General features: G+C 43.0%; 2 protein-coding genes across 2 annotated transcripts; one reads left to right on the top strand and one right to left on the bottom strand.

Moving 5' to 3' along the window:
• The first annotated feature begins 65,770 nt into the window (after nt 1-65,770).
• Nucleotides 65,771-186,541, top strand: LOC120053538 (PDZ domain-containing RING finger protein 4-like). Its single transcript, XM_039000672.1, has 9 exons — nt 65,771-65,839; nt 127,775-128,043; nt 132,963-133,044; nt 156,663-156,761; nt 173,138-173,200; nt 176,604-176,705; nt 183,872-183,994; nt 184,979-185,739; nt 185,791-186,541. Exons 1-9 carry the CDS (start codon nt 65,771-65,773, stop codon nt 186,539-186,541), a joined length of 2,319 nt encoding a protein of 772 aa, XP_038856600.1.
• An 81,036-nt stretch (nt 186,542-267,577) lies between these two features.
• Nucleotides 267,578-286,923, bottom strand: LOC120054168 (glucoside xylosyltransferase 1-like). Its single transcript, XM_039001607.1, has 7 exons — nt 286,602-286,923; nt 276,403-276,592; nt 276,079-276,210; nt 275,569-275,820; nt 273,338-273,461; nt 272,907-273,079; nt 267,578-268,588 (listed from the first exon to the last, which is right to left on the bottom strand). Exons 1-7 carry the CDS (start codon nt 286,844-286,846, stop codon nt 268,427-268,429), a joined length of 1,278 nt encoding a protein of 425 aa, XP_038857535.1. The 5' UTR covers nt 286,847-286,923; the 3' UTR covers nt 267,578-268,426.
• Nucleotides 286,924-288,358: the final 1,435 nt, after the last annotated feature.

Genomic DNA, 288,358 nt, shown 5'->3' with positions numbered 1-288,358 from the left:
AAGAGTACTGTTGAAGAGACTGGGAAATGAGCGACTGGCTGTGGTGGAGTGGGGGGGGGGGGGAGGGTGAGGTTCGTTCAGAGGATGGAATATAGAGATGAGAGGTGGAGGGTGTGTAAGAGAGACCAGTCTTACCGACCTTCTAGGTCAACATAGAGCTGATCACCAACTAATTAATACTACTGTAATGAATACGAAGTCAATACCAGGGAAACCGATGGGTGACAAATGAAAGCGAACACATCGATTCTCCAATCAACATCTTGTCGTTCAAATGCTATTAAGCTTATTTCCTATTCATCTTCTCGAATCATTTCATGAAATGTTTGCTTGTAGAACTAGATTTGGATTTGAGGATAACGCACATCTGGTCAGAATAGCTGCTCTCATAATTAAGGGATGATTTCATTGGCAGAGTAGTATTATATGGAGCATTTTACACGATGGAGATTTGATGGAGCGCCCGTGAAATTCTCCTGCTTGACATTTGCCACGGACCCAGGATGATAAAGCCGTTGAACCGACACGTTTTATGAAATGCATTTTTTTGCTCACTTAACGTTTTTCTTAGACTACACAAAGTAAAGCCACTGAGTGACTCGCATGGCCCGCCCAGCGACCAACCGAATGCCATGGCTGCATCCTAAATGGCACCTTCCCAGCTAACAATTCTAGGGAGAGAGAATGTTTTTGTTTTGTAACCCGTAATGTTCCCCCATTGTTTGAGGGTCCAGTTTTCTATTAGCTAGGGGAACATTCTATCTATGTAAGAACCTTTTTTAGCATGTTTTGGCATTAGAGTTAGGGGAACATGCACTTTGAAGTACATTTCCGTTCTGTTAAAAGTACATTCAAGACAGTATTAAAATAGGTTAACATGCCCCACCTACTATACTGAATGAACTTAAATTGCTGAAATAAGTCGATCAAAGCAATAATGAGAATAGTAAGATTAAGTGATAAATGACACAGACTTGGTGCCAAGAAGAATGGTGAACCGAGAGGTTATGAGTTCAAATCCCAGGCGAGGACGGTTGAATAATAAGTAGTGTAATCATCTACATCAAAGTGTGTCAAATATGTAAGTTGAAAACACTGTATGTTAAAAGCATTGTGTGTGAGTATTCCCAACCTTGCCAACAGACAAAGAATAGATCAGTGGTTCACTAATCTGGTCCTTGATTGGCTCGGCAACAGTAACAAGACGTGATGTGCAATGAAGAATTACATTTTTGAGGAAAACATTCCTTTGGGACCATCAGGCGACATCATGACCACTGATGCACAGACATATTCTTGTCACGTTCCCATGAAACTTGTCTAGAACATTGATAGCTTATATCCAGAGAACATGGCAACCGTGTTCTATGTTTGGTGGGACGTTGATGGAATATTCTCCTAAAAGAATGGTCTCTTGTAAACATTCCTTGCACATCACAGGAACATTCCTATGACAAATGTAGTTAATGACCTAATGAGATTATTAAGGGAACGAATTGTGGGATATTGCACAACTTTTTACCAGAGTCCTATGTTTTTTAATTTTTTTATTTGTATTTTTATTTAACCTTTATTTAACCAGGTAGGCCAGTTGAGAACAAGTTCTCATTTACAACTGCTACCTGGCCAAGATAAAGCAAAGCAGTGCGACACATACAACAACACAGAGTTACACATGGAATAAACAAACATACAGTCAATAATACAGTAGAAAAAGTATATATACAGTGTGTGCAAATGAGGTAAGATAAGGGAGGTAGGGCAATAAATAGGCCATGGTGGCGAAGTAATTACAATATACCAATTAAACACTGGAGTGATAGATGTGCAGAAGATGAATGTGCAAGTAGGGATACTGGGGTGCAAAGGAGCAAGATTAATAAATAAATACAGTATGGGGATGAGGTAGTTGGATGGGCAATTTACAGATGGGCTATGTACAGGTGCAGTGATCTGTGAGCTGCTCTGACAGCTGGTGCTTAAAGCTAGTGAGGGAGATATGAGTCTCCAGCTTCAGTGATTTTTGCAGGTCGTTCCAGTCATTGGCAGCAGAGAACTGGAAGGAAAGACGACCAAAGGAGGAATTGGCTTTGGGGGTGACCAGTGAGATATACCTGCTGGAGCGCGTGCTACGGGTGGGTGCTGCTATGGTGACCAGTGAGCTGAGATAAGGCGGGGCTTTACCTAGCAAAGACTTATAGATGACCTGGAGCCAGTGGGTTTGGCGACGAGTATGAAGCGAGGGCCAGCCAACGAGAGCGTACAGGTCGCAGTGGTGGGTAGTATATGGAGCTTTGGTGACAAAACGGATGGCACTGTGATAGACTGCATCCAATTTGTTGAGTAGAGTGTTGGAGGCTATTTTGTAAATTACATCGCCGAAGTCGAGGATCGGTAGGATGGTCAGTTTTATGAGGGTATGTTTGGCAGCATGAGTGAAGGATGCTTTGTTGCGAAATAGGAAGCCGATTCTAGATTTAATTTTGGATTGGAGATGCTTAATGTGAGTCTGGAAGGAGAGTTTACAGTCTAGCCAGACACCTAGGTGTTTGTAGTTGTCCACATATTCTAAGTCAGAACCGTCCAGAGTAGTGGTGCTAGACGGGTGGGCAGGTGCAGGCAGCGATCGTTTGAAGAGCATGCATTTAGTTTGTGCCCTGCACTCTAAGAAAGAATTGTTCCAAAAGGGTTCTGTGGCTGTCCCCATTGGAGAACCCTTTTTGGTTCCAGGTAGACTCCTTTTTGGTTCCATGTAGAACCCTCTGTGAAAGGGAACCCAAAAGGGAAGGTTTCTTCAAAGGGTTCTCCTACTCTATGGGGACAGCCGAATAACCATTTTTGGTAATTTTTTTCTAAGACTGTGTTACTTTTGACCATACTGTATGCACTATAAGATATTGTTTGTGTTTGCGTGTGTGTGACCAACAGGATTTGAACCTGGGTCTCCTGTGTGCCAGAAGTGTGTGTTTCTTAGCCCGGGAAACCAAAGCCTATGCCAATGCAAGTCTTCAATCGCTAAACTGCCGGATTATTCTTAACGAAAACAGTGACCAACGATTTCACCTGGACAATGAACCAATGCTCAGTGTTGCTGTAGAGAGCTTTGAGAATTATATATCGACTAATGCGAACGTTTTAGAGAGGGGACAAAACCACAAATGTACACAAAATACACTTGTCTTTACGCATAGCCAGGCAACGGATTTAGAAAAGAAAGTAGACAAGAGAAAGTGCTTCAAACTCTGGATGAAAGGCTTTTCACACCGTGTCAGATTTTTATGTCAACATCAATTGTGAAACTGTTGTATTGCAATGCTACGAAACTGGTACAAACTGGTACTAACTTGGTGTGCAAGGGACTTTAAGAGGGGCCATTTAGTATGGAGAGAAATTCATCAGACAGGCTGGATTTTAGTTAATTACTTCCCGGACGGCATCTCAATCTCTGCTCCAGCAGTGGACATACCCTCCCTGGCAAAGGGAGGAGGTTGTCTGGCTTTGGAAGCTTCCTACCTGGACACGGAGGTGGGTAGATGAGACCGGGGCCTGGTGGAGGACTAGAGGTGTGGAGACCTGCTGGATCTTAGATGAGTTTGGGGAGGGATATGGACTCGGCCTGATTAGGCCTGAAGCAAATGGAGGAGATAGACAACTTCCCTGCTATGTATTTGTTATTCTATCTCTTCAGGGAGATATGAATATCCTTATTACATTTCATATTTAAGGCAAAAGGCAGACAGCCTTGCGTATTGTTACTGTAATTCCAGCAAGGAGCAACATGTGTTTACTACTTACTAAAAAAGCCCTTATAGGTCTCAAAATAACAACTGAGGAATGACACGCGCACACTGGCTCTGACACTATACATGGCACTCCTCCTCCTCCCCCTAACACGGCGAGGCATTGCAGTCGTCAACAGTAGCAAGGAGACAAACTCTATCTTTTGTCACCAAGGTTAAATAGGCAATCGAATCAATCAAAACCCCCATTTATCAGCAAGCGGAAGGGAGAGAAAAAATCTCCTCCTATTTGCAGACCTGTCATTTTTCACACGCTCCCCCCAACATACAGTAGCTATCATATCTTAACACAAACAATTTCTTATCTGACATTAAGAATAAATATATCTAGCAGAGGCCTGGGGGGGGGATCAGGAGGGGAGGGAGAGGGGTGAGATAATTATAGGGGGATAGAGGGAAACAGAGGTTTGGTCTGCCTAGTCCTAGGCAGACAAAGGAAGAGAGGTGGTGGTTAGACACAAGGCATCCATCAGACACAGAGGTGGCAGAGAGTGAGGAACACACATGCACACGCATACACACGTCAGGCCCTTTCACTCGGCCCTTCGGGGTGACGGATGGCTCTGTCATTGACATGAAGATGTGAGGTGCTGTCATCAACAGCGGCCCCCGGATATCTCCAAGGGGACAGGAACTGATCAAAATCAATGGGTTTAGGTTGGGTTGGAAGGATAGGAAGTGGCACACGGGCAGGCGTTACACCTTGATAGGCCAAGTATCCAGTCATAAGTGTGAGTTGAAGTTTGGTTCTTTTATCGTCCCGAACATGAATTTGCTTTGTGGCATACAAAGAGCCTATAAGGGCACAGGGCGAGATCCAGATGCAGACACCGGAGGCAGATGGTTCGAGTCTCTGATATTTATTAGTATCCAAGCGGCAGGCAAGAGAATGGTCGTGGACAGGCAAAAAGATCACAACAAGGACAGAGTCCAGGAGGTACAGAGTGGCAGGCAGGCTCGAGGTCAGGGCAGGCAGTATGGTAAGGCAGGCGGGTTCAGAGTCAGGGCAGGAAGTGGTCAAAACTGGGAGGACTAGCAAAAGAGAGATAAGAAAAAGTAGGAGCACGGGAAAAACACGCTGGTTGACTTGACATGACAAGACAAAATTGGCACGGAGAGACAGGAAACACAGGGATAAATACACCGGGGAAAATAAGCGACACCTGGAGGGGGTGGAGACAATCACAAGGACAGGTGAAACAGAACAGGGCGTGACAGAGCCAAGTATCCAGTCATAAGTGTGAGTCGAAGTTTGGTTCTTTTATCGTCCAAAACATGAAATTGGTATGCGGCATACAAAGAGCACAGGAGAAAGCTAGCTACATTCCAGAGTCCCCGGCACATACAGTTGGAAGTTTACATAAAGTTTACATAAGTCGGAAGTTGACATACACTTAGGTTGGAGTCATTAAAACCACTTCATAAATTTCTTGTTAACAAATTAGAGTTTTGCCAAGTCGGTTAGGACATCGACTTTGTGCATGACACAAGTAACACACGACTGCATCATTTTCCATTCTTTAATTTCCCAATTGTTTACAGACAGATTATTTCACTTATAATTCACTGTATCACAATTCCAGTGGGTCAGAAGTTTACATACACTAAGTTGACTGTGCCTTTAAACATCTTGGAAAATTCCAGAAAGTTATGTAATGCTTCAGAAGCTTCTTATATGCAAATTGACATCGTTTGAGTCAATTGGAGGTGTACCTGTGGATGTATTTCAAGGCCTACCTTCAAACTCAGTGACTCTTTGCTTGACATCATGGGAAAATCTAAAGAAATCAGCCAAGACCTCAGAAAAAATATGTAGACCTCCACAAGTTTGGTTCATCCTTGGGAGCAATTTTCAAATGCCTGAAGGTACCACGTTCATCTGTACAAACAATAGTACGCAAGTATAAACACCATGGGACCACGCAGCAGTCTTACCGCTCAGGAAGGAGACGCATTCTGTCTCCTAGTGACGAATGTACTCTGGTGCGAAAGTGCAAATCAATCCCAGAACAACAGCAAAGGACCTTGTGAAGATGCTGGAGGAAACAAGTACAAAAATATCTATATCCACAGTAAAACGAATCCTATATTGATAGAACCTGAAAGGCCGCTCAGCAAGGAAGAAGCCACTGCTCCAAAACCACCATAAAAAAGCCAGACTACGGTTTGCAACTGCACATTGGGACAAAGATCATACTTTTTGGAGAAATGTCCTCTGGTCTAATGAAATAAAATAGAGCTGTTTGGCCATAATGACCATCGTCATGTTTGGAGGAAAAAGGGGGACGCTTGCAAGCGGAAGAACACCATCCCAACTGTGAAGCACGGGGGTGGCAGCATCATGTTGTGGGGGTGCTTTGCTGCAGGAGGGACTGGTGCACTTCACAAAATAGATGGCATCATGAGGAATGATATTCTTTGGATATATTGAAGCAACATCTCAAGACATCAGTCAGGAAGTTAAAGCTTGGTAAATGGGTCTTCCAAATGGACAATGACCCCAAGCATTCTTCCAAAGTTGTGGCAAAACGGCTTAAGGACAACAAAGTCAGGGTATTGGAGTGGCCATCACAAAGTCCTGACCTCAATCCCATAGAAAATGTGTGTGCAGATCTGAGAAAGCATGTGTGAGCAAGGAGGCCTACAAACCTGACTCCGTTACACCATTTTTCCCAGGAGGAATGGGCCAAAATTCACCCAACTTATTGTGGGACGCTTGTGGAAGGCTACGCAAAACATTGGACCCAAGTTAAACAATTGAAAGGCAATGCAACCAAATACTAATTGAGTGTATGTAAACATCTGACCCACTGGGAATGTGATGAAAGAAATTTAAGCTGAAATAAATCATTCTCTCTACTATTATTCTGAAATTTCACATTCTTAAAATAAAGTGGTGATCCTAATTGACCTAAAACAGGGAATTTTTATGGGGATTAAATGTCAGGAATTGTGAAAAACTGAGTTTCAATGTATTTGGCTAAGGTATATATAAACTTCTGACTTCAACTGTATGTAACTATCCTACTGTAAATGTGTTGGAGTGCCTTGCTTGTATATATATTTTTGCTAAATTGACTGTATTTTTATTATTCTTAACTTACACCTGTTCTTATTGTTATTAATTATATTAATAATTAATAATTATTATTATTGTCATTTCACATTGTTGAGAGGTGATCCTGCCGGTAAGCATTTCATTGTACTGTGTACGATGTGTTGCCTGTACATATAAACTTGACTTGACTAGACTTTACGTCCTCCTACCAACATACTGTTACCCAATCAGGAGGTCTCATTTGCAAAACCCCTATAAGCACTAGACTCCATCCACTCCACCCTCCACTCACGAATTCAATGGCTCGTACATTAGCGGTTATTCATCATCGTGCCGTTTTCTTTACGACCTCCTCTCTGTCTTCACTCATTTGTCTGGGAAATTAAAGAATGGAAAATAACGCAGTCGTGTGTTATTATTCTTTTTAATTATGCTATAGGGCGTCCGCGCCTGCCCGTTTACCATCTGTAACATGGAGGGGTCTCAAATGGCACACTTTTCCCTATAAAGTATATATAGTACCCTATTCTCTATGTTCCTTGGTCAAAAGCGGTGCACTTTATAGGGAATAAGGTACCATTTGAGACACACTCAATGTGTGTCTCATTAGGTTACTGTGCCAGGTTTCTTGTGCTGTAAGTCTAGATAGAGAGAGCTTCGGTAGGAAACGCCTCACATGGCATAGTCTTAATGCACTGCCTAATTTAGATGGATGTGCCTTAATGACTCGCGTACGTCGGATAGCTCTGAAACTTGAGGCACAGGGCAGTAATGATATGCAGAATTAGAAAGAGAGAGAGAGGAGACCGCACCGCACTAATAAGGGTGCTACGTCCAAAGGTTACATTTAAAGCCTATATTTGTATTTAATGTGATTTCTGTAGCTGAGTCCCTGACTATTCTCCTCTCTCTGTTAATGGGGGAATGGAGGTAATTGTGAGCGCTAATGGAGGTTCACTCTCCTGCTAGCTAGTTAGTGGTCCAGCGCACTTAATGGGCCAACGGGAAAGGAAATGAGGGTGTACTTAGCTGAAAAGGTGTAGAGCCTCAGTAGAGACACTGTTACTAGAAATCATTGGTTTTAAAGCCACAATCTGTATTTTCTTTCACACTTTTTGTGCAATAGGTTGAGGAAAGGGGCTGTAATTATTGCAGATTGTACCTAAGAGTGCTTTTACACCCCCCCCCCCAGCCCAATAAATGTTATATATGACGAAATCCATACTGCTGTTTGTAATTATGATCACGCCTATGTTTTTCCTGTCATGCAGCCCATGCAGTCCTTACACTCTGAATATTTTGAGCACATCATGGGCTTTACGGATGAATTGAATTCATCCCCTCTGGTTGGATTGGCCTATTCTTGTTGATGCTATCTCCCCAATTCCCCGCTAGTTAACGATGCACTAACATTAGGCACATGCTGCAGACTTGCTCCATCTTCCTATTTGCTCTCTCTCCATCTCTCCCACTCTGTCTATCACTTTCACTCGCTCTCCTCTCTCGCTCTCTCGCTCTCTCTCTCTCTCTCTCTCTCTCGTTATCTCTCGCTGTTTCTCGTTCTCTCACTCTCTCATTCTCTCTTTCATTCTCTCTCTCTAGTTCTCTCTCTCTCTCGATCCGGCTAGGTTTCTCTCTCTCTCTCCTGTTCTGTTTCTCTCTCTCTCTCTCACTCTCTCTCTGTCTCTCTCTCTCGCTCTTCCTCTCTCTCCGTCTCTCTCGCAATATCTATCTATCTATCTATCTATCTATCTATCTATCTATCTATCTATCTATCTATCTATCTATCTATCTATCTATCTATCTATCTATCTATCTATCTATCTATCTATCTATCTATCTATCTATCTATCTATCTATCTATCTATCTATCTATCTATCTATCTATCTATCTATCTATCTATCTATCTATCTATCTATCTATCTATCTATCTATCTATCTATCTATCTATCTATCTATCTATCTATCTATCTATCTATCTATCTATCTATCTATCTATCTATCTATCTATCTATCTATCTATCTATCTATCTATCTATCTATCTATCTATCTATCTATCTATCTATCTATCTATCTATCTATCTATCTATCTATCTATCTATCTATCTATCTATCTATCTATCTATCTATCTATCTATCTATCTATCTATCTATCTATCTATCTATCTATCTATCTATCTATCTATCTATCTATCTATCTATCTATCTATCTATCTATCTATCTATCTATCTATCTATCTATCTATCTATCTATCTATCTATCTATCTATCTATCTATCTATCTATCTATCTATCTATCTATCTATCTATCTATCTATCTATCTATCTATCTATCTATCTATCTATCTATCTATCTATCTATCTATCTATCTATCTATCTATCTATCTATCTATCTATCTATCTATCTATCTATCTATCTATCTATCTATCTCTATCTATCTATCTCTCTCTCTCTCTCTCTCTCTCTCTCTCTCTCTCTCTCTCTCTCTCTCTCTCTCTCTCTCTCTCTCTCTCTCTCTCTCTCTCTCTCTCTCTCTCTCTCTCTCTCTCTCTCTCTCTCTCTCTCTCTCTCTCTCTCTCTCTCTCTCGCTCTCTCTCGCTCTCGCTCTCGCTCTCGCTCTCGCTCTCGCTCTCGCTCTCGCTCTCGCTCTCGCTCTCGCTCTCGCTCTCGCTCTCTCGCGCTCTCGCGCTCTATCTCTCTCGCGCTCTATCTCTCTCGCGCTCTATCTCTCTCGCGCTCTATCTCTCTCGCGCTCTATCTCTCTCGCGCTCTATCTCTCTCGCGCTCTATCTCTCTCGCGCTCTATCTCTCTCGCGCTCTATCTCTCTCGCGCTCTATCTCTCTCGCTCTCTCTCGCTCTCTCTCGCTCTCTCTCGCTCTCTCACTTCCTTGCTCTATCTATCTCTCTTCCCTCTGCAATCCCCGATGGACAATATCTCTACAGCAGGCTCTACTCACAGACATCTACTATAAAATAGGAGGAATTTAAATAGACAACCTTACAACCACCTGCAGAAAAATGGCGGCCCCCAAAACACACTCACTACCTCAATACCTGCCTGTGCAGTATGTGCTCCGACAGATTGGCCAGAAGAGCATGTATGTCATTGGGCCTCAAGTACCACAAGAGATGTAAGAGTGTCACGTTTGCCGATCGTTAAGATCCCCGGGTCCAGGAAATAGTCCTCAGTCAGGCATTTATCTCAGGCTGTAGACCCACTGTACACCCTTCGCCGTGGAACGTCTTTGTTCGCCTCTCATTGCTGCTGATGGAATCCATTCATCCATTCCTTTTCCTTCCATGTCGTCGGGAATCAATGGAGAGATAAGAAAGAATGGTTCGGCCGTCCCTCTCCGTTCTCCAACCTCATCGTCCTCCATCTTGGAATAATCATCAGGAGAAAGTCTGGGTCAAAAATAGCACCCTATTCCCTTTGTAGAAGTGACTATATGATAATGAACCGGTGCCATTTGGGACATTGGCCGAAATAGAAAAAAGAGAAATCACCGAGCATCACCTTGCCATGTTAGTGGACACGTTATCTTTAAATAAAAAAAAGTTCCCCTACTCAGTCTACTCATTAAAGGACCACTTGTCCAACTCGTACCACTTCATTTCCGGACCCATCAAATCCTCTCCTCCTCTACCACTCTTCTAAACCTGTCTCCAATTAACTCTGATATCAGAACTCAGGGTCTCATCCTGCTACCTGACTGAGGTGAGCGTGATTATGCCATTATACTGCATTCCGCCATACATCCGCCGCCTGAAATGGACAACAAGGTCTTATATATTCATTTACCCAGCACCTAACTGGTATTAGATGTGCGTGTGACAACTGCAATTCATTAACATTACAGTAACTGACATGAGACTTGTGGTAGTTTGAGATGTGATGCCATTATGTCTATGTCCTTTGGGAAATAACACTTCTTCTCTGCAATGGAAATGTCATTGCCTTATTTATATGGATGCAGAGAAGGTCTGACACAAATTCCTTAGGAATAGCTCCGGTTGTTTTGAAGCAAAAAAGGCAAATGGAAGTCTCATTATCTTATAGAATATCTGCTATTGACCCGACATGACCTGCCTAGGGTTGTGACCTGCACAGCAAACCTTCCGGGTCACACCGCTCGTTGACCTCGGCGTTCAGAGTTGAGAGTAGTTTCTTATCTCTTTAGCTTAAGGAGAATGCATCATGCAAGTAACATGGCAACGTGATGTGATACTAAAGGCCGGCACAAGTGGGAGAAGCACATCAAATCAAATCAAGTGGGAGTGGGAGAATCAATGTATCCAGATACGCAATGTATTCAGGCCCAGCACCAACATGACATGTCACCCAGACGCGCATGTATTGTCCACGCGTACGCACACACACACACGCACACAGTAATATGGCCTAAATTATATATTTTCTCTATGCAGATAGATTGCAGTTTTCCATATCCACTGTCCACCTATTCCAGTCCCCTATCTCCTCTGAGTGGGTGGGTTGGATCAGAGGCTGTATTATCATTAGATGGGGATTTGATTGCGGTGGGTCGTCATAGAGGAGACCTATCTGGGAGATAACAGGAGCGCGCGCGCGCGTGTGTGTGTGTGTGTGTGTGTGTGTGTGTGTGTGTGTGTGTGTGATGTCGGTCTGTGGGTGGTGTGGGTGGATGGGTTGGGAAGGTCAGGAGATATGGAGTTGATTGCTTTGGATTGGTTGCCATGGTATGGTGGAATGGACACTGCATGGAGACAACATGTGGTAATATGCAGTTTGATTTCCTCATGTTATGGTACTGTGTATGGCTGTATGAATGGATGGTTGGTAGGTTTGGAGCTCAAGGTGTGATTTAGATCAGGATACACTGGGTTGCCATGATGGAAACCCGTATGCTGCAGTATGTATGGTACTCCAGTCCTGATGTGATGGCACTGGTAGCACTGCTATGTTTTCATATTTTGACTTGGTCATTTCGCTTTGCCAATATTGGATGTTGGAGTAGTACTATAGAGTTAAATTCACTTATTTTCCTGATGATCAGGCTCTCTTGCTCTTTGCCTATGCCTTCCTCAGTCTCTGAAATTCTTCCCATATTGCTCCTCTCTTTCTCTCCCCACTCTCTCTCACCCCCTATCTATCTCTCTCTCCCCTATATATCTATCTCTCGCCTATATCTATCTATCTATCCATCTATCCATCTATCTCACCTATATATCTATCTCTCTCCCTATATCAATTCAATTTCAGGGTCTTTATTGGCATAGGAAACATATGCTTACATTGCCATAGCAAGTGAAATAGATGATAAACAAAAGTAAAATAAACAATAAAACATTTACAGTAAACATTACGCTCACAAAAGTTCCAAAATAATATTATGTGTTGTAATATACAGTGTTGTAATGACGTGCAAATAGTTATATCTCTCTCCCCCCTATATCTCTCTCCCCTCCCCCCTCTGTGTTTACCTGTGGAGTACTTTCTCTCTGATTGTATCCCCTCCTGTTGGATGAGTGGGTTGATTACCCCTGCCGTATCCCCTGCCACTCACTGTCTCCTGGGAAGAGGGTCAGAGGGTTTGGCAGAAAGAGAGAACGAGAGAGATGGAGAGACAGGGAGAGAGAGAGAGAGAGGATCAGAAGGGTTGGCACTGAGACACCCCCTCTCTCCGTGTCACTGTGGCCCTTAATCAGACAGGAGCAGGAGCAGGATCACACTATGGCTGGGTCTCCCCCTCTCCTTGTCCAGGAAAGCTAACCGCATAGACCCCACTCTCACTCATTACTGCAGAACCACCCAGGAGAGGAATAAAATGGGTTAGTGCAGGGAGGAGGGAGAGAGACAAACACAGGGGGGAAAGAGAAAAACAAGAAGAGACATCAAGACCAAGGATGCACGACAGAGAAAGGCCATGAGAGACTGAGGGAAACTGGGAGAATTGGAGAAAAATAGAAAGGCAGATTGTAGAATGAAAATGTAAGGCTAGGAAAAATCGGGAATATTTCATACATCTCTTGAATAATATCACATTGTATTGATGTCCACTATGATAGTACGTACAGGCAACACGCAATCTAAATTCAGCTGATTGCACTTCCCATCTCCAACAACATCCCTGCCCCCTGCTGGCATATGATAATTAAGTGATATCCCAGACAGATATATTACTGATGACATCAAACGCTGGGGCTTCATTTCCCCCATGTACAGTATGCATGAGCGGTGTCTGTTTGACTTCCTCTCTCTCTCTCCCTCTCTTTCTCTCTCTCTCTCTCTGATTTCCTTCCTCCTTTCCTCTCCTGACTGACTGACAAATAATCCTATCACAGTGGTTAGCGATAAAGCCCTTTATTAGCCAGCGGTGGGAGTAGCAGATAGCATTAGCATAAAAACAGGGCATCTTCATATCTCTCCTTGCAGTTAATTGATGTTAATCAGAGGTGATGTTGCTGCTAGACAGGGCCACAGAATTAAATAGATGAATTAATGAATCAATATATATGTATCTCTATAGACAGGGGGCTGGGCTGGGCTGTTGAGAGGGTGGAGTGGTCTTTGTTAATCTAGATTCTAGAACATCTTCAAGCTTCGTAGCCTTTCCTGCAGCCAAAGGACAAATCGCCCTCTAGTGGCTTCATGGGTGGAATGTTATTTTTCCTAATTTCCTAATTAATAAACATTATTTCAAGAAACTGGCTAAAGATCTGATGTTTCTATGTCAAACAGTTTTGTTATATTTCAGTCTTCTGGGATGTATATGAAGTGTACTATTTGGGATGAAATCAAAACATTTAATACATTTCAACTCTATATCTGATATGGTACAGGTATATTATTTTTTAAGCCCATAAGCATGTGTGTGATGTGTATACTTTTGTTTCAAAGTAGATTTGTTTACGACTACCAGTCAATTACAGACAGAGATGGTCTGGGTAGGGCTACTAACACGGTGCCATGGATCTGAGCATACAGTACAACTCATCCTTTTTATGGAGGGAAATAATGTAGGCTACTGTATACACTCTCTGCTTGGGAATAGGACACTTTGTATTCTGTCTGCTGTTGGGTGTCTGTTCCGCAATGCGTCAGCTCTCTGTACTTTTACTCACATCTTAAAGACTCTTTCAGTGTTTGTTTTATGGCTTCACCAACTGACTGGGGTCAAAGCCCACTTATTCAGGTATGAATTTCCTAGTGTACTGTATCCACACACGCAGCTCATTCAGGGTTGTTGATGTGTGTTTAATGTAGATAATATGCTTGATAAACCACAAGAGGCATGTTTTATCACTGTGGAGGAGATCTGCAGGTCAGCAGGCTTATGTGTAAATAGACCTAATGGTGCACAAAATCAACATAAAGCAGGGACTATACAGTATGCAGTATGCAGGGTTCATCCTATAGGTCGTTTTTAATGGATGTTTAAAGGGCTTTGTGAATGAGATACATGCAGTAAATCAGGTGATATAATCAGGGACATTGCCATGGTCTGTTTTTGAAATTATAAATATCCCTGATATCACCCCAGCTGTCATCCACACACACACACACACACACACACACACACACACACACACACACACACACACACACACACACACACACACACACACACACACACACATCTTGTGTGGGCCAAACAATTGATTCCCATTCAAGATCCTATTTTCCCTAACCCCTAACCTAAGCCTAAGCCTAACCCCTAAACTTAAAATAGCCTTTTTCCTTGTGGGGACCGGTGAAATTTTCCCCACAATTTTCCTTGTTTTACTATCCTTGTGAGGACTTCTGCTACCCGCAAGAATAGTACAACCAAACACACTCACACACACACACCGGGCCAGGCTATCAGTGGTGACCTTCCCACAGTCCTATAGCAGCTCCAGGAAGATGTGATAGATACTCACTCCTCTCCATGGACGAGAACTTTCTGTAAAAAGAAAAGCCATATTGATTCATGAACCAATAAATACAGACACAGGCGTTTTCTGCTCACCTCCGACTTCCCCCATCCTCTCCTCTCTCCTTCCTTCTCTATGGGCGGGGTTCCTGTTTTGTATTTTTGTTCCTCCCCCTCCACTGTGTAAAATCTAGCAGCGCCAGCAAAGTCAATGTCCTTATCAGTGTACCGGTCCCTGTGCCAGGTTTGATGGGAGAAACAAAGGGGGTCAGCGGGAAGGTGGGGAGGCAAGGAGGGAGGTAGGAAATGGGGAAGACGTGAGGTAGCGTGAGTAGGAAGAGAGCAGAGAGAGAGAGAAAGAGAGAGAAAGAGAGAAAGAGAGAGAAAGAGGTAGCGGGGTAGCGAGAATAGAGAAGGTAGCGGGGTAGCGAGAATAGAGAGAGAGCAGCTGTGAACGATCTGAGAGACAAGGCCAGAAGGACCTTCTACGCCATGAAAAGAAACATTAAATTCGACATAACAATTTGGATCTGGCAAAAAATACTTGAATCAGTTATGGAACCCTTTATGGTTGTGATGTCTGGGGTCCGCTCACCAACCAAGAATTCACAAAATGACACAAACAGTAAATTGAGACTCTGCATACAGAATCCTGCAAAAAAAATCCTCTGTGTACAACGTAAAACACCAAATAATGCATGCAAAGCAGAATTAGAACGATACTCGTTAGTTATCAAAATCCAGAAAAGAGCCGTTAAATTCTACAACCACCTAAAAGGAAACGATTCCCAAACCTTCTATAACAAAGCCATCACCTACAGAAAGATGAACCTGGAGAAGAGTCCCCTAAGCAAGCTGGTCCTGGGGCTCTGTTCACATACACAAACACACCCCACAGAGCCCCAGGACAGCAACACAATTAGACCCAACCAAATAATGAGAAAGCAATAAGATAATTACTTGACACATTGGAAAGAATGAACAACAAAACAGAGCAAACTAGAATGCTATTTGGCCCTGAATAGAGAGTACACAGTGGCAGAATACCTGACCACTGTGACTGACCCACACTTAAGGAAAGCTTTGACTATGTACAGACTCAGTGAGCATAGCCTTGCTATTGAGAGAGGCCACCGTAGGCATTAAATCTGTGTCTCAAGAGAAGACAGGCTATGTGCACACTGCCCACAAAATGAGGTTGAAACTGACTCGCTCTTCCTAACCTCATGCCAAATGTATGACCATATCAGAGACACACATTTCACTCAGATTACACAGACCCAATAAAGAATTCGAAAAACAAATACAATTTTGATAAACTCCCATATCTATTGGGTGAAATACCACAGTGTGCCATCACAGCAGCAAGATTTGTGACCTGTTGCCACAAGAAAAGGGCAACCAGTGAAGAACAAACACCATTTGTAAATACAACCCATATTTATAGTTATTTATTTCCTCTTTTGTACTTTAACTATTTGCACATCGTTACACCACTGCACATAGCCATAATAGGACATTTGAAATGTCTCTAGTCCTTTGGAACCTGAGTGAGTATAACGTTTACTGTTCATTCTTTATTGTTTACTTCACTTTTGCTCTAATTCACTTGCTTTGGCAATGCAAACATGTTTCCCGTGCCAATAAAGCCCTTTGAATTGAATTGAAAGAGAGTAGAGAGGGAAAGGGAGAGACAGAGAGGAGAGAGAGAGAGAGAGAGAGCAGGAGGCAGGGTAAGCAGGGGGTGAAAGCGCCCAACCCGGTTCCTTATCAGCACATTAAACCATCAGCCGCCTGCTGCCAATCAGGCACCCGTAAAGTCAATGGCCCTAGCCTTGTGCTCTGGAGATAACCAGGCGACCTGCTAAAGGCCTCCTACCACACACGCACGCACGCACGCACATACACACACACACAGCACACTCAAGGTATGTAAGTATCAAATACAACCATCCTGGAATGTAGTTATTTTCTCCTTGTGCCGTTTTTGAAGCCCCTCCCGCTTCCCCCGGTGTAAGAGATGGGAGAGAGGAGAACGAGAGGAGATATGGGTCGACAATAACCTTGACACTATGACTATATAGTGTAGGCTGTAGTGCTTGATAGTTGTTTTGCTCGGTTCCCTGTGCTGTGTTGCGTCTATTTACCGTGCGGCGATCCCTTGAGAGGGTAAGTGTCCTTTTCGAGATAGTAGCCAGCTTGCACAAAAATAATGCCTCTTCAGTCCTGTATAATAGGCTCCTCATTTCAACTCTTTGCTACGCGTCTTCATGAGCGAGAACATCTTGTGCCCAAATTACCCAATACCCATACTTACTGTATAATACCTCCAGCTAGTGGAGCCTTCAGCAAAAAGCAGTGTGAGAGCACGAAAAAAATAAGAACCCACAAATTGTTCATGTTTATTATGAGAGCCCAGAATCTAAACCAACTCTGACTACTAGCATCCAGTCCTTCTCTAAATTGCCTGGCAGGCAGAGTAGCTGAGAGATTTAATAAAACTTTGGCCCCTGGATATAATATATTCATTTCTAGCATTGCTATTTCCCATCGTCATGGAATAAGCCCTCCACATGTCATACATCAGAATTGACATGTCATGGTGGCCTTTGAACCTCCACTAACAGGCTAGGATATGTGTTATGTATAGTACCTGTCACATTGATTATCAGGGGATACTAGAGCGTGTGTGCTTGTGTGTGTCTGTGTGTGTGTGTCACCCAATGCTCCTTGACAGTTGAAATAAGGGGCCTTCATAGGCAAGGCCTCCCTTCTGTCATGATCACAGTGCTGTAGTGTCCTTATGCTGCCCCCCCCCCCCCCCCCCCCCCCCTGTTACACTGGCACCCCAACACACACACACACACACACACACACACACACACACACACACACACACACACACACACACACACACACACACAGCCTCAACACAGGTCTTCTGTACTGTATACAAGGTGGATAGGATGAGATGAAACGTGTGTCTTAAGTGTGTGCTCCACCAACCTTGATGTGTCCATGTGCTTCAGAACTCATTTTGGAACGTAAGTGTCATAGACCTGACGTGTACTACAGTGTATTCTTCCTATTGATTTACCTGACGTTTATCTGGATGGGGAGGGTTTAAGAAAAGTGTGTGAGTGTGTGTGTGTGTGTGTGTGTGTGTGTGTGTGTGTGTGTGTGTGTGTGTGTGTCTAAAGCATTGATCTTTTTGTCGTAATAAGAGGAGATAGAACATGTTGTTGTAGGTCACCTGTTTAGCTCTCGCCAACTGCAGCTGATGTGATGAATTATACAACGGGTGGGTCTAATCCTGAATGCTGATTGGTTAAAACCGCATTCCAGCCGGGGTCTATTCCACAAGTTACCTCCGTCTAAATCTATGACGTTAAAATGCCTATTTACTCTGTTCCATCTGACTGCGCAATCCACTGTCTCATCAGCCCAGCCAGACAATTTATAAACTTAATCTCCACTATAAGAAGCATCTAGACATTATCTCACATTTCTTTTAGACTAACATTTAGTTTTCAACAGTGGGGATTTGTATAAACCTTGGTGTCTGTCTCTACGACACAATATTAAAATTTGATCTTCCGCTGTCCCATAGTAATGAACGTGTCGGGAGTCTGAACGAGACAGACAGGCAGGCAGCGATTCTCCACCAGCCGAAATCATGAATTAGCTGGCATCATTTTTATGGATATATACTGTATAAAGAATGTCAATTGAAAAAAGGTTAAACGAATCAAAGTGCAGCTAGTTTGCGGTCTTTCCAGCTTCAGTTGTGATTGTGTTACTGTAGCTGTGTTGATGGCCAACTCTTCTGAACAACAGTGTCCAGATGAGAGAGCACATTTTCGATGCCAGGCGAAATTGCGTATCATTAGCTCATTGTTACGGATGTATCCAAATAAATGTCACTAGAAAACAGCTTAAACAAATTAAAATGCAGCTACTTTGTTGTTATTCTGGCTGCACTGTTTGACGTGACTGTAAGTTAGCCGTAGTTGGCTAGCTAGCAAGCAAGGGATAAGAACGTTGCCAGTCAGTATGGCAATGGAACATTTAGAACGAATGACTGGGTCGCGTCCATAGATACAGAACAAAAGGACTAAACAACTGGGTAGCGTCTCTAGCAACCGAACCAATAGAACAAATGACCAGCCAGCTTGGGTAGCAATCCTAGATTTGTGTTGGGACTATATCTTGTGGAAGGATGAAATAGTATGAATAAATTCATCAAAATAATGTTTTTAATGAAAATATGTCAATCATTATTTGAATATGTTGGCAACCCGTTGTATAAAAGTGATAATTCCCTCGAAGCTGGTGTTTGGAGGATATATTGGCAAGGTTTTCCAGCCCTCGACTTAATCTCAGGCCTAACAACACCAGTGCCAATATATCTTCCAAACACCGGCTTCTCGGGCATTATCACTTACATTTTAGATTTTTTTAAATGTAACATTTATTTAACTAGGCAAGTCAGTTAATAAGAACAAATTCTTATTTACAATGACGGCCTACCGGGGAGAGTGGGTTAACTGCCTTGTTCAGGGACAGAATGACCGATTTTTACCTTGTCAGCTCGGGGATTCAATCCAGCAACCTTTCGGTTACTGGCCCAACGGTCTAACCACTAGGCTACCTGCTGCCCCAAATGTATGCTGTGTTGAAAATGTTTGCTGAAATGGTCTTCTCTTTAGAATGATGTCGTTTTAGTCTGGTGATACTTTCTATAACGAATCATTACACTTTAAAACACTGGTCACCAACCGGCATTCCTAGTAGAGCGCCAAACATTTCTATAAAAAGACAACGATAAAGCCTCGCGTTCCTAATTTTTGTATTCATTTCAGGCTGTTGGCGGTAGTTGCATCTGGTTCAGCTTCCCTGCGCGCGGGGTAGGTGAAGTGTTCCCATTTTGAACCATTTCTTGTGTCTGGAGATACAAACTCTGCCTTCCCGGCGGGCCTGGAGAGCAGATCAAGTGCACTATAGGCTTACTGCTGGCCAATCGGATGGTTCAGATTACCGTGTCTGCAGTAACGTAGCAGGCATAAAAGAAAGCTACAGCAACGTTAATACTGTGAGATTTCAAAACGTTTAAAACCACGACTAGAGAGAGACTGTCGATGAATACAGCAAAGAGCTGCTGTTTTAATGAGTGAGTTCATGTTTAAGTTCTTACTCAGCAACACTTTGTAGTCAACACTTTTATAAGCCATAAAATGAGCATTCTTCCTATTTCCACTCAGCGCTACAACAAGCAGTGCAGCAGGAATGAATGAGTAGGAAAGTCTATCTAAAGGCTTGCGTTGTTATTATTAGCGGCTTGGGTCTTTTTTAATATAGAGGAATATTTCACTTTCTCTGTTCAAAGGAGTAACGACATGAATTTGTGAATGAGAAGGAATAATGAGGTGCAACTCGAGTGTCTCCATCATCCGGAAGACTGTGTCCCTTCTCTTTTTTTATTGAAAGGTATGATCACTCAGCTAATACAACAACTGATCGATTACCGGCGTGATCATATAGACTACCTCAAATGGTTCGAACAACAATACATTGGCAGGGAAATTCAAGTAAAGACACAATGCATTGATAAGGTATTGGGCCTATAGACTACTGCACAAACGTCATTGCTACAGAACTGTTTTTAATAGGTTAATGTTGCGTAAGCTTACTTTTTTTTAAAAGTCTGAGTGGTAGATCTCGGTTTGCATTCTGACTCAGAAAGTGGTCTTGACTCAAAAAAGGTCGGCGACCACCGCTTTAAACATAGACTTGGAGCTGATAAAATTCAAAGTCAAAATGTAAATCTTGTTCTTCTATGATATCACTTGACATTATCTCTAACTAGGTCCCTGTCACATTCCATGGTTTTGGTTCTACTTTCAGGGCTTAAAGAGCTACTACCCCCTAAAAAACATCTTCTCATTTAGAAAACAGCCTATGGGGCATCGATATGAGTCAGAAACGTTTATCCTACTGTCAAATTTGACTACAAAGTATAAGTAGGATCATTTTAGTCATGAAGTCAGTTTCATCCAAAACAGAGTTTTGTGAGACTTGTGGTCGTGACTGCATCACAAGGTAAAGTAAGTTTGAGTTTTTTAATCCTGCCCACAGCTGGCGGCTCACAAGTAACCATCAATTCGGAGTGCAGCTGCACACGACCCGGTCATAATGCCCATGGTCAATTTCGACTTTGGATATCCCTACGGGGATCGTTTAGGACCGTCTGTAAATTACACAATGTACACGGGACAATATGTTAAAATTCCAATCGCTCAAAATTTCAATGACTTAAAAACCTCAAACCAACTATAAATTGTAGAAATGTTAAAGCATTTAATGAGAAAACCAAAAGGTTTGCAACATGAAAATATTGTCTAATTTATATTGTGTAATACTTTATTGACGATGATAGGCTGTCCAAAGTCAAATCAATTTTGCCACGGTCGCACACCAGCCAGCTGAAGCTAATTGGTGAAATAATTGAGCTAACTCTTCCCACCTGCGAACACACACAAGAGACACCCACATCAAACCACACCGCAAAACCAACTCACGTTTGAATTCAGTAATGGCTGCTGGCATTTCTTAATGAACCAAATCTAAAATGAGGACGAATCAGGAAGTTCAGCCAGCCTTTAACTGAGAAACAGCAACAGGACGAGAAGGAAAGGAAGGCATTACCAGTGTATCAAATCACATTTTGCCTGCGTGTGAGAAATGAGATGTGCTATCTTTTTCAATCACATTTCAGCATAACGGGATCTCTAATCCGTCCTCCCTCGCCACCCAAAAGCAGATAATGAATTTGCTTATCCTTTGAGATACTGATGTGACCCGTTTCCTACCAATAGAAAAACATCCCATTTTTTTTCTTTGTGTCCTTCCCACACAATAATCTTGTCTGTAAATGATGCATTTAGTCTGTTTTTGTTGAAACTCCCACTGTTTATGTTGGAAGTTGAAGGTAGTGTCTGTGTACCAAATGGCACCCTTATTCCCTATGTAGTGCACTACTTTTGACTAGGGCCCATAGTTCTGGTCAACGGTAGTGCACTATACAGGGAATAGGGTGCCATTTGGGATGCAATCAGTATTATCGGGAGATGACATGAGATGATGAAGGGCCCTGTTCAGATGAGTGAGTTCAGCTGTATTCACAGCCTGCCAGGGTGGGCCGAGTCCTGTGTAGGTGTGTGTGTGTGGGTGGGTGGGTGTGGGTGTGATGTGTGTGTGAGCTTGCGTGCGTGTGTGAGGCTGAACCCAGCCTTATTCCCATTAGGTCTCATTGAACAGTTAGCGCCATGATGGATGGTGTATTAATGCATTGTGTGAGCCCCTTTTCTTTTGTCACTTTGCATTACCCAAATTAGGCTTTACAAATATCCCCACCCATCCACCCACCCACCCTCTAGTCATATACCACTGGGCCAATAGGTGGTTAGGCAGATACGCCTGGCTAAAAGCATTTATTTGAGGGTGTGTAGTCGTGTGTGTGTGTGTGTGTGTGTGTGTGTGTGTGTGTGTGTGTGTGTGTGTGTGTGTGTGTGTGTGTGTGTGTGTGTGTTGCTGGAGGTTAAAATAGGGGGTTTATTCACAGGAAGCTACACTACTACTACTTTCTTAAAGACAAATTGGCTTACCATTACTCTCTCTCTCTCTCTCTCGCTCTCTCTCTCTCTCTCTCCCACTCTCTCTCTCTCTCCCACTCTCTCTCTCTCTCTCTCTTTCTCTCGTTCTTTCTCCCTCTCCCACTCTCTCTCTCTCTCTCTCTCTCTCTCTCTTTCTCTCGTTCTTTCTCCCTCTCCCACTCTCTCTCTCTCTTTCTCTCGTTCTTTCTCCCTCTCCCACTCTCTCTCTCTCCTTCTTTCTCTCTCTCTCTCTTCTCTTTCTTATTGTTCTTGTCTGATTTCCATAAGACCTATATTAATTTGAAGGTCTGTTGAATCAATGTATCTAATGATTCCTTCTGTGGCACATCTGGAGTGTGTGGGTGTGAGTCTGCCTAACCCTGGGTCTGGGTGTGTGGGCGTGTGTGTGTGGGATGTCTGTCTAGGTTGGGTGTCACACACACACACACACACACACACACTAGGTCACCGTCATTAGACCTTCACAGGCATCTGCTGCTGGCGGAGAAGTGATGTGATCCTTCACCTTCTACATGACAGGCGCCCATTTAGCAGTAAATTTATGCCACCCATGCCCTTTATCAGTGCATGCTGGGAATGGGAGGGAGATGGAGAGCGGGTGTCTCGCGGCCTCCTTCCTTTGATTTGTGTCACTGCTTTTTACTCACCCAGACATGTTAATGACACGTTGTGCTTTTCAAATGACCTGATGGATGGCAGAATGATGCAGATCCTATGTGTACATTGCATTACATTCGAATACATTTGGCTAAGGTTCCCTGCTCTATCAACAATCAGCAACAATGAGCCAGCTGAATGTTCTAGATGAATCCATTACCCAGTTGATCCTGATATCTGACTGCGGTTAATCCTCTCCGATCGTCCTTTTGCTCCTTTTGCTCCTTTTGCTCCTGCTCCTGGGCCTCTCCTTCTAATGGAAGGTGTCCCATTGCTGGTAGTTGGTGGTTAGAGGTAAGAAGTGAGAGATCAGAGAGACTGTGACCCCAGAAGTGTGGGGGAATGTCCTCAGAGAGGTTAGGGGTCAGGGGTCAGTCCAGTGCCTGGAGGGTCTCTGATCCATCATAAGACCTCTGGATTTGTCCCACCTGGGTTATCCAGCCACTCAGCGAATGAAAGGATGCATATAGGACTGATGACCAGATGTTATCCATATAGAGAGAGACCGTTGTCCCCTGTTTTATTGTGTTTCTCTGGAAATGTCTGCGTTTCATCATCATTCATGGATGGGCTGTAATGATGTGACAGAATTGCGGAGAAGATTGCATTATGTAAACAAAGACTATAGATCATTGCAGCTGGGTGGTGAAAAGTATCTGTGGATCCTTAGAGAGGATACTAGCTGACCTCTAACCTCTCCAGATGACCCTCTTCACCTTCTGGCAGGCTGTTACCATAATGATACACTACAACCCATCCACACAAACATACAAAAAAAAAAGAATGATTCAATGATTGGTAATGTCAACTGTCTCGCGTCAGGATTTAAGTGTGAAATTCTTCACCAGACGAGGAGAGTTCAACACACACAAACACACACACACACACACACACACACACACACACACACACACACACACACACACACACAGACACAGACCTGCTGACGAGACATCTTTACCTGCTATCTGTGGGGCGTAAAGTGGGGATTCAGAACCGATAGAGGACGTGACCATCGCTGCAACCCAAAGCTGACATTACCTGACACCCAGATAAATGAAGCTATCTGAGGGTATTATCAGAGCCAGCTGTGAGGGCTGGAGTACTGCATGCATTATACATGAGATGGGACAGTGTCAGGGAGGTGAGGGGAAGCTCACACACACTCTCACACACACACACACACACACACACACACACACACACACACACACACACACACACACACACACACACACACACACACACACACACACACACACATCTAAACACATTTATGAGTAAACAACAGGTAGGGTTTGATTGTAGTCTGTTTGACAGGTGTTCATTTTCAGCTTCTATGTACTAAGCACAAATTATCCTTTGTACGCGAATGCATTGTTCTTCATAGTTAACGGTCGTCTTTTAATATGTTGACGTAAACGCTTTGCTCATTCGGAAGCCTTTTACGATTGTAACATAATGTTTGTTTCACTTATGAAACAGAACACATGCGGGAGGCACTGCTGTTTTAGTCTGCCAGTTATTTTTCTAAGATAACATCGTTTCTAGAACGTGTTAGAAATGGACACATTCTGCTCTTCAACTCCCCGGTCTGAGTGGCTCACTCTGAGAGCTCTCAACCTACCGTCCTGTTATAAACTATGGCGTGGAAACCTTGCAAGAGTGATATTCAAATCAGAACCTCTCTGAATGTTGGGTTTAAATTAAGACTAGAGTCATTGAGAGACATTGTAACTCTCTCTTAAGGCGCTAGACGTTCAAATTCATGTAGATAGTGGCCAGGTTATCAGGTAATGTATAAGTTTATTCGTGATTATGAACAGTCACTCCTCACAGGTTTATTAATGAGAGAGTATTCATTTGCCATTGCTATAGTGCGCCATCCACTTTAGATTCTGTACTTCACAGGTATTGTCACGTCTACTCCTCCTCTCTGGCGTTCGTTGTCGGCAGTTTACACATTATTACGCACACCTGCCACCGCCGTTACGCGCACCTGCGCTTCATGAGACTCACCTGGACTCCATCACCTTCCTGATTACCTCCCCTATAGCTGTCACTCCCTTTGGTTCTCTCCCCAGGCGTTATTGTTTCTGTTTATACCTTTCATGTCTGTTACTCTACTCTTGTTTTGTTCCATGTTCGTCTATTTATTAAATTCACTCCCTGTACTCGCTTCCCGATTATTAGCGTGCACGTTATAGGTATGTACTATATGCACTGAGTGATTGAAATCACTGAGTGTACCAGTAATAATACATACATTGATACCAGTAATGAGAAATATCTTATCATTGATGTTTTGCATTACAGGCACTAGTAGTGTGCCTAATATAATTGTTCATTTCAGCAATATTTATCACACTTGCAGTACTCAAGCATGTTGGTAACTAATTACATTGTCGGTTTGAAGCATAGCCTATTATATGTAATTGTCACGATCGTCGTAACATTGAAGAGAGGAGGACCAAGGCGCAGCGTGAAAACAATACATCTTCCTTTTATTGAAAACGAAACGAAGAACACTGACAAACTATACAAAACAACAAACGACCGTGAAGCTATAAAACAAAAGTGCAGACACAAGCAACTAACGTAAAGACATAGACATTCACCCACGAACTACCTAATGAATATGGCTGCCTAAATATGGTTCCCAATCAGAGACAACGATAAACAGCTGTCTCTAATTGAGAACCAATCTAGGCAACCATAGACATACATACACCTAGACTACACACTGCCCCATTAACATACAAAACCCCTAGACAATACAAAACACATACATCCCCCATGTCACACCCTGACCTAACTAAAATAATAAAGAAAACAAAGATAACTAAGGCCAGGGTGTGACAGTAATAGTTTTCCGTCAAATGTCTCTATTTTAGCCTTTACATGGTCCTTTGTTCCTTGAAACATGTGGGTTAACAGGCTTTAAATAAGGCCATTGACCAGCAATAAAACCTTGAAATGCCTCAAAAAACAAGATGGATGGCAATCCAATGGCAATGTATTTATTTGAGACCTTTACATGCCTCAATGGGTGGAGTGGCTGGCAATTGATAGCCTATTGTGCGAATTAAGTCTCTCAGAATTGCCCCACCAAGATACATAGTTTCATTCAATAAATCCAATAAGTCCATTCAAGTTTTAAAGAAAGCAGTGCAGCAAACCGAAGAAAAAAAATCTCCTTTCGAGTAAAATGTCAGCTGAAGGGTGGGAACGACATGAGGAGAAAAGGAAGTTTGTCTATGAGTACTGCATGTGCCATCTGAGTCGTTTACGTCTGTGTGTCTCTGGCCCGGGGTCATGTGACATGCACCCAGGCACGCACACAGTGGCGCCGGGTTAAGCGTCACTAGCCTGACGGGGTCATGTGTAGTTTAAGGTAACCCTGTGGAGAGTGTTCCCTATGGAATGTTCCGCCCCCTCCCTGTGTCAATTAGCTGTTATTAACAGTCCAACGACCTGACCAATCAGGATAAGGAACCAACGAGGGATGCTTGGCGTTAATGTCCCTCATGGTTCCTCGCGGCAAGACCTCCATCCTCTCTAGTCACATGCACAGAAATATAATTGCCCAACATGGAACATTGACTTGAATGGGGATGTCCACTCTAGAAGTGATGTCTCTAATGTCACACACATGAGGCAATCTGCTGCATGTTTCCTCTTCAACAAATACTTGGAGAGGATGTCTTTATGTAAAGATGCTGGAGATATTTTGATTCTTGAGAAGATGGTGTGGTTTATTCAAACCCCCATAGGGAAGATTGATCCACACAGCACATTTGGACCACGGGGCATATCCTTTGTTTCTGGAATTGTTCACTCACTCCCACCTCTTATGGCCATCCCAAAGAGACAGTAGTCATGCAGTACATTTGCAGTTACTGCATGGTAAATGTATAATAAGAGATATTGCTTTTCAGTGACGGGGGGGGGGGGGGGGGAAATCAACAATATCGAGCCCTATACGTCATCTATAGTAAAAAAAAGACCCTTCAAACCACCTACACGTACCCACCTTATGACCCGGACATCTTTATTGAGTCTACAAATATTATTTACAGTGACAATACACAGCTACACAGCGCTGGCTTTAAACAATATCGATCGGGGGCGTGACAGAAAGGGCCTAGAAAATGACCGTCAAGAGAGGACCCAATCACTGGTAGAAGAAGGAAAATGGCTCTGGATTGCGTCCCAAATGGCACCCTATTCCCTACATAGTGCACTACTTTCGACCAGGGCCCATAAGGATAAGGTGCCATTTGGGACACAACCTCAGAATGGGCAGACAACTGTAATCATCTGTATTAATCCCTCATAGCTGTGGCTGTTCGCAGAGAAAAAAAACACATCTGTCCATGTTGAGTTATTGATCTCATAACACCACCATCGCCAGTATAGCAGGAGCTAGTAGAAGCTAGGAGCATTGGACATGGTTGTAAAATATCAACCAGGAGCAGCCAGTCTGGTAGGGTTGCATCTCAAATGGCACCCTATTCCCTATATAGTGCGCTACTCTTGACCAAGGCCCAAAGGGCTCTGGTCATGGTCCCTGGTCAAAAGTTGTGTATTATACATAGAATAGGGTGCCATTTGGGACTCAGGCTAGGCCTCTGTCTCGTGACCAAGGCAGTGCATCAAGAAGGATGGGACCTAGGGAGGGAGTGTGAAACCTCTCAACGATTCTCAATCCCCTAATGCGCCCGGGAAATCCAATTTCACACGGACGTAATTGAAATGTACTGTATTTTGGCACCACAACGACGAGTCGGCGTAATTTATCGACCTCTCTTGTCCCTCACACCTTTGCGGTGTCGGTCTTAACTTGTGTTAATAAATTAATATTTTTGGGAAAAAGGGTGTTTTATGTCTTGCCATGAAATCAGTTGTTGAATATGCAGTCGAGCTACGGATATTTTAATCACTGTTACACATGGTATGTCTAGTTTTTTCATGCAAAAAACTTTGAGCATGATGCAAATGAGTTTCAATTTCAATGAAAGGAATGACTTTCTATTTTAAAGATGGAATCAGCATTGGGGGGGAACAGCGCCACTGTCCGCCCCCGCACCTTTGTTTCTTGTTTTTGTTTTGTGGACGAAACTGAGTTGGGGTGCAATCGAGCAGTGTGTAAAAAATTAATTGCAGTACATATTCTGCTGTTCTATCGTGCGTGCAGTGATGTCTGAGGGAGAGAAAAAAAACAGTGCTCTTTGTTTGCAGTAACTTCTTTGTTGTTGTTGTAATATTCCAAGCGAATGTGTCAGTTTCACCATTTTGGATTCCAGCTTTAATTACATTGATATGATATGAATGTCATTTAAGTCAAAATTGCAACTCGGCCACTCGAGAACATTCACTGTCTTGTTGGTAAGCATCTCCTGTGTATATTTGGCCAATAGGTTATTGTCCTGCTGAAATTGAATTCATCTCCCAGTATCTTGTGGAAAGCAGACTGAATCAGGCTTTCCTATAGGATTTTGCTTGTGCTTAACTCCATTCCGTACATTTTTTTTCCTGAAAAACTCCCCAGTCCTTAACGACTACAAGCATACCCATAACATGATGCAGCCGCTTGAAAATATGGAGAGTGATGTTGTATTGGATTTGCCCCAAACATAACACTTTGCATCAGGACAAAAAGTGAATTGCTTTGCCACATTTTTTGCAGTACTACTTTAGAGGATTTTTGCAAACAGGATGCATGTTTTAGAATATTTTTATTCTGTACAGTCTTCCTTCTTTTCACTCAATTCGGTTAGTATTGTGGAGTAACTACCATTAAACTCTGTAATTGATTTAAAATCCCCATTGGGCTCATGGTGATCGGTTTCCTTGCTCTCCAGCAACTGAGTTAGGAAGGAAGCCTGTGTCTTTGTAGTCACTGGGTGTATTGATACGCCATTCAAAGTGTAATTAATAACTTCACCCATGCTCAAAGGGATATTCAATGTCTGCTTTTTCTATTTTTACCCATCTACCAATAGGTGCCCTTCTTTGTGAGGCATTGGAAAACCTCCATGGTCTTTGACGTTGAGTCTGTGTTTGAAATTCACTGCTCGACTGAGGGACCTCATTCAAAAAACACTATTATTGCAGACAGAGTGAGCCCATGCAACTTCTTTTGTCACTTGTTAAGCACATTTTTACTCCTGAACTTATTTTGGCTTGACAAAACAAAAGGGTTGAATACTTTATTGACTCAAGACATTTCAGCTTTTTATTTTTAATTCATTTGTAAACATTTCTAAAAACATGTTCCTACTTTGACATTATGGGGTATTGTGTGTAGGCCAGTGAGAAAAAAATATAAATGTAATCCATTTAAAATGCAGGCTGTAACACAACAAAATGTGACAAAAGTCAAGGGGTGTGAATACTTTCTGAAGCCACTGTATATGTCTCCCTGCTGACCGTCACAAAGCATACATTATTTTATCCACCATTCCCAAGATACTCTAGATTGGCGGGCTCATGTAGGCTAATATAAACGGCGTAGCCTGCATAGATCATCTGGTGAGCTAAATCTCCATGGATCATGAGTTAAATGTAAAGGCAGCCGTAGGATCACCATTCACTCATCTCAACCGTATGCATGCTATAGGAGCATACACTGCATTCGGAAAGTATTCAGACCACTTGACTTTTTCCACATTTTGTAACGTTACTGCCTTATTCTAAAATGGATTAAATACATTTTTATCCTCATCAATCTACACACAATACCCCATAATTACAAAGCGAAAACAGGTTTTTAGAATTTTTAGCAAATGTATTACAAGTAGAAAACAGAAATACCTTTTTTACATAACTATTCGGACCCTTTGCTATGAGACTCGAAATTGAGCTCAGGTGCATCCTGTTTCCATTGATCATCCTTGAGATGTTTCTACAACTTGATTGGAGTCCACCTGTGGTAAATTCAATTGATTGGACATGATTTGGAAAGGCACACACCTGTGTATATGAGGTCCCACAGTTGACAGTGCATGTCAGAGCAAAGACCAAGCCATGAGGTCGAAGGAATTGTCCGTAGAGCTCAGAGACAGGATTGTGTCGAGGCACAAATCTAGGGAAGGTTACCAAAAAATGTATGTAGGATTGAAGGTCCCCAAGAACACAGTGGCCTCCATCATTCTTAAATGGAAGAAGTTTGGAACCACCAATATTCTTCCTATAGCTGGCCGCTTGGCCAAACTGAGCAATCGGGGGATAAGGGCCTTGGTCAGGGAGTTGACCAAGAATGCAATGGTCACTCTGACAGATCTATTGTGTGTAGATTGATCATGGGAAAAAAATTTTTTTATCCATTTTAGATTTTTTTTTATTTAACTAGGCAAGTTAGTGAAGAACAAATTCTTATTTTCAATGACGGCCTAGAAACAGTGGGTTAGCTGCCTTGTTCAGGGGCAGAACGACATATTTTTTTTTACCTTGTCGGCTTGATCTCGCAACCTTTCGGTTACTAGTCCAACGCTCTAACCACTAGGCTACCCTGCCGCCCCAGAATAAGGCTGTAACGTAATAAAATGTTGAAAATGTCAAGGGGTCTGAATACTTTCCGAATGCACTGTATATAGAGCATGAAGGGGTCCATGTTCTCCCCAATCCCCTCACCACAGCCCACTGACACGGTTCAGATTTACAACTGCAAAAATAATATGGATTTGGGGAAACTACTGCTCCATGACAGCCCTGGTTTGATTCCATTTGTCACAGGGAGGAACGGTACAGTACATTACTGCAACACTTCTTTCTGAATCCTACTAGATTAACGAGTCAGTGAAACATATTCCAAGAGCATGGTCGTTAAACTGTGATCCATCAAATTAGAGGTTGAGAGGCTTCAACGGGGGTTATTATATGTTCTAATACGGCCATTTCCACCGCATAATTGGACAGCTTAGTTAAGAAACATAGCACAACGAAAACCACTTATCCAACCACTTGGTGTGTGTGTGTGTGTGTGTGTGTGTGTGCGATCTTGTGTGTGTTTGTGCTCGTGTGCGTGTGTTCGTGAAGGAATTTGCCTGTGATGTGTGTGAAGGCAGACCTTGTTTATTAAAAAATTGTTGCGCTTTATTCCAACACTTGAACCTCATCGATGTTTTCACATTTTGACATTTGTATGTCTTGATCTATTCGCATCCTTGTGATTAATTAGTGCTAATCACGCGCTTATCAAGTATTACAACATTAGCTCTCCTTCTTCCTCAAACGAATGGAGAACCACCAACCCAGTGCATGTTTATTGAGGGAAGAGGAACAGGACAGTCTGACAGGCTGGTCCACGATGATGCTTAATCCTTAGGGTATGAAGGACCCAATGTGGTTGGTGCTGTATTTACTCAGGCAGGGAGCTGGCCATCCCTGTCTTTGATGACTAAACCTGAGGGTATAAAGGACCAGAGGAGGTGGTGCTGTTTTTACTCAGGCAGTGAGCTGGCCACCTATGTTGCTTGCTCTCAGTGTCCTCAAGACAGAGGGGAGCAGGGACTATCATTAACCTGACGATGAGGCCATTCTATTGTGTGTGATAGGATGGTACGTTGCCTTGCTTTATTGGGTGGGGTGAGGTCACTCTACTGGGCTGGGCATTTTATGTGTAAGGACAATAGCTTGCTTTGGTGTGTTTTTGTGTGTGTGTGCCTCTGGATATCCAGAGAGTGGGTAGGTGAGTGCACATGAAGGACAACAATGGCAAACAGCTGACCTGGGCAGAAAATGGTTATATTTTGTCATTTGAAAATTCAAACTTTTGAAATACTCGTTTATATAGAGTTTCAATGAAAAGGCAACTCATTTAATTGATTTTCAGGTTTCAGAAAACCAAATAATATTTGAAAGTATCTTGAATACCTCTCAGGAAAAACCAAATAATATTTGAATATATGCAAGTTATTTGAAACTAAACCAAAATAGTTATTTGATGGCTGCCAAATATTGGATGAAGAACCAAAAACCACAACAGTTAGTTGAATTAGTCTAAATATATGACCATTAGTATTATTTGGAGGGCTCTCAAATATCAAATCAAATCAAAGTTTATTTGTCACGTGCGCCGAATACAACAGGTGTAGACCTTACAGTGAAATGTTTACTTGCGTGCATGCATGTGTGTGCGCGTCTGTGTGTGTGTGTTGCTGCTGCGACGGTAACATCTGGCACTGATGCTGATGGTGTGGTAAACCTTTAGGCCAGTTTCAGGTGATAGATGGCACCTCTCACTACCTACCTTTCAGCAGCAGCCCAGCTAGCCAACCAGCACAGACCTGCTGTACACTCCTTTATAAAGACTACCAAAGTTTTACTGGAGATAGGGAGGGAAGGAAGGAGGGTGGGGGGGAGAGATGGAGAGAGGGAGGGAGAGTGGGAGAGCTAAAGGGAGGGAGCAGAGATGGCCCTCACTCACTCCCTTTTCATAAATATGAACATGTATACTTATCCCTCATGTGTTGACATGAAGATATGATTACCCTGCTGTACTGAATGGACATTGATTTATGTGATGTTGTCAAATATAACACTGAATATGAGTATAAGACACACTTAAAGGGAAATTCCACCCAAAAACCATATTTTGGTATTTGTTTCATTAGTCCATTGTTGACATAGTCCTAAATTGTTTAGCTTGTCAGCACTCAAGTTTTCAAGATATGTAACTTTAAAAAATACAGAAATCATCCCTGTGTCATGCATTGTGCATCATATGATGAGTGGTGCAGCGGTCTAAGGCACTGCATCGCACTGCTAGAGGCATCACTACGGACCCAGGTTTGATCCCGGGCTGTATCACATCCGGCCGTGATCGGGAGTCCCATAGGTTGACGCACAATTGGCCCAGTGTCATCCAGCGTAGCGGAGGGTTTGGCCATTTTTTTTTTTACTTGGCTCATCATGCTCTAGCGACTCCTCGTGGCAGGCCGGGCGTCTGCAAATCAAATGAAATGTTATTGGTCACATACACATGGTTAGCAGATGTTAATGCGAGTGTAGTGAAATGCTTGTGCTTCTAGTTCTGACTGTGCAGTATTATCTAACAATTAAGTAATCTAACAATTGTAATCTAAGTAAGTAAGATTACAAGTAATCTAACAATTCCACAACAACTACCTATTACACACAAATCTAAGTAAAGGGATGGAATAAGAATATGTACATATAAATATGTTGATGAGCAATGACAGAGCGGCATAGGCAAGATGCAATAGATGTTATAGAATACAGTATATACATATGAGATGAGTAATGCAAGATATGTAAACATTATTAAAGTGGAATTATTAAAGTGACTAGTGATCCATTTATTAAAGTCGCCAATGATTTTGTGCCTGTATGTAGGCAGCAGCCTCTCTGTGTCAGTGATGGATGTTTAACAGTCTGATGGCCTTGAGATAGAAGCTGTTTTTCAGTCTCTTGGTCCCAGCTTTGATGCATCTGTACTGACCTCGCCTTCTGGATGATAGCGGGGTGAATAGGCAGTGTCTCGGGTGGTTGTTGTCCTTGATGATCTTTTTGGCCTTCCTGTGATATCGGGTGCTGTAGGTGTCCTGGAGGGCAGGTAGTTTGCCCCTGGTGATGCGTTGTGTAGACCTCACTACCCTCTGGAGAGCCTTACGGTTGTGGGCGGAGCAGTTGCCGTACCAGGCGACGAAACAGCCCGACAGGATGCTCTCGATTGTGCATCTGTAAAAGTTTGTGAGGGTTTTGGGTGACAAGCCAAATTTCTTCAGCCTCCTGAGGTTGAACTTCTTCACCACATTGTCTGTGTGAGTGGACCAATTCAGTTTGTCTGTGATGTGTACGCTGAGGAACTTAAAACTTTCCACGTTCTCCACTGCTGCCCCGTCGATGTGGATAGGGGGATGCTCCCTCTGCTGTTTCTTGAAGTCCATGATCATCTCCTTTGTTTTGTTGAGTGAGAGGTTTCTTTCCTGACACCACACTCCGAGTGCCCTCACCTCCTGTCTAGTTGTTGTTGGTAATCAAACCCACTCCTGTCATCTGCAAACTTGATTGAGTTGGAGGCATGCATGGCCACGCAGTCATGGGTAAACAGGGAGTACAGGAGGGGGCTGAGCACGCACCCTTGTGAGGCCGCAGTGTTGAGGATCAGCGAAGTGGAGATGTTGTTTCCTACCTTCACCACCTGGGGGCGGCCCGTCAGAAAGTCCAGGACCCAATTGCACAGGGCGGTGTTTAGACCCAGGGCCTCAAGCTTAATGATGAGCTTGGAGGGTACTATGGTGTTGAATACTGAGCTGTAGTCAATGAACAGCATTCTTACATAGGTATTCCTCTTGTCCAGATGGGATAGGGCAGTGTGCAGTGTGATGGCGATTGCATCGTCTGTGGACCTTTTGGGGCAGTATGCAAATTAAAGTGGGTCTAGGGTGGTCGTTAGGTGAACGGTGTTTCCTCCGCCACATTGGCGCGGCTCGCTTCCGGGTTAAGCGGGCGGTAAGAAGCGCGGTTTGGCGGGTCATGTTTCAGAGGACGCATGACTCGACCTTCGCCTCCCAGGTCCGTTGGGGAGTTGCAGCGATGAGACGAGATCAAAATTGGGGAGAGAATGGAACGGGGAAAAAAATCGAAACAACTGTATATGGGTGAACTATAGCATCAAACAGGTGCTGCCTTTCAAATGGTGCCTATGTAGTACTGAGCGCCTTTCCCAGACACTAAATCAACAACAACGTGCATGCGAATGAAGGCTCTAGATAAACAACCATCACTCATTGCCAGATGAGTTGTTTTAATTTGTGTACAGAAACAAGGCTGTGTTTTAGCTGACAGTTTTAGAAGGCTGCCAACCAGCTTATCGGCTGATTCATTCCATCGCCTTCAGATTCAGAACAACACAAACAAAACAATAATCATAAATCCATCTAATGTGGATGAAAGGGCATTTCTGATCTAGTCGAAATAAAGGAGAGCCAATCTGTGGGTGGGTGGGTGACTGGCAGATGGTAGCTGGTAGCCATAGAGACAAAGGAGGAAAAGTAGTCCCTGAGTCCGAAGAATAGAATACGTTTTTTTTGTGTTCCATCTCTGAGAGGTCTGATGGTGGGCTTTTCTGGGCTATGACTGCTGTACACACCCACCCATTCGCACGCACGCACGCACAATCACCCACCCACCCACACAGACACACACATGCATACACACGCACATTTTAATGGATGGGATACTAGGAGGATACTAGGATACTAGGATACTAGGAGGCTGGAATGGGGCTTGACAGAGTGCCTTGCTAAGGGCCGTGGTCGCTCTCCCAGTGCCTGATCATAATTGATGGATGACTGTGGAACCCGGCACTGACAGGCTGGTTGCCTGGCCTTTACCCTCTGCCAGCTCAACCCTTACATGTGTGAAATAGCCAATTACTGACACGCCTATTGAAAGTAATAGGCCAATGAGCAAATGGCTACTGTGGGACATTGGTTGCAGAGGTTGTAGCTATATGGAGGAGGCCTAAGATAAAGTTCTGCTTGAAACAGCTGCTGCCCTACCCACACATCCCCGACCTGGCTGAATACTCTTGGGGAGGAAGAGAGAGCGGGTCTGCGTCACAAATGGCACCCTATTCCCTTTATAGCGCACTACTTTTGACAAGAGCTTTAGAAGGCCCTGGTCAAAAGTAGTGCACTATATAGGAAATAGGGTGCCATTTGGGATGCAAGGTCAGGGATTTCTCTTTTTCCATAACCACAATGTCCCTCCTATCCGCCCGTCCTGTATTGACTTAAAGTTTATGATCCATGATACAATCATGTTATACAGGAGCTAATTTAAAGGAATAAATCCTCCTTTTAGAGCCTGCTAAATGGATAATGGAAACAGCAGCGCTCGTAGATTCTTGGGCAAGCATTAAATACTTCTTTCTGCCAGGAATGGAGAGTCATACAGCCAGGCCCTCCATGGAGAGTGGGAGAGTGGGTCTGCGTTCAAAATGACACCCTTTTCACTATATATTGCATTACTTTTGACCAGAGCCCCTATGGGCCCTGATCAAAAGTAGTGCACTATATAGGGAATAGGGTGTCATTTGGTAAATGGCTGGGCGAGCTCATGCTAGCCAGCACCTAGCATATTGACAGAACGATCTATCTTTATAAGGGACAGTAGGGCTGGGAATTGCCAGGGACCTCAAGATACGATATTATCATGATACTCAGGTGCCGATACGATATGCATTGCGATTCTCACAATTCTCACGATTTCTAAATGTGTTGCGATTTGATGTTCCAAACATATTGCTCACTATATGTCAGCTGCAGAGAGACAAGAGAGAGAGAACGAGAAAATGTGTTTTGATCAATCAGGGAAATAAGTGCGTATAACTTGTTTGCTAACTATTTATAAAGAAGATGACGAACAAGCTATAGGATGACAAATACTGGAGTTTTGCCGCAGGTTAGCTAACACTACCTACAGTTTATTTCATCATTTTTCAGAAGGGGGGGAATCAGAGAAGGAGCGCGAGATGGAGGAGAGAGTGAGATAAGGAGAGGGAGTGAGTGAGAGAGGGGGGGGGGTAGAGTGTAATGGAGAGAGACGGGAAGATAGGGACAAACAGAGAGAGGCGAGAGAGAGAGATAAAGAGGGGGGAGAGAGAAAGGGGAAGAGTGAGCCAGAGAGGGAGAGAGAGAGAGAGAGAGAGAGGTTCTAGTGAGTAGGTTGTGTTGTAAAGTATGGTGGACAGGGATGGGGAATGGGGGCCACTGACTCTGCCTCTGTAATTGGACAGGTTATTTTTACACAATGCAGGCGTCCCATTCTGCTCTATACAGTGAAAAAGTACACTATTCATACCCCTCGACTTATTCCATATCTTGTTGTGCTACAGCCTGAATTCAAAATTGATTGTCTTTCTCACCCATCTACACACAATACCCCATGATGACAAAGTGAAAACAAGTTTTTAGAATTATTTGCAAATGTATTGAAAATAAAATAACGCTTTGTATTTAGGACATAGTTATTTTTTTCAAAATGTTTTGCAGTTTTACTTTAGTGCCTTATTGCAAACAGCATGCATGTTTTGGAATATTTGTATTCTGTACAGGCTTCCTTCTTTTCACTCTGTCACTTAAGTTAGTATTGTGGAGTAACTATGTTATTGATCTGATCCATCCTCAGTTTTCTCCTATCACAACCATTAAACTCTCTAACTAATTTAAAGTCACCATTGGCCTCATGGTGAAATCCCTGAGTGGTTTCCTTCCTCTCCAGCAACTGAGTTAGGAAGGACACCTGTATCTTTGTAGTAACTGTGTGTATTGATACACCATCCAAAGTGTAATTAACTTTTAATTTTTTGAACCATCTACCAATAGGTGCCCTTCTTTGCAAGGCATTGGAAAATCTCCCTGTTTTTTCTCTTGAGTCTGTGTTTGAAATGCACTGCTCGACTGAGGTACCTTACATATATATTTGTATGTGTGGGTTAGAGAGATGAAGAAGTCATTCCAAAATCAATGTTTAGCACTCTTATTAAACACAGAGTGAGTTCATGAAAATTATTATGTGACTTGTTAAGCACATTTTTACTCCTGAATGTATTTAGGCTTGCCATAACAAGGAGGTTGAATATTTATTGACTCAAGACATTTCAGCTTTTAATTTCTAATTAATTAGTACAAATGTTTGAAAACATAATTCTCCTTTGACATTATGGGGTATTGTGTGAAAGGCAGTGATACAAAATCTCAGTTTTAATCCATTTTAAATTCAGGCTGTAACATAACAACATGTGAAAAAAGTAAAGGGGTGTGAACACTTTCTGAAAGGACTGTATATATTTTTTCTCTCGCTCTCTCTCTCGCTCTCTCAACTCTCTCAACTCTCTCTCTCAACTCTCTCTCAACTCTCTTCAGCCAGCTTCCCTAATCTCATTACGATACTATTTTAATTACATGACTGATGCAGTGAAGCTTCTTATTTGGAAAGAATACATTGATTTGGCACAGCCTGCTCTTGATGTAACCGTAGCCAAATCATTCCTTTCTAATTTCATTTTAGGTTGGCTCTCCACTCAATTGGTGTGTCTATTGGATGCAAAGTGTACTCGACATAGTGTGATGGTGTGCACATTGTAGGTTTGCTAATTAGCATCGTTCATTCAATAAAGGGAATTCATGAAATACCAAATGAATATCAACTTGGACACAAGTTGGACACAGATCCTTGGACACAGATTGTACACTGTATTTGTCTCACAAGTTCATTCTTTGAACTCAGCTCTTGAAAAAGATGACTTCAGACAACAGAAAATATGTGTGTTCAATTGTTCTGCTTTTGCACATCGTAGTCATCTGCACCTGTAGTCACCAATTCTGTTTAAGCCAATCATCTTCCAACTCAACCTACTGGTGAATGACTGAGTGAGTGATATCTGTGGCTGGGTAGTGTTGCGTCCGTGTGTGGTCAGTCAGTGGACCTCGGGCACTGTTGGGATCTACTTTAGATCCATCACGCAGGGTTTTGATTGGCAGAGGAAATGGGGCCTGGGATTGGACAATGTCAGTGATGTGTGGGTGTGGGGGAGGGGTTGTGCATGGTGTGTGTGTGTCTGTACTTGCTTGTGCGCATGCATGTGTCCCGACCTGCCTGCGTGTGTACGCGTGCATAAGTGTCTGCGTACACAATGTTCGTGCTTGTGTGTGTGTGTTCTGCTCCGTTCATTAGACAGGGGCAGAGCTGGTGAAATGCCCGCCTGACCTTCCCCTGACCCCTCCAACACAATTACACCTAAAGGCCTCCACTTTGGTTATTGATGCCTGTCCTCACTGACAGACCACAGCAGAGCAGCTCCACCCTCACCCGGTTACCTTACCTGCATCCCAAATGGCACCCTAATCCCTATGCAGTGCACAACTGTTGACCAGGGCTCATAAGGATGGAAGATGGGAGTTATATGGCGCCATGGAGAGTGATTGATTGTCAATAGTTGATTGCACCGGGTTGATTGGGTTATAAATAGGTTTTAGAATAGGGTGGAGGGATGAAACTGATACAGTAACAAACTACATGTTATGGTAATTCCTTGTCAAATTGTCCAGATATGTGCTTTGCATCGGTCAACTCAAATAGGACAACAGATGCAGTAGCCGACTACCCATTAGGATGTATAATACGCACTCTGGAAATGTCTGAACCTCTTTCTCACTGTCTGAAACTCAGAAATGGGAGTGTGAGTGAAATGAACACCTGCGTGTTATGCTGAAGCAATGTCTCTCTCTATACCAGCGAAGGGGAGAAGGGAGAGTAACGTGCTTAAGGGGTGTTATTTAGTGAATCTTACATTTCTAGTTAGCTGGGCCTTTCCTTTACCTCTACTTACATTAATTGCGTACCTGCTGTGTGTGCATGTGTGTGTGTGCCTGTTGGCTTGGCACGTTGAATCACCCTGCTGTGTTGCAGCAGTTGGGATATAACCCAGAGTTAGGACTAGTACTCAGAAGTTTGTCCTAAATTGCACCCTTTTCTCTATATAGCGCACTACTTTTGACCTGTACCAATTGGGTTTCGGTCAAAAGTAGTTCACTATGTAGGGAATAGGGTGCAATTTGGAACCCAGGGATCTGGGGAAGAAAGCCTGCTGCTTTTTGTTATCTTCTTATATTTTTCATTTTTTCCCACAGCAGGCTGGCAATAAGCCCATGTTCAGCCTATTGATTTTGTACACCTCCTCTTGTAAAATGAAACCTGGAATTGTTTTTTCCTCCTCTCACTTTGGAGGTTACAGCTTTCGACAAACTTTATATAGTGTGATTTATATAACGCTTCTATTCTCCTGTAGTCCAAAGGCCACCCATCAAAAATCTGTTGTTCCGTGAAACAAAACCTGCAAAATTCAACAATATTGTGTATATAATGTTATGAGCATGAACACTGTCTAATTCTAAACTTGTATCAAATTTACAATATTTAGTATTTAATTGCCAAGCAACGTTCCCGACGTTGTTACTTTTGTTGCATGCTGCCGCACAGAACACAATAACTCATTGTGCGTTCGGTGTTTGTCCTTGCATAAGCTCAAGCAACACATGTTACTGGTCCTTCACTGATCCAGATGAACTCCAAAATGAGGAAATATTCAGTCCCGTCAGCTACGTACTGTAAAGCGCTGTTCTGGCATCTGAGAAAAATCAATTTAGCGCGTTTCAATAATAATGAGAAAATGGCGCCGGAGGTGATGAATGCCATTTTACGGGCACCTAACTAACTGTGCTATTTTGTGTTTTTTTTCCCGGATTGTTTGTAACTTTGTAATGTTGCTGCTATTGTCTCTAATGACCGAAAGGAGCTTCTGGATATCAGAATAGCGATTACTCCCCTCGAACAACAGCCAGTGAAATTGCAGGGCGCCAAATTCAAAACAACAGAAATCCCATAATTAAAATTCCTCAAACATACTAGCATTATACACCATTTTAAAGATACACTTCTTTTAAACATGCCAAACGATGTTTAAAATCAATCCTCTGGTTGTTTTTGTCATAAATAATCAATAATATTTCAACCGGACAAAAGCTTCGTCAATAGAAAAAGAGAAACAAGAAAGGCGCGTTCCCGATCAGGCGCAAGACTCATGTCTGGAAATTTCCACTGGCCACTGATTGAAAGTGCTGTATCTCCCTTATTTTTCAGAGTAAAAGCCTGAAACAATGCCTAAAGACTGGCCACATGTAGAGGAAGCCATAGAAATCGTGAATTGGGTCCTAAGTCTATGTATGGTGGATAGACTTTCAATGGAAAAACAGCCTTTCAAAATAATAGTACTTCCTGGTTGGATCTTCCTCAGGTTTTCACCTGCCATATCAGTTCTGTTATACTCACAGACATTCTTTTAACAGTTTTGGAAACTTTAGAGTGTTTTCTATCCAAATATATTTATATCCTAGCTTCTAGGCCTGAGTAGCATGCAGTTTAATTTGGGCACGCTTTTCATCCAAAATTCCGAATGCTGCTCCCTACCCTAGTGAAGTTAAGGAGTCCGACGAGAAGGATATACTGTGTCTCCGAGACCAGGCCCAAATCACCGTCAGTCGCGTGAAGAAAAGACGGAGGTATAGGGGGCGGAGATTGGGGTGCCTTGAGATAATTTGTCAGCGAGTGGGTAACCCGTCTCTACCATCCGTTCCATTGGCAAACGTGCAATCACTGGAGAATAAACTGGATGAGCTCCGTTCGAGACTACCCTACCAATGGGACAGTCAAAACTGTAATATCTTATGTTTCACCGAGTCGTGGCTGAACGACAACACGGATAATATACAATTGTCTGGGTTTTCCGTGCATCGGTAGGAGAGAACAGCCATGTCTGGTAAGACGAGGGGTGGTGTTGTGTGTCTATTTGTCAATAACAGCTGGTGCGTGATGTCTAATATTAAGGAAGTCTCGAGGTATTGCTCACCTGAGGTAGAGTACCTCATGATAAGCTGTAGACCACACTATCTACCAAGCGAGTTTTCATCTATATTTTTAATAGCCGTCTTTTTACCACCACAAACCGATGCTGGCACTGAGACCGCATTCAACGAGCTGTATAAGTCCTAAGCAAAGAAGAAAATACTCATCCCGAAGCGGCGCTCCTAGTGGCCAGGGACTTTAATTCAGCTAAATTTAAATCAGTTTTATCTAATTTCTACCAGCATGTCACATGTGCAACCAGAGGGGAGGAAAAACTCTTTACTCCACACACAGAGACACATACAAAGCTCTCCCTTGCCCTCCATTTGGAAAATCTGACCATAATTCTATCCTCCTGATTCCTGCTTATAAGCAAAAAGTAAAGAAGGAAGTACCAGTGACTTGCTCAATATGGAAGTGGTCAGATGACGCGGATGCTACAGGACTGTTTTGCTAGAACAGTATGTTCCCGGGATTCATCCACTGGCATTGAGGAGTATACCCCTTCAGTCACTGGCTCCATTAATTAGTACATCGACGATGTCGTCCCCACAGTGACAGTACTATGCCCTCAGACGAACCATCAAACAGGCATAGCGTCAATACAGGACTAAGATTGAATCCTACTACACCAGCTCTGATGCTCGTCAGATGTAGCAGGGCTTGCAAACTATTATGGACCACAAAGGGAAACCCAGCCGGGATCTTCCCAGATGGGCTAAATGTCTTTTATGCTCGCTTTGAGGCAAGAAACACGCTCTCCATAGCCGATTTGAGCAAGACCTTTAAACAGGTCAATATTCACAAAGCCGCGGGGCCAGACGGATTACCAGGACGTGTACTCAGAGCATGCGTGGACCAAGTGTCTTCACTGACATTTTCAATCTCTCCCTGACCGAATCTGTAATACCTACATGTTTCAAGCAGACCACCATAGTCCCTGTGCCCAAGAAAGCGAAGGTAGCCTGCCTAAATGACTACCGCCCTGTAGCACTTACGTCGGTAGCCATGAAGTGCCTCGAAAGGCTGGTCATGGCTCACATCAACACCATCATCCCAGAAACCCTAGACCCACGTCAATTTGCATACCGCCCCAACAGATCCACAGATGACGCAATCTCAATCGCACTCCACACTGCCCTGTCCCACCTGGACAAAAGGAACATCTATGTGAGAATGATGTTCATTGACTACAGCTCAGCATTTAACACCAGCGTACCCACAAAGCTCACCACTAAGCTAAGGACCCTGGGACTAAACACCTCCCTCTGCAACTGGATCCTGGACTTCCTGGCGGGCCCACCCAGGTGGTAAAGGTAGGCAACAACACATCTTCCACCCTGATCCTCAACATGGGGGCCCATCAGGGGTGCGTGCTTATTCCCCTCCTATATTCCCTGTCCACCCACGACTGCGTGGCCAAGCATGACTCCAACACCATCATTAAGTTTGCTGGTGACACAACAATGGTAGGCCTGATCACCGGCAACGATGAGACAGCCTTTAGGGAGGAGGTCAGAGACCTGGCAGTGTGGTGCCAGGACAACAACCTCTCCCTCAACGTGAGCAAGACAAAGTAGCTGATTGTGGATGACAGGAAAAGGAGGGCCTAACACGCCCCCATTCACATCGATGGGACTGTAATGGAATGGGTTGAGTTTCAAGTTCCTTGGTGTCCACACCACCAACAAACTATCATGGTCCAAACACACCAAGGCAGTTGTGAAGAGAGCATGACAACGCCTTTTCCCCACAAAGAAGACTGAAAAGATTTGACATGGGTCCCCAGATCCTCAAAAAGTTTGAGAGCATCCTGACCGGTTCCATCACTGCCTGGTATGGCAACTGCTCGGCCTGCGACCGCAAGTTACTACAGAGGGTAGTGCGAACGGCCCAGTATATCACTGGGGCTAAGCTTCCTGCCATCCAGGGCCTGTGTCAGAGGAAGGCCCAAAAAATTGTCAAAGACTCCAGTCACCCAAATCATAGACTGTTCTCTCCACTACCAAATGGATAACGGTACCGGAGCGCCAAGTCTAGGTCCAAAAGGCTCCTTAACAGCTTCTACCCCCAAGCCATAAGACTGCTGAACAATTAATCAAATGGCCACACAGACTATTTACATTGACACACACCCCCTTTGTTTTTACACTGCTGCTACTCGCTGTTTATTATCTATGCATAGTCACTGTAACCCTACCTACATGTGCAAATTACCTCGACTAACCTGTACCCCAGCACATTAACTCGGTGCCGGTACCCCCTGTATATAGCCTCGTTATTGTTATTTTATTGTGTTACTTTTTATTTTATTTGTAGTTTATTTAGTAAATATTTTCTTCTCTATTTCTGGAACTGCATTGTGGGTTAAGGGCTTATAATTAAGCATTTCACGGTAAGGTCTACACCTGTAGTATTCGGCGAATCATACAAATAACATTTGTTTTGACTTTGATTTGATTTCAACAGCTTCTTTCGTTACGGTCCGGAACGTGTGTAACGATTGTAACCACGATGTAACATAGCAAAAAAATGTTGCTTGGGGAAATTACCTAAAATGCGCTATGATTTCGAAATGAATGTGCAACTTTTACGTTTTGAACCACACAGAGTGTACTCATAAAATGATCTCCAGAATGATATTGAGACTTTGCAGTTTTATTTCCTGGGTCACGGAATTCCTTGTCTGGTGGGTGCATGACCACAAATACACACACTCACACTACACAAACGCCACTACAAACCCAGTAACTCTGGGCTAACAAGTGGGAGCTCCCTGTTAATGGGCTATTGTCCCTGATCACTGATAGAAGATCATACTGACTGGACACACACACACACACACACACACACACACACACACACACACACACACACACACACACACACGCTTACATTGTCCCTGCTTACTGATGTAGGGCTATACAGCCATTGGAAAGTACTTCCGCCATGTGATTACTAAATTGTGGCTAATTAGCTCGATGGAAGAGGTCACTGGCAATGACAAAGTCAAGGGAGACACTGAATGATGAGAGTGTCTGCTGGTACCCATAAAGTACGTGCTGGGAGGAAGCCCAGAGTAGCTGGGTTTGTAGTGGCCTTTAAAGGGGCAATCTGCGATGTTTACAGCTGTTCAATGGTCATTTCAATTAACGATTCCATCCTTGATTTCATTGTCAGTAGTCATATACTGTACCTCCAGCCCGATCCCTCAGATGTTATGTAGCAAACAAAGTGGTGGGGTTGCCGTTTGTTTGAAAAATGTATTACGGATTGTGCCTTTATTGGAGAGCTATTAAGAGCGATTAACAAGGACCAGACACAGGCAGAAATGCGCTGACTAGGAAAAAAAGTTTGTTGACTTGTGGCTTGATTGAATCATATTTTGCGGCAAATGCGCGGTGATTGGTTGAAATTGTGAGCCCTCTTTATGTAGAGCGGTTATTGGTCCGTTTTATGCGATATTGCGACGATTTGACCGTTTTATGTGGAAATAGTACGGTGGTTGTTCAAATCTGCAAGCCCTCGCATAATATGCGTGGAATTGTTGATTTTGCGGAATCCTGGAGGGACTGGGATGATAATATCATGAATCAGCAATATGATCCAAGCAGAACTGATTAGATTCATATCATATCAGGAGACATGGAGACATGCTCTTCTGGATCACCACTATCAAACATCTGCTCGCTGCTTATCTAGCCGAGTTTGATTTATGTTCTACTAAAGATACAGTGCAGCAGAAATATCTGGGAACAATGCACTGTGTTGCATCTAACCGAGCATAACCAAGAAACAAGGAGGCTTAATATGTACTTGCTTATGTACAGAGTTTGCCCTCTGTTTGAGGTACACGTGTTTATCTGCAAACAATGGGCTACATACAGTGCTGTATCGAACAGAGCCAGTTCAAAAGAACCAATAAGGCTTATGTAGAAGATAGGAAAGTACAACGTTTACGAGCTTGTACAGTAATGGCCTTCTCTTAGAACTCTCTGCCTCAAACAGTACTGTAAATAATGTTGTCGCCTATCTGACAGAGCCTATTCAAAAGAACCAAGAATACTCCTGTGTACTTTGTTATTTGCAGAGTTTACCCTTTGTGTGAGGTTTCTTGTACAGGAACAGCCGTACTCTCCTAGCTCCTCCGCCTGAGCCTGTTGTCGGACACGGCTGACCTCTCTACACCAGAGCCGGGCAATTAGTCGAGAAAATGGCCGACAGTAAATCTGCTTCGGGGAGGGCTTGGCAGGGCCACCTCGAGGTGAGCTCCACAACAAGGAATTAAACACACAGTATTAGCTGGCAGCAGTTGTATGATGTCAGGGGAATGGCCTCCGGGGTGTGGGAGGGACAGGGGTGCTGCTGTACAGTCTGCATACTGCGAAGGGAATGTAGTGGGTTGTGTCGTAGTTCTGTTGTTGTCTATATGATAAACAAATGCATTTTCTAACTCTTTTTTTTAAATGACTTGTCTTGAATGTCTGTTGGAACATAATGTGTGCAACTGAAAGATTGGTCTGGGAGATTGTCATTGTATTCATTGGCAGCCCACCGCTATTTGCAGCCTTCAATTCTACAGTGCCAAACTTTCTTTCTTACCCGTCAAATGTAGCAGAAGGCTGAGAGACAGATTGCTGACACCAGTCCATAACTTCCCATAAAAGTAATAAAAAAGCTTCACTTTGACACTACTGTTTGGAATATTGGCAAACTTAATATATTAACGCTAACTGTACGCTTGGTATTCACCACAGGTCTCTACGGTCAATGGAGTGACTGTAGAACAGACAGTAGTAGCACACAATAGAGGACATTGTAAAATGCCGGACCGAATGATAATAATTGAGTATTGTTGTTGGGCCAAGGCAAATAAACACAAATCACAGCTTTACAAAATGGTGGACAGGAGAGACTATTGTGGCAGTGCACAGCACAGTGATATAAAAAGCTATGCAATTGTAGCTTGCCTGGTGCACTTTGTATACAGCCTCTATTTAGGCTTTCATCATATCAGACCCAAATCAGACTCAAGGAGCTTTGTTTATATAGTCATTTATTTTGTATATCGTCCATTAATTTATAAAAACATTGGTTTTACTATTGGTTTTACTATCAGAGCTCACTGGGTGGTTGGCTCAATGAGGTGGTTTGTGAGGACGCTGTGTGGTTTGTGAGGACGCTGTGTGGTTTGTGAGGACTGCGTGTGGTTTGTGAGGACTGTGTGTGGTTTGTGAGGACAGTGTGTGTTTTGTGAGGACAGTGTGTGTTTTGTGAGGACCGGGAAACAGAGGAAGCCCTCCAGCGAGCATAACGTCGCTACAGTGGAGGAGGGGTCATTAACGCATTGCCCCATCCCTCATAACCATTGGCTGATTTCAAAATGATTGCTCACCTTTGGTTTAATCTGCCCTGTGCTCTGAGGCACAACCCATTCTCAGAAAGCCACTGGGTGAGGGGGTGGTGGGGGTGTTCATTTATCTCTTGTGTAGCAGGGGGGTTTAGGGGAGGGGGCAGTCTCAGCTCCACCCTCTCCCAGCAAGCACAGGAAAGCAAACAGGAAATACACACATAACAGTGACCTGCACTGACCCTAAACCTTAAAAAAAAGATGGACTGCGGGATCTCGTCAATGTTTTTATGGTTTACCCCACAGACCTAAAGGACATCCATCGATCCGGACATACAGCAACTGTTACCTTTGGTGTTCTGCCACAGTGCTCACTGTCAGATCCTCTGTAAGGTCGCCCCTTGTGGGTTCGATATACTGCGACATATGATTAACAAAAGGTCTGGTTGATGGTTGAGGGTATTTGACCAGACAAAATACATATAGCGGTGGACGTGCGAGGACCTATGGTGGCCTTGTTCAGGGTCACACTGGAAAGGTTCCCAGGACATCTGAGTGGTGTGTGTGTGTGTGTGTGTGTGTGTGTGTGTGTGTGTGTGTGTGTGTGTGTGTGTGTGTGTGTGTGTGTGTGTGTGTGTGTGTGTGTGTGTGTGTGTGTGTGTGTGTGTGTGTGTGTGTGTGTGTGTGTGTGTGTGTGTCCATCATCGCAGTTTGTGCCCACTTACCAGCAGTATGATGGCTTACTGGGCTACCATTAACTACTTATATATGGGGTTGCCTGGTCGGGCCTGCGCTGTGCCTCGAGCAGAACGAACAGGGAACTCATTTTGTTGATTGGTGCTGCCGAAAATAACGCTGTGGCAACAGTGCGGTTGCCTTGGCGACAGCGGAGGGGCAAGATACCCCGTCTGAGAGAAATACTTGTAGACCCGCTCCATCATCTGACATTCAATAATTTGGTGTGGATAATAACTGGAAAATCAATGTGTGTGTGCGTGCGCGTTGGAGGGACAGTGGCGGCGAGGGGTAGGACGGCAGCAGCGGGGGTTTTGCTTATTTGCTTCCGTGTTTGGTGTCGAGGAACACACATCAGAGGCGCGCCGGCTCTACAGCAGCACTTGACTCTTTAATGAGCTGTGTTACACTCCACAAGGCTAGACTCGCTGTGCCTGTGTGTGCCACTCTGCCTGTGTGTGGATGCACTGTGGATGCACTGTACCCATATGAATGTTCTATTCCTAACCCTAACCACATCCCTAACCCTAACCACATCCCTAACCCTAACGTCATGTCCACATCCCGGTTTAACCCACCCTTAGACTCAACCAGAACCCGAACCATAACTCTAGCTTCATGTCCACATCCTGGTTCAACCCTAACCCTAGCCACAACCCTAACCCTAGCCCTAACCTGAGCTCCAAATCTATTCCCTCCCCACCCCCATTATTGGATACTGTATGAAACATGAATGTGATGTAGGCCTTATACAAGCATGGCACTCATTTGCTCTCTGTATAAAGTTGCTTTCTATGTTACTACAAAATCTTGCATTCCAATATGTTATGCAATTGGTGCATGTGAAATATTTAACAAACCTTATTCTTTGATCAAGAAAGATCAGAATCTCCCAGATAGGCATGGCTGGGATGGCTTTGCTTTCATTTTAATTATAACAGTGAGCAAACCTTTTCTTTGTTTGCAATCAAATGTTCCAATGGGTTGTAAAGAAACGTTTTGCCGGACATATATTTCAAGTTGATCTGAGAACCATGTTTGTCTTTCTTAGCAACGCGCCAACGAAACACATCGATCAATTTGTTCAGAGCACAAACAAATGGGAAGGAGGGAGGAGAGAAGGGATGGAGGAGTGTGTGCATTTGTGAAATTGGAGTCAGAATTAGCATATTAAAGCGATGGGATCATTTCAGCCCCCTTTCTCTCTGACCCCTGTGTCAAACAGCAATGCGGTTGTTTTTTACTCAACATCAGACAATACTCTGACCTGTGAGTCTCATTCAATAACCTGATTCCTTATTCCTTATATAGCCATCGACGTATTCATGCATGCTATCCACTTTCTCTCCAGCTCCCCACCACTTGTGTGATATTCACATAAAGAGCCCTTGAAATACCACCACTTAATTAAATGCAATTAAGTGCAAATTGATCCACAGTCTGTGTACAGTACCACTAGGAAATGCTGCCTGCTGATGTTGTATTTGTTTTGCCTGTTTCGATTGAAACATTACACACCAGACCCTAGCTATCTCCTCCAGTCTCTTAAATTGGAGCGCCAACAACAGTAACATCCGACACAGCGTGCTAAATCACACATCTCTCTCTCGCTCTCTCTCACTCTCTCTTGCACCCTCTCTCTCTCTCTCACTCTTTGTCTCTCTCTCTCTCTTTCTCTCTTTCTCTCTCTCTTTCTGCCTTTCTCTCTATCTTTGTCTCTCTCTCTTTCTCTCTCTCTCTTTGTCTCTCTCTGTCTCTCTCTCTCTTTGTCTCTCTCTCTCTTTCTCTCTTTCTCTCTCTCTCTCTCTTTGTCTCTCTCTCTTTGTCACAATACAAAAGGTGTAGTAGACCTTACCGTGAAATGCTTACAAGCCCTTAACCAACAATGCAGTTCAAGAAATAGAGTTAAGAAAATAAACTAAAGTAAAAAAATATATATAACAGAATAAAAAAGCAATAACGAGGCAATATACAGGGTGTATCGGTACCGAGTCAAAGTGCGGGGTTACAGGTAATTTGTACATCTAGGTAGGGGTAAAGTGACTATACACAGATAATAAACAGCGAGTAGCAGCAGTGTAAAAAACATGCTCTGAGTACACATCCTGGTAATCCGTCTGGTCCCGCGGTCTTGTAAATCTCGACCTGTTTAAAGGTCTTGCCCACATCGGCTATACGTGTTTCTTGCCTCGAAGCAAGCATAAAAGACATTTAGCCCATCTGGGGAGATCACGGCTGGGTTTCCATTTGCTCAAATCGGCTACTGAGAGCGTGATCACTGAACAGCTGGTGCTCTCATGCATGCTTCAGTGTTTCTTGCCTGTTGGATGGTTCGTCTGAGGGCATAGAGGGATTTCTTATAAGCGTTCGGATGAGTGTCACGCTCCTTGAAAGCGGCAGGTCTAGCCTTTAGCTCGGTGCAGATGCTGCCTGTAATCCATGGCTTCTGGTTGGGATATGTACCCACTGTCACTGTGGGGACGACGTCATCAATGCACTTATTGATGAAGCCGGTGACTGAGGATGTATACTCCTGAATGTCATTGGATGAATCCCGGAACATATTCCAGTCTATGCTAGCAAAACAGCCCTGTAGCGTAGCATCTGCATCATCTGACCACTTCTGTATTGAGCGAGTCATTGGTACTTCCTGCTTTTATTTTTTGCTTCTAAGCAGGAATCGGGGGTATTGAATTATGGTCAGATTTGCCAATTAGAGGGTGAGGGAGAGCTTTGTATGCGTCTCTGTGTGTGGAGTAAAGGTGGTCTAGAGTTTAGTTTTTTCTCTGTTTGCACATGTGACATGCTGGTAGAAATGAGGTCAAACGGATTTAAGCGTTGCTCTGGATGAGTATTTTCTTGTTTGCTTATGGCCTTATACAGCTTGTTAAGTGCGGTCTCAGTGCCAGCATCGGTTTGTGGTGGCTACGGAAAACATAGACCAGATCTTTGTAGATCTGGTCTACAGCTTTTCATGAGGTACTCTACCTCAGGCGAGCAGTACCTCGAGACTTCCTTAATATTAGACATCACGCACCAGCTGTTATTGACAAATAGACACACACCACCACCCCTCGTCTTACCGGACGTAGTTGTTCTGTCCTGCCGATGCACGAAAACCCCAGCCAGCTGTATGTTATTCATGTCGTTGTTCAGCCACGACTCTGTGAAACATAAGATATTACAGTTTTTAATGTCCCGTTGGTAGGATAGACTCGAATGGAGCTCATCCAGTTTATTCTCCGGTGATTGCACGTTGGCCAATGGAACGGATGGTAGAGGCGGGTTACCCACTCGCCAACGAATTCTCACAATGCACCCCGATCTCCGCCCCCTGTACCTCCGTCTTTTCTTCACGATAATGATGGGGATTTGGGCCTGGTCTCAGAGAAACAGTATATCCTTCGCGCCAGACTCCTTAAAGAAAAAGTCTTCGTCCAGTTTGAGGTGAGTAATCGCTGTTCTGATTACCAGAAATTATTTTCGGTCATAAGAGACGGTAGCAGCAACATTATGTACAAAATGAGTTACAAACAATGCGAGAAAAAAAAACACACAAAATAGCACAGTTGGTTAGGAGCCCGTAATACGTCAGTGCCACTCTGACGTATTACATATTACGAAAATAAGATTCCTGCCTCCTGAGTATGTGGGTATCATCATAATTCCCAACTAATCTCTATGTGGTGAAAACAAGGCGAGCCGATCCATCTACACTGCTGTTATTACTACCAGCAGATCTGGACCGCTTTCCTTCTGGAGCGATGCATTTTAGGTTGGAGGTTTTTGAAGCTTATCCTCAGGCTTTCGCTGATGGCTTTTTCCCACCCTGCGTCATAGCAAGGAGCAGTGAAGGGAAATGGATGTGTGCGTGTGCGTGTGTGTGTGTGTGTGTGTGTGTGTGTGTGTGTGTGTGCTTGTCTGGCTCAAATAGCTCGGAAGAGCACAATGAACTATTCCATCACAACAGAAATTATGGAGTACACAAAAGTGGCCTGTTTCAGCACCGATGGGGAGAGACACAAATTGCTACCGCTGCCAACGTCTGTCTAGACGCAAGGTTTTACATTTTCAATTTGTCTTGGGTTCTGTGGAGACTTGGCCTGAGGAAGTGAAGTCTGTTCACTTTTTCATTTTTGAAGTCCTCAGAATCAAGGTCATATCATATCGCCATAGGGATAGGTACTCCACAATGCATTTCAGCTGATATTAGCACCTTAAAACTACTATCTCTTTCTCTATAAATGTAAGTACAAATGTATATGTCAAACTTTTATTGAATTTATTCCATGGACATGTAACTTTTATGAGTCAATCTCGCTACCTCAGGCTTGGAGAGGATACATAACAGGGTTTTCAAATTGTTTCCCACCCCAAGATCAGGGAGAAATGCCCCCTCTGTTGAAATCAATCTGGAGAGCTATTGAGATGACAGACATACAGGCCGCTACTCCTCTCGGTTCTGCTGCCTGTGAAAATGAAGCCATACAAGTTCACTACATCTCATCTCAGCTGGCTGATTGGAGGTTTTGTCTTGGCACAGTCCCCTAGTAAACAATATAAAGTGATATATTTGTTTTGTTGTTACGTTGTCATGTTTTTATATTTCAACTAATGATCTGGGCCCCTATTCACAAAGAGTAGTGGAGTCTCAGAGTAGGAGTATTGATATGAGATCCGTTTTGTCTTTTAGATCCTATAATGATATGGACTGGGACAACTTGATCCTAGATCAGCATGCTTTATGAAAACAGGCCCTGCTTTAAGTTGTAAAATGTTCCCTAAGTTCCAACACCCGTGACATCCAGTCCCCTTTGTCTTGTGGTCAGTTACTGTACATTGATGACATTGGGACCAGACACGTTTGTCATTGAGGCGTCTTTGGTTGTATAGGTGATATTGCCCAAAAGGTCTTATGCAGGATATTTCTGTGGTTGTCTATGTGTTTGCTATCTGTAGTGCTATAATCAACATAACACTGAATGGAGGAACTTTTCAGTGACCTCATTCTTTTTACGTTCGTCCTTGCGCACGCACGCACATGCACTTGCACATGCGCATGCACATGCACACACACACACTTCCATCGTCCTCTGCGCCGCTGATTGTTCTCCGATAGATCTGCTTTGCCTTTCTCTCTTCAGGAGGAGCAAAACTCACCATCTGGACTTTATTGACTGTATTGACGGCCGCTCAGCCAGGAGCGGACAGAGAGTGTGAAATCGATTCCTGGCCTGTTGTTGTGCATGTTCTTTGTCTGACTGCCTGATGCTAGTTGTCAGTGAGACATGAACCTAATGCAGTGGGCATAAAATAAACGCCTGAGCAGGGATCCCCACATCTGGTTTCCAGGGGAAAAAGGAAGCTAGGTTAAGATACTGTATCCCTGAGAACCAGATGTTCCCGAGCTTCACTTTTACCCCCTAAGGGAGCAGAGCGGTGTTTACTCACTGTTTTCTCTGTATGTTTGGGGCCTCTTCATGGTTCACGAGGAAATGTTGACCCATGGACAAACTGTAATAGAAAATCATGTGACGTGGAGAAATGAGTTTGAACCAAATGATGTTGGGATTCTGGCCTGACGTGTTGCTATTTATTTATATGTCGCCTTTCTATCGACACATTCTTAATGGCATGAAATAACATGACAAGATGACTGTTTAATCAGGTAATTTACTTGAATTCAAGCTGGTATTTGTCCATCCATTGAAATAGTAGACAGACATTATAATTCAATGCATACTATTCTGCATACAAATGCTTAATGACAGTCAGATACATATAATCAGTGGTTTAACCCTTTTTGGTTCCAGGTAGAACCCTTTCCACAGATGATTCTACACTACCTGATACCAAAAAGGGTTCTCCTATGGGGAAAGCGGAAAGAACCCTTTTTTCTAAGCGTGTACAGGGTATGAATTAGATGGCCATTATGTTGACTGCCTGAAATACAAAATTATAAATGTTAACATGCAAGGCTGTGTATCCATGAGCTATTTATATCCATGGCCACGTTCCCACATAAATTAATGATTCAAGACTTTTTAATTATTTATTGTCATTGAGAAACATGTTGTGGTTGGCTTCCCATGCACGATCTGGACACACACTGGCTTTGAAGCACCCACCTGTGTGTGTGTGTGTGTGTGTGTGTGTGTGTGTGTGTGTGTGTGTGTGTGTGTGTGTGTGTGTGTGTGTGTGTGTGTGTGTGTGTGTGTGTGTGTGTGTGTGTGTGTGTGTGTGTACCATCAGGACTGTCACAGCTGGTGGTCGGTAGGGCTGTGTTGATGATTCATTCATAAATGAGAGTGCCATTTAATTCATCATAAATCAGACCACGGTATGCCCCAGAAGAGAGACTGGTACACTGCTGTGACATCTGAGCCACACATATTACATCTGAGGGCTCTCTGACACACGCACACACACAGGTCACATTTGCGTCACATCTGAAAGCTCCATGGGATCTTCAATTCATGTAAATTGAATTCCGTTCTTCAAAGCCAATACACCAAAGAGAAATACCTTCCACACAACTGATACATCAATGTCTTGTATAATAAACATGTTTTTTTTGTCGCAAGTCAGTGGAGTATAGAGCAGACGCGGCTTCTCAGAGGAGCTAGGGGAGGACCATCCTACTCACTGAATTTCAGAAAAAAAATTGAAATATTAAAAAATGTATACATTTTTGATCAAACGATACTAAATATATTCACATCACCAAATAACTGATTAAAACACACTGCTTTGCAATGAAGGTCTACAGTAGCCTCAACAGCAATCTCTAGGGTAACACCATGGTGTAGCCGGAGGACAGCTATTTTCCGTCCTCCTCCGTGCACATTGACTTCCTTACAAAACCTAGGAGGCTCATGGTTCTCACCCCTTCCATAGACTTACACAGTAATTATGACAACTTCCAGAGGACATCCTTCAACCTATCAGAGCTCTTGCAGCATGAACTGACATGGTGTCCACCCAATCAAAGGATCAGAGTATGAATCTAGAACTAAAAGCATAAGCTCAGCTAGCTAGCACTGCAGTGCATACAATGTGGTGAGTAGTTGACTCAGAGAGACAATATTTCATTAGTTAATTAATTAATTTATACATTTTTAAAAAATTAAGGAGAAGCAGCAGAGAGTGAGAGAGATTGAGCAATTTTTTTGTATTTTGTTTTCTTAGTTTACCTTTCACCTTCTTAGCTAATGCAGCTGATTGAAACTTTCAGTTTTATTAATTTATTACCACCGGGGCCTGCTGGTGTAACTGCTAAACTGACAGTTGGTTCCCCAACTGGTGGCCTGCGAGCCAAATTTGGCCCGGGGTGGTTTTATTTGTCACTCCGTGTTTTCTGAGCATTGTTGGATAGCTCAAACTGATTTTAATTAGAAAAATCTGTTCCCAAGTATTCCCATCTAATAATGAGATGTGATTGTATACAAATGTAAGCAAGGTTTGAAATTATTATGTTTTAGTCAAATATTATAAACTCAGCAAAAAAAGAAAGGACTCTCTCAGGACCCTGTCTTTCAAAGATAATTCGTAAAAATCCAAATAACTTCACAGATCTTCATTGTAAAATGGTTTAAACACTGTTTCCCATGCTTGTTCAATGAACCATAAACAATTAATGAACATGCACCTGTGGAACGGTCGTTAAGACACTAACAGCTTACAGACGGTAGGCAATTGAGGTCATAGTTATGAAAACTTAGGACACTAAAGAGGCCTTTCTACTGACTCTGAAAAACACCAAACGAAAGATGCCCAGGGTCCCTGCTCATCTGCATGAACATGCCTTAGGCATGCTGCAAGGAGGCATAAGGACTGCAGATGTGGCCAGGGCAATAAATTGCAATATCCATACTGTGAGACGCCTAAGACAGCGCTACAGGGAGACAGGACGGACAGCTGATCCTCGCAGTGGCAGACAACGTGTAACAACACCTGCACAGGATCGGTACATCCGAACATCACACCTGCGGGACAGGTACAGGATGGCAACAACAACTGCCCGAGTTACACCAGGAATGCACAATCCCTCCATCCGTGCACTTTGCCTATGGGCACAAACCCAGCGTCGCTGGACCAAACAGGACTGGCAAAAAGTGCTCTTCACTGTTCTTCACCGGTTTTGTCTCACCAGGGGTGATGGATGGATTTGCGTTTATCGTCAAAGGAATGAGCGTTACACTGAGGCATGAACTCTGGTGCGGGATCGATTTGGAGGTGGTGGGTCCGTCATGATCTGGGGCGTTGTGTCACAGCATCATCGGACTGAGCTTGCTTTCATTGCAGGCAATCTCAACGTTGTGCATTACAGGGAAGACATCCTTCTCCCTCATGTGGTACCCTTCCTGCAGGCTCATCCTGATATGACCCTCCAGCATGACAATGCCACCAGCCATACTGCTCGTTCTCTGCGTGATTTCCTGCAAGACAGGAATGTCAGTGTTCTGCCATGGCCAGCGAAGAGCCTGGATCTCAATCCCATTGAGCACGTCTGGGACCTGTTGGATCGGAGGGTGAGGGCTAGTGCCATTCCCCCCAGAAATGTCCGGGAACTTGTAGGTGCCATGGTGGAAGAGTGGTGTAACATCTCACAGCAAGAACTGGCAAATCTGGTGCAGTACATGAGGAGGAGATGCACTGCAGTACTTAATGCAGCTGGTGGCCACACCAGATACTGACTGTTACTTTTGATTTTGACCCCCAGTTGTTCAGGGACACATTATTCCATTTCTGTTAGTCACATGTCTGTGGAACTTGTTTAGTTTGTCTCAGTTGTTGAATCTTGTTATGTTCATACAAATATTTACACATGTTAAGTTTGCTGAAAATAAACGCAGTTGACAGTGAGAGGACGTTTATTTTCTTACTGAGTTTATCTGTTTGGGATTCTTGCTGTAAATTTACAGTCTACAATTGATCTGTAATTATGTTCTGGCCCCCCGACCAGCCCCAAAAATTGGCCCACGGCTCCATCTTGTTGATTTACTGCGTGATTGTATACATGGATTGGATTGTGGGTATACTAACGCGTTAGTTCTAGTTTGTTGACTATAACGTTAATATGGTTAGCAGTTATGGTATGAAGGTTTGGCTTGGAAAGGTTATTGCTGTCACACCCTGACCGTAGAGAGCTTTTTATGTCTCTATTTTGGTTTGGTCAGGGTGTGATTTGGGTGGGCATTCTATGTTAATTTTCTATGTTTTGTATTTCTTTGTGTTTGGCCGGGTGTGGTTCTCAATCAGAGGCAGCTGTCTTTCGTTGTCTCTGATTGAGAATCATACTTAGGCAGTTTTTTCCCACCTGTGTTTTGTGGGTAGTTATTTTCTGTTTAGTGTTTTCTGCACCTGACAGGACTGTTTCGGTTTCGTTTATTCACTTTGTTATTTTGTTCTAGTGTTCAGTTTAATAAAAATCATGAACACTTACCACGCTGCGCTTTGGTCCGATTCCTCTTCATCCGACGACGACACCCGTTACAATTGCGCCTGGTTACAGACAGCTGTTGTGTTGTGCACTGAATTCCACAAGCTAAAGGAAGCTGCTATGAAAGTGAACTGTGGGTGATCAGGGGTGTATTCATTCCGCCAATTCTGTTGCAAAACATTTCTTAACCTTTCTGGCGCAGGCGTTCCGCTAGCGACCCACCTCGACATCATCCGGTGAAATTGCAGAGCGCCAAATTCAAAATACAGAAATAGTCATAATAAACATTCCTAAAAAATACAAGTGTTATCTTCTTATCTTATCTTATCTTCTTGTTAATCCAGCTGCTTTGTCAGATTTCAAAAATGCTTTACTGTGAAGGCATACCATGCGATTATCTGAGGACAGCGCCCCACTAACAAAAGCATACAAACACTTTACAACCAAGTGAAGGAATTACAAAAGTCAGAAATAGCAATAAAATTCATCACTTACCTTTGAAGATCTTCATATGGTTGCAGTCACAAGAGTCCCAGCTATACAATAAATGTTTGTTTTGTTCGATAAAGTCCCTCTATATATCCCAAAAACTCCGTTTTTTTGGCGCGTTTTGTTCAGTAATCCACTGGCTCAAAGGAGGTCAAAACATGCAGACGAATACATCCTAATAGTACCAGTAAAGTTCGTCAAAACATGTCAAACGATGTTTATAATTAATCCTCAGGTTGTCAATTGTCTAAATAATCGATAATATTTCAACCGGACAATAGCGTATTCAATAGAAAGGAAAAACAATGAAGGGCGCACAAATCGGTCATGCGCGCAAACGAGCACTGCATGATTCTACAGTCCGCTTACAAAAAGGTCTCATTCTTCTTCATTTTTCAGAAAACAAGCCAGGAACAATGTCTAAAGACTGTTGACATCTAGTGGAAGCCATAGGAACTGCAATATGGGTCCTAACCCATTAGATACTCTATAGGCATTCAATTGAAAATACCCACATCAAAAAGATCCCACTTCCGGGATGGATTTCCCTCAGGTTTTTGCCTGTCATATCAGTTCTGTTATACTCACAGACATTATTTTAACAGTTCTGGTAACTTTAGAGTGTTTTCTATCCAAATCTACCAATTCTACGCATATCCTAGCTTCTGGGCCTGAGTAACAGGCAGTTTACGCAGTTCACACTTCTCATCCAGACGTCAAAATACTGCCCCCAAGCCATAAGAAGTTAGCAAACGGAACAAAATGGGGAGGGACCGACCGGAATTTGTTCAACAGAAACTCTCGTTTTAGAGACAAAACAAATGATTACACCCCAGATCAGCTAGATGCAGGCAAGAGTGTGCAAGGCGGTATTGAAGGGCACCGTCCGTCACCTTGATTACTCCAATTTGTCTCTCGACTTGTGCACCTAGGTTATAAACTGTAATTCGTATGAGTTGTAGGAACCCTCATGATGGGTCTAAGGCCCATTTCCAGTATCGTGTATTAGCCTAAACCTATCGATGTTACATTGAGCTAAGTGAATGGAATATGAATGACCGTCATCCAATATTCTTCAATAGAAATAAGTCCATGCTCGTAAAACCTTCCCTAATCTTAAACAGCACCGACCGCCACTGGCGTAGAGATGCTTGATATTCCTCACAGTAAGTGGCATAGAGAGACAGTACCGACCGTACGACCACTATTCCTTATGAAATCTTCTCCTGCTATCACATAACACACTACTCGTGTGTGTGTGTTTGTTTTGTTGTCAAGGTTACCAAAATCTTGAAGTGTTGTTTGGAAACAAACACACGTCTACAGCTATGTTGCATCTGCATGGAGTGCTCTTAGCAAGTGGGTGCGTGCGGCGTGCATATGTATGTGCGTGCGTGCGTGCGCGAGGCCTCACGTGTACGTGTGACTCTCAGATCCTCCTCCCACTGCCCTTCTGACCCTGGTAATTACATGCGTTTTAACATATTTAACCTGCGTACTGTCACAGCTGTGCTAAGTGTTGAGTTTAATCAAACTAATCTTATTGATCTCTGCATGTTGGAGTAGTATGTTGTGCGGAAACGCAAGAGCTTTGGCTGGTTCTGGAGCTGGGAAGAGGAAGAGGGCAAAATGGAGCCTCATGTCGAGTAGCTTAGTCACGATGAAAAATGTCAGGACATGCGTATCAGAAACATGCGTGTGTGTGTGTGTGTGTGTGTTTGCCTGTCTGCCTGTGTGTGTGCTGTAAATGTGTGTGAGAGTTTACACCTCACCCATATGCCTGAATTATACACTTGGCTGAAGGTTGTACCTCAAGGTGTAAGGTGAGGCTCAAATAGCAGTTTGTCAGAAATGGAATTGAAGAAAGCTGGAAATAGAAATAGGGCCATCACAGGAAAACGAATGGCTTTCCCATGCCCATGCAGGCATGCCCTATTAACTGGGACTGGGAAGACGAAGGACCCTTTTTTCTAGTCGGGCAGGCAAAGTGCAGCCCTGTGACAAACGACTGCTGGACAGTGGACTGAGAGAAAGGACAAGGATGGAAACCAGACTGAAATACTGTTGTAAATCACTATCATGAGTAACTGCATACTAGCTAATTACAAAATGCAGATTCTAATTGTTATGTAGACATTGTGATGAAGATACACACTATTGTATTCACGTATGCAGCCAATTTCACATAATTTATATTATTTAAAGCAACACAAACACATATAGGACCATTCACCCCAGGACAGAAATACACTTTTGGGAGAATGTGTTTTAGCTAATGGTTTTTACTAAATGTTAGTATAATGTGCTGAACCTATCCGTAGGCAACACTTGAAATGACATCTAATGTAGATTCAAAGTGCCAGAATGTAAAACCCAAAGCCATTAAACTAACACTGGAGAACTTGTATCATTCTTAATGTGCTCAATGGACATAATGCGCTCTCTTTATGGACGTCACCCTTCACTAGACACGTCCCATTGAGAGGTGGCCCGCTGACTGGTTGACCGCAGGCAGAGGTTACTGTATCGGCCTTGGGTTCAGGGCTACTGAGAAGGACCATTAGGCTGACCGATGAGCATCTTAACCTTAACGGGTCACTGACCACAGCATCAAAAAGTGTTGGACAACCAGAACTGGTTGTTTGAAGATACTATTTTGGCCGTTTAAAGCTAAACATTCGTGTTAGTACGGTTGTTATGTCAGCACAGTCTGAATGTAATGGAATCCTTCTAAGAGAGGAGACATACCAAAAGTACTGGTCAACCACTGATGGGTTTTGGGCAAGACTGTTGATTTGAATTTTCCCTAAAAGACACGCTGGAACACTCTGACCATACTACAGCCGACAGCTTATTTCATGTAGGGAAAGCGCTGACCTCAGGCAGAGGTTACTGTACCGGCCTGGGTTCAGGGTTGATGAGAGAGACCATTAGGCTGACCGATGGGTATCTTATCCTTAACAGGGATGCTGACCAAAACCCCTTTTTCTTCCCAATTTCGTGATATCCAATTGGTAGTAACAGTCTTGTCCCATCGCTGCAACTCCCGTACTGACTCGGGAGAGGCAAAGATCGAGAGCAGTACGTGCCGCACTGCTTCTTGACACAATGCCCACTTAACCCAGAAGCCAGCCGTACCAATGTGTCGGAGAAAACACTGTACACCTGGTGACCGTGTCAGCGTGCATTGCGCCCAGCGCGCCACAGGTGTCGCTAGTGCGCGATGGGACAAGAACATCCCTGCCAGCCAAACCCTCCCCTAACCCGGACGATCCTGGGCCAATTGTGCGATGCCCCATGGGTCTCCCGGTTGCAGCTGGCTGGCGACAGAGCCTGGACTCGAACCAGGATCTCTAGTGGCACAGCTAGCTCTGCGATGCAGTGCCTTAGACCACTGCGCCACTCGGATGCCCGCTAAATAACATTTTTTATGAAAATATGTAAATCATTGTTTGAATATGTTGGTAATCCGTTGTATAAAAGTGATAATGGCCTCGAAGCCGGTGTTTGGAGGATATATTGGCATGGTTAGCCAGCCCAACTTTGTCCCGTGCCTAACAACACCCGTGCCAATATATCCTCCAAACACCGGTTTCTCGGGCATTATCACTTAAATATCCCAGCCTCTCTTCCTGTGCCTTTCACATCCTCCTTACATCTCATTGTAACAGCTAGTGTGCACCCAGTCGACGGTCCTCTACTCCAAATGCAATATCATTGTATCCCCCTGCTCTGCTCTTTCTCACTCTCTGGTCTTTCTCTTTCACAACAAGCCCTTTTGATGTCAAATTGACACTTTAGTGAGCAGCTTTTCGTGGATTTGGTATTGCCAGGCAACTGCAAAAAGGCTGCTGCATGCACTGTCTCCATCTCTCTCTCTCTCTCTCTGCCTCTCTTTCTCTCTCGGTTTCTTCAGAATGAGGAGCGGATGGATGGTATTGCTGGATTTCTGGATTGTGGAGCATGTGTGTGTTTGGGGGGTGATTTGGAGGAACAGGGGGGGATGGTTGGGTAGTATAGTATTAACTGTGTAGCCTAATGGTTATGCATGGGGATACAAACACAACATGCAACATTTTCAAGGATTTTACTGAGTTACAGTTCATACAAGGAAATTTGTCAATTTAAATAAATTCATTAGACCCTAATCTATGGATTTCAAATGATTGGGAATACAGATGCATCTGTTGGTCACAGATACCTTCAAAAAAGTAGGGAGTGGATCAGAAAACCAGTCAGTATCTGGTGTGACCACCATTTGCTTCATACAGTGCGACATCTCCTTCGCATAAAGTTGATCAGGCTGTTGATTGTGGCCTGGGGAATGATGTCCCACTCCTCTTCAATGACTGTGCGAAGTTGCTGGATATTGGCGAGAACTGGAACACGTTGTTGTACACGTCGATCCAGAGCATCCCAAACATGCTCAATGGGTGACATGTCTGGTGAGTATGCAGGCCATGGAAGGACTGGAACATTTTCAGATTCCAGGAATTGTGTACAGATCCTTGCGACATGGGACATGGGGCATTATCATGCTGAAACATGAGGTGATGGCGGCGGATGAATGGCACGACAATGGGCCTCAGGATCTCGTCACGGTATCTTGGTGCATTCAAATTGCCATCGATAAAATGCAATTGTGTTCATTGTCAGTAGCTTATGCCTACCCATACCATAACCCCACCTCCACCATGGGGCATTCTGTTCACAACGTTGACATCAGCAAACCGCTCGCCCACACGACGCCATACACATGGTCTGTGATTCTGAGGCCGGTTCGACATACTGCCAAATTCTCTAAAGCAATGTTCTTAAGGTAGAGAAATGAATATTAAATTATCTGGTAACAGTTCTGGTGGACATTCCTGCAGTCAGCATGCCAGACGCACACTCCCTCAAAACTTGAGCCATCTGTGCATTGTGTTGTGTGACAAAACTACACATTTTAGAGTGGCCTTTTATTGTTGTCAGCACAAGGTGCACCTGTGTACCGATCATGCTGTTTAAATCGGCTTCTTGATACGCCACACCTGTCAGGTAGATGGATTATCTTGGCTAAGGAGAAATGCTCACTAACAGGGATTTTTACAATTTTATTGTGCGTATGGAATTATTTATTTCAGCTCATGAAACATGTTGCATTTATATATATTTTCCAGTGTAGGTAGCTATTTGGCAAGCCTCCAGACCAAATTAAAGCCCAGAAAATCGCATTAGGGAGTCCCAGGGGGTGGGATGCCCGGTAGCCAACTGATAATGAGCGCTACTCATCTACTCTTATAGCCACACAAACACTCAAACACACACGCACACTCACACACGCTGACGGCTCCGAGGCCCAATTTATTAACAATTACTGCTCGTTAGCCGAGCTTCCTGATAGCGGCAGGGCTACCATGGCTGATACCCGCGCTAGGGTCTTTTGTCTTGTAATTATTGCAGTTTGAGAGAAACCAGCGATTTATCCATCTTCTTCTTGAAGTCTCCCCGGCCTCCCTTACTGACAATATGTTTTGGGGATATTTTTCCGCCGGTAGCTATACCATACTATTTATTTGCTCAAGCATCCTATTGTGATATGTATCTAAAACAATAACATAATTTGATATTATTGTCATGTATTTACCCGCTTGTATACCATATCATTGATTTGTTCAACCCGGGCTGTTTCTCCATTCCTTTTTATTGCAAAACAATCAGTGCCATCTATAACTGTTTCTGAGATCTGTGATCTATCATTTAGCATATATACATACTGTAACATGCAATATATTTTGTCACACAATCTTTTAATATATGCTGTTTATTTTTGCAAAACAACAAGTGCCATCCACAACTGTTTCAGCGGCCTATAACCTGTCATTCATTGTGACTTTTATCTGTCATTTAGTGTGACTATAATCTGTCATTTAGTGTGACCATAACCTGTCATTCATTGTGACTTTTATCTGTCATTTAGTGTGACTATAATCTGTCATTTAGTGTGACTATAACCTGTCATTCATTGTGACTTTTATCTGTCATTTAGTGTGACTATAATCTGTCATTTAGTGTGACTATAATCTGTCATTCATTGTGACTTTTATCTGTCATTTAGTGTGACTATAATCTGTCATTTAGTGTGACTATAATCTGTCATTCATTGTGACTTTTATCTGTCATTTAGTGTGACTATAATCTGTCATTTAGTGTGACTATAATCTATCATTTAGTGTGACTATAACCTGTCATTCATTGTGACTTTAATCTGTCATTCATTGTGACTATAATCTGTCATTTAGTGTGACTATAATCTGTCATTTAGTGTGACTATAACCTGTCATTCATTGTGACTATAATCTGTCATTTAGTGTGACTATAACCTGTCATTCATTGTGACTATAATCTGTAATTTAGTGTGACTATAACCTGTCATTCATTGTGATTTTAATCTGTCATTCATTGTGACTATAATCTGTCATTTAGTGTGACTATAACCTGTCATTCATTGTGACTATAACCTGTCATTCATTGTGACTATAACCTGTCATTTAGTGTGACTATAATCTGTCATTTAGTGTGACTATAACCTGTAATTCATTGTGACTTTAATCTGTCATTCATTGTGACTATAATCTGTAATTTAGTGTGACTATAACCTGTCATTCATTGTGACTATAACCTGTCATTCATTGTGACTATAATCTGTCATTTAGTGTGACTATAATCTGTCATTTAGTGTGACTATAATCTGTCATTCAGTGTGACTATAATCTGTCATTCATTGTGACTATAATCTGTCATTTAGTGTGACTATAATCTGTCATTCATTGTGACTATAATCTGTCATTCATTGTGACTATAATCTGTCATTCATTGTGACTATAATCTGTCATTCATTGTGACTATAATCTGTCATTCCTTGTGACTATAATCTGTCATTTAGTGTGACTCTCTGTTGTCAGATGGTCGTGGTTTCTGTGATTTAGGTAAATATGCTGTGTGTTTTATGATGGCTGAGAAATATCCATTACACTGTTGACTGTCTTATCTCCACATCAGGCTCTGTTAACATAGAAATACACACTATTTTCACCCACACAGTGTGTGTACAGTACATATTGATCACATAGTGTCCAGAGCTCCATGAAGTCATTAAAGTTGCTAGCATTTCATTTGGGGTTTTGACCTTTCCTTTTATTACTGGGTTGTTCAAATAGGAAGCTTGTGGTCGAGCATTACACGTGCTACTCTGTGATCAGTTCAGTGGCTCTTCTTTATCTATCTCTCTCTCTCTCTCTCTCTCTCTATCCTCGTCGTCATCCCCCACTCTCTGTGTTCTAAGCGGCTCTTCCCCTCTCAATCTCTCTCTTCCTTTCTCTCTATATATCCTTCTCTCTCTCTCTTCCTTTCTGCCTCCCTCTCTCCTCCGCTCTCTCTCCGTTGAGGCCACTCTCTGCGATCAGTTCATGAGAGCTCTCCTCTCACTCATCTCTCTCTCTCTCTCTCTCTCTCTCTCTCTCTCTCTCTCTCTCTCTCTCTCTCTCTCTGTATAATTCAGCGGGAATGCAGTGTTGCTCAGCCTCCTCCGAGGTGCTGCTCACACAAAGGAACCTCATTGTGTAAGTGTTCTTCGATCTTAATGAGCCAACACGCTGGGTACCACACGACCCTCCTACCTCACCAGATCCCTCCCCCTGACCACACCCCCTCATGAATATGAACCCAGCCTACCTCCTTATTCATGAGCGGCTATCTGTGTAGACATGTGCACCAAGGCTAAGTGAACTGATAAGGAAAAGGGGGAGTGTCTTTCTCGGTGAGCGGGAGTGCGGGAGTCACAACTCCAGCGTGTCGTGTGTGAGTGTGTGAGAGACAGAGATAGAGAGAGGAGACGAGAGAGAGAGGAGAGAGAGAGAGAGAGGAGAGAGAGAAAGGCACCGGCTGATGCTGATACCGCTACCATTACTAGCACAGCTGCTCCTGCTGCTGTATCCGTTACAGTGCTTTACATCAGAGCTTCCTTCTGTTCTACCACGCTGGAGCTTTGCATATCCTTGGCTCGGTGTGTATGAGTGTGTTTGCAAATGTGAGTGTGTCAATGTGTGGTGTGTGTGAGATGTCCACTACGGAGTGACTGATGAGAACGGGTGCACCGGTCTGGAGGGTGACCCCCTGTCCGTACGGTTCCACTGCCGCTGCTGTCGCTCGGGGACGATTGGACGCCCGGCGTTGCCACGACGATTAGGATGGGCTGCAATCTGTGCACTTTACAGAAACGAGAGGAACACTATAAGCTGCTGTATGAGATCGCACAGGTGAGTGGAGGATACCGACACCGCTGAATCTCACTGTCACGGTGCTACCATTCAGTCAGTCTGTTTGTGTGCATGGTGTGTGTTCTGTGATGGTGTGCGATGTGCGCTGTCTATGATGAGCAGGGCCGGCCCTAGGCGTAAGCGACGTAAGCGACCGCTTAGGGCCCCTTGCTTTAAAATTGCTACATTTTCTCTATGTCCCATCGCAAGATGCATCTATTTCAGGAAATTAACTCTAAAACTTCCCCCATCAAGATGGAGGCATGTAAAATGTTTTGGGTCCCCAAAAGGCTAGAGCCGGCCCTGATGGTGTTGCCGTGTGCTGTGTGCAAAGCATCTGTGTATTGAAAAGAGTCAAGGAGAGCTTCCTTCAGCTTACCTGTTAGGAGAGCTTCCTTCAGCTTACCTGTTAGGAGAGCTTCCTTCGGCTTACCTGTTAGGAGAGCTTCCTTCGGCTTACCTGTTAGGAGAGCTTCCTTCGGCTTACCTGTTAGGAGAGCTTCCTTCGGCTTACCTGTTAGGAGAGCTTCCTTCGGCTTACCTGTTAGGAGAGCTTCCTTCGGCTTACCTGTTAGGAGAGCTTCCTTCGGCTTACCTGTTAGGAGAGCTTCCTTCGGCTTACCTGTTAGGAGAGCTTCCTTCGGCTTACCTGTTAGGAGAACGGGAGATATTTTAGCCGAGACAAATAATAATAACAACACTATGAATAACCTTATTTGTATCGCGATTTTCAATACACGCAACAAAGTGCGTCACATGGCGAAAGAGAGCGAGAGAGAAATACAGAGCGAGAAGAGAGACAGACTCGTGTGTTTCCAGCTATGGAGAGCTTTGACGGTGAGTTCTGCACCTCGTCAGAAGAGCGCTTTAGATGTGCCAGAGTGGAGTGGAATCCGTTCATTCAGTCAGAGGGGCTGAGAGCAGGTAGAACAGTCAGTCGTACTACAAGCACCCTTGAAGGGTTCAAGACTGTTGTGAATCAACAGTTTGGTGATGTTTCTTGTCCAGTCTGTTTTGGGTTGTTTACAATTTGGTGTTGTCACACATTCTGGGGTGAAAAGCTGTTTGTTTGGGTACATGTTATTTGGGGTTTGAACAATTTGTGACTGGCTCGTACAAAGCGAGTCGTCTGTCTTTGTGTGATCGGTAGCAGATTGTTTAGGGTTTAAGGGGACTGTTTGAGTCTTGTCTGTTCATGCTAGGTTGTTTGGGGTTGGGGAATGTTTGTAATTGTCTTTGTGTGGGAGTGCTTTGAGCATGTTTGAGTTTATAGTCAATTGGAAAACTTCATCTCATTTTTGGAAGATACCTGTGTGTTTTCCGTTCTCTTTAAGTTCTCTCAATCTCACTGAAGTTCAGTGCTTTGGGCAAAGAGTACTTCACTCTTTCAGCTTTGGTCTTCAAGAAACAATGACTTGTTTATACTTTTTTAACTCAGACATGAAGCATAAACAAGGAAGTATGTCTCACACCAAAGAGTTGATGGTCTAACTACCCATTGGATGACTCGTAAGCTTGAGTAAGCATGACTCACATACTGCAACATTTTGATTATCGATATGTGGATCTCGATATTTAAGCATCTTTTAATTATGTGGCTCAGTGGTAAACGTGTGGTGTTAGTCTCCCTAAACTCCCTCAAACTCCCCCGTTCTCCCCCCTTATTTCCCGCCCAAGTCTCCCCCTCCAGCCCTCATCTCACGACAGGCTAATAACGGAGGAGCTCAGCCTCTCCTGGAGCTCAACCATTGAACTCCCGCCAACCCCCCCTCCAACATGCGGCGTCTTCACACGAGTGTGATCACAGCCCTCATTAGCTGATTTATAAAACCATTCTGTGCATCAATTAGGTGTGAAATCTCTCTCTTTACCCTTGTGGAGATAGGAGCGGAGAGAGAGTAAGAGGATAAGGAGATTGGTTAGGGGGAAGGCTGCGTTAACCGCTGCCTGTCGTTTCTCAGCTCGTCCTGTGCAACTGGAGTCTGTGTCATATACTCAAGTGAGCGGCGTTGTCATAGTAATTGGCGTTGTATGAATGAATAAAGGTGATGCTTGCGTCAGATAGTTTTAAGCTTCTGTACTAGCACCAGTAATGGAGGAGCTATTTGGTTAATACTCTTTGTCTTTAAAACAAACCTAGTTGAAACGAGAGAACGAGAGGGAGAGAGAGAGAAAGGAAGAGTGAGAAAATGAAAGAAAGAAAAAGAGGAAGATTGTTGAAAGAGAATCGTGGCAACAGCTGAGGAGATAGAGAGGTATTGAGCAAGAAGAGAGAGTGTCAGAAGGAACAGCGTGAGAAGGAATAGAGGACTAGGTTAGCTGTTGCGGTGTGTGAGCTCTGTACGCAAGCGTCCCCTGTCATAACAAACGTATCCTCCTGACCACAAAGGCACACTGACACACTTCCAACCCGCTGTGTTTGTCTGTGAGAGCTCCGCTGCACAGAGGACACACTCCCCCTCTCTGTCTCACGCTCTCTCTCTGGTCGGAGTGGCAACGCTTCATCTTCTTCTCTTTTACACTACCTTTCTTGCTCTCTCACTTTCACCCCCCCCCCCCCCCCACACACTCTCTCTCTCTATTTCTCTCTCTCTACCTGCCACACAGAGAGCTGGAATCCTTTGTTATTATGCAGAGCATCTTCCCGGGCGTGAGAGAGACCAGTCTTGCAGCAGGCTGTTTTCAGGAGCAGGAGTCAGTCACAGTGGTTGGTCACCCTCACACCTCCCCTCTCCTCTCGTCACATTCAGAAACAATTGTGACACTATCCCTGCTGCACTGACCCCGTGAGCTGTGGGAGCTGTATTCACTCTTACCTCTCTTTCTCTCTTTCACGCTCTCTGTTTGCTGCCCCTCTCTCCTTCTTTCTCTCTCCAGTTGCTATCTCTCTCCCTCTCCATTCTCTGCCCTCACTCTCTCTCCTCTCAGGGCTGCAGGTGTTTGACATGAGAATGCTCACCTCTCTCAGCTGACCTGAACAGATACTGTATCTCATTGTGCTTAGGTAAAAATGTCTCATTTGGAACAAAAATGTTTTTTTATTGGTTTTGCTCAATCTAATTGGGTGGGCCCCCGGGATGAAATGTTTTGTTTATTATCGGCTCTGAACCTGACCGAAAAGGCCGCATCCTTTATTGTACATTTCTTGTTCTTTCTTGCTCTCGCTTTTTCTCTTTGATTCTCTCTCTCTCCCTTCGTCCTTTCTTTCTCTCCTCCACTGTAGTTAACCTCCCAGTGATTGTCCTGTTGGTGAAGACAGTGTTTCAGTCACAAGGATAATAAAAACACACGTGAACCCTATTGGCGTGCTTAACAGCTCTTACTCTCCTTCAAGTGACACAGTAGGCGACGCAAACCTCCAAAAATACACTCTTCTAGACAATAGCATAGTTTCTTCGCTCTGTGAGCTCGTAAAGATTTTTTGAAAATCTCATTGTGTCACGTCTTTCTCGCTGCTCAGACCCCACTGACGTGTGGCTTTTTAGGGCTAATTAGCAGCGCCACAGACGTTGATGAGTGGAGCAGCAGACGTAGCAGAGTGGCGCTCAGAGACTAATGGCTATGATGGGATTCCAGCAGTCGGCTATAGTAGTTTACAGTAAGCGTCCATTAGCTTAGATGAATGTGTTCTCCATTGTGCTTTCATGTGATGGTATATCCACGATAGGAGTGTACAAACTGAGTAAAGCATTAGTGTAGTAGTTTGGTCTCGGGGGGATTGTGATTCCAATAGCTTGAGTGATTTGAGTGTAAAGTAATGTTAATATGTCACCTCTAGGCCACACTAACAGACAGCTGTCACTGTTACTGACAGAATGGCCAAAGTGATGAACGCCAGAGTTGACATGTGTCTCTACCATTGTAACATCTTCTCCGAGTTGATCGTTTGTCATTTTCCAATGACCATTCCTTCTTGCTTTTTCCAACGAATCCGTTTCGAAGAAAGCCGAGCATGATGATGAGTTCTGGAAGATATGAGTGGATAGGAGCAGAGTCGAGCTCTGCTGCGTTTGGGAATGAAATGGAAAACGGCTTTAAGTCAACGAGGCACAACACCTCCTGATAACTGACCCTGATACAGTTTATGGGGGAAAAAAAGGAAAGATGTTCACTCTACCCCAAATGCTTTAGGAAATAAATTGATTGTATTATATTGTTCTTTGCATCCAGAAATTGGATCATGAAAAATAGATTACGGATATGGTGTGTTGAGATGTTTGATGAGGAGCTGCTTTAAGCAATGGATCGTAAATGCTGCAGTGATCTTCGTATAGATTTCTGAATGTCCAAATGAAGAACTCGTCAAACCAAATGTATTGGGATGTGAAAGCGGTCTTCGGCATTTCGGCGTCTATGGCGCTTAGCGAGCGATTGAGTGGTGTCTCTGGGTGACAGAGCTGGAATGAGGCAGAGCCGGAAACCACCTGAGCCTGGGCGAAAAAGGTCGATTCCAAAGAGTTCTGTGATGTATGGAGTACGGGTTCTCTTCTGTGAAGAGGCAGGAGCGTTACCCGAGTACCACATGTGCTGCAGCCTGTGGACCAGGGACTAGGGTGACATTTCTCCATGACCCTGATCTGGGGTCAGTTTTGCATTTCCCCCACAAATGGTTAAAATCCTGTGCCTAGGGGAAACTTCACCTGATAGCGTCCAGTGTTACATGATGCTCTATTCCCACTCTGCTGCTGCTGTACAGCACCACCTCATACCATTTGCTTCATGAGTGGTTGGTGGCTCGCACAATGCAGGTCAAGAAGTCAAACATAAAAATGGAGTCTGGTATTTATTAGGATCCCCAATAGCCGCAGCTGCTCTTCCTGGGGTCCACATGAAACATGCCATAATACATAGTACAGAGCACTATTAGTCAAGGACGGATCTGCATACATTTAAAAACGGAACACATAGCCTACATATCAGCACGTACACACAGTATCTAATACATAATGTCGCGTTCAGTGATATTGTGTCGTAGCTCAGTTTGAGTATTGAATGCTGTTGCTTTGAGGATGTGTCGGGCACGCTGTGCGCAAACGGAGGTGTGAAGGTTGGATGAGTGAGCTTTGTAAGAGTGGTTAACGTGTCGATCTGAAGGAAAAGACGTTCGGAGTAATTGCACAACAAGCCTCCGTGCATGTGTAACACATAATACAGTGCAAATCACAATACAAAATGGCTGTGTCTCTTCACAGTCCCCTTTGTGCACTAAGGTGTTCTTTTATCTGTTTTTATTTCTAGCTTGGGTAACAGAGAGTTATGTAGTCATGGCTCTATTTAATACTGTGCGCTTCCCAGCCTCTGTTCTGGACCTGGGGACTGTGAAGAGACCTCTGATTGCATGTGTTGTGTTGTACCGATGAGTGTCATAACTGTGTGCCAACTGCTTGAACAGACAGTTCGGTAGCGTCAACACATCAGTATTTTTTTTTATATAACTTTCATTTAACTAGGCAAGTCAGTTTGGAAACCAATGACGGCCTAGCCCGGCCAAACCCTCCCCTAACCCGGACGACGCTGGGCCAATTGTGCGCCACCCTATGGGACTCCCGAACACGGCCGGTTGTGATACAGCCCGGGATCGAACCAGAGTCTGTAATGATGCCTCTAGCACTGAGATGCAGTGCCTTAGACCGCTGCGCCACTCGGAAGGCCAAATACCTCAAATACCACAAAAACCAATAGTGATGCAGTGTTATCAACGTGTCTTGTGAGGGACTATTAGATGAATTGAACCCCCTTTAAAAAGGGATCAGACAGTGTGGGGAAATACTGTAGTTGGCGTGTGTTTGTGATGGTTTTCACAGGCACTATAAGGACTCTCCGTCACCCCACCTCCCTCTCTCTCTCTCTCCTGCTCCCTCCCTCTCTATCTCCAGACTGTTCGCTACAAATGTTCTCATCCATCTTCTTGTCCCATTACATTTTTTTTTTGAATGATGTCCCTCAACCATTAAAATTGATAGGAGAGAACAAGGGGGGGGGGAAATGTGCACCTTGATTGATCTTGTGTCCACCAGCCTGAGATTACACTGAAATATAATCTGGCCCTCCTTTTCTTTGTCCACCCATTTACCTGGGAATAACCCAGGCCCATATTTCTATCCCGTATATCCCCACCTAAAGCTCCAAATGCAGTTCATCCTCCTGGTTTTAATCAGAATCCAGGTCTATTATTATCCACCTCCACCATGTTTGATTGGCGACACAAATGGATGTCTCTTCACATCGGAAGGAGTCTCTCTCACCCCCCCCCTCTCTCTGGTTGGAGAACTGGCAGGAAATGAGATCTAATACATATGCTGTGTTGCTGAGTTGCTCTTCATCCACTTTGCACTACCAGTATCGCAATACTCGTTCGTATCGTGGCAAGGAAATCCGGTTCATTAGGAAAACGGCCCTAATGTTGGAAACAAACATCATTATGTTGTCATCCAGAGTCACGTTTGTTTATTTTCCAAGCTGTCACACAATATTTTACATACAGCAGGTTTGTAAAGGACCAACAAGTTTGGTCTGCTTCGTGTTTTTCATTTTTGGCAATGGAAAAATATTGAGATACGTCCCGGCTAGGGTTGAACATGTTCCCGGTATTTTACGAATGTTTCATCCCTAGAATAAATCACTTTTCTGCCGGGTAATCCGTCATTTCCCGCCAAAACCGGAAGTGTCATTCAAAAGCGAGATAAAGCATATAAATGTCTGGATTTGATTAGAGCTTTGATCAGCATGACAATTCAAACCTGATGCTACCTGAGCCTGATGAGGCATATTAAATAAATGTTATGAGCCCTTCATTAACGACATTTAATGAACCCATCCCCCCAAAGAAACCAAATGATTGTGCCGTTATCCAATACATATAATCGGCTACTGCACATTACGCATGACAGAAAAACATAGAAGTTGTAAATGTAGCTAGCTATATGCTCTCTCAGGTAAATACATGAAACAAGCTCCAGTAGGCTATTAGTTTTTTAACAAAGATACAAGTATAGGCGAATTTGATTGTAATTTTGAAATATAATACGGTCTATTTGTATAATTAGTAGGCTGACGCATATATACCTTTCGTAATATTTCTCTCTATCGTTGCTTCATTCCTTCCTCGCTTTCAACACTTAAATGAAAAACGTTTCATTGTCCTTATCATTGTAATGCTATACTTGAATGATATAGGACTAGATTTAGATGCAGAAGGCTTTCACTTCTCTTCACGAAGATTGAATGGTTATGGGTCTGAATAAATAACTGCTATAGCTTACCACCATCACCTGTTCACTCTTCTTTCAAACTACCCGTGAGTTCTGTTGGCTGCTGTATTTAACATTCAGCAAACAAGAGCTTGCATCCCTCTTCGAATAATCTATTGGTATAAGAAATGCTAAAAAAAAAAGATGTCCAGCAAGTTATTCTAGTCTAGCTTTTCCTGCATGGGACTCCAAGAGAAAGGCCGGGGGGGGGGGGGGGGGGGGGGGGGGGGGGGGGGGGGGGGGGCACGGGTGTTTGCGTATTGCGCAAGAGACAGAGGACACCAATGGAGTTGATGGAGAAGGAGAGAAAGACTGCGAGAGTGCGCGCGCGTGCACTGATTTAACCTGATTTAAAGCACTGATATTCGAGTGATAGGCTGTTTTAAAAAACTCTGCAGCTGCAATTAAAACAATTATATTCTTTACAATTAAAAGAATAAGGTGACCCCCGAAAGCCAGATGGAGTACATTAGACGTCCATTCGGTCCTCATATTACTGTAGCATAGGCTATGCTGCAGCACATGTAGGCCTACCTGTCACAAGAAAACAAGTGACCATGATGAGATGATAGGTCTACATGCATAGTGAACTGCGCTCCATACTGAGATGGTCTGTCTGTCCCCACCCTGAGCGTTGATTCATCATGCAGAGGCCGTAGAGAAGCCAGATTTAGACATTGCATATCATTTAACAGTTCCATATCACGCCGTGCTGTTCATATAAATAATGTATTATGATTTATCGGTTTCTCTCAGATATTTATGCCGGAAAAGGGAATGGTTTTGGGCGATAAATCCCGGTAAATCTCAGTAACCGGGTTCCCACCATTCAACCGTAGTTGCACAGTTGTTTACAAACTAGGAATATTTACTTCTCCCTGTTCCCCGTCTCAGCCTGAAGCGTGTGGTATTATTCACACAGTAGTTCTCCGGTCTCTGCGAGAGGAGAGACCACTGCAGTGGATTACATAACCAAGCGCTCACACTGAATACAGAACCACAGAGCTCATACAGCATTCTCTTTAAAGTATTTGACATATATTTCACACAGCATTTCTAAATATACAGTGAATGTTCACTGAATGCGGTGGCAGAGCCGTTCGTAGGATGATAACGCAAATGATACTGTAGTACAATAGCTATACTAGATACAGTAGTTGTCTATAGCAGAAACAATATGTGTTTGTTGGCTACAATAAGCATGTGACGTTGAATCAATGCCAAGTTATTCGATATCAGTGATCTCGCCATGAAGGCCTCCAGTCCACCTCTATATCGATCACAGTTTCAGGACATTCAGAGACAATGACCAGCAATACAGTGGTGTTTTTATTCAACATTTAGAAATCATGAAACACGCTTCTCTACTTCGACTCACACTCTCTCCCTCCCTCTGCATGATCATCTGTCCAGTGAAATATAGACACTACCATTCAAAAGTTTGGGGTAACTTAGAAATGTCCTTGTTGTTGAAAGAAAAAGTTTCTCGACAATTTCTTGCATGGAATAGCCTTCATTTCTCAGAACAAGAATAGACTGACGAGTTTCGGAAGAATTCTGAGCCTGTAAATCGAACCCACAAATGCTGATGCTAAAGATACTCAACTAGTCTAAAGAAGGCCAGTTTTATTCCTTCTTTAATCAAAACAACAGGTTTCAGCTGTGCCAACATACTTGCAAAATGGTTTTCTAATGATCAATTAGCCTTTTAAAAATGATAAACTTGGATTAGCTAACACAATGTGCCATTGGAACACAGGAGTGATGGTTGCTGATAATGGGCCTCTGTAGATATTCCTTTTTTTATTTTTTTATTTATCAGCCGTTTCCAGCTACAATAGTTATTTACAACATTAACAATGTCTACACTGTATGGGCTATTATGTGTATTAGCATATTGTTAGGAGATCATTTAAGTTCCTTTGTTGTTGGTGTTTAATATGTAGCATGTAACCTAATGCAAACCTGACATGCTTTGATTGGCCTCCGTGACAGTGATTAACACTAGAAAAGCCTGGCCTTGTTGGACCCCCCTTGAGGCTAATGACGTGTCTTTTGAAAGTCAAAGTCTAATTAATACACGTCATGCAGTTGAAGTCGGAAGCTTACATACACCTTAGCCAAATACATTTCAACTCAGTTTTTCACAATTCCTGACATTTAATCCTAGTAAAAATTCCCCGTCTTAGGTCAGTTAGGATCACCACTTCATTTTAAGAATGTGAAATGTCAGAATAATAGTAGAGAGAACTATTTATTTCAGCCTTTATTTCTTTCATCACATTCCCAGTGGGTCAGACGTTTACATACAGTCAATTAGTATTTGGTAGCATTGCTTTTAAATTGTTTAACTCGGGTCAAACGTTTTGAGTAGCCTTCCACAAGCTTCCCACAATAAGTTGGGTGAATTTTGGCCCATTCTTCTTGACAGAGCTGGTGTACCTGAGTCAGGTTTGTAGGCCTCGTTGCTCGCACACACTTTTTCAGTTCTGCCCACAAATTTTCTATAGGATTGAGGTCAGGGCTTTGTGATGGCCACTCCAATACCTTGACTTTGTTGTACTTAAGCCATTTTGTCACAACTTTGGAAGTATGCTTGGGGTCATTGTCCATTTGGAAGACCCATTTGCGACCAAGCTTTAACTTCCTGACTGATGTCTTGAGATGTTGCTTCAATATATCCACATCATTTTCCTCACAACATGATGCTGCTACCAGTGTGCTTCACGGTTGGGAGGGTGTTCTTCGGCTTGCAAGCGTCCCTCTTTTTCCTCCAAACATAACGATGGCCATCATGGCCAAACAGTTCTATTTTTGTTTCATCAGACCAGAGGACATTTCTCCAAAATGTAAATCTTTGTCCCCATGTGCAGTTGCAAACCGTAGTCTGGCTTTTTAATGGCGGTTTTGGAGCAATGGCTTCTTCCTTGCTGAGCGGCCTTTCAGGTTATGTCGATATAGGACTCGTTTTACTGTGGATATAGATATTATTGTACCTGTTTCCTCCAGCATCTTCACATGGTTCTTTGCTGTTGTTCTAGGATTGATTTGCACTTTTCGCACCAAAGTACATTCATCTCTAGGAGACAGAACGCGTCTCCTTCCTGAGCGGTATGATGGCTGCGTGGTCCCATGGTGTTTATACTTGCGTACTATTGTTTGTACAGATGAACGTGGTACCTTCAGGCATTTGAAAATTGCTCCCAAGGATGAACCAGACTTGTGGAGGTCTACAATTGTTTTTGGCTGATTTGGTTGATTTCTTTTGATTTTCCCATGATGTCAAGCAAAGAGGCACCGAGTTTGAAGGTAGGCCTCGAAATACATCCACAGGTACACCTCCAATTGACTCAAATGATGTCAATTAGCCTATCAGTAGCTTCTAAAGCCATATAATTTTTGGGAATTTTTCAAGCTGTTTAAAGGCACAGTCAACTTATGTAAACTTCTGACCCACTGGAATTGTGATACAGTGAATTATAAGTGAAATAATCTGTCTATAAACAATTGTTGGAAAAATGACTTGTCATGCACAAAGTAGATGTCCTAAACGACTTGCCAAAACTATAGTTTGTTAACAAGAAATTTGTGGAGTGGTTGAAAAACTAGTTTTAATGACTCCAACCTAAGTGTATGTAAACTTCCAACTTCAACTGTATATGCTCTTTGGAAGAAGAAGAATTTTTGTTGTATTTATGAAGGTCTTCGGTAACATATTCAAAAAGAAGATGTATCTCAAAGAACACAATAGCATTTTTTTATTAGGGCCTTTATCTTCTTCCCCAGAGTCAGATGAACTTGTGGACACCATTTTTATGTTTCTAGCTGTGTTAGAATATTCAAACTAACCGTACTAACCATACTACTTGTGACGTACATTGAGTATATAGTATTATTATTGGTCATAGTATGGATAAAGTTAGTATGCCAAAAGTTCCCGGATGTCATACTACATTCGCCTGAATACGAAGTATACAAGCAGTGGAAACTATTTCCGTGGTTTTAGGGGCCATGATGCAAATTCTTCAGAAAATGGGCGTGGCTTCACAAATTTTTTTGATTTTAAGAAAATTGTGGAAAATATGCAGCCGAAGTCCGACAAGTAATGACTTGTCAAATAAGTTAGGACTCGTTGGCTGACAATTTGTTGGCAACGCTAGCCTAACGAACCGCATAACATATCATTACCGCAGTTGCTTGTATGTACCAGTGTATGAACCATATGCTATCTAACTAACTGCCCAACTTTTATTGACTTGAATATTCACTTTATTCTTAGCTTAGCTAAGTGGTATAGTCATTGTGCATTTTCAATGGACATTGTTAATGAAATCGTAAGATGTCTAGCTAGTAATGTGTTAGCTCTGCTAACAAGCTAGCAAGAAACAAGCTAGCAAGAAGTTACAAGCTAGCAAGAAGTTGCATAGCAACTGCATCAACTTCCGGTAGACAGCGCTAGCATGCTCACCTGAAAGCATACCGCTCGTTTACAGTGTACAAAAATGAACTAATAGTACATAGTATATACTCATTAAGTATGTATTATACAGTATGTTAGTATGGGTATTCGAACACAGCTTCTGTGTCCAGTATGAAGGAAGTTAGCAGTAGTTTCGGGGGCCAGTACTAACTAGCATTACCATAGACTTCCAGTCATTACGCTATCTACTAGCAGGGGTCGTTACTTCAACATTATTGTGTTTTAATGTATTTATAATACCTTTTAAGACTTTTTCTCATAGATGTTTTCTTAAGACCCCCTTTCCATCTGTTTGACCAGAAATCAGTCTTTGCTTATTTCAATTTTTTTAGGATTGAAAATGGTTGACACATGTATATAGTACCAGTCAAAAGTTGGGACACCTCTACTCATTCAAGGGTTTTTCTGTATTGTTACTATTTTTTCTGTATTTTTACTAGTAGAATAATAGTGAAGACATCAAAACTATGAAATAACCAAAAAAGTGACAAACAAATCAAAATGTATTTCACATTTGAGATTATTCAAAGTAGCCACCCTTTGCCTTGATGACAGCTTTGATCACTATTGGCTCAAAACAACTGTTAACCCGGAAATGCAAAAATCTGACTTCAGTGAGTTCAAGACAACTTGGAACGGCCCATGTTCGGAATTCTGTCGCTGTACATTTTCAAAGTGCTGAACAAATAGTTGTATTGACTACGTCCGTCCTAGCTCGCTCATTAATGTCTTCATCGAAATTACGCATTGCCTCTTATCCGCTTGTCGTCCCCTTATGCCATAGTTTCTACATCTCAATTGTCAGTAGAAACCACATTTGTTTAAGCAAGTCAGCCATATCAGCTATGTTTTTTTTTAAAGGCAGTAAACGAGGCTGAATGAACTGTTTCGCTGCCAGACAAGGCTCTGCTGATAGCCAGGTGTAGCAGTGGTAAGGTGTTGGGACTCTGCTGTTGTGACAGCTTTATGTAGGCCCTAACAGTTTGTGGGCACCGTTTGTCACCGTTACAGTGCAATTAATGTAATGTTTAGTGTTGTGGCTTTGCTGGCATGCATCCCACTTAGTTTTTTTTTGCCCCACCAAGATGTACATGCTAAAATCGCCACTGAGCACGGTAGCTGTTAATAGCTCAAACAGCTCATATGTTTGTTGTCCAGGATGAGCCTCTCCCCACTGATAATGTAACTCTAGATAACATGACCGTCTTATTTTGTCCTCCAACATGGCAAGGATTTCCCCTCTCCCCACTGACGCTGGTCCTGGCAAATTTACGGGGAGATACCAAGTCAATGGGGGTTTTATCAGTCACTCTACTAAATCTCATTCAGGAGGCGCGGGCAGGAGAGGAGGATTTAAGAGGGAGTTGATGAATTGACCTTTTCCTTTTCTGCCGCTTTCTTATCCCAATAAGAGCGGAGTTGACCTTTTCAGCCGTATATATCAAATCCCCGAAGCCCCCCGTCCACCATCTTCTCAGCCCCGCTGACCGAACGCGAGGGCTTCTTCAAAATGAGTTGTATCCCCTCCGCTCACTCGCCCTTCTCTCTCTCTCTCTCTCTCTCTCTCATCTCTTCTATCTCCATGTGTAGGTAGCTTCAGTGTGTGTGCGTGTGTTGTGACATGTTTATCCGACCTGAGCGTTGATGAGGTCCAGGCCTGCTCGGGTGTTAACTTCTACCGCCTCAGAAACCCGGATCCGGGAGCACCCCCCCCCCCCCCCCCCCCCCCCCACTGACTAGCATAGCTAGCATAGCGTCACAAGTAAATAGTAGCATCTAAATATCATTAAATCACAAGTCCAAGACACCAAATGAAAGATACAGATCTTGTGAATAAAGCCATCATTTCTGATTTTTAAAATGTTTTACAGGGAAGACAAAATATGTAAATCTATTAGCTAACCACGTTAGCAAAAGACACCACTTTTCTAACTCCATCAGTTTCTTACTCCATCAGGTGCTATCACCAATTCGACCAAATAAAGATATAAATAGCCACTAACCAAGAAAAAACTTCATCAGATGACAGTCTGATAACATATTTATTGTATAGCATAGGTTTTGTTAGAAAAATGTGCATATTTCAGGTATAAATCATAGTTTGCCATTGCAGCCACCATCACAAATCTCACCAAAGCGACTAGAATTACTACAGAGAGCAACGTGTATTACCAATTTACTCATCATAAAACATTTCTTAAAAATACACAGCGCATAGCAATGGAAAGACACAGATCTTGTGAATTCAGACAATATTTCAGATTTTCTAAGTGTTTTACAGCGAAAACACAATAAATCGTTATATTAGCATACCACATGTGCAAACTGTTACCCGAGCATTGATTCAAGGCAAAGAGAGCGATAATGTTATCATCACCAAAATATATTAATTTTTTCACTAACCTTCTCAGAATTCTTCCGATGACACTCCTGTAACATCATATTACACAATCCATAAAGAGTTTGATCGAAAATGTGCATATTTAGCGGCACAAATCGTGCTTACACAATGGAAATACTGTACAACTACTCAAGCAATCTGCCCGGCGCCATCTTGGAAAGACACCTATTTTTATCGAAAACTATTCATAAACTTGACTAAAAAAATAAAAGTTGGACAGCAATTGAAAGACAAATTAGTTCTTAATGCAATCGCTGAATTACATTTCTAAAATTATCCTTACTGTGCAGTACAGGGTTCGTCAAAGCGAAGCTACACAAAAAAAAATGGCGATATATGCGTTTAACATTTTTCAACAGAACAACGATTTATCATCATAAATAGTTCTTACTATGAGCTGATCTTCCATCAGAATCTTGGGCAATGTATCCTTTCTCCGGTCTAATCGTCTTTTGGTCGAAAGATGTCCTCTTGTCCTGTCGAAATGGCCACTAACGTTCGGCATGTACTGGAAAAGTGCCCAGCTCTTGGAAGTGCGTCACAAAGAAATACCAGAAAATCGCACTAAACGGATATAAATTGCTATAAAACGGTTTAAATTAACTACCTTATGATGTTTTTAACACCTATAACGAGTAAAAACATGACCGGGGATATAGAAGTGGCTAAACCAAAGCTTGGAAGGAGGCCAGTCCGACGTCCATCGTGCGTCAGGCGCAGGGAGGAAAAGAAAGCTACTTCCGCCTTGTGGTCTTTTATACAGTCCCAGATTGCGCAATCGACTCCATTCAAATTGTCACCACTTACTGACATCTAGAGGAAGGCGTAGGCAGTGTTTGTATCCCCATAGCATTCACAGGGACCTTAAAACTGACCTGGGAACAGGGGCCAAGATTTCTGAAATCTCACTCCCTGTCAGGAAAAGTGCTGTAGAATGAGTTCTGTTTCACTCAGAGACATAATTCCAACGGTTATAGAAACTAGAGAGTGTTTTCTATCCAATAATAATAATAATATGCATATTGTACGAGCAAGAATTGAGTACTAGGCAGTTTAATTTGGCAACATCAAAAAAAAAAAGTGCTAACAGCTCCCCCTATTGACAAAAAGTTAAATGAACTGTTACAGTGCCTCCCGTCAATGGCAAATAGACTACTGAAACAGTAGCACGCCTGGTCATTTGAATGCATACAAAACACAAGACAAAAAACAAACACATCTTGATTTGAAACACCTGGCACGGATGTTTGAGGAGAGCGTCCCGGAGGATTGTTAAGTGATTTCAGCACTACACACGATCTGATTAATCATTCAGGTGCCTCTCGGAGTTTCTATAGAACATTTTGTTGAAGTGAATAGCAAGGAGCACGTCGCAAACACGCTAGAGCAATGTTCATTTGTCTGCAAGTAGCTTGACTTTACGAGGATGTACACAGCCGAGGAGGTCCAGGGATGCAGCGGGGGGGGGGGGGAAATGTGCACCTTGATTGATCTTGTGTCCACCAGCCTGAGATTACACTGAAATATAATCTGGCCCTCCTTTTCTTTGTCCACCCATTTACCTGGGAATAACCCAGGCCCATATTTCTATCCCGTATATCCCCACCTAAAGCTCCAAATGCAGTTCATCCTCCTGGTTTTAATCAGAATCCAGGTCTATTATTATCCACCTCCACCATGTTTGATTGGCGACACAAATGGATGTCTCTTCACATCGGAAGGAGTCTCTCTCACCCCCCCCCTCTCTCTGGTTGGAGAACTGGCAGGAAATGAGATCTAATACATATGCTGTGTTGCTGAGTTGCTCTTCATCCACTTTGCACTACCAGTATCGCAATACTCGTTCGTATCGTGGCAAGGAAATCCGGTTCATTAGGAAAACGGCCCTAATGTTGGAAACAAACATCATTATGTTGTCATCCAGAGTCACGTTTGTTTATTTTCCAAGCTGTCACACAATATTTTACATACAGCAGGTTTGTAAAGGACCAACAAGTTTGGTCTGCTTCGTGTTTTTCATTTTTGGCAATGGAAAAATATTGAGATACGTCCCGGCTAGGGTTGAACATGTTCCCGGTATTTTACGAATGTTTCATCCCTAGAATAAATCACTTTTCTGCCGGGTAATCCGTCATTTCCCGCCAAAACCGGAAGTGTCATTCAAAAGCGCGATAAAGCATATAAATGTCTGGATTTGATTAGAGCTTTGATCAGCATGACAATTCAAACCTGATGCTACCTGAGCCTGATGAGGCATATTAAATAAATGTTATGAGCCCTTCATTAACGACATTTAATGAACCCATCCCCCCAAAGAAACCAAATGATTGTGCCGTTATCCAATACATATAATCGGCTACTGCACATTACGCATGACAGAAAAACATAGAAGTTGTAAATGTAGCTAGCTATATGCTCTCTCAGGTAAATACATGAAACAAGCTCCAGTAGGCTATTAGTTTTTTAACAAAGATACAAGTATAGGCGAATTTGATTGTAATTTTGAAATATAATACGGTCTATTTGTATAATTAGTAGGCTGACGCATATATACCTTTCGTAATATTTCTCTCTATCGTTGCTTCATTCCTTCCTCGCTTTCAACACTTAAATGAAAAACGTTTCATTGTCCTTATCATTGTAATGCTATACTTGAATGATATAGGACTAGATTTAGATGCAGAAGGCTTTCACTTCTCTTCACGAAGATTGAATGGTTATGGGTCTGAATAAATAACTGCTATAGCTTACCACCATCACCTGTTCACTCTTCTTTCAAACTACCCGTGAGTTCTGTTGGCTGCTGTATTTAACATTCAGCAAACAAGAGCTTGCATCCCTCTTCGAATAATCTATTGGTATAAGAAATGCTAAAAAAAAAAGATGTCCAGCAAGTTATTCTAGTCTAGCTTTTCCTGCATGGGACTCCAAGAGAAAGGCCGGGGGGGGGGGGGGGGGGGGGGGCACGGGTGTTTGCGTATTGCGCAAGAGACAGAGGACACCAATGGAGTTGATGGAGAAGGAGAGAAAGACTGCGAGAGTGCGCGCGCGTGCACTGATTTAACCTGATTTAAAGCACTGATATTCGAGTGATAGGCTGTTTTAAAAAACTCTGCAGCTGCAATTAAAACAATTATATTCTTTACAATTAAAAGAATAAGGTGACCCCCGAAAGCCAGATGGAGTACATTAGACGTCCATTCGGTCCTCATATTACTGTAGCATAGGCTATGCTGCAGCACATGTAGGCCTACCTGTCACAAGAAAACAAGTGACCATGATGAGATGATAGGTCTACATGCATAGTGAACTGCGCTCCATACTGAGATGGTCTGTCTGTCCCCACCCTGAGCGTTGATTCATCATGCAGAGGCCGTAGAGAAGCCAGATTTAGACATTGCATATCATTTAACAGTTCCATATCACGCCGTGCTGTTCATATAAATAATGTATTATGATTTATCGGTTTCTCTCAGATATTTATGCCGGAAAAGGGAATGGTTTTGGGCGATAAATCCCGGTAAATCTCAGTAACCGGGTTCCCACCATTCAACCGTAGTTGCACAGTTGTTTACAAACTAGGAATATTTACTTCTCCCTGTTCCCCGTCTCAGCCTGAAGCGTGTGGTATTATTCACACAGTAGTTCTCCGGTCTCTGCGAGAGGAGAGACCACTGCAGTGGATTACATAACCAAGCGCTCACACTGAATACAGAACCACAGAGCTCATACAGCATTCTCTTTAAAGTATTTGACATATATTTCACACAGCATTTCTAAATATACAGTGAATGTTCACTGAATGCGGTGGCAGAGCCGTTCGTAGGATGATAACGCAAATGATACTGTAGTACAATAGCTATACTAGATACAGTAGTTGTCTATAGCAGAAACAATATGTGTTTGTTGGCTACAATAAGCATGTGACGTTGAATCAATGCCAAGTTATTCGATATCAGTGATCTCGCCATGAAGGCCTCCAGTCCACCTCTATATCGATCACAGTTTCAGGACATTCAGAGACAATGACCAGCAATACAGTGGTGTTTTTATTCAACATTTAGAAATCATGAAACACGCTTCTCTACTTCGACTCACACTCTCTCCCTCCCTCTGCATGATCATCTGTCCAGTGAAATATAGACACTACCATTCAAAAGTTTGGGGTAACTTAGAAATGTCCTTGTTGTTGAAAGAAAAAGTTTCTCGACAATTTCTTGCATGGAATAGCCTTCATTTCTCAGAACAAGAATAGACTGACGAGTTTCGGAAGAATTCTGAGCCTGTAAATCGAACCCACAAATGCTGATGCTAAAGATACTCAACTAGTCTAAAGAAGGCCAGTTTTATTCCTTCTTTAATCAAAACAACAGGTTTCAGCTGTGCCAACATACTTGCAAAATGGTTTTCTAATGATCAATTAGCCTTTTAAAAATGATAAACTTGGATTAGCTAACACAATGTGCCATTGGAACACAGGAGTGATGGTTGCTGATAATGGGCCTCTGTAGATATTCCTTTTTTTTATTTTTTATTTATCAGCCGTTTCCAGCTACAATAGTTATTTACAACATTAACAATGTCTACACTGTATGGGCTATTATGTGTATTAGCATATTGTTAGGAGATCATTTAAGTTCCTTTGTTGTTGGTGTTTAATATGTAGCATGTAACCTAATGCAAACCTGACATGCTTTGATTGGCCTCCGTGACAGTGATTAACACTAGAAAAGCCTGGCCTTGTTGGACCCCCCTTGAGGCTAATGACGTGTCTTTTGAAAGTCAAAGTCTAATTAATACACGTCATGCAGTTGAAGTCGGAAGCTTACATACACCTTAGCCAAATACATTTCAACTCAGTTTTTCACAATTCCTGACATTTAATCCTAGTAAAAATTCCCCGTCTTAGGTCAGTTAGGATCACCACTTCATTTTAAGAATGTGAAATGTCAGAATAATAGTAGAGAGAATTATTTATTTCAGCCTTTATTTCTTTCATCACATTCCCAGTGGGTCAGACGTTTACATACAGTCAATTAGTATTTGGTAGCATTGCTTTTAAATTGTTTAACTCGGGTCAAACGTTTTGAGTAGCCTTCCACAAGCTTCCCACAATAAGTTGGGTGAATTTTGGCCCATTCTTCTTGACAGAGCTGGTGTACCTGAGTCAGGTTTGTAGGCCTCGTTGCTCGCACACACTTTTTCAGTTCTGCCCACAAATTTTCTATAGGATTGAGGTCAGGGCTTTGTGATGGCCACTCCAATACCTTGACTTTGTTGTACTTAAGCCATTTTGTCACAACTTTGGAAGTATGCTTGGGGTCATTGTCCATTTGGAAGACCCATTTGCGACCAAGCTTTAACTTCCTGACTGATGTCTTGAGATGTTGCTTCAATATATCCACATCATTTTCCTCACAACATGATGCTGCTACCAGTGTGCTTCACGGTTGGGAGGGTGTTCTTCGGCTTGCAAGCATCCCTCTTTTTCCTCCAAACATAACGATGGCCATCATGGCCAAACAGTTCTATTTTTGTTTCATCAGACCAGAGGACATTTCTCCAAAATGTAAATCTTTGTCCCCATGTGCAGTTGCAAACCGTAGTCTGGCTTTTTAATGGCGGTTTTGGAGCAATGGCTTCTTCCTTGCTGAGCGGCCTTTCAGGTTATGTCGATATAGGACTCGTTTTACTGTGGATATAGATATTATTGTACCTGTTTCCTCCAGCATCTTCACATGGTTCTTTGCTGTTGTTCTAGGATTGATTTGCACTTTTCGCACCAAAGTACATTCATCTCTAGGAGACAGAACGCGTCTCCTTCCTGAGCGGTATGATGGCTGCGTGGTCCCATGGTGTTTATACTTGCGTACTATTGTTTGTACAGATGAACGTGGTACCTTCAGGCATTTGAAAATTGCTCCCAAGGATGAACCAGACTTGTGGAGGTCTACAATTGTTTTTGGCTGATTTGGTTGATTTCTTTTGATTTTCCCATGATGTCAAGCAAAGAGGCACCGAGTTTGAAGGTAGGCCTCGAAATACATCCACAGGTACACCTCCAATTGACTCAAATGATGTCAATTAGCCTATCAGTAGCTTCTAAAGCCATATAATTTTTGGGAATTTTTCAAGCTGTTTAAAGGCACAGTCAACTTATGTAAACTTCTGACCCACTGGAATTGTGATACAGTGAATTATAAGTGAAATAATCTGTCTATAAACAATTGTTGGAAAAATGACTTGTCATGCACAAAGTAGATGTCCTAAACGACTTGCCAAAACTATAGTTTGTTAACAAGAAATTTGTGGAGTGGTTGAAAAACTAGTTTTAATGACTCCAACCTAAGTGTATGTAAACTTCCAACTTCAACTGTATATGCTCTTTGGAAGAAGAAGAATTTTTGTTGTATTTATGAAGGTCTTCGGTAACATATTCAAAAAGAAGATGTATCTCAAAGAACACAATAGCATTTTTTTATTAGGGCCTTTATCTTCTTCCCCAGAGTCAGATGAACTTGTGGACACCATTTTTATGTTTCTAGCTGTGTTAGAATATTCAAACTAACCGTACTAACCATACTACTTGTGACGTACATTGAGTATATAGTATTATTATTGGTCATAGTATGGATAAAGTTAGTATGCCAAAAGTTCCCGGATGTCATACTACATTCGCCTGAATACGAAGTATACAAGCAGTGGAAACTATTTCCGTGGTTTTAGGGGCCATGATGCAAATTCTTCAGAAAATGGGCGTGGCTTCACAAATTTTTTTGATTTTAAGAAAATTGTGGAAAATATGCAGCCGAAGTCCGACAAGTAATGACTTGTCAAATAAGTTAGGACTCGTTGGCTGACAATTTGTTGGCAACGCTAGCCTAACGAACCGCATAACATATCATTACCGCAGTTGCTTGTATGTACCAGTGTATGAACCATATGCTATCTAACTAACTGCCCAACTTTTATTGACTTGAATATTCACTTTATTCTTAGCTTAGCTAAGTGGTATAGTCATTGTGCATTTTCAATGGACATTGTTAATGAAATCGTAAGATGTCTAGCTAGTAATGTGTTAGCTCTGCTAACAAGCTAGCAAGCTAGCAAGAAACAAGCTAGCAAGAAGTTACAAGCTAGCAAGAAGTTGCATAGCAACTGCATCAACTTCCGGTAGACAGCGCTAGCATGCTCACCTGAAAGCATACCGCTCGTTTACAGTGTACAAAAATGAACTAATAGTACATAGTATATACTCATTAAGTATGTATTATACAGTATGTTAGTATGGGTATTCGAACACAGCTTCTGTGTCCAGTATGAAGGAAGTTAGCAGTAGTTTCGGGGGCCAGTACTAACTAGCATTACCATAGACTTCCAGTCATTACGCTATCTACTAGCAGGGGTCGTTACTTCAACATTATTGTGTTTTAATGTATTTATAATACCTTTTAAGACTTTTTCTCATAGATGTTTTCTTAAGACCCCCTTTCCATCTGTTTGACCAGAAATCAGTCTTTGCTTATTTCAATTTTTTTAGGATTGAAAATGGTTGACACATGTATATAGTACCAGTCAAAAGTTGGGACACCTCTACTCATTCAAGGGTTTTTCTGTATTGTTACTATTTTTTCTGTATTTTTACTAGTAGAATAATAGTGAAGACATCAAAACTATGAAATAACCAAAAAAGTGACAAACAAATCAAAATGTATTTCACATTTGAGATTATTCAAAGTAGCCACCCTTTGCCTTGATGACAGCTTTGATCACTATTGGCTCAAAACAACTGTTAACCCGGAAATGCAAAAATCTGACTTCAGTGAGTTCAAGACAACTTGGAACGGCCCATGTTCGGAATTCTGTCGCTGTACATTTTCAAAGTGCTGAACAAATAGTTGTATTGACTACGTCCGTCCTAGCTCGCTCATTAATGTCTTCATCGAAATTACGCATTGCCTCTTATCCGCTTGTCGTCCCCTTATGCCATAGTTTCTACATCTCAATTGTCAGTAGAAACCACATTTGTTTAAGCAAGTCAGCCATATCAGCTATGTTTTTTTTTTAAAGGCAGTAAACGAGGCTGAATGAACTGTTTCGCTGCCAGACAAGGCTCTGCTGATAGCCAGGTGTAGCAGTGGTAAGGTGTTGGGACTCTGCTGTTGTGACAGCTTTATGTAGGCCCTAACAGTTTGTGGGCACCGTTTGTCACCGTTACAGTGCAATTAATGTAATGTTTAGTGTTGTGGCTTTGCTGGCATGCATCCCACTTAGTTTTTTTTTGCCCCACCAAGATGTACATGCTAAAATCGCCACTGAGCACGGTAGCTGTTAATAGCTCAAACAGCTCATATGTTTGTTGTCCAGGATGAGCCTCTCCCCACTGATAATGTAACTCTAGATAACATGACCGTCTTATTTTGTCCTCCAACATGGCAAGGATTTCCCCTCTCCCCACTGACGCTGGTCCTGGCAAATTTACGGGGAGATACCAAGTCAATGGGGGTTTTATCAGTCACTCTACTAAATCTCATTCAGGAGGCGCGGGCAGGAGAGGAGGATTTAAGAGGGAGTTGATGAATTGACCTTTTCCTTTTCTGCCGCTTTCTTATCCCAATAAGAGCGGAGTTGACCTTTTCAGCCGTATATATCAAATCCCCGAAGCCCCCCGTCCACCATCTTCTCAGCCCCGCTGACCGAACGCGAGGGCTTCTTCAAAATGAGTTGTATCCCCTCCGCTCACTCGCCCTTCTCTCTCTCTCTCTCTCTCTCATCTCTTCTATCTCCATGTGTAGGTAGCTTCAGTGTGTGTGCGTGTGTTGTGACATGTTTATCCGACCTGAGCGTTGATGAGGTCCAGGCCTGCTCGGGTGTTAACTTCTACCGCCTCAGAAACCCGGATCCGGGAGCACCCCCCACCCCCCCCCCCCCCCCCCCCCCACTGACTAGCATAGCTAGCATAGCGTCACAAGTAAATAGTAGCATCTAAATATCATTAAATCACAAGTCCAAGACACCAAATGAAAGATACAGATCTTGTGAATAAAGCCATCATTTCTGATTTTTAAAATGTTTTACAGGGAAGACAAAATATGTAAATCTATTAGCTAACCACGTTAGCAAAAGACACCACTTTTCTAACTCCATCAGTTTCTTACTCCATCAGGTGCTATCACCAATTCGACCAAATAAAGATATAAATAGCCACTAACCAAGAAAAAACTTCATCAGATGACAGTCTGATAACATATTTATTGTATAGCATAGGTTTTGTTAGAAAAATGTGCATATTTCAGGTATAAATCATAGTTTGCCATTGCAGCCACCATCACAAATCTCACCAAAGCGACTAGAATTACTACAGAGAGCAACGTGTATTACCAATTTACTCATCATAAAACATTTCTTAAAAATACACAGCGCATAGCAATGGAAAGACACAGATCTTGTGAATTCAGACAATATTTCAGATTTTCTAAGTGTTTTACAGCGAAAACACAATAAATCGTTATATTAGCATACCACATGTGCAAACGTTACCCGAGCATTGATTCAAGGCAAAGAGAGCGATAACGTTATCATCACCAAAATATATTAATTTTTTCACTAACCTTCTCAGAATTCTTCCGATGACACTCCTGTAACATCATATTACACAATCCATAAAGAGTTTGATCGAAAATGTGCATATTTAGCGGCACAAATCGTGCTTACACAATGGAAATACTGTACAACTACTCAAGCAATCTGCCCGGCGCCATCTTGGAAAGACACCTATTTTTATCGAAAACTATTCATAAACTTGACTAAAAAAATAAAAGTTGGACAGCAATTGAAAGACAAATTAGTTCTTAATGCAATCGCTGAATTACATTTCTAAAATTATCCTTACTGTGCAGTACAGGGTTCGTCAAAGCGAAGCTACACAAAAAAAAATGGCGATATATGCGTTTAACATTTTTCAACAGAACAACGATTTATCATCATAAATAGTTCTTACTATGAGCTGATCTTCCATCAGAATCTTGGGCAATGTATCCTTTCTCCGGTCTAATCGTCTTTTGGTCGAAAGATGTCCTCTTGTCCTGTCGAAATGGCCACTAACGTTCGGCATGTACTGGAAAAGTGCCCAGCTCTTGGAAGTGCGTCACAAAGAAATACCAGAAAATCGCACTAAACGGATATAAATTGCTATAAAACGGTTTAAATTAACTACCTTATGATGTTTTTAACACCTATAACGAGTAAAAACATGACCGGGGATATAGAAGTGGCTAAACCAAAGCTTGGAAGGAGGCCAGTCCGACGTCCATCGTGCGTCAGGCGCAGGGAGGAAAAGAAAGCTACTTCCGCCTTGTGGTCTTTTATACAGTCCCAGATTGCGCAATCGACTCCATTCAAATTGTCACCACTTACTGACATCTAGAGGAAGGCGTAGGCAGTGTTTGTATCCCCATAGCATTCACAGGGACCTTAAAACTGACCTGGGAACAGGGGCCAAGATTTCTGAAATCTCACTCCCTGTCAGGAAAAGTGCTGTAGAATGAGTTCTGTTTCACTCAGAGACATAATTCCAACGGTTATAGAAACTAGAGAGTGTTTTCTATCCAATAATAATAATAATATGCATATTGTACGAGCAAGAATTGAGTACTAGGCAGTTTAATTTGGCAACATCAAAAAAAAAAAGTGCTAACAGCTCCCCCTATTGACAAAAAGTTAAATGAACTGTTACAGTGCCTCCCGTCAATGGCAAATAGACTACTGAAACAGTAGCACGCCTGGTCATTTGAATGCATACAAAACACAAGACAAAAAACAAACACATCTTGATTTGAAACACCTGGCACGGATGTTTGAGGAGAGCGTCCCGGAGGATTGTTAAGTGATTTCAGCACTACACACGATCTGATTAATCATTCAGGTGCCTCTCGGAGTTTCTATAGAACATTTTGTTGAAGTGAATAGCAAGGAGCACGTCGCAAACACGCTAGAGCAATGTTCATTTGTCTGCAAGTAGCTTGACTTTACGAGGATGTACACAGCCGAGGAGGTCCAGGGATGCAGCGAGGCAGTTTGGGTTGTCATGGGAACCCGCAGTGAGTGGGTCTCGTGTGGCTGAAGGTTCAATACGATTCAAAATATTTGAAGCACTTTGAGATTGCTTGTTTAAGCATTTGCTTGTGCCAACCTTGAGCGCCATGTGGGTGTTGTTTGCACTTTGAGGGCTATCACATTGGTTCTTTTGTACAAGCCACGCTCAATAATATAGCACGGGTACAAATATTGGAAGACTTAAAACCCGGTGGCTATTGGCTGGTGTGGCTATTGTTCAGTGTTACTTTTCTTTCCTTCCATCAGGCTCTGGTCCATCTGTCTAATGGCCATAATGAAGGATTGTTGTTGGTGTGAGACGAGGGTCCGCTCCTTAATTCTCATTCCTGGGAGAGTGTGCTGAGACGCTGTAGAAAAATCAGCCTCTACTCACTGCCTGTTAATTCCCAGGCACAATTACAACCTGACTGGGTAATAGATGCTGCCTAGCGTGTGTGTGTGTGTGTGTGTGTCTGTGTGTGTGTGTGCGCGCATGAGAATCGTTAGAACCCCCCCCCCCCCCCCCCCCCCCTAGAATGTTAGAATCCCACATTAATCTCTAATCAGCAATTAACCAATCAAGGCCACATTGCCGTGGAGAGATGTACACTGCAGTAAAGTGTCCCACTCTGATGTACACAACGAGGCTATACTACTGTATCTTGATAAGGCAAACAGAGGGTCAGACATCAGAGCCAGATTTGTCATTGAGAGAGAAGGAGGTCAACGCTGGCTGTGGATAGATAAGACAGGGGCCTCTGGCCACGCACGGTGACAGCTGCTCTTGTCTCCTCTCAGGCCCAGGGAGGGTGTGGGGGGAACCGAGCGAGTGCCGAGGGGCCTGGACACGAGGCGTCCATTGGAGGTGATCTAGACAGGGTGGGGTCAGTGAAAAGAATTCCTTAAGAGCCCTTTTTCTTTCTCGCCATCTCCCTCTTCTCCACTAGCAGACGTTTAATGGTGGCCCCAGACACTGGAGTCATTAACTGGTAGTTTGGGTACCTCTTAAGGAGTTACACTCGTGCCCTTTTGCTCTCAAGAAGCAGCTCCTCGCTCTCTCTCTCTCTTTCCAAGTCCCCACGCGAGGAAGACTGTTGTTCTGAGCCAGACAACAGGCCAGGTTGTGACAGAACACTGGATCTGATATACGTGGAGCCTGGAGCTCTATGGTTCCTGCCAGGCTGGCGGGTGACAGCGGGCGACGGCAGGGGGAGGGAGTGCTGGAGGGGTGGAAAGCGATTAGGTTCATTTATACCATGGCAGCGCTTGGCATGGACAGTAGCATGTTCCACGCTGATCCAATGTAACACTAGAATGAGACCAAATGGCTCCCACGATTGGAAAGCAGGGGGAGGCAGGGGGAGACAGGGTTGGGGGGGGGGGTGAGAGGAGGGCATCTGCTCCACATTCACCCAGTGTCTTATAATTAGGTGATCCCAATTGCTTTGGAACAAAGTATCTGTTCCATTGTGATTTTCAGGATAACGATTCTATGGGTTTGGAAACATGGAAGCAGGTGGAGGGTAGGGAACCCCCGCCCAGCGATGATAGACAATTAGTGAACTCAGAAAGCTGTGTTTACAACATAAAAAGACATCAGCCTCAGTGGAAAGTCACCATGACAACGGCTAATTGTCCCAAAACAGCAGTCAGCCAACCTGTATCTTTTACAGTATATTGGGTTTTCTCTCTCTTTGTCTCAGTCATATTCCTCTGTCCTCATATAGCATCAACATGTCACCACAGAACAGAGGTTCCTAAAACTAGGGTTGGTCGGCCCTCTGGGGGTCCGCAAGACACCCCGTAGTGGTCTGCTGGGAGGCTTTCAACTTCATCATGGTCTCATAATCAATCATGTCCACATTCATTTTAAAGTGCTACTGGTCCAACAATAGGTAAGTTCATTCAGTGACCGCAAGCATTTGCCCTCCTTTGTGAATGCAGATGGGCTGGGTACTGTACTGTGTTACTGTGTTCACCCACTAACGGAGCATGGTATGCCCTCCCAGTCGGGTTAATGGATTTAGAGACCAGTCTGGCTAAAAGGGACTGAAACTCCATGTTGATTTTAATAGAATGTGAAATGAGCCCACCTGTTCACCCGGCAGGTCACACAGCAGTGGTTAATATACACGTGTGGTGTACCGCTTTAGGGGTTCAGCAGGCAGACGCTACCCAGGGTTACTCGTATTGAAGATAATAAGTTGCGTAAGCATCTAGTTCCAAGAATCTCCCCTCGAGGTTTACACGTACTGGGGACAACGTGTTACTTTGTGTTAATCTAGAAGTATTTTCTTTCACTTTGCAATTAGCTGCAGTACTTCAGTTTCTTGGTCCTCTGCTAGCTATACATACCAACAGGCTCTTGTAGCTACACATAATGCCAAATACTCCCAGCCAATGGGTCTGGTGTGAGAGAGGATAGCTCAGATGCTGTGGCTGTGGGGTATAGACAGTAAGCAGTATCTATCTCTCTGCCATAAGCTGACCTATATAACGTTCACCTGGAGCTATCACTGAGGTGATGCCTCAAATATTGAGTGTCAGACACAAGGGGAACACATAACTCCCTTAGTTATGGGACAGGAGCTCACTTCTAAACAAAAGAACAGAAAACATTGATTTCTCCAAGCAGACTGGATATATATCAGTGTTCAGGGCCTAAAATACAAATGTCTCCCTGGAGCTGGGGGGTTTCTGGTAGACAGCTGGAAAGGCATGATGTGATGGACTGGTAGGATCTCCTCTCTTTCTTTTTATAATGTTTCCCCTCTCTCTGTCTGCCTGCCCGTCTCTCTCTCCCTCTCCCTGTCTGTCTGCCCGTCTCTCTCTCCCTCTCCCTGTCTGTCTGCCCGTCTCTCTCTCCCTCTCCCTGTCTGTCTGCCCGTCTCTCTCTCCCTCTCCCTGTCTGTCTGCCCGTCTCTCTCTCTCTCTCTCTGTCTGCCCGTCTCTCTCTCTCTGTCTGCCCGTCTCTCTCTCTCTCTGTCTGCCCGTCTCTCTCTCCCTCTCTCTGTCTGCCCGTCTCTCTCTCCCTCTCTCTGTCTGCCCGTCTCTTTCTCCCTCTCTCTCTCTGTCTGCCCGTCTCTCTCTCCCTCTCTCTGTCTGCCCGTCTCTCTCTCTCTCTCTCTGTCTGCCCGTCTCTCTCTCTCTCTCTCTCTCTGTCTGCCCGTCTCTCTCTCTCTCTCTCTGTCTGCCCGTCTCTCTCTCTCTCTCTCTGTCTGCCCGTCTCTCTCTCTCTCTCTCTCTCTCTCTGCCCGTCTCTCTCTCTCTATGTCTGCTCGTCTCTCTCTCTCTCTGTCTGCCCGTCTCTCTCTCTCTGTCTGCCCGTCTCTCTCTCTCTGTCTGCCCGTCTCTCTCTCTCTCTCTCTGTCTGCCCGTCTCTCTCTCTCTCTCTCTGTCTGCCCGTCTCTCTCTCTATCTGCCCGTCTCTCTCTCTCTCTATGTCTGCCCGTCTCTCTCTCGCTCTGTCTGCCCGTCTCTCTCTCTCTATGTCTGCCCGTCTCTCTCTCTCTCTATGTCTGCCCGTCTCTCTCTCTCTCTGTCTGCCCGTCTCTCTCTCTCTATGTCTGCCTGTCTCTCTCTCTATGTCTGCCTGTCTCTCTCTCTCTCTATGTCTGCCCTGTCTCTCTCTCTCTCTATGTCTGCCCTGTCTCTCTCTCTCTCTATGTCTGCCCGTCTCTCTCTCTCTCTATGTCTGCCCGTCTCTCTCTCTCTCTGTCTGCCCGTCTCTCTCTCTCTCTATGTCTGCCCGTCTCTCTCTCTCTCTATGTCTGCCCGTCTCTCTCTCTCTCTATGTCTGCCTGTCTCTCTCTCTCTATGTCTGCCCGTCTCTCTCTCTCACTATGTCTGCCCGTCTCTCTCTCTCACTATGTCTGCCCGTCTCTCTCTCTCTCTATGTCTGCCTGTCTCTCTCTCTCTCTATGTCTGCCCGTCTCTCTCTCTATGTCTGCCCGTCTCTCTCTCTCTCTATGTCTGCCTGTCTCTCTCTCTCTCTATGTCTGCCCGTCTCTCTCTCTCTCTATGTCTGCCTGTCTCTCTCTCTCTCTATGTCTGCCTGTCTCTTTCTCTCTATGTCTGCCCGTCTCTCTCTCTCTATGTCTGCCCGTCTCTCTCTCTCTATGTCTGCCCGTCTCTCTCTCTCTCTATGTCTGCCCGTCTCTCTCTCTCTCTATGTCTGCCCGTCTCTCTCTCTCTCTATGTCTGCCCGTCTCTCTCTCTCTCTATGTCTGCCCGTCTCTCTCTCTCTCTATGTCTGCCCGTCTCTCTCTCTCTCTCTCTCTATGTCTGCCCGTCTCTCTCTCTGTCTGCCCGTCTCTCTCTCTCTCTATGTCTGCCCGTCTCTCTCTCTATGTCTGCCCGTCTCTCTCTCTCTCTATGTCTGCCCGTCTCTCTCTCTCTCTATGTCTGCCCGTCTCTCTCTCTCTATGTCTGCCCGTCTCTCTCTCTATGTCTGCCCGTCTCTCTCTCTATGTCTGCCCGTCTCTCTCTCTCTCTATGTCTGCCCGTCTCTCTCTCTCTCTATGTCTGCCCGTCTCTCTCTCTCTCTATGTCTGCCCGTCTCTCTCTCTCTCTCTCTCTATGTCTGCCTGTCTCTCTCTCTCTCTATGTCTGCCCGTCTCTCTCTCTATGTCTGCCCGTCTCTCTCTCTCTCTATGTCTGCCCGTCTCTCTCTCTATGTCTGCCCGTCTCTCTCTCTCTCTATGTCTGCCCGTCTCTCTCTCTCTCTATGTCTGCCCGTCTCTCTCTCTATGTCTCTATGTCTGCCCGTCTCTCTCTCTCTCTCTCTCTCTCTCTCTCTCTCTCTCTATGTCTGCCCGTCTCTCTCTCTCTCTATGTCTGCCCGTCTCTCTCTCTCTCTCTATGTCTGCCCGTCTCTCTCTCTCTCTATGTCTGCCCGTCTCTCTCTCTCTCTATGTCTGCCCGTCTCTCTCTCTCTCTATGTCTGCCCGTCTCTCTCTCTCTCTCTCTATGTCTGCCTGTCTCTCTCTCTCTCTATGTCTGCCCGTCTCTCTCTCTATGTCTGCCCGTCTCTCTCTCTCTCTATGTCTGCCCGTCTCTCGCTCTATGTCTGCCCGTCTCTCTCTCTCTCTATGTCTGCCCGTCTCTCGCTCTCTGTCTGCCCGTCTCTCTCTCTCTCTATGTCTGCCCGTCTCTCTCTCTCTATGTCTGCCCGTCTCTCTCTCTCTCTATGTCTGCCCGTCTCTCTCTCTCTATGTCTGCCCGTCTCTCTCTCTGTCTGCCCGTCTCTCTCTCTCTCTATGTCTGCCCGTCTCTCTCTCTCTCTATGTCTGCCCGTCTCTCTCTCTCTCTATGTCTGCCCGTCTCTCTCTCTCTCTATGTCTGCCCGTCTCTCTCTCTATGTCTGCCCGTCTCTCTCTCTCTCTATGTCTGCCCGTCTCTCTCTCTCTATGTCTGCCCGTCTCTCTCTCTCTCTATGTCTGCCCGTCTCTCTCTCTCTCTATGTCTGCCCGTCTCTCTCTCTCTCTATGTCTGCCCGTCTCTCTCTCTCTCTCTCTATGTCTGCCCGTCTCTCTCTCTCTCTCTCTATGTCTGCCCGTCTCTCTCTCTGTCTGCCCGTCTCTCTCTCTCTCTATGTCTGCCCGTCTCTCTCTCTATGTCTGCCCGTCTCTCTCTCTATGTCTGCCCGTCTCTCTCTCTCTCTCTATGTCTGCCCGTCTCTCTCTCTCTATGTCTGCCCGTCTCTCTCTCTCTATGTCTGCCCGTCTCTCTCTCTATGTCTGCCCGTCTCTCTCTCTCTCTATGTCTGCCCGTCTCTCTCTCTCTCTATGTCTGCCCGTCTCTCTCTCTCTCTATGTCTGCCCGTCTCTCTCTCTCTCTATGTCTGCCCGTCTCTCTCTCTCTCTATGTCTGCCCGTCTCTCTCTCTATGTCTGCCTGTCTCTCTCTCTCTCTATGTCTGCCCGTCTCTCTCTCTCTCTATGTCTGCCCGTCTCTCTCTCTCTCTATGTCTCCCCGTCTCTCTCTATGTCTGCCCGTCTCTCTCTCTCTCTATGTCTGCCCGTCTCTCTCTCTCTCTATGTCTGCCCGTCTCTCTCTCTATGTCTCTATGTCTGCCCGTCTCTCTCTCTCTCTCTCTCTCTCTATGTCTGCCCGTCTCTCTCTCTCTCTATGTCTGCCCGTCTCTCTCTCTATGTCTGCCCGTCTCTCTCTCTCTCTATGTCTGCCCGTCTCTCTCTCTCTCTATGTCTGCCCGTCTCTCTCTCTATGTCTGCCCGTCTCTCTCTCTCTATGTCTGCCCGTCTCTCTCTCTCTCTATGTCTGCCCGTCTCTCTCTCTCTCTATGTCTGCCCGTCTCTCTCTCTCTCTATGTCTGCCCGTCTCTCAATTCAATTCAATTCAATTTGCTTTATTGGCATGACGTAACAATGTACATATTGCCAAAGCTTATTTACAATATAAAAATGAGAATCAAAATGGTCAACGGGACAACAGTAACAACAATAACCAAGGGTCAAAATAGCCATACATTCAACAATAACAATAAACATACAGTAGAGTACATGTGCAGGTTGATTGGTCTGTCAGACACTGTCCCTCAACGTATGGCAGGCAGCAATGTAGTGCGCTGCCAACCCACAGCTCTCTGCGTCCTCCCCTAACAGGACGGGTAGCCTATCCTCATCAGAGAGGTCTTCGAAACCTTGAATAAGAGTTTCAAATTTGGGGAAATGACACTCTCTAATTGTTTTATATTTTTTACATTTTGTCAGGAAATGCAGCTCCGTCTCAGGTTCTGCTGTTGTGCAGTGGTTGCACAGCCTTTCCTCTACAGGGAGCCAGGTTTTCCTGTGTCTACCCTTCAATGGCAAGGCTGTGCTCACTGAGCCTGTACTTTGTCAAGGTTTTTCTAAGGTTTTGATCAGTACTGTCGATTTAGAGCCAGATAGCACTGCATTTTGCTTTGTGTTTGTGCTTGTGTTTCCCAATAAGCAATATAGTTTTGTTTTGACTGTGTTGTAATTTGGTTTATCCTGATTGATTGGATGTTCTGGTCCTGAGGCTTCAGTGTGTTAGTAGAACAGGTTTGTGAACTCAGCTGGCCCCAGGACCAGCTGGATGAGGGGACTCTTTTCTTTGCTCTGCCCGTCTCTCTCTCTCTCTCTGTCTGCCCGTCTCTCTCTCTCTGTCTGCCCGTCTCTCTCTCTCTCTCGTCTGCCCGTCTCTCTCTCTCTCTCTGTCTGCCCGTCTCTCTCTCTCTCTCTCTCTCGTCTGCCTGTCTCTCTCTCTCTCTCGTCTGCCCGTCTCTCTCTCTCTCTCTCTCGTCTGCCCGTCTCTCTCTCTCTCTCTCGTCTGCCCGTCTCTCTCTCTCTCTCTCTCGTCTGCCCGTCTCTCTCTCTCTGTCTGCCCGTCTCTCTCTCTCTCTCTGTCTGCCCGTCTCTCTCTCTCTCTCTCTCTGTCTGCCCGTCTCTCTCTCTCTGTCTGCCCATCTCTCTCTCTCTCTGTCTGCCCATCTCTCTCTCTCTCTGTCTGCCCGTCTCTCTCTCTCTCTGTCTGCCCGTCTCTCTCTCTCTCTGTCTGCCCGTCTCTCTCTCTCTCTCTCTCTGTCTGCCCGTCTCTCTCTCTCTCTCTCTGTCTGCCCGTCTCTCTCTCTCTCTCTCTCTGTCTGACCGTCTCTCTTTCTCTCTCTCTCTGTCTGACCGTCTCTCTTTCTCTCTCTCTCTGTCTGACCGTCTCTCTCTCTCTCTCTGTCTGACCGTCTCTCTCTCTGTCTGCCCGTCTCTCTCTCTGTCTGCCCGTCTCTCTCTCTGTCTGCCCGTCTCTCTCTCTGTCTGCCCGTCTCTCTCTCTCTCTCTCTCTGCCCGTCTCTCTCTCTCTCTCTGTCTCTCTCTGTCTGCCCGTCTCTCTCTCTCTCTGTCTCTCGAAAACACACGTGTTGGTTCTTGAGGGAGCTATTTGTTTGCTCCTCTTACAGCTTTTACACAGATCTGTCAGTTGCTCTGAAGTATCTCAGCCCTCAGGTGAATGGACAAGTCCAAATCTAAGCCCCCATCCCTTGCTAAAAACAGATTATCCTATTGAATAAACACAGACTCAAAACCCACAGCGTCTAAAAACAGACTTTCTCATATTGATTATCTCTCTCTGTGTCTCCCTCGGGCTGTACTAGAATTGTACTAGTCCCACAGCAGCCTTCGAGGAAAGCCCTTATTCAAAATCTACACACCTCTCCCCAGCACACATCAACTGGCAGATAGCCTGGTACTCCCAAGTGGTGCAATGGTCTAAGGCTCTGCATCTCAGTGCTAGAGGCATCATTACAGACCCTGGTTCGATTCCAGGCTGTATCTCATCCGGCCGTGATTGGGAGTCCCATAGGGCAGCACATAATTGGCCCAGCGTTGTCTGGGTTTGGCCGGGATATGCCATTATTGTAAAGGCGAATGTGTTCTTAACTGACTTGCTTAGTTAAATAAAGGTTGGTTACAGTACCACCCCGTAGCCACTCTCTCAATCCAAATTCAGTTGTTCTGTCAGGAAACACAAACCTGCTCTTTAATCTGCTCTCAACAGACAGAGGCCCGCTGGACGAAGCTCCTTACGAGCCGACAGGTCGGTCCAGAGTGTGTGAGTGGCGTTTAACAACTCCCCCCCCCCCCCCAAAAGAGCCTGTGCTACCACTGCCACCGGGGCAGACGATCCCCTGGTGTTTGACAGGCAGCCCCGGGCGGTGGAGGGGAACTGACATGAGTGATGACACTCAGAGTGTTCGTGATGAGCTGGGAGACACAGCGGTGACACTAATGGACTCCCACTCAGTGTTCTCCCGGCACTGCACATGCTCTCTTTCCAACACACACACACACACACACACACACACACACACACACACACACACACACACACACACACACACACACACACACACGCATCTGCTGGTCAGAGTATTGGAACTGACCACAGAGAGAGATTCGAATGAGAGAACAATACAAACTACTGTATGGCACATGTAAACCTAGGATTGCAGCATATCTATCAGTATAACCAGCGAGATACTTTGGAGGAATACTGTATGTGTAATTGGTATGTGGAGGAGGCATTCAGCTAGGTGACATATGAAGCAGGAGGGTTCTCCCCAGTATGTCAGCTAGTGTTTCTCCCTGTGTTGAGTCTACGAGGGGCGATGTAGGCTGAGAAGGCTGAAAGGCCTGGTTGTGTGTGAGAGGAGCTCTGGTGTGTAGGAGGAGGTGCTGGCTGCTATACTGCAGCACTATGCTGCCTGCCTGCGGGGGAGAGAACAGAACATAGCCACGAGTTAGTTAACCCCCCTGAAGTAGTAACTTTTACACACACTCCAGTTACCCCCTGAGGTGCGCCACTTCTCGACTGGGAGCTCCTTCGGATAGTGATTCTACTGCTGGAGGAATGTGTGCAGTGGGCTTGTGAAATGGCTCATCTCCAGATTAGAGGACTTCAAAACGGGATACATCTTAAATATTGATATTAATAAGATGATAGTTATGCCTAAGATTGAACGATTTAACAGAAAGCTGTTTAATTTTTTTTGATGAATATACTTTCGGTACATCAAACATAATGAATAATTTACACTACTGATGACCATTTGGCTTATTTTACTCTTTTTACGCATTGTCATCTGACTGTAAGTGACATTTCTTTAAAGATTTGCAGTTCAATTAGCTCGTAGGAAGCGTCTCTCACTCCAGGTACTAACGCTATTGGACTTTCAAATAGATTTTACAATTGGAATAAATGATCCTTACTCTCTCCGTGTGTCGACTTGCGACTCCCCTGCATTTGGCGAGGAATTGATTTCGTCTGACAAAGACGTGGAGTTTTCTAAAAAAAAAAAAAACTTTTGTGGCGATCTCGTTGACAAATTGCCTTATTAAAAACGCCCCGTGGAGCTGTGTCAGTGTGTCAGTGTGACTATAGCACAAACAAGAAACACGTGCCATAATCGAGCTAGCTAGCCTCACTGAAATCCAAACAATAAAACACCGCACAGCCTCAAGCGCTAGCCAACCACACACTTCCCACTCACATCAGCTATTATTAGCTGCACTACAATATCTAGTTACCAGTGTCCTGCTAGTCTCTCCGGTCTAGACTCTATTGTGGCGAGGACGGGGACTTTAGCGGTGACTGCTAGAATGCTAATGTGATGCTGTGAGGCTGTATTCATGAAGCTTCTTATCGCTGCCTGCCTCCCTCGGGCCCGGCCATGCAAGCCGCCGCTGTGTGTGTGTGTGTCAGCCACCCCATCAACCGCCTGCTCCTTATCAGAGGAGCTCCAGGGGGGGGGGGGGCCCAGTGACCTGTAGAGTGACACCGAGCGCGCTGACTCACCCCTGGGCCTTTGAGTCCGCCTTCCCAGATGATCCCCCTGATCCCATGGGTTTCCTTCCTCAGCATCACTCATTCATTCTCTCCCTCACACACACACACACATACACATACACCCACCCTCCTCCCCACCCCCACACACACACATCACTAACAGAGCCAGCGCAAAAGGTGAGCGTATGCGCTGAGGATGGGGATGGAGAAGGATGGAGCCTCCACAGGAAGGCCACCGCTGCATCCCAAATGGCACCCTATTCCCTGTATAGTGAAACTGCCTTTGCTCAAAGTAGTGCGCCATGTAGGGAATATGATGCCATTTGGGACACGGCCCATATGACTTTGGTACCACTATCGACTAGAGATCAGATTGGCGGCCGGAGGCTCTGTTCTGTTGACTCTGGCCTGTTTCTCAAAATGTCACCAGCGATTGTTGAAACTGTTAAAGGTAGTGTGAGGGGAAACAGGACGCTGGCTCCTCTTGTTGTATGTAGTGATAGGGGGGGGAAATGGATACAGTTACATATGATTTTGGGACAATATTATATCAATATTTGACTCTAAGTATCGATTTGTAAAAACTGTAGGTAACGTTAGCTAGCGCTAGTCGGCTGTACCAGCGGCAAGTTTTAGATTTTTTTTATAGTGTGCCAAAATGTTTTCAGCACTTTCATTCCCAAAACTAGTTCTCATGCTTTCTCTCGTGTCTCTCTGCAGCAGACATATACAGATGTAGGATCTTCATTTGATCCCTCTTCTGTTGCTGAGGATTTTCCTGCACAGCAGGAACTTGTAGTGTATTCAAGGTTTAAAAAGGCTGCTAAAGTTTGAAATTTCCACTTTAAAATGTCAAACTTGATTTAGCCTAACAATTTTTTTTATCAACCCCTACAAAAAATGTCCATCAATTATAGTCCATGTGATAATTCACATTTCCTGTTGCGGCAGGATTATTTCCCTGCTCAAACTAAGGTCCATACATCTGCAGTGTTTGGAACATCAAATTGCAATATCGAATAACAATACATATAGAATCAGGAGAATCGCATATCGTATCGGCACCTAAGTATCATGATAGTGTCGTATCATGAGGTCCCTGGCAATTCCCAGCCCTAGTTTTATGGTGGAGATAAGGGATGATTTGTGTCCTGTGTATTCCCATTGGTCTTCTCTTATTTCGCTAATGGAAAAAGTCAAGATAATAGAAGAGGAACATCCTTGGCTGGTCGCTCACCATCCACTCGCAGCATAAAAAACACAAACAAAAGTAAACCTTCCCTTTGGATGAAGACCCAAAAAATAAAGTTGTGTGCCATTATCTTTTGAGCTGTGCTAAAATAAACACAGCTTAGTGCACATCCAAAAGGTCACGTAGTCAAATGGTTGCAAAGGTGTTTGTGGGACATATGCAATAGAATAAGGAGTGCAAGTGGCATTGTTTGTAAGTGATATCTTGGCTTGAGGCTACTAGTGACTTAACAGAACCCACTTACAGAAGTCACAACATACAGTTGAAGTTGGAAGTTTACATTCACCTTTTGCCAAATACATTTAAACTCAGTTTTTCACAATTCCTGACATTTAATCCTAGTAAAAATTCCCTGTCTTAGGTCATTTAGGATCACCACTTTATTTCAAGAAATGTCAGAATAATAGTAGAAAGAATTATTTATTTAAGTTTTTATTTCTTTCATCACATTTCTAGTGGGTCAGACGTTTACATACACTCAATCAGTATTTGGTAGCATTGCCTTTAAATTGTTTAACTTAGGTCAAACGTTTTGAGTAGCCTTCCACAAGCTTCCCACAATAAGTTGGGTGAATTTTGGCCCATTCTTCCTGACAGAGCTGGTGTAACTGAGTCAGGTTTGTAGGCCTCCTTGCTCGCACACGCTTTTTTCAGTTCTGCCCACAAATTTCTATAGGATTGAGGTCAGGGCTTTGTGATGGCCACTCCAATACCTTGACTTTGTTGTCCTTAAGCCATTTTGCCAGAACTTTGGAAGTATGCTTGGGGTGATTGTCCATTTGGAAGACCCATTTGCGACCAAGCTTTAACTTCCTGACTGATGTCTTGATGTTGCTTCAATATATCCACATCATTTTCATACCTCATGATGCCATCTATTTTGTGAAGTGCACCAGTCCCTCCTGCAACAAAGCACCCCCACAACATGATGCTGCCATCCCTGTTCATGGTTGGGATGGTGTTCTTTGGCTTGCAAGCCTCACCTTTTTCCTCCAAACATAGCGATGGTCATTATGGAAAAAGTTATATTTTTGATTCATCAGACCAGAGGACATTTCTCCAAAAAGTACAATCTTTGTCCCCACGTGCAGTTGCAAACCGTAGTCTGGCTTTGGAGCAGTGGCTTCTTCCTTGCTGAGTGGCCTTTCAGGTTATGTCAATATAGGACTCGTTTTACTGTGGATATAGATACTTTTGTACCTGTTTCTTCCAGCATCTTCACAAGGGCCTTTGCTGTTGTTCTGGGATTGATTTGCACTTTTCGCACCAAAGTACATTCATCTCTAGGAGACAGAACGCGTCTCCTTCCTGAGCAGTATGATGGCTCCCATGGTGTTTATACTTGCATACTATTGTTTGTACAGATGAACGTGGTACCTTCATGCGTTTGGAAATTGCTTCCAAGATGAACCAGACTTGTGGAGGTCTACAATTTTTTTACTGAGGTCTTCGCTGATTTCTTTTGATTTTCCCATGATGTCAAGCAAAGAGGCACTGATTTTGAAAGTAGGCTTGAAATACGTTGAAATTTGTGGTTGAAAAATGAGTTTTAGTGACTCCAACCAAAGTGTATGTAAACTTCTGACTTCAACTGTAGATACGAGGTAGAAATAGAATAAGGGTGAGACTTCGGTGATTGTATGGTCGAGTGTGAGGGTCAGTAAGCTCCATCCCCTCTCAGTGAGGTGCGAAAAATAGGTTCCGCTCTCCTCACAAATACTCTGTGTAATTGGTCTGGAAGACGTCTCCTTGAGAATATGCTAATAAATGAAGTAGGGTCCTTCTGTCTTGCCTAACACAGCTAATCAGCTGATGGAACTGTGGATGCAGACTCACAACCTCCTGGGTGTGTCCCAGTCCCATGGTTCTTTGTTTTAGATCACGTTCAAAGTAGAAAGCCCAAGCTGTTGGGTCTGGTGTCATTCCATACACCCAAACATGCACATGCACACACACCCACAAAAACACGCAGTCATGCACAAACAATACACTCAGACTGGATGTATGCTGCAGTATAAAAGAAGGCGAAAGCCGTTTTGAAATGCACACGTCTTTGCTAAGGATAAGTTGTACAGGCTCTACAGGCTCTACCTGAGTCAAAGGAGCATAAAGGTGTCTAAAGCCATTTGATTCATGCTCATTTGAGGAGATGGATACGAACTACAAAGCAGTCTGCTTCCAGACATGGTATCTATCTTTTCACAACCATACCAAGTCATTGTCCAGGTTTTCCATATGCACCGACTTATGAATCATCTTTAAATGCCCAGTGCAGTCAAAAACATATTTCCACAGAATGAGGTTTGAATAAAACTGTGAAATTGTGGCTATTTGCTAAGAAGCAATTATTATTATTTTTTACCATTTTAATTGAAAAAAATCACAGTAAGGTACTTAGTTGTTACCCAGAAATGATTTGATATTGAGATAGTTTAGTCATGGAAAAAGCCAGCAAACTTCCCCCTAGCCATGATTGGCTGAGATAATGAGTGGGCTGGACATGCCGAGAGATGAGTTCGGATTGGTCTGCCATGTAGCATGCTTGAAATCAGTGTAATTAGAGCATGATAGCTAAGGAGATGGATAAAATTCTGATTTGATTGCAAATATGCAGACGGCTAGCTGGCTAGCTAGCTAGCTAACGTTACATGTATGATCTGTGTAGTAATATTATTCGTATCTCAGAGCCATTTGCATTGCTGGTTATAGCCTAATGTTAGGTAGCTAACATTGAACCTGGTTGGTTAGCTACCTGCAGATTCATGCAGGGTAGTAATGTTATGAGTTGGGATTATGGTTCATTGCTTAGCTAACTAGCTAGCTACATGTCTTAACAAAAGACTCCACTATGCAAGTCATTATTTCAGTAGAATGTTTATGATGTCACTGCGACAATTGTCGATAGACGTAGCTGGTAAATTCACTCTGGCTATCATTTTATTTCACCTTTATTTAACCAGGTAGGCCAGTTGAGAACAAGTTCTCATTTACAACTGCGACCTGGCCAAGATAAAGCAAAGCAGTGCGACAGAAACAACAACACAGAGTTACACATGGCATGAACAAGCATACAGTCAATAACACAATAGAAAAAAAGAAAGTCTATATACAGTGTGTGCAAATGGCGTGAGGAGGTAAGGCAATAAATAGGACATAGTAGCAAAGTAATTACAATTTAGCAGATTAACACTGGAGTGATAGATGAGCAGATGATGATGAGCAGATGATGGTGTGTAAGTAGTGATACTGGTGTGCAAAAGAGCAGCAAAGTAAATAAAGACAATATGGGGATGAGGTAGGTAGATTGAGTGGGCTATTTACAGATGGACTATGTACAGCTGCAGCGATCGGTTAGCTGCTCAGATAGCAGATGTTTAAAGTTAGTGAGGGAAATGTAAGTCTCTAGCTTCAGCGATTTTTGCAATTCGTTCCAGTCACTGGCAGCAGAGAACTGGAAGGAAAGGTGGCCAAGGGAGGTTTTGGCTTTGGGGATGACCAGTGAGATATACAGTGGGGAGAACAAGTATTTGATACACTGCCAATTTTGCAGGTTGTCCTACTTACAAAGCATGTAGTGGTCTGTAATTTTACCATAGGTACACTTCAACTGTGAGAGGCGGAATCTAAAACAAAAATCCAGAAAATCACATTGTATGATTTTTAAGTAATTAATTTGCATTTTATTGCATTACATAAGTATTTGTATTTCCAATTGGAGTGGAGCACCTGTCTGCTATTGAAAAACTTCACTTGTAGGTATAGATGATCTTCTCTGTGGCTCCTCCACTGTGATTGAAGTTGAGGGGCTTTGATCTTGAGGTGCGTATGGAGCCAGCATAAGCGTGAAGAGAAGCCCCTGTATTACACACTCCTACGAATGAATGATGCAATGGTAATGTCATCCATATCAGCTGGGGAAAAAATAGTCTTCACACCAAAATATACTGACCAAAAATATAAACATGCAACAATTTCAATGGTGTTACTGAGTTACAGTTCATATAAGGAAATCAGTCAATTGAAATCAATTCATTAGGCCCTAATCTATGCATTTCACATGACTGGGCAGGGGCGCAGCCATGGATGGGGAGCCAGGCCCAGCTAATCAGAATGATTTTTTCCCACAAAAGGGCTTTATTACAGACATAAATACTCCTCAGTGTCATCAGCTGTCCGGGTTTCTGGTCTCAGACGATCCCGCAGGTGAAGAAGTTATGGTTATGGTTTAGAGTGGCCTTTATTGTCCGCACCACAAGATGCACCTTTGTAATGATCATGCAGATTAATCAGCTTCTTGATATGCCACACCTGTCAGGTGGGTGGATTAGCAGAGGAGAAATGCTCACTAACAGGGATGTAAACAAATGTGCGTACAAAATTTGAGAGAAATAAGCTTTTTGTGTATATGGAACATTTCTGGGATATTTTGCCTTTTGGTAGGCCGTCATTGTAAAAATAAATTTGTTCTTCACTCACTTGCGTAGTTAAATGAAGGTAACAAAGAAAAACATGAAATATATATTTCAACTCATGAAACAATGGACCAACACTTTACATGTTGCGTTTATATTTTTCTTCAGTATATTAATGAAGTGATATCATTAGAGGGAAGAGATATGTAAAGGTAGTGATTAGGGTTGAATGGCGGGAATCCGTTTGCCGAGATTTACAGCCCAAAACCACTCGCTTTTCCCAGGATAAATAACTAAACCGGAAAATTATAATACATTATTTACATCAACAGCATGACGTGAAATGGAACTGTTAAGTTATATGCAATGTCTAAATCTTACTGCTCTCTGCATGATCAATCGTCAATGCTCATGTTTTCTAGACAGGCAGACCATCTCAGTATGGAGCGCAGTTCACTATGCATGTAGACCTATCATCTCATCATGGTAACTTGTTTCCTTGTGACAGGTAGGCCTACATGTGCTGCAGCATAGCCTATGCTACAGTAATATGAGGACCAAATGGACGTCTAATTTACTCCATCTGGCTTTCGGGGGTCACCTTATTCTTTTATTTTAAAGATATACACTACCGGTCAAAAGTTTTAGAACACCTACTCATTCAAGGGTTTTTCTTAATTTGTAATATTTTCTACATTGTAGAATAATAGTGAAGACATCAAAACTATGAAATAATACATTTAGATTCATGTAGTAACCAAAAAAAGTGTTAAAAATCAAAATATATTTTATATTTGAGATTCTTCAAATAGCCACCCTTTGCCTTGATGACATCTTTGAACACTCTTGGCAAATACCGGGATGGAACATCTGTAACCTCAAATAGTGTCTGCTTTTTAGAGTGCTGTAGATATGCAGGATCTTCATTTGATCACTCTTTTGTTACTGATAATGTTCCCGCAGAGCAGGAAATGCCAACTTTTTTGAGTTTTAAAAAGGATTCTAAAGATTGTAATTTAATTACACTTATAATGAACCTGGTGACATCCGTTTGCTATTCATTTATTCGTGGCTCATTCCATTAAGTGCGGATAGATACAATGCCTTCAGAAAGTATTCACATCCCTTGACTTTTTCCACGTTTTGTTGTGTTACAGCCTGAATTTAAAATGTATTAAATTGACATGTCGTGTGACTGGCCTACACACAATGCCCCATAATGTTACAGCTGAATTATGTTTTTCAAAATGTTTACAAATTAATAAAACATTTAAAGTTGAAATGTCTCGAGTCAATAAGTATTCAACCACTTTGTTATGGTAAGCCTCAATAAGTTCAGGAGTAAAACTGTGCTTAACAAGTCACGTAAGGTGCATCGCATCTCTGAGCCCGTGAATCAGATCCAATCTTCTCTTCACTTACTTTGTTTAATTGACTGGGTAACCTAAAGAGGACAGCGGTGAGATGAGGGTAGGAGGAGAAGAGAGAATATGTAAGTGGGGAGGAGAGGGGAGAGGGATGAGTAGAGCTAAGGAAAGGAAAAGGGGATTAGACTGGAGTGACTTTAGAGAAAGACACAGATTTTGCCTGACTCCATCTCCACCCTAACTCTCTTCACTATGCAGAGAACGAACAAAAGCAAAGGGAATCTGTCTGTGAAGAAGATTGATTACATTTGTGATCATTCTTCAGAGATAATGTCCCCTCTTTTTAAATCGTGTTCATTGCAATGTGTTCCCCAGTCTGTGCATGTTAAAGATTATCACAGGGGACTCCATCATTGTCTCATTGTAAATGCCGTCCTAATTGTGAACAGCTCGACTATTCATTGGGAGTTGGACGCTTGATCATTGATCTTGTTCACTCCTTTGATTCCGTCGTTTGGAAGTAAAGTGGCTCTGCAACATGCTGGTTTCTTCACATCAAGTTTAATGGGCTTCATTAACTACATCTTCAAATTTATAATCAGATTACCAAATACAGGTATCGACCATCCCCGACTCACTATTGACATTCTGGGACTCTTTCAACTCCCCATTGCATCTATTGAAAAGTGGAGGAAGATGCGTTTGGACCGGGACAGTAGTTCAGTCCCTATATCCACCTCAGCCTTTGCTCTGGAGCAGTGGTGATTTTAGCATGTAAATCTTGTTGGGGCAAACCACCCAACATTTTTTTTAGATGCATGCCAGCAAAGCCACTACACAACACAACACTAAACAATACATTAAGTGCGCTATAATGGTGACAAATGGTGCTCACAAACTGTTAGGTCCTACATAAAGCTGTCCCATCAGCAGAGCTTCCTTTTCAGCACCATGGAGTGAATCCTCACCACTGCTACACCTGGTTATCAGCGGAGCCTTGTCTGGCAGCGAAACAGTTCATTCAACCTCAAACAAATGTGGTTTCTACTGACAATTGAGATGTGCAAACTATGGCATAAGGGGACGACCAGCAGATGAGGCAATCCGTAAATTTCGATTAAGACATTAATGAGCGTGCAAGAACGGACGTAGTCAATATAACTATTTGTTTAGGACTTTTGAAATGTACAACGACAGAATTTAGAACATGGGCCGTTCTTACAGTTTTCTCCCTGTACACCAATTCAGAACCCTGAATGACGGGTCGCCACTGCTCTGTAGTGTCTAACTTGTTATTTACACATTGAACAAGTGAGAGTCTTCTTTGCTCTGGCACTCTGACACGAAAACAGACCAAGACGATTTTCCTGTCACACACTCCACTTCCTCTCCATCCCTCCTTCAGTCATTACCTGGCCCTAAATTAAGATCAGGAGATGAGTTTTGAGCACTGGGACATACACATACACACAGGGCCATGCCTGGACTGCCTGTGAATGGGGTATCAGAACCCTCTAGCAGCTGGGCTACCATCAGTATCATGGCCTATTGTTCTCTATGGCTTGGGCAGGATTGACCAGGGCTGTTGGCTGTCAGTTGGCTATCAGTTACTGATCTTTCCTTTTGTCATGTCTATTGTGGTTGTTGACATTGTGAGGTGGCACTAATTGCACTTGGTGGATGTGTAGAAAGAGGTTCACCCTTTAGACCCCAATTGAATTCTAGAATGCTGCTGTAGATTACTGAGAATTTTCAAGATATAGCAAATTTTCGCAGACATTTCAAACATACAGACATAGCTCAAAAACAAAGAACAAATGACAATTACAAGTTAACTTCGTTTTAGAGCACAACCTCAAATATCCCAAATGTGACCCGAGGACAATATTCAGAAAGTATTCATTGGATGCAACAAGTATTAGATAGAGACAGATAAAGAAGATACAAAACACAACTGTTCAGATACAATAAAAGATTTGTAGGACAAATTCATATTTCACACTGTCACTTTAGTGCAAAGTGGCAGAGAAAATGTAGAGCAACCAAAGGAGGTTCCTACACATCTCCCACTCCGGATGCACACCACACACCCCCTCTTGCGCCCTTCAAACTTCACCTACTTTCAAATGAGTTACAACTCGGTCCACACACCCTGGTGCCACACTCCTGGCTCCCCTCTTCCTGCCACTGTAGATATATCACAAAGCGAATGCACAAGCTGCATTTTGAATGCCTTCGGGGACCAGAGCCTGCAGTTTCTGGGAAGGGGCCTTTGCAGGGTCCTCTCACGCAATGTACGCATTTATGATGGAATTGTTGAGCATCCCCCAAAACACTTACTTCCACCATTTTCTGCCTGTGTGTCCAACATTATAATAGCTCCTCAGCTGGTCCGGATGGCCAACCCTGCCCATTTCCTTGTTGTAATCCATTACAAGATCTGGAACAGATATAAGTTCCAACCACTTTTCAAAACAACTCCAAAACCCCTGCCACAGTAACTTTAGGTCCAGGCTGTGTGGTACACGGGTGAATGGTGGGACTTAGGGCAGACACATGCCATGGAAACGTAGGCTCCCCTCTCGGGTGTGCTCTCCCTCTTCCCCTCTCTCTTCATCCTCCTCTTTCTCTGCTTCCTCTTCTCCCTCTGCTTCCTCCTCCTCGACATGTTCCTCTCCCTCCACTCTCCTCCTCTTCCCTCTCCTCTTCCCCTCTACTCTCCTCTCATTCACTCTCCTCTTCCTCTCTCCCTCCTCTTCACTCTCCTCTTCCTCCACTTTCCTCTCGCTCCACTCCTCCCTCCTCATCTTCATCCCTCCAATCATCTCTAACTCCTCTTCCTCCCTGCTTTTTGCTGCTGAGCCCTGACTCTCCACATCACTTCCTTCACTTTCCCTGACCGAGTGGAACAGAGTAACAGAGGGAGAGGAGCAACAAATAGGATACAAGGAACATAATCTCTCTCTCTCTCTCCCTTTCACACGGCCTCTCTCTTTCTTTCTTTTTCTCAACCATACACATACGCTCTTCCTAATAACAGGTTTCCATAATACATTGTGTGATACAGTTACACGCCTCCCATTCCACACACACACACACACACACACACACACACACACACACACACACACACACACACACACACACACACACACACACACACACACACACACACACACACACTCTCTTTCCTCCAATCAACTCTTGCTTTCTTGCCTGACAGACTAATTACAGAGTTCACCAATGTTAGCTGATTAGTTACGAAGCTGTAACAGGTTCCAAATGAATTGCATCGGTAGAAACGGGACAAAACAAGCAACTTGTTAGCTGGCTATGTAAACAAATATCCAACTCATCATATGAGCTCCATCTACTACCCTAGCCTATGAATATCTGCACCTAGCAAACATGACAAACCATAACCTACGCCCAACAGATAAACACCAATTACTCTAGTCTTCATTTCAGTGGCTAGTTAGCTTGTTGTCTTTATGGCTAGCTAGTGAAAGTGACAGCTGAGGTTGATGCTTCTTGAGCGCGGCCCAAATGTATCGCTACACACACATTTTCTTGCCTGACTGACTAACTAGTTTGCTAGCTAGCTATAGCAAGACGCTTGGGCTGTTTCCATATGAATTATATCGGTAGAAATAAGACAAAACGACCAACTAGTTTGCTGACTATATACAGCTAAACACTGCAACTATTCCTATGAGACAGAGAGCAATCATTCGAGCTCCACCGCTGACGTGCTCACCTGTACCGACCAAGTTATCATGACATGACAGGACTTGCTCATCTGTGAGCTATTCCCCAAGTTTCACAGCATCAAACATCGACAACACCAAACATATATCTGCTGTTGACTTATTTCACTCACCGAAACATCGTCGCTTTTCAAAGTGCAAGGACTTGTGCGAATCCGTATCCCCAACCAACATAGATAAACGCCTCTTCACAGTGAAAAGTCGTGTCTGCTCCGGTGCTGTCCTTTTGAGTAATGAAGTTAAAACAACTTTGAAAAGTTACGTGACAGCACACCCTGTTTCCGGTTTCTGGTTGATGACAACAGCCACCCGCATATCAGAACAGGTTGTTAGGAAGTTCATTTTGCAATATTGACACAGATATTATTCATAAAAACAAGGCCGTTCACGGCCACCATAGTAATTTAAAGAAAAGCCATTGACAGCCGCTATTGGTTCTAAAGGGTGTTAAAACAGCAGCCTGGTGCACAAGACGACCACAAGTGCATGCTGTATGTACTGTATATCGCGACGTATAGAGATCGGTATCGTGAGAATACTTATTTTTTCAAGTTTCAGCAGGTGGACGAGGATTGGAAACAAAATTGATGTCTCCTTTCTTCCTCGAGACGGTTTCTGACAGTTTGTGCAATAATTCAGTTGTGCAAACCCACAGTTTCGTCAGTTGTCCGGTGGCTGGTCTCAGACGATCCCGCAGGTAAAGAAGCCAGATGTGGAGGTCCTAAGCTGGCGTGGTTACGCGTTGTCTGCAGTTGTGAGGCTGGTTGGACGTACTGCCAAATTCGCCAAAACGATGTTGGAGGCGGCTTATGGTAGAGAAATTAACATTAAATTCTCTGGCAACAGGTCTGGTGGACATTCCTGCAGTCAGCATGCCAATTGCATGCTCCCTCAAAACTTGAGACATCCGAGGCTTTGTGTTGTGTGACAAAACTGCACATTTTAGAGTGGCCTTTTATTGTCCCCAGCACAAGGTGCACCTGTGTAATGATCATGCTTTTTTTTATCAGCTTCTTGATATGCCACACCTGTCAGGGTTATCTAGGCAAAGGATTGTGTGTGTGAGAGTTTGTTTGTTAGTTTTAGGTGTGTGTGCGTGTGTTTGTGTGAGTCAGTCTGCATCACCTGGTCGATGGCTAGTGATGGCTGTAATAGAAGCAGTTTTTTAGTCTCTCCATCTTGGCACTGATGCACCGGTGCTGACTCCGTCTGCTAGATGGTTCCCGAGTAAACAGTCTGTTGCCTGGGTGACTGAGGTCCTTAATGATCTTCCTGGCTTTCCTTTGACACCGAGTGCTGTACATGTCCTGGAGGGCAGGCAGGGTAACCCCGGTGATGGGCTGACCGCACCACCCTCTGGAGAGCCATGCCGTTGAGGGGCGATGCAGTTGGCGTACCAGGCGGTGATGCATCCCGACAGAATGATCTCAATAGTGCTTCTGTCGAAGTTTGTAAGGGGCTTAGGGGCCGTGACGAATTTCTTCAGCCGCCTACGTTTGTAGAGGTGCTTTTGTGCCTTCTTCACTACGGTGTCGGTGTGGCGAGATCATTTAGGGTCCTCGGTGATGTGCACGCCGAGCGTTTCAAATCAAATCAAATCAAATTGTATTTGTCACATGCGCCGAACACAACAGGTGTAGACCTTTACAGTGAAATGCTTACTTACAAGCCCTTAAACCAACAATGCAGTTCTAAGAAAATACCACCAAAAAAGTAAGAGATAAGAATAACAAATAATTAAAGAGCAGCAGTAAATAACAATAGCGGGGCTATATACAGGGGGTACCGGTACAGAGTCAATGTGCGGAGGCACCGGTGTCAAGGTAATTGATGTAATATGTACATGTAGGTAGAGTTATTAAAGTGACTATGCATAGATAATAACAGAGAGTAGCAGCAGAGTAGAAGAGGGGGGGGGGCAATGCAAATAGTCTGGGTAGCCATTTCATTAGATGTTCAGGAGTCTTATGGCTTGGGGGTAGAAGCTGTTTAGAAGCCTCTTGGACTTAGACTTGGCACTCCGGTACCGCTTGCCGTGCGGTAGCAGAGAGAACAGTCTATGACCAGGGTGGCTGGAGTCTTTGACAATTTTTAGGGCATTCCTCTGACACCGCTTGGTAAAGAGGTCCTGGATGGCAGGAAGCTTGGCCCCGGTGATGTACTGGGCCGTACGCACTACCCTCTGAAGTGACTTGCGGTCCACCCTATCCACCGCAGCCCCATTGATGAGGATGTCGTGCTCCTTCTTCTGTCTCCTGTAGTCCACGATCAGTTCCTTCGGTTTGGTGACGTTGAGGGAGAGGTTATTTTCCTGGCACCACTCCACCAGGGCTCTGACCTCCTCCCTGTAGGCTGTCTCGTCGTTGTTGGTAATCGGGCCTACCACTGTCCTGTCATCAGCAAACTTGATGATTGAGTTGGAGTTGTGCGTGGCCACGCAGTCGTGGGTGAACAGGGAGTACAGGACGGGGCTGACCACAACGCCTCATGGGTCCCCCGTGTTGAGGATCAGTGTGAAGGAGGTATTGCATTCCCTCACCACCAAATGAGGTGAACAGGAGACTGGAGTGCCACTTTAAGTGTTACAATATAGAGGAAAATGCATGTCACTACCAGAGAGTATTTCTCTTTACTCATTGAAAAGAAACACGTCTGAGAAGTAACTGATCCTCGTCTGGCCTTCCCTTTCTCCCTCCAACAGGAACAGTAGTGTAGTTACAGGATTAATGTCTACCTCAGCGTCAATGAGTATTAGTTCTGTTTCCTGTGTTTCCACTGTGCAATCAGCAACATTTAAACCCAGCAAGAGATGCATCTCCGAGCCCGTGAATCAGATCCAATCTTTTCTGCACTCCCTTTGTTTCATTGACTGGGTAACCTGAAGAGGACAGCGGTGAGATGAGGGTAGGAGGAGAAGAGAGAAGATGTGAGTGGGGAGGAGAGGAGAGAGGGATGAGTATAGAGCTAAGGAAAGGAAAAGGGGATTAGACTGGAGTGACTTTAGAGAAAGACACAGATTTTGCCTGACTCCATCTCCACCCTAACTCTCTTCACTATGCAGAGAACGAACAAAAGCAAAGGGAATCTGCCTGTGAAGAAGATTGATTACATTTGTGATCATTCTTCAGAGATAATGCCCCCCCTTTTTAAATCGTGTTCATTGCAATGTGTTCCCCAGTCTGTGCATGTTAAAGATTATCACAGGGGACTCCATCATTGTCTCATTGTAAATGCCGTCCTAATTGTGAACAGCTCGACTATTCATTGGGAGTTGGACGCTTGATCATTGATCTTGTTCACTCCTTTGATTCCGTCGTTTGGAAGTAAAGTGGCTCTGCAACATGCTGGTTTCTTCACATCAAGTTTAATGGGCTTCATTAACTACATTTTCAAATTTAAAATCAGATTACCAAATACAGGTATCGACCATCCCCGACTCACTATTGACATTCTGGGACTCTTTCAACTCCCCATTGCAGCTATTGAAAAGTGGAGGAAGATGCGTTTGGACCGGGACAGTAGTTCAGTCCCTATATCCTCTTATTTACTCAATGAACAAGTGAGAGTCTTCTTTGCTCTGGCACTCTGACACTATATCAGACCAAGATGGTTTTCCTGTCACACACTCCACCTCCTCTCCCTCCCTCCTTCAGTCATCGCCTGGCCCTGAATTAAGATCAGGAGATGAGTTTAGAGCGCTGGTACACACACACATACACACAGGGTCATCAAGGAGAACAACCACCCGAGCCACTGCCTGTTCACCCCGCTACCATCCAGAAGGCGAGGTCAGTACAGGTGCATCAAAGCTGGGACCGAGAGACTGAAAAACAGCTTCTATCTCAAGGCCATCAGACTGTTAAACAGCCATCACTAACACAGAGAGGCTGCTGCCTACAAACAGACTTGAAATCATAAAAAAAGTTTTTACTTTATTTACTTTACTTTGTTTTTTACTTTACTTTATTTAACTAGGCAAGTCAGTTAAGAACAAATTCTTATTTACAATGACGGTATATCGGGGAACTGCCTTGTTCAGGGGCAGAAAGACAGATTTTTACCTTCTCAGCTCGGGGATTCAAGTGGACCTCTCGGTTACTGGCCCAACACTCTAACCACTAGACTACGTCCGACTTTAATAAATGGATCACTAGTCACATTAATAATGCCACTTTAATAATGTTTACATATCTTGCATTCCTCATCTCATATGTACAGTATATACTCTATTTTATACCATCTATTGCATCCTGCCTATGCCGCTCTGTCATTGCTCATCCATATATTTATATGTATATATTCTTATTCCATTCCTTTACTTAGATTTGTGTGGATTAGGTAGTTGTCGTGGAATTGTTAGATTACATGTTAGATATTGCTGCACTGTCGGAACTAGAAGCACAAGCATTTCGCAGTAACATCTGCTAACCATGTGTATGTGACCAATAACATTTGATTGGTTTGGTCATGCCTGGACTGCCTGTGAATGGGGTATCAGAACCCTCTAACCCTCAGTCCTCAGGGCAATCTGGTCTTCACTGCTCTTTCCTCTTGTCATGTCTATCGTGGTTGTTGACATTGACATTGTAAGGGGACACTAATTGCACTATGTGTAGAAAGGGGTTAAAACAGCAGCCTGAAGCACAGGATGACCACAATTGCATGTCGTGAAGAGAGATCGGTATCGTGAGAATACTTAATTTTTCAGCAGGTGGACGAGGATTGGAAACAAAGTTGATCTCTCCTTTCTTTCTTTCTCTTTCTTTCTTTCTTTCTTTCTTTTTTACTTTGTTGTATTTCTCTCTCTCTCTTTCTCCCTCTCTCTCTCTCTCTCCTCTTTGGTTCTACCATGAAGACAGAGTCCCTTAGCTCTCTGCTTCACACAGCTCCCAATTACCCACCTAACAGGCAGATCAATGGGCAACTGCAGGGGTCCTGAGTGACCCGTCAAACTCCCCCCGTTTATTATGTTGAATCTTAAAACTCACGTGTCACCCTTATGACCCCCTTCCTCATTACCCCCCTTCCCCCCACTCCCCCGTTCCTTGATGAGTGGTGGGCTGCAGTGGCAACTATGTGACAACAACAGAGACGAGGGGATGGGATGTGTCTGTGTGTGTGGTGGGGCTGGCGAGGAGTCGGACGAGACATTGTTATGAGCTGCATTGCGTCGTGGCGTCTGGCATTATGTAAATACTGCTCATCCCATGCTAATTGCCTCCAGTGTGTTGTGATGCGCTGCTTTAAGTGCCAAGAAGGAAGGAAGTGCATATTAATAATATTGAGGAAGGAAGCTTTCAAATCCTACCTGGTTGGTTTCTGAACAAGACATACAGTACATGGGATTGGCATCCCGTGCCACAGCAGGTGCTGTCTGTCTGCTGCCTGTCTGTATGCTATCCAAACATTGTCTTCACTCAAGTGTGTCGGAAAGGGGAGAGAGTTTACTGGGAAACGATACAGATTTGAACGGAAACATGTTGGTGCCAATTGTTAACTGTGCCTTATACTGTACAAACACAGCTCTGGGACTATAGCCTAAATCTCCATTCAGTGTTGGAGAGAGAAGAGAGTTTCTGGGCAGTAGCTCAGAATTGAACACAAACATTTTGGTGCCATCTTTTGCTACAGCAACATAGGACAACAACAATTTACTGCACAGGCCACTCCTCTCTTTTATACTCCCTCCTCTCTTCTCTGCTCCCTCCTCTCTTTTCTCCTCCCTCCTCTCTTCTCTCCTCCCTCCTCTCTTCTCTCCTCCCTCCTCTCTTCGAAGATGCAGCATGAAGGGAAGAGGTGTTCCATGACAGTACCCTCTCCTCCTAGTTTTACCCAGTCAGCAAATGGGTGGCACCATTACTTCCTTACATCTTTCTACACCGAGCTGCCTGGCCGTTTTGCTGATTTGTACAACATATAGCCACAGCCATTATCACTCATCACCAAGGAGGCTGTATAGCCATTATTTAGTCATTTAGGCAAGTGGTGTAATTCTCTGTAATTTGACATCCTCACTATCTTTTAGATTAAAACAAATTTGAAGATGGTAAGACATGGCATTTAAAGCAGAGAAGTTAACTATGCATCTCTAAATAATTTTAGCACTATCTACATACTGTACGTGTGTCATTAACCTTGAGAAAGCTGACTAACGTACACACACACACGCTCTCCACAGACACACTGTTTGGGATCCACAGCAGTAGGAATTCATAACTCAGCCGAAATAGGATATAGTGTGATTATGCTCCTCGTAGTTGCCGGTAATCTGTTAGTGATGAAGATTAAATAGTTTATTGATCTAATTTCATGCTAAAGTGGCAATAAGCTGCTGAACATGGGAGATATTATGTCTGCATCCCAATTGGCACCCTATTCCCTATATAGTGCACTACTTTTGACCAGGGCCCATTGACCAGGGCCCATATGTAGGGAATAGGGTGCCATTTGGGATGGAGACTTTGTGCTTCAGATGCACCTCAGAAGCGTTAAGCCCAAGCAACAATACAATATCCAGTTACACCTATGTGGACAATAATTGAAAAAATGTGTTCTCAATGCTTAACGATCTTTCCTATGCATGACATACTGTTAACTCAGCTGTGTGTGCCTGCGTACTGTGTGGCCACTGTATGTGTTTGATTACATGTGATTCTTCTTGGGTAGGATGCTTATCTATCCAGACCCGGAGGTTGGTGCTCTTCAGGCTCTCTGTATTACATTAACCCAGCAGAAATGACCCCGAAGCAGCCTGCCAGAGACTAGCAGAGGGCCTCCCTCCATCACCCCCAGCCTGGAGCAGAGGAGAGATAACGGCTGGTTGTTGTGGATGGTTTCTTCATAAAGATCATTGCACAATCCATTCAAATTCAAGGGGCTGTCTTTGCCTATTGTTAAGTGTAACGTCTTTGAAATTGAACGTAGGTCAGGGCTGGAATAGATTGCCACGCTTTGTAATAGTTATCTTTGCATAGGGAGTCCTGCGACAAAACACTTGCTAAAAGACATGCGCCGGAACTCTGGCGACTAGTAAGTCTTTCTTAAACCTCTCACTTTTGGTTGGACGTGTCAATGTGTAGTTCATACATGCATAATCCATGAGCAGAATTACTGTTGTACCTCAATTAGCCACGAAATCACTCGTTTAAAAAGTGACTGTTTACTGGAAGCTGTGCAGCGCCGTTTTCTCGGGGGGAAAGACAGTGAGGTTCAGCCCCTCGCCATCTGAGTGAAAGCTAGCGAGATGCACACGCGGCCCGAGCGAGAGAACGAGGGAGAGCAATGAAAGGGCGCACACGAGTGACGCAATTTCCGGCGGCCACTTTTGACCCGTTAGCGCTACTTTCAGAACTACCGGCTAAAACGTATTCAAAAGTACCGAAGAATCTATTTAAGGCCTTCCATGGATCACAGTGCAAGTGGACAACAGATATGGGGATTTAGGGTGCGAGGGTGCCATGCAACAAAGTGAGCATCACTCTATCGGTTACGAGGCTGAGTTTAGAGAGAGAAAATAGGTGGAATTGATCAAATGTTTCATAACATTATGAAACATTTGATAAAACTCATTTGACATAAAACATAAAACACTTGACATAAAACTCCAGACAGAAAGACCAAGTGAGTAGTTATTTTAATGTGAAACACAGCCCGGGAGTCCCTTATGCAGTGTGTTTTATGTTGGTCGACTCCCAAATAGAACCCTATTCCCCATATAGTGCACTACTTTTGACCAGGGCCCACTATATGGGGAATAGGGTGCACTATTTAGGGAATAGGGTGCCGTTTGGGACTTACTGTAGGCGAAGGGTTAAAGGAGGGATGTTAGTTGGTTCATGTTGAGCTGTTGGGGTGGATTGTCAGATTTCCCCAGTGGGCTGCTGGTCTTTTTTTACTGCAGTTCCATGTCACTGGAGCAGCAAGGATAGTGGTTAGAGTCGTAGCTTGGGGAATCGCTCATAGAGTCTCTCTCTCTCTCTCTCTCTCTCTCTCTCTCTCTCTCTCTCTCTCTCTCTCTCTCTCTCTCTCTCTCTCTCTCTCTCTCTCTCTCTCTCTCTCTCTCTCTCTCTCTCTCTCTCTCTCTCTCTCTCTCTCTCTCTCTCTCTCTCTCTCTCTCTCTCTCTCTCTCTCTCTCTCTCTCTCTCTCTCTCTCTCGGTTATGCAGTCATAACGTCTTAACTGTAGTGAACCGCTGCTTCTGTTTTACTCTGACACTTATTATTGAAATGAGACATTTTGGCATGGCGATTAGGAATCCCAGCCTTTTTCTGCACACACACACACACACACACACACACACACACACACACACACACACACACACACACACTTCTTTCTTTGCCGAGATGGGGTAGAGAGCAGGGCAGCAGTCACATTCACTTGACAATCACAGGCCACAATAGGGAATTACCTCTGAGGAAACAGGAGGGGGAATTTTATGCCACTTCTCAATTGCTCCATTTTTCACCTGCATATTATAGCTCAAAGACGGCAGTTGACAGTGCGTTTGCTATTCATTAATGAACTTGGAGCATCACACAGTAGCTGGCAGCACTGAGGCTGAGTACCCTCCCTCCTCATTGTGTTGTGAATCCTATTGTTGTCTAGCCCAGTTGGGGATAACTGTGGCTGACGTAATGCTGTTCACACACACACGCACACACACACACACACACACACACACACACACACACACACACACACAATTAGCAATGCGTGACTTCAAGCCACTGTCCTGTGGTTGCAGTAGCCATATCTATGGAGCACAGCTGTACAGACCAAGGCTCCTTATCTTCCCTCTTCATCTTCTCTGGCGGGTGGGTAAACTCCTCCGTCCTCCATACCGTACAGCTCCAGCTTTATCTGCTGTCTCCACACAGCTGGCCTTGTCCTATCGCTCTGGGGCCGTCTCACCTGTCCCCACGGGGGGTTGATGGAACAGCCGTGTAATCAACGGCTGTAAGCGCTATGCTCCAGAGGCTGAATGACCTACATGTTACTCTCTCTCTCTCTCTCTCTCTCTCCGTCTGTCTGGGTGCCTGCATATGCTTAATAAAGCCCACAGGGCCGCCACTCAAACTGAACCGGTACGATAGAGGAGACATCTCACAGCAGAGATACGCATCTACTGCCCTGAAGAAATTAGTCTTTTCAATTCAATACCAGTAATGGTAATCCTTTACCTGCATGCCAGTGATTCAAAAGGCATAAAAGGCCATTTAAAGTCTCTATAATTGCAAATAACACGCGCTCTATCTATCTACTGCAGAAGAAAGCAGTCTTTTCAATTCATCACACGTTCTTTTAGAAATGGACCGGCTTGTGATCCGATATACAAGAGAACCTCATCTAAACTATCTTAAATTACAAATAAAAACACTTCGTTAACACACAGTGTGTGGCGCTGAGGCAGTTCAACTATGTATGTGGTTTATTGTAAACCATAAAAAGCTAATAGTATATTAGACTCTATGGCCCCGAGCTGCTATTGCCTTTCACAGAACAGAAGTACATCAATCACTCCAGTCCCTGTCAGTAATCCATGCTAGCTGAGAGGAGCTTTACGCCTGCTGCCGTTTCCCACTGACTGAAACACTCTGGCACACAGCAACACACACACACACACACACACACACACACACACACACACACACACACACACACACACACACACACACACAGAGGCATCAGACAGGGCTGAAGTTGACATCTTAGTGGATAAAGCCCTGTCTGCTTCCCCACCTGTCTGTCAGTACAGTCTGCTCTGTCCCCTAGAGACTTAGCCTTTGGAGGGGGGGTCTGCTAAGCTAACATATGGAATTGTTTTAAGATGGTCATACCATGGAACATTGAGCTATTTGATTTTCCATTTTAGGAACCCCTGTACAGTAGGTATCAAATAAATATTTGATATTTGATGAAACATTGAATTTGGCCTTAGCGGTATTACCCCATAGCAACACATTGAGTAAGTCATTCATACACGGCAAAACAGATAGTCCAAAAACAAACCAAAAGGATGTATGTTTTGAAGTGTCTCTCCTATATCTGTGAGGTATAAGAAAGCTCAGGGAAGCTCTGACAAACACCTCTGTAGCTCCGCCACCTTCCAGCGCAGATGCGGAAGGCCGGCATTAGCGGATGCGGTGGATTGAGACGCAGCCCGTGCAGAGAAACAGAAATCTCTAGCTTAAAGAGACGGATTTTGGACGGGGATTTTTTTTATTATGCTAATGCTATTTCAGAGTGGGCGCGGACATTGACTTTGTGAAGATATGGACGGGGAGTCTGTGAGACAAAACGCTGCGAGTGAAGCAGAGCCGACTAAGGAGGCAAAGCCTGTGCTCTCCCTCCCTTGTACCTTCAACTGAGGTTTGATTCTAGATAGCTCTATGAGGGGAGATGAGATACCTTGCCCCTTCAACTACGTTTCATAGAACCACGGGGCGTACATCTGTTTAAACGTGTAAGTCTTCAACAAATGGCAGTGATTTGATCTAAATCTTGCTTCTCTAAATCACACCTATAAAATTCCAACCAAGTAATTGTTTGCTTTTACGGTTGGACAGGAAGTATTTTCGTTTTTTTTCAGCACTCTTTGTCAATAGAGAGAGAGAGCGAGAGAGAAAACAGGTTTCATCTTGCCATTTCACTCCAGTGCATTACATTTGTTGTGAGACGCGATGGTCGTCCTCTCGTGGGCTTTGAAGGAAAACACTGTTGTGTATCCGTCTGCAAACACAAAACAGATGTGGCACGCTCCATACATTCAATCCCTCCATCCCTGCATCCCACGGTGCCCCTTTTTCTCTCCGAGTCCATTGACATTTCAAATTGCCATGGTCTTGGAAGCATACAGTCATTGCTATGAACCAACATTGCTGTCTGTTGCTACAGCTTCTAACGATAATTCATATCGACTCTTTGTGAATGAACGGAGCTGTTGTGGACATGTGGCACTTCTTGGAGCTACGGTTTGAAACTATCAACACTACAGTTCTGTTAAATAATTTGTTTGCGAACAGCTTTTGTTTACCAGTGTGTGTTTGTGAATGAATATGGATTTGCATGCTTTGTGTGCGCGCAGGAGAGTAGAGGTTGACCCACCTAGCTATCTCAAGATGAATGCGCTTAACTGTAAGTCGCTCTGGATAAGAGCATCTGCTAAATGACTCAAATGTAAATGTAGAGGTTATGATAGTTGAATTGTGATCAAATCTGTCTGATGAAATCATAAAAGGCTGTATGAATATCTAGCTATAGTTACAAATTGAATAGATGGATAGATCCACACTAACCAGGGCAGTGAGTATAAACGGGAGATAGAACTTGCACACTGACACACGCCACTGTGCAAAAACTGGTTGAATCAACGTTGTTGCCACGTCATTTCAATAACAAAAATGTAATGTGGTGATGTTGAATCAGAAGAAAACTGTGATGGAATTTTAAAAAATTCACCCAACTTTTAACCTAAATCCAATGTCACGGTGAAATGTTTTGTTGATTTCATGTTGAATTCACGTTAGTTGACAACTTAACCGAATGTAAATCCAAAATTGATGTCTGTGCCCAGTGGGACAGCCTGAGTTAGTTAATATTCAGTTTGTTGATTGGAGATTAATTGTTCCATCTGGACCATCCTGGTGAAAATCTACTAAAGAGAAAATCCCTCCGTTCTCCTCTCTGGTGTTGACGTGTGTGTGTGTGTGTGTGTGTGTGTGTGTGTGTGTGTGTGTGTGTGTGTGTGTGTGTGTGTGTGTGTGTGTGTGTGTGTGCGCATGTTTCCTCTGCTTCGATAGGGCTCTGGTCAAAAGTATTGCACTATATAGGGAATAGTGTGCTATTTGGAATGCAGCCGAGAGCCCAGGCAGGACAGACTGGACCAGAGACCAAAGGGAGAGCTGGTTGGATGGAAATGTGATCAGTTTTCTCCAGGACTGTCATATGCCATCGGCATCCTCATTTATCTGGTACAACTCCTTTGTTTCCTTCTTCAGGCTGTGTTCTGTTCCAGGATTAGTTAGCTAGGCTCCTCAGACTGATAGAGAGAGAGCGAGAGAGAGAGACAGAGCGAGAGAGAGAGGCAGAGAGAGACAGAGAGAGAGAGAGAGAGAGAGACTTGGTTCAGACCAAAATAAGCTACTATATGGGATAGCCTAATTATTCAAAGTCCTAGTTTTTTTAGCACACTATATGTGGTCTGTAGCAGTATATAGCAACTGCTGACTGGCCACAAAGAAAAGCACATTTTTGGGGGGAAGAGGAGAGAGGAGGGATGGAGGGAAGGAGGAGAGCGAGCGCTACAGTCGTCTACAGTCGCCGTACCGCTCCACGGGAGCTCTATGTGTTGACCCAGTTTATCTCTCAGGTGATTAATGCGACGTCACATCACACAAAGGTCACTCCAGATACCAGAGGAACGGACCACTTTATTTATCGCCTCCGGTTGTGGCTGGAAACACGTTGTGTGTGTTTTGTAAGGGGGCATTCTCTGATTTAGAAGACCTGATCACGGAAGGAAGGTGAACGATCCCTCAGATACACCTGTCCTGAGAGATGAGGGAACGCAGACATCAGAGACGGAGGTATCACTGACATACTGTGGTTCTGTGCAGCTCAGTTGGTGCAGTAGGAGCATGACCAAGGTCGCGGGTTCAGTTACCCACGATGCTGTAGTCACTTTGGATCGAAGTGTCCGCTACGTGGCACATCAAGATAAACCGTTGGTAGCGAGCCTGAGGTGTGCTGTTGCGTGTTCTACTGACTTGTAAAATGCAGATGAGAAAGTTATCTTTTCAAACTTCTCCAGTTTATCGTTTCATTCCAACGTGTTCCATAAACGGTCTGCCCCGCAGGCAAAATGCTACAACTGAATGCCATAATTTGATTACAACTGCAGGAGATTTGTGCTGCGTGTACCGTTTTGGGAGAGGCTATCTAAATTATAATCTCTGTTTACTGCCTTATACCAAAATACATTCTCTGAGGTATTTCAGCATGCTTACTTTTCCAGTCCAATTACTGGGCTAAATGAACCAGTGATTTTCTCCATAGATGCCAGCTGCAGTGTAAACGTTTTTTTCACTCTGCCAGAAAACAGTTTGCTCTGTTTGGTAGGCCTCATGATGACGCATAGAGTCAGGGATGTGGAACCACTGGAGCGTCAACGTGTGGAACCGAGGGCTTTACGCAAACACTTGTTTCTCAAAGTCTTCTCTTGACTGATGTCAGCAGCTCATCCTATTGTTCTTGTACGCATTGTTTTATTGAGTTTGTTTATTAGGAATCAATAAGATGTCTGTGGTTGTGGTGATCAGCTTGTTAGTCGTATTGCAATGGTCTCAGCACCGCTGCAGGGTAAAGTTTCCTCTAGGTACAGATATAGGATCAGTCTTAACCCAAACCAGTGTAGTGGGGAAATGCGTAACTGACCCAAGATCAGCCTCGATGGGCAACTTTACCCTGCACCCTCAGCACCATAAGAATGTTAGTTGGGTATCTACTGTGTTTCTAGGAACATGACATCACGCATGTTCAAGTGACTCAGGGAGTGGCCATGGGGTACCCAGGTGCTGTCCCTCTCATGTCATGTTTATGGCCACTGAACGAAACCTGCTTTAACCCACAAATCTCCACAACTCCCAAAAGATCCCCCTCAATTCCCAGCAACTCTTCAGCCCTTCTTTGGACACTGTGTTAACAAACCTCCAGACGAGCTTCAATGCCATATAACACTCCTTCCGTGGCCTCCAACTGCTCTTAATTGCTAACAAAACAAAACGCATGCTCTTCAACCGGTTGTTGCCCGCAACCGCCCGCCCGACTAGCATCACTACTCTGGACGGTTCTGACTTAGAATATGTGGACAACTATAAATACCTAGGTGTCTGGTTAGACTGTAAACGCTCCTTCCAGACTCACATTAAGCATCTCCAATCCAAAATTAAATCTAGAATCGGCTTCCTATTTCACAACAAAGCCTCCATCACTCATGCTGCCAAACATACCCTCGTAAAACTGACTATCCTACCGATCCTTGACTTCGGCGATGTCATTTACAAAATAGCCTTCAACACTCTACTCAGCAAACTGGATGTAGTCTATCACAGTGCCATCCGTTTTGTCACCAAAGCCCCATATACTACCCGCCACTGCGACCTGTGTGCTCTCGTTGGTTGGCCCTCACTACATATTCATTGCCAAACCCACTGCCTCCAGGTCATCTATATGTCTTTGCTAGGTAAAGCTCCGCCTTATCTCAGCTCACTGGTGCGGAAGGGTAGCCTAGTGGTTAGAGTGTTGGACTAGTAACCAGAAAGTTGCAAGTTCAAATCCCTGACCTGACAAGGTAAAAATCTGTTGTTCTGCCCCTGAATAAAGCAGTTTAACCCACTGTTCCTAGGCTGTCATTGAAAATGAAGAATTTGTTCTTTATTGACTTGCCTAGTTAAATAAAGGAAAGACTGGTCACCTTGGCAACACCCACCCGTAGCACGGACTCCAGCATGTATATTTCACTGGTCATCCCCAAAGACAACACCTGCTTTGGCCGCCTTTCCTTCCGCTGCTGCCAATGACTGGAACGAATTGCAAAAATCACTGAAGTTGGAGACTTATATCTCCCTCACTAACTTTAAGCATCAGCTGTCAGAGCAGTTTACCGATCGCTGCAGCTGTACACAGCCCATCTGTAATTAGCCCATCCAACTACCTACCTCATCCCCATATTTGTTTTTGTTTTTCTGCTCTTTTGCACACCAGTATTTCTACTTGCACATCCTCATCTGCACATCTATCACTCCAGTGTTAATTGCTAAATTGTAATTACTTCGCCACTATGGCCTATTTATTGCCTTACCTCCTTACTTCACTTGCACAGATTTTTCTATTGTGTTATTGACGTTTGTATGTTCGTACGTTTCTTGATCCCATGTGTAACTCTGTGTTGTTGTTTTTGTCACACTGCTTTGCTTTATCCCGGCCAGGTCGCAGTTGTAAATGAGAACTTGTTCTCAACTGGCCTACCTGGTTAAATAAAGGTGAAATAAAAATGTAACAAATAAAACTCAGAGGAAAGACCTCACATACTGCAGGCAGCCCATTAACTCATAACCACTGGCATCATCTAACAGTTTTCCTATTTGTTTCCCCTTATTACTTATGTGAAATATTGAAATGAGATTGGCATGACGCACATAATAAACTAATAGACATAAATCCTCTTAGACATGGCTTTACACCAATGAGTCAATGGCTTTGGTCATCTACTAATATGTTAAAATAACACACAACACTTCTAGTATAATACCGCCCTGCTTATAGTGAGGTATTATCTGATTAACCATATGACAAAACTGACAAGCCAACTGCCTAATGTGTCTGTGTCTGACAAACCTCTCCTGTCCTTTGTAGCTTTTGTCTTTACATGAATTCAGTAAACAGTGTTACAGTAACTTTAACTTCCCCTGTTTTTTACACGAAGGAAAAGCCCTACATCAACAGTAGTCACATAGTACTTTACAGTAACTGTTATCTTTCAGTATCTTTACAGTAACTTTATTTCGAACTGTATTATCTCCTGTCCTGTACAGGTGAATGGAAAGGACCTCTCCAAGGCCAGTCATGACGAGGCAGTGGAGGCGTTCCGCTCTGCTAAGGACCCCATTGTGGTGCAGGTCCTCAGGAGGAACACTGCTAGCCGCGGCGGCCATGTTGGCTCCACTCAGGAAGTGGGCGTGGTGGACGTGGTGGACATGTGCACGCAGACAGACATCACCTTCGAACATATCATGGCCCTGGCCAAGCTCCGAGCCACCACTCCTCCCGTGCCTGACATCTGCCCCTTCCTGCTGTCTGACAGGTAAGATCTGATCTGGGCCTTTATTCATAAAGCGTCTCAAAGTAGGAATGGTGATCTAGGATCAGGTCCCCAGTGTCCATGTTATCTTTTTCTTTATGACAAAAAAAGCTCAACTGATCCTAGATCAGCTCACATATGGCCCTTCTGTGTGACAGGTAGACTAGCTCTGATCCGAGCGACTATAAATAAATAATGTAGTACTTTAGCTAAGAAGACTACAAACATAAATCCACCTGAGATTGGGGTTTCATTGTTTATTCACACAGTGCAATAATATTTCAAGGCTTGAAGCTTAATTGCAATGCCAAAGAGACCAAGTTCTTGTTGGCTGTCAGAAAATCCAGTCTTACAACATCTATACTCGAGGTAGACCCTCACAATGTAGAGGGTTTCAAGTATCAACTGGGGGTTTCCTTGAAGACAACAAAATAAAATGGTTTCAGTCTTTTCTCTTTCCTTTTGTTTTTCTTCATATTGTATTCATCTCTAAGGGGAGGAAAACTAAGATCAAGATAAAGTTTAGCATGAAGAATGTCTGTATTTCTTCTTTCGGGACTGAGACGGTGAAATATAAGCTGTTCGGGGGCTTCTCTACACGACGCTGAGAAGTTAATTGCGACTCTGTGAACGAGGGATACAGTATATTAAGTTGCTAATTAATTCCAACAACATCCCATGGACAATTAATTGTCTTGGATTCAAGTATCCAATGTCTGTTAAAGGTACATTACATTAACCAAGTATCCAATGTCAGGTGGAGGTACATTAAATTAACCAAGTATCCAATGACAGTTGGAGAGTTGGATTTGCATGTAGCGCTGTTGCGGTGACTGTATTCCCGCCACACCGGCGGTTACAAGTCATGAAGGCAGTCAAATTCCACGTGACCGTTTAGTCACGGTAATTAGGCTTCTCCAAGCTCTGATGCTGCTCATGGTCATTAGTAGCGTACCAAACTTGCTAACTGCCTGGCACTCAGCTCTCTATTGTCCCTTTAATCACTCTGACATCAATGCAAATATAATCGAAAATCGAATCAAACACTCATGAGCTCATGTTGCGCAACATTTCTATAGGCTATGCAATTGCATGCGAAAACAGAGTGATGACCTCTATTAAAAAGAGGAGGATCCCATCGGCTTTCTATAGGCTAGGCCTACTATATTTATTTCTCAACTTTCCTAATATTAAGCACATTGCTCATCTTTATAACAGGAATATAGCCTAGCTGGCTGGCATGAAAATGAATCACGGCAAAAGTGTCCTCCATTCACTATTTAAGTGCATGTGTTGCATTGGATTTTTTTAGGGTGCATTACGGCCACAAAGGGAATGCCGCCGTGAAGACAAGATTAAATCAAAAATAGGCTGATGGGTGACAATATTAGCCTATCACTTATATATTATCACTTGATAATGATGCCCAGCATAAGAAACATACATTTTTTTGTGAATCTTTCCAATCATAGTCGCACACCTCATGTAGACTAGCCCATAGGCCTATATGTTTTGATCACAACTAAAGGCGGCCAAAAACCTTTTTAAAGTGAAGCACATTGATCCGCTTTACAAGGGATTTAGAGCCTAACTGGCATACATAAGCATTGCGTGAGTTTCAAGTTTGGGGAAGATCATTTTCGCCAAAAAAATGCACCTTTATAATAAAAGCATTACATGCATAATCACATGTGTGCTCACTTTTGATAATGGTGTTTTTTCCTTCTAATGGACATTCCCGCTTATAGCCTACTGCCATGTGGGCATTGCTGCGCTGATAATGTGAAGAAATAGCCATATAGTTTATCAACATTTTAAGCTAAACGTTCTGATCTGTTGTGTCAGCCACATTGCGTAAAAACTTTTTGGGGGATGCTAGTGGCTGTATTAATTTCGGATCTATTGCATCCCACAACTGTCCCAGACTATGTTTGGAATATTTATTTATTTCTCGCACAGAATAGAATAAGTCAACTTTTGTACTATGGGGGATAGTAGATTGACATAGGCTAGTGCTTTTGCTGTTCGTTAGGCCTAATCATCTTGTTAGCTGACAAAAAGTAATTGTGGACAGTTCTTCCAATATCTTCAACATGCATCTCGGAATTAGATAAAGAAGCACCCAGTTGCGTCCCCGATGTGTCTGTCTTCACTTGTAGCCTGTGATTAAGACCCGATCATGTGATGTAGAGGGCGTAGCATTCAGGGAAAAGGGCACAACAAAGGCATGGATTTTTTTATGGTGCATTATGGCCACAAAGGGGATATGGTGAAATTCGAGGCATTATCAAGCGCTTGTAAAATTGGGAATGACAGACTAATGAAGTGTGTACAGCCTGCGCAAAAAAACAAAGCAGAGCTCATGCCTTTCAAGCAACTTTTTTCAAATCATCATTAGAGTCGCATCATGCAGCGTGTAGAACAACAAAAGATACATTAATAACTCTAAATTAAGCATATAGGAGTACCTATTTCTTTGTTAACCGCTCAACACAGAATAGCCGCATGTGCGCACACCCTCAAATCGTTTGGAGAAAATATTTCTATTTTATTCAGCTTTGTTCAATTGTATTCTTCATAGTATGAAACAATATAAAATAATGCCACGGAATTCTTAGCAAAACTTGTCTGCTAAATGAACTAGTGTAGCCCACAGCCATGTGGCATAGCCAAATCAGGACCTAACTTAAGGACAACTCTGAGTATGCTATTCTGTTCTTCTGAAATGGACTACATTTTCTTCAGATCATGCTTCTTTAGACCTGTCTAAAATAAATAATGGATTTATTGTGGCTATATTACACAGATTTATATATATATATATTTAAATGTAGATGTTCCAAAGGTCTGCAATAGTGTGGAAGCCAGGAGATGCTAAATGTGTTTATGTTCATTAACGGTCAATAACCGTGAGACCAACAGCTTTTTGCTTGACAATTACCAGCTGACAACATTTTGTGACCGCCACAGCCCTAGTTACATGAAGTGCTTAGTCTTTAGAGATTAGATTTTTTTTATACTAGTCTGTAATAAAAGACTATCACATGTTTTCAGAAAGAAACATGGTCTTATGCTTTGAGCAATCTACATGTGTCACTGCTGTACATCAACCCACAACATGACCAGACCCAACCCTTTAAACCTGACGAGATCCAACCCTTTGTTCCTTCATAATATAAGACATTTTCTCCATAACTCAGTAGCACCACGACCCACAGGGCCTGCTTGTAATAATTGGTGCTGCTTGGCATAGCCATTTGGTTTCATGGAAGGTTTACAAGGTGATTAAACAGAATGGGCTAATAAAACCAGGCAATACAGTGCAACATTCATTCACAGCCTAGTTATAGCCCCGGGCTAGACTCCTAAATGTAATCAATGTGACCCATAAAAGAGACATTTTCTCCTCCTCATCTGCGATCAGGTGCAGACGCCAAGATTACGGCACATTTTATAGACACAACAAATGTTTGTTTCCCCGGGTTTTGAACGTGGGCAGTAAAGCTGTGTGATTGTGTTCAATGTGCACACACACACACACACAAACAAACACACACAGCCAACAATGTTACGATGTGCTGCAATATTGTAGTGCCAGAGGATAAAACATTTTGACGTTTACAAGGCTCATTTTGTCACCAGAAGATTGTTTTGGGACAGAATAACGTGTTTGTGTGTACTCACAGACGCAATGAAATTGAATTTATAATGGAAATAAATTCAATATGCTCAACAGTGTGCAAAAGTGAATGCTTCATGTCAAAGATAGCGTGTGTGGTATTTGATAGCACTCATTATGATCTAAAATTACCCTTACAAACCCCCAAAGCAAAGCTGTTTTGCTCTGTGCATGAGATACATAAAGTAACATATTCACTGTACAGAATTGAGAGAGAGAGGAGAGAGAGAGGAGAGAGAGAGAGAGAGAGAGAGAAAGAGAGAAAGAGAGAGAGAGAGAGAGAACGAGAGGAGAGAGAGAGGAGAGAGAGAGAGAGGAGAGAGAGAGAGAGAGAGAGAGAGAGAGAGAGAGAGAGAGAGAGAGAGAGAGAGAGAGAGAGAGAGAGAGAGAGAGAGAGAGAGAGAGAGAGAGAGAGAGAGAGAGAGAGAGAGAGAGAGAGAGAGAGAGAGAGAGAGAGAGAGAGAGAGAGAGAGAGAGATATAGTATAATGAAAAATATTTAAAAAAGAGTATAATGAAAAATATTTTAAAAAATGCCTGGGTATGCAACAGCACGCAGCATCATCCTAGACAGCACTGACATAATTTCTTCCTCGCCTCCTAGCGGTCCCATGCAGGAAAAAGACAAAGAAAACTGTCACTTACAGTCAGTGTATGTAAGAGAGCGATTGTGTGAGAGAGAGAGAAACTCCCTCTCAGTAGCAGTGCATGGATAACATCACTGGGGAAGCCAAGCCAGGAAAAAAGCCATGTTACAACCTGGTTGTGATCAATGCCTTGTTTGACCTATAACCCATTTGTTCATACGCCACCGTGATATACAATAAGGCAAAACAGGTGATATCCTCATGCAGCTGGTTCAGAGAATGCCAAGAGTGTGCAAAGCTGTCATCAAGGCAAAGGGTGGCTACTTTGAAGAATCTGAAATACAAAATATATTTGGATTTGTTTAACACTTTGTTGGTTACTACATGATTCCATATGTGTTACTACATAGTTTTAATGTCTTCACTATTATTGTACAATGTAGAAAATAGTTTAAAAAAAAAAGAAAAACCCTTGAATGAGTAGGTGTGTCTAAATGTTTGACTGGTACTGTATATATACATTATTCTGGGGAAGCCTTCCCTTGGCATCCACGAATACATGCCACTGCTCCCTCTTAACTCATTTCTCGTTCTCTCGTTCTCTTTCTGTCTCCTTCCTATTTCTCTCTCTCCTTCTCTCTTTTTTCCCCCTGACAGCTGTCACTCTCTCCACACCATGGAACAGGATTACTATGAGGGGAGAGCTGATGGAGGGAGGACAGAGGAGTTTGAGTATGAGGTAAGACTTGATTACACCTCCTGTCGTAGTTGTGAACAACGTTTGACAAACAAACAGAACACACACACACACACACACCAACCCCCCCCCCCCCCCCCCCCCCCCCCAAACACACACACCACATCTCATAACGGGGCTTTAGCAATAAGGGAAGGGCTCAGTTGTAATTGACTCCCTAGGGGAATGTGGTGACAGATAGATGATAGGTCACACTACACACGACAGACAGCTCAGGATATCTACAGGACCTTTTACAGCCACAGACGCTGCCAATAATGATGTACTACGAGATCTTCACGAGGGAATATTTCTAATATGTCATTGGTTATAACTCACTGAAAGTGTAGCAACCTCACACCCTTAACTTTGTCCTATTTGAGGCATCGGAGAGAAAAAAAGGTATCTGTCCTGTAAAATACTGAGGGCTCTATAGCGTTAAGGCGGCGCTAGTGTCAAACGAACGGTCTTTGGCAATTTCAACTTGTAAAAGCCAGCGCTCTGATATTTTCCAAACCTGGCCCCAGGGTTGGTAATTTACCTGTCTTATGCCATCTTGTTTGCACTGAGGTGGGAGGGGTGGAAATATTTGACGTGTGTTCTTAAAAAAACACGCGACAACATTCCAATTTCAAATTTCTCCGAACGATTCACCATCCATGGGTTTATGGTAGGAACGTGCATGGCTCAAATGCAATGCAATTTTGTCTGCTATTTGTCTGCAAATATGATCTGTAAGATGGTTCCATGATGTTTATAAAATATTACATTTGTGAGCAGCGTAACGGTGAGTGGACATTCTACCTTTCTCTTTATATTGGATCTTTATCCAGCTCCTTTGAAAAGTGTGGATGTACGTAAAACCCCCCATAGTCTAAAATGCCTTGTCTGTATTATACGTCAACAGGAAGCAATTATGGTGCCTGTAACTGTATTTACACATAGTCATGGTTGGGGAGTAATGGATTACATGTAATATGTTACATGTAAGGGATTACATAAAATGGTAACTGTAATCTGTTACATTACCAGCAAAAATATTGTAATCAGATTACAGATACTTTTGAAAAACTAGATGGATTACAGATGGATTACATGTAATATGTTACATGTAAGGGATTACATAAAACGAGGATAAAAAGAGGATTATTTTAAAATTCATTAAGGATGTTTGCAAAAAAATTTTTTTTTACACTTCTCTGTTTTCTCAATGACATTCAAATCAGCATTGAAAAAAGGTGCACGTTTAAATTTGTTCCACCTGAGCGAGTCTGACCACAAGTCAGAGACTACAATGATGACACACCAAATGTTTTTGATGGATCGCGGGAAAAGAGCAGAAATAGACTTTTGTAGGCTACAGTCCAAGCTATGTCTTCCAATGGTGCGACTGCTGTTGACATCCAAAGATTATCCAACTTGAATAAACGCTTGGAGGTATTGATGACAGCAGTGGTGAAGTCTACGGCCATACGGATATCACTTATTATTGATGTGAATTTCACTGCTGCTCTCTCATCACTATTTGCACCTTAAGATTGTGGTTGTTCTGGATGGCTGTTCACAAATCTAAATGTGTATTTGAACCCAATAATGGTTGAATTCAAGAAGTTTAAGCTGCCTATCAATCATTGTTTTTTAAACCAATTGACAGCCAGTGAAAAATGCACTCTTGCAACAGCTGCATAGTGCGGATCCCAGCCTATGGAATAAAAGTGGGGCTTTTATTGCTCAATCTAATTCATGCTGATAAAAAAAAATCCATAGGCCTAATGGACACATGCTCAAACTCGCACACTTTTGATAGACTTAATTGGGGAAATCTGTAGTTGCTTGATCCATTTTTGGATTTATAAATTAAATTTCTTATAATCCTTCGGAAAGTATTCAGACCCCTTGACTTTTTCCACATTTTGTTACGTTACAGCCTTATCTAAAATTGATTATATAAAAATAATTCCTCAGCAATCTACACCCAATACCCCATAATGACAAAGCGAAAACAGGTTTTTAGAAATGTTTGCAAAAGTATTCAGACCCTTTGCTATGAGACACGAAATTGAGCTCAGGTGCATCCTGTTTCCATTGATCATCCTTGAGAATTTCTACAACTTCATTGGAGTCCACCTGTGGTAAATTCAATTGATTGGACATGATTTGGAAAGTCACACACCTGTCTATATAAGGTCCCACAGTTGACAGTGCATGTCAGAGCAAAAACCAAGCCATGAGGTCGAAAGAATTGCCCGTATACCTCCGAGACAGGATTGTGTCGATGCACAGATCTGGGGAAGTGTACCATTCCTTTAGTATTGAAGGTCCCCAAGAACGCAGTGGCTCCATCATTCTTAAATGGAAGAAGTTTGGAACCACCAAGACTCTTCCTAGAGCTGGCCGCCCAGCCAAACTGAGCAATCAGGGGAGAAGGGCCTTGGTCAGGGAGGTGACAAAGAACCCAATGGTCACTCTGACAGACCTCTATAGTTCCTCTGTGGCGATGGGAGAACCTTACAGAAGGACAACCATCTCTGCAGCATTCCACCAATCAGGCCTTTATGGTAGAGTGGCAGAAACTACTCCTCAGTAAAAGGCACATGACAGCCCGCTTGTAGTTTGCCAAAAGGCACCTAAAAAAAAGACTCTCAGACCATGAGAAACAAGATTGTCTGGTCTGAAGAAACTCTTTGTCCTGAATGCCAAGCGTCACGTAGCCAAGACTACGCAGGAGTGGCTTCGGGACTAGTCCCTGAATGTCCTTGAGTGCCCTAGCTAGAGGCCGGACTTGAACCCATTGAACATCTCTGGAGAGACTTGAAAATATCTGTGCAGCAACGCTCCCCATCCAACCTGACAGAGCTTGAGAGGATCTGTCGAGAAGAATGGGAGAAACTCCTCAAATACAGGTGTGCCAAGATTGTAGCGTCATACCCAAGAAGACTCGAGGCTGTAATCGCTGCCAAAGGTGCTTCAACAAAGTACTGTGTAAAGGGACTGAATACTTATTTAAATGTGATATTTCCGTTTTTTGTCTTAAATAAATTAGCAAAAATGTCTAAAAACCTGTTTTTACTTTATCATTATGGGGTATTGTGTGTAGATTGATGAGAGAATAAAAAATAAAAAAACATTTTTAGTATAAGGCTGTAACGTAAAATAAATGTGTAAAAAGTCAAGGGGTCTGAATAGTTTCCGAATACATTAATTCTTGAAGATTATAAACTGGGTGGTTCAAGCCCTGAATGCTGATTGGCTGACAGCCAAGGTATATCAGACCGTAAACCACAGTTATGACAAAACATATATTTTTACTGCTCTAATTACATTGGTAACCAGTTTATAATAGCAACAGCAATACCACACCTCCTCAGGCCTTATTGCTTAAGTATAACTTATAAATGCCTCATGAGCTTAGTTCAACTGTCACACTCCATGAGAACCCAAAATACAAGCTTGTTTTGCTTCAATGTTTGTAAACATTGTAAATGTAAACAAATACTGTATAGCCCCATAACATGATTTAAACAATACTTTTTGGCATCATGGATGGTCAGTCCTTGCGTCCATATCTCTGTCTATTAATCTGAGAGTGGTTACATTTCTCCAGGCCCATCCCTCAGCTTTTTACCAAAACAGAGGCGGGGTGTCCGTTTTGTTATTGTTTCATCTGTGGATCTACCCTTTAAACAGCTGCATATTATCAAGATATCAAAGTGTCACCAACAAAAAGGTAAACAATAGGCCAATAGCAAATGCAGCATATGGCATTCATTTTTCAGTAGGGCTCAAAACATGCCGTACCATGAGCGCAGCATTTTCTTTCAACTCGAATCAATGAGACCAATCCTCCATGACAACAAAATCATTAAAAATCAGGTATAACAATTTGGCTAATCTAAATTTCCATATTTCCAAGTCCTATTCTTGAAGATCAAGGGTTATAACATTTATTGGAATGACTGGAATTCTGATACTTTGGTGTTTAATGTAAAGATATAATTTAAATCGTATTATTATATGTGGTAGAAAGTGATGGGTTAGAAGAAGCCTACATAACCAACCCATAAAGTAAAATTGAACATCCATATAGGGCCAGCTATGTAAACTTTAACATTGATTTATCCTGCAAAAGATGTCATTCAATTGGTAACATACGTTTTTCGAATGCCTCTTAAAGGGAAAGTCATCTAAAAGTAACAGAATGTAATCAGATTACGTTACTGAGTTTGTGTAATCCAAAAGTTACGCTACCGATTACAATTTTGGACAGGCAGGTAACTAGTAACTGTAACGGATTACATTTAGAAAGTAACCTACCCAACCCTGCACATAGCCTATTTAAAACAAGTTGTTGTTTTGTTTTTATTATAATTATACACAGTCTTTTTAGGCCTTATCAATAGCCTTGTGAATGTAATCTTGCTTATTGACTACGTTTGGCATGTCCATGTCCTGACTACAATTAACAGTAGGCCTAGCTCTTATATCAGTGTGAATGCTATAGCCTATGTTTAACAATGTTTTTCCATATTGAAGCAATGCAATTAGATCAATGGGAACTGCAAATATGTTAAATATTGAGCAAATATGGGGCAGGCTATTTAAAGGGATACTTCAGGATTTTGGCAATGGCTTTTTGAAGGACGTTGCTAACTAGCGTTAGTGCAATGACTGGAAGTCTATGTTAACTGCTAGCATGCTAGTAGATACAATAGACTTCCAGTCATTGTGCTAACGCTAGTCAGCATTGGCTCGCGAAACTACGTTTGAACTTCTTGCGTACTGAATGCCGACATAAAACATTTATCCATGAGTTCATCTGACTCCGTGGAAGTAATAAAGGGCTTTATTGCCAAAACCCTGAAGTATCCCTTTAACGAACCAGGCTATAATGGACTAACATTCTAATTGGAGTTGATGAGAACACAATATACAAAAGACCGTAAATACACAACTTGAAGCAACCACATATTTAGCCAAGGAGCACGTTCTGATTGGCCAGTGAGGGACCAAGCGTCGACTCACTCACAACTTATTTATTTATCAAAACCCAGCCCTTTCCCGGTTGTGAAAATAGCTCAAATATTTTGGACTCACCCCTGAACCTATAACACTACCGCGGGATTTACCACTGCGTTAGGTTTGTTCAAATAAAGCCCCGAGCGTAACAAGCTTCCGTTTTTCCCCCCATAAATACAGCAAGGTGTCAAGTCAAACCAATCCTCCTCTTCCATCTTTGTTTGTGCTGAACTAACCCATAGGTGCATGGGCAGACTCCTGGGTTAGCTTGACAGCTGATGATTTAAGCCTATAATTTATACACACACGCAGATACACACACGCGCACACACACAGACACTGATCTAGATGCAGATGAGACGGGAGGCGATGATAAACTGGCTTCATATCGACACTTGGCTGTCTCAATCCACCAGGCCCCCACTCCTCCTCTCATCTTCCTCCTGTACTAATATTCTTTATTTCCACATCATTGAGGACCAGGTAAACTGTGCTGCCAGTCTGGCTTTGCTTTCAGGGATGTATGATGATTACATTTTCTCTTTTGTTTCATTTGAATTTGTTTCGAAAGCTTCCTTCCTTCCACCCACTGAGCTCGAGTTATTTCTCACCCTTCTTCCCTAAAGAGATTTGCTCATCCACTTGTGTCGCCTCTTGCTTCAGCCTTGGCATTAGAGTCAACGCAAATATAATATATTAAGCCTCTTTTCTTTATGCCTCATTTCTATTAACAAATCCTATTATATTGTGTGTGCTTTGCAGCCCGCCTGCACCCTTTTTTATTTTATGCTTTGGGAGCAGGTATATTCCACGCTAACCCGCCTTCACTTAACGTGCGTCAATAGTTCAGAGCTGAATGCCTCTATTTCAGAGTGAGGTTTATTCGTTCATTTATCAAAATGAGAGAGAGATTTCTGAAATTACCTCAGTCTGATGAAAAATCATAATGTGGGCACCCTGCCATTACCTCACAGCGGAAATATAATATAGGTAATGAAATGTTGGCTCACCATTTCATTAAGCAAGGACATTGATGATTTCCTTTAGTACAATGACTTGAGTCGTGAGAGGCAAGGTGTTGGGTTAGGGAGAAAAAGAGCCATCGAAAGATTCATTATTAAAAACTCTTGTGCAGTATGTCTGTCTTGTTTAGCCTCCATGTTCTCTTTACACTGTATACAATCTGTATACTATTTATAACCCACGATAAGGACTTCATGGGAACAGGTGATGCCTTCTCAGAGAGTGGACATCTTCAAAATTGTGCTGCTTTTAAAATGTAATCTAAAAAAGGGATTACATTGATTTTTTCCCCTACCGATCTATACAACTTACTCCACATTTTCAGAATGAAAGAAAAATAATAAATGAATAACTACAGGTCCAATGCAACACAACATCGAGGGAAACTCTCTGTATTTTCAAGTATTGTGGTTGCAGCATGATGTGAGAGGAAAACCCACCATAGAATTCTGAAGCGGGACAATTACAAAAATAAATACACCAGAGTGGCTTTCCTGTAGATGTTGAGTGTTCCTGAGTGGTCCAGTCTCAATCCTGACTTACATTTGTTTGTAAATCAGAGACAAGGTTTGAATATTGATCCGGTCTGAAATACGTATAATGTTTCAAGCAGGCCCCCCTAGTCCCTGTGTCCAAGAACGCCAAGGTAACCTGTCTAAATGACCATCACCCCGTAGCACTCACATCTGTAGCCACGAAATGCTCTGAAAGGCTGTCCATGGCTCAAATCAACACAATCATCTCAGACACCCTGGACCCACTCCAATTTGCATACTGCCCCAACAGATCCACAAATTACGCAATCTCTATTTCCCTCCACACTGCCCTCTCCTACCTGGACAAGAGGAACACATACATGAGAATGCTGTTCTTTGACTACAGCTCAGCGTTCAACACCGTAGTACCCACAAAGCTAATCACTAGGCTCAGGACCCTGGGACTGAGCACCTCCCTCTGCAACTGGATCCTAGACTTCCTGAAGAGCCGGTGGTGAGGGTAGGCAACAACACATCCACCTCGCTGACCCTCAACATGGGGGCCCCTCAGGGGTGCTTGCTTAGTACCCTCCTGTACTCCCTGTTCACCCACAACTGCATGGCCGTGCAAGACTCTAACACCATCATTAAGTTTGCTGACGACACGACGGTGGTAGGCCCGATCACCAACAACGATGAGACCGCCTATAGTGAGGAGGTCAGTGACCTGTCAGTGTGGTGGCAGGACACCAACATCTCCCTCAACGTCAGAAAGACAAGGTAGCTGATCATGGACCACCCACATCAATGGGGCTATAGTGGAGCGGGTCGAGAGCTTGAAGTTGCTTCGTGTCCACATCACTAAAGAATTAACATGGTCTACACACCAGCACGGTAGTAAAGGCACGACAATATCTCTTCCCCCTCAGGAGTCTGAAAATATTTGGCACGGACCCTCAGATCCTCAAAAAGTTCTACAGCTGCACCATTGAGAGCATCTTGACTGGTTGCATCACCGCTTGTTATGGCAACTGCTTGGCATCCGAACGTAAGGCAGTACAGATGGTAGTGCGTGCACCCAGTACATCACTGGGGCCGAGCTCCCTGCCATCCAGGACCTCTATACCAGGCGATGTCAGAGAAAGGCCCTGGTACCACGGCAAGTGGTACCGATGCACCAAGTCTGGAACCAACAGGACCCTAAACAGCTTCGGATGGGTGGCAGGTAGCCCAGTGGTTAGAGCATTGGGCCTGTAACAAAAAGGTTGCTGGTTCGAATACCTGAGCAGACAAGGTGAAACATCTGTCAATGTGCCCTTGAGCAAGGCACTTAACCATAATTCGGTCCAGGGGCGCCATACTACTATGGCTGACCCTGTAAAACAACATTTCACCGCACCTATCTTTTGACTCTTCACATACTCTGCTGCTACTGTTTATTATCTATCCTGTTGCCTAGTCACTTTATCCCTACCTATACTGTATGTACATAGCTACCTCAATTACCTTGTACCCCTGGCAATCGGCTCGTACTCCGTGTATATAGCCAAGTTATCGTTACTCATTGTGTATTTATTCCTTGTATTATAATTGTTTCTATATTTTTTCTCTTTGTGTCATTGGGAAGGGCTCGTAAGTAAGCATTTCACTGTTAGTCTAAATCTGTTGTTTACGAAGCATGTGACAAATACATTTTTATATTATTTGAATATTCCTGTCCATCAATGATTTCCAACCAAATTTACTGAGCTTGTCCAATTTTGACAAAAACAATAAATATACCGTGTGTTGCCATAAGATTTGTTCAACGTTGGTAGAATCTTGTGTGTGAAGATATACGCAATCAAGACATTTCATTTATTTTTATTAGCTCTGAAAATGTTCTAAACTCGTCCTCTCACTGTCAACTGTGTTTATTTTCAGCAAACTTAACATGTGTAAATATTTGTATGAACATAACAAGATTCAACAACTGAGACATAAACTGAACAAGTTCCACAGACACGTGACTAACAGAAATGGAATAGTGTGTCCCTGAACAAAGGGGGGACAAAATCAAAAGTAACAGTCAGTAGCTGGTGTGGCCACCAGCTGCATTAAGTACTGTAGTGCATCTCCTCCTCATGGACTGCACCAGATTTGCCAGTTCTTACTTTGAGATGTTACCCCACTCTTCCACCAAGGCACCTGTAAGTTCCCGGACATTTCTGGGGGCAATGGCCCTAGCCCTCACCCTCCGATCGAACAGGTCCCAGACGTGCTCAATGGGATTGAGATCCGGGCTCTTCGCTGGCCATGGCAGAACACTGACATTCCTGTCTTGCAGGAAATCACGCACAGAACGAGCAGTATGGCTGGTGGCATTGTCATGCTGGAGGGTCATGTCTGGATGTGCCTGCAGGAAGGGTACCACATGAGGGAGGAGGATGTCTTCCCTGTAACGCACAGCGTTGAGATTGCTTGCAATGACAACAAGCTCAGTCTGATGATGCTGTGACACACTGCCCCAGACCATGACGGACCCTCCACCTCCAAATCGATCCCGCTCCAGAGCACAGGCCTTGGTGTAACACTCATTCCTTCGACGATAAACGAGAATCTGACTATCACCCCTGGTGTGCCCATAGGCGACGTTGTTTCCGGTGATGTCTGGTGAGGACTTGCCTTACAACAGGCCTACAAGCCCTCAGTCCAGCCTCTCTCAGCATATTGCGGACAGTCTGAGCACTGATGAAGGGATTGTGCGTTCCTGTTGTAACTCGGGCAGTTGTTGTTGCCATCCTGTACCTGTCCCGCAGGTGATGTTCGGATGTACCGATCCTGTGCAGGTGTTGTTACACGTGGTCTGCCACTGCGAGGATGATCAGCTGTCCATCCTTTCTCCCTGTAGCGCTGTCTTAGGCTTCTCACAGTAAGGACATTGCAATTTATTGAAAGGCCTCTTTAGTGTCCTAAGTGTCCATAACTGGGACCTTAATTGGCTACCGTGTGTAAGCTGTTAGTGTCTTAACGACCGTTCCACAGGTGCATGTTCATTAATTGTTTATGGCTCATTGAACAAGCATGGGAAACAGTGTTTAAACTCTTTACAATGAAGATCTGTGAAGTTATTTGGATTTTTACGAATTATCTTTGAAAGGCAGGGTCCTGAAAAAGGGATGTTTCTTTTTTTGATGAGTTTATAGTTGTTCTTTCACTTTCACACTGTAGATTAGTATGAAAAAATATAATTTTATACATTTTTCTATTTCATTTTAAGGCAGCAAAATGTGCTAGATGTACAAGGGGTGTGTGGAGTTTCACTGGGCACTGTACATTTAAATAGAGGAACATGAGGGATTGATTGTATAGGTAGGCTTGATACAATATACACGGTAGATCATAGGGCCATTTCTTCACCAGATGTATTAGGCTATATCTTAAGCTTTTAGCAGGAAAGGGTTTTGCCACGTTCCTGTCCAGTATGAGAGGAGCACTTCGTCATCTTCCCTCTATTTCTCCCCTCTCTGCTCTGCCTGTACCGGTGGCAGCCATCCACAGACAACTTTTTCAATTACTGGTAATCAAAGGCAGTGATTATTATGACAGCATCCAATGCAGCCTGACGGTGGGCGGCAGTCCCTTCTAATCATGCCATCGCAGTCATTAATTTACTGTCAGGCCATCGTCCCCCGTCCCCGCTCTGCAGCCGCTACATCGCAATCTCCCGCCTGAGAGGCTGAGAGCTCGGCCGGAAAATGGAAAAACGGAAAGGAAAAGAGGGAGCGAGAGGGAACACCGAGTGTATGTGATGGATCAGGAGAAGGGGCCCTTTGCCTTATCAAGGATTTACACACCAGTGTGTGTCTGTGTGTGGGGGGGGGGGGGGGGGGGGAAACATTTGGGAAAGGAAACAGGGCTGCCAGAATACTTCCCATTCCAGACACACACACACACACACACTCCACAATGTTTTATCCAACTTCTTCTAATCACGTCAATCTGTTTTTCCTGTTTATTTAGCCACAGGTCCTCTCCACTCTACCACCACATAGTCATTAATTATACTAACTTATTCAGGCTTCTCCCACTCAACGAGATGGGGAAAGACATTAAAACATCACACACTTTCACTTGTGCCTTCGGTTTCATTTCATTTGATCATTTGTGTGGTATATTTTTAGCGAGATGTCTTCGAGACAACCCCATGGGTAAGGCAGATATTTGACATCAAAAACTCATCTAGACAATTCCCCTCGATTTTCATATGCTGTTTTTAGAGGATGTTTTACCGAAAAACAATGTCTATTACATCTGAATTCCTCACACAATCTCTGTTTCCTTCATGACTCCTTTATTGCGTCATGAAACCCTCAGTAGTCTCAGTCACTGTGTCTAACGCGTCCAATGAGGATGTCAAACGATACACCATTAGTCGTAGTTATAATATCCCATCAAATATATATTTTTATTTTCCTGTTCATATCTCTTCAGCTGTAAATCCTTTCATCGCTTTTCCTTTCATATCCTCTTTCATTCAGTGATGGGGATTTTAAGTTGTCATAGGCTGCATCCCAAAAGGCAATCATTTCACTATATAGTGATTTGCTTTTGCCCAGAGCCTATAGGGAATTGGGTGCTATTTGGTATTCCTATATAGTGCACTACTTTTGACCAGGACCTATAGGGAATAGGGTGCTATTTGGTATTCCTATATAGTGCACTACTTTTGACCAGGACCTATAGGGAAAAGGGTGCTATTTGGGACACATTAATTTCATTAAGAAACAGTCCGTTAGAGATCTGAGGTATCAGCAGGTGGAGTCTGTCAAAGAAATGAAGACCAGAGAGCTCTGACAATAGATACTGAGTACACAAAACAAGCTAAACACCTTCTTTGCGCGCTTTGAGGGTAACACAGTGCCACCGACGTGGCCCGCTCCCAAGAGGAATACCTATGTAAGAATGCTGTTCATTGACTATAGATCAGCATCCACCACTGAACCCCGTCCTGTGCAACTGGGTCCTGGACTTTCTGACTTCCACCTCCAGGTGGTGAAGGTAGGAAACAACACCTCCGCTACGTTGATCATCAACACAGGGTCCCCACAAGGGTGCGTGCTCAACCCCCTTCTGTTCTCCCTGTACCCCCATGACTGCTTGGCCACGCATGCCTCCAACTCAATCATCAATTTTGCAGACAACACAACAGTTGTAGGCTTGATTACCAACAATGATGAGACAGCCTACAGGGAGGAGGTGAGGGCCCTTGCGGAGTGGTGCCAGGAAAATAACCTCTCCCTCAACGTCAACAAAACGAAGGAGCTGATCATGGAGAGAGCACGCAGCAGAGGGAGCACGACTCTATCTACATCCACGGGACCGCAGTGGAGAAGGTGAAGATCTTCAAGTTCCTCCGCGTACACATCATCGACGATCTGAAATGGTCCACTCATACAGACAGTGTGATGAAGAAGGTGCAACAGCGTCTCTTTAACCTCAGGAGGCTGAAGAAATGTATCACCACCTGGTACATCAACTGCACTGCTCGCAACCGAAGGTTAATAATGGAACATTAGTCACTTTAATAATGTTGACATACTGCTTTACTCATTTCATATGTATATACTGTATTCTATTCTACTGTATTTTAGTCAATGCCACTCGGACATTGCTCGTCCTAATATTGATATATTTCTTAACTCCATTCTTTTACTTTAGATTTGCGTGTATTGTTGTGAATTGTTAGATATTACTGCACTATTGGAGCTAGGAACACCCGCAATAACATCTGCTAAATATGTGTATGTGACCAATACATTTCCCCTAACGTTAACCCTAACCATGACCCTAACTTCAACCCTAACTAAGGCTGTGGTGCTCATGAAATTTTGTCAGCTGGTTATTGTCATGCAAAAGACTGACAGTGTCACGGTAATTGTCCAATAATTTGCTTAAACATGTTTAGCATCTCCAGGCATCCATGCTAGCCGCTGATCCGCGCCGATGGAACATCTACCGTTGAAGTCGTAAGTTTACATACACTTAGGTTGGAGTCATTAAAACTAGTTTTTCAACCACTCCACACATTTCTTGTTAACAAACTATAGTTTTGGCAAGTCGGTTAGGACATCTACTTTGTGCATGACACAAGTAATTTTCCCAACAATTGTTTACAGACAGATTATTTCACTTATAAATCACTGTATCCCAATTCCAGTGGGTCAGAAGTTTACATACACTAAGTTGACTGTGCCTTTAAACAGCTTGGAAAACGTTTGACCCATGTTAAACAATTTAAAGGCAAGGGTACCAAATACTAATTGGGTCTATGTAAACTTCTGACCCACTGGGAATGTGATGAAAGAAATAAACGCTGAAATAAATCCTTCTCTCTACTATTATTCTGACATTTCACATTCTTAACATCAAGTGGTGATCCTAACTGACCTAAGACAGGTCATTTTTACTAGGATTAAATGTCAGGAATTGTGAAAAACTGAGTTTAAATGTATTTGGCTAAGGTGTGTGTAAACTTCCGACTTCAACTGTATATTTTAAAAAGTCTAATAAATCAATTGAATATACACCATCACAACAAATCAATTATTTATTTTAGGTAGGTTTAAAGAAACATTATGATATGAGGAAAATGGATTTCAGAAGAACAGAATATAAGTTGGCCTACTGTATGTTATCTGTCTATGCACCATACCATAGGGTGTAGGCTTAGCAGACAAGATACGCTTATAAGTCCCATGCCATTATTTTATGCAACATGCAGCACAACACATCTCCTTCACATAAAGTTGGTCAGGCTGTTGATTGTGGCCCTTGTCACACTCCTCTTCAATGGCTGTGCGAATTTGCTGTATATTGGTGGGAACTGGAACACGCTGTCGTACACGTCGATCCAGAGCATCCCAAATGGGCGATGTCTGGTGAGTATGCAGTCCATGGAAGAACTGGGGCATTTTCAGCTTCCAGGAATTGTGTACAGATCCTTGCGACATGGGGCCGTGCATTATCATGCTGAAACATGAGGTGATGGCGACGGATGAATGGCACAACATTGGGCCTCAGGATCTCGTCACGGTATCTCTGTGCATTCAAATTTCCATCAATAAAATGAAATTGTGTTTGTTGTCCGTAGCTTATGTCTGTCTACCCATACCATAACCCCACTGCCACCATGGGGAAATCTGTTCACAACGTTGACATCAGCAAACCACTCGCCCACACGACACCATACACGTGGTCTGCCATCTGCCCGGTACAGTTCATACTGGGATTCATCCATGAAGAATACACTTCTCCAGTGTGCCCAGCATTTGCCCACTGAAGTCGGTTACGACGCCGAACTGCAGTCAGGTCAAGACCCTGGTTAGGACGATGAGCACGCAGAAGATCTTCACTGAGACCGCCTCTGACAGTTTGTGCAGTAATTCTTGTGTAATGAGCATGCAGTTACATCAGCTTCTTGATATGCTACACCTGTCAGGTGGATGGATTATCTTGACAAAGGATAAAATACTCACTAACAGGGATGTAAACACATTTCTGGTCACGGATCCCTCCGGAACTGTCATTATGCACACCTGGCCCCTATTCCCATTGATTAGCAATTGTAGAAGTGTGCCCTTTGTTCACCATTGTCCTGTCGATTATTGTTGCTATGTCCGTTGGTCGTGTGAGATCCTGTGCTGTGTTGTTTTGGCTTTCGTGCCACTTGTATTGTGGGTTTTGTCCCGTGTTGTATCATTGTGCGCTTGTGTTATTTACTCGAGGTACACCTCGCTCTTTTGTTTTGAGTTTCAACCTTGTGTTTTGTATACGTGTTTGTTTGGTCTTCGTCCCCGTGCCTTTACACGGCACGCTGTAATTAGGGTGAAATAAAAAAAACTATTATGCATTCCTGCACCTGTCTCCCGACCCTTTATACCAACGTGACATTTCTGCACAAAATTGGAAAGAAATACGCTTTTTATACTTATATAACATTTCTGGGATATTTTATTTCAGCATTTATTTTTATCATTTATATTTTTAATGTATACCAAAACAATCAGTGGGAAATAGGAACCAGGTGTGCTTAATTAGACAGTTGAGTGCCTAGAGGCCGGTGACGTAGACCTCCGAAACTGGTTCACAGAATGAGCAACAGTACCGGAGGGATCCATGACAATATAGGCCTATTCGTATGGATAAGCTCTAATATGCATATGAGTGTTTTGAATGAATCAACACCTTAGAAAGCGCTGTCCATTTTCATTGTGTTAGACTTTGAAACAACATCCACAACGACCATGTTTTCCACTCAGTTTCAACCTGTTGTTGAACTTCTTTCTTCAAATTGATCAATCACAGTGAGGTGAGATTTAAAAGCACATACTGTTTTGATGACAAGTTTTTGATGTGATTTTCCATTGCATTTGCGTTGATGTCAGAGTGGTTACTGGGACAATAGAGCCCTGAGAACCAGGTCATTAGCGACATGATGATCGTTAGCGAGTTGGGTACTACTAAAGCATGTCCGGAGTGCGTAAGAGGTGATTACTGTAACTTAGCAGTCACATGGAATTTTTATGTGGTCATGACTCATGACTGCTGGTGTGGCGGTAATACATTCACAGCAAAGCCCTTACTCTAACCCCTAGCCTAGCTAATTTTAGCTACCTAGCTAACTTTAGCCGCAACAAATTGGAATTCGTAACACATTATCATACATATTGCAAATTCGTCAAATTTTTGTAACATATCATACGAAATGGATGATGGACATCCATAAATTAATACATACCATACAAAATGGAGTAGGACAGATTTACATTTACTATGCTATGCCTACCCCTGAGTCCAGGTTGATTAGTGTTGCAGCATGTCTCTCTTTCTAAAACTATCACCCGAAATTGTTGCAAAACCTACAAGCCTGTTCAACCTCTCTTTCGTATCGTCTGAGATCCCCAAAGATTGGAAAGCTGCCGCGGTCATCCCCCTCTTCAAAGGGGTAGACACTCTAGACCCAAACTGCTACAGACCTATATCCATCCTACCCTGCGTCTTCGAAAGCCAAGTTAACAAACAGATCACCGACCATTTTGAATCCCACCGTACCTTCACCGCTATGCAATCTGGTTTCCGAGCTGGTCATGGGTGCACCTCAGGTCCTAAACGATATCATAACCTCCATCGATAAGAGACAATACTGCGCAACTGTATTCATCGACCTGGCCAAGGCTTTCAACTCTGTCAATCACCACATTCTTATTGGCAGACTCAACAGCCTTGGTTTCTCAAATGACTGCCTCGTCTGGTTCACCAACTCCTCTCAGATAGTGTTCAGTGTGTCAAATCGGAGGGCCTGTTGTCCGGACCTCTGGCAGTCTCTATGGGGGTGCCACAGGGCTCAATTCTCGGGCCGACTCTTTTCTCTGTATACATCAATGATGTCGCTCTTGCTGCTGGTCATTCTCTGATCCACCTCTACGCAGACGACACCATTCTGTATACTTCTGGCCCTTCTTTGGACACTGTGTTAACTAACCTCCAGACGAGCTTCAATGCCATACAACTCTCCTTCCGTTGCCTCTAACTGCTCTTAAATGTAAGTAAAACTAAATGCATGCTCTTCAACCGATCGCTACCAGCACCTGCCCGCCCGTCCAGCATCACTACTCTGGACGGTTCTGACTTAGAATATGTGGACATCTACAAATACATAGGTGTCAGGTCAGACTATAAACTCTCCTTCTAGACTCACATTAAGCATCTCCAATCCAAAATTAAATCTAGAATCGGCTTCCTATTTCGCAACAAAGCATCCTTCACTCATGCTGCCAAACATACCCTCGTAAAACTGACTATCCTTGACTTCGGCGATGTCATTTTAAAAACAGCCTCCAACACTCTACTCAGCAAATTGGATGTTTCTATCTCAGTGCCATCCTTTTTTGTCACCAAAGCCCCATATACTACCCACCACTGCGACCTGTATGCTCTCGTTGGATGGCCCTTGCTTCATATTCGTTGCCAAACCCACTGGCTCCAGGTCATCTATAAGACTTTGCTAGGTAAAGCCCCGCCTTAACTCAGCTCACTGGTCACCATAGCAACACCCACTCGTAGCACGCACTCCCGCGGGTATATTTCACTGGTCACCCCCAAAGCCAATTCCTCCTTTGGCCGCCTTTCCTTACAGTTCTCTGCTGCCAATGACGGGAACGAATTGCAAAAATCATTGAAGCTGGAGACTCATATCTCCCTCACTACCTTTAAGCACCAGCTGTCAGAGCAGCTCACAGATCACTGCACCTGTACATAGCCCATCTGTAAATAGCCCATCCAACTACCTCATCCCCATACTGTTATTTTTATTTTTTATTTTTTGCTGCTTTGCACCCCAGTATCTCTGCTTGCACATTAATCTTCTGCACATCTATCACTCCCGTGTTTAATTGCTAAATCATTATTTTTGTCATTATTTCCCCACTATGGCCTATTTATTTCCTTACCTCCCTTATCTTACCTCATTTGCACACACTGTATACAGACTTTTTTTTCTATTGTGTTATTGACAGTATGTTTGTTTATTCCATGTGTAACTCTGTGTTGTTGTTAGTGTCGCACAGCTTTGCTTTATCTTGGCCAGGTCGCAGTTGTAAATGAGAACTTGTTCTCTACTGGCCTCAACTGGTGAAATATATATATTTTTTTAAATGTCAATGGACACTGGGTCTCTTTGATGGTCTGTCGTAGTGGGAAGGCTGGGGCTAAAGGGGGAGTCAGTGGCTAGAAGGGGATGGGGGCATATACAGTATGGCCAGGGTGGAGCAGGGGAGTATGGGAAGAAGGCGGAGGGCTGTGATGGGAGATGAAATGGGGTGGACAGGGGCTGTGGTAGATTGGGAAGCTTTAGGGAGAGAGTGTCTCAATGAGGGGACATACAGTATTGCTGGAGTGGAGAGGCACCAGGTGGCTGTCTGTGGCAGCTCTATTTGCTCCCACTTTCCGCTCTCTCCTCTTCCAGCCTTTGGTCTCTGATCCCCCTCTTCTCCCCTCCTCCCAAAGTGTCTGACATATCTGACACGTGTAACCAGCCAACCTACAGATGTCACGGAGAAAATGAATCTCTCTATTTCTTTTATTTCTTCTTCCCAAACCTATTTGAGCCCCCTTTGCCCCTTTTCTACACACACACACACACACACGCACACACGCACACTCACACACAACCACACACATGCAAGCACGCACGCACACACACACAATGTCTCGAGGAGTCTGTGGTGCGCTAATGAAGGCCTTGTGGAGAGGCCATTTCACACTCAATTCCCCTCAACACCCCTGACGTGTTATAACATTGGGACACAACCAGTTGGACTATTGGTTGTCTTTCTAGTAGTCTGTGTTGTTGGTACTGTAGCCTACCCTACTGTATGTGTGTCATGTATTTTGAAAGTGTTGATTGAGATGCAATTTCCATCCGTTATCAATGTCCTGCTGTTTATGTACATTAGGTCCTGAAAATAGCTATTCCTCTAAACGTGTGTGGTGTACAAGGCCAATTGTGTTTTGTTTCATATGATTATATGGTATTGATATGATTGATATGGCTTTGGCCCCCTTTCATGCGAAAGGTTCCCAAAATGTTAGGTTGTTAGAACAGTCTGGTGGGAACATTGTGGGGACGTCACAAAATACATTTTCACAAACTCTAGAACTGTCCAGTAGGGCTGACATTCAGATCATGTTTGTTTCAGGGTGCACAAAGCATTCCTTTGATGTTGCAAGAATGTTGACAGAACAACCTTTATTGGTTCTTTAAAGGTTCCCGGAACATTTAATTAGGTTGCCCATCAATGGAATAATATGTTAAACCTAAAACAAATATCCTATGAATGTCATAAATATCACACGCCCCGATAAAGAAAATGAGAATTAAAAACAGGTTCAGCCTGGTTCGAGGGTGATCCTGTTGAGTTACTCCACCTCCAGAATTGCATTTGGCGAAAGGCTCAGCACACGCATACTCAAACTGACTGGCTCTCGTTCAGGGAAATTAGAAATAAGAGCACTCAGGCTATCCAGAAGGCCAAAGTTAGTTACTTTAAGGAGCAGTTCTCTCTCTGTGGGTCTAACCCCAAGAAGTTCTGGGGAAACGGTTAAAAATCTGGAGAATAAACCCTCCTCCTCACAGCTGCCCATGTCCCTTTAATGTTGATGATGTGGTTGTTACTGACAAGAAGCACATGGCTGAGCTCTTTAATCACCACTTCATTAAGTCAGGATTCCTATTTGACTCAGCCATGCCTCCTTGCCCGTCTAACATTTCCTCATCTCCCACCCCTTCTAATATGATTATCCCCGATGCTTCTCCCTCTTTTTCCCCTGTCCCACTACAAAGTTTCTCCCTGCAGGCAGTCACTGAGTCCGAGGTGCTAAAGGAGCTCCTTAAACTTGACCCAAAAAAAACATCTGGGTCAGATGGTTTAGACCCTTTCTTCTTTAAGGTTGCTGCCCCTATCATCGCCAAGCCTATCTCCAACCTTTTTAACCTGTCTCTCCTTTCTCCGGAGGTTCCCACTGCTTGGAAGGCAGCCACGGTTCGTCCTTTATTTAAAGGGGGAGATCAAGCTGATCCTAACTGTTTTAGGCCTATTTCTATTTTGCCCAGTTTATCAAAAGTGTTGGGAAAACTTGTCAATAATCAACTGACTGGCTTTCTTGATGTCTATAGTATTCTCTCTGGTATGCAATCTAGTTTTCACTCAGGTTATGGATGTGTCACTGCAACCTTAAAGGTCCTCAATGATGTCACCATTGCCCTTGATTCTAAGCAATATTGTGCTGCTATTTTTATTTACTTGGCCAAAGCTTTTGATACGGTAGACCATTCCATTCTTGTGGGCCAGCAAAGGAGTATTGGTGTCTCTGAGGGGTCTTTGGCTTGGTTTGCTAACTACCTCTCTCAAAGAGTGCAGTGTATAAAGTCAGAAAATCTGCTGTCACAGCCACTGCCTGTCACCAAGGGAGTACACCAAGGCTCGATTCTAGGTCCCACGCTCTTCTCAATTTACATCAACAACATAGCTCAGGCAGTAGGAAGTTCTCTCATCCATTTATACGCAGATGGTAGTCTTATACTCAGCTGGCCCCTCCCCGGATGTTGTGTTAAATGCTCTACAACAAGCTTTCTTAGTGTCCAACAAGCTTCCTCTACCCTTAACTTCTACTTGGTCACCATCCCGGATCCGGGAGCATCCTCATCAGTAAAAAACTGACTAGCATAGCCTAGCATAGCGCCACAAGTAAATACTAGCATATAAATATCATGAAATCACAAGTCCAAGACACCAAATGAAAGATACACATCTTGTGAATCCAGCCATCATTTCCGATTTTTAAAATGTTTTACAGCGAAAACACAATATGTATTTCTATTAGCTAACCACAATAGCAAAAGACGCATATTTTCACCATTTTTTTACCGCATAGGTAGCTATCACAAAACCGAACAAATAGAGATATAATTAGTCACTAACCAAGAAACAACTTCATCAGATGACAGTCTTATAACATGTTATACAATAAATCTATGTTTTGTTCGAAAATGTGCATATTTGAGGTATAAATCATAGTTTTACATTGCAGCTACCATAAAAAATATCACCAAAGCAGCCGGAATAATTACAGAGAGCAACGTGAAATACCTAAATACTCATCATAAAACATTTATGAAAACTACATGGTGTACAGCAAATGAAAGATAAACATCTTGTGAATCCAGCCAATATTTCAGATTTTTTAAGTGTTTTACAGCGAAAACACAATATAGCATTATATTAGCTTACTACAATAGCCAAACACACAACCGCATTCATTCATCAAGGCACGTTAGCGATAGCAATAGGCACGTTAGCGTTAGCGAATAAACCAGCAAAATATATTAATTTTCACTAACCTTCATAAACCTTCCTCAGATGACAGTCCTATAACATCAGGTTATACATACACTTATGTTTTGTTCGAAAATGTGCATATTTAGAGCTGAAATCAGTGGTTATCCATTATGCTAACGTAGCTTCTATTTCCCAGAATGTGCGGATATTTCTATTAGACTCTCACCTATTCTGACCAAATAGCAATTCATAAACATTACAAAAAAATACATGTTGTATAGGAAATGATAGATACACTAGTTCTTAATGCAATCGCAGTGTTAGAATTCTAAAAATATCTTCATTACGACATAAGGCTTATGTTATAGCGAGGAGAGTGGCCAAAACCTGGGCGCAAAACTACTAGTACACAGTTCGACACATATATGAAATAGCATCACAAAATGGGTCCTACTTTTGGTGATCTTCCATCAGAATGTTGGACAAGGGGTCCTTTGTCCAGAACAGTCGTTGTTTGGATTTAGAACATCGTTTTTCCCTCTTGAATTAGCAAGCACACTGGCCAAGTGGCGCGAAGCTCCCCATCGTCAACAAACACAGACAACGCAACACGACTAACGTCCCGAAAAAATTTCAATAATCTATTAAAACTATATTGAAAAAACATACTTTACGATGATATTGTGACATGTATCAAATAAAATCAAAGCCGGAGATAGTAGTCGCCTATAACGACGGCTTTTCAGAAGGCAATTCCAGGTCCATGTTCGCGCTCTCCAGAAGAAAAAAAAATGGATGACTCGTCATGCCAAGATGATTTATTCCACCTCAGACCAAGATAAACACTTCCTTTCTTCTCTCACTTCCTCTTGACATCTAGGGGAAGGTGTATGACGTGCATGTATACTCATACGTATCATTCCCATTTATAGGCAGGCCCTTGAACAGAGCATCATTTTCAGACTTTCCACTTCCTGGTCAGAAAGTGTGCTGCCAAATGAGTTCTGTTTTACTCACAGACAAAATTCAAACGGTTTTAGAAACTAGAGAGTGTTTTCTATCCAATAGTAATAATAATATGCATATTGTACGAGCAAGAATAGAGTACGAGGCCGTTTAAATTGGGCACGATTTTCCCCCAAAGTATAAATAGCGCCCTCTATCCTCATCAGGTTAACCTGTCTAGCCCCAGCGTTCCGCTAGCGGAACTCCTCCCACATTCCACTGAAAAGGCAGAGCGCGAAATTCAATTTTTTTTTTTTTTTAAATATTTAACTTTCACACATTAACAAGTCCAATACAGCAAATGAAAGATACACATCTTGTGAATCCAGTCAACATGTCCGATTTTTTAAATGTTTTACAGCGAAAACAGCACGTATATTTATGTTAGCTCACCACCAAATACAAAGAAGGACAGACATTTTTCACAGCACAGGTAGCATGCACAAAGCCAACCTAACTAACCAAGAACCAACCAAACTAACCAAGAAACAACTTCATCAGATGACAGTCTTATAACATGTTACACAATAAATCTATGTTTTGTTCGAAAAATGTGCATATTTGAGGTATAAATCAGTTTTCCATTGCAGCTACCATCACAGCTACCGTCAAAAATAGCACCGAAGCAGCCAGAGTAATTATAGAGACCAACGTGGAATAACTAAATACTCATCATAAAACATTTCTGAAAAATGCATAACTTAAACATTGTATGAATGTCATCACAACTGAGCATATTTAGTGCTTTTGGAACATATGTCTTGTAATGTGTCCACACGGTTACCACAACCTAATTACATGTTTTGGGAACATTTAAATAACTCAGAAAGGCTGTTCTGTCAACATTCTTGCAACATCAAATGAATGTGTTGTGCAACATGATACAAACATTCTCTGAATGTCTGCACAACTCGACAGTTCCTGTGTTTTGTGAACCTTTCTCTTGTCATATCCCAACAATGTTCCCACAACCTAAAGAAATGTTTTAGGAACTTTTAAAGAACATAAAAAATGTTTTCTGAGAACGTTCTTCTAGCATCAGGTGAATGTTTTTTCATTTTAAAATATACATTGTATAATCATCTGCACAACTGGATAGTTTGTCTTTTGGGATGTCCCCACAATGATCCCACCATACTGTTTCGACAAACATTTGGGAACCTTTAAAGAACAGACAAAATGTGTCATCGGAACATTCCTACAACATCAGGCAAATGTTTTATACAATCATCAGCATGACTAGACAGTTTTTGTGTCACGGAACCAATTTTGGTTTGCTGGAACATTATAGTGAATGTTAGGATATTAAAAAAATATATTTAAAAAATGGGGGGGAAAAACACATTTTGTTATCAAAAACATTCTTTGAAAATTTTGGGGATGTTCTCATCCTAATGTTTGATAAAACCAGAACTTAATGGGAATATTAGCTAATGTTCTGGGAATGTTCCCGGTTTGTGGGTTGTCTCTCCATGAGGACTCTTCAGAGATGAGGAATACTTCAGTGGCGGGTCGTGCAACTCTGAATATATTCACGACATTAGCATAATTCTATGAATTTATTTACCAACTAATAATCTAATATTAGGCTGTAACTGCGCGGTAAAAACACTTGAGAGCTTCTGACAGTTATCAAAGACATGACTGATCAAGCCGTTCACTGAACGTTTAGAGAACAGCTTTCATCGAACACACACACTCAAACAGTTAAGACAAGCTCCTCTACCCTGCCAAAGTCAATATGCTGTTTGATAACAAGTAGGGTATGATGTATGTGGCTACAGCTTCAATGTCTGCATTTTTTATACATTGATGTACTTGGCACACCTACAACTTCATTTTTATGTGGTCACTGTTGCTCTTTTGTATCTAATTATGCTAATTAATATAATGGATTACATTCATTAGGACTCATGGCACTTTATATTGCATCTGCATCTCTCAATATAAATCTCAATATACTTTTGAAGTCAAGGTCAAACTCTCAAAAGCAACATGTGGATGTTGTCTCAAAGTAGACTCATATTTTTTTACCCCCCAAAAAATGCAATCTCTCAATGTATTGCCACCGTATCTGCTCTAACAACACAACACAGGTGGTGTGTTCTTGTCCCTTCTGTGTGTATAGGTGATAGAGCTGTGTCGACTCAACAGCCAGGAGAAGCTGGTTAGTGTTGTTATCCATGTGTGGCTTGTTGACCTCCCGTTCTCTGTATGTCTGCAGGAGGTGGAGCTGTGTCGACTGAACAGTCAGGAGAAGCTGGGCCTGACGTTGTGCTACAGGACAGACGAGGAGGAGGACATGGCTATCTATGTCAGTGAGGTGAGACAGCAGGAGTGGGACTGAGGGTAGCTAGGGAACAGCTGCTGTTCGTCTTCTTATTCTCATTCTTCTTCTTCTTCTCTCTCTCCATCCTTACAGTTTTCATCGACTTGATAAAAAAATGTATGCATGCATTTCCACCAGTCCTGTCTGTTTATCGGTTCTTTGAGGTTTCAAAGAGTGCATTCCCGAAAGTATTCAGAACCCATGACTTTTTCCACATTTTGTTACGTAACAGCATTATTCTAAAAACTATTCAATTGTTTTTTTCCCCTCATCAATCTACACACAATACCGCATAATGACAAAACAAAAACATGTTTTTAGAAAAGTTAGCAAATTTATTTAAAAAAATAAATAATGACATTTACATTTACATAAGTATTCACACCCTTTACTCAGTACTTTGTTGAAGCACCTTTGGCAGTGATTACAGCCTCAATTCTTCTTGGGTATGACACTACAAGTTTGGCACACCTGTATTTGGGGAGTTTCTTCCATTCACCTCTGCAGATCCTCTCAAGCTCTGTCAGGTTGGAGGGGGAGCGTCGCTGCACAGCTATCTTCAGGTCTCTCCAGAGATTTGCGATCAAGTTCAAGTCCGTGTTCTGCTTAGGCCACTCAAGTCATTCAGAGACTTGTGCTGAAGCCACTCCTGCGTTGTCTTGGCTGTGTACTTAGGGTCGTTGTCCTGTTGGAAGGTGAACCCCAGTCTGAGGTCCTGAGCGCTCTGGAGCAGGTTTTCATCAAAGATCTCGCTGTACTTTGCTCTGTTCATCTTTCCCTCGATCCTGGCTAGTCTCCCAGTCCCTGCTGCTGAAAAACATCCCACACAGCATGATGCTGCCTCAACCATGCTTCACCATAGGGAAGATGCCAGGTTTCCTCCAGACATGACGCTTGGCATTCAGGCCAAAGATTTCAATCCTTTAGGTGCCTTTTGGCAAACTCAAAGCGGGTTGTAATGTACTGAGGAGTGGCTTCCATCTGGCCTCAACCATAAAGGCCTGATTGGTGGAGTGCTGCCCAGATGGTTGTCCTTCTGGAAGGTTCTCCCATCTCTACAGAGGACCTCTGGAGCTATGTCAGAGGGACCATCGAGTTCTTGGTCACCTCCCTGACCAAGGCCCTTCTCGTCCAATTGCTCAGTTTTTCCGAGCGGCCAGCTCTTGGAAGAGTCTTGGTGGTTCCAAACTTCTTCCATTTAAGAATGGTGGAGGCCACTGTGTTCTTGGGGAACTTCGACGCTGCAGAATTTTTTCGGTACCCTTCCCCAGATCTGTTGTAACGTTCGTCTGGTGGTGTATTAACGGACCAAGGTGCAGCGGGTGATGAATACATACTGACTTTATTACAAACAGACGAAACACTGACAAAACACTAGAACAAACTACAAAACAATAAACGAAGGCAACAGACCTGAAACAAACGAACTTACATATAGACGAAGGACGCAAGAACAGGAACCGACTACCTTAAACGAACGGACAAACGAAACAGTCCCATGTGGAATACACTGACACAGGAACAATCACCCACAAACAAACAGTGAGAACAACCTACCTTAATATGACTCTCAATCAGAGGAAACGCCAAACACCTGCCTCTAATTGAGAGCCATACCAGGCAACCCATTAACCCAACATAGAAAACACATAACATAGACTACCCACCCAAACTCACGCCCTGACCAATTAAACACATACCAAACAACAGAAAACAGGTCAGGAACGTGACATCGGTGCCTCGTCACAATCCTGTCTCGGAGCTCTACAGACAATTCCCACGACATCATGGCTTGATTTTTGCTCAGACATGCACTGTCAACTGTGGGACCTTATATAGACAGGTGTGTGCCTTTCCAAATCATGTCCAATCAATTTAATTTATCACAGGTGGACTCCAATCATGTTGTAGAAACATTTCAGGGATGATCAATGGAAACAGGATGCACCTGAGCTCAATTTTTTCTTTATTTTTAATACATTTGCAAACATTTCTAAAAACCTGTGATGTACAGTATATGTTTAGATTGATGAGGGGAAAAAAAGATTTAATGCATTTTAGAATAAGGCTGCAACATAACAAAATGTGGAAGAATTCAAGGGGTATGAATACTTTCCGAATGCACTGTAAATACACTGATATAACTGTGAAAGGAATACAGCATTCTAGACTTTCAGGACTAAATCAGTTGTGAGCTTAGTTAATATTGAATATGTAGAGAGTCTGTAATTTAATATGATTACACAGACTAAAAATACATGAATCGTTGGACTGGCACGTCATAATTTTTATATTTGCAATAATATAGATTAAACCAACTCGTAAAAAAAAGGCACTATAGTCTTTCTTTGAGTGTATATCCCTGTTCTTCAAATAGAACTGACATGTTTTGCAAGCTGAGGTTACACTATTTGTGCCCACAGTCAAGGCTTTTTTTCTCTGTTTCTCCCACTTATTGGCAGCACTTACAAAGCACTGTCCTCTCCTCCATTCTGCCCAACTTACACTCTCTCTCGCTCTCTCTCTCTCTCTCTCATTCGTTTGAAGTTAGCTCAGACCCGCAAGGTATATGCAGCTGAACATGAGTTGAATACAGATCGCTGTAGTCACTGGACTGCTTCTCCTCTCAAGTGTTCAGTCTATAAAAAGTCAAACCAAGGAGAGCGTGCTGCATTTACATGAGCTTCTTTGACTGTCACTCCGTATTTCAGCTGTGTTTCAGAGAGTGAATTGTGTTTCTGATCTCACATAAATACCAATGAACTATACAGTCTCATGCATACTATTTGGCAAAGCACAAGATGTAGTGTTTAAAAAGGACATGTTATATCACGCTTTGTGTAGTATGACTTTGCTTAAAAATTGGTTTGAGAATAAGCTATGTAGTGTTTATGAAGTCTTTATGAATGACCTATAAAGCCTTTATAAGTTGTAGGGTCTTGCTTTAAATGGCGTGCAGCTTATAAAGGCTTCATAAAGCCTTCATAAACACTACATAAATGTGTTATGAATCAATATAACCGTATGTCATCCTTTATAAAAGGTTCATAAATGTGGCTTAACTGTGTGACATAACCACCAATGTCAAATCTGACATAACCCACTATGTAAAATATGACTTTTTAAAATTTAACCAGGCAAGTCAGTTAAGGACAAATTCTTATTTTCAATGATGGCCTGCCTTGTTCAGGGGCAGAACGACATATTTTTATCTTGTCAGCTCGGTGTCACGCCCTGACCATAGAGAGCTGTTTATTCTCTATGATGGTTAGGTCGGGGTGTGATTAAGGGTGGGTTATCTAGGGGAATTATATATCTATGTTGGCCTGGTATGGTTCCCAATCAGAGGCAGCTGTTTATCGTTGTCTCTGATTGGGGATCATATTTAGGTAGCCATTTCCCCATTGTGATTTGTAGGATCTTGACTATGACTATGTATAGTTGCCTGTGAGCATAATTATAGCTTCACATTTCGTTTGTTCGCTTTATTGTTTTTGTTCTTTGAGTTTTCTCTTCCTAATAAAAGGGATGGAAACATACCACGCTGCATCTTGGTCCAATCATTATGACGATCGTGACACTCGGGGATTCGATCTAGTAACCTTTCTGTTACTGGCCCAACGCTCTAACCACTAGGCTACCTGCCGCCCCATAAACCTGTGCTTTATAAAGGGTGGCATAAGGACCTCTTAATAAAGGCCTTATAAATCATATTAAATGAAGGCTTCACAAAGCATTTATAACCCTGTCATGCATCTTGGGAGAGCATTGCAACACCAGGATATTGGGTTCGATTCCAGGGACCACCCAATTTGTAAAAATGTATTCACGCATGACTGTAAGTCGCTTCGGATAAAATCGTTGGCAAAATTGTATATATTATATTACACTAAAACATTGCTAGGATGGCCCAACCTCTTTCCCTCCTGGGTGTATATAGTCAATATTGGACCTAACCTCAACTTCCCCCAAAATGCTGTGTTGCAGGATGACACACATTCTAAAGTTCAGTCATGCACAGCTAAAAAAACGTTGATAGAGCCTTTTAAAGTTTTTAAAATGTGCCTACTGTTTTTTTCTCTCCCAAATTCCATTTTCTTGGTTTTTGTTTTTCCAGGTTTTGGATGTCTCCATTTGTTCTGGTTTACTCCAGTTTTTTAAACACTTTTTTTAATAGAAAACAACTAAATTGGATTTTGTGTGTTCACAACAATGCTTAAACCAAATCAGGGGATGACTTTTGAGGTCTTGGAAAAATCTAAGAAATGTAGATTTTTTGTGTAGTTGCCCTTTAATTCAGTGAGCATGCCCTGTACTTTTGTTTGGTTAGCGGGTTTTCTGTAGTGCAGTAAGCACACGTGATGTGATTCGGCTGCCAATGGAATGGGTGGAGTAAAAGTCCAAGAATCCAAGATGGCGTAGCAGTCAGGCGTCTTTGTCTTCGTCTTGTCGTGTCCCGTGTATAAATATTTTTATATATTTTTTCTTCGCATATATTTTTGAAACATTTTTCTTAACCTCAACTTCAACATACTCTCCTGCAACCCGCCTCACCCAATGTGGTATGGATCTGCTATTTGCTTTACTTTAGAACCGGAACCCCCAACAGAAGCTAGCTACTGCTAGCAGTCATCAGCTAACCTTTAGCCCGGACAACTCCTGCCAGTCTGCACAGCGCAATTCAACCCAGAGCAAATCGGACTTCTTCTTCTCCATATCTCCGGATTACTACCGCAAGCTCTGAACCTTTTCACCTGGATCATCACAGCTAGCTAGCTGCTATCCGAGTGGCAACTCCTGGCTAACGTCTCTGTCTCGAAGCAAGCACCAATTAGCCTGGAACTAGCCTATGCTAGGCCCATCTCCCGGCTAGCTGAAGAGGTCCATCAGCCACTCTTTGGGCTACAATACACATGCGGTGACCTCACCTGGTTTAAATGGTGTCTCTAGAGACAATACCTCTCTCATCGTCACTCAAGGCCTAGTTTACCTCCACTGTATTCACATCCTACCATACCTTTGTCTGTACATTATGCCTTGAATCTATTCTACCGCGCCCAGAAACCTGCTCCTTTTACTCTCTGTTCTGAACGTACTAGACGACCAGTTCTTATAGCCTTTAGCCGTACCCTTATCCTACTCCTCCTCTGTTCCTCTGGTGATGTAGAGGTTAATCCAGTGCCTAGCTCCACTCCCATTCCCCAGGCGCTCTCATTTGTTGACTTCTGTAACCGTAAAAGCCTTGGTTTCATGCATGTTAACATTAGAAGCCTCCTCCCTAAGTTTGTTTTATTCACTGCTTTAGCACACTCTGCCAACCCGGATGTCCTAGCCATGTCTGAATCCTGGCTTAGGAAGGCCACCAAAACCCCTGAAATTTCCATCCCTAACTATAACATTTTCTGACAAGATAGAACTGCACAAGGGGGCGGAGTTGCAATCTACTGCAGAGAGAGCCTGCAGAGTTCTGTCTTACTATCCAGGTCTGTGCCCAAACAATTTGAACTTCTACTTTTAAAAATCCACCTTTCCAGAAACAAGTCTCTCACCGTTGCCGCTTGCTATAGACCACCTTCTGCCCCCAGCTGTGCCCTGGACACCATATGTGAATTGATTGCCCCCCATCTATCTTCAGAGCTCGTGCTGTTAGGTGACCTAAACTGGGACATGCTTAACACCCCGGCCATCCTACAATCTAAGCTTGATGCCCTCAATCTCACACAAATTATCAATGAACCTACCAGGTACAATCCCAAATCCGTAAACACGGGTAACCTCATAGACATCCTCCTAACCAACCTGCCCTCCAAATACACCTCTGCTGTCTTCAACCAGGATCTCAGCGATCACTGCCTCATTACCTGCGTCCGCAATGGGTCTGCGGTCAAATGACCACCCCTCATCACTGTCAAACGCTCCCTAAACACTTCAGCGAGCAGGCCTTTCTAATCGACCTGGCCCGGGTAACCTGGAAGGATATTGATCTCATTCCGTCAGTAGAGGATGCCTGGCTATTCTTTAAAAGTGCTTTTCTCACCATCTTAAATAAGAATGCCTCATTTAACAATTTTTGAACCAGGAACAGATATAGCACTTGGTTCACTCCAGACCTGACTGCCCTTGACCAGCACAAAAACATCCTGTGGCGTACTGCATTAGCATCGAATAGCCCCCGCGATATGCAACTTTTCATGGAAGTTAGGAAACAATATACACAGGCAGTTAGAAAAGCAAAGGCTAGCTTTTTAAAACAGAAATTTGCATCCTGTAGCACAAACTCCAAAAAGTTCTGGGACACTGTAAAGTCCATGGAGAATAAGAGCACCTCCTCCCAGCTGCCCACTGCACTGAGGCTAGGAAACACTGTCACCACCAATAAATCCATGATAATTGAGAATTTCAATAAGCATTTTTCTACGGCTGGCCATGCTTTCCACCTGGCTACCCCTACCCCAGTCAACAGCCCTGCTCCCCCCACAGTAACTTGCCCAAGCCTCCCCCATTTCTCCTTCACCCAAATCCAGATAGCTGATATAATGAAAGAGCTGCAAAATCTGGACCCCTACAAATCAGCCGGGCTAGACAATCTGGACCCTCTCTTTCTAAAATTATCCGCCCAAATTGTTGCAACCCCTATTACTAGCCTGTTCAAACTCTCTTTCGTATCGTCTGAGATCCCCAAAGATTGGGTAGGTGCCACGGCCATCCCCCTCTTCAAAGGGAGAGACACTCTATACCCAAACTGCTACAGACCTATATCTATCCTACTCTGCCTTTCTAAGGTCTTCGAAAGCCAAGTTATTAACAAACAGATCACCGACCATTTCGAATCCCACCGTACCTTCTCCGCTATGCAATCTGGTTTCCGAGCTGGTCATGGGTGCACCTCAGCCACACTCAAGGTCCTAAAAGATATCATACCGCCATCGATAAGAAACAATACTGTGCAGCTGTATTGATCGACCTGGCCAAGGCTTTCAACTCTGTCAATCACCACATTCTTATCGGCAGACTCAACAGCCTTGGTTTGTCAAATGACTTTGGACACTGTGTTAACTAACCTCCAGACGAGCTTCAATGCCATACAACTCTCCTTCCGTGGCCTCCAACTGCTCTTAAATGCAAGTAAAACTAAATGCATGCTCTTCAACTGATCGCTGCCCGCACCTGCCCGCCCGTCCAGCATCACTACTCTGGACGGTTCTGACTTAGAATATGTGGACAACTATACCTAGGTGTCTGGTTAGACTGTAAACTCTCCTTCCAGACTCACATTAAGCATCTCCAATCCAAAATTAAATCTAGAATCGGCTTCCTATTTCGCAACAAAGCATCCTTCACTCATGCTGCCAAACATACCCTCGTAAAACTGACTATCCTTGACTTCGGCGATGTCATTTACAAAACAGCCTCCAACACTCTACTCAACAAATCACAGTGCCATCCGTTTTGTCACCAAAGCCCCATATACTACGTATGCTCTTGTTGGCTGGCCCTCGCTTCATATTCGTCGCCAAACCCACTGGCTCCAGGTCATCTATAAGTCTTTGCTAGGTAAAGCCCCGCCTTATCTCAGCTCACTGGTCACCATAGCAGCATCCACCCGTAGCACGCGCTCCAGCAGGTATATTTCACTGGTCACCCCCAAAGCCAATTCCTACTTTGGCCGTCTTTCCTTACAGTTCTCTGCTTCCAAATCACTGAAGCTGGAGACTCATATCTCCCTCACTAACTTTAAGCACCAGTTGTCAGAGCAGCTCACAGATCACTGCACCTGTACATAGTCCATCTTTAAATAGCCCATCCAACTACCTCATCCCCATACTGTTATTTATTTATAAAAGAAAATTGCTCCTTATTTAATTTTTTTGCCCCTTTGATACTGGGCATCTCTGCTTGCACATTCATCTTCTGCACATCTATAACTCCAGTGTTTAATTGCTAAATTGTAATTGTTTTACCACTATGGCCTATGTATTTCCTTACCTCCCTTATCTTACCTCATTTGCACACACTGTACATAGACTTTTTCTATTGTGTTATTGACTGTATGTTTGTTTTACTCCATGCGTAACTCTGTGTTGTTGTTTGTGTCGAACTGCTTTGCTTTATCTTGGCCAAGTCGCAAATGTAAATAAGAACTTGTTCTCAACTGGCCTACCTGGTTAAATAAAGGTGAAATAAAATAATACAAATAAAAAAGGCCAGCAACACTCCGTATTATTCAGAACGCCATGAAATGACACCATATATACAGTGGTGTAAAGTACTTAAGTAAAAATACTTAGTTTTGGGGGGGGGGTTCTTTACTTTACTATTTACATTTTGGCAACTTTTACTTTAACTTCACTACATTCCTAAAGAAAATAATGTACTTCTTACTCTTACATTTTCGCTGACACCCAAAAGTACTCGTTACATTTTGACAGGAAAATAGTCCAATTCACACACTTATCAAGAGAACATCCCTGGTCATCCCTACGGCCTCTGATCTGGCAGACTAAATTATGTCTGAGTTTTGGAGCATGCCCCCGGCTATCCGTCAATAAAAACAAACAAGAAAATGTTGCCGTCTGGTTTGCTTAATATAAGGAATTTGAAACGATTTATACTTTTACTTTTGATACTTACAGTTGAAGTCGGAAGTTTACATACACTGAGGTTGGAGTCATTAAAACTTGTTTGTCAACCACTCTGCAAACAAACTATAGTTTTGGCAAGTCGGTTAGGACATCTACTTTGTGCATGACACAAATAATTTTTCCAACAATTGTTTACAGACAGATTATTTCACTTATAATTCACTGTATCACAATTCCAGTGGGTCAGAAATTTACATACACTAAGTTGACTGTGCCTTTAAACAGCTTGGAAAATTCCAGAAAATGATGTCATGGCTTTAGATTCTAAGACATCAGACATCTTGGCTCAAGTAGTTGCAGATCTGATTTCAAGCCCGGCAAAATTCAGCCTTCAACTCGACGAGACCACAGACGTTTCCAATCTAAGCCAGCTTGCTGTATTCGTGCGCTATGTGAAAGACGACGTGATAAAGGAAGATTTTTTATTTTGTAAGCCTCTTACAACAACAACTAAGGCAACCGATGTGAAGAAACTTGTGGATGACTTCTTCAAAGACAACAATCTTTCGTGGGATATGGTTTCTGCAGTTTGTTCGGACGGAGCTCCAGTCATGCTGGGAAGAAAGTCTGGTTTTGGTGCGCTAGTGAAAGCCGATGCACCACACATCATTGTTACGCATTGTATTCTGCACAGGCATGCGTTGGCAACAAAAACCTTGCCTCCAAAACTGGCAGAAGTATTAAAAATTGTAGTGGAATGCGTGAACTATGTGCGAACTAGTGCTCTGAGGCACCGCATCTTCAGTGAGCTGTGTAAAGAAATGGGCTCTGAATTCGAGGTACTTCTGTACCATTCTAACGTTCGGTGGTTATCCCGGGGACAGGTGCTGAATCGTGTTTTTGCCGTGCGTGTGGAATTAGCCCTGTTTTTGCAAGAGCACCAACATTGTCATGCAGATTGCTTCAAAAATTCTGAGTTCATTCTCATTTTAGCGTACATGGCTGATATCTTCGCAGCTCTCAATCATCTCAATCAAAAGATGCAGGGCGGTGGAGTCAACATCATCGAAGCGGAGGAAAACCTGAAGGCTTTTCAAAAAAAGCTACCGTTATGGAAACGACGAACAGAGAACGATAACTTCGCAAACTTTCCCCTGCTGGACGACTGTGTAAGTAAGATCGAAGATGTATCTGGAATCGGAGACATTTCTGTACCCGCGGAACTGAAGCAAGCAATTGCCACGCACTTAGATGAGCTTGCAAAGTCTCTCGACGGATACTTCCCTACAAGAGAGTCATATCCAGCATGGGTGAGACAACCGTTCACGTTTAGTGTTGAGACAACAGATGTCAATGATGAATACCTCGATGAAATCATTGAAATTCAGCAGAGCCAGGTTCAACAGCAACTCTTCAGAACAACAACGCTTTCAACGTTTTGGTGTCAACAAATGGTAACGTACCCTGTTATTGCTAAGAAAGCTCTGGAGATTTTCATACCGTTTGTTACAACATATCTTTGCGAGCAATCCTTTTCGAGGATGCTGGACATAAAAATGAAGAAAAGGAACAGACTTTGTTGCGAAAATGACATGAGAGTGGCACTTGCCAAGGTGAAGCCGCACATTTCTGAACTGGTCTCTGAAAGGCAACAGCAGAAGTCACACTGATTTGCAGTAAATATTCATTATTATGTTTTTGTTTTTGTGTGAAAATCATGTTTTGATGATTTTGTTCTTTGAACACACGGTGTTGATGTTGATGCACGGTTCATTTTGTGCACCAGTAAAATATATACCTATGTTTTGAATTTGAAAAAATCATATTTTATTTTTCCAATTAAGAAGAGTTCGGTGAATGCGCATATGAAACTGGTGGGGTTCAGTACCTCCAACAAGGTTAAGAACCACTGCTTTAGAAGCTTCTGATAGGTTAATTGACATCATCTGAGTCAATTGGATGAGTACCTGTGGATGTATTTCAATGCCTACCTTCAAACTCAGTGCCTCTTTGCTTGACATCATGGGAAAATCTAAAGAAATCAGCCAAGACCTCAGAAAATAAATTGTAGACCTCCACAAGTCTGGTTCATCCTTGGGAGCAATTTCCAAATGCCTGAAGGTATCACGTTCATCTGTACAAACAATAGTACCATACTTTGGTGCGAAAAGTGCAAATCAATCCCAGAACAACAGCAAAGGACCTTGTGAAGATGCTGGAGGAAACAGGTACAGAAGTATCTATATCCACAGTAAAACGAGTCCTATATCGACATACCTGAAAGGCCGCTCAGCAATGAAGAAGCGACTTCTCCAAAACCGCCATAAAAAAAGCCAGACTACGGTTTGCAACTGCACTTGAAATCACTGGCCACTTTAATAAATGGAACACTAGTCACTTTAATAATCTTTACATATCTTGCATTACTCATCTCATATGTAAATACTGTATCTATACTATTCTACTGTATCTTAGTCTATGCTGCTCTGACATTTCTCATCCATATATTTTTACATTCTTAATTCCATTCCTTTACTTAGATTTGTTTGTAATCGGTATATGTTGTGAAATTGTTAGATATTTCTTGTTAGATATTTCTGCACTGTCAAAGCAAGAAACACAAGCTTTCGCTACACCCGCAATAACACGTGTTTAGCAGATGTTATGTGACCTATACGATTTGATTTGATGCCATTTTTTACATTGGTGATTGTCACACAGTTGCCACATTTATGAACCCTTTATAAAGCATGACATACGGTTATAGATGCTTTGTAACAAATGTATGTAGTGCGTTTGAAGGCATTATGAAGGCTTTATGAAGCTCTATATGTTGAACGTCATTTACAGCGGGACCAGTTGTAGTGTGTTCATTGTGGGATCAATATTAGTTATCAGCGTCATTATAAAACACAATGACAACTGGAATTGTGTGATCACGCTCTCCGCAGCCGATGTCAGTAAGACCTTTTAACAGGTCAACATTCACAAGGCCGCAGGGCCAGACGGATTACCAGGACGTGTACTCCGATCATTCACTGACATTTTCAACCTCTCCCTGTCTGAGTCTGTAATACCAACATGTTTGAAGCAGACCACAATGTCTCTGTGCCCAAGAACACTAAGGTAACCTGCCTAAATGACTACCGACCCGTACCACTCACGTCTGTAGCCATGAAGTGCTTTGAAAGGCTGGTCATGTGTCACATCAACACCATTATCCCAGAAACCCTAGACCCACTCCAATTTGCATACCACACCAACAGATCCATAGATGATGCAATCTCTATTGCCCTCCACAGTGCCATTTCACACCTGGACAAAAGGAACACCTATGTGAGAATGCTATTCATTGACAAAAGCTCAGCATTCAACACCATAGTGCCCTCAAAGCTCATCACTAAGCGAAGGACCCTGGGTCTGGACTTCCTGACGGGCCGCCCCCAGGTGGTAAGGGTAGGCAACAACACATCTGCCACGCTGATCCTCAACACTGAGGCCCCTCAGGGATGTGTGCTTAATCCCATCCTGTACTCCCTGTTCACCCATGACTGCATGGCCAAGCACGACTCCAACACCATCATTAAGTTTGCTGACGACACAAAAGTGGTAGGCCTGATCACCGACAACAATGAGACAGCCTATAGGAAGGAGGTCAGAGACCTGGCTGTGTGGTGCCAGGACAACAACCTCTCCCTCAATGTGAGCAAAACAAAGGAGCTGATCGTGGACTATAGGAAAAGGAGGGCCGAACAGGCTCCCATTAACATCGACGGGACTGAAGTGGAATGGGTCGAGAGTTTCAAGTTCCTTTGTGTCCACATCACCAACGCACTATCATGGTCAAAACACACCAAGACAGTTGTGAAGAGGGCACGACAACACCTTTTCTCCCTCAGGAGACTGAAAACATTTGGCGTTGGTCCTCAGATCCTCAAAAGGTTTTGCAGCTGCACCATCGAGAGCATTCTGACGGGTTGCATCACTGCCTGGTATGGCAACTGCTCGGCAACTGCTCGGCATCTGACCGTAAGGCGCTACAGAGGATAATGCGTACGGCCCACTACATCACTGGGACAAAGCTTTCTGACATCCAGGACCTATATACTACATACAGTCACCCAAGTCATAGACTGTTCTCAGTGCTACCACAAGCGGTACCAGAGTGCCAAGTCCAGGACCAAAAGGCTCCTTAACAGCTTCCACCCCCAAGCCAAAAGACTGCTGAACAATTAATCATATGGCCACCCGGACTATTTACAAGTTCCCCCCTCCCCTCCCCCCATTTGTTTATACACTGCTGCTACTCGCTGTTTATTATCTATGCATAGTCACTTTACAAATTACCGTACCTCCGCACATTGACTCGCTACTGGTACCCCCTGTATAAAGCCTCGTTATTGCTATGTAATTTTCTTGTGTTACTTTTAGATTTTTTTTTACTTGAGTTTATTTAGTAAATATTTTCTTAACTCTATTTCTTGAACTGCATTGTTGATTGAGAACTTGTAAGTAAGCATTTCACGATAAGGTCTACACCTGTTGTATTCGGCCTATGTGACAAATACAATTTCATTTGATGAACCTGAACTCTCATGGAAGTTTGGCTTGTATTTTGCCTGAGGGTGTTGTAATAGATGCAATAGATAATGAAACGGATCTATAGGCAAATCTATAGTGATAGTGTATTACACAGAACTGTAGGATTATAGTGTTCAGAGTGTGCTTAACTAACACATATGGATCTAGTAAGAAAATACATTCAAATCAAATCAAATGTTATGCAAACAGTCTGGGTAGCCATTTGATTAGCTGTTCAGGAGTCTTATGGCATGGGGGTAGAAGCTATTTAGGAGCCTCTTGGACCTAGACTTGGCATTCCGGTACCATTTGCGGTGCGGTAGCAAAGAGAACATTCTATGAATAGGGTGGCTGGAGTCAGGAGAATAGAATGATGGTCAGATTTGCCAAATGGAGAGCTTTGTATGTGTCTCTGTGTGTGGTGGCCTCAAGTTTTTTTTACCTCTGGTTGCACAGAAATGAGGTAAAACAGATTTAAGTTTGACTGAATTAAAGTCCCCGGCCACTAGGGGCACCGCTTATAGATGAGTGTTTTCTTCTATGCTTTTGGCCTTACACAGCTCGTTAAGTGCGGTTTTAGTGCCAGCATCGGTTTGTGGTGGTAAATAGACGGCTACGAATAATATAGACAGAGTGGCTTACTGCTTACAGAATGAGGTATTCTACCTATTCTACCTCAGGCGAGCAATACCTCGAGACTTCTTTAATATTAGACATCGCGCACCAGCAGTCATTGACAAATAGACACACAACCCCGCCCCACGTCTTACCAGACATAGCTGCTCTGTCCTGCCGATGCACGGAGAAGCCAGCCAGCCCTATATTATCCGTGTCGTTGTTCAGCCACGTCTCGGTGAAACATAAAATATTACAGTTTTTAATGTCTCATTGGTAGGATAGTCTTAACCGTAGATTGTCCAGTTTGTTTTCTAATGATTGCACGTTGGTCAATAATACAGAGGGTAGTGGTGGTTTACCTACTCATCGTTGAATACTTACAAGGCACATCGCCCTCCTCCCCCTTTTTATACGTATTTTCTTCACGCGAATGACAGGGATTTGGGCCTTGTCTCAACAAAGCAGTATATCCTTCGTATCGGACTCATTAAATAAAAAAATCTTTGTCCAGTTCGAGGTGAGTAATCGCTGTTCTGATGTCCAGAAGCTCTTTTCAGTCATAAGAGACGGTAGCAGCAACATTATGTACAAAATGAATTACAAACAATGCAAAAAAAATCGAAGAAAATAGCGCAGGTGGTTAGGAGCCCGTAAAATGGCAGCCATCCCCTCCGGCGCCATTATCATTCTGGGTATCACTCCACATGTTGTGACAGTGGGTGAATCGCAAAAGTCCTTTCCTCCGTTCCTCGGGTCCTTTCTACTCCTCTCCTTAAAACATTTTCAAGAGGGACGAAAGGAGAGAAGACGTAACACGAGAAATCAAGGACAGGCCGGAGCTGAGAGCAGAGTCCCTCCCCATCCCCAGTAATCTCAGAGCAGCCCTTTTTAAGGAACGGTCTTTTGTGACACACACACACACACACACACACACACACACACACACACACACACACACACACACACACACACACACACACACACACACACACACACACACACACACACACACACACACACACCGGACCATCATGAAGATGGAACATTCAGGCTGGCCCAGCCATCTCAGGAGATCCTGTCTGATTGGATAGAGTAAAACAAATGGCCCCAGACGGCAGTAATTGATTGGCCGTTGAAAGAGTGGCCTGCCCTCTTCGCTCAGTATCATTAGTCAGGGAGAATCATGGGAAGGAAGAGGCATGGATGGGCCTTGTATGGATACTATGTCTCTCTGTGTCCGGTATGTTACATCTACCAATCACAACAGGAGGGATGGAGGGTGCAGGTTAGCCCAACAGGGAAATCAACAGATAAAGAAGCAGAGTACACACACACACACACACACAAACACACAGTATTCCCTGATTGTGATACTTTATTGTACTTTCCCCAGACACATGTCCTGACAGGTTTGTAGCTCTGTTCAGTTAGCTGCTTCAGCAATAGGGTAAAGTGGCCTTGATAGCTGGACTGGACAGATGCTATAACACATTCTGACAGCTAAGGCCTTCCTCTGGCAGCAGGTGCTTCAAACCATCACCAGATGGTGTTGAAAGAGGTCCTTTGTCTAGAAGTGTTGTATAACAGTTCTGACTTCAAACCTACAGAGGTGTTCTCAAATTATATTGGGGACTAAATGATTATTGGACATTTAGACAATGCTTTTATAGGTCAGTGGTCTCTGTAAAGTTGTATAGGTACACTACATGACCAAAGGTTTGTGAACACAATTAATCTCAAAGGTGTTCGATGGGGTTAAAGTCAGGGCTCTGTTCCAGGCCAGTCAAGTTCTTCCACACAGATCTCGACAAGTGATTTCTGTTTGGACCTCACTTTGTGCACAGGGGCATTGTCATGCTGAAACAGGAAAGGACCTTCCCCAAACTGTTGCCACAAAGTTGGAAGCACAGAATCGTCTAGACTGTAATTGTATGCTGAAACGTTAAGATTTCCCTTCACTGGAACAAAGGGGCCTAGCCCGAACCATGAAAAACAGCCTCAGACCATTATTCCTCCTCCACCAAACTTTAGAGTTGACACTATGTATTCGGACTGGTAGTGTTCTCATGGCATCCACCAAACCCAAATGTGTCCACCGGACTGCCAGATGGTGAAGTGTGACGCTTGGCATTGCATATGGTGATCTTAGGTTTGTGTGCGGCTGCTCAGCAATGGAAACCCATTTCATGAAGCTGCCGACAAACAGTTATTGTGCTGACGTTGCTTCCAGAGGCAGTTTGTAACTCGAGGATAGATTATATTTGCGTGCTACGCATTTTAGCACTCGGCGGTCCCGTTCTGTGAGCTTGTGTGGCCTACCACTTTGCGGTTGCGCCGCTGTTGCTCCTAGACGTTACCACTTCACACTTCACAACAGCACTTAGAGTTGCCTGGGGCAGCTTTAGCAGAGCAGAAATTTGACGAACTGACTTGTTAGAAAGGTGGCATCCTATGACGGTGCCACGTTGAAAGTCCGTCAGCTCTTCAGTCAGGTGTGATGTGATGTGATGTTAACATTTTTTGGCAAACTTCCAAAAGGCAATTTTGTGTTCCCTTTGAGCATTGATTCAAACAGTCTTTCCCCATCAGGTTGGGCCAAACAGCATCGCTGCAAGGGACGGACGCATCAGAGAAGGAGACCACATTTTACAGGTAGGACACTATTTCTTTCTATCTTGACCCTCAGCCCCTCTTTTCTCTCTCTCGTTCTCTCTTGCTCGCTCTCTCTCTCTTGTCTCCTCTTTCTCTCATTTCTCATCAGAGGTGACATAAACACTTTTTTATTTCACCTCCCTCTGCCATTGTCTTTCAACACGAGAACCCATTCATTTTTAATGGCGCCATAGTAAAAGAGAAACTCACCCCCTCTGTGACGGTTAGCGGGGAGGAAATGTCCCTCTGGCTGTTTTAGTTACCGACTCAGCATCCGACTGGGCTTTTTAACAGCCGTAAGAGCAGTTTAAGGATGCACCGTGCTCCAGATATACCCCCCCACCTGCTTCTGGGTAACACACTCACACAGCCACAAGAATGCACACACACACACCCCACATCTCTTCCCTTTCTACACACACGCACGCGCACACCCCTGAGTTAGACTGAGAGGCTTTCCATGTTATTACCCCTCAGCTCCATCCCTGGGCCAGGGAGGGTCGGTGGACCCTGGAGGCTACTAGTACCCCCTCCAAAGACAGTCTTCTGGTGGGGTTAGAGACACAAACAGCAGAGTCAGTGGAGCTGTATGGACCATTATGATGTTATTGGAGAGGGAGGAGGGTTGTGAGCTTTGCTCTCTTGTAGGGTGGGTGGAAAAGGGGGATGTTTTAAGGTGTAATCGAGTGCAGGGTCCTAGAGAGGTTGGTGTTTTGGGAGGTAGGGATCAAGTAAGGTCATATATTTGGGGAGAGGCAGATTGAGGGCTTCGTGGAGAGAGAGGGATAGTAATGTTTTGGGAGGTTAAGGTTGTATAGGCTTACGTTTTTTAAGTCATGTTTAAAAATACAAATCCGAGCGGTAGATCTCAGACTGGGATCTCGGCTCGGGGAAGATTGGTGATCACTGGTATTAAGTGTAAGTGTTCTGTAGAGATTGAGAGCAGTAATGGTTTTGGGAGGCAGAGGCACAAGGTTGTTACAGTAATGTGGTTGAGAGTGTAGCTATGCTTTTGAGGAGAATGGCAGAAGTAGACGGTAATGTTTTTTAGAGAGTGGTCTGTTTTCAGTCAGAGTGAACTCTCAGAACAACAGAGTGATGTGTTTCTGAATAAGGTTTAATGAGTCAAGGAGAGTGGAGGGGATAGTACAGGCACAGAGAGAGAGAGAGAGAGAGAGAGAGAGAGACACAGAGAGAGAGAGACACACAGAGAGAAAGAGAGAGAGAGAGACACAGAGAGACACACACACAGAGAGAGAGAGAGACACAGAGAGAGAGCGACACAGAGAGACACAGAGAGACAGACAGAGAGAGAGACAGACAGAGAGACAGAGAGAGGTGAGTACACGGTGCAGTCATGAGAGGAAGAAGATTGAGGAAGAAAGTGTAGGGTAAGCACAGTTTTTTTTTTTTGCACGGTTTGGTGAGAGATAATGTACGGCCGGGGCTAGCTGCTTCCCTAATTGTCTGCCGCGTGGCGCCTTGTCCATGTGTGTGCACGTGTCTTTCGTGCGGTGCAGGTCATAATGTGTTGTGTGATTGTTTTGAGCTACGAGGCAAAGCGAGGGGAGAGGGGTTTGGGTTAGTGGTTGTTGTCCGTGCCTCCACCCCAAGCACCCCTTTACTATTATCCCATGCTGACAGGGCCATTACTCTGGTCAGAGGAAGACGGACGCCCCCCTGTCACGGCTCAGTTAATTGTGTGGGGCGTCTGTATGTATGAATGTGTGTTGCTTCCAGATGCTGGATGCTTTCAGGAGCAGAGCATTTCTAGTGCAGACGATCGGTCCATAGACCACTGGCCCATTCACGATCAATCCAGCCAGCCTGGCCTGCTATGAAACACTGACTGGACACATAGAGTGCAGATCCACAGGAAGGAGGAGGGACTGTCTTGTGTTGCAGGGCCTTTAGCTGTCTGCCAGCTGGGCTCTTTCTACAGTGTTCGACTGAGATAAAATGCAAATCAAAAAGGGAAAGTGGCCCTTCCCTTTGTGTGTGTGTTCTAGCGTGTGTATGTGCACGTGTTATAACAGGACAGTGTGTGATATACTGTATATTGTGACTCCTGCCTCTCTCTCTCTCTCTCTCTCTCTCTCTCTCTCTCTCTCTCTCTCTCTCTCTCTCTCTCTCTCTCTCTCTCTCTCCCTCTCTCTCAATTCAATTCAATTCAATTCAATTCAATTCAATTCAATTCAATTCAATTCAATTCAATTCAATTTGCTTTATTGGCATGACGTAACAATGTACATATTGCCAAAGCTTATTTACAATATAAAAATGAGAATCAAAATGGTCAACGGGACAACAGTAACAACAATAACCAAGGGTCAAAATAACCATACATTCAACAATAACAATAAACATACAGTAGAGTACATGTGCAGGTTGATTGGTCTGTCAGACACTGTCCCTCAACGTATGGCAGGCAGCAATGTAGTGCGCTGCCAACCCACAGCTCTCTGCGTCCTCCCCCAACAGGACGGGTAGCCTATCCTCATCAGAGAGGTCTTTGAAACCTTGAATAAGAGTTTCAAATTTGGGGAAATGACACTCTAATTGTTTTATATTTTTTACATTTTGTCAGGAAATGCAGCTCTGTCTCAGGTTCTGCTGTGGTGCAGTGGTTGCACAGCCTTTCCTCTACTGGGAGCCAGGTTTTCCTGTGTCTACCCTTCTCAATGGCAAGGCTGTGCTCACTGAGCCTGTACTTTGTCAAGGTTTTTCTAAGGTTTTGATCAGTAACCATGGTCAAATAGTTAGCCACGGTGTACTGTCGATTTAGGGCCAGATAGCACTGCATTTTGCTCTGTGCTTGTGCTTGTGTTTCCCAATAAGCAATGTAGTTTTGTTTTGACTGTGTTGTGATTTGGTTTATTCTGATTGATTGGATGTTCTGGTCCTGAGGCTTCAGTGTGTTAGTAGAACAGGTTTGTGAACTCAGCCCCAGGACCAGCTGGATGAGGGGACTCTTTTCTTTGCTCAGCTCTTGGTATTGCAGGGCTTGGTAGTGATATGAGAGGGGGTCACTGTATTTTAGATGTTTCCAAAACTGAATTGCTCTTTTTTGAGTTTTTATTATTAGTGGATATTTGCCTAATTCTGCCCTGCATGCATTGTTTGTAGTTTTCCTCTGGACATGTAGGAGAATCTTACAGAACTCTGCATGCAGGGTTTCAATGGGATGTTTGTCCCATTTGATGAAATCTTGTTTTGCAAGTGGACCCCACACCTCTCTCTCTCTCTCTCTCTCTCTCTCTCTCTCTCTCTCTCTCTCTCTGTCTCTGTCTCTGTCTCTCTCACTCTCTCTCTCTCACTCTCTGTCTCTCTCTCTCTGTCTCTCTCTCTCTCTCTCTGTCTCTCTCTCTGTGTGTATGAATACCAGTGTGTGTTGTTCCCACAGATCAATGGTCAGGATGTGCAGGACAGAGAGGAGGCTGTAGCTGTGCTCTCCAGTGAAGACACAAGGAACATCATACTGCTGGTCGCCAGGCCCGAGATACAGGTGAGCGCACACACACACACACACTACTGTAGGAACATCGTGCTGGTCGCCAGACCTGAGATACAGTTGAGCTTACAACCACCGATGGAGTTGAAGGGATTGTTTTCAGTTTTATTTTTTACCCCAATCCTAATACTTTACTTATCTGGAGAGATGTATTGTAAACTATTCCTTTAACGGTAAGCACAGGTCCATACTGTAGGTCCATAGGATCAATACACCAGTCATTAGAGGCCTTTTTATTCATGACATCCTGAGTTCACATACGTAACACCCAAAACACAGCCCTAAGGCTGCAAATGTACCACTTACGTTTCTTAGATGAAACATTGCAAGGCTGCTACATGTCCCTGTATAAACACCACCTCACATCATGTGTTATTTTTATATAGCGCCGGCCGCTGTAATTGACTTCCAACAGTACGCCATAAAAACTAATGGCATGCTAATATGCAGTGAGTTCAGGCCCAAGGCCATGGCGAATGGTGCGTGTGGGTGCGTGCGTAGGGCTGTGACGGTCATGAAGTTTTTGTCAGCTGGTAACTGTCAAGCAAATAACTCCAGGTCTCACAGTAATTGACCGTTAATTAACATAAACTTGTTTAGCATGTCCTGTCTTCCACACATAGCCTACAAGCCACTGATGCAGACCTTTGGAACATCTACATTTTAAAAAGTCGAATAAATCAATTCAATATAGCCTACACCATCACAATAAATCCATTATTTGATTTGATTTGGTTTCTAATACATTCTAAGTCAGCATGATGTGACTCAAATGACGATTTGAAAAAACGTTGCATGAAAGTCATGTGCTCTGCTCTGTTTCTTAGGCTTCATTAGTCTGTCATTCACAATTTGACAAGCACTTGATAATTTTCTCACCCATCAGACTATTCTCAATTTAATTTGGGCTTCACATATAGCCTACTAATATACTGTATGTGTGTAATCATTTTTTATTTAAAAAAACATAGCGAATGGAGGAAGCTCTTCCTGTGCCAGGTAGGCTACACCAGTTGTAAAGTGGATTAATGTGCTTAATTTTTTGAATTTAGAATGAAGAATTTAAGAATAACAGCACAAGAAAGCTGGGATCCTCTTTTAAATACTGTAGTGGCCGGTCAAAACCCTGTTTTCACCCGCGATTGCGCAATGACTGGGCTTGTAAGAACACATGTTTCACTAGGCTCTGCAGGCTATGGGCTCTCCAACCCTGTTCCAGGGATCCTAAGCCTATAGGCTAAGTTTAGAGTGATTTGGTCACTTTAGTGGTGCTCCAAACCTTATCAAAACATATAGGCCTATGGGCTAGGCTACATGATGCTTGTGACTATGATTTGAAAAAGTCACAAAACAATGCAAATACTGTTTTTTGCCGTAGACAGCACGTGCTGGGCATCATTTACAAGTGATAAACCCGTTCGACTAGTCATTGGCATTATGGCCAAAATATCATATCGCGATATAAAAATGTAAAAAATACAGTGTAGTGATATTTGACGGTATTTTATGTTTTTGATTAATAAAAGTTATATATATGCTTTAGGAGTAGTTCATGACCCTAGGGTGGCAACACATAAATACGCGATTTCAATAGGGCTTTCTACATTCTGACTGTTTTATACTGTTCAATCCAGCTTCAAACTAAAATAATTTTCATCATTTTATACCATTTCTGTAGTTCCGGGAATTGTGTCATCATTTCCACACTGTGCCACGCAGGGCTGCATGACATGGGCAAAACATTGAGGTCTAGTTAATTGGTGAACTGTTGGAATCATGGAAATATAATTATTATTTACATTTTAGTAATTTAGCAGACACTCTTATCCAGAGCGACTTATAGTAGGGAATGCATACATTTTCATACTTTGTTTTCATACTGGTCCCCCTGTGGCAGTCAAATCCACAACCCTGGCATTGCGCAATGCTCTACCAACTGAGCTACACGGGACTATTCTAATTCTATAGTTGTAATATAGTGGGCAGCACCTTGAATGTGTATGACAATGAATGAAAAAGCCAGGGAGGAATTATTGACAGGGTTGGAACCAAAGTGTTGGTCAATGTTTCCAGGGGACCCTAATTAGATGTTACATCCCATGTTGTTTTCTTACCTCATGTATCTAGCCAGCTAGCAAAAAATATTCATGTTTCACCTTATTTCTCTCTCATTTCAGATACCGTTGCACAAACAATATGCTTATCTAGGCCTACACCAGCACTGGTACCAGGCTGTATTACAGGGGTTCCCAAACTTTTTTGTCTCACAAGCTCATTTTGATATCTGAAAAACCAAACCATGTGAAAAAAAATGTGATGTAATTAACAGCCAATGTTTATCTTTTAATTTGGGTCTATGGCAGTCATTGAAAATTAGTATAACATAATGTATCTTCTCTAACCACCACTAATGAGATGGGTGTGCTTGATGCATGTCGCGTCAGAGCTTCTCAACGTCAGGGGGCTTGGTGGGGCATGCGCACCTCATCTCTGCGGTCACATCGTACCGGGATCAATATTTGGTTTTAATGCAGACAAGATCACTGAATCCAGCTTCACACAGATGTGAGCTGGCGAAGGGTATGATGAGTTTTATGGTGATTTCAAGACAACTGGGAAGTCTGAAAAATACAAGGTCAAATCGTGACGTCAGTGATCTTCAGGTCAGAATTTCGGAGCTCTAGAAACAGACACGAGTTCCCGAGTTGGAATTCCAAATTGGATGACCGTTCAAAATATTTTTCCCAGTCAGATCTCGTTTTTTTCTCTCAGAGTTCCCAGTTGTCATGAACGCACTGGAGTCGGATGTAGGAGATTTCAGAATTCCAAGTTCCCAGTTGTTTTGAACGCAGCATTAACGCTCAGAGGGAGACGGCAGGGTCCCTTTGAGTCTAAGAATCAAAACTCCTCCGTAGTGACCCGTGAATACATTCGTTCACATGACAGCTCGATCAGCTGTTCGATTTCACTTACCGGCATGTCAACTGAGCCACGATCACAGTCAATAGGTCCAAAAGTGCTCTTCCAAGCGTTGGAGGTGAGCAATCATCACTGGTTACTGATGCTGTTTTCTGTTAGAAACATGCACAGCCAAGGGAAGGGGGCATGGTTCGCTTCTGAAAGACTCTCTCTCCAATAACAGTTCTTTGTTATACAACGATTTTTGTATTTTCCCTGCATGCTTGAGTTCAGTTCTTTCAGTTTCCCAAATATGTCTGTTACATAGGCAAGGAGGCACATTTTCTTTTCATTACACAGAAAGTCAACCAAGTCAGTTTTTTTTTTTTTACATTCATTTTACGTTCAAAGTTACCTGCTGAGTATATCTCAGAGTTGTGTGCTCAGCTCTTTTGCAGCCAGTCGGTCTCGGGGTATCATACAATGTGTCCATATGGCAGAGAGAGACACATTCATAAATAGAGTGCAGAGCCTTGCCTGCCATCCCGCTTTAGATGGAGCCCCGTCGATGCAGAAGCCCACCATTCAATACCATGGAATATGATTTTCTTCATTATAGCCACGCATCACACTAAACATCCCCTGTGCCCTTTCATGCTCGGGAATCGTGAGATAGAACAATATGTGGCTCACCACCTGGATTCGGTCTTATGCAGCAAAATTTGAAATGGTGTTTTTTACATTGGATAAAAGTAGAGACTCAGAGCTACAAAATGGTATTTCATACACTGCATTTTTTTAGGAACAATGGGAAAGTAATTCTGCTTTGAAAGTTGATAAACTTGCAACCTCACTTTTGGAAAATGGCCCTTGAATATTTTGGTATCTAGTGAGGAGCTCTTCTTTGTCTACACCATTCACCATCGTTTTCTTAAGCTTTAGCCCCACCCATCTCGTTTCGCTCTCGGAGCGTTCAAAGCGCACACTTGACGCTCTGGCCCGATGATTTGTTTACCTCTGGATAACATGAAAACAGCCTAACCAGTTCTGCTGGCAACAACTTCATTACGCTTTTTTCCCGACGTTTACTGACACTTGTCATATTCAACGGGTGTTGTACACTTTAGCTTAAGACATGTAGCTAGCTAGGTAAACAATGAACCTAGCTAGGTAAATAACGTGTAAGATCACACACGTCATGTAACGTTATCTAACGAGCCAGCCAGCTAACGTTAGCTAAATAAACAACAATGAACACAGTGCCAAATCATGTCGTTACTACCCTGCATGAATATGCTAGAAGCTAACCAACCAGGTTCAACATTGGCTAGCTAATATTAGGCTCTAACTAGAAAAGCAAACAGCTCTGGGATATGAATAATAATGTCAGCTAGGGAGCCAGCCAGGTAACATTAGGTAGCTAGCTAACAGTACACTTTAGCTTGAAATGATCCACTTTCTGTCAAAATTTGAATTATATCTTAAAATGTAGCTAGCTAACGCTAGACTATCTTACCTGTATACATCATCATGCATGATGGACAAGTCTCACCTTCACGAATGCCATGCCACGGTTGCCCTTAGTTTGAAGATGTAATCCGGAGACAGCTGTTTTCTCCATCTCCTTAGCTATCATACTCTAATTCCACTGATTTTAAAACTTGATCCACCAGAAAGTGGAGAGCAACACTTATGCAGCTCCACTACACAATACATTTTTAAAAAGCCGCGTTCGAAAGGATTACCAACACAGACTGACCAGCTCAAATAGACAGAAGCCTTCTATATGGCAGACCAATTCAAACTCCTCGCTTGGCATGTCCAGCACACTCATTATCTCAGCCAATCATGGCTAGTAGGAAGGTTGTTGCCTTTTTCTGTGGCTTAAAAAACAAGGGTCGAAATTTAACAATTTTATTTGTATTTACAGATGGCATACACATTTGATATTAAAGGCACATGAAAGTTCACAAGTTCGAGAAAGGCATTTCTGCAAAAAACAAAATATTTTGATAAAAACATTTATTTTTAGTTCAAACGGCTCTCCTGTGAAGTCGTGACTTGTGACATACGCCTAGTTTCCTGAATCGGGTCACATATGTCCTCGTGAATAGCATCCCCCGACATGTATAACAAACAAAAATCAATGGGCATCTCAGCCCTCACAGCTAACGTCCATTTGGAGACCATAAGCTGGGGAGTTTGAGTTGTTCAGTCAGAGTTTCCTCTTGATTGCTAGCAATAGCATAAATTCTTTGTTTAACTGACAAAGAGTATTGATGTGAGTTTCTGTGCCTCTTCCTCCCCACACATTGTTTTTACCATATCAATTGTAGCCAGTAATATCTCTGCAATAGTGTGTGGTTTCATAGCGTAGCCTAGCCATTCACTGTGTCCTAGCCATTCACTGTGGGAATGATTGAAGTGCAACGGTGAAGTGCAGCTTTTTCCCATGGTCCAAGGGTGCTCTCTGGTTGAATTTTATCTTTTAGATTTAAATCATTTTCATTTTTAAACCAAATAACATGATTGATTGAGCTACAAAGATGATATTATAATATATATATATATATATATATATATATATATATATATATATATATATATATATATATATATATATATATATATATAGTCATTAAAACTCGGTTTTCAACCACTCCACAAATTTCTTGTTAACAAACTATAGTTTTGGCAAGTCGGTTAGGATATCTACTTTGTGCATGACACAAGTAATTTTTCCAACACTTGTTTACAGACAGATTATTTCACTTATAATTCACTGTATCACAATTCCAGTGGGTCAGAAGTTTACATACACTAAGTTGACTGTGCCTTTAAACAGCTTGGAAAATTCCAGAAAAGATGAAAGATGAATGGAGCAAAGTACAGAAAGATCCTTGATGAAAACCAGCTCCAAAATTCTAAAAATCTGTTTTTGCTTTGACATTATGGGATATTGTGTGTAGATTGATGAGGGGAAATAGCAATTGAATCCATTTTAGAATAAGGCTGTAAAAGTAACAAAATGAGGTTGAGGTCCTTGATGATCTTCTTGGCCTTCCTGCGACACCTGGTGCTGTATGTATCCTGGAGGGCAGGCAGTGTGCTCCCAGTGGTGCGTTCAGCCGAGTGTACCCTCTGTAGAGCCTTGCGGTCAGCGGTGGTGGAGTTGCCGCACCAGGCTTCGATTCAGCCTGACAGTGTGTTCTCGATGGTGCTCCTGTAGAGCACTGTGAGGTCCTCAGAGAGAGGCCTAATTTATTCAGCCTCCTGAGGTTGAAGAGTCGCTGTCGTTACTTCTTCACCATGTTGTCTGTGTGGTTTGCCCATTTCAGCTCCTTGGAGATGTGTACGCCGAGGAACTTGAATGTTTTTTTACCGTCTCCAGTGCCTACCTCCTCTCTGTAGGCCGTCTCGTTGTTGTTGGTAATCACGCCTACTACTATCGTGTCGTCAGAGGACTTGATGATGGAGTTGGAACTGTGTGAGGTATACAGAGAGTACAGGTGGGGACTGAGGACGCACCCTTGTGGGGATGTCACCACCTGGGGATGTCAGAGTGATTAGAGGGACAATGGAGTGCTGAGTATCAGGCCATTAGCGACTGGCCGTTAGCAAGTTTGATAGGCTACTAATGACCATCAGCGGCATCAGAGCGCAGTCCTGGAAAAGCCTAGTTACCGTGACTCAGCGGTCACATGGCTTGTGACTGCCGGTGTGGCGATAATTCGGTCACCGTAACAGCCCTATGTGTGCGTGCGAACTTATGAGTATGAGCCACTGAGTACGGCAGATGAGCAATGAGCCATAATGGACTCTCTACCTTCCCCTTTTGATAATTAAATACGCCTCTCATAATACATCTAAAGTCTTGGCTGTGATATGGATCCCATTTGGTTTGAGACAAGCAGACAAAGAGCTGATGAATGACATTGAGGAACCAGATCAGAGGTCAAGATCCTCTGTTCATTGAAATATATTGACTTCATCTATATGTGTGGTCAGGCAGGGATACTTGATGGGGACGTTGTTAATGATCTATCAACAGTTTTATAATGCTCTCAGCTATTGCAACACAAAAACTCCATGACGTGTGTCTTATTGTGGATCTCGAATGGCCAGTTGGTGTAAGCCAGGGCATCTCATATTCTGGTTTTAATCCTCCTCTCTCTTTTCTCTCCATTTTATGTCACTCTCCCTTGCTCCACCCCCCCCCCCCCCCCCCCCCCCCGCCCCCATCTCTCCCTTTCTATCTCTAGCTAGAGGAGGCGTGGTTGGATGATGAACACAGTGAGTTCCTGGAGCAGTTGAAGATGGAGATGTTGGAGGAGCAGCAGAGAGAGGAGATGGAGCTGGAAGCACTACAGGAGGAACAGGAGCAGGTGAGACCCACAGGGACAGACCAGAGGGTTTATTCTCTCATTTTGTATACAGAGCTTTTACCTGAGGAACAAGTAAGGTCCCACAACCCTAGGGTCAAACCAAAGAGTAGACCATGGAAACCAACAATCTCAGAGTGTATACTTAAGGCATAATGGTACTACATGACTATGAAAAGACGGACTGTATGACAGTCATTACTGGTTATAAGAGAAAGGCTGTTGTAACTTGAAATAATCAGCAACGTTAGGTGGAGCGGATGAGATTATACCAAACTGTGTATTGAGGTTCTTTCAAATCTGATGGCAATATCTAATAATATAGTTTGAAAGCTGTATTAATATGGAAGAGGGTGAGGAGCATTTTGAACCCCAAAGATTGGTGACCACAATTTAAAATCTTAGGTTTTGTTTTGAGATGAGCAAATATGTAAATGGGGAGATAGGGAAGTTCAAAAGACTGCAAAGCATGGGGAAGAAACAGCAATTCCCAGGGTAGCAGAGTAGTGGTACAGAACTCCACAAGAATGGAGGGAATCCCAGTGGAGAACCCAAAGCACTGACTTTTTCAAAACTATTTCAGACTTTAGAAATTTCAGAAACTGCCAAATAGTTATGAATATCATTTCCTTTGTTCTAAAATTCCCAGTTTCCACAAAGTTGTACACAAGAGACCTATGCACTTCAAGTTGTTTTTTTACATATATTTTACAGATACAGTATGTTAATTTGATCACACTGTTGACACAGATAGTTTTCCTGCAGTCAACTCTGTACCTCGAAGTCAGTTTCACAGCTTTTTAAAATCGAATTAAGGACCAATTTAGACCTGGCACACCAGGTGTGCGCAATTAATTATCTGGTAGAACAGAAAACCAGCAGGCTTCGGATCTCGTAAGGCCGTAGGGTAAGAGTTGAATACCCCTGATGTAGACCGTCTTTTAGCTTTTTTTACTGAAAAACTTGTGGTATTAATTTTTCTTTCAGCCCAGAGGAACAGAAGAGGATGACATCACTGCTACCTGTTCCTCCCTAACTCAGGACAAGGACAGTGAGTTGGGGATGTCTGACCACAATGCCCTTCTAACCCACATCCAGAGACGACTGTCCCAGTGCCTGAGGGATAGACAGGACACTGGGCATCATCGTCTGGAAGAAGAAGAGGAGGAAGAGGAGTTGGAGGTGGACGGTGACCGCTTCCAGCAGCTCCTGGAGCTGAAGTGTCAGATCCGTAACAGCGGGGAGTACGACCTGTTCTACAGCAGACACAGCACCATCGAGTGTAGTCTGGGAGAGCCGGCTGGCGGCGTGCAGCGTGAGCTCCGCATGCTCAACGAGGAGCTCTGCAGCATTGAGCTTGAGTGCCAGAACATCATGCAGGCCCACAAGCTCCGCAAGGGCCCGGGGGGGACCCAGAGAGACCAGGTGCAGCAGGTGTCTCCCATAACCGGCCGCCCCGTGCCCAAGGACCAAAACTTCCTCCGAGGCAGCAGGGACTCGCCCAGCAGGGGCAAGCTGGCTGACATCAACAAGCGCCAAGAGAAACCGGAGAAGTCAGACAAGGACAGCTCGAGCGCCTACAACACGGCAGAGAGCTCGCGCAGCACGCCGCTGGCCATGGACCGCTCCCCCGAGCACTCCCTCCAGAGGAGGATGGTCACCATCACCAACCAGAGGAACCTCCGCAGTAGCCTGGCAAGCCTTCATGCCACAGCCAGCCCCAGTCCTAGCCCCAGCCCAACACAACGGTCGCTCCACCGAGCCCCCATCCCAGGCAAGGCCAGTAGCCCCGACCACAGCCCCAACCGCTACGAGTCGGACCAGACTGCCCCGGCAGACGATGAAAGGAGCGGGAACGGGAAAGTGACGCCTCAGCATCCTCCCAGGGCTTCCCAGATCCCTTACCTCTCCCCGTCCCGTAGCTCCCAGCACCGCCAGCCCAACACCAACATCCCGGCCCACGCTCGCCACTACCAGAGCTACATGCAGCTGATCCAGCAGCGCTCGGCCGTGGAGTACGCTCAGAGCCAGCTCAGCCTGCTCAGCGTGGTCAAGGAGCCCCAGTTGATCCCCGCCAACGAGCCCAAGATGGAGTGGAAGGTGAAGATCCGTTCGGACGGCACGCGCTACATCACAAAGAGACCCATCAGGGACAAGATCCTGCGGGAACGCGCCCTCAAGATCAAGGAGGAGCGCAGCGGCGGGATGACCACGGACGACGACGCTATGTCTGAGATGAAGATGGGGCGGTACTGGAGTAAAGAGGAGAGGAAGCAGCATCTGGTCAGGGCTAAAGAACAGCGGAGGAGGCGGGAGTTCATGCAGCAGAGCAGGCTGGAGAGCCTGAGGGAGAGTCCTCAGAGCAGCAGCGAAGGACGCAAGGAGGTCAGCATCATCGAACTGAGCCACAGGAAGATGATGAAGAAGCGCAACAAGAAGATCCTGGACAACTGGATGACCATTCAGGAACTGATGACTCACGGGGCCAAAGCCCCTGATGACCCCAGGGCCAAAGTACATAATGCCTTCCTATCGGTCACCACTGTATAATATACAACTAACACAATCTACAGCAGTGTTTCTCAACCTTATTCATACCAGGGGCCAGCAAGCTATGGTTCTTACCTTCTTGGAAGGCAGCTTACATTAAACGTGACTAAAATGAGAAGTGACTAAAATGAGTTTCAGTTATTAAACATCTTAGGGACCGGTCAGCAACATCCCAAGGACTGTTCCTGGCCCTTAGACCAGAGGTTGAGAAATACTGATCTAGCTACAGTACCCCATGTGGTATAATATACTTGCCTCGTTCAATGTGGCATTTTTATGAGGACGATAGGAATATTTTTCACAGCTTTGTTACCCGAAAAAATAGCATTTTGTAAAGAATTTTAACCAATGTCAATTTTGTTTATATTTTTTTCATCTGTTTTTCATGATGTCACCCTCTTCCAGATCCAGAAGCACTTTTGTATGAGATTACTGTGCAATTATCTTTCTTAGTTCATCGTTTTCTTAGTTCATCCTGTGAAAATGTTCAATTATTTTCATATTTCTGTTCTGTTATGCAGTGATTCCAACCCACGCAGATCAGAATACTTGGACTCCCTCAGGGAGTGTTGAATGTTGAATTGTTGAATTGAATGTACAGTACAGAAATGTATTGTAATCCTACTTGTTGCCGGTCTAGATTTGATAAACCAGCCATTAGATTTATCGTTCAGGACTTTCTACAAATGTCACAGATACATTCAGAACTTTCGGCAAATTCCACACACGCAATTACGACTTCAACTACAACCACTGATTTACCAAATATAATGACACGTTCCTTCAAAACAAGATGGTTAAGTGGCATTTGATAAAGATAACTTGGACTGAATGCATACAGCTTCTACCTGCATATTCTAAGGGAACCAATGTTGAGATAGATAGATACAGTAGCTAAGGACTGGACTACCTGACCTGTACTGTTTACAGTATGGATCATCTAAGCTTTTAAAGCCAAGAATGTATCACCATTCCAAAACAAAGGACCATTTGCAATTTCCTTTGCAATCATTTGAATTGCAAAGGATTATTTTATTCCAAGAGGCTATGAAGACAAGCTGTGATATGTTGCAGCCAACAATTACTCTGCAATGCATCAGGAGTTCTTCCAATGTAATACTGGTAAAACCCTCTTTCATAAGATTTTGCATATTTATGTTTACATAATCCTTTATTTTCCACACATGAGGTATTGTACAATGTTAATGTTTCTCAACAAAGCCTTAAACAGTTTCCAATTAGATTCATGTAACTTTGTTGTGGCAAGAAATGAGTTGTGAGCTGTCTATAGTGCTTTGTTGCAGCTCAAAACTGTTCAAACTTGAGCTCAGGCTTCATTTCATGTTTTAACAATGCCGGCTCATTTCAGAGCCCACACACAACACACTCTGTATGCTTGTACTTACTAGTTATGGATTGGATGATTGCCAGTGAGCAGGACTCATAACTTGGCAGTACATTTTCCAATTGTGGAAATCAGGTTTTACATATGTATAACTGCATACTTTTCAGTCTGGTTCTGTGTACAGTAGAACACATACTTGTTTCAAACGCCTCGTTTTCAGTTTAAATATTGTAAATGTGAACTTTGGAACCAACTCCTGTATTTGTTTCAAGTCAATGTCGATGGTCTTATTTCAAGTAATATGTAGTTGGCACACTTGTAGCCAGGTAAACGTGTGGTATAATTGTGATCATTGAAAAATGACATGAGAATAAATTATAATTTTTTTCTTTCTTTTTGGAACGCTTGCAGTAATGTTTTGACTGTGTCCTTCAGTCTGGTTTTCTATTCACAACACATCACAGTGCTTGGAAGCCAATTATGTGTGAAATGACTGTTAAAGTATAGGGTTTCAAACAGCAACAGTATATGTGATTGAGCTCTAACAAGCAGAAAATCCAGACTTAAGACTTTAAAATTGCTTTTAGTTTTCTTGGTTAACTCAAATAGAAACGTTATGTCACATTCTTAAGGGAAGTTGAGGATCTTCCCGCGTCATTATCTCTTGCCGTTTTACCGAGATATTCACAGTTTATAATGAAAATAGAGTATCTTCATGCATCTTGCGTTTCTTGGGAAGTCATTGTCAAGAGATTATTTCACATGAGGACAGTCTGACAAATTGTTTTTGGAAAAGAACAGGCTTGTTCATTTGGACTCATTTACACCTCAAATTTCTCCACTGAAATAGATCTCTCCTTTTGTTTAATATTAACAATTTTAAAAAATCACCTTCCACTCGGATGGCTCTGAGTTCATTAAAATATATCAACCACTAAATCATTTCAATGGCCTGTCACGAAGTATGAGGGGGACGCATTGGGATACTCCCAACATTCCTCAAATGATCTTTCGATATGAACCGTTTGTCGTCTACGGTTGAAATTGAAGTGTCACGCGTACTCGCCTCAAGACTTACTTTATACTCATGGGTTTTGCAGTTAATTGAAACCCTCTCTCGTTTTTTAGAGACTGAGCTATCCACATTGGTTACAATAAAGACATAAGTCTCCCCTGAAGTTAAATGACTGTCTGGAGGAAAGGAGTTTCATTTACTCGCAAGCATATAAGTCTAAACTCTCCCCTTATTTCTCTACGGACATTTACCCTGACACTCGTTTTTCTTCCCTCCTTCCATTACTTTCTTCATTAGTGGCACTTGTCCTTTTATATACATGTCTTCCTGTTGACACTTTCTCAACACTTTGTCGCTAATATCGAAGACTTGAACCAAGAAGGTGACCAATTAATAAACGTTGCGTTCGTACAAAAAAAAGACCGCAACAACTCTAACACTGCGACACGTTTCTCTTTCCGGGTGATCAAGAAACAAAAGGACAACACTATCCACACGTAAATATTCAACAAATAAATGTGCTTCTCGTAAACAGTTTTGCAAAACATTGTCTGGTCATTTATGGTGATACGCAAGGCTTTTGATAAAGTGACGCAGGACATAGGACAACCATCACATTTCCTCGACCTTCTCCTTGACGCACGTGGAGGAGTAATATGTAGTCGGCACACTTGTAGCCAGGTAAACGTGTGGTATAATTGTGATCATTGAAATATGACAAGAGAATAAAAGTTGTTTTTTTTCTTTATGGGAACGCTTGCAGTAAGTTGACTGTGTCCTTCAGTCTGGTTTTCTATTCACAACACGTCACAGTGCTTGGAAGCCGATTATGTGTGAAATGACTGTTAAAGTATCGGGTTTCAAACAGCAACAGTATATGTGACGGAAGTGCGGAGGAAAAGCACTACACAGTTCTAGGTTTTACCACCTTCCTTGAAGCGCAGGCTATCAAAAGTATTTAAACACAAACACAGAGGTTTTGCATCAGTATAACCTGGCTGAAGGTACTTTAATAAACACAGCACCTTGCTGGCATTTTACCTGACCAGAGTGAAGTTGAAGTAGGCATACACAGGTAGAACACAATAATAAGCAACCTGAAACAAAGAATTTACAGGCTTTTCATTACCCAGAATGCAATTAACCAATAGGAAGAAGACTTGTCTACAATGAACAATTAACATTAAACCGGCTGGAATTCCAGTCTACAGATCTTCAACTCGTCAACATACCTCCATTACAATGCGCGCACATATCAATAAATGTGCTTACCATGCTTTAAGCATAAATAGACATAAGGCTTCCAACATGAACTTCCCCCCGGAAAAGGTCAACTTCAGCTGTACCCATACTACGGATTAACCCAGGCGCTTTGGAACGCACCCTCTGTCTTGACCATAAAACCCAAATCAGGAAATGAACGAAACCCTCTTCGATCAACGAGGAAATAACAAGGTAAGCATGTACATTTATTTTGATTAGCTTACACATTTGAATGAATAAACTTGATCACATTGTAGTTGTAACTTCTGATCGATAAAAACATTATTAACATAAAGAGCTATGTACTGGGCCAAGTACAACAACAGGTTTTGCATGGCCAAACCAATTGTCGGCATGCGACCATAACTCTAATAGGCTAGATGTATATCTTTCCAGGTGATTGACAATCAAAAGGACAACGCTATCCGTACATAAATATTCAATACGTGTTCTTCTCTTTAACAGTTTTGTAAACATTGCACGTTTACTATAGTAATAGGCAAGGCTTCAGATAAAGTGACGGTGGACATAGGACAACCATTATAATGCCAATGCATTGCTTCATTTTAGGTAGTACACTAGCCACAGTATGATGCTGAGCTGAGAGCACATCACACCATCACATCCAGGGTGACTTTGAGATGAAGTCTGTCCTCCCTCATAATGAATACCGGCCATTCCAACCCACACCGGTCCGTCCGGGCACACACACAAAAACCATTTGCACAATGACTGAACGTTAAGCTCCAGACCTTGGATTGAAATTTACACTCCCTCGCACCAACCCTAAAGCCCATTTCCCATTCCCCATCTCTCATGTGTTAATTCACATTGTCTACACAGACAGAGACCATTATAAATGCCATCGAAACGCCACTGAAAAGCCGTGTGGGTTGCACCGACTGGCGAGGGCCGCCGAAATCGAGCTCTAGACACACACACACACACAGCGCTAGGCTAGCCCTTTGGAAACCTGCTAATTAACTTCATGGGCGAAGAAGCCCCCTGAAAGACCCAGGTTGAGTTCTAAATGGCACCCTATTCCCTATAAAGTGCACTACTATTGACCAAAGCTCTGGTCAAATGTAGTGCACTATAAATGGATTAGGGTGCCCTTTGGGACGTACAAACATTCAGGTGTAATTAAAACTTGAGTCTAGTGACAGCACTGGCATTTGTCAGAGCCCATCCAGCGGTTCAAATACCAGAAATGTCAAACAGATAGCAGCGCCATCGACACGGCCTCACTGCCATCTCCTCAGCTATAATACATACACACACACGGACTGGGAATAAAATTAGGCTCTGGTATTTCAGCCAGACCGGCCCACTACTGCTGTACCACACCGGCCCCAGCCACACTGCTTTATAGATAATGATGTCCTGAGTTCATGTTAATATTTTCATGTTGTATTTGGAACTTGTGCAAAGTAATGAATTCTAGTGAGTTCAATAGGCCTACATTTAGCTCATGGATTTTGTAGCCTAAATAGACACCATACAGTATTGCAAATAAGTGCCTGATATGTTTTTTTCTTTTCATTTTTTACTGGTCATTTTGGCAACTTCAGTCGGAATATAGGCTGGCTCACTGATGGCAGGTTTGACTTTGAACTTCACCGGGCCAGCCCATCGAAGTAGGGGGGCTGTTCCCACTGCAAAGGCCCAGTAGAGAAAGCTGATCGATTATGTCAACGGAGAAAAAGCTATAGCCTAGGCTACAAAAACATATAAAAAAAAACAGGCCAAATAAACAATATCATTTTTTCAATTTCGACCAGCCCACTCACCTGAAAATATGTCCAGCCCATCTGGAATCTGCCAGATTTGCCAGACGGCCAATCCGTCCCTACTTGGGTCTATTATGAATAAGGATCTATTATGAATGATTGCTGATAACCTTTAGGATTACCTGAAGAGAAAAAAACTACAAATTCCCCCTCATTATCCTATGGAGAAAGACTTGGATTTGTAGATGTTGATGCAGATCCTAACATGTGAGACAATAGGATAGACCAGAGGTATTCAACTTTTACCCTATGACAGGCTTATTCAACTCTTTCCCTACAAGGTCCGGAGCCTCCTGGTTTTCTGTTCTACCTGATAATTAATCAGGTAGAAGGTCTAAATCAGTCCCTGATTAGATAAGATCAATGAAAAATGCAGTGGAACTGTCTTTGAGGTCCAGAGTTGAGTTTGAGGGGGATACATCATTTGCTCTGTAGTGTTTCCCAGGCATACCTGGGTTTAAAAAAACAGACAAGCAAGTTCAGGGCATCTGATAATCCCCAGGCTAAGGACAAATCTCCTCAAATATACAGTTTCGGCCTCCCGGGTGGCGCAGTGGTCTAGGGCACTGCATCGCAGTGCTAACTGCGCCACCAGAGTCTCTGGGTTCGCGCCCAGGCTCTGTCGCAGCCGGCCGCGACCGGGAGGTCCGTGGGGCGACGCACAATTGGGCTAGCGTCGTCCGGGTTAGGGAGGGTTTGGCCGGTAGGGATATCCTTGTCTCATCGCGCTCCAGCGACTCCTGTGGCGGGCCGGGCGCAGTGCGCGCTAACCAAGGGGGCCAGGTACACGGTGTTTCCTCCGACACATTGGTGCGGCTGGCTTCCGGGTTGGAAGCGCGCTGTGTTAAGAAGCAGTGCGGCTTGGTTGGGTTGTGCTTCGGAGGACGCATGGCTTTCGACCTTCGTCTCTCCCGAGCCCGTACGGGAGTTGTAGCGATGAGACAAGATAGTAATTACTAGCGATTGGATACCACGAAAATTGGGGAGAAAATGGGATAAAATTAAAAAAATAAAAAATAAAATATATATATATACAGTTTCATACAGAGCCATCACTGAATGGAATTCTTTACCAATTCACATTTCTCAGGCAAAAATGAAATTCACCTTCAATAAAATATAAAAAATAAATAAAAGATAAACCATGTGACTGGAACAGTCAGGTATTTTAATTGTCTGTAATGTCTTCTTGTTAAATGTTTGTAATCATTTCAAATACTTTATCTGTGCTTGATTGACCAATAGAAAGTGTCAAACTGCAAACCCCACCCATCTGGCACGCTAGGCGGGCTTTAGCAAACGCTCAAAGTGTTCGAAAGATTTCCAGGTCTGCCAGGTCTGCTTCACGCAGCCTCACTCCGGGTAAAACCATACTGGGATGAATGAGGCATGTAACCAACTGGTAATTTGTCGCAGATGATGCGCCTATTGATGTCACTTTGGAAAATGTATGGCCAGTTTGATCTGTGATATCACAGCTGTAGTATCATGGTAATGGGAATTCTACCTTGCCAGGTGTACCGTGGTAGTGGCGCCTATAGAGCAGCGGTCTCCAACAACGTTCCTGAAGCGCTACCCTTCGGAGGTTTTTGCTCCAACCACAGTTGTGATTAATCTGGTTCATTTTATCAACCAGCTAATTATTAGAATCAGGTGTGGTAGATTACGGTTGGAGTGAAAACCTACAGGGTGGTAGCTCTCCAGGAACAGAGTTGGAGACACCTATAGAACCGTTTTGCTGAGCCAGCTGCTCTAAATAGCAGTCTTAATCAAGCAACCGGCACACCATTGTGTGCCAATTGCTCGATAGAGGATTTGGAGTATGTGAAGTCTTGTATAATAAAGAGGTCTAATTCTACTGTATTTAAATTTCCGCAGTAGGATGGTTTTATTAATCGCAGCAGAAACATTAATCATATTATGCGGTAGAATATGGGTGGTCTTTTATGGCGTCCGGAAAGTCTCTCAGTGTAAGCAGAGATGGGGTACATCCAACGGTCAAGAACTAGACTGTTTCAGTTGTTGGACAACAAACAGCGACACCCATCTTTCCTCCAACCTTCCTTAAGATGATCATGTTAACGCCTGTATAGAAATGTATCCCCATGTCCTATATTACCTCTTTTGCTTAGCTCATGTAGACACACTATCCAGCTGTACACACACTGTAAGCACAGGAGGTTGGTGGCACCTTAATTGGGGAGGATGGGCTCGTGGTAATGACTGGAGCGGAATCAATGGAATGGTATCAAATACATCAAACACATGGTGTCCATGTGTTTGATGCCATTCCATTTGCTCTGTTCCAGACATTATTGTGAGCCATTTCCCCCTCAGCAGCCTCCACTGACTGTAACAGTTGTCAATACTGAGTATTGAACAACTACTAGCCAGTGTGTTGCATTAAGGTCCTTCAAGAAGTTCATCTACAGTTCTCTGAGCGTTGGTTTTGTCTATTTCCGATGTGATGGTCTGGGATCCCGCCAAGAAGACTATCGCAACTTTTTAAATACACAAACTGTTTCAGAAATAATTGTTCTGTTACTGGTTGTTCTTATGATTCATTATTGGTAGAATGCTGTTATCCTTTTTTGTAATCCATTCAGCTTCTTATTTTTTGTGTTTTTTTTTGCTCCCGATGCTTCATGTGGCATTTGTTTTGAATGAAAGCGTTAAGACTCCAATTAGGTAGAAACATGTCAATATTTTAGAATGTAATTAAGGTCGTAATTACAATGAATTATTTATAAAAATGCGCTGAACCTCCATTCCAAAGTGCAGTGGTGAAAATATCGCCCGTGTATTATTTATTTGGATTTTAATTAGAATACTTAGTTACCTTGAATGCGTGCATTTTGTGAAAAGTTTAAAGGTAGCTCCAAATGTCAATTGTATTTAATGTGTCTAGAGTGTTCAAAGGACGTGAGACCAATAAGTACCGGTAAAAAGTCCCAGTTTTTCGTCTCCGTTTACATTATTATAGAATACTAGTCAAAGCTCGGTGCATTAAGTTGCTGGACATAGTGAACCCGACTCATGACATGCCTCAATGAAGACAGCAAATATAGTGTCTGCATACTGATGCAATTTAATGCGGAGAATCTGTACAATATAAACCGCTGCTATCTCACGGCGGAAATCAAATCATCGACATGCTTGGTAGCCAAGTTGTGCACATACATACATACTTCTTTGCGCTCTCTGTATTTGTCTCCTATGTTCATTTCACTGACATTCTTGCAAAGTTCGCTTATTTCCTTATTCATGAGATCTAGGTCAGAGTCCACTAATGCATCCCAAATGGCACTATATCCCTTACATAGTGCACTACTCTTGATCAGAGCCCGGTGGGCCCTAAGAATAGGGTGCCATTTGGGACTCAGTCCATGTCCAATAAGAACAAGCCATCTCATTCCGCCTGCATCTGCCTCACTGAACACTGGAATTAATAAATGATGTCTGTCACTGACACTGATACCCTGTGTGCACATAGGGTTGGTTTTACATTTATTGCACAGTGTAAACACTGTCTACTCTTCCTCATTATATCGTTGGCAGTATCATAGTCAGTGCTGAGTGAACTGAGTGAGTTCCATTTCATTAGTCATCGCGGGTTAGTCTATAATTGTTTTAGGCTGCGTCCCAGATGGCACTCTATTCCCTGCATACACAAAGGTGCTATCTAAAACCTTAAAGGGTTCTTGGAACCCTTTTTTCTAAGAGTGTAGGGAACTACTTTTTGACCAGAGCCCTATGGGGAATAGGGTGCCATTTGGGACGAAGACTTAGGGGTCTATCCGATCTGTATCGGCGAAGCGTTACAGATTGCACAATAGAAATTGAAAGGTAATTTCCGATTGAACCGGCATACGCAGTGTTTACCGTGGATGCAGTCTCCGCTAACGTGGGAAAATATCAATCACACTGGATCTAGACTTGCGCGGTCATAATACCCTCTTTCATGCTTCCTAATGAAATCTAGCAAGAGCAGTGTGTCTGTGTCTGTTTGTGTGTGTCTGTGTACTAAAGCTGTTGCTTTTTCAGGTGCTTTGATTTTGAGCTGATGACACAAAAACACCTGTGCTATGTAAGGAGAATCTAGCCAGGTGTCCTGGGTTCTGAAAGCTCGGCAGCTCACATCACAGGGCTGAGAGACCAAAAACCACTAAGGGCTGATAGTTCTGACATTTCTAGGGTACTATAGTTCACTAAAAAGTGCTCTTGGTCACCTTGGTACATATCCTGTGCTGAGACCACTCAGGCTGTTCATTTTGTTTATTTTACACCCATTGCACTACTAAGAAGGGTAGGACCAAAACAATAGTGCATTTGTCCATGTAAAAGTTGCCATTTCTCTGCCTGAGAGAAAAATGAACTGTGAAAGACCAAAGTTATAGTAATTTGCAATTACCGACGAAACGAAAGCCGTGAAAATGAGAACTTGGTTCAAATAATTGTTATGTCAACATGTAGCCCGTAGGTGGTTAGTGTCACTTCAATAACCTCTCAAGTGGAAAGAATGAATTTCCTCACAATAACAGCCAAACTAAACGTTGCTTCAAGGATTCTCACAATCCTGTGGTTGTATCTTGACACCTTAATAGCACCGTTTAGGTCTAGGTAGGTACTCATATCTCTGCACTAATGTACTATCAGTTTTTGTCTTTCAGTCAATAAACATGGGATACTCATGCCGCAACCATATTTCTATTATGTCATGCACACAAATCATTCGCTTTCATGTCCTTTCAAGTCTTGTATTAGACCAAAAAGAGAACCGAATTCCTCTGATGAGCTCTTTGACTATTATCTTTCAAATCCCTCTTTGTCATTTTTTCTCTTTCTCTCTCCCTCTCTTAGTTTTCTGAAAGTGAATAGACCAAGGTGAGCTGTACCGTACAGCCTATACGTGCAAGGATGATGGCTGAACAACAGAATGATGAACAGAACGCAGAGCTGGAAAGTAGGACGACCCAGTCCACTGAACACAGTGACTACAGAACATGGGCTGCCTGCGTCCCAAATGGCACCCTATTCCTTATGTTGTGCACTACTTCAGACCAGGGCCAAAGGAAGCGGTGGAGAAAGCAGTGCAATACATAGGGAAGCGGGTGCCATTTGGGACCCAGGCCTGGACTCGTTCTCTGATGACCTTGAAGATTTTATGGCCATTATTCTTTATTAGGTGACAGAAGTCTGACTCTGTTCATTTTTATGATTCATAGCCACTGGTTTCACAGGGTCCTACAGACCATTAGGGTCAATCAAGCCAGTGAAAAAATTGCCTGGTTAAACCAGACTGAATACTGTGCTCACCATGAAACAATGTTGATCACAGCGTTCAGTCTGGTTCGACCAGGCTAGAGATAAAAGGCCCAACACCGAATAGCTATACAGGTACTGTAGTATTTGTTTATAGGATAAGTGTTGCTGATAAGTGTGCTGTTTTTTATTTTATTCCATTGAGCTAATTTTATTTTTATTTTTATTATTCGTATTATGTTGCATTGTTGACAGGGAACCTGCAAGTAAGAATTAAATTGTATTGTGTACCACAAATAAACTTGAGTTGACCCCAATTATTTAAAAAAGGAATAGTTTCACCATATTGAAACGAGAGTTCAGTCCACAGAACAGGGTTGACCTCAACATGAGGGCAAGTGTTTTTTTCTTCCTTAAAATGAATCACTAATCACAATCACTACTTAAAATATCAGGGACATAAAAAGGGACTCATTTTGTGGAATGATCCTGTTACAAACAAACACGCGCTATAACTTTGTATCCTTCCTTCGTATCTCGCTAATGGAGTAGAATCTATATTCTAGAATCTATAAAAGTAGAGCAGCTAAGAATCACCTTCTCCCTCCCAGAGAGTAGCATGCACCACAAAGTTAACCACACTAAGGCCTACATCTGCACACAGGCTATACATCACTGTCATAACAATCATCCTCATTTCTGTATTTTCATACCGTGCCGCCACGCGCCACCGGTTCACACGTGGGTATAATGTTTGTCTCCTGCAGATTGCAATAACTGCCAGAAGACATTCATCAACATAGACGTGTAAATGTGACTTTCCAGGTAATTGTGTTCATTTGTTAGTAAACTAGGTGAAGGAGACAAGTTATAGCGCTAACTTTGATAACTCAAGACTCTTGTTATCTGTTGCTCACCAATGCCATCGTAGATACATTTCCATTTCTGTTATGAGAAGTTGTGTTTACGTTTTTTTGGGGGGGGGGGACAAAATAACGTGCTCATCGTAATTTAAATCTGGAAGGCATGCGTCTCGACAAACATGCAAATGAAATGGATATCATAGATGCAAAAATCTAATCTATAATCTGCGGTGTTGCTTTGCAGCTTTTGGTGCTGTATGTTTTATGCAGCAGAAAGATAATTAGCTTGTCTATGATATACCCTTGAGCACTGTATTCCTCAGGTGTGCCCTCTACTCCCAATCTACCTAAGGACATGAACACAGACACAGAAAGAACAAAGGAATCTCATAAAGTATGTCAAGTTATGAACACTATATTCTAGAATGAAGGGTTAGTATTGAAATCTGCTTATGGAAGCAACATAGCATTATTTACAATCCAAGCACTAAGCAGGCAGTGGATTTGTCCTACGATGACAAAAGGACAGAATAGGATTATTGTCATTAGCCTAAGTGCAAGTGATTTCATTTGGGTGAGCATTATCAGGACAGCAATCTGATATTGAGAGGGATGGGAGGATGGAAAGCTAGAGAGATGGAGGGATGGGAGAAGAGACAGGAAACATCTGGAAAGGGCAGATGTTTATCTGTTTACTGGCATTCGAGGATTAGCTGTGGGTGGGCTGCTTCGCTATGGTATGGTGGCATTATAGGAAGGTGAGTGAAGGCTTGCCTCCAGCACCCAGTGTAGTTACCCAGCAAACATGTTCACATTAAACTGGAACGACACTCTCAGTAACGGTTGCACAAAAACAACTTGTGAACTTAGAGCTATAAGGTTATATTGTAAAAAAAAAAAAAAAAAAGATGATTCCAACATAATTGGCTTTAAAGTTTCGAACCCTCATTGGTTTGAATGGTGTCAGCAATTTTTATCTTGTATTATTTTAACTTAACAACATGAATTGGGGTATTTGCAAACCACGCCCGCAAATATTCGAAAGAGCCCGTGCCTATACATTATGACATAACTGGTCTTGGTGTGGGCTAGCCTGTGCTGGGCTTGGTGTGGGCTAGCCTGTGCTGGGCATGGTGTGGGCTAGCCCATGTTGGGCTAGTGTGGGCTAGCCTGTGTTGGAGTTGTGTAGGCTAGCCCTTGTTTACCTGATGTAGGCAATGTTGTGTGCTAGCCCGTGCAGCGCGAGCCCATGTTTGGCTGGCGTGGGCTTGATATGAGCTTTGTGTGGGCTAGCCATATTGATAAGGTAGCCAATGTCAATCAGCCAGATGGAGAGTATGTGTTTCCAGAATGTAGGGACAGTATGTCAAATGTATAATTCTGTCAAAACAAAAGGTAGTCATATCAGTGAAAGAAGGAAGTGACAGATAAACAATGAAGGCTCTGAGAATGTCTGGCTTTTATAAGGCTAGTGATCACTCTTAGTTTAACATTTAGACAAACACTATGGACAACACATATGTTTAGACATTATGTCAAAGTGCAAGCCGGCTACAATACATCCATTGTCCTTCTATAGTTACCACTTCATGATAACACACCACCGAGAACAAATGTCAAGAAGAAAGACTTGCTGTGGCATCAAGCGGAGCTTTTTACACATCTTTCAATGGCTGTCACATAAGAGACAGCGCTGGAGAGACACAGCGTCTAACAAATCAGCGGTGGCTACCGGGCAGCATTTAAAATGTGACGTTGTCTTTTTCAAGAACTCCTAAAAAGCGGATGCTCAGGTTCAACGTCAAGAAGTTAGGCAATATGAAAGATGCCATCCATAACAATAGCGACAACCCCTTACATGTGTTAGTGGTTCCTCTTAGACCTTGTTTCACCTTGTTTGTCAAATATATACAGCTTGTTTGCCCCCAACGGTTATCTTATCCTGTGTCACGTTTGACATTGTTTGACATTAAACTATTGACTTGGCTATATGAGCGAGAGACAGAGAGAGACGGGGGGGGGGGACACGTTCAAATCCTTAGCGCAAAAATGCATGTCCATGCATTATCCTTAACGAAGTTATATTGTTTCCATCCTCTGGTCTGTCTCAGCTTTACAGAGATTATTTAGCACAGAACCCCTAAGAAACACTTATATTCCAAGAGAGATGGAAGACCTTAATGTTGGTGTAGATGGCCTGCAGACAAAACCCAAACGAGAGGTGCCATCGTCACAGACTTCATGACACAGATTGTCTTTGTCTGTCACTGTCATTTCTTAGAGCAGCATCCTATTATTATAGAAGGAATTATGCACTCTGCACAGAACCATGCGTATGAATGGCACACCTCTCCAATATTCCCTCTCTCTCATCCCCCTTCTCTCTACCTCTCTCATGCGTACATACACTCCGCTTACCCACATACAAAGGGGTCCTGTGAAAGGAAAGGGCAGGCATAATGTAAATTAGATTCCATTCAACAATGGGAGGAAGCAGAATGGGTGGGTTAATATTTCTTCTTTTAATAAGAAACGGAGCGGGACCTGAATCAACTGATAGCCATTCATCCCATGCTGGGCTGCCAGGCGAAAGATGCAAATAGCTGCTTCATCAAAGCAGACAATACCACATCCTTTTCCCACAGGTCAACTTCAGGGTCCTAAAACGTATATTGGGAGCAATATATCACCCATTATATTAGACATGAGCTGCCTTGTTCCCTTTCAGACCTTGATAATATATAATAATATATGCCATTTAGCAGATGCTTTCATCCAATATTGCCGTTGCAAGCGCCATGCTTCACCAACTGAGAGGTACATATATGACGTTCGGCTGTTTATGCCGCTGCTCATGAGATTATATGGTACTCTTTAATGAGGGCATCACTCGTAAATGGCATCAATTTAGTCAAAAAGCAGAACTAGCCACCATCGTTAACTTTTCTGCAAGGGTGGGACATTTTTTTTATCAGGATTGTTTATATTATATGGTGCTAACCATGCAATGCAATGCCAATGTTTATTTAAAGAGCCTCAACACATAACCTGGATGTTATGTAATGACCTTCATACAGTTTACAGCAGTGGTCACCAACCAATTGATCCCGATCGACTGGTCGATCTTCAAGGTTTTCCAAATCGATCACAAAACATTTCAGCAGAAAAGCCAAAGATAAAGGCTTGCGCTCCTTTTTTTGATTTGTGTTACTCAGTTGCCGTAGGTGCGTAGGTGCACTTCATTCAGAAGCCCTGCGGACCGGACCGGGAGATCTGTGGCTAAATCTAGTGCGGCTACTGAGCTGGTCAATCAGATACCACAAATCACCGTGCCTACAGCTTCCAAGACCTAGGCCACAGCAAAGTTTGATACTAGCCTACGTGAGATTTCATCACTTTTAAAACCATGACCAGTACGAGACTGTCAAAGAATACAGCAAAGAGCTGCCGTTTTTATGAGTGAGTTCAATGCTTTTATTTAGCACAGTCCACAGTTTTTATTCAACACTATTAGAAGACATCAAACGCATTTCTCCCTACTTCTAATCGCGTTGCCACTGCAATGAATAAGTAGTCAAGTGTATCGATAAGTCTGCGTTTTTATTATTGTTAGCAGCTCGTCGTGTATATTTTAATTTAGAGGATTATTTCACTTTCTCTGGTCACAGGAACAACATGAATTTGAGCATGACTGAGGCAGATACGGTGCGACTCCAGTTTCGCCATCAGGTGGAAGACGGTGTCCCCTCTCTCTGGTCAGTCTCAACTGAGGAAAGGAAGGAAAGAGTAGGGACCATGAGAGGCAGACCGTCTGCTGCTCTCTCCCTCTTTCCGCTTAGACAAATGCCATGTTCAAAACAACTGGGAACTCGGAAATCTCCGACTTCTGACTTCAGTGCGTTGAAGACAACCGGGACTCTGAAAAAAACTAGATCCGACTGGGAATAATAGTTTTGAACGGTTATCCAACTCGGGAATTCCAAGTTGGAAACTCTGGTATCTTTCTAGACCTCCGACTTTCCGACCTGAAGATCACTGACGTTATGATTTGACCTATTTTTTTCCCCAGAGTTCTCAGTTGTCTTGAAAGCACCATGACCATCAGATGCAGGTAGCCTACAAATCAGTCCAGTAAAATAATAAAGCTAATTAGTGCATATTATTTAAAATGATGCTCAGCTGTGCATTGTAAGTGCTACACCAAGCTATTTTTTGTTGCAATATACACTGAACAAAAATATAAACACAACATGCAACAAATTCAAAGATTTTACAGAGTCACGGTTCATATAAGAAAATCAATCAATTTAAATAAATACATTACTCCCTAATCTATGGATTTCACATGACTGGGAAAACAGATATGCATCTGTTGGTCACAGATATCTTACAAAAAGGTAGGGGCGTGGATCAGAAAATCAGTTAGTATCTGGTGTGACCACCATTTGCCTCATGCAGCGCAACACATCTCCTTCACATAGAGTTGATTAGTCTGCTGATTGTGCCTGTGGAATATTGTCCCACTCCTCTTCAATGGCTGTACAAAGTTGCTAGATATTGGTGTAACTGGAACACACTGTCATACATGTCGATCCAGAGCATTCCAAACATGCTCAATCTGTAACATGTCTGGTGAGTGAGTATGCAGGCCATGAAACAACTGGGACATGTTCAGCTCCGGGAATTGTGTACAGATACTTGTGACATAGGGCCGTGCATTATCATGCTGAAACATGAGGTGATGGCGGCGGATGAATGGCACGACAATGGGCCTCAGGATCTCGTCACGGTATCTCTGTGCTTTCAAATGGCCATTGATAAAATGCAATTGCGTTCGTTGTCCGTAGCTTATCCCTGCCCAAAAGATAACCCCACCGCCATCATGGTGCACTCTGTTCACAACGTTGACATCAGCAAACCCAACGCCATACAACGCCATACATGCTGTCTGCTATCTGCACGCTACCGTTGAAACCAGGATTCATTAGTTAAGAGCACACTTCTCCAGCGTTCCAGTGGCCATCGAAGGTAAGCATTTGCCCACTGAAGTTGGTTACAACGCCAAACTGCAGTCAGGTCAAGACCCTGGTTAGGACGACGAGCAAGCAGATGAGCTTCCCTGAGATGGTTTCTGACAGTTTGTGCAGAAATTGTTTGGCTGTGCAAACCCACAGTTTCATCAGCTGGCCAGGTGGCTTGTCTCAGACGAAGGTGAAGAAGCCGGATGTGGTGGTCCTGGGCTGGTGTGGTTACAAGTGGTCTACGGTTGTGAGGCCAGATGGACGAACTGCCAAATTCTCTAAAACGACATTGGAAGCAGCTTATGGTAGAGAAATGAACATTAAATGATCTGGCAACAGCTCCTGCAGATAGCATGCTTCCTCAAAACTTGAGACATCTGTGGCATTGTGTTCCGTTACAAAACTGCACATTTTAAAATGACCTTTTATTGTCCCCCACAAGGTGCACCTGTGTAATGATCAAGCTGTTTAATCAGTTTCTTGATATGCCACACCTGTCAGGTGGATGGATTATCTGGCAAGGGAGAAATGCTCACTAACAGGGATGTAAACAAATTTGTGCACAACATTTGAAGGAAATAAGCTTTTTGTGTGTACGGAACATTTCTGGGATCTTTCATTTCACCTCATGAAACATGGGACCGACACTTTACATGTTGCATTTATATTTTTTGTTCAGTGTAATATGGTCTGCGAAGAACGATATTGGCAGGCCAGGCATATAGCCAATATGCTGTGATAATGTATTAGTCCTACTGCACAAACCTCATTCCTACGTAACTGTTTTTATTAGGTTAATGTTTAAAAGAAAATATGAGCTGTAGATCTAGGCATGCTTTTTGAATGCGAAGTGATCATCACTCAGAAAAGGTTGGTGACGGCCAACAGGGAGGAGACGGCCTACAGGGAGGAGGTGAGGGCCCTCTGAGTGTGGTGTCAGGAAAATAACCTCACACTCAACGTCAACAAAACAAAGGAGATGATTGTGGACTTCAGGAAACAGCAGAGGGAGCACCCCCCTATCCACATCGACGGGACAGTAGTGGAGAGGGTAGTAAGTTTTAAGTTCCTCGGCGTACACATCACGGACAAACTGAATTGGTCCACCCACACAGAAAGCGTTGTGAAGAAGGCGCAGCAGAGCCTCTTCAACCTCAGGAGGCTGAAGAAATTCGGCTTGTCACCAAAAGCACTCACAAACTTCTACAGATGCACAATCGAGAGCATCCTGTCGGGCTGTATCACCGCCTGGTACGGCAACTGCTCCGCCCACAACCGTAAGGCTCTCCAGAGGGTAGTGAGGTCTGCACAACGCATCACCGGGGGCAAACTACCTACCCTCCAGGACACCTACACCACCCGATGTCACAGGAAGGCCATAAAGATCATCAAGGACAACAACCACCCAAGCCACTGCCTGTTCACCCCGCTATCATCCAGAAGGCGAGGTCAGTACAGGTGCATCAAAGCAGGGACAGAGAGACTGAAAAACAGCTTCTATCTCAAGGCCATCAGACTGTTTAACAGCCACCACTAACATTTAGTGGCTGCTGCCAACATACTGACTCAACTCCAGCCACTTTAATAATGGGAATTGATGGAAATGTATGTAAAAATGTATCACTAGCCACTTTAAACAATGCCACTTAATATAATGTTTACATACCCTACATTACTCATCTCATATGTATATGTATATACTGTACTGTATATCATCCACTGCATCTTGCCATCTTTATGTAATACATGTATCACTAGCCACTTTAAACTATGCCACTTTATGTTTATATACCCTACATTACTCATCTCATATGTATATACTGTACTCTATACCATCTACTGCATCTTGCCTATACTCATTAATATATCTTTATGTACATATTCTTTATCCCTTTACACTTGTGTGTATAAGGTAGTAGTTGTGGAATTGTTAGGTTAGATTACTCGTTGGTTATTACTGCACTGTCGGAACTAGAAGCACAAGCATTTCGCTACACTCGCACTAACATCTGCTAACCATGTGTATGTGACAAATACAATTTGATTTGATTTGATTTGACCACTGGCTTGCAGTGGTCAAATCAAATCTCTCTCTCAAGTGTAAATACATTTGTTTCAAATATCAAAGTATCAAATATACCAATATACTAATATAACCTCTGTTATACCTTTCATATCTTGAATACAGCTTGTGTTATCATTATCTTTCCAGGGATATTTGAATCATTCTCATCCTGTTAATGTAAAAGTTTTTCCTGAGCCGCCGCTCTGCCTGAAACCTGCCCTCTCTCTTTCTCTCTGCTCCCTCTCTTTACCTCTTTGCCCTCTCTCGCTCTCTCTCTCTGACCCATTTGATGCCAGTCAATCTGTACTCTCTTAAACTCCCTCCTCTGGGCTCCTCTGGGCTCACTGCTAACTCGTTTTGTCCGCGAGACCTTGATCAAATCTCCAGCCATTTAGTTTCCTCATTAAATATGACGGCTCCTCTTGATCCTCAGCTTTCTGAAGAGATAAAAGGAGGGGTTCTTTTTCGGCAAGCTGCCTCTGATCTTCACACACAGGTAGAGAGAAGGAAACCTTTCCCGACATGTTGATAAGAATAAACGGGAATCGGTGCCAGCGGTGAACTTCCTGCAATTCTTCCAAGAGAAGTATTCCTCGACCAGTTTAGATGAGGGTAATTTAGCAGGAAAACTGTTTTTTGTCGTTGTTGATTGCATCGCTTTATCTTCGTAACGTGTAAACAAACCTCTCGTTGCAGTTTGATGTCATTATAGTGGAGATTTCTGGGCCCTCTTTGATACAGTTTTGTTCACATTCAGTCACAAGTGTCAGTATCCATTCCATAGACTCCCATACAGAACCAATTCCTCATGCCTCGATGGCAATTGGATTTCAAATTTGAATAATCCAAATATGTAAACTGTCAAAAACATTTTGTGGACAAGGCATGACAGATTGATAACACATCGGTTTGGAATCATCCAGACCAGGTTATGAAAAAATACTGAATATGAATGTAAATGTATGTAAATAGGTAATAACACTTCAAGAACTATCGGAGTGAAACGGATATAATAAGGTGGACAATAAAAAGGTGTGATAAGATCTATGGAGAAGGAAGGAGACATTATGTTATTGAGGCTCTCTGGGGGAACCCAAGCGTATACAAGCAGTTGACTCCCACCTCTCAACCAGTCTTTTCTAACATAAATGTTGGCAATTGGGGCTCCATCCATGAAGCGAAAGTCCACTCATGGATGACATGAATCTGCCTTGATGCGTGCACTCCAGATTACCATACATACTATAATATTTTAAGATGTTACAATTCGAAATCTGTATTTTCTCTCATTGTGTTAGATATTAATTCACGGAATCAAAAAGCATCACGATCATCCTCATCTAAGACCAGGAAGTCCATCCAGGTTTTCCCTATTTTCAGAGTCAGCGGGGACAAACATAGACATACATTCAAATATATATTCATACAAATATTCATCCAGTGCTTGTATACATCAGGGACAACAGCTGTATAATCTTAGTTGAGATCTAATGAAGAACTCATATTATATTGGACTGTTCCTATTAAACATTGATGCTCCCTGTGCGGTATTATAATACTTCTAAACCTCCTACACCATTCCCATCTGCGGTATGTTGTATTGCTGCCCTGGATGCCACAACACCGTGTGGGTGCTAGTCTAGGCTAATGAAATGCATCCAGCAAAATAAAAGTAATGAATCCTATTTCCCAGTGTGACAATCTGAACATGAGGGGTGATATAGGACAGCCCTGGCTTATCTCCATATCTGCATCCCAAATGGCACCTTAATCCCTATGTAGTGCACTACTTTCGAATGGCACCCTATTGTCCGTGGACAAAAGAGGTGCGCTAAAATGGAGAGTACGGTGCCATTTGGGACACAGACCTCGCTGCATGGTGACCTTCTGCTACACCGAGGTTGTGTTTGACACGGCTATACATCACGAAGCAGTCAGGAGCTATTTGCATGTGGCCTCGCCGCTACTCCAACACATGGGTTGCGTCCCAAATTGCATCCCCTGGTCAAAAGTAGTGCACTATATAGAGGATAGGGTGCCATTTGGGCTGCAGGTATGGTGATGTGTTAACTGCAACCGCTGACTCAAAAATGGCTTACACATTTCAGCTGGCTGTCACACGCTATTAACATTGCCACCACAGCCTCAGAGAATGGAGCGTTTATTTATTTATTTATTTATTATCAGCCGTGGTGTCTATTTCCGCCGGTTAGGATAGGGATGGGGTTGTCAAACACAGCTCATCCCCCAAGGGAAGAGAAAACACACATGTTAACACTGCTCCTCCTGTCCTCTGTGACACCTTTTGGGGTTCCTCTTAAACACTGGCATGCTAAGTTTGTCTGCGAGAGACATTTTTAAGGACTAAACAGGGTCAGACACTCTCAGCTGGAGCTCCCCGTCTGTTTTGGGGAAGCAGGGGAGACAGCGAGTGCTGTCATATCGCTCCGAAAATCAAAACACATTTGGAGCTAAATGAACGAAGCTTGCAAATGATGTTCACCTGTCCATCCAGTTGTGTTTGATCCTATGTCACTGTCAACCTGAATGACAGTGCTTGTCATAATAATTAGGGTCCTGTTGTTTTTGGTGTATCTCGGGAGGCAGGTTACTGTGTTTGAGTTGTGCGCTTAGCTTTTTACCGATACTAGTAATGTATTTATTTATTGCCTTTATTAACCAGGTAAGTTACTGAGAACACATTATCTCTTACAATAATGAGGTTACCAGGAGGGATGATGGTGAACTATCATTTCGGGTTAAAAGCCAAATCCATGGCTCAGTATTCTCATTTGGCCCACTTGTACATGGGAAGTCAATCAAGCGCACTGAAGTTAGGTCATTGAAAGCAAAAAGTCTCCTCGTCGACTGTCGTTTACACACAGAATACCACGAAGAGTCATTCTCAACCTTCAATTACTGTACGGTCTTCCCCTGGCTTCTCGGCTTCTCGGCTTCTTGGCTTCTTGGCTTCTCGCGTGATAGGCTATCATCTTGCCGTGTCTGGAAAATGAAAGGAACAGCGTTTCGGTGACAAACACGTTTCAGCGTTTGATTCAAAATATAGAAAAAATAGGTTCAGATGGGGAAGAACGTCAAATGCAGAATGTAATATAGGTCATTGTATCTCCACATCAATAGTTATATGTTTCCCCTCTCTCCATAGGGGCTTTTCTCGCTCATTATCTGGTGAAATAGATCCTGGCACATGCCTACCATACACAACACAGTTTTGTCTATACTTTATCAAGTCAAGCACGTCATGAAAAGAAAAGATTCCTTCTCGTGGCTCTTTGATGGAAGGACATCAAATATGAATTTCACAACAGCTGCCTACATTGGCCCTTTGGTATTTGGCGTGGGTTGCTTCCCTGTCTGTCTGTCTGTCGGTCTTCTAATAATCTTCCTGGGTCGGTCTCATTTGTGACGCACACGCACACGCACACTCACACACATCCCTGTCGAGGTGTCTGTGTAATCTCCTTCATTATTAATGTCGCACAGCGGAAATGTCATGTTGTCGTCTCGGCTCCGGCAGCCTCCTCCACGGCAATGGCAGCCTCCTCAGCGGCATCATTTAATTCTTGTTTACCATCTTCCTCTTTTGGCCTGGTTAAGCTGCCGCACAGCACACGCTTTCCCCTAAAGAATAGTATTTTCATTCTGTCAGGAGATAGAGGAAAATTTGCATTGAGATCTACAGGCTTCCCTCTACCAGACATTCCTCTCATCGTTCCCCTAATGGATCACAACAGCCTTTGTGTATATCTGTGTGTGTGTGTGTGTGTGTGTGTGTGTGTGTGTGTGTGTGTGTGTGTGTGTGTGTGTGTGTGTGTGTGTGTGTGTGTGTGTGTGTGTGTGTGTGTGTGTGTGTGTGTGTGTGTGTGTGTGTGTGTGTGTGTGTGTGTGTTGGAGGTGTCAACTGATTGTGAGGAGACACCTACAGTACAGAAGCAGCCCTTGAGAAAATCCACCAAGCTGATTTTTCTCTCTTGCCCTACTTCCCTACTGACCCTCTGTATCTGTGTTTTGTCCTGTCAATCAGGCCCTTTAATGTGATATCACAGGGATTTCAAATAAAAATGTAATGTCATTTGGTTCGCAACAGTGAAATGTTTACTTACGGGGCCCTTCACAACAATGCAGAGAGAAAAAAATAGAAATAATAGAAAAATAATAGCACAAGGCATAAATACACAATGAGGAACGATAACTTGGCTATATACAGTAAACAGGGAACCAGTATAGAGTCGATGTGCAGGGGTACGAGGAAATTGAGTTAGATATGTATGTACATATAGGTAGGGATAAAGTGACTAGGCAACAGGATAGATAATAAACAGTGCAAAAAAAGGTCAATGCAGATACAGTGCATTCGTAAATTATTCAGACCCCTTGACTTAAAAAAAAAAAGATACGTTACAGCCTTATTCTAAAATGGATGAAAGTGTCCCCCCCCCCCCTCATCAAACTACACACAATAATGTACCGTAATGACAAATCAAAAACACGTTTTTAGAAATGTTAGCAAATGTATAATTAAAAAAACTGGAAATATCACATTTACATAAGTATTCAGACCCTTTACTCAGTATTGTGTTGAAGCACCTTTGGCAGCGATTACAGCCTTGAGTCTTCTTGGGTATGACGCTACAAGCTTGTCACACCTGTATTTTGGGAGTTTCTCCCATTCTTCTCTGAAGATCCTCTGAAGCTCTGTCAGGTTGGATGGGGAGCGTCACTGCACAACAATTTTTTTTAGGTCTTTCCAGAGATGTTCGATCCGGTTCAAGTCCGGGCTCTGGCTGGCCCCTCAAGGACATTCAGAGACTTATCCCAAAACCACTCCTGCATTGTATTGGCTGTGTGCTTAGGGTCATTGTCCTGTTGGAAGGTGAACCTTCGCCCCAGTCTGATGTCCTGAGCACTCTGGAGCAGGTTTTCATCAAGGATCTCTCTGCACTTTACTCCATTCATCTTTCCCTCGATCCTGACTAGTCTCCCAGTCCCTGCCACTGAAAAACATCCCCACAGCATGATGCTGCTACCACCATGCTTCACCGTAGGGATGGTGTCAGGTTTCCTCCAGACGTGACACTTGGCATTCAGACCAAAGAGTTTAATCTTGGTTTCATCAGACCAGAGAATCTTGTCTCTCACGGTCTGAGAGTCGTTATCTTTTTGCAACTCCAAGGGGGCTGTCATGTGCCTTTTACTGAGGAGTGGCATCCGTCTGGCTACGCTACCATAAAGGCCTGATTAGTGGAGTGCCACAGTGATGATTGTCCTTCTGGAAGGTTCACAAATCTCCACAGAGGAACTCTGGAGCTCTGTTAGAGTGATCATCGGGTTCTTGGTCACCTCCCTGACCAAGGCCCTTCTCCCCCGATTGCTCAGTTTGGACGGGCGGCCACTTTAGGAAGAGTCTTGGTGGTTCCAAACTTCTCCCATTTAAGAATGATGGAGGTCACTGTGTTCTTGGGGACCTTCAACGCTGCAGACATTTTTTGGTACCCTTCCCCAGATCTGTGCCTCGACATAATCCTGTCTACTGACAATTCCTTCGACCTCATGGCTTGATTTCTGCTCTGACATGCACTGTCAACTGTGGGGCCTTATATGAACAGGTGTGTGCCTTTCCAAATCATGTCCAATCAATTGAATTTACCACAGCCGGCTCCAATCAAGTTGTAGAAACATCTCAAGGATTATCAATGGAAACAGGATGCACCTGAGCTCAATTTCAAGTCTCATAGCAAAGGGTCTGAATACTTATGTAAATAAGTATCTGTTTTTTATTATTTTTAATACATTTTCAAAAATGTCTAAAAACTGATTTTGAGTCGTCAATATGTGGTATTATGTGTAGATTGCTGAGGAAAAATAATAATGCAATCCATTTTAGAATAAGGCTGTAATGTAACAAAATGTGGAAAAGGGGAAGGGGTCTGAATACTTTCCAAATGCATTGTATTCCGGTTTGCTATTTGGTTAACTATTTAACTAACTATTTAGCAGTCTCATGGCTTGGGGGTAGAAGCTGTTCAAGGTCCTGTTGGTTCCAGACTTGGTGCATCGGTACCGCTTGCCGTGTGATAGCAGAGATAACAGTCTATGATTTGGGTGGCTGGAGTCTGACAGGTTTGTCACAGCCTGGTATAGAGGTCCTGGATTACAGGGAGCTCGGCCCCAGTGATGTACTGGTCCGTACGCACTACCATCTGTAGCCGCCATGCGGTCGGATGCCAAGCAGTTGCCATATCAAGCGGTGATGCAGCCAGTCAAGATGTTCTCAGTCAAGATGCTCTCAACGGTGCAGCTGTAAAACTTTCTGAGGATCTGAGGGCCCATGACAAATCTTTTCAACCTCCTGCGGGGGAAGAGGCATTGTTGTGCCCTCTTCACGACTGTGTTTGTGTGTGTGGACCATGATACATTCTTAGTGATGTGGACACAGAGGAACTTGAAGCTCTCGACCTGCTGCACTACAGCCCCGTCAATGTGAATGGGGGCATGCTCGGCCCTCCATTTCCTGTAGTCTACGATCAGCTCCTTTGTCTTGCTGACAATGAGGGAGAGGTTGTTGTCCTGGCACCACACTGCCAGGTATCTGTCCTCCTCCTTGTAGCCGTTCTCATTGTCATTGATGATCAGGCCTATCACCGTTGTGTAGTCGGCAAAGTTAACGATGTTGTTGGAGTCGTGCACAGCCTCACAATCGTGGGTGAACAAGTAGTACAGGAGGGGACTAAGCATGCACCTGAAGGGCCCCTATGTTGAGGGTCAGCATGGCAGATATGTTGTTGCCTACCCTCACCACCTGGGGTTGTTTTTTCCAATCATTTAATGGCTACAGATGTGAGTGCTACGGGGATATAGTCATTTAGACAGGTTACCTTGGTGTTCTTGGGCATAGGGACTATGGTGGTCTGCTTGAAACATCTAGGTATTAACGACTGAGTCAGGGAGAGGTTGAAAATGTAATTGAAGACACTTGCCAGCTGGCAAGTGCATGCTCTGTGCATGCTTCCTGGTAATACTTCTGGCCCTGCGGGCCTTGTGAATGTTAATCTGTTTAAAGGTCTTACTCACATCGGCCATGGAGAGTGTGATCACAGTCGTCTGGAACAGCTGGTGCTCTCATGCATGGTTCAGTGTTGGTAGCCTCGAAACGAGCCTAGAAGGTATTTAGCTCGTCTGGTAGGCTCGCGTCATTGTACAGCGCACAGCTGGGTTTCCCTTTGTAATCTGTGGTAGTTTGCATCCCTACCACATCCGACCAGCGTCAGAGCCGGTGTAGTAGGATTCCATCTTGATCCTGTATTGACGCTTTGCCTGTTTGATGGTTTGTCAGAGGGCGTAGCAGGATTTCTTTTAAGCGTCCGGATGAAAGCGGCAACTGTAGCCTTAACCTCAGTGCAGATGTTGCCTGTAATCCATGGCTTCTGGTTGGGATATGTACGTGTACAGGGACGATGACGTCAATGCACTTATAAATGAAGCAGGTGAGAGATGTGGTAAACTCCTCAATGTCATCTGATGAATCCCAGACCATATTCCAGTCTGTGTTAGCGAAATAGTCCTGCAGCTTAGCATCCGCTTCATTGGATCACTTTTGTAATGAGTTTGTCACTGGTACTTCATGTTTGAGTTTTTGCTTGTAAGCAGGAATCAGGAGGATAGAGTTATGGTCAGATTTGCCAAATGGAGGACAAGGGAGAGCTTTGTATGCGTCTCTGTGTGTGGAGTAAAGATGATCTAGAGTTTTTTCGCCTCCAGTTGCACAGGTGACATGCTGGCAGTGGTGTAAAGTACTACCTAAGTCGTTTTTTGGGCTATCTGTACTTTACTTTACTATTCATATTTTTTACACCTTTTGCTTTTACTTCACCACATTCCTAAAAAATATAATGTGCTTTTTACTCCATACATTTTCCCTGACACCCAAAAGTACTCATTACACTCTGACTGCTTAGCAGGACAGGAAAATGGTCCAATTCACACACTTCTCAAGTGAACATCCCTGATCATCCCTACTGCCTCCGATCTGGCAGACTCACTAAACACAAATGCTTTGTTTATAAATTATAGTGTTGGAGAGTGCCCCTGGCTATTCGTAAAAACAAATAAGAAAATTGTTCTGTCTGGTTTGCTTAATATAAGGAATTTTAAATGATATATACTTTTACTGTTGATACTCCAGTATGTTTTGGCAATTACAGTGGGGCAAAAAAGTATTTAGTCAGCCACCAATTGTGCAAGTTCTCCCACTTAAAAAGATGAGAGAGGCCTGTAATTTTCATCATAGGTACACTTCAACTATGACAGACAAAATGAGAATTTTTTTTCCAGAAAATCACATTGTAGGATTTTTAATGAATTTATTTGCAAATTATGGTGGAAAATAAGTATTTGGTCACCTACAAACAAGCAAGATTTCTGGCTCTCACAGACCTGTAACTTCTTCTTTAAGAGGCTCCTCTGTCCTCCACTCGTTACCTGTATTAATGGCACCTGTTTGAACTTGCTATCAGTATAAAAGACACCTGTCCACAACCTCAAACAGTCACACTCCAAACTCCACTATGGCCAAGACCAAAGAGCTGTCAAAGGACACCAGAAACAAAATTGTAGACCTGCACCAGGCTGGGAAGACTGAATCTGCAATAGGTAAGCAGCTTGGTTTGAAGAAATCAACTGTGGGAGCAATTATTAGGAAATGGAAGACATACAAGACCACTGATAATCTCCCTCGATCTGGGGCTCCACGCAAGATCTCACCCCGTGGGGTCAAAATGATCACAAGAACGGTGAGCAAAAATCCCAGAACCACACGGGGGGACCTAGTGAATGACCTGCAGAGAGCTGGGACCAAAGTAACAAAGCCTACCATCAGTAACACACTACGCCGCCAGGGACTCAAATCCTGCAGTGCCAGACGTGTCCCCCTGCTTAAGCCAGTACATGTCCAGGCCCGTCTGAAGTTTGCTAGAGAGCATTTGGATGATCCAGAAGAAGATTGGGAGAATGTCATATGGTCAGATGAAACCAAAATATAACCTTTTGGAAAAAACTCAACTCGTCGTGTTTGGAGGACAAAGAATGCTGAGTTGCATCCAAAGCATGGGGGTGGAAACATCATGATTTGGGGCTGTTTTTCTGCAAAGGGACCAGGACGACTGATCCGTGTAAAGGAAAGAATGAATGGGGCCATGTATCGTGAGATTTTGAGTGAAAACCTCCTTCCATCAGCAAGGGCATTGAAGATGAAACGTGGCTGGGTCTTTCAGCATGACAATGATCCCAAACACACCGCCCGGGCAACGAAGGAGTGGCTTCGTAAGAAGCATTTCAAGGTCCTGGAGTGGCCTAGCCAGTCTCCAGATCTCAAACCCATAGAAAATCTTTGGAGGGAGTTGAAAGTCCGTGTTGCCCAGCAACAGCCCCAAAACATCACTGCTCTAGAGGAGATCTGCATGGAGGAATGGGCCAAAATACCAGCAACAGTGTGTGAAAACCTTGTGAAGACTTACAGAAAACGTTTGACCTCTGTCATTGCCAACAAAGGGTATATAACAAAGTATTGAGATAAACTTTTGTTATTGACCAAATACTTATTTTCCACCATAATTTGCAAATAAATTCATAAAAAATCCTACAATGTGATTTTCTGGATTTTTTTTCTCATTTTGTCTGTCATAGTTTGTAACGAACGTCTACTTCGTCCTCCTCCTCAGACGAGGAGAGGCGAGACGGATCAGATGACCAATATGCAGCGTGGTAGTTTGACATAATGACTTTATTAAACAAGACGAAAAAACGAACTACACTTGATAATTAACAAAATGACGTAGACAGACCTGGACATGAGAACTTACATACAACGAAGAACGCACGAACAGGTACAGACTACAAAACAAACGAACGAACGATACAGTCCCATGTGGTACCAACATACAAACACAGGAGACAACCACCCACAACAAACAATGTGAAACAACCTACCTTAATATGGCTCTCAATCAGAGGAAACGTAAACCACCTGCCTCTAATTGAGAACCATATCAGGTAACCCATTAACCAACATAGATACACATAACATAGAATGCCCACCCCAACTCACGCCCTGACCGGCTAAACACATACAAAACAACAGAAAACAGGTCAGGAACGTGACATAGTTGAAGTGTACCTATGATGAAAATTACAGGCCTCTCTCATCTTTTTAAGTGGGAGAACTTGCACAATTGGTGGCTGACTAAATACTTTTATGCCCCACTGTACATTTACTTTTGATACTTAAGTATATTTGAAACCAAATACTTTTAGACTTTTACTCAAGTAGTATTTTACTGGGTGATTTTTTAATTTTTTATAACTAACCCAAGATAGGCCCAAGCCTGTCATTTACAATGGAAGCAAATGAATCAGTGGGCAAAACAAACAAGGAGGTGGGCAGAGCCAAGCACGAGCTGGTGAGATCCTATTGGCGCGTTCTAGTATTTATTTGCATATTTCCGTTAGGGAACACCTACACTGTGAAGTGCGCGTGTGCAATAACTCAATTCACCCTTGCACTCTACTTCACAGAGGTTGTAGCGGGTTCCATCGGGGATCTGGGTGGGCTGTTCTGTGGGCCTGTAGTTCGGCACATGCCAGCTGTGCTGTACGCTGCTCCCGTGTTTACTCTGTTTACTGACAGGGCCCTCTGCAGCTGGGGCACAGGGACAGGGAACGGCACCAGTCAGAATAATACATGTGGCTACACAGCTCTGCAAACAACCCGGAGACAGATGGAGCCTGCTGGAATACATGAATTGGGTTCTTTCACTGCTACACTGGGTAGCACTTTGCCCTTTGTTGCTTTCTACATGACCTTGTGGCAAAATACTTTGGGTAAGACTTTCCATGACGCCCATATTAATAGTACATTAAATGCATTTTTTTTTTAAACATATGAGGGCATGAATGTGTGAAAGTCAGCCTCGGGTAAATGGGCCTCTTCAGAAGATAAATGATTGAAAGCATGAGGATGGAAGTGTAAACTTAGTTCTCTCTCATAATTGACAGTGTAGATCATTTTGTCAAACTCATTCCACGGAGGGCCGAGGTCCTTCGCTCCTCCCATGGACTTAATGGATGAGTTAAGGTCACTAATTAGTAAAGAACTCTGTATAGTTCTTAATTGAAAACAAAAAACAAAAACCTGCAGACACTAGGCCCTCCATTGAATGAGTTTGACAGCCCTGGTGTAGATATTACTTTAGACTTAATATATTCCTCTGCTGGTGAAAACTGGAAAACACCCATCACTCAACGCCACATCCACTGACTAACAAGTAAACATTTATTTACATCAGGGATAAATTATTCCCTTTCATTACAGTTTTACAATATGTATTTCTGCCACCTTTTCCACCGCATCAACCTCTGCGTTGGTACTTTAAAGCACATTGAGACCCATGTGTGTTTTTACCCACAAAAGTGCCTTTATGTACCATTTATAACAAGTTCCTCAATAGATCTTCTGTTCGGCGGTCTGTCTGAGTGATCCGCAGCCAGTGTTAGTACAGTGCGTAAGGCCCATTACAACCTCATTATCCCATTAACAACCTCTCTGAACTGGATTTACCAACTGGAAAAGGAAAGAGAAATATTAAAACTCTCATGAATAGGCCTACATGTTCCACTAATTTAAGTGACTGTCAGACGGCAAAAATATACATTCTGTATAAGGAATAAGCAGGGAGAGATGAAGAAAAGTAAAGCATGTGGCAAATAATGAGCCCATTGTGAGCCTATTGAAATTCCGACGAGACAGGAGCTTTCATTTGTTGTCAGCTGAGGCCCAGTGAAGGAGAATGAGGCAGGATTCAGAGATATCATCATTTAATTCAACCGGTCTATTCTTATTCAGAAAACCTCAGGAGTGGAAGAAAGGATACGTACATGTGTTGGAGGAGGGAAATTACAGAAGCCTCGTCCAGAGAAAGTGACAAGAATAAACCATATTGGTATTTTCTGTCAAATTACATTTATACCACAATAAGATAGATACAGTGCCTTCAGAAAGTATACACACTCCTTGACTTTTTCGCGATTTTGTTGTGTTACAGCCTGAATTAAAAAAATTATTAAATTTAGATTTTGTGTCACTGCCCTACACACAACACCCCATGTCAAAGTATATATTTTTTTTACTTAAAATTATTTATTTTTTTACTAATGAACTAAAAATGAAAATCTGAAATGTCTTGAGTCAATAAGTATTCAAACCCTGTGTTATAGCAACCCTAAATAAGTTCAGGAGTAAAAATGTGCTTAACAAGTCACATAATAAGTTGCATGGACTCACTCTGTGTGCAATAACATAGTTTATTCATGATTTTTGAATGTCTAACTCATGTCCGTACTCCACACATACAATTATCTGTAAAGGTCCCTCAGTCGAGCAGTGGAAGCACAGATTCAACCACAAAGACCAGGGAGGTTTTCCAATGCTTCGCAAAGAGCACCTATTGATAGATGGATAAAAATAAAACAGACAATGAATATCCCTTTGAGCATGGTGAAGTTATGAATTACACTTTGGATGGTGTATCAATACACCCAGTCACTACAAATATTCAGACGGCCTTCCTAACTCAGCTGCCAAAGGGGATGAAGCCAATAGTATCTTTTAAACTTTTAAAGAGTTTAATGACTGTTATAGGAAAAAACTGAGGATGGATCAACAACATTGTAGTTACTCCATAATACTAATCTAAATGACAGAGTGAATATATTCCAAAACATGCAGTTTGCAAAAAGGCACTAAAGTAAAACTGCAAAAAAATGTGGCAAAGAAATTATCTTTATGTCCTGAATACTTTGGGGCAAATCCAACACAACACATCACTGAGTACCACTCTTCATATTTTCAAGCATGGTGGTGGCGGCATCATGTTATGGGTATGCTTGTAATCGGCAAGGACTAGGGAGTTTTTTTTTAGGATAAAAATAAAAGGAATAGAGCTAAGCACAGGCAGAATCCTAGAGGAAAACCTGGTTCAGTCTGCTTTCCAAAAGACACTGGGAGACAAATTCACCTTTCAGCAGGACAATAACATAAAACAAAAGGCCATATATACACTGGAGTTTCTTACAAATACATGGAATGTTCCTGAGTGGCCTAGTTACAGTTTTGACTTAAATCAGCTTGAAAATCTATGGCAAGACTTGAAAATGGCAGTCTAGCAATGATTAACAATCAACTTGACAGAGCTTGAAGAATTTTAAAAAGAGTAATGTGCAAATATTGTACAATCCAGGTGTGCAAAGCTCTTAGAGACCCAGAAAGACACAGCTGTAATCGCTGCCAATGGTGATCCTAACATGTAATGACTCAGGGGTGTGAATACTTATGTAAATGAGATTTCTGTATTTCATTTTCAATACAATTGCTAAAATTTCTAAAACATGTTTTCACTTTTTTATTTACAGGGTATTGTGTGTAGATGGGTGAGAGAAAAAAAAATCGAATCCATTTTGAATTCAGCTGTAACACAATAAAATGTGGAATAAGTGAAGGGGTATGAATCCTTTCTGAAGGCACTGTATTACCTGTGACTGAAATGGTTGACTATGCTTTAATTAAGATACAAGCTATTCCATGTGATTCGTGTGTGTTGGTGTTTATATTTCAAAATGTTAAGCACATTTAAAAAAAAAAAATAATAATGTTGATGCATTTAATGAATTGGTCTTGGATTCAGTTGGGTTTGCTCATACATAAGCCAAGCCCTAAGCTCTGGAGAGAGGGGTTACTGATGATCTCACAGAGCCTCACAGATGGTCTGTTGCTCCACTCAATCAGCATGAAGCCATAAGACGTGAGTGGCTAATGAAAATGAATGGCTGAGCCCACTCACCCTGATTGACCAACCGTTTCTCATCAATAGTTATAATCAAGGAGCAAAACCTCCAGGAAGAAGGCCAGAATGAAATGAAGGCCCCATGGTGCCAGCAGAATACAGCAGGCAGAGCTAAACTACAATAAAATATTGAATACAGGGGTGGAATTAAGAAAAGGGCATTTCCCTAAGTGATGCAATTGAATAAGCAATGTGATTGGAAGGTAAAAACCACCTGGGAACACACCAATGTAAAATCCTAGAATTCACCAAAATGATTTTCTCTCTAACATGTTCTGAAGACACAATGAAAGTCAAGGAGCTGCACCACACAGTCAAAATAGGATGGCAGTTGCAACCCCACTGGAATAAACTCATCAACATCAGACAGATGATATGACTCAAAGCAGACCTTTGATTTTTTAAAGATGTTACATTTTTATTCTCACCAACACTCCTTTTGATTGTGTGGAGTAACAAAAAGATACATCTGCACTAACGTACAGTAACACTTCTATTGCAATGAGATACCTAGCACTAAAACACATTTGATCCATGAGAGAACACTAGAATATACATTTCCTGAAGCCTTTCGAAGCTAAAAGTGTGCAATTAAGTACAGAACATCCAGCTATGTAGGTTGAGTCTTTGGAGAATAATCCATACATTTCATGCCTATAAGCCTGCAGCATTCGCCACTATTGTCTCTCTTTCCTCGCGAGATAGTCTAAAAGCCCGTATAAATGTAGGTATTACCATGAATACAATCATCCACTTTGACATGAACCGAAACAGAAAAACACCAAAGAAGTCCATTCATGTGTCAGTGTAAAGAGGTATAATCTAAATGCAAATGGTGAATTATCATCTGTCCTCGTCTTAGGCTGAGTCCTAAATGGCACTGTGTTTCGTAGAATGCATAGGGAATAGTGTGCCATGTGGGTTGCTAGTGCTGTCCTTTGGCACTATTCCTTTCAGCATAATAGCTTGCATGTTGTTATTAGGGATTGGGAATGAGATAATGATGAGCCATGATCAAATAGTATAAATTGCATTACATCCACCAAGCCTGTTATTATTGTCACTTAGTGCCTCTGGGGTTGGTGGGACTGGGAGGTAGGATCATCCTGTCATGTCTGGCTTGAACGTAGGTGAAGTCTGGGGAATGAATGAAGTCGTTGACTCTGCTTTACGTCCCAAATGGCACTCAATTTCATTACATAGGGCTCTGGTCAAAAGTAGTGCACCATATAGGGAATAGGGTGCCATTTGGGATGGGGCCCCTGTCGACACTGTGACCGTGTTCTTGTTTGATTGGACTGTGATTTTATTAAAGTCCTTCACTGAAAAACAAATTCTAGTTGTTTCAACAAATTATTATGGAGTAACTGGTTCTACAGCCTTTTTTTTTTATAGCTTACTCAACATTTCTGTCAAATTGTTACTTGAACTTAACATTTTAAGTTGGCCCAAATTTAGCTCCAACTTGAAAGCTTAGGCAAAAATTCTGTCAACTTAAAATGATGTGTTGGCTCAAATTGTCTCACGTGTTCATTCAACTAGAAATTATTATTTGGGCATTGTTTTACACAAACAAAAAAAGGTGTTGGAACTAGTTACACACACACACACACACACACGGTGCTTTTGTTTTCAACTTACATATTTGACACATGTTGACATAGATGATTACATTGTTCTAGGTTTTTCTGTAGAGTTGTCTAATGTAGTTGGGGCGTAATACTCTTTTTCATTTGACTCCTTAATCACAACGATAAATAAAAGTACACTCACTATTTTAACAGAGCTGAGATTTACTTTGAAGTGCAAAGTGAAGCAAGAGGTCAAATCAGTCGTTGGCACAGACATGGTGGCGTAGTAGAAAGATCGCTATGCCCCGAACCAGATTCTTTTGTGTCCAATAGAAAGGAATGGTAAATAGGGTATTGTGTCATTTTGGAGTAACTTTTACTGTAAATAAGGATAGAATGTTTCTAAACACTTCTACGTGAATGTGGATGCTACCATGATTACGGATAGAACTGAATGAATCGTGAATAATGAGTGAGAACGTTAGACGCACAAATATCATACCCCCCCCCAAAATTCTAACCTCCCGCTATTGTTTATCTTTTCATTGTTTTTATTTAACCTTTGTTTAACTAGGCAAGTCAGTTAAAAACATTTCATATTTACAATGACGGCCTACCGTAGGAACGGTGGGTTAAATGCCTTGTTCAGGGGCAGAACGACAGAGTTTTACCTTGTCAGCTCAGGGATTCGAAACCAGCAATCTTTCGGTTACTGGCCCAACGCTCTAACCCCTAGGCTACCTGCCACGATTGTAATGGAGAGGTTAGCATGTCTTGGGGGTATGATATTTGTTTATCTGTAACTGTATCTGTTCCCACTCATTATAATTCACAATTTATTCAGGATTATCTGACAGTCTGCACTTGAACGTCAATGTCATCGTTTATTTTAAATCCAAACTTTTGGAATATAGAGCCAAAAGAAAAGAAAATGCTCCACTGTCCCGATAATTAAGGAGGACACCGTACAAGACAAGTTGAGCAAACACATCATTTTAAGTTGACTGAACTTTTCTCAAATTGAAGCTAAATTTGGGCCAACTAAACATGTTAAATTCAGTTAACACTTTGATCGAAAAGATCAGTATATTAAAAAAGGCTGTGGAACCAGTTACTTAAAAGTTAAATATGGAGAACATGCTCCGCCATTTCCTGGCTGCTAAAAGTCCAATAGTTTGCCTAATTTAAGTTTGCGAGACAAAACAAGCACTCCGAGTGTAGAGAATCATTGTACCGTCTAAACCGTTGTGAAATATCTTTACAACCAAAAATATTGTATTTCAGCTGTTTCAAGATGTACATTTTAAAGCTACTTTGCCCTAGAGGGCATCTGTATGTAGTTGATATCCACCAAGCAGCAGAGCAGAACCCATGTGGGAGGATGATCATGTACCACAGTTCCCATAATCCCATTGGTGATGTAAAAGTTCAGAACTAGCGGCTGGCCCAGTTATCAAAGTGCCTGAAAACTTCACTACTGTTCTGATTGAACTTTTTCTTGACAGGAACATGAATTCCCATCCAGTACAGACTGGTCACGGGAGTACACAATTAGTTAGAGACAAAATTTCCCTTCACGTCATAATTTACATACCATCAGAGATCCTTAGCCACAGTAGACCAGTCAGGTTCACTTTTAATCCGTTTAAAAAATAAATAATTTAAACTCAAGATCTCTGCTCAGAGCCGGTAGGGTTTTAATGACAATACCCCTGTGCTAAAATGTAAGGCATTTACCAAAGTCAGAGTGCCTTTCATAATGATCAAAGTGCTCTAAAAAAAAGCGTCCTTGAAGAGTAGATATTTTTTTTCAAGTTGAGAGAGGTAAGAAAAATGATAACTATCAGTTGTTTTAAGGGTTCCAACATCCATTAGTTGGTCCTATCACATAGTAGAAATACCGGTGAGAGAAATGGTTTTCTGACATTGTTATGGGTCTTGTGCTTATTTTCAATAAGTGCTACATCTTCCCCAAAGGGAATATATATATGCCACTTTCTTCTCTCAAGCAGTATTTTGCCCCACATAAGAATTTAACCAATATAACATCCTGCGTAACAATGCCTTGAGTGGATCCAAAACACACTATATTTTGTAGAGCTATTAGGACATTGGCTGAATACAGTTCCTCTAAGATAATATAGAATTTGAATTGAACATTTCCTTTTCTGAGTATCATTCTCAGAATTACCTTATTGAGGCAGCAAGCTGGGAACGTGTTTGTGCCTAAGATAATGTATGTGTGATTGGGAAAAAAAGGTGTACCTGTATAGGATAGGACTGATCCACACCAACATACTGTATATACTGTACAGTAGCCCCTCAACCCTTAGGGTGCTGATTCTGGGCATTTTTTCTCAGCGTTGGAGTGCTGATGTAGGATATAGCTTTATGAATACAGGCCCCGGTCTCAGGATTGCTCTTGGTTGGATCAGGCTTGCTCTTTACAGCACCTAGCAATCAGACAGCAAATTCGCCAATGTTGATTTTTCAGTGTCCCATTTGGACTGTTGATTCAGGAGTGCAATTCACTCTGTAAGAGTGAAAATAACACTCAATGGTGTAAAACAACCTCCACTGTTGGTGTTAATAACCAGAGTTATTGTTTTATAAACAGAAAATCATCCAGTGTTAACTCAACACTGAGTGTTACATTTAACACTCGTCCAGTGTCTATACAGGAATTAACAAACTGCTTAGTGTAAAGGCTTTTTTGCATATTTCCCAGAGTGCCTTGCCTTTTGAGTGAATTGTAGAGTTACCACCCATGACTGTTTGTTAGTGACAGAGACATGGGTGGATTTCATCAAGTGAGATCCTAAGCAAATACATTTTCTATTAAATATGTTATAATTTCATAAGGCCTTATTCTGAGTGTCTAGCTTTACCCTAATACAGTGGCCTTAAACTCATGGTTTACAGGCCACATATGGCCTGCAAGTCATATTAAGCTAGCTTGAAAAAGTATGTGTAATTCCAATTCCAATCCCACTTTCCAGAGTGGGGATAACAAACATTTTAAATTTGTATTCTGCATTCAGAATGACTGCCGGGTTGAGGAGACTGGTGTGAACACTATCCGCTCTCAGGAGCACACTAAACAATGCACCGTGGTTCGCTCAAAAATGTCTCGGTCCGATTCAATGCTATCCTCACTCGGGAGGACACTAAACAATGCACCATGGTTCGCTCAAAAAGGGTGGTCTCGGTCCGATTCAATTCGTACCATGGTGTGGTTCGCTGCAGGTGAGAACGCAGTCCGGTCCAAGCACAGGAAAAGAACCAGTCACACATTATTATTGGTTGTTTGACTGTGAGCATTTGATGAAATGCACAAAGCATCATATAATTTGAGATCTCTGAAACATTCTGTGACTAGCAGCTCATTTAGTAGCCCACGTTGTTGGAATACCAAAGCAAAATTAATATGAAGATTGGGACACAAAAGTGACGCTTCATGATAATAGTAAAGGGATTTAATGTGCAAATTCTGGTCCAATAAACAAATGACTTGCATGGACACATGGTTTTGTTCAGGAATTTATTTCGTTTGACATTTGGCAATGTGCAACCAACCGGACAAAATGAAAAAAATACAATGTAACAACATCAAACTCTGATTTGAACTATAGCTCAGAACTGTGTGTGAAACAACCTAAAATTATGAGACTAACTAAACCATCTAAACTGAAACAACAATGTCAGTAACGGGTGCAATAAGTAACATATAAATTAGTTTAGAAAAATGTATGTTATTTATATTTGAGCAGCATAAGATTAAGTAATAAATCAATGTACATGCAAAAACATAGATATTAAAACTAAAAATCAATCTGCAATAGAGCATGCTGGGAAATATGATAATGATGGGCGTGGTTTTGGTTTAACACTGGTTATTAACACCAGGGATCTTTTACACCAATGAGTGTTAATGTAACACCTGAATCAACACTAGAAGTGTTACATTGAAAAATCTACACTAAGTAACACGGGTCACTTTGCTGTGCCATCAAGACCATGCCCATCATTTTCAAATTTTCCAGCATGCTCTACTGCAAATAGATTTTTTTGAATTTTTTATATCTGTGTTTTTGCATGTACAGTGGCAAGAAAATTACCTGGATTTCTGCATAACTTGGTCATCAAATTTGATCTGATCTTCATCTCAATCACAACAATAGTGAAACAGTGCACTTAAACTAATAACACACAAATTATAGTATTTTTCTCGTCTATATTGAATACATCATTTAAACATTCACAGTGTAGGTTGGAAAAAGAATGTGAACCCCTAGGCTAATAACTTCTCCAAAAGCTAATTGGAGTCAGGAGTCAGCTAACCTGGAGATGTTGGTTAGAGCTGCCTTGCCCTATAAAAAAACGATCGCAAAATTTGAGAGTTTGCTATTCACAAGAAGCATTGCCTGATGTAAACAATGCCTCAAACAAAAGAGATCTTAGAAGACATAAGATTAAGAATTGTTGACTTGTATAAAGCTGGAGAGGGTTACAAAAGTATCTCTAAAAGCCTTGATGTTCATCAGTCCACGGTAAGACAAATTGTCTAAAAATTTAGAAAGTTCAGCACTGTTGCTACTCTCCCTAGGAGTGGCCGTCCTGCAAAGATGACTGCAAGAGCACAGCGCGGAATGCTCAGTGAGGTTAAGAAGAATCCTAATGCCAGCTAAAGACTTACAGAAATCTCTGGAACATGCTAACAACTCTGTTGACGAGTCTACGATACGTAAAACCCTTAACAAGATTGGTGTTCATGGGAGGACACCACGGAAGAAGCCACTGCTGTCCAAAAAAAACATTGCTGCATGTCTAAAGTTTGCAAAAGTGCACCTGGATATTCCACAGCGCTACTGGCAAAATATACCTTGGACAGATGAAACTACAGTTGAGTTGTTTGGAAGGAACACACAACACTATGTGTGGAGAAAAAAAGGCACACCACATCAACATCAAAACCTCATCCCAAAACTTTGTGACATTGGCTGATGTAAAAAGGGCTTTATAAATACATTTTATTGATTACATTTGATTGATCCCAACTGTAAAGTATGGTGGAGGGAGCATCATGGTTTGGGGCTGCTTTGCTGCCTCAGGGCCTGGGTAGCTTGCTATCATCGACGGAAAAATGAATTCCCAAGTTTATCAAAATAAAATAGCAGGAGAATGTTTAGGCTATCTGTCCACCAATTAAAGCTCAACAGAAGTTGGCTGATGCAACAGGACAAAGACACAAAACACAGAAGTTAATCAACAACAGAATGGCTTCAACAGAAGAAAATACAGTGGCTTGCGAAGGTAATTACCCCCCAATGCATTTTTCCTATTTTGTTGCCTTACAAACTGGAATTAAAATGGAATTTGGGGCGGGTGGTTGTATCATTTGATTTACACAACATGCCTCCCACTTTGAAGATGCAAAATATGTTCTATTGCAAAACAAACAAGAAATAAGACAAAAAAAACTGAAAACTTGAGTGTGCATAACTATTCATCCCCTCAAAGTCAATACATTGTAGAGCCACCTTTTGCAGAAATTACAGCTGCAAGTCTCTTGGGGTATGTCTCTATGAGCTTGGCACATCTAGCCACTGGGATTCTTGCCCATTCTTCAAGGCAAAACTACTCCAGCTCCTTCAAGTTGGATGGGTTCCGTTGGTATACAGCAATCTTTAAGTCATATCACAGATTCTCAGTTGGATTGAGGTCTGGGCTTTGATTAGACCATTCCAACCCATTTAAATATCTCCCCTTAAACCACTTGAGTATTGCTTTAGCAGTATACTTGGGGTCATTGTCCTGCTGGAAGGTGAACCTCCGTCCCAGTCTCAAATTTCTCAGTCCCTGCCGATGAAAAACATCCCCACAGCATTATGCTGCCACCACCGTGCTTCACTGTGTGGATGGTGTTCTCGGGGTAATGAGAGATGTTGGGTTTGCCTCAGACATAGCGTTTGCTTAAAGAAAAAAATAAGCAAACACATTTGGTGTTCACCAAAAGACATGTGGGAGACTCCACCAAACATATGGAAGAAGGTACTCTAGTCAGATGAGACTAAAATTGAGCTTTTTGGACATCAAGGAAAGTTTTTTTTTCTGGCCACTCTTCAGTAAAGCCCAGCTCTGTGGAGTGTACAGCTTAAAGTGGTCCTATGGACAGATAATCCAATCGCTGATGTGGAGCTTTGTAGCTCCTTCAGGGTTATCTTTGGTCTCTTTGTTGCCTCTCTGATTAATGCCCTCCTTGCCTGGTCCATGAATTTTGATGGGCGGCCCTCTCTTGGCAGGCTTGTTGTGGTGCCATATTCTTTCCATTATTTAATAATGGATTTAATGGTGCCCCGTGGGATGTTTAAAGTTTCTGATATTTTTTTATAACCCAACCCTGATCTGTACTTCTCCACAACTTTGTCCCTGAGCTGTTTGGAGAGCTCCTTGGTCTTCATGGTGCCGCTTGCTTGGTGGTGCCCCTTGCTTAGTGGTGTTGCAGACTCTGGGGCCTTTCAGAACAGGTGTATATATACTGAGATCATGTGACAGCTCATGGGACACTTAAATAAAGTCCACCTGTGTGCAATCTAACTAATTATGTGACTTCTGAAGGTAATTGGTTGCACCAGATCTTATTTAGGGGCTTCATAGCAAAGGGGGTGAATATATATGCACGCACCACTTTCCATTTATACTGTATATATATATATTTTTTCTTCAAAATAAGTAATTTTTTAAATTTCACTTCACCAAATTTGGACTATTATGTGCATGTCCATTTCATGAAATCCAAATAAAAATCAATTTAATACATTATAGGTTGTAATCAACAAAATAGGAAAAACTCCAAGGGGGATGAATACTTTTGGAAGGCACTGTATGCCTTCTGGCCCAGTCTGATCCTGACCTCAACCTGACTTGAGATGCTGTGGCATGACCTCAAGAGAGCAGTTCACACCAGACATCCCAAGAATATTACTGAACTGAAACAGTTTTGTAAAGAGGAATGGTCCAAAATTCCTCCTGACCGTTGTGCAAGTCTGATCGGCAACTACAGAAAAAGTTTGGATGAGGTTATTTCTTCCAAAAGGATGGTCAACCAGTTATTAAATCCAAGGGTTCATATACTTTTTCCACCCTGCACTGTGAATGTTTACACAGTGTGTTCAATAAAGACATGAAAATGTATACTTGTTTGTGTGTTATTAGTTTAAGCAGACTGTGTTTGTCTATTGTTGTGACCTAGATGAAGATCAGATCAAATTTTATTACCAATTCATGCAGAAATCCAGGTATTTCCAAAGGGTTCACATACTTTTTCTTGCCACTGTACATTGATAACTAACATATATTTTTCTAAACTGATCCAACCAGTTAGTTAGATTTATTGCACCATTACTGAAATGGTTGTTCCAGTTTAGATGGTCAAGGTTAGGAAATTGGATAGGAAGACTATCATTCTGAATGCAGGTTGTGGGTGAATACAAATTCCAAATGTTGGATATCCTAAATCTGGCTGGATTCCAATAGGTATAGGTAATGATGTTACATTAGATACCGGAACTCCGAGGCAGGAGTCGAAATCGCTAAGCAGCTAACTTTCGAAGCGGTTTGCTGATGTGTGTATCACTTTGTCAGAAGTACGTCATCAATGATATCCGAAGTCTTGTTTGATCATGTGCTTTTTCACACCGTGTGTTGCAAAATGAGAGATCCCACTGATTTCGGCGTCGTTCCGGTGCTTTCTTTGATTCCAAGCTCCTTTCAAACTCTGACCTCTACTGGACACTGTACTTACAAATATAGTTAGGTGAAACTACATGTTCGAAATCCTTACTGGTAGTTTAGCAAGTGATGAACTACGGAACATTCAGGGACGTGCGGGTATGAGTTTGAATCCCATTGAAGACGCAATAATTTGAAAATAGTTTTGTGAACCACACTTTGCACTCCTGTTCAAATAATTTGTTTTATTTTGTATTGTATAAGCATCTGTCTTAAGCATCCTAAATAATGCCATAGTTTCCATTTTTGAAAAATAGTTAACCTTGAAGACAAGAAAGGGAAGGATGATGCAAACATGGTATTCCAACTGATTATAGGCAAAAAAAAAGTCAACGACTTACCGTCGCGCCACAGAGTTTTGATGAAACAGCGGAGAGAAAGAAAACATCGGATAATCACACACTGCTATTTAATGCTGACCAGAAAATGTCACTAATGTGCATTGTGAGCTGATAATTAAGCGCCGAGTAATGAACCGGTTTTACGCACAATTTGGTGAAAGCGCCAAAGCCTTCAGAAAGCCTCGGTTTCCCATCACTACCAATAGGAATTACATATCACTTTGCAAGCCCGCATAACGTGACTTGCAGGCCTGACGCGGCCTGTAAACCAGGAGTTTCCTGACACAACTGTGTTAAGGTAAAACTAGACCATCAAAGTAAGACCTCATGATAAATATATGGTATTTTCAGAGTCAATTTCAATGATAGCATTAGCCTAGGTACTCACTTGGTTAAATCCACAGACCTTCTATAGGAATGAATTCAATAAGCAGGTCTCTGTCACTAACAAATACAGTCATGGGTGGTAAGTCTACAATTAACTCGAAAAGAAAGGGCACCCTGGGAAATATGCTAATTAGGCTTTACATCATACATTGTTAAAACAAGACCCCAAAATGACGTACAGTAACACTACAGGTGTTATTTACAGTACTGTAACACTACAGCATCAACACTAAGCAAAGTGAGTTCAGTTTACTTTAAGTCAAGTGTTATGTTTTACACTGCAGGTGTTGCGTATTACTCCACAGTAGAGCAATGCAAACACCACAATCGAGTTAATTTGAACACTTTAAGAGTTGAATGGGGAACACCGCAACATAGTTAAACACTTTTATGTGTTACGTTAACACCAGTACAGTGGGACTCATATGTTCACTGAAAATAGTGTACATTTTACACTTCCCGAGTTAAATGTACACCATGGATTTGCCAGCGCAGTGATCAACTTGCATCTTGTCTATCTGGTGGACAACTTTAAAAAGACACGAATGTCTGATGTCAGCTATGTCTGGAACCTTATTTTAAATCTACCGACTCAGAACTATGTTAGCTAAGCTTAGAACTAGCATTTAACCCTTTGGTAAGCTGCTGGTCTGTGGACAAAAAGATAACTTTAATGATCACATACTGTTGCGCTCAACCAAAATATCATGGATAAGATGTTGGGTGTGCAGTGTGTCTATGACATTGTATATAAGACTTCCTGGTAAGATGAAAGAGTTGGCTTCCTACTGGAAATGCTTTTTCTGCACATTTTTGGGTGTCCAGTGGAGAATTGGGTTAGGGGATTTGGGAATGGGAATTGGGCGGGGAAAGCCGCTTTGGTTAAGATGCTGAGGAGAGGAGACATGGGATAAGTGGTGTGATTGGGAGGTCCAGAGGTACAGACCACCTAGTGAAAGAGATGACATTGTGAATTGGTGTGTTTGGCAGATATTGGGACAACCAGTAACCCTTAACTCTCAATTATACAATTTTAAGATGTTTAAGGGAGTTTTTTTGTTAGGTTTTACCAAAAACACCAATACTGTACAATGAGAGATTATGTTTTTGGTGAAAATGTGTTTAATTGGGAGCATAATCGGTAATACTTTTGAATATGGTTTCATCAGGTTTTTACTTTATTTTAATGTATGCAAAAATGCCCAGAACCTTGTTCCCTTAACTGCATAATATATGCATTTTATTAGTACTTAAACACCTGCCTGGTGGTATACATCCTTCCTTTAAATTATCTAGAACTATAAATATTAATATGTCTGCCCCGGGTCGGGGAGGGAATAGGAAAGAGGAGGGAAATCGTAGAGTGGGTGGTTGATGGGGTTCAATGTTGAATTGAATCCAATCTGAAAATAAAAAAACGTATAAATATATCTTGCAAAAATAAAAGTTGTAACTCACACTTTGCAAAAGTATTGTGTCTAATAACAATTCGTTTTTTGAGTTGGATCAAAATCAAATTGAAAGTTTATTTGTCACTGAAGAAGAAGCAATATCAGAACGAGCAATGTCAGAGTCCGGGCTGTACAGTGCCTTCGGAAAGTACTCAGACCCCTTGACTTTTTCCACATTTTGATACGTTACAGCCTTATTCTAAAACTGATTAAATAACAAGAAATCCTCAGCAAATCTACACACAATACCCCATAATGACAAAGTGAGAACAGGATTTTAGACATTTTTGCACGTCTTAAAAATTAAAAAGATACCTTATTTACATAGGTATTCAGACCCTTTGCTATGAGACTCGAAATGGAGCTCAGGTGCATACTGTTTCCATTGATCTTCCTTGACATGTTTCTACAACTTGATTGGAGCTATGTATTTCCGGCGCCGACCGAGATGGCCGCCTTGCTTCGCGTTCCTAGGAAACTATGCAGTATTTTGTTGTTTTATGTGTTATTCCTTACATTGGTATCCCAGGTAATCTTAGGTTTCATTACATACAGTTGGGAGGAACTACTGAATATAAGAGCAACGTCAACTCACCATCGTTACAACCAGGAATATGACTCTCCCGAAGCGGATCTGGTGTTTTGCCTTCCACCCAATACAATGGATCTGATCCCAGCCGGTGACCCTAAACAGCGACGCCGAAAAAGGGGCAAACGAGGCGGTCTCCTGGTCAGGCTTCGGAGACGGGCACATCGCGCTCCACTCCCTAGCATACTACTCGCCAATGTCCAGTCTCTTGACAATAAGGTTGATGAAATCCGAGCACGGGTAACATTCCAGAGAGACATCAGGGATTGTAATGTTCTTTGCTTCACGGAAACATGGCTCACTCGAGAGACGCTAATGGAGTCGGTGCAGCCAGCTAGTTTCTTCACGCATCACGCCGACAGAAACAAACATCTTTCTGGTAAGAAGAGGGGCGGGGGTGTATGCCTTATGATCAACGAGACGTGGTGTGATCATAACAACATACAGGAACTCAAGTCATTCTGTTCACCAGATTTAGAATTCCTCACAATCAAATGTCGACCGCATTATCTACCAAGGGAATTCTCTTCGATTATAATCACAGCCGTATATATTCCCCCCCAAGCAGACACATCGATGGCCCTGAACGAACTTTATCTGACTCTTTGTAAACTGGAAACCACACACCCTGAGGCTGCATTCATCGTAGCTGGGGATTTTAACAAGGCTAATCTGAAAACAAAACTCCCTAAATTCTATCAGCATATCGATTGTGCTACCAGGGCTGGTAAAACCTTGGATCATTGTTATACTAACTTCCGCGACGCATATAAGGCCCTCCCCCGCCCTCCTTTCGGAAAAGCTGACCACGACTCCATTTTGTTGCTTCCAGCCTACAAACAGAAACTAAAACAGCAAGCTCCCGCGCTCAGGTCTGTTCAACGCTGGTCCGACCAATCTGATTCCACGCTTCAAGACTGCTTCGATCACGTGGATTGGGATATGTTCCGCATTGCGTCCAACAACAACATTGATGAATATGCTGATTCGGTGAGCGAGTTCATTAGAAAGTGCATTGACGATGTCGTACCCACAGCAACGATTAAAACATTCCCAAACCAGAAACCGTGGATTGATGGCAGCATTCGCGTGAAACTGAAAGCGCGAACCACTGCTTTTAACCAGGGCAAGGTGACCGGAAACATGATCGAATACAAACAGTGTAGCTATTCCCTCCGCAAGGCAATCAAACAAGCTAAGTCCCAGTATAGAGACAAAGTAGAGTCGCAATTCAACAGCTCAGACACAAGAGGTATGTGGCAGGGTCTACAGTCAATCACGGATTACAAAAAGAAAACCAGCCCCGTCGCGGACCAGGATGTCTTGCTCCCAGACAGACTAAATAACTTTTTTTGCTCGCTTTGAGGACAATACAGTGCCACTGACACGGCCCGCTACCAAAACCTGTGGGCTCTCCTTCACTGCAGCCGAGGTGAGTAAAACATTTAAACGTGTTAACCCTCGCAAGGCTGCAGGCCCAGACGGCATTCCCAGCCGCGTCCTCAGAGCATGCGCAGACCAGCTGGCTGGTGTGTTTAAGGACATATTCAATCAATCCTTATCCCAGTCTGCTGTTCCCACATGCTTCAAGAGGGCCACCATTGTTCCTGTTCCCAAGAAAGCTAAGGTTACTGAGCTAAACGACTACCGCCCCGTAGCACTCACTTCCGTCATCATGAAGTGCTTTGAGAGACTAGCCATAAAGATCATCAAGGACAACAACCACCCGAGCCACTGCCTGTTCACCCCGCTATCATCCAGAAGGCGAGGTCAGTACAGGTGCATCAAAGCAGGGACCGAGAGACTGAAAAACAGCTTCTATCTCAAGGCCATCAGACTGTTAAACAGCCACCACTAACATTTAGTGGCCGCTGCCAACATACTGACTCAACTCCAGCCACTTTAATAATGGGAATTGATGGAAATTATGTAAAAATGTATCACTAGCCACTTTAAACAATGCCACTTAATATAATGTTTACACACCCTACATTACTCACCTCATATGTATATGTATATACTGTACTGTATATCATCCACTGCATCTTGCCATCTTTATGTAATACATGTATCACTAGCCACTTTAAACTATGCCACTTTATGTTTACATACCCTACATTACTCATCTCATATGTATAGACTGTACTCTATACCATCTACTGCATCTTGCCTATGCCGTTCTGTACCATCACTCATTCATATATCTTTATGTACATATTCTTTATACCTTTACACTTGTGTGTATAAGGTAGTAGTTGTGGAATTGTTAGGTTAGATTACTTGTTGGTTATTACTGCATTGTCGGAACTAGAAGCACAAGCATTTCGCTACACTCGCATTAACATCTGCTAACCATGTGTATGTGACAAATAAAATTTGATTTGATTTGAGTAAACCTGTGGTAAATTCAACTGATTGGTCCTGATTTGAAAAGGCACACGTCTTTCTATATAAGGTCCCACAGTTGACAGTGCATGTCAGAGCAAAAACCAAGCCATGAGGTCGAAGGAATTGTCTGTAGAGCCCCGATACAGGATTGTGTCGAGGCATAGATCTGGGGAAGGGTACCAAAACATTTCTGCAGCATTGAAGGTCCCCAAGAACACAGTGGCCTCCATGATTCTTAAATGGAAGAAGTTTGGAACAACAATGACTCTTCCTAGAGCTGGCCGCCCGGCCAAACTGAGCAATCGGGGGAGAAGGGCCTTGGTCAGGGAGGTGACCAAGAACCCGATGGTCACTCTGACAGAGCTCTAGTTCCTCTGTGGAGATGGGAGGACCTTCCAGAAGGACAACCATCTCTGCAGCCCTCCACCAATCAGGCCTTTATTGTAGAGTGGCCAGACGGAAGCCACTCCTCAGTAAAAAGAACATGACAGCCCGCTTGGAGTTTGCCAAAAGGCACCTAAAGGACTCTCAGACCATGAGACACAAGATTCTCTGGACTAATGAAACCAAAACTGAACTCTTTGGCCTGAATGCCAAGTGTCACGTCTGGAGGCGGTGCTCCTAGTGGCCGGGGACTTTACTGCAGGGAAACTTACATCAGTTTTAGCTAATTTCTATCAGCATGTTAAATGTGCAACCAGAGGGAAAACAATTCTAGACCACTTTTACTGCACACACAGAGCTGCATACAAAGCTCTCCCTCGCCCTCCATTTGACAAATCTGAACAAAATGCTATCCTCATGATTCCTTCTGACAAGCGAAAATTAAAACAGGAAGCACCAGTGACTCGGTCTAAAAAGTGGTCAGATGAAGCAGATGCTAAACTTCAGGACTGTTTTGCTAGCACAGACTGGAATATGTTCCCGGGATTCTTCCGATGGCATTGAGGAGTACACCACATCAGTCACTGGCTTTATCAATAAGTGCATCGAGGTCGTCATCCCCACAATGACAGTACGTACATACCCCAACCAAAAGCCATGTATTACAGGCAACATTCGCACTGAGCTAAAGGGTAGAGCTGCCGCTTTCAAGAAGCGGGACTCTAACCTGGAAGCTTATAAGAAATCACGCTATGCCCTCCAACGAACCATCAAACAGGCAAAGCATCAATAAAGGACTAAGATTGAATCGTACTACACCGGCTCCAATGCTCTCCGGATGTGGCAGGGCTTGCAAACTATTACAGACTACAAAGGGAAGCACAGCCGAGAGCTGCCCAGTGACACGAGCCTTCCAGACGAGCTAAATAACTTCTACGCTCGCCCCCATAGACCACCATAGTCCCTGTGCCCAAGAACATTAAGGTAACCTGCCTAAATGACTACCGACCTGCAGCACTCACGTCTGTAGGCATAAAGTGCTTTGAAAGGCTGGTCATGGCTCACAACAGCATTATCCCAGAAACCCTAGACCCACTCCAATTTGCATACCGCACCAACAGATCCACATATGATGCAATCTCTATTGCACTCCACACTGCCCTTTCACACCTGGACAAAAGGAACACCTATGTGAGAATGCTATTCATTGACTACAGCTCAGCGTTCAACACCATAGTGCCCTCAAAGCTCATCACTAAGCTAAGGACCCTGGGACTAAACACCTCCCTCTGAAACTGGTTCCTAGTCTTTCTTGATGGGCCACCCCTTGGTGGTAAGGATAGGTAACAACACATCCGCCACGCTGATCCTCAACATGGTGGCCCCTCCGGGGTGCGTGCTCAGTCCCCTCCTGCACTCCCTGTTCACCCAAGATTGCATGTCCAAGCATGACTCAAACACCATCATTAAGTTTGCTGATGACACAACAGTGGTAGGCCTGAACACCGAACAATGATGAGACAGCCAATAGGTAGGAGGTCAGAGACCTGACCATGTGGTGCAAGGACAACAACCTCTCCCTCAACATAATCAAGACAAAGGAGATGATTGTGGACTACAGGAAATGGAGGACTGAGCACACCCCTATTGCTGTACTGGAGCAGGTTGAGAGCTTCAAGTTCCTTGGCGTCCACATCACCAACAAACTAACATGGTCCAAGCACACCAAGACAGTCGTGAAGAGAGCACGACAAAACCTATTCCCCCTCAGGAGACTGAAAAGATTTGGCATGGGTCCTCAGATCCTCAAAAGGTTCCACAGCTGCACCATTGAAAGCATCCTGACGGATTTCATCACTGCCTGGTATGGCAACTGCTCGGCCTCCGACCGCAAGACACTACAGAGGGTAGTCCGTACAGCCCAGTAAGTCACCGGGGCCAAGCTTCCTGCCATCCAGGACCTCTACACCAGGCGGTGTCAGAGGAAGGCCCTAAAAATTGTAAGGTCTACACCTGTTGTATTCGGCGCATGTGACAAATACAATTTGATTTGAGGAAACCTGGCACCATCCCTACGGTGAAGCATGGTGGTGGCAGTATCATGCTGTGGGGATGTGTTTCAGCGGCAGAGACTGGGAGACTAGTCAGGATCGAGGCAAAGATGAACGGAGCAAAGTACAGAAAGATCCTTGATGAAAACCTGCTCCAGAGCACTCAGGACCTCAGACTGGGGCGTAGGTTCACCTTCCAACAGAACAACGACCCTAAGCACACAGCCAAGACAATGCATGAGTGGCTTTGGGACAAGTCTTTGAATGTCCTTGAGTGGCCCAGCCAGAGTCCGGAGAGACCTAACATCTCCGGAGAGACCTGAAAATAGCTGTGCAGCAACGCTCCCTATCCAACCTGAGGATCTGCAGAGAAGAATATGAGAAACTCCTCAAATACAGGTGTGCCAAGCTTGTAGCGTCATACCCAAGAAGACCCGATGCTGTAATCGCTGCCAAAGGTGCTTCAACAAAGTACTGAATAAAGGGTCTGAATACTTATGTAAATGTGATATTTCCATTTTTTTCTTCTAAAAACCTATTTTTGCTTTGTCATTATGATGTGTAGATTAATGAGGGGGAAAACAATTTCAGAATAAGGCTGTAACTTAACAAAATGTGGAAAAAGTCAAGGGGTCTGAATACTTTCCGAAAGCACTGTAAATATGTGGTGTGCATAGACAGTATGGACAATATATACTGTAAGTAGGAAAAAGCTATGTAAAGCAGTAGTTATATAGCATGAGCTATTTCGAGAAAACCGTATAGATAAAGTGAGTAATCAAAGTTTAATCCTTCAAAGATCAACCTACAATTAAAAATAACAATGTTGCAGGAATGGTAATCTTACCTGTTCCCAACAACAGAAATGACTTCAGAACAATAAACATTATTAAAGTGACCAGTGTTCAATGACTATGTATATAGGGCAGCGGTCTAAGCTGCAGGGTAGAGTACTGGGTGGTAGCCAGCTAGTGACAGTGTCTAAGGTGCAGGGTAGAGTACTGGGTGGTAGCCGGCTAGTGACAGTGTCTAAGGTGCAGGGCAGGGTACCAGCTTTGATGCACCTGTATTTTCTCCACCTGCTAGATGGTAGCAGGATGATTAGGCCGTGGCTCAGGTGGCTGATGTCCTTGATGATCTTCACGGCCTTCCTGTGACACCGGATTCTGTAGATGTCCTGGGACGGAAGACATTGTGCCCTAAGTGATGCGTTGGGCTGACCGCGCCACCCACTGGAGCCCTGTGGTTGCGGGCGGTGCAGTTGCCGTACCAGGCAGTGAACAGCCCGGCAGAATGCTCTCGATCGTGCATTTGTAGAGGTTTGTGAGGATCTGAGGGGTGACGCCAAAATTCTTTAGCCTCCTGAGGTTGAAGAGGCGCTGTTGCGCCTTCTTCACAGGTCCTCAGTGATGTGCACGCCGAGGAGCTTTTAATCCTCTCCACTGCAGCCCCGTCTATGTGGATGGGGGCTTTCTCTCTCTGCATTCTCCTGTCGTCCACGAACAGCTCTATCGTTTTGTTGACGTTGAGGGAGAGGTTATTTTCCTGGCACCAATCTGCCAAGGCTCTCACCTCCTCCCTGTAGGCCGTCTAGTCGTTGTTGATGATTGAGTTGGAGACGTGCGTAGCCACGCAGTCATGGGTGAATAGGGAGTACAGGAGGGGGCTGAGCACGCACCCGTGGGGCCCTATGTTGCCTTCCTTCACCATCTGGGGTCGGCCTGCCAGGAAGTCGAGGACCCAGTTTCACAGGGAGGGGTTCAGAGCCAAGGTACTGAGCTTAGAGTGGTGAGCTCGGAGGGCACTACGTTGTTGAAGGCTGCGCTGTAGTCGATGACCAGCATTCTCACATAGGTATTCCTCTTGTCCAGGTGGGATAGGGGAGAGCGCAATGGTGATTGCGTCGTCTGTAGATCTGTTGGGGCGGTATGCAAATTGTAGTGGATCTAGGATGTTGGGTAAGGTGGAAGTGACATGGTCCTTAACCAGCCTCTCAAAGCACTTCATGATGATAGTAATTTAGTTCAGTTACCTTCGCTTTCTTGGGTACAGGAACAATGGTGAACATCTTGAAGCAAGTGGGGATAACAGACTGGAATAGGGAGAGATTGAATATGTCCGTAAACATTCCAGTCAGATGGTCTGCATATGCTCTGAGGACACAGCTTGGGATGTTGTCTGGGCCAGCAGCCTTGAGAGTGTTAACACGCTTGAATGTCTTACGTTGGCCACGGAGGATGTGGAGGACACTGTGTCGGGAGGACACAGTTCTCGTAAACGGCGGGGCCCAATTTGGCAGCTCAGTATTGTTTTCCTCGAAGCAGGCAAAGGAATTTAGCATGTGCGGGAGTGAGGCGTTGGTCTCCGCGACATGGCCATCTTTCCCTATATTATCAGTGATTGTCTGGAGTCCCTGCCACTCCACTTTGTTCTTGTACTGTTGTTTTTGCCTCTGATTGCCTTGCAGAAGTCAAAGCTGGTCTGTTTGTACACGTCCATGTTCCCAGTCACCTTGCCGTGGTTAAATGTGGTGGCTTGTGCTTTTTTGGTTTTTGGTTTGGGTAAGTTGTAATCATCACAGTAGGAACAACATCCTCTGTGCACTTCCTGATGAACCCAGTCACTGACTCAATGTATACGTCGATACTATTCCAAAAGACAACCCGGAACATTTCCCAGTCCGCGTGATCAAAACAATCCTGAAGCATGAATTCCAATTGGTCAGATCAACGTTGAACAGTCCTCACTACCTATAGGCGGTGGATTCATGCTTATAAAAGTGTTCCTAAAGATTTATACAAGTTAATTACTTTCAAATCAATAAGAGACTTTAACCTTTTGTGACCTCCAAGCTGTTGATTCCATTTAAGACCAACTCCAGGGAATAAAACCTACTCATAAGAGGAAGAGTAATTATTTTCTTAATAAGGAGAAAATTGATTTCTTAAGTCACCATTAAATGGAACTAATGTAAATAAATTACTTATAGCAGGACATTTCAATGTGTTTTTCAAGACTACATCGACAGTCATTACTTGACTGATGTATTGAGTTGGCTTACTTCCTGTATCTCTGACCTTTCCACACCCACCCACTCAAACAAACATAGAATTGAATTTGTTGAGAAGACCACAACTGCATCACAGAAAAACGTCCTATGACAGAAGTTGTGTCTTAAGTTGCTGTTATAAAGGCATTATGAATGCATAAACAGGGGGACCACAGTACCCCAAAAATGAAGGCATCGTATGGTATGGTACTAAATTCTAAATTCTGTCAAAGGAGGATTAAATGTTTTCATCACAGAACAAAGATTAGAAGGTGGCTTGATAATAAATTATTCGGATTGTTTAATGCCAAGTCTTGTGATATTAGATTGTCAATTACTCTTCATGCTGGAATGGAAAAGCTCAAGGGGCAATTATTATTCATCCTAATTAATCAGTTGGAGGTGCAGAACAAATTAATGTGATTTTGGAGAAGAGGCACCATGCAGCATCAGGGCCCATATTCATAAAGAGTCTCAGAGTAGTAAGAGTACTGATCTAGGAACAGGTCCCCACTGTCCATATAATCCTGTTCATTATGATCTAAATGGCAAAAACATGAATCTAGATCAGCAGTCGTACTCTGAGATGCTTTATGAATATGAGCCCAGACTTTTGGTCAACATGACCCAGAAAAGGTCTCTTTGCCGAGGCTCTTTTCTGCTGCTACTCTCCCTACCAACTCTCTTTAGTAATAATTATTTTGGACGCACTTGCAAGTGAGTTTATAGTTAATAATTTAAGGTCTTGGCAGTTAGCAAAACAAATCCGAAAACATCAACATGTCAAACGCCGAAGATGATTTTTTACTTGTTAGGTCAAGTTTTGCTATTCAAAACACCTTTTTGATATAAAATAAACCAAGCATAGGTATATATTATTTCCACAAAATGCACCTCCGTTGAGTCAATTTAAATAGCCAATAGGAGAAAGGCAAGACTATAAAGTATAAATTCCATGTAGGCATACTATATAATTAGTTGGGTTACTGATTTGACTTACATGCTTATTTTCAGGTGTCACTCATTCCACTCAAAATGTATCGTCCAGGCAGCTCACTCAAGCATAGAAACTCTGTACATGGCAACTCAGTGGCGAGTCAAGTTCATGTGCATAGCATGACTTCATTGTAAACAAAATCAGCCAAAGTGTGACCTGCACAAGCAGGGGGAAATACAAACCTGATGATGTGTGCTGTCGCCCAAAACCAAACCGCCATGATCTCCAGGCTCCAAAATATTGGATTTGGAAGATTTGTGCTAGCCTATGCTAGGCCTATAGGTTCTGTTGTACTCTGCCTGGAGATTTCCCCAGTACAGGGGTTTAACGACTAAACGAGGCATTGTGGTAAAGTCACTGCGTGTGTGGTACTGGTAATGGCTCTGTTTAAATCTAAATGAATGGTTGTCAACATAACGGTTGGTGTTTGTTTACATGCCAACAGCCATTCAAACGCCATTGTTACGTAGCCCAGACACTTTTTTTGGCCAACGGTCGTCTTTTGGCATGACAGTCGCTCTGTCTAACTCAAGAGGTTGTCAAAATAGAACTTGTTTTTTTGCTAATGTTGTTTGTTTAAATGTAGCCCAGTGTACAGACTGGGAGTGCTCTTAACTCCACTGAATGGCTGAGGCAATGATGGAGCGATCCAGCGATGGATTAAATAATGAATGCTATTGCAATGTGGCTGTCTGGTTTCTGCGGCTCTTTACAATTAACTAGCCTCTGCTGTGCTCTTGAAATATGACGATGGGGTAGTCCATTTTTCATAGCTCCAAAACTTTATGGTTATATCATTAAAATGTATTCTGAAGGGGATCTAATTAACACACATTTGCAAGTACATTTTGAAGAAAAATCATCTGGGCACACAAACAAAAGAGGCACTGTATCGGTTTGCATTTCTTTGGCGAGGAAGGAATCAACTTTAGTGGCAGAAAAAATATGCTATGTAGTCTAATAATAATTTATTCAATTTAAATAGCGTTTTTCATTACAGAAATAACCTAACAGTTCAGTATCTGGTCTATTGTGTGCTATTGATGCTGAGAATGTAGCATTTCTGCATTTCATTGCCTTCCCATGTTTTCAACTAAAATAGCCTGTGGGCTGAAAAGCTGAAGATAACTATGTCAGTAAAGAACACATTGATGAAACAGGATCTACCTTGAGTATTGCAGTCTAGTCTAGCAACCTAGCGCAGAGTGGAGTTCTCTCTTTGTGCATTTCATGTTTAATAGACACTCTCCCCGGATAACCTACAGTACATTCCAGAAGTCTGTTTGTCTAAAATATCAGTTGTCTTTTGTTAGGGATTTCCCCAAATGTATCCTCCACACTCCTATCCCCAATGGAGCATCAACGTCTGAGAGACGAAACACTAAAGACCTCATGGCTTGCAGGCATCTTTACAGGAATAACTATTTCATTTCAATACTTCAATTGCTTGTAACACTTTCTGGTTAGACTATTGCAGAGGGGCTTTTGAGGAGGGAGTCAGAAGTGTAAGTGTTGTACTTTACGCTGCAAGGTGTTAGTCATTGATGATCACCAAACTGACTGGCCAGGGAGGGGAGAAAGGATTCTCTCGGAAACAAAACATCTGCTGCCAAAGATGCAGATCAGTATTGGTTCCTCGTGGGACCTTGTCTGAGCACAAAGAAACTCATGTCCCATTGCCGTTGCTCTACAGTTTTGAAATGATCCATCATTTAAGAGTTGTTTTTGCTTCGCTTATTTTATGTGCCTCCTCCACTAGATATGAGTCATAAACATGATATAGAGCAAAAGCAAACCAAAACATTGAGCTAGAATTCATGAGCCGCAGCCTTGACAGCAGGCAAAACAATGTACTATAGAGTAGCTTCGGGTAGGTTTGGGAGTTTAGCTATTCGCTTACCACTCTTCTCCCAACGGAGGACTGTAATACATCCACTGTTCTCGTCTGTCAGTAAAGTCCCCAGTGGCAACAAGACTGTAAAGCTGAGAAAGACCTTTCATTTTTACCCAACTACACAGTCTGAGACATCAGCACATGCAACGACACAGAGCGAGAGCATTAGAGCAGGCAGCGCTTGGTATTCTTTGTTATTGAAAATACAATTGGGGGAAAATCAGTGTTAGCAAAGAACTGCGGGAGATTTGTCGACATATTGTGACGTAGAATCAACATGGAAAATACAGGTATCAATCAGTACCGTTTTCATCTGATTTCAACAAACGCTGTAAACGTTAGCATGTGTAAAAATGACAACTGAAACACGTGGATTTAACCTGACTAACAGGTTGTTACATCAAATTTGAACAATCCCCACAACTATGTATACGTTGACATATCATTTTACATTTTTTAATCCTGCGTTCAATTGGGTGGCGAAAACGACGTTGAATTTTAGATTTGATTAGCCATATTTATTTGACTTTGTTTCAATGTTGATAGTAAAACGGTATGTTTTCCAAGTACATCGTTTCAACGTCATGCTGTTAACCTAAATAAAATAGGTCTATTCAAATAAAATATGAAGCCACAGTCCAGTGTTTTCTGCCTGAATAGTGACTCCTATTGGTATATGAGGGGTAATGCACTTCAGTGAGAACGAGTCTACCATCCAGATGCCTACCTCTGCTGTACCCTGCTTAGCTTTGGAAACATGCCGTGTATCATGGCAACACATTTAGACACTGACCAGCGTCCATACTAATTTCCATAGACTATGTAAATAACATTAAATACACTGCATGACAAAAAGTATGTGGACACCTGCTCGTCGAACATTTCATTCCAAATTCATGGGCATCAATATGGAGTCGGTCCTCCCTTTGCTCCTATAACAGCCTCCACTCCTCTGGGAAGGCTTTCCCCTTTCCGCTAGATGTTGCAACATTGCCGCGGGGTCTTGCATCCATTCAGCCAAAAGAGCATTAGTGAGGTCGAGCACTGACGTTGAGTGATTAGGCCTGGCTCGCAGTCGGCGTTCCAATTCATCCCAAAGGTGTGCGGTGGGGTTGAGGTCAGGGCTCTGTGCAGGCCAGTCAAGTTCTTCCACACCACTCTCGACAAACGATTTCTGTATGGACCTCACTTTGTGCACGGGGGCATTGTCATGCTGAAACAGGAAAGGGTCTTCCCCAAACTGTTCCCACAAAGTTGGAAGCACAGAATCATCTAGAACGTCATTGTATGCTGTAGCATTAAGATTTCCCTTCACTGGAACTAAGGGGCCTAGCCCGAACCATGAAAAACAGCCCAGACCATTATTCCTCCTCCACCAAACTTTACAGTTGGCACTATGCATTGGGTCAGGTAGCGTTCTCCTGGCATCCGCCAAACCCAGATGACGGTGCCAAGTTGAAAGTCACTGAGCTCTTCAGTAAGGCCATTCTACTGCCAATGTTTATCTATGGAGATTGCATGGTTGAGTGCTCGATTTTATACACCAATCAGTAACGGTGTGGCTGAAATAGCTGAGTATACTAATTTGAAGGGGTGTCCACATACTTTTGTATATATAGTGTGGCTGAAAGGACCTAACTAACATTTCTTACACAAGCTGTATATGAAAGTAAATTCGGCATGAGATTGGGATTAGGTAGGCTACATTGACATCTGATTTTCCCAACAAAGGAAACCATAATTTCAATGTGTAGCTAGGTATACTATGAATTATCAATGGTTGATTGGATCTTTGGAAGTTTAGAAGTAGTTACCTTTAGCCCTAGAAATAGGATACGAAATTCATGATATTAATGTGTTGACATGATAGCTCAGCTGAAAAATGAACACAGCTTGTTTCCATAGCTAAGCATGGTACACACAACAAAAAGTGTCCATTGTGGTTATAGGCTACAACCAAGAAGTCCATTGTGGTTATAGGCTACAACCAAGGTGTCCATTGTGGTTACAGGCTACAACCAAGGTGTCCATTGTGGTTATAGGCTACAACCAAGGTGTCCACTGTGGTTACAGGCTACAACCAAGGTGTCCATTGTGGTTACAGGCTACAACCAAGGTGTCCATTGTGGTTACAGGCTACAACCAAGGTGTCCATTGTGGTTACAGGCTACAACCAAGGTGTCCATTGTGGTTACAGGCTACAACCAATGTGTCCATTGTGGTTACAGGCTACAACCAAGGTTTCTATTGTGGTTACAGGCTACAGCCAAGGTGTCCATTGTGGTTACAGCCCTAGAAATAGGATACGAAATTCATGATATTAATGTGTTGACATGATAGCTCAGCTGAAAAATGAACACACCTTGTTTCCATAGCTAAGCAGGGTACACACAACAAAAAGTGTCCATTGTGGTTATAGGCTACAACCAAGAAGTCCATTGTGGTTACAGGCTACAACCAAGGTGTCCATTGTGGTTACAGGCTACAACCAAGGTGTCCATTGTGGTTATAGGCTACAACCAAGGTGTCCATTGTGGTTACAGGCTACAACCAAGGTGTCCATTGTGGTTATAGGCTACAACCAAGGTGTCCATTGTGGTTACAGGCTACAACCAAGGTGTCCATTGTGGTTACAGGCTACAACCAAGGTGTCCATTGTGGTTACAGGCTACAACCAATGTGTCCATTGTGGTTACAGGCTACAGCCAAGGTTTCCATTGTGGTTACAGGCTACAACCAAGGTGTCCATTGTGGTTACAGGCTACAACCAAGGTGTCCATTGTGGTTACAGGCTACAACCAAGGTGTCCATTGTGGTTACAGGCTACAACCAAGGTGTCCATTGTGGTTACAGGCTGCAACGAAGGTGTCCATTGTGGTTACAGGCTACAACCAAGGTGTCCATTGTGGTTACAGGCTACAACCAAGGTGTCCATTGTGGTTACAGGCTACAACCAAGGTGTCCATTGTGGTTACAGGCTACAACCAAGGTGTCCATTGTGGTTATAGGCTACAACCAAGGTGTCCATTGTGGTTATAGGCTACAACCAAGGTGTCCATTGTGGTTATAGGCTACAACCATGGTGTCCATTGTGGTTATAGGCTACAACCAAGGTGTCCATTGTGGTTATAGGCTACAACCAAGGTGTCCATTGTGGTTATAGGCTACAACCAAGGTGTCCATTGTGGTAAAAGGCCACAACCAAGGTGTCCATTGTGGTTATAGGCCACAACCAAGGTGTCCATTGTGGTTATAGGCCACAACCAAGGTGTCCATTGTGGTTATAGGCTACAACCAAGGTGTCCATTGTGGTTATAGGCTACAACCAAGGTGTCCATTGTGGTTATAGGCTACAACCAAGGTGTCCATTGTGGTTATAGGCTACAACCAAGGTGTCCATTGTGGTTATAGGCTACAACCAAGGTGTCCCTTGTGGTACTCCAAGTAAACTGAAGTACTTGAAGAAAGGAAAGAATTTAGATTCAGTAAAGACACTGTTTTGACCACAGATATAGTCATCTGATTTAACACACTTTATAGTGAAGCTTTTCATAGCAAGCTTCCCACAAAATGGTTGCATGCATCTCATTACTAAATACTCTAAATGTTGAGGAATACAATTTATAAGCGGAGGTCACCAGCTTAGGGTCCCATTGAACTTTTGGTATGTTACATCACATGTAGCTCAATGTGTCCCTCAACTGACGATTTAACTGGTACGCTGAAATGACCGCTAATTATTGCCATCAGTTTGTCTTCGCATGTATAGTTCTGAGCCTATTTATTTGTTACTGTGCTGTAGTCGCGACATTAGAGAGAGCTAGGATTTCACACGGAACTAAACCTCTGATAAGTGACAGTCATTATCTAATGCTCTCCTTCTATCAGCTCTGTACCACTCAACCTGACCGCTGGAGTTGCACCTTTAATCCTGCTGATAGAGAGAAGAATCACACTCCATCCCCTTTAACTTCACAGCCAATCAGACATATCCTCTTTAAACTGTTCCCGAAGCACTTTCATAAGCCTGCTGTACAGCTGCCGATTAAACTGGGCATTGAACTTTACAGCTATGCGATGATACCCTTGTAACTGCCACGTTCCATAATCATGGTGAGGGAGGAAGCTACTTTCCCTTAAATGTTAATTGAATTCGAAAATGTGTCTGGAGTCATGATAAACTCTATGCTAAATGGGTGTGGTGGTTTGGCGTATGACTATGATGAGGGAGGACATGGGTGGACTTAATTTGATTTGAATGTGAAGAACATTAAATAGATGGCTCTGTTGAGCTACTCTATTTCCTTTGACCATCCCCATTACTAAATTAAATTAAGAGGATGAACACCGTCGATGACGGTCTATTCAAACTGGAAACAAATTCCAAATGATGCTTTTATGACTTTCCACTGTGATGCTTGAAATGCTCTCCTGTTCATTAGGGTCTTTGACCAGACAACGTGAGTAGGACTGGACACTAAAGGACGATCAACTGTTGCTGCATTGTAACGCGTAATTAGGGGATGTGTATTAACTTTACAAACATGCACACCATTGCTGGAATTAGTGCAACACTTCTGTCGAAACCAATCTTCAAAACAAACACACGCAAGTTGAAACATTTTTTCTTCAATTTGCCACAAAATGAAAAACAGTTTTGTGCTGAAACAGCACATAGAGGTCAGGCAGCAATTTAAACTCTTGTGAATACCCTTCTCGGTGAGAATAATGAGATGAGAGTGGCCCCAACATTATAATTGGTTTTCCTTTGGCAGCCATCAGTGTCCCCATGGCGATGCTATCTGTCAACAGGTATCACATCTCACTCCGTCTTATAGATCCTTCAACTCTTCAAAAGACCACGTCTTTTTACTTTTTACTTCAAAACATGGTTCTCCCAGACTACAGAGCCTTATATTTAGATATCAATATATTTGTCTATGCCGAACTCCATTCCTTAGGACTGTGTTATTTGAGCAACATCTACATAAGATGTCAGGACTGGGGATTTGGTTTACTTACAGATCAAAGTTCAACTTCGTTGAAATTACGTGTAAACAACGTTGATTCAACCAGTGTGTGCCAAGTGGGATGTGGGTCTTCTCTCATACGAAATGTGTAGCTTCACAAGTCCTTTAATAACCGTTTGAGGACATCAAGTCATAACATCTAAAAAGGTCAACTGTTTATTTCCACTTATTCCATTTTCACCGTTGTCACCAGTTTGGTGGAATTAGAGAGGAGCTGAGAGGATTTTTACGACTTTGTGTTTAAACTCTGGATAATTCAATTATGAGAACTTGGTAACAGACATTTTTCATGGTGTTTATTAGGGATGCACGATATATCGGTGAGCATATCGAAATCTGCCGATATCAGCTAAAAATATCGGAATCATGTCTAGTTTAACAGCGATGCGCAAAACCAATGTCAAAGCAGACGTGCATACGTATATAATGTAATGACGTCACGAAAAACACAGTGCTACACAAAACAAAAGCAGAAAAATACTAAGCGCACACTTCCAACTTCGTGTTGGAAAGGTGGCATCCTATGATGGTGCCACGTTGAAAATGGGACTGGCTGAAATAGACAAAATCCACTAATTTGAAGGGGTGTCCACATACTTTTGTATATATAATGTATTATACCTGAGCTTTAAAGAAATACTGCTTGAGATATTGCAAAGTAGCTCAAAGATCATTTGACTTCAGACCAGGAGCATGGATGGATCCTTCAAAGGTTGATTAAATACCCTGGCGTTATGAACACGGAATTGTCTGGTGAAGTCATGCATGACTTAGTGCTTTACCCTAACGCACAATCCATGAATAAAAATGAGGAAAATAAGTTTTAAAAAAGCTTCAGAAATGTCCTTGAAAGGAGTTGAGATATTAAGTGAAAAGAGGTGCATCAGCATCTCTATAGAGAATCTATGAATGACAATTTTGGAAAGTCAGAAGCTCCATGTTTTCATCCAGTTTATGGATTGATGAGAACTGGATGGATGAGACTGGAGCAGAATTAGGTCAACATTTATAAAAGGAGTCAGGTATTTGTTGTATTCCTTGTTTATGATCCTGGGTAAAATGGTTTTCAGGCAAAACAGTGGGCTAAATGGTTTGTCCAACCTGGAAGGCTTTGGATTGGCTAATTCCGGACGACAGTGATTTGTGCCAGCGCGGTGGCGTGTATTCAAGGATGCCAAGGGAAGCCAGGCTTCCCAAATATTTGACCAATAAATGTTTTTAAATGTGTTTTCATGATTTTCCGGCAATTCGCAAGTGGCTGAATCTAACCAGAGAAATCATCTGAGCGAGCCCGCAAAGCTGTCATCAAGGCAAAGGGTGGCTACTTTGAAGAATCTCAAATATATTTAGATTTGTTTAAGACTTTATTACTATAGGATTCCGTATGTGTTATTTCATAGTTTTGATGTCTTCATTCTACAATGTAAAAAATAGTAAAAAATAAAGACAACCCCTGGAATGAGTAGGTATGTCCAAACTTTTGACTGGTACTGTGTGTGTGTGTGTGTGTGTGTATATATACATACAGTTGAATACAGAAGTTTACATACACCTTAGCCAAATAATTGTCAACTCAGTTTTTCACAATTTCTGACATTTAATTCTAGTAAAAATGCTCTGTCTTAGGTTCACCACTTAATTTTAAGAATATGAAATGTCAGAATAATAGTAGAGCGAATGATTTTTTTCAGCTTTTATTTCTTTCATCACATTCCCAGTGGGTCAGAAGTTTACATACACTCAATTAGTATTTGGTAGCATTGCCTTTAAGTTGTTTAACTTGGGTCAAACATTTCAGGTAGCCTTCCACAAGCTTCCCACAATAAGTTGGGTGAATTTTGGCCCATTCCTCCTGACAGAGCTGGTGTAACTGAGTCAGGTTTGTAGGCCTCCTTGCTCACACACGCTTTTTCAGTTCTGCCCACACATTTTCTATGGGATTGAAGTCAAGGCTTTGTGATAGCCACTCCAATACCTTGACTTTGTTGTCCTTAAGCCATTTTGCCACAACTTTGGAAGTATGCTTGGGGTCATTGTCCATTTGGAAGACCCATTTGCGACCAAGCATTAACATCCTGACTGATGTCCAGAGATGTTGCTTCAATATATCCACATAATTTTCCATCATCATGATGCCATCTATTTTGTGAAGTGCACCAGTCCCTCCTGAAGCAAAGCACCCCCACAACATGATGCTGCCACCCCCGTGCTTCACGGTTGGGATGGTGTTCTTCGGCTTGCAAGCCTCACCCTTTATCCTCCAAACATAACGATGGTCATAATGGCCAAACAGTTTCTATTGTTGTTTCATCAGACCAGAGGACATTTCTCAAAAAAGTACGATCTTTGTCCCCATGTGCAGTTGCAAACCGTAGTCTGGCTTTTTTATGGCGGTTTTGGAGCAGTGGCTTCTTCCTTGCTGAGCGGCCTTTCAGGTTATGTCGATATAGGACTTGTTTTACTGTGGATATAGATAACTTTGTACCGGTTTCCTCCAGTATCTTCACAAGGTCCTTTGCTGTTGTTCTGGGATTGATTTGCAGTTTTCGCACCGAAGTACGTTCATCTCTAGGAGACAGAACGCGTCTCCCTCCTGAGCGGTATGACGGCTGCGTGGTCCCATGGTGTTCATACTTGCGTACTATTGTTTGTACAGATGAACGTTGTACCTTCAGGCGTTTGGGAATTGCTCTCAAGGATGAACCAGACTTGTGGAGGTCTACAATTTTTTTTCTGAGGTCTTGATTTCTTTTGAGTTTCCCATGATGTCAAGCAAAGAGGCACTGAGTTTGAAGGTAGGCCTCGAAATAATTCCACAGGTACAGGTACAAAAAATGATGTCAATTAGCCTATCAGAAGCTTCTAAAGCCATGATATCATTTTCTGGAATTTTCCAAGCTGTTTAAAGGCGCAGTCAACTTAGTGTATGTAAACTTCTGACCCATCGGAATTGTGATACAGTGAATTATAAGTGAAATAATCTGTCTGTAAACAATTGTTGGGAAAATTACTTGTGTCATGCACAAAGTAGATGTCCTAACCGACTTGCCAAAACTATAGTTGGTTAACAAGACATTTGTGGAGTGGTTGAAAAACGAGTTTTAATGACTCCAACCTAAGTGCATGTAAACTTCCGACTTCAACTGTATATAAACTCAGCAAAAAAAACAGTCCTCTTACTGTCAACTGCGTTTATTTTCAGAAAACTTAACATGTGTAAATATTTGTATGACCATAACAAGATTCAACAACTGAGACAGACGTAAACTGAACAAGTTCCACAGACATGTGACTAACAGAAATGGAATAGTGTCCCTGAAAAATGGTGGGGTCAAAATCAAAAGTAACAGTCACTATCTGGTGTGGCCACCAGCTGCATTAAGTACTGCAGTGCACCTCCTCCTCATGGACTGCACCAGATTTGCCAGTTCTTGCTGTGAGATGTTACCCCACTCTTCCACCAAGGCACCTGCAAGTTCCAGGACATTTCTGGGGGGGAATGGCCCTAGCTCTCACCCCCCGATCCAACAGGTCCCAGACGTGTTTAATGGGATTGAGATCCGGGCTCTTCGCTGGCCATGGCAGAACACTGACATTCCTGTCTTGCAGGAAATCACGCACAGAACGAGCAGTGTGGCTGGTGGCATTGTCATGCAGCAGGGTCATGTCAGAATGAGCCTGCAGGAAGGGTACCACATGAGGGAGGAGGATGTCTTCCCTGTAACGCACAGCGTTGAGATTGCAGGCAATGACAACAAGCTCAGTCCAATGATGCTGTGATACACCGCCCCAGACCATGACGGACCCTCCAACTCCAAATCAATCCCGCTCCAGAGTACAGGCCTCAGTGTAACGCTCATTCCTTCGACGATAAACGCAAATCCGACCATCACCCCTGGTGAGACAAAACCGCGACTCGTCAGTGAAGAGCACTTTTTGCCAGTCCTGTCTGGTCCAGCGCAGGTGGGTTTGTGCTCATAGGCGACGACGTTGCCGGTGATGTCTGGTGAGGACCTGCCTTACAACAGGCCTACTAGCCCTCAGTCCAGCCTCTCTCACCCTATTGCGGACAGTCTGAGCACTGATGGAGGGATTGTGCGTTCCTATTGGAACTCGGGCAGTTGTTGTTGCCATCCTGTACCTGTACCGCAGGTGTGTTCGGATATACCGATCCTATGCAGGTGTTGTTACACGTGGTCTGCCACTGCGAGGACGATCAGCTGTCCGCCCTGTCTCCCTGTAGCGCTGTCTTAGGCGTCTCACAGTATGGACATTGCAATTTATTGCCCTGGCCACATCTGCAGTCCTCATGCCTCCTTGCAGCATGCCTAAGGCACGTTCACGCAAATGAGCACGGACCCTTGGCATCTTTCTTTTGGTGTTTTTCCAGAGTCAGTAGAAAGGCCTCTTTAGTGTCCTAATTTTTCATAACTGTGACCTTAATTGTCTGTAAGCTGTTAGTTCAATGGCTCATTGAACAAGCATGGGAAACAGTGTTTAAACCCATTACAATGAAGATCTGTGAAGTTATTTGAATTTTTACGAATTATCTTAGAAAGACAGGGTCCTGAAAAAGGGACGTTTTTTTAATGAGTAGATCTCTCTCATATGACACACACACACATATATATATATATATATACACTGCTCAAAAAAATAAAGGGAACACTTAAACAACACAATGTAACTCCAAGTCAATCACACTTCTGTCAAATCAAACTGTCCACTTAGGAAGCAACACTGATTGACAATAAATTTCACATGCTGTTGTGCAAATGGAATAGACAACAGGTGGAAATTATAGACAATTAGCAAGACACCCCCAATAAAGGAGTGGTTCTGCAGGTGATGACCACAGACCACTTCTCAGTTCCTATGCTTCCTGGCTGATGTTTTGGTCACTTTTGAATGCTGGCGGTGCTTTCACTCTAGTGGTAGCATGAGACGGAGTCTACAACCCACACAAGTGGCTCAGGTAGTGCAGCTCATCCGGGATGGCACATCAATGCGAGCTGTGGCAAGAAGGTTTGCTGTGTCTGTCAGCGTAGTCTCCAGAGCATGGAGGCGCTACCAGGAGACAGGCCAGTACATCAGGAGACGTGGAGGAGGCCGTAGGAGGGCAACAACCCAGCAGCAGGACCGCTACCTCCGCCTTTGTGCAAGGAGGAGCAGGAGGAGCGCTGCCAGAGCCCTGCAAAATGACCTCCAGCAGGCCACAAATGTGCATGTGTCTGCTCAAACGGTCAGAAACAGACTCCATGAGGGTGGTATGAGGGCCCGACGTCCACAGGTGGGGGTTGTGCTTACAGCCCAACACCGTGCAGGACGTTTGGCATTTGCCAGAGAACACCAAGATTGGCAAATTCGCCACTGGCGCCCTGTGCTCTTCACAGATGAAAGCAGGTTCACACTGAGCACATGTGACAGACGTGACAGAGTCTGGAGACGCCGTGGAGAACGTTCTGCTGCCTGCAACATCCTCCAGCATGACCGGTTTGGCGGTGGGTCAGTCATGGTGTGGGGTGGCATTTCTTTGTGGGGCCGCACAGCCCTCCATGTGCTCGCCAGAGGTAGCCTGACTGCTATTAGGTACCGAGATGAGATCCTCAGACCCCTTGTGAGACCATATGCTGGTGCGGTTGGCCCTGGGTTCCTCCTAATGCAAGACAATGCTAGACCTCATGTGGCTGGAGTGTGTCAGCAGTTCCTGCAAGAGGAAGGCATTGATGCTATGGACTGGCCCGCCCGTTCCCTAGACCTGAATCCAATTGAGCACATCTGGGACATCATGTCTCGCTCCATCCACCAACGCCACGTTGCACCACAGACTGTCCAGGAGTTGGCGGATGCTTTAGTCCAGGTCTGGGAGGAGATCCCTCAGGAGACCATCCGCCACCTCATCAGGAGCATGCCCAGGCGTTGTAGGGAGGTCATACAGGCACGTGGAGGCCACACACACTACTGAGCCTCATTTTGACTTGTTTTAAGGACATTACATCAAAGTTGGATCAGCCTGTAGTGTGGTTTTCCACTTTAATTTTGAGTGTGACTCCAAATCCAGACCTCCATGGGTTGATAAATTTGATTTCCATTGATAATTTTTGTGTGATTTTGTTGTCAGCACATTCAACTATGTAAAGAAAAAAGTATTTAATAAGAATATTTCATTCATTCAGATCTAGGATGTGTTATTTTAGTGTTCCCTTTATTTTTTTGAGCAGTGTATATATATATATATATCTATACACACACACACACACACACACACACACACACACACACACACACACACACACACATATACATATGATGGGATGTATAGACATTATGGACAGTATGTTGATAGAATATGTAGTATATTTGAAGAATACATACTGTAGGATAGAAGCGTATACAGTATGTACAGCAATAGTTCAATATGATGGCCTTGACTAGAACACAGTTTAAACATATGAAATGGGGGGGGGGGGGGGGGGGGGGGAACTACGTAAACATTATTCTAGTGACCAGTGTTCCACCAGATGCATGTACTTGAGACAATTATTTTAAAATCGCACACAGAAAAAGTTTAGTATAAGTTAGTTGCTAATGGCAGCATGCAGTACCCTGGTCGTCCTTCAAATGGAGTTACTCAATGAGAGGGCAGCTAGCCTGCAAAGTCACTTCCTGGAGTAGCTCAAACTGCGCATGTTATGTCTCCATGAGAGGCCATCTTAACCAACTTCATTTGGCTTCAATGTGCTATTGAGTCTTTACAAAGGAATGAATGGTGTCACGTGATCAATGTCCATTCATATATGCAGTCATTGCGTAGACCACAGGACCCCGGGAGACTGTAAAGAGTTCATCCAGCGCCTTGCCTGTTTCCTGTACAGAGCCCGAGAACACCTCTCTCTCTCTCTCTCTCTGTGTGTGTGTGTCTATTGTAGAGGATGCCATGCCACCCGGTAGACTGCCATAATGACCGTGGGGTGATTATGCTACCAGTTCAGGAGGTCAGCCACAGAGCACTGCAGCGTTTTCACTGAAATCACTTAAATGGTCTCGGACTCTCTGTTCCTCCAGCCATAATAGAACATGCAGATGGCATTCATTAGGTCACACAGTAGCAAAACGGTTTTCAACGGTACGGGAAGACAATGGTTTTATATACGACGATTAAGGAAAATATCTAGAAAAATATCTTGAAATAAGATAAACTACAGGTATTAAGCCTTTTTTAGGTTAAAATAAGCTAAATGATCTGCCAGTGACGTTAGATAATTTAGCTTGGTACGGAAAAACAAGAAATAAACTAGTTAAGTGAATCATCACTCAGATATTTACACTTGCTTAGATTTCACTTTTTGCAGTGTACAGACTCACTCACAGCTACCACCACTCAAGCATCCTGAAATGTCTCATTTTAATGTAAATATTGTTCTAGGTATCCAGGAGATTGTCCTTTCGGAGCATCTGAGATGAGTATTGAGGCCAATCCATCATGTTCAGACAGCTGTCAGGCTCACAGGAAAAACAATTAAAGGTTCCACATACAGGTCGAGCTCCACGGATAGTCAATGAAGCAACAGTTGGTTGAGTGCGTCCTAAATGGCACCCTATCGCCTACATAGTACACTTCTTTTGACCAGAGCCCTATGGGCACTGGTCAAAAGTAGTGCCCTATATAGGCAATAGGGTGCCAGTTGGAAAGCAGTGTGTGTGCGGTGCTGTGAACAATGGATTCATTAAAAGTTGCCAGGGACGAAGGAGAGGGGATGGATGTGTGGTAGACTAGACACAATTAAAATGACCTATGTTAGAAGGTTGAGGACTCACGGGACTATGTTGGAAGAGCAGGAGGATATTGAGCTGTATTTAATATGTTTCCAATTTGGATTGGCAAAAACACACGGTGAAGGTGGTCTGCTGGGTTTATTTTCCTATCTCCACAGATCGACACAAAAGAGTCTCTCAGAATTGATGAAATCATTACGTGGTAAGGAACCTGTGTGCTTAGATAATAGGGAAAGTCTCCACTCTAGGTAGTCCATGTCTGCACTGGCTAGCCCATGATCCAGTCATAGTCCAGTCTGGCTTGCCCATGGTCAGACATAGGGAGAGGGTCATTCTGGCTCGAGGGAGAGTGTTCACATTGATGGTCCAGACCTATAAGATTCTGCACTCTGGCTTGCGCATGGTGAATCTTCACTCCTGGCCAGCCCAACCACAGCACCCATCATCCAAAGCCACCAGCCGCCATGTTTGGCTAAAATGGTGAGCAAACTAAACAGGCATGTGGGCCAAAACTTCTACAGCTCAAAACACAGACACACATGGTCACACATGTATGGATGCAGTACACACATTCTGTAAAATCACAGTACTATAACCTAATAAACCCAGTTGGCATTTTGACAAGTCAATGCAATTGTATCTCCTTCTGCTGCCAACTCTGCCAGACACTGGGGTATAAAACACATCAGGTTATCTGTAACATGTGAGAGGCATACATCACACACACAGTTATCTCAAGTTATTCATATATGCGTGTTTTATTTCAGTACAAGTCCACAATGACAATGCAATCAAGACAGTAGCAAGTATTGAATCGTGGAGCATACTGTTCTCTAACAGCACTTGACAAGCCATTGATTCCAGTCAATAGTCTCTACCCCACAGGCTCTGGGACTGGGGGTGGCTTATTGACAAGCCACTTCGTCAGTAAAAAAAAAAAAGTCAATTGAAGTGATTGATAACCTCTTATGTCTGGTAATAGACAGTGCATTACTTGGTGCATTCTGTATGATGAATCAGGCTGACATGTGGTACAATTGGATCATAAAACCCAAAGTGTGAGAGTGCAGTTACGTCCCCAATGGCACCCTATTCCCTATATAGTGTGCTACTTTTGACAATGGGCCCCGGTCAAAAGTAGTGCACTATATAGGGTATAGAGCAGGGGTGCTCGAGTACTATTTGAGAAGGTCCGGTAACACAAAATTCCTAGGTGGCAAAGGTCCGGATGGATATTGTCATTTATCGTCGTAGTAACAAAACGCCCACCTTGCAACCCCAAACTGTTCACACCCTATTGTTTTGCTGTTTTAAAGCTAATTACCTGCAATTCCACAACATTTTCCATGTCTTGTGTGTTTAAATGACACCAGTGGCCAACCAAAGCAAGGGAGAGAGAGAGACTGGTGCCCCCAGGTAGCCTATGGATAGATTATTTGTTGCTGTTGAACAATTTATCATTAAATCTATCCCATCAATGTTCTTTCAGGAATACATTAATAGAACTTGCAAATTGATGAAAACATTGAATGCAAGGACTCCAGTCGATAGGTGACAACTTGTGTTTAAGTGAAAAAGACTGTCCATTAACCCTTATGAAGAACAATTGAACACGCCAGGACAAGAGGTAAAGCTAAACTCAATACAGATACAACATCCACTTCATTTTAAATAACATACACAGATGGATAGGGGATGTGAATGGGCAGGGGATCCCTGTTTTGTTCACAAACCAGTGCTCATGGTGAGATGAGATCTGCATGGCCTCCATGCTTGTCACTGAACCGGCCATTTCATCTCATTTGCATTATGCATATTTCACACATGTCCTTGCTTACTGTAGCAGATTCCCAGATCAACATTACAGAAGAATAAGCCATGCATAGCTAATGCTTAATGGTAAATAACCTGTATGTCCTAAATGGCTCCCATTTCCTATGTAATGCACTACATTTGACCAGTAATGCACTACATTTGACCAGGGTCCGGTTTCCCAAAAGCATCTTATGGCTAAGATCATCGTCAGAACTGTCGTAGGAGCATCGTTAAATCTCAGAGCCGTTTCCAAAAACCATCCTCACTAAAGTCGCACTTGAAAACGCTCGTTGTTTACCGAATGCCTCAGACCGCTAGAACAGCTACAGTGCCTTCAGAAAGTATTCACACGCCTTGACTTACACATTTTTGTTGCGTTACAGCCCGAATTCAAAATGTGAAAACATGTTTTTAGAAATGTTAGCACGTTTTGAAAATGAAATACAGAAATATCTAAATTTACACCCCTTTGCTGTGACACTCCAATTTGAGCTCAGGTGCATCTAATTTCCTTTTTATCATCTTTGAGATGTCGCTACAACTTCAATTGAGTCCACCTGTGACCAATTCAATTGTTTGGACATGATTTAGAAAAGACACAAACCTATCTAGATAAGGTCCCACAGTTGACAGTGCATATCAGAGCAGAAACTATAAGCTATAAAAAAAACAGTCGCACACTCTATGTATAAACTCCCAGCATTTATTGGGTAAACCACCACCATTTTGGCATCACTATGCCTTCTTCTGCTCTATACCATAAAGTCCAAGGAACTGTCCGGAGATCGGGATGAGGCATGCAGTTGAAGTCGGAGGTTTACATACACCTTAGACAAATACATTTAAACTCAGTTTTTCACAATTCCTGACATTTAATCCTAGTAAAAATCCCCCGTCTTAGGTAAGTTAGGATCACCACTTCATTTTAAGAATGTGAAATGTCAGAATAATAGTAGAGAATGATTTATTTCAGCTTTTATTTCTTTCATCACATTCCCAGTGGGTCAGAAGTTTACATACACTCAATTAGTATTTGGTTGCATTGCCTTTAAATTGTTTAACTGGGGTCAAACGTTTCAGAAGCTTCCCACAATAAGTTGGGTGAATTTTGGCCCATTCCTCCTGACAGAGCTGGTGTAACTGAGTCAGGTTTGTAGGCCTCCTTGCTCGCACACGCTTTTTCACTTCTGCCCACAAATTTTCTATAGGATTGAGGTCAGGGCTTTGTGATGACCACTCCAAAACCTTGACTTTGTTGTCCTCAAGCCATTTTGCCACAACTTTGGAAGTATGCTTGGGGTCATTGTCCATTTGGAAGACCCATTTGCGTCCAAGCTTTAACTTCCTGACTGATGTCTTGAGATGTTGCTTCAATATATCCACATAATTTTCCATCCTCATGATTCCATCTATTTTGTGAAGTGCACCAGTCTCTCCTGCAGCAAAGCACCCCCACAACATGATGCTGCCACCCCCCGTGCTTCACGGTTGGGATGGTGTTCTTCAGCTTGCAAGCCTCCCCCTTTTTCCTCCAAACATAACAATGGCCAAACAGTTTTTTTGTACAATAAAAGTGAAGACATCAAAACTATGAAATAACACATAAGGAATCACGTAGTAACCAAAAATGTGTTAAACAAATCAGATTCTTCGAAGTAGCCACCCTTTGCCTTGATGACAGCTTTGCACACTTAGTCATTCTCTCAACCAGCTTCACCTGGAATGCTTTTCCAACAGTCTTGAAGGAGTTCCCACATATGCTGAGCACTTGTTGGCTGCTTTTCCTTCACTCTGCAGTCCAACTTACCCCAAACCATCTCATTTGGGTTGAGGTCGGGTGATTGTGGAGGCCAGGTCATCTGATGCAGCACTCCATCACTCTCCTTCTTGGTCAAATAGCCCTTAACACACCTCCAGGCTAGTCCAGGTGTTGAGTCATTGTCCTGTTGAAAAACAAATGATAGTCCCACTAAGCACAAACCAGATGGAATGGCGTATCGCTGAAGAATGCTGTGGTAGTCATGCTGGTTAAGTGTGCCTTGAATTCTAAATAAATCACTGAGTGTCATCAGCAAAGCATCCCCACACCATCACACCACCTCCTCCATGCTTCACAGTGGGAACCACACATGTGGAGATCATCCGTTCACCTACTCTGCATCTCAAAGACACGGCAGTTGGAACCAAAAATCTCAAATTCGGATTCATTAGACCAAAGGACAGATTTCAACCGCTCTAATGTCCATTTCTCGTGTTTCTTGGCCCAAGCAAGTTTCTTCATCTTACTGGTTTCCTTTAGTAGTGGTTTCTTTGCAGCAATTCGAAAATGAAGGCCTGATTCACGTCTCCTCTGAACAGTTGATGTTGAGATGTGTCTGTTACTTAAACTCTGTGTTACTTAATCCTCTGCAGCAGAGCTAACTCTGGGTCTTCCTTTCCTGTGGCGGTCCTCATGAGAACCAGTTTCATCATAGCGCTTGATGTTTTTTGTGACTGCACATGAAGAAACTTTCAAAGTTCTTGAAATTTTCCAGATTGACTAACCTTCATGTCTTAAAGTAATGATGGACTATCATTTGTCTTTGCTTATTTGAGCTGTTCTTGCCAAATATCGACTACGTCTTTTACCAAATAGTGCTATCTTCTGTATACTAACCCTACCTTCTCACAACACAACTGGTTGGCTCAAACGCATTAAGGAATGAGATTCCACAAATTAACAAGACACACATGTTAATTGAAATGAATTCCAGGTGACTACCTCATGAAGCTGGTTGAGAGAATGCCAAGAGTGTGCAAAGCTGCCATCAAGGCAAAGGGTGGCTACTTTGAAGAATCTGATTTGTTTTAACACATTTTTGGTTACTACATGATTCCATGTGTTATTTCATAGTTTCGATGTCTTCACTATTATTCTACAATGTAGAAAATGGTTAAAATAAAGAAAAACATTGGAATGAGTAGGTGTGTCCAAACTTTTGACTGGTACTGTATACAGTATATGATAGATTATGGGGAACACAACCATAATGAAATATGTACACCAACAGGCAATACGTCACTCAGAAACCACAGCATGGCATAGCCAACATAACATACTCATAGGTTACACTAATACATTGTATGCCTTAGGTCTATATATATATATATATATATATAGAGAGAATTCAAAGAAACATTTCAAATGAATATGCAACCATTTAAACTGCATTAGCATGAGAAGCAAAAAGGTATTTTAATTACTGATCTAAAAATATCATCCCCCAAAAATCTTTCTTGCGTGCTGAACTCATCCTTTGTTCTGTGTCACTCTCCTGGTCTATTTCTGCAATAATCTCATCCAAATGTGCATACTTGGACTTATACACTCTAAGTAGCCATGTTGTACTTTTTCCGTTTTTAGAAAAGTTTGTAGAAGAAAGCGAACCACTGCGTAACGCAAACATCACTGCGTCCTGTCGATTTTCAATTGAGAATTAATTGTCTTATGCAGAGCTCCAGCATTACAGCCGTTTCTCCTACAAAGGGCGGTCACATACTCTTGGAAAGCCCAGCTCATTGGCTATCTAGCTAGCTATGTTTCAAAACATTGGACCAAGACACTGTCAATCAAGTGAACAACGCTCGTCTCATTGGTGCGTAATGATAGCGGACCTTCATGTGCTAATTGACGTGTTGTGTAGCCAATATGTAACGTAGAATGATGAAACAAGGTTTGGTTGCCTTCTAGAGTGTTTGAGGATTGCATAGAAACTGAACTTGATCTGGTGAGACAAGGTTTAGCAGATTAGATTTCATAAATTTATTGCAAATTGAAACAGTCGGATTTCACGTGAAACACTGTATTACAACATGGATTGTGTTAGGATATAAAAATAGATTTTAAGAAACAAAACTACGCAACATTTTATCTCTGGGACCCAGAGATAAAATGTTTACAATGCCATTCTAGTCAAATATCGCATATTACCAGCAACTGTCCGGATTTTGGGACACTGATCCAGTAGAGATGTTAAACTAGGTGGCCTTCCGCATCTGCCGTGGAAGGGGGCCATGCTACAGCGGTGTTTGTCAGACCATGAGACATCACGAAAAGTGGTCTTCTAACGAAAAGGTCTGGCCTACAAAGTAATAGGACCACTCTATGGAAAGGTGAGACTCTCACGAACACGTCGGCTTTGCTCTAGGATGCCCACAAGACTAGTCTGAAGGTAGCCCAGTACCAGTTAAAAAAAATTAAATGGGTGTATATAAGTAGTTTAGTGACAAAACAAAATTGGTTAAAAATGGGTCAAACAAATTATAATAACCCTGATCTTTCTTATATCTCTCAGATATAGGACAGACACTTTAAAACACATTTCTTTGGTGTATTTTTTGACTGTGTTTCTATGGGCTAATAAGCAGTAAGGCCAAATTCAATGTTTCAAATCATTTTTGTATATATATATTTTTTTAGACCTAAAGGGGTCCTAAAATGTTAACTCAAATAGCTAAATGATCCTTGGTATGACCATCTTAATAACATTTCCATAGGTTAGTTTAGTAGAATCCCCCCTCCTGGCTTAGACTCAGAGCTTGAGAAAAGCTGCAAGGAAGAAAATCCCTGAATCCAGATGTGAAAAGCCGAACCAGACATACCCAAGACACCTCAAAGCCAATGCAGACATACCCAAGACAACTCAAAGCTGATACAGACATACCCAAGACAACTCAAAGCTGTATTCGCCGCCAAAGGTGCTTTTATAAAGTATTGGACTCAGGGGTGTGAATACTTATGTAAATGAGACATTTCTGTATTTAATTTTTTATACATTTGCAAAAATTAACATTGAGGTATTTTGTGAGGATGGGGGGAAAAAAATACATATGTTATCCATTTTGAATTCAGGCTGTAACACAACTCAATACAAGGAAGCTGTTCCTAATGTTTGGTATACTCGGTTCCTAATGTTTGGTGTATTTGAATAATATTGAAATAAATGTATTGTTGAATCAATTGAGATCTATTTAGCTAATTGTAGGCTAGCGTACTGTAATTTGCCTCATCACATTTCATTATGTTTAACGTGTGCATTGCTGTGCCAAATCTGTGGTTTAGTGCATTATTATTGGGTTAGCATTGGAATAAGCCGCCTCAATACAGGTGGTAATATCTCTCTAGGAGCTGATCCATTGTCAGTATTGTGTAATAATTATAATGTTAAAAGGTAAGATTTGAATGGTGACAGCAGCATTCTTTCGATCCTATCAGTATGCTCCGACGACACACTTAGTGAACGTTATCTATGCATGGTGTTTTGGGAAACGCACTAAGCTCATTAGGTTCCATCGCTATCGGGAAACCGGGCCCAGGGCTATTGTCAAAAGTAGTGCTCTACATAGGAAATAGGCAGCCGTTTGGGACACAACCCATGCATAGCTAATGTACAATGGTAAATTATATTAATTGTTCTAAGCCCTGACATATCAGCACAATTATACCTGTCTCAGCAGCGCTATAGTAATGTATTATTGATCAAACGTCTCTCTCTTCCAAAAAAAATATCCTACTTCGCCTGGAGCGAGAAGGAAAGAAGGGAAAGAGGGAGATGGATGTGCTGCGGAGAAAACAAATGTCCTCTTCCCAGGCCTGGCTGTGACGAAGTTTCTGTGTTTCCTCATCTCCAGTTTGTCACTTCAGCTTGTTGACACCTCAACAAGACACATGGCTGGCAGGGAGCTCTCTCTCTCTCTCAGCTAACAAGACTCATCCTCCTCCTAGAAAGAAAAGTGTTGGTTGGGTAGATGGGGAAAGTTTTTTTCACATTACAGAGGTCTTCCTCTATTTGACTCTCAAAGATAAAAAATAAAAAAAAACGGACATTACTGAATTACATCTAACATTAGTGTGCAGTCTTTTCTTGTAAAGGTAAAATGTCATTGTAAATAAGAATTTGTTCTTAACTGACTTGCCTAGTTAAATAAAAAGAGAGAGAAGATCCTGTATCTAACCCTTCCCATACAACTGTGAATGATAGCTATAGCTTATTATATACCAGCTGGACATATACCTACCACCCCTTTCACTTTCCTGTGTTAAGCCATTTACCTCATACTGACTTAATGTCTGGGATTTTAAAGTGCTATTGAGCAGAAGGGAGGCAGGCAGGCTTCCAGAGCAGCTGGGGGCGGACCACAACGTGGTGTCTCTGGGCAATTGTGCATCATTGGCAAAAGCAGGCATAAGTTATCCATACCCAACAATCCAGTAAGTCGTGACGAACTAATTTACAAAACTCTGTTTTGGAAGAGACTGACATTACGATCAAAATTGTAGTCAATTATGACACTAGAACTCATGTTTCGGGAATCCTATCGATGCGACAGTCTTTTTAAAACCAGAGAAGTTGGTTCTAGAGGGGCAGTTGACCTTTAAACCCTTTATACTGGTACTCGTATACGGGTTGAAAATTGCAGATTTGTGCACTGATTAGCGCCTAAAATTGTAACGTAGTGGCTTTACAGTAACGTGATATACATGACGTCAGAGCTCTGGCTCTGCGTTTCAAAGCGGCGGTAATTGGGAAACTCTTGCACTCACTATATTTTGAAAGATGAAACATTGAGGATGTTAGTAATTATAGTAAATACCGCTTTGATGTCATACAAGCAAGCCAAACTCCCGTAAGTCTTTTAACATCAATTATCTTTTTCATATTCACATAATTTTTCCCACAGTTGTGTCAAGTTGGCTGGATGTCCTTTGGCTGGTGGACCGTTCTTGATGCACGCGGGAAACTTTTCAGCATGAAAAACCCAGCAGCGTAGCAGTTTGTCACACAAACTGGTGTGCTTGACACCTACTACCACACCCCATTCAAAAGGCACTAAAAATGTTGTCTTGCCCATTCACCTTCTGAATGGCACACACACACAAACAATCCAGGTCTCAATTGTCTCAAGGCTTAAAAATCCTTGTTTAACCCATCGCCTCCCCTTCATCGACACTGATTGACAAGGGATCATAGCTTTCACCTGGTAAGAAAAAGTATATGTGAACCCTTTGGAATTACCTGGAGTTCTGCATACATTTGTCATCAAATTTGATCTGATCTTCATCTAAGTCACAACAATAGACAAACGGTGTGCTTAAACTAATAACACACAACTTATTGTATTTTTCTCGTCTATATCGAATACATCATTTAAACATTCACAGTGTAGGTTGGAAAAAGTATGTGAACCCCTAGGCTAATGACTTCTCCAAAAGCTAATTGGAGTCAGAAGTCAGCTAACCTGGAGTCCAATCAATGAGACAAGATTGGAGATGTTGGTTAGAGCTGCATTTCCTTATAAAAAAAAACTCAAAATTTGAGAGTTTGCTATTCACAAGAAGCATTGCCTGATGTGAACCATGTCTCAAACAAAAGAGAGCTCAGAAGACCTAACTTTACCAATTGTTGACTTGCATAAAGCTGGAAAGGGTTACAAAAGATCATCAAAAACCGGGACTGATGATCATCAAGGTTAAGACAAATTGTCTATAAATGCTGCTACTCTCCCTTGGAGTGGCCGTCCTGCAAAGATGACTGCAAGAGCACAGCGCAGAATGCTCAATGAGGTTAAGAAGAATCCTAGAGTGTCAGCTAAAGACTTACAGAAATCTCTGGAACATGCTAACATCTCTGTTGACAAGTGTACGATACAAGTGTACAAAACATTGCTGCACATCTGAAGTTCGCAAAAGAGCACCTGGATGTTCCACAGTGCTACTGCCAAAATATTCTGTGGACAGACGAAACTAAAGTTGTGTTGTTTGGAAGGAACACACAACACTATGTGTGGAGAAAAAAAGGCACAGCACAGCAACATCAAAACCTCATCTCAACTGTAAAGTATGGTGGAGGGAGCGTCATGGTTTGGGGCTACTTTGCTGCCTCAGGGCCTGGACAGCTTGCTACTGTCGACGGAAAAATGAATTCCCAAGTTTATCAAGACATTTTGCTGGAGAATGTAAGGCTATCTATCCGCCAATTAAAGCTCAACAGAAGTTGGGTGATGCAAAAGGACAACGACCCAAAACAGAAGTAAATCAACAACAGAACGGCTTCAACAGAAGAAAATACACCTTCTGGAGTGGCTCAGTCTGATCCTGACCTCAACCCGATTGAGATGCTGTGGCATGACCTCAAGAGAGAAGTTCACACCAGACATCCCAAGAATATTGCTGAACTGAAACAGTTTTGTAAAGAGGAATGGTCCAAAATTCCTCACGACCGTTGTGCAGGTCTGATCCGCAACTACAGAAAACGTTTGGTTGAGGTTATTGTGCCAAAGGAGGGTCAACCAGTTATTAAATCCAAGGGTTCACATACTTGTTCCACCCTGCACTGTGAATGTTTATAAGGTGTGTTCAATAAAAAGACATGAAAACCTATAATTGTTAGCGTGTTATTAGTTTAAGCAGACTGTGTTTCTCTATTGTTGTGACTTGAAGATCAGATCAAGTTACATGACCAATTTTATGCAGAAATCCAGGTAATTCCAACGGGTTCACATACTTTCTCTTGCCACTGTATATACTCCATATAATGATTCTAGCCAATACACATGATATCAACTTTGAGGTAGACTTAATTAACAAAAATACCATGTCTATACCATGATTACCATATTCATAACTAATTATCTCCTTCCATTTCTCTTAGTCCGTTTGCAAACCCCCAAGACGACTACTACAAAAAGACTCTGCTTTCATGCTTAATTCCACCAACACTGTTCTATCGATTGTAGCCTTTTATATATGAAACATTGCACATTGACTGTAGGTCAAGCAGCACAACCAAGTTCACAACAAGGTGTACTATTTACGTGTAATATTTATTATAAACAATATATGGCTATAACATCACAAGGAACAAACTTGTTTCACCATAGATTTGATATACTCAATAAAACATTTCATACACTGTCAGACTTTAACATTGACATTTTAAGACATAATCCATGACTTGTACAATCAATAGTGCAAAATCTGTTTTTAGCATTAGTTAGAAATGGAGGGAAAGAGTGACAAAAATCCCTTAATACAGTTTGGTTGTGTTAAGTCAATGTACAATTGGAGAAAATGTATGTTATTTAAAATGTATTCAATACATATTAAAAAGGTATTTTCAGTTGATTGTATGTTTGCTTGTTTAGTACCTATTAAGTACCTATATGATCTATAAAATTCACGTGAATCCAAAAATATGAATGAAGTTATATTGAAGTACAGTACGTACTACTTTACAGATACAGCATAAACCTGGGGGATAAGTTCAATGCACAGAGCACAACAACCTATCGCATGTAAACTTGAGCTAAAACCAAACATGTTATGATTAAATCTCTTTAGTAAACCTTCATTCCTAATTCCACACAAATATTGATTAATGGTTATTATAGAATTCTATCTATGTTTACATGGAGACTATGGACGTATTCTCGGATCATTTACTCAGTAGTTATAATCATTATTGAGTTATAATATGGCAGACATTAAAAGTGCATTCTGTTGATAGGTGTAATCTCATTTACAGTGCATTCGTAAAGTATTTCAGACCCCTTCCCCTTTTCGTCATTTTGTTACATTACAGCCTTATTCTAAAATTGAATTAATAAAAAAAGAAATCTTCAATCTACACACAATACCCCATAATGACAAAGCGAAAACAGGTTTTTAGAAATGTGCACCTTGTTTCCGTTGATCATCCTTTCTGATGTTTCTACAACTTGATTGGAGTCCACCTGTGATAAATTCAATTGATTGGACAAGATTTGGAAAGGCACACACCAGTCTATAAAAGGTCCCACAGTTGACAGTGCATGTCAGAGCAAAAACCAAGCCATGAGGTTGAAGGAATTGTCCGTAGAGCTCTGAGACAGGAGTGTGTCGAGAAACATCTGGGGAAGGGTACCAAAAAATGTCTGCAGCATTGAAGGTTCCCAAGTATACAACGGCCTCACACATTCTTAAATGGAAGAAGTTTGGAACCACCGAGACTCTTCCGGCCAAACTGAGCAATCGGGGGAGAAAGGCCTTGGTCAGGGAGGTGACCAAGAACCCGATGGTCACTCTGACAGAGCTCCAGAGTTCCTCTTCGGAGATGGTAGAAACTTCCAGAAGGATAACCATCTCCGCAGGACTCCACCAATCAGGCCAGAGTGGCCAGACGGAAGCCACTCCTCAGTAAAAAGCACATGACAGCCCACTTGGAGTTAGCCAAAAGGCACCTAAAGGACTCTGAGCATGAGAAACAAGATTCTCTGGTCTGATGAAACCAAGATTAAACTCTTCAGCCTGACTCCCAAGCATCACATCTGGAGGAAACCTGGCACCATCCCTACGGTGAAGCATGGTGGTGGCAGCATTATACTGTGGGGATGTTTTTCAGCGGCAGGGACTGGGAGACTGGTCAGGATCAAAGGAAAGATGAGCAGAGAAAAGTACAGAGAGATCACTGATGAAAACCTGCTCCAGAGCACTCAGGTCCTCAGACTGGGGCAAAGATTCACCTTCCAACAGGACAACGACCCTAAGCACACAGCCAAGACAACGTAGGTGTGGTTTTGGGACAAGTTTCTGAATGTTCTTGAGTGGCCCAGCCAGAGTCCGGACTTCAATCCAATCTAACATCTCTGGAGAGACCTGAAAATATCTGTGCAGTGATGCTCTCCCTTCCAACCTGACAGAGCTTGAGAGGATCTACAGAGAAGAATGGGAGAAACTCCCCAAATACAGGTGTGCCAAGCTTTTAGTGTCATACCCAAGAAGTCAAGGCTGTAATCACTGCCAAAGGTGCTTCAAGAAAGTACTGAATAAAGGGTTTGAATACTTATGTAAATGTGATATTTCAGTTTTAGATTTTTTATAAATTTGCCAAAAAAAATCTAAAAACCTGCTCTCTCATTATGGGGTATTGTGTGTTGATTGATGAGGGGGAAAAACAAATTAATCCACTTTAGAATAAGGCTGTAACGTAACAAAATGTGAAAAAAAAACAAAAAAAACATTCAATATCAATAACACCAATATTGATATCCTCAGATTCTAACCTCAAAATCCTTCCCTTTAGCATTTGTTTACAATCAAGTTTTGTACAAATGAAACTGCATTCATGGAATAGTTATGACAAGCTTTAACCAATGTGTTGTCATTCTTCATGACACTGCAGACGTATATTTAAATCTAATTCTAACATTTAAATCTAATTGATATGATATTAACATATACTTTAAAAAAATATATATACTTTTTGATCATGAGGGGCATACAAAGAACCGTGATGGGTTCTCTTCCTTGAATGCGATTGTCAGACGTGACATTCTCATCACAGGTGAAAATCACACAGCAACACCGACTGTAAAGTGTACCATTTTTAGCAGTCAGATGATAGAAATGTCCAATTCTGTCGAGGGCAAAGAGATTTAATTTCAGTGCTTTCCCACACATTTTGACTGCAGTTATCTAACCTGATGATGATCACGTTAACAGGACGACTTTCTGAGGAACAACGGTTCCACAGGAAAACAGACAATGTATTACACTGATCATCTTCCCCCTTGAAATTGTCTTTGGAGGAGTGTTGACGCACCGGTAGCTGTTGTCCATTTGTAAACAGATGACGGATTCATCTAACTTGGGCATGGTCGGTTGAGGAAAGAGTGTGGGCTAAATCCCGCCCGGGATCATATACACATGCCAGTAATGTATGCCCTCCCTGTACTCCTGGGGACATCGTTTAGAGGTGTGCCACAGAGTGTCAGTCAGCCATTGATGGTAGAGGAGAGTGGTAGTCTAGTGGTATACATCACCTTCCCTCTATGGTTTCCTGTTGAAGTACACCAATGCTCTGTTTTAACCTTTTAGTAAACATGTGGCTGGCTCTTCCACAGTAGGTGTGTTTGGTCTCCTGAAGATTTGCCTCCAGGGGGAGGAGTAGGAACTGGACTAGGTTGTCCCCAAATGTGTACTGTGGAGAAGAAGAAAAAGACATGTATATGATCACGTGTCAGTGCAGGAGTTTGGTCTAGCGGTAGCACTGCTGCGGTCAACTCTGGGCGACCACAAATTGCCCCAAAAGATCAGGCGTCGACCCTCGCTTCGGTTACTCTCACCACGGAACCTCCACCCCATCTCTCCCGCCACTCTTAGGACACTGGGATTAATAAACTATGCAGCATTATGGAAAACTATGGACAAAGCACTCAAGAGTTGGCGGTTGTTAAGTTTAGTCATGCAAGTGCCACAACCCAACACAAATGTCCAAGACTCTCAGTCACTGCAGACCCAATCTCCTCAGTCATATCCATGAATAAAGAATCAAGCTTTTTTACATTCCGTGGCTGAGCCGCACTTTTACAGCAGGCACGGTAAAGAGGAAATTACCTTTTTACGAGGGCTCATTGGAACCCAGTTTGGCTAAGCATTAGGTCACTCAAAGGATGCACACACACTTGCTTTATCATCTATCATACACAACAGCAGGCCATAAAGCAGCATTAACTGTCTCCTATTGATTTTTATGTGGATGCTGTTGGGTGGTGATGGTGGTCTTCTTGGTGTGTGTGTGTGTGTGTGTGTTTGTGTTCATTGTTCACAACATCCCATCATTGTGTCTCAACATAGCATCATCAGCACTAACCTTTTTACAACTCTTCTGTGGGCTTGGCTCATATCAGTAATGGTGAGCCCGGGTTTATTGCCAAGCAGCCTCAGTGCAAGCTGGGATAGGTCGTCTAGGGAGAGACACTGACTGAGTTCTTTGTGTGCTGAGAACGAGAGTGTTCTCCAGAAATGCCTGCTACAGTATGGGCTTCAGGCCTGCTGTCCTCAAAGGACTGGGAGGGGAGGGAATGGGGGAGCAGGGAAAGAGGAAACTGGAAGAGGTGTAACGGAAGAGAATGAAAGACAGAGCGGCAGCAAAGGAAGACCTGGTAAGAGCTTCTTCCAAATGCTCAACAGACGGAACACAAGCCGTTGAAAGGCTGGTTAAACACTAAACACAGCTTCACTATAAGGAATACGGAGAAATAATTATCTCAACCAACCTGGCTTAAGTTTTAACACGCAGCATGTTTCACTATCAAACTATTACCGTCTCAGTTGCTTGTGAGTGGACTCTGGGTTAGAATGCACCTGGGCATCCCCGCTGTAGGAGTGTGTGCTGTGTGTATGCTCTTTTGTGTGTGTGTATGTGTTCATGTATTATTATAATCAATTAGAATCACATGGAGCTGATTTGCTGGTGTTTTTACATTCTTCTATGTCATTTTGTTTTTGCTCAGAAAACTTTGGGGCTAAATAAAAATCTCCCATGGGCCGCCAGTTAGGGAACCCTGCTCTAAAAATTCCAGTACTAGGAGTGATCGGTGGGTGGACGCAGGTCAGGGTAGTAGGTAGGTAGGGATTAGCCTGGCTTTGGGAGAGCGGAGGCCGAATTACAGAGAAGTTAAAGGGACTATCAATTTAGCATTTTCACCTGGATGGATGGAAGTCCAGAGTACTGAATAAAGGGTTTGGCCCGGAGTGCCCTGATGATGTAATTGAGCAAATGTTAGAGGATCGCTTGTTGTATTAAAAAGTCCAAATGCAGCAGTTTTTATCTCAATATCAAATCATTTTTGGGTAACAATTAAAGTACCTTGCTGTGCTTCGTATTTTTGAACATTTTAATGAAAACAAACAAAAATAGCTTATTAGAAGCGATATCTCAAGCTGGGAGTGGTTTGAGTGAAGACAAGCCGTTATTGGCAGAGAGGTTCGGAACTATTTCTTATCGGTCAATTGGCTACAGCCTGGTGATGTCACCAGGCAGGCCAAAACTCTATCGCACCAAATCAGGATGAAATTTCAGGCAGTCTTTTCAAACAGCTCTTACACAAAAAAGGCATTATTAACTTTCCCAATTTCACAGTAGTATTTCAACCTCAGTGTGGACATGTCTATAAGACATTGGGAAAATCATGTTTGACTGCACTGGGCCTAGAGGACAGAAAGACAAGAGAGGAAATGTTAACTCCCACACTAAGGGTATTTGACAAACAGCCTGACTGATCTCAATGCTGTGCGTTACAGGGAAGACATCCTCCTCCCTCATGTGGTACCCTTCCAGCAGGCTCATCCTGACATGACCCTCCAGCATGACGATGCCACCAGCCATACTGCTCTTTCTGTGCGTGATTTCCTGCAAGACAGGAATGTCAGTGTTCTGCCATGGCCAGCGAAGAGCCAGGATCTCATGAAAAAACCTACACTCGATCCCTCCGATGTCAACAACTACAGACCAGTATCCCTTCTTTCTTTTCTCTCCAAAACTCTTGAACGTGCCGTCCTTGGCCAGCTCTCCTGCTATCTCTCTCAGAATGACCTTCTTGATCCAAATCAGTCAGGTTTCAAGACTAGTCATTCAACTGAGACTGCTCTTCTCTGTGTCACGGAGGCGCTCCGCACTGCTAAAGCTAACTCTCTCTCCTCTGCTCTCATCCTTCTAGACCTATCGGCTGCCTTTGATACTGTGAACCATCAGATCCTCCTCTCCACCCTCTCCGAGTTGGGCATCTCCGGCGCGGCCCACGCTTGGATTGCGTCCTACCTGACAGGTCGCTCCTACCAGGTGGCGTGGCGAGAATCTGTCTCCGCACCACGTGCTCTCACCACTGGGGTCCCCCAGGGCTCTGTTCTAGGCCCTCTCCTATTCTCGCTATACACCAAGTCACTTGGCTCTGTCATATCCTCACATGGTCTCTCCTATCATTGCTATGCAGACGACACACAATTAATCTTCTCCTTTCCCCCTTCTGATAACCAGGTGGCGAATCACATCTCTGCATGTCTGGCAGACATATCAGTGTGGATGACGGATCACCACCTCAAGCTGAACCTCGGCAAGACGGAGCTGCTCTTCCTCCCGGGGAAGGACTGCCCGTTCCATGATCTCGCCATCACGGTCGACAACTCCATTGTGTCCTCCTCCCAGAGTGCTAAGAACCTTGGCGTGATCCTGGACAACACCCTGTCGTTCTCAACTAACATCAAGGCGGTGACCCGTTCCTGTAGGTTCATGCTCTACAACATTCGCAGAGTACGACCCTGCCTCACACAGGAAGCGGCGCAGGTCCTAATCCAGGCACTTGTCATCTCCCGTCTGGATTACTGCAACTCGCTGTTGGCTGGGCTCCCTGCCTGTGCCATTAAAGCCCTACAACTCATCCAGAACGCCGCAGCCCGTCTGGTGTTCAACCTTCAAGTTCTCTCACGTCACCCCGCTCCTCCGCTCTCTCCACTGGCTTCCAGTTGAAGCTCGCATCCGCTACAAGACCATGGTGCTTGCCTACGGAGCTGTGAGGGGAACGGCACCTCCGTACCTTCAGGCTCTGATCAGGCCCTACACCCAAACAAGGGCACTGCGTTCATCCACCTCTGGCCTGCTCGCCTCCCTACCTCTGAGGAAGTACAGTTCCCGCTCAGCCCAGTCAAAACTGTTCGCTGCTCTGGCACCCCAATGGTGGAACAAACTCCCTCACGACGCCAGGTCAGCGGAGTCAATCACCACCTTCCGGAGACACCTGAAACCCCACCTCTTTAAGGAATACCTAGGATAGGATAAAGTAATCCTTCTAACCCCCCCCCCCCCCCTAAAAGATTTAGATGCACTATTGTAAAATGGTTGTTCCACTGGATATCATAAGGTGAATGCACCAATTTGTAAGTCGCTCTGGATAAGAGCGTCTGCTAAATGACTTAAATGTAAATGTAAATCTCAATCCCATTGAGCACGTCTGGGACCTGTTGGATCGGAGGGTGAGGGCTAGGGCCATTCCCCCTAGAAATGTCCGGGAACTACTTGCAGGTGCCTTGGTGGAAGAGTGGCGTAACATCTCACAGCAAGAACTGTCAAATCTGGTGTAGTCCATGAGGAGGAGATGCACTGCAGTACTTAATGCAGCTGGTGGCCACACCAGATAGTGACTGTTACTTTTGATTTTGACCCACCTTTGTTCAGGGACACATTACTCCACTTCTGTTAGTCACATGTCTGTGGAACTTGTTCAGTTTATGTCTGTCTCAGTTGTTGAATCTTGTTATGGTCATACAAATATTTGCACATGTTAAGTTTGCTGAAAATAAACGCAGTTGACAGGGAGATGACGTTTCCATTTTTGCTGAGTTTAGGTAAATGCATCAGGAAGCATATCCTCCCTCAGTTCTGATGTTCTTTACTTCAATATCCCCCCCCCCCCCCCCCGTTTGAATTCCCAGGTTACAGGCATAGTTGAGGATGTTGTTACCTTCTGGATGGCTTCATAGACGGCCCGGAACGCTGGCTGCTTGTCGTCATGGTAAACGCCTCGGTTTCCGTGGAGAATGAAGACGCCCTCTTGTTCGGCTTCGAGACAGTTGCTGCCGTAGATACAGTGGTCTGGACGGTAGTTCCATTGGCACGGGAACACATACAGGCTCTCTGCACAAGGAAATACAGGAGGCGAGAGAGCTGAGGATTTCTGTTACAGAAAACAGTTATTCCTCTAGACAAAGAAAATAGATCGTTTCAACAATAAAGCAACGTGTCTGTCTGGATCATGTTCACTTGAATTAAACTAAATAAAAAGATCAGAAACATGGAAGTACTATCTGAACCCGTTCAGTAAGAAATGCACATTTTTGTTTTGGTTGCACAACGGTTTTTGAGGCGGTGGGACCTAATGAAGGTGAGTTTCACCTGGGTTATGATGGAATATGATGTTGAGCAGGTCCTGGTCTCCCCAGGTGATGTTGAGTTTATATTTCTGGAGAAGTGGCATCAGCAGCTCCACCCATTTGAGGGGGACTGACGTCATGTCATTCTGTTACGACAAGTCATAGTAAAGAAAGAAACAAAAATGTTAAATGACAGTGTGAACCACATTCATTCTTACGTGGGTAATGTGACACAATATAAATGGAAAACTGAAACAGCCAAACTCCTGACTGACACCAAACAATTAATAAATAGTTTAATCCTTTCTGTGTCTGAGGCATAGCGATATGTTTATTACAGTACACCAGCATTTTCCAAACTTGGTCCTCAGGACCCCAAGTGGTTTTGGTTCTTGCCTTAACCCTACACAGCTCATTCAAAGCTTGATGATTAGCTGACAGGGGTCCCAAAGACCAAGTTTGGGAAACCCTGCAGTACACAGTTGGTGAGCCACCGCTGGTGAGCTACGCAGAAGAATGGCAACAGTGACCTCCTCTGGTCAATAATGGGGTTGCAGAAGACTTACAGAAAATGCCTTAGCCAACATTACAAATTCAAGAACACAACTACGATAATTTACAAATGACAGTACCAGTCAAAAGTTTAGACACACCTACTCATTCAAGAGTTTATTTGTACTATTTTCTACACTGTAGAATAATAGCCAAGACATCAAAACTATGAAATAACACATGGAATCAGGTAGTAACCAAAAAAGTGTTAAATACATTTTGGATTCTTCAAAGTAGCCACCCTCTGCCTTGATGACAGCTTTGCACACTTGGGATTCTCTCAACCAGCTTCACCTGGAATCAGTCTTGACGGAGTTCCCACATATGTTGAGCACTTGTAGGCTGCTTTTCCTCTGTGGTCCAACTCATCCCAAACCATCTCATTTAGGTTGAGGTCGGGTGATTGAGGCCAGGTCATCTGATGCAACGCTCCATCACGCTCCTTCTTGGTCAAATAGCCCTTACACAGTCTGGAGGTGTGTTGGGTCATTGTCCTGTTGAAAAACAAATTATAGTCCCACTAAGCACAAACCAGATGGGATGGCGTATCACTGCAGAATGCTGTGGTAGCCATGCTGGTTAAATGTGGCTTGAATTCGAAATAAAAGCACTGACAGTGTCACCAGCAAAGCACCATCACACCTCCTTTTACGGTGGGAACCACACATGCGGAGATCATCCGTTCACCTACTCTGTGACACAGCGGTTGGAACCAAAACTCTCAAATTTGTACTCATCAGACCATCCACTGGTCTAAATGCCCATTGGTCGTGTTTCTTGGCACAAGCAAGTCTCTTTTCCTTATTGGTGTCCTTTAGTAGTGGTTTCTTTGCAGAAATTAGACCATGAAGGCCTGATTCACACAGTCTCCTCTGAACAGTTGATGTTGAGATGTGTCTGTTATTTGAACTCTATGAAGCATTTATTTTGTCTGCAATTTCTGAGGCTGGTAACTATAATGAACCTATCCTCAGCAGCAAAGGTAACTCTGGGTCTTCCTTTCCTGTGGCTGTCCTCATGAGAGCCAGTTTCATCATAGCGCTTGATGGTTTTTGCGACTGCACTTTTTTTTGGTGTTGAAATTTTCCAGATTGACTGACCTTCATGACTTAAAGTAATGATGGATTGTCGTTTCTCTCTGCTTATTTGAGCTGTTCTTGCCATAATATGGACTTGTTTTTTCACCAAATAGGGCCATCTTCTGTATACCACCCCTACCTTGTCACAACACAACTGATTGGCTCAAACGCATTAAGGAGGAATATCCACAAATAAACTTTTAAAAAGGCACACCTGTTAATTGAAATGCATTCCAGGTGACTACCTCATGAAGCTGGTTGAGAGAATGCCAAGAGTGTGCAAAGCTGTCATCAAGGCAAAGGGTGGCTACTTTGAAGAATCTGATTTGTTTAACACTTTTTTGGTTACTACACGATTCCATGTGTTATTTAATAGTTTTGACATCTTCACTATTATTCTACAATGTAGAAAATAGTAAAAATAAAGAAATGTCTTAAATGAGTAGGTGTGTCCAAACTTTTGACTGCTACTGTACCTTCAACAGTTTGGCCTTTCTAGACTCAAAATGCTTTTAACAGAACATACAAAAAAATAAGCTGAGAAAGTTCAAGAGATCCTGACACCTCTTCTCAAGCATATACACCAACACACAAAGATGCTCATTCTCACTGACACCATCACCTTGAAGTATTTCTCTCTTATCCGGGTCATGTTCATGAGCATGACCCCAGAGTTGACCCCGGTCTTTCCATAGTAAGGGTGCCGTGCGAAGCGGTTGTACCAGGCGATGCGCGGCTCCTCGTGCTCAGGGGCCATGGCTGCCAGATGGGTGGAGTTGAAGAGGGAGAGCAGGGACCAGATCTCCTCTACAGGCTGAAGGAACAAGATATCGGTGTCCACGTACAGCAGAGAGTCTACGTCTTTTAGGATCAACTGGAGAGGAGACAAAAAGGTTAGAATGCCCAAGAACATAGTCAAACATTACACACATTACTCTGACAGCACGCCATGTGCCAGATTCTCTGACCCAGATTTCAATGGAGAATCTTCAATGAAAGTTGTTTAGGTCCAGGAATGGGCTTAATCTGGATCCAATATCTCATAAATAAACGTGTATTGTTCTCAGCAAGGGGGACACTGAACAGTGTTATTTTATTTTATGGCCAGTCTCATCAAACCCTGAGGACTCACCGGTAGGAAGAGCCTTTGAGAAGCACAGGGTTTGAAGAGTTTCTTCCACTCCTTGGCGTTCTCACTGGGGAAGGTGATGGGGTACGTGGTGTAGTTAAACCTGGTCTGGAAGACACTGGGCCACAAGTCCAGCTGAGGGAAAATACACAGGGAACAGACACAGGTGAACAGGTTCGCTTTGACAGAGACAACCACACACCAGCACAGGTACAGATAACTAGTTCAACAGCTTCTTTCATTCTAGTTCCATCCTCTTAACTGCTAGGGCCATGTCACTTAGTACCAATATTCATCCTGCCACTAATTCCTGTTCTCCACACTTACAGACTGTCCAAAGCTGCCATGCAGATGGTCCTCTGCGAAAATGTGAAAGTGTAGCGGTTTGGCGCCGAAGAGGAGAGCAGACTTTAACATGGCGAGAGTCTCCTCGAGTCTGGGACCACAGGCCACCACAGCCAGATGGATCCGCTCATCTCTAGTGGCCTCCTGGACGCTGCCGGAGGCTGGCTTCTCCCTGAGATAGTAAGAGAGTAAGAAAAGGGAGGAGGGCAGCATCTTAGGGCACGTCGGAAGAAGGGCACCACTTGCACAGTCCCCGTCGTGGATATAAAAGCATTGGATGGTGGGAATTCCCAACATTGTTAAATTGACTCCAAGGCCATTGAATGTATTACACTTTTGAGCTCTATGAACTGTATCCAACATGTTACTGGGCCCACCCATACTCTGGACCTGGTTATTACCAAGGGGCTTTCTATTGACATATCCTCTATTGTTGAGGTTGCTTTATCCGGTCGCCACTGTGGATTTGTTTACTACCTTGCTGCACATAGCACAGGGTAATACTGAACGCATCATTAAGAAACGCTATCTTACCCCTGAAGTTGCTACAGATTTTATTGAGTGTATGAACAATACTCCATCACCTATTGTGCCTTCCTCTTGTGATGATTTAGTTGATAACTTTAACAGCAAATTAAAAGGGTGACCATTGACGTCATAGCGCCAGTAAAGTTGAAAAAGGGCCTCATCCAAATGGGAGAGCCCCTTGGATGAGTGAGGAAACAAATCAATTAAAAAGAAAAATTGCAGAAAGGCAGAGTGGAACTTGAGAAATTCAAAGTTGCAGGTCCTTCATGATATTTCAAGAGAGAAACTTGGCATATTTAACAAGGCAATAAGAAATGCCAGACGAGCTCATTTTTCTAACTTGATCACTATTCAAAATCGGAATAATTTGAGAGTGCTCCTCGACCATTGACGGCCTGATAGGTTTGCCGGGGTACAATTTATGTGGACTTCCCTCATCTAAATGGGATGAGTTTGCAGCATATTTCAGAGATAAGATAAGAACCAACATTAGGCTGGGTATCATTCAAGCAAGACCTGATGAGAAGTTTGATGATATGTGCCCTAGACTACCACGCAAAGGCACTACGGATTTATTTTCCCTGGTTGACACAGACATGCTCAGGAAAGTGATATCACAACTTAAGCCGTGTAGCTGCCTTCTCGATCCTATCCCCACCACCTTCATCAAAACTGTTTTTAATTGTATATCTGAAGAAGTGCAAGATATTGTTAAAATCACTCATTGTTCACAGGCACTTTCCCCACTGCACTAAAAACTGCTATGGTGTAACCCCTTCTGAAGAAAAGTAAAACTAGATTTTTTGGGGCAATCTCCAACCTTCCATTTTTAAGCAAAATTCTGGAGAAATAAAGCAAAATTCTGGAGAAATTGGCGTTCAAACAAAATATATGTTTAAGTGGCAACATTTTTTACATTTCAAATCTGCTTTTTGTCCACACCACATACGCAACTTTAACTAAGGCTGTCTTCGACACTGTTGACCATGATGTCCTTCTGGACAGACTGGAGAGGTGGGTTGGCCTCTCCGGTCCAGTTCTAAATTAGTTTAGGACCTATTTAACCGGTCGAGAGTTTGTCAAACTTTGGTGAACATAACTTCGAGAAACTACATATTACATGTGGCGTTCCACAAGGTTCGATTTTGGCTCCGGTACTGTTCAGTTTATATACATGTTACCTCTTGGCAGCGTTATCAGAAAGCACAGCATTGATTTTCACTGCTACGCAGACGATACACAACTTCGCATTTCTGTGTCACCAGAGGATTTTAGCTCCACGGATAAATGAGACTGTATTGGGGATTTAAATACTTGGATGGCTCACAACTTCCTCCAGCTAAATCAAGACAAGAACGAGGTACGTGTTGTTCGAGCCTAAGCAATGAGAGAATCTATCTGCAAATTTTAATTCACAAGCCATAAGAAGATAAAACAGCAGGCAAAAACACCTAGGTGTTGTTTTAGATTCTGAACAAAATTTTGAATCACACATCAGGAATGTGACCAAAATAGCTTTTTAACCGCCTAAGGAACTTTGCCAAGGTGCGGCTGTTTCTCTCTCAGGCCGACAGAGACTCATCCATGCTTTTATTACAAACAGGCTTGACTTCTGTAATGCTCTCCTGTCTGGTCTACCCAGGAAAGCCGTTGGTCAACTGCAAAACATACAGAATGCTGCAGCACGGGTACTGACATTACACCGGTTTTAAGGTCTCTGCACTGGCTGCCTGTGAGTTTTTTAATTAAGAGTCTTCTATTGGTTTTTAAAATCAATCCACGATTGTGTACCCCAATACATGTCAGACATGCTTTTAAGTTATGTACCCAGCGGGTGCCTCAGGTCCTCTGGCACTGGTCTTTTAACTATCCCAAAGCCTAGAACCAAGAGGCATGGAGAGGCAGCCTTTAGGTATTATGCACCCAGCCTCTGGAATAGCCTGCCAGAGAACCTGAGGGAGGCTGAAACTGTAGACATATTTAAAACAGATCTTAATTTTTTATTTTTAGCTTTGCTTATCCTTAGGGTGATTTTTAGTTCTCTTATTTATTTAAAATCTTATTTTTGTTGTGTCGTAAATAGTTCAGCTTTTATTTTTTCATTTGATTTTTTCTGTAAAGCACATTGCGTTGCATTCCATGTCGAAAATGTGCTGTATAAATAAACCTAGATTTTTTTATGCTATCTTGCAAACTACTAAATGGTCACTGTTTGTCACCCCGTTGACCATAGGAGTTGGCATACTGAGACCAGGGCCCGGTTTCCCAAAAGCATCGTTAGAACCTTTGTAGGAGCATCATGTAATCTCAACAACTCTGAAGCAATTATCAGCAGACAAAAAATAATCACTAAAAACTGAGATCACCCAAGAATAAATATTAGATATTGTTAAAATATTTGCACAGAGAAAAGTACCAGGAATGGATGGCTTTCCCATAGAATTCCATTCAAGAGCAAGTTTCAGTTTAATAAACTATGCAAAAAAAACTAGATATAGATCTATCAATAATTGCTGCTGATGCCGAAAAGGCTTCACAATCTTGAATGTCCTTTTCTACTAAAAACTTGAAGCTTTCAACTTTCCAGATTAAATAATACATTTTATAAAAAATATTGTATAAAATGTCCTAAAGCTAAAATATACACAAACAATATCTGATTAAATTGCTTTACAAAGGGGCACAAGACTGATGTCCCCTCAACCCCCTTCCTGTTTGCACTGGCAATTCTAAAAAAAATAATGGCAATAGGAAAAATAACTCAAATCTACAGCGATCCTTTAAGTGGACCACAACAAATATTTAATACTTAGGATGATTAATGTGACAAATATATAAAGGTAACTTTATTATAAACTCAGCAAAAAAAGAAATGTCTCCTTTTCAAGACCCTGTCTTTCAAAGATAATTCGTAAAAATCCAAATAACTTCACAGGTCTTCATTGTAAAGGGTTTAAACACTTTCCCATGCTTGTTCAATGAACAATTAATGAACATGCACCTGTGGAACAGTCATTAAGACACTAACAGCTTACAGACGGTAGCCAATTAAGGTCACAGTTATGAAAACTTTGGACACTAAAGAGGCCTTTCTACTGACTTTGAAAAACATCAAAAGAAAGATGTCCAGTGTCCCCGCTCATCTGCGTGAACGCACCTTAGGCATGCTGCAAGAAGGCATGAGGACTGCAGATGTGGCCAGGGCAATAAATTGCAATGTCCATACTGTGAGACGCCTAAGACAGCACTACAGGGAGACAGGACCGACAGCTGATCGTCCTCGCAGTGGCACACCACGTGTAACAACACCTGCACTGGATCGGTACATCCGAACATCACCTGCGGGACAGGTACAGGATGGCAACAACATCTGCCCGAGTTACAACAGGAACGCACAATCCCTCCATCAGTGCTCAGACTTTCCACAATAGGCTGAGAGAGGCTGGACTGAGGACTTGTAGGCCTGTTTTAAGGCAGGTCCTCACCAGAAATCACCGGCAACAACGCCACCTATGGGCACAAACCCACCGTCGCTGGACCAGACAGGACTGGCAAAAAGTGCTCTTCACTGACAGGTCGCGGTTTTGTCTCACCAGGGGTGATGGTCGGATTCACGTTTATCGTCGAAGGAATGAGCGTTACACCGAGGCCTGTACTCTGGAGTGGGATCGATTTGGAGGTGGAGGGCCCGTCGTGGTCTGGGGCGGTGTGTCACAGCATCATCGGATTGAGCTTGTTATCATTGCAGGCAATCTCAAAACTGTGTGTTACAGGGAAGACATCCTTCTCCCTCATGTGGTACCCTTCCTACAGGCTCATCCTGACATGACCCTCCAGCATGACAATGCCACCAGCCATACTGCTCGTTCTGTACGTGATTTCCTGCAAGACAGGAATGTCAGTGTTCTGCCATGGCCAGCAAAGAGCCCGGATCTCAATAACATTGAGCACGTCTGGGACCTGTTCGATCGGAAGGTGAGGGCTAGGGCCATTCCTCCCAGAAATGTCCGGGAACTACTTGCAGGTGCCTTGGTGGAAGAGTGGTGTAACATCTCACAGCAAGAACTGGCAAATCTGGTGCAGTCCATGAGGAGGAGATGCACTGCAGTACTGAAAGCAACTGGTGGCCACACCAGATACCGGACTGTTACTTTTGATTTTGACCCTCCCCCCCTCCCTTTGTTCAGGGACACATTATTCAATTTCTGTTAGTCACCTGTCTGTGGAACTTGTTCAGTTTATGTCTCAGTTGTTGAATCTTATGGTCATACAAATATTTACACATGTTAAATTTGTTGAAAATAAACGCAGTTGACAGTGAGAGGACGTTTCTTTTTTTGCTGCATTTATTACTCAACAATATGAAAGCAGATTTAATTAAATTGAATAATCTTCCCATAAATCTTACAGGTAGAATAAACCTCTTTAGAATGGCATGACTGACAAATCCAAATCCAATAACCCCACCGAAGACATTCTAAAAAATAAAATAAAAAGTATACTCGGTCTTAGACAAATAAAAAATGCTGCACATATTCCGAAGTCTGAAGTGGTTTCTACACTTGACACTTACAATGCGACTTCTGCTATCAGAATACGAAGATCATATTGAAAACACGGGTCTAGACGCACAAAAATCGTTTCGTGGACTGATTGTGTTTAGATCTGGATGACCAGATTTCTCCTGTCTGGACGCAAATCAGGCTACCTACCGAAAGCGCATACAGTGGGTGACGGAGGACATACGTTCCTAGCGTGTGAGGAAAGTGTTTGCTGGCCTCATAAATGCTAGCCAGCTAGCTAATGCTAACCCAGTTACAATTCCTTTACCATCGCTTGCTAGCATGCTGGCTAGCTACAGAGGTTAGCTGGCTAGTTTGCCACAGTAGTTTCCTACAGCCATCAGTTGTTGTGTTATCATATTTTGCCTATATTACACCATTTGTTGAATGCATTCTAGGCATTTGAATATGGCGCGGGAAAAAGGAATCTGGACACGGTAGACATTTAAATGTAGGTGTCGATGCATGACGCGCTCAGAATTCCATGATCAGACCTCTATGATCAGAATACTAAAGCTGCATGAACTGTCAAGTCTAGACACGGCCTGAAGGTGGTTTTAACCTTCCAGACTTGGAATTGTATCAACTCGCTACCCAGGGCTTTTATTTGCGACGTACGTGCATTCGGGAAGTATTCAGACCCCTTATGTAACAGTATAACTTTAGTACGTCCCCTCGCCCCGACACGGGCGCGAACCAGGGACCCTCTGCACACATCAACAACTGACACCCACGAAGCGTCGTTACCCATCGCTCCACAAAAGCCGCGGCCCTTGCAGAGCAAGGTGCAACCCTACTTCTAGGTTTCAGAGCAAGTGACGTAACTGATTGAAACGCTACTAGCGCGTACCCGCTAACTAGCTAGCCATTTCACATCCGTTACACTTACAGCCTTATTATAAAATGGATAAAAAATAAAAAAAAATCTTAAGCAATTTACACACACTAACCCATAATGACAAAGCGAAAAAAAACAGAAATACCTTTATTTACATACGTTTTCAGACCCTTTGCTATGACTATGAGACTCGAAACGGAGATCAGGTGCATCCTATTTTCATTGATAATCATTGAGATGTTTCTACAACTTGATTGGAGAACACCTGTGATAAATTCAATTAACTAGCAAGCTAGATTGTTGCTTTATAAAGGCCAAAGAAAGCTAGAAATCGTTTTTAAGAATTTCTCAAGCATTTAAATGGCTAGACAAATATAGCTAACGTAGCCATCTAGCCAGGATAATGTTGCTAACTAGCTAACCATGAGCTAGCTAGCTAACAGGCATTTTCCGTTTAAAAAACTTGCTCAAGACAGTTAACAGAATTGTCAATTTAAACAATTTACTAATTACTACATTTAGCTAACATTAGATAGTTAATCCAGAGATTCTTACCTTTGCCTCGATTTGGCAGTCTCTTCCAGATCATCATAGCCCTGGTGAGTGATGTGAAGCTTGAGACAGGCATTTGTAGTTCTGTATGATAGCCACATTAGCATTTCAATTTTGGGGGGTAAATACAGGCAAATATATTTATTAAAAAGTCACATTGTCAGAGACTTACACGGTTTTCAAAACATCACGCCAGGGTAAGACGAAACACAGCCCTTATTTGAAGTGTTTCTAAAATCCACAATGGATCAAATTAATGGTGGGCATTTATTTTGGAACCATTTCTGTGTTTGACCGCTAGGTTTCATGGGTATTATGACTCCTACTGTGGTAGACGACACTACAAGGCCAGGTTTCCCGATAACAATGGAATTTACAAATGTTTTAATGATGCATCGTAAAAAAAAACGGCCGAAAATGACACCCGTTTCCCAAAACACCATGCTGTGCACTCGATACAAAGTGAAACTTAACTGTCGTTACAGGAGCTGTCGTGTTGAAAATGACTCCAGAATATAGCCTATTATGTATTCATGTTTTTGTATTATTATGTTTGCCATGTATTCTGTTTTCTCCTGCTATTTTGTATGCAATGTTTGATTTAGTAAATTCTGTATTTCTTTAGTGTGTGCAAACTGTGAGCAAGAATGAATGCCAAATTTAATCGCTCGTTCCCTCGTTGCTATAGAAAATATCAAAGTGACCTAAAAATAAAATATGACAATGGTTTTAGCAATTGCTGAACAAATCATTGTAGTCTAACGGCAGGCAGGAATTTGAGCTTCAAGTAGGCCTACAGATATTCTACAATTAAATATTAAACATCAAGTACCAAGTCAAGCAACATTGGCATAGACCTAATATGGTAACGTTTAGGTTATTGGTTAGGCTACAGTGAAATTTGTGAGCTTTTAGATAATTGTAGCCTATAGGCCTAATATAAATATTGAAGCAGCTCAGATGTAGTGTAATCGCTTAATGCTAGAGTTTAGGGTCACTTAGAAATCTCATTGTTTTTGAATGAAAAGCTAATAACATCAAATTGATCAGAAATACTGTGTAGACATAGTTAATGTTGTAAATGACTATTGTAGCTGGAAACGGCTATTTTTTTAAATGGAATATCTACATAGGTGTACAGAGACCCATTATCAGCAATCATCACTCCTGTGTTCCAATAGCACGTTGTGTTAGCTAATCCAAGTTTATAATTTTAAAAGGCTAATTGATCATTAGAAAACCCTTTCGCAAATATGTTTGAACAGGTGAAAACTGTTGTTCAAATTAAAGAAGCAATAAAACTGGCCTTAGACTATTTGAGTATCTGGAGCATCAACATTTGTGGGTTCAATTACAGGCTCAAAATGGCCAGAAACAAAGAACTTTCTTCTGAAACTCATCAGTCTATTCTTGTTCTGAGAAATGAAGGCTATTCCATGTGAGAAATTGCCAAGAAAATTAAGATTTCATACAACGCTGTGTCCTACTCCCTTCACAGAACAGTGCAAACTGGCTCTAACCAGAATAGAAAGAGTGGGGTGCACAACTGAGCAAGAGGACAAGTACATTAGTGTCTCTAGTTTGAGAAACAGACACCTCACAAGTCCTCAACTGGCAGATATGTGAAATAGTACCCGCAAAAGACCAGTCTCAACATCAACAGTGAAGAGGCGACTCCGGGATGCTGGCCATCTTGGCTCATGTTCTCTTGCTCAGTTGTGCACCGGGGCCTCCCACTCCTCTTTTTTAAAGATGCTTTTGGGAAACCGGGTCCAGGTTGCAGTGGTGTGTATTCATGGACGCCAAGGGAAGCCAGGCTTCCCCAAAACATTTCCCAAGAAAAAAAAAATCTTTCAAATGTGTTTCATAACTTTCCTTTAATTCGCAAGAGGCTGAATGTATCTCACCGGAGAAAGCGTCAGAGCGAGCGAAAGTGCCCCTCTGTTTCTGTTTGTGTAGCCCATCTATCTGATGCTGTCTGGTCAAAAAGAGTTAGGACAGTGTTGCAGCATGTAGGTTTGAATGCAAGGGAAGCCAGCGAACATTTGGCCTCCCTTGATACATTTAAAAAAAAGCATAAAATAATAGTCAATCAGCGTTGAGCTGTGTGTGCTCAACTGTGAATGTTGTCGAGGGAAGCCAGTTTGGATTTGGCTTCACACCAATCCCACCGAGAGCAAAATGTTGTTTACAGAAAAAACTTGAATTTTTGCATCTCGTTGTGTTGTCCTCCGGTGGCTAGCTAGCTAAAATAGGCCCTTTCCTAAACTAGCTGGCTCATTGTTGCCCATGAAAGGAAGTTAGGCTACCTGGATAAAATTCTTGCTTGCTAGCCTATGGCAACAAAAACTAAAAGCGTACTGTATGACGAAGTCCTATACTGTTTAGTCAACAAGAAAGAGGAAGGCATTGGCATTTCTCATGATTCCCACGAGCAACTGCAGCCCCTCATGAGTTTTGAATATTTGTAGCCCATCCCTGCTCTACAAGTAGGGTGAGTCAAAATGTTTTTCTACTTGCACAAACACACACACAAATCAGAACCATAGACAGCCAAATCATATTTAGCTTCCATTGATTGGACTACATTATTTTTGGTATCTTTTAATTTTAGACTAAGCATCGGTGATTTGATGATGTTGAAACGGTGCACCTCCTGTTTTCTTTGCGACTTGCAGTTACTCTTCGTGTTTCTAACTCAACAGTTGTTTAGTAGTCCAAAAATGTTGCAAACATTAACTTGCTGTAGGTAACCTAACTGTTTATTACATGCAATATGGTTTATGGACTTCACCAGACAGAGTTCGCTCACCGGTTTTGTTATGAAACATTTATTCTGCCACTGTCTTCTTATTGTCTCGACCATAGGTCTATATACCACGGTGTCAAGGCATATGAACTAACAGGTTATAGAGCAAACACCACAACTAGGTTGTAACTGTATGGCTTTTTTTCTGGCTTGGCTTCCCCAGTGATTTTTACCCACGCACAGCTACTGCCATATTTTAAAATGAGTAAAGTGGCCACTGTCTGCCTTTCAAGGGGTTGCCCCAGCCATGCATACATGGGTCGCAATAATCAGTTCATTCCACAAACATCAGGAGGCAGTTTACAATAGGGGTTCCAGTAAGACACTGACAATGCCTTACACAAGACAGAACAACAAGTTGAATGCCTTTTGGTTCCATGGTGATTGAATCCTGATAGATTAGAGAGCTACTTTGTTATCTAGCAAACTGCTTGAGTTTCTCTAATATTTGTAGAAATAGATAACTAGTTAGGTAAGTACCCATCTTCTTGAACTAAGCAGGACATCTCTTGATAGGTAACGTTAGCTCACATGGGGGGAAAAACAACAAATTGCAATGTGGATAATTGTGAATTAGCAGGTTAATAGATCTATAGCAGGCAATGATTATCAACATCCTCCCCATGGCATTATGACTTTGGTAACCCATTGTTAGTTAACCCACTGGCTCATTGATCTGTGGTTGTACATCGTCATCCTTATGGTACGGGGCAATGTTTTATCTGTAAAGTCAACAGATTAGCTGGTTAGCTAACGTTAGCTAGTAATCCTGCTAGCGAAGAGTTGTGGCTAGTGTTTTACAAGTGTGGCTAGCTTTAGCGTGTTAGCTAGTGACTTGGCTGACTAACGTAGCCAACTAACTACCTAGTTAGCTAATCAATTGTTATTTTACCTGGTCCTGTCATCTTCTTGATGGTCAAAAAGGCTCGGCACTCCACCTTTCCTGACTATGTGCCCAGTGTCTTGGGCCCCAAATCGGGGTTGCCTGCCACTGGATTGTTTTGTTCTTCTGTCGGTCCATCCGTCTTCGTATTGCGACTCAAAAGACGAGGCTACCGGTAGTTGATTAAAAACATACAGCACCGAAAAGACAGCAAAGACCATGCACAGTAGAAGTGCATGAAGATAACATCGCATTTTGTGAATAAAAAAAATGCACTTAACCGTACTACCGTAACATTCTTTCAGATATGGATTTACATTGACTAACTAGCGTTGTGTTTACGTCAACTTTGAGCTCCACCTTCTGTCAAGAAACCAAAGCACAGGGGTGTATTCATTACGTCTTGCAAAGGAAATCGTTTACAGTTTAAGAACCAAATGGAAGCAAACAGAGCAAACGGGACGAAACGGAGGGACTTACCTACATTTGTCCAATAGAAACTGTCGTCTTCGTTGTAACACGTTTTCGGTTTGGAGTAAACCGTTTCTATAGCAAACGTTTTGCAACAGAATTAGCGTAATGAATACACCCCTAATTACTGTTCCAGATATTATTTAATGCACTACACGGTCAAAAGTATGTGGACTCCGGCTCATAGAACATCTCATTCCAAAATCACGGGCATGAATATGGAATTGGTCCCCCCTTTGCTCCAAGAACAGCCTTCACTCTTTTTGGAAGGCTTTCCACTACATGTTGGAACATTGCTGTCGGGATGTTTAGCCACAAGAGCATTAGTGAGGTCGAGCATTGATGTTGGGCGATTTGGCCCGACACGCAGTCTGCGTTCCAATTCATCCCAAAGTTGTTGCCACGAAGTTGGAAGCACAGAATCGTCTAGAATGTCATTGTATGCTGTAGCATTAAGATTTCCCTGCACTGGAGCTAAGGGGCCTAGCCCGAACCATGAAAAACAGCCCCAGACCACAATCCCTCCTCCACCAATCTTTACAGTTGGCACTATGCAGTCGGGCTGGTAGCATTCTCCTGGCATCCGCCAAACCTAGATTTGTCCGTCAGACTGCCAGATGGTGAAGCATGATTCATCACTCCAGAAAACGTGTTTCTACTGCTCCAGAGTCCCATGGCGGCGAGCTTTACACAACTCCACCCGATGCTTGGCATTGAGGATGGTGATCTTAGGCTTGTGTGTGGCTGCTCGGACATGGAAACCCATGTCTTGAAGCTCCCGACATACAGTTCTTGTGCTGACTTTGCTTCCAGAGGCAGTTTGGACTCAGTGAGTGTTGCAACGGTGGCCCCGTTCTGTGAGCTTGTGTGGCACACCTCTTTGTTGTGAGCAGTTGTTGCTCCTAGACATTTCCACTTCACAATAGCAGCACTTAGTTGACCTGGGCAGCTCTAGCAGTGCAGACATTTTACGAACTGACTTATCGGAAAGGTGTCATCCTATAATGTTTTTGCCACGTTAAAAGTCACTTAGCTCTTCAGTACGGGCCATTCTACTGCCAATGTTTGTCTATGGAGATTGCATGGCTGTGTGCTCAACTTTATACATGTGGCTGAAATAGCCGAGTCCACTCATTTGAAGGGGTGTCCAAATACACATACTTTTGGCCATACTTTTTTTTGTGTATCTGGGTGTCTGGAAAGCACCCATTGGCTTGCAGGACAAGTTGAACTATGATCAAATAGCTTCCTACTAGATACTAGCTAGCTAAATACCTTAGTAATTAGATATGGAG

Source organism: Salvelinus namaycush, chromosome 9 (assembly GCF_016432855.1).
Source record: "Salvelinus namaycush isolate Seneca chromosome 9, SaNama_1.0, whole genome shotgun sequence".
Classification (NCBI taxonomy): Eukaryota; Metazoa; Chordata; class Actinopteri; order Salmoniformes; family Salmonidae; genus Salvelinus; species Salvelinus namaycush.
The sequence above is the reverse complement of the archived record's forward strand: the minus strand, read 5'-3'. Positions and strand labels throughout refer to the sequence as shown.

Excerpts from the sequence above, each read along its gene's own strand:
- LOC120053538 (XM_039000672.1), top strand. The coding sequence starts at position 65,771 with ATGGGCTGCAATCTGTGCACTTTACAGAAACGAGAGGAACACTATAAG. Across the intron at positions 183,995-184,978 it reads TACAGGAGGAACAGGAGCAG|CCCAGAGGAACAGAAGAGGA; the intron begins GTGAGACCCACA and ends TTTTTCTTTCAG. Across the intron at positions 185,740-185,790 it reads AGCCCCAGCCCAACACAACG|CCCCAACCGCTACGAGTCGG; the intron begins GTCGCTCCACCG and ends CCCCGACCACAG.
- LOC120054168 (XM_039001607.1), bottom strand. The coding sequence starts at position 286,846 with ATGCGATGTTATCTTCATGCACTTCTACTGTGCATGGTCTTTGCTGTC. Across the intron at positions 276,593-286,601 it reads CAAGAAGATGACAGGACCAG|GGAGAAGCCAGCCTCCGGCA; the intron begins GTAAAATAACAA and ends TTACTATCTCAG. Across the intron at positions 273,080-273,337 it reads CATATTCCATCATAACCCAG|AGAGCCTGTATGTGTTCCCG; the intron begins GTGAAACTCACC and ends TTCCTTGTGCAG.